We start from the raw sequence: 240,511 nt of genomic DNA, 5'->3' as shown, positions 1-240,511 counted from the left end.
TAGTCTGGATTTTGAAGAAGAATAGCCTGGAAGCTAAGTCATAACCAAGTCTCTAATAAAAACAGAAAAGGATGAAAAATGTGCAAATAGACCATATTAAAACTTGCTTATTACATTTTAGTATACTCAAAATGTTGTTTACTGTATATTTTATCTTTCCTGATGGTAGATCCACATTTCATTTTTCCTATCTGTCAAAACTGTTTCACTTACAATATTTGTAGCTTAACACTTTCCAGTGGCAGCAATTGTATTTCTCTGTTGTCTCATCACCTGCTTCCATTCAGGTAGAAGTTTTAGCTGTGGCAATATAAAGCTAAATGTGCTCGAATATTGTTTCACAAGATCTATGGAGCCTTTGGATTTCATTAAAAGTTTATTTATTCTACTGAATATATGTACTATTTCAGCAGTGTGAGAATAAAATTCAAATAACCAAAAATCAGTATAAGGTCTGCTAACAATATGTGGCTCATTAAGATTGGATTTGAAATGAGCTACTCAAAATGACTACCTTTAACAGTCACAGAATGCTTGCATTTTAATGTTTATGGCTTTTATTGAGTTAAGTAAAGATTAGAATGTCTATAAACAAAAAAGATACTTATTCTTGAGTTGAACAACAAATCAAAAGTTCTTGCTCAGGTTCTAGTAGTGCGGGAAATAGAAGATTTTTTATGCCATATACAACAGAAGAAGGTAATTTTTTCCTACTTGAGAAATTAATCTGCCCATTCCTCATTGAAACAGGCACATATACCCAAAATGTGCAACAGTGGCAAATGCCACGGGTTAATATTTAATAATCCTATGATCAAACTGGTTTTAGCCATCCTGTAAATTGAATCAATTTATCACTCATTACATTTTTATCTGATATCCAGTGTTGGGGGTTTATTTCAACAGTTGCTGATGATGAGATGATGTCTACCATTCTCCTGCAGACTGGTAGACAAAATTTGGGTCAACCTTTAGTGGTTGACAGAGACCAGCAGTCTGATACTCAAGAGATTTTGATACTGAACATAGAAATAAAGTTCCATCAAACTCTCCTCAAGTGAGAAGGAAACTTTACCACTCTTATCTGGTCATCAACTGTCAAACAAATCAACGTGTGATTGAATAAGATTTGGAACAGAAAAACCAAATATGAGAACATCTTTTTTTCCCCCTAGTTATTAGTGCTGGTTAGTCCTTTTCAAAATTATCTCCCACTAAGGCCTTGCATGTGGAAGTGTCTTCCCTGCAGTAAGTCTGCTGGAAGTGTTGCCTACTCCAGTGGACAACATGAGCAGGAAAAGCAGTAGAAATGGGGCATGTCCTGCCAGCCCACAGCAAGTTAAAGTGTTCCCTGAATGAAACATTCTTCTTGAAGACCTGAATTTTTTCTAAGTGTTGCTTTTTTTTTTGACAAGAAAATATAAAATCTTGCCTTCTGTTGAAGTCACTTGTGAAATTCTGCAGCTCTGACTTGCCCAATGCTGCCTCCTTCAACCTTGGAGGAATGTTGCCAGAAACAAAAGCTCTACAGAGGTCATAAAGGCTTTGGAATACAGCGCTATGCTCCTCCACAAGTATCATTAAAGCCAAAGGTGTGTGTATCTCATCTCAGTAAATCCTCAAGAGCAGACCTTGTGGCTGAATTATGGAAATGATCTAGAAATAAGCTTTTGGGTTGGTCTCTTCTCCACCACTACTTTTTGCCTGAGGGAGTCCTCTGTTGCACAGTTATCTTTGCTCTTTTTCATTGGCAGGCAAGTGTATGCAAAATCCAGTCCAAGCAACCTGTGATATTTGGGCTGACTGAATATTTGCAAATGGACCACAGAAGAAGCAGAAGAATTGCCCCACAATGCCCTTTCAGATGTGATTTTGCCCTGCAAGATGTGGCAAAAATTACATCTGAACCCACAATTACAGCACAGAAAACACTGAGTCCTTGATAAAGAGTACCTTGTGTTTCCAGGAAGCTGAGTACAAAACCTTAGGTCCTGGGATGATGCACACTATTGCTGAGCATACACACAGACAGGAGACATCAGGCAGAGAAGGGGATTACACGGTGCAACACAGAGCTGAACTGAACACAAGTATCTGAAACAAATTGCTCTGGAGGACCCATGTCCATCTCTCTACAGATAAAAATTGATGGAGAAATTGTATTTCCACCAAGGATGGCAGATGGGACAAAATATGGATCTACTTGTATAATTTTAAGAAGGATCTAACAATTATTAATAGTCTTTAGATAGTACTTTACATTTACAAACCTCAGTACAAGCTGTATTTAATTGATGATAAGTCCTTAAATACACTGGAGTTGAACTAATGCAGCTTAGAATGACTGATGCATGAAGACAGAAGGATCGTTAAATTAATGAATCATGTTTGGAACAGTGGATGTAATAAGTATTAGAAATAAACATGGACAGTGTGTGACAGGTTGGTAAGGTGAAAAATTAGTCACCTAACACAAGCTGCTTTGTAGTATTCCAGCCTCTGACTGTTTTCCTGGTAGATGGATAGCCATGGGCTGAATTGAGTTTGCAGTGTGCAGTGATAAGGAGATACACAGTGCTTGCTCATGATGCCACAGGCACTGGTTTCCTCTGCCTACTACCAGTACTGCCAGGGCACTTACTGATTCCTGAGGGTTTTAGCAGATGCAGAATCAAGTCTATGAGTAACCATTACATTACTGTTACTTTCAGGCTTTCAGAATGGGACATAATGGAGCACTACTAATTAATGCCTATAATTGTAGTATCAGTAATGTCAGCATAGCAGGATCTAAATGAAAGACCTGAATTAAGACCATCACTGTTTGAGCAGATAACCACGATGATTTTGTGGTACGAAATTACTTGAGATGAAACTGTTGCCTCCCCAGTCAGGCTGAGAGTGACTCTCCTCTGGGTAGAACAGCACTTCAAAAGCTTTGACCATCCATTAGTTACAGGCACTGTATCCTCATAAAAACCCTGCAATTCACTGGCTCTGTGCCCTGTATTGCTTTTCGGAAATACCAGACACTATCTCAATCTAATATATTTACAATTGCATTTTGAATATATCTAGAATGACTGGCAGACAGATCAATTTTTTTGATAAAGGTGACTTTCTATATTAAAAAAAAAATCTGTCTAAGCAGTCTGCATTTAAATTTTTCTGTAATATATTGCTGTTAAACTTTCTGTGTCTGCTTCAGTGTTTATAAGTAACACCATTATTCCATGACCAGATAAGCACTCTTCATTTTCCATTAAATTTTCTCATCCTTAGCCCCCTGAATAGAGGGAAATGGCAGGCACATCTGATCTAGAGGTTGCTAGCAGAGGCTGCAGCTGAGTATCAAGTCACATGAGCACTGATTTACCCACCCTTGCACCCACGGGTGCCTGAAGGGCTCCTCCCAGCCTTGCTACTTAAGCTTCCTTATCTCTACTGAGGCAAAAGCCAGGTTTGACTGACATCTGTTAGTGACTCCAGAATTCTTGCAACAGCATGAAAGTCCTCAAGTTGTAAAAAAAAACCAAAAAACAAACATTTGTCAACCACACAGTTGTTATTTAACTGGACAAAAAGCCATGGCCCACAACAGGACTGCAATGTCCAGCTATAATCACACTGCTGGCTGTGGTTAGACATTCCTATGTTTCAAACTTAAATGCCATTACTAATAATATCATAAAGCATCTTGATATTATTCTCATTTCTTTAAGTGATCTGCCACATTAAACAAATGTTTATTCTTTCAGGCATGTAAGATACAGAGGCTTTGCTCCTCTGTGCTCACACAGATTAACTCGCCCCTGCAGAAGCAAACAAGAAGAGGGCACAGCTCTTGGTAGAAGTATAGGTAGCCTGGTAGCTATGGTAGCAGGACTTTGCTAGAGTGAGCCCTGTTTTGGAAATAACAGTGCATAGGTTACATGAAGTAAAATAAACACAGATTTGTTTACAAGTAAGCTGCTGTGATAAATAGAAATGAAAAGGATTAGGCATTCCTTTGGGAAATGTGTCTCTTCTTCACATTAATTACACTGACAGTAGCTTATTAATGCTGTGTCAGCTTTTGTTTACAGTTTTCACAGAAAAAAAAGAGAATTGTTAAAACAGAATGTGAATATAGACTTTTTTTTTTTGCTTAGTACATGTTTCAGTGATTATTTAAATAAGAAAATGAAGATACCCTCACCATTACAAGATAAAGCAGAGGAACTGACTAAAATTCTAACAGAAAACTGTCAAAGCTTCACATTTGGTGCTTGGGGAATGCATAATACATGTAAAATTTTCTTCTTGGAATCAGAAAGTCATCCTACTAAATTCACCTTCAGTCTGATTTTCCCAGGTGAAGTTTCAGCTTAAGTTTTTTGAGGGAACATGAAGAGCTCTAGGTCCTTGAGAAGCCATGCTTCTTGTTCTTTTGCTCAGCTATGAAAATCATCATAATATGTTTATATTATAATGCTATAGAAAAGTCTGTATTGGTCCCCTATAAGACATTTGTGTTCCATAGCCCCAGAGAAACACACACAACTCCCTGCCCTAACACAGCAGGAAAGGCCTGTACTAAGGTTGTGCTGTACCATGTACAGTCCTGCCAAAGTGAGCAAGAAGCACAGAGGAAACTGCCTGGGTTTTACAAAGGAAACAACAGCAATCTGTTTTGTTTAAGAGACTGAAATACTGAGGGGAGGGCTAAAGAAATGGGTTGTGTTTTAAATAAAAAAGAAACTTAGTGCTTGATCAGATCACTGTTCTAGCATATGTACAAAACTCTGGTCCTGCCTAATTTTGTGTGTAGCTGTATCAGCAATTCCATTGAGACCCTAAAAGAACAGTGGAAAAAGCTGGTGTGCAAGTGTGTTATGCCATAAAAACCTCTTTTCCAGTTGTTTTTCTGTTTAGTTGATTAATTCTTATCAAAGTTCCTCACCCTTTTATGTTCTCTCTCAGGAGTTTGTTACTTAGCTCAGTTGGTTAGAGCATGATAGTAATAATGCTGGTGTTGTGGGTTTGATCCCCATATGGGCCATTCACTCCAGAACTGGATTTGATGATCCTTGTGGTTCTCTTCCAACTCAGAATAAATATTCTGTAATTCTATTATCCTGCCTCAGTCCAGGTGGGAATACCAGGGATCTCAGTGGCAGGTACTTCACTCACTAAATTGGGATCTTCAAACTGAAAATGCAGTCATTTTATAGCAGTCCGTCCTGCCTGGGATATCAATCATGCATTGTTTGTGGGGGTTAGGACTTGGTGCTTTGTCATGGAACAAACTCTAAAAATATAAGTACCAGTAATAAAACCACTCTGGCTGGCTGGGACGTGCTGCTGAGCTTTACTGTCGGAGGTACAGGGGGAAGCTGCTGGGTCCGAAATCCATCACCCTGAGTTGTCCCTGGCACGTTCCCCCAGTGCTCCCGGCACCGCAGTGAGTCAGCCGCCGCTCCTCGATTGCCAAACCTGCGTCACCCGCCTGGGGTTAGTCAGGGACGGACCAGGGCAGACGTCTGTCCCTCCCCACACCACTGTCATTAAAAGGGTTGTGGCCCTGAATACAGAGTGCTCTGCAGTGGAGAGGTGGCCAGGCCCTCAGGAGGCTCCAGAAGATCATGGTCCACGGCTGCACAGGGCCTGTTGTTCTTAATTGCCACCTTCCTGTCTCCTGCCTGTGTCACTGGGTGTCCTGGTGGCAGGACAGGGTCAGGGATTTGGGTGTGCCATCGGGGGCGAAGAAGGGGTCATTCTTTATCCAGGAATGGGCCGGTGTCCCAGGATCTGGGCTCCTGTGAAATCTCTGTGTTGTGCTGTCTGGAATGACAGGGTGCACTTCAGCAGGGCAGAGCACATTTTGCCCACCACCACCTCACTGGCTGGCACCTCTGCTACTCAGGAGGTTCAGGATGATGCTTCAGAGACTGGGGGGATGCCCACCCAAATCTCTGAAAATCCAGTGGGGCTAAGTTTCCTAAAGAAGTGGCCTTTCTCTAGAAACCCCCTTATTATACTGGTGATACTCAAATACCTTTTAGAAAGGCTGCGAAAACCAATAGAGGAGGGTGTGTGTTTGCACACATATACTTATAATGTAAAACAGATGTTCAAAACCCATTATTTGACCTCATGCAAACATTTATAATGTTCCCCTAGAAACAGGCAAACTTCTCTTCTTTGGCAATTAAATGCGTGTTTGGCTGCATTCCTATACATCGATAGGATCTATCTTTTGTCACATAAACAACTGACTTAAAGGAATAAATGAATTTAAATAGGAAATTATTTCTCACTTTTTCTCATATTACTTGTCTCCTTACATGCAGCAAGGAAATTTCCCAAAATCCTTTATATGTTTCTGGTGTTGTATAATGTTTAGAGTTTTGAGAGCCTTGTTATTTTAAGCATATACAGACATAAAATAGCAATATAGTGATATTGAATATTTACCATTACTGTAGATGGGGTTTTTTTGTAGAAATTCAACTGCCTAATTTCTGTTTTACTCATATTTGAGTGGATGTTATGCCATAGATTTAAAAAAATGACCTGATCATACATCAAATAGATGGTTTAGTTCTTCTAGGTCTGGACAGATATTTATTACTTATGGGAAATACAGCATGGATTGTCAACCAAAGTTTTCTTGCCTGAAGTTGCCACATCATATCCATAGCATATGGAAAAAGGGAAAGAAAGGGATAATTAAGGACCACATGCCAGAAAGTGAAAAAAATATTAATCTAGCTAAAACCTTAGTGAAATCCGATCATTTCAAAGTATAAATCTTGACAAATCAGTTTCCTTCAATGCTAACACAACATCATCAATGACAACTGTGTCCTGAGTGGAGTCATAAAGGGAAAAGCCCACAGAAGAATACTTGTATTTTTTTTTTAGACACAGAACAATATGGTCATCAGGCAATAATCAGCCTGACAGTAATCATTCTGGCTACATGAGAGGACTTTTCACAGTGCAATATGAAAAAGGCTGCCTTTTGATACTCAGTATTTAGCCTTGCCGTTGTCAGGGTGACTGGAAAAGAGCTGTGCATAGAGGGGATAAAAGAGAAGAAAAATGATGAAACTTTTTTTGAAGAAAAAATCAGTTCTATGGAAAGAAAATACTGTTTCAAACCATACCAATCATGAAAAAAAAAATGCTAGAACTAAAATTTAGGGCAAAAGCTGAAGTCTGACATGACAAAATGTTTACAGAATGATTTTCCTTATTCCAATCAACATTAAATGAGAGAGAAAAGAAAATGACTTGAATGAAGGAAATGAGGGAAAATAACACGTAATGACATTTTTGAGTGACTTATCAGTTGGGCCACTCTCAGATCTCATAGCTCCGAGTCTGCAGGGTTTAATTCACTTCAGTCACTACTAGCACAGGTGTCGAATTGCAAACCAGGTGCTGCTGTGCTGCTGCCTCACTGCTGGGTGTCCTACCCTATTGCTGACCTAATGCAAGATGACCCACTTGAAAAGCTGTCATGGCCCCACACCTTCCCAGAGAGGCATTTCCTTGGCTTCTGTTACTAACTCAGACCAAAGACATTGTGTTTAAGGCCCAGTGCTGTGGCACATGGATTGAATGAGTCATGTACATGAGTAGGACCTTGTTTTATCCCTCAGCAGCAGTCAGGGGGAAGAGAAACAGCCTCACTTTTTCCCATTCATACTTTAAAAACCTAAGACACAGTATAAGAGACCTTCTAGAGTTAGGTAATAAATAAAAGGCTGGAACTGATCTGTACATTAAAAAAAAAAATCTTCCAAAGTGAAATGCCAAAGCTTATCTGTGCTAACACTGAAATCACCAAAGAAATTTAAAAGTATTCCATTTCCCTACCTCACTTTCATGTACCAGATTGCTGATTTGTCTCTATCACTTCTTGCATGTTTTTCACAGAACTCTGCTCCAGGATGAGCCAGTCTGTGGAGCTGCTGCTTTTAAAATACAGCTTCTAATCTGTGATAAAAAAAGTTTGTAGCAAACCTGCAAAGCAAGCCATGCAGCAGGGAGAACAATCCCCTGTCCCAGTCCATCTCAAGGCCACAGTTCCTGAATGAAATCCTCAGGGGCTGGTTTCTCTTCCTATCTCTGCTGAAGAAGACAAACCAAGCTCTTTTTTAATGGCCATGAATTGTGGAGTCACTACAGCCAAAGTGCATCCCTCAGGATGGTCCCTCTCTGACCGAAGGAGCATGGCAAATAAAAGTGCTTGTCAAGTGCTGCATAAAGACCCATAAAACAAAGAATAACTCATTTCATGTACAGCCCTTGGTAAATAGCCCATTAAATGATAAAAGAACAACAAAAATTTATGTTTACCCATAAACTGGGTACTATCCGCTTTGTGTGTGCCACATTTTCCTGGGAATAAAACTGCAGTCATGCAACAAAAGGTTTTGTTCTGTGCACAGGGGGATGACAGCCCCTCTCCTCCTACCATTGTAGTTCCCTACCTGGCGAGCGTCCTGCCCCTTCAGCACTGCCTCCTGTGCACACTGACCTTATATATTGCTGTTTTCTGACTCAGCACAGGACATGCAGACAATGCAGCTCGCTGTAGGAATAAATAATGTAAGAGGGTTTTCTTCACCAAACTGAAAGAGAAACGGAAACAAGCACAGAGAAACAGAGCAAAATCGCAGGGAACCTACACGTGACCCTGGCCTTGCCAGGTGGCTGTCAATATTGTCCCCAGATAACCTGTGCTTAGTGGGGGCTGAAGCCATGTCCAGTTCCCTGGGAACTGAAATGATGTAAGGATGGCTAAGGAGAACAGGAAAAGAGTCGATTTTCATAAAAATAAACACAGGTTACTTAAAGCACGTGATTGGTTTTCATTTTTTGGCTGAAACAACTCACTGAAAATGTCTCATGTGATGACAGAAAGAGGGAAATTGCCATCTGCTGGTATCCAATACAGCCAACAATATTTTCCTATCCAAGCACCAAAACTGCTTCTGTGCCATATATGCTTGAGCAGCTGGCAATCGTAGCAGAGCAACAAGATGCTTCAGTGCTTTCACACGTGGTTAAATGAAAACAAAAGAAAAAAAATCAGTAAGAAGATATTGGAAAGTGGTTAGAAACTGGCAAGTTGTTAAGCACTAATCTGTGTCTAGACCCCAAATCCTTCTTAGCTCTGGGTCGAGAGGATCTGTGGTTTGGTTCAGTCGTTTCAGAAATGCAAAATTCATCTTCCCTCCCGTGCTGAAGGCATCCTGCTAATACACATTGGAATCACCTGCAACCCAACAGATTCAGCACATCTCTGTGTTTATGTGTGCTTATGCTCCCAAGTGACTGGTATGAGGAATTGCAGCAATTTGCTGCTTAGCCCTGAAGAACACCTCAGCTGCAGGGCAGAACTGCAGTGTGCTCCTCACAGGCAGCCGTGACATTTATTGGCACTGTGAGATGAGTTACTGTGAATGATCAGGAGGACACAGACACCTCTGCAGTGTCACCTCTGTGTCTCCATTGGTGTTGGTTGTGAATGACATGAAGGAGGAAGGCAGATGGAGACCCTGGAGAAGCAGCCTTTGCAAAGCTGATGGATAAGGAAAAGCCACATGATTCTTACTGGCACAGGCAATGGACCAGTAGATGACACCTAGCATGCCTTTCTTATTTCAGAAACACTTTTAATTTTAGGGCAATCTTTATAAGACCACCCTGCATGGCCTTGCACTTTTTGATAAATGTTATAAATAGCAGATCTGGTTTTGTTTTCTTTTTCTAACAATGCCTGTGGTTTTGCTAGCAAGCCTCTGAAGTTTTCTGTTTGCTTCCTCTGCTGAAATCTCATCTCCTCAGATCAGGAACCTGTATCTGTGTCTGTGTACTGGTATAATAACCAAAGCACATATAAGCTTCAGGTGTTCAGCTCTTCAGGAGAAGAGCTGCTTCTTTGTCCAATTTTAGCTGTCTCATAATTTTTGTTTTCCTTTTATCCTTCTCTCAATTCCCCATGTCACTTAATGTGAACTTCTTTTCTTCTTTGGAATCAAAGTATCCCAGAATTGGTAGGGTTTAGGGGACCTCTGGAGATCATCCAGTCCAATCCCCCTGCTAAGGCAGAGTCACCTAGAGCAGGTTACACAGGAATGTGTCCAGGTGACCTCTGAATGTCTTCAAAGAGGGAGACTAAATGACCTCCCTGGGCAGCCTGTTCCAGTGCTCTACCATCCTCAACATAAAGCAGTTTTTCCTCATGTTGAGGTTGTGTTTTAGTTTATGGTCATTGCTCCTCATCCTGTCACTGGACACCACCAAAAATGTCTGGTACCATCCTCTTGACACTCACCTTTGAGATATTTATATGTATTAATGAGATCCCTTCTCAGTCTCCTCTTGTCCAGACTAAATATCCCCAGCTCCATCAGTCTCTCCTCGTTAGAGAGATGCTCCAGACCCCAAATCATCTCTGTGACCTTCACTGGACCCTCTGCATACCTCCTTGTCTTTCTTGTGCTGAGGAGCCCAGAACTGGACACAGCACTCCAGATGTGGCCTCACCAGGGTGGAGCAGAGGGGCAGGATCCCCTCCCTTGACCTGCTGGCCACACTCTTCCCAAAGCACCCCAGATCCCACTGGCCCTCCTGGCCAGCAGGGCACTGCTGGCTCATTGTCATCCTGTCACCCACCAGGACTCCCAGGCCCTTCTCTGCAGAGCTGCTCTCCAGTCACCAGACCCCAGCCTGTGCTGGGACTTGGGGTTATTCCTCCCTGCACTTGCCCTTGCTGAACCTCATTAGGTTTCTCTTCACCCAACTCTCCAGCCTCTCAAGGTCCTGAATGTCAGCACAGCCTTCAGGTGTATCAGCCATTCCAGTCCCCCCAGTTTTGTGCCACCCGTGAACGTGCTCAGGGTACATTCTATCCATTTATCCAGGTCATTGATAAACAACTTGAATAAGACTGGAGCCAGTATTGATCCCTGGGAAACATCACTGACTACACACCTCAGCTGGATTCTGCTTTGCTGATCATGACCCTCTGAGGTCTGCATTCAGGCAGAGCTTGCCTATAAAATAACCTAAGCAAGTTTGGTCCCAGAAAAGACAAGCAACAAAAGGCATAAGATAGAAAAAGAAACTACCACTTATTTTTCTTGCATTTGAGAGAGGAAAACAGAGCCTATTTTCAATTTCTTCAAAGGATTATACTACTTGTTGCTTCCTTTATGCTTTTGCAGGTTTCAGAATGTCTGGGATTGGCTATCACTGATCAAGAAGAAGGACAGGGTGTTAAGAAGGGTGGCAGAGGTATGTGGTTTCCCATATTTTTTTGTTCACTGTATCACATTTTCAGCATCCTGCTGCAATATGGCAATCCTGGCTTTTCTGGCTGAGGCACAGGCACTGTTAAGTACAGTTCCACTTCACAGCCTAAATTCCTTACTAAACATGAATGCAAAGTACAGCTATATCTGGGATTTCAATTACTATTGTGGAGAAATCTCCTGTTGACACAGAAACTAAAGAGAAGCTCCCTGTGTCTTAAAAAAAACAAAACAAAACAAAACAAAACAAAACAAAAAAAGGTCTGCACTATACTCAGTTACTTGTTTCTTTCTTTCTAGAACTTCCAATGTAAGAAGTAGGCAATGCTTTCTGTGTTACCCAAAGTATGTTTGTTTCCAGTAATTTTCTTTCAGAAGCCTGTCTCTCGTTTTGGGGTTCCCACCTGGACTTACAGATGTTTGAAATATCAGCACTCAACCCTAAGTTACTTGCCCTGATCCCTTTAGTCTCTATATCCTATCTGCGTTCCACAAAGACAGGCACTGTCAGCTCCTTGAGACCAGAAGGAAGAATTGTTAACTGAAACTACCACCAGCTGTAGGAGAGGGAATTTGGTTAGACTAGACACTCATTTCAGGAAGTTCGAAATTGAATTAGAGGTATCTTCTAGTTTGAGTAATGCAAGGATTGCAAATAAGCCCTTCTGTGCTGCAGTTTTATCCTGAATCCTAATATTCCACAATTTGCAACAGAAGTCTCACTCTTCAAAGACAATCAAGCCCTCTCCTTATACTTTGGAAAGTCTGAAGTTTTTTGCCTTGCTTACTTCTTTATAACCACTGATAGCAAATTTAAATACAACAATATAAAACCTTCCAGCCCATTAGTTAAGGAAGATGCACTCACATCTATAGAAACACAAATAACACAGTGGTGTCTCTGCAAGTGTTGATTAGACCTTGAATGAGGAAAAGAAAATGGATCTTGGATTCCTGGAATGATATGAAGTGCTTAATTTAAAAAAACCATCATCCATAAACTGAAAGTTTACTTTTTATTTCTTGAGATTCAAATCACTTTTAGTGAGCAACAGTGATGGCTGTTCATTTAAAATGGTCATTCCAGCAAGGTTCTTATGATTTTAAGGTTTTCCAGACTACTAGAAGGAGACAAAGATATATGGAGGGTTAGGCAACTTTTAGGCTTCCATGTTTTTCTTTATTTCCCAGTAGAGAAGGTGGAATTGTGAGAAGATCCTGAACAACATGGACTACTTTGAGAAGAGACTCAGGGCTCAGGTTCACAGTTAAACTCTATTGAATTAATAAGTTTTGCATCTGTTTGTTCCAGTGCTGGGAGGCACATCCAGCTGGGCAAAGTGGCTCAGCTCACACACAGGTGCCATCTGAATGCATACTTAAAGTCTGAGCCTCCCTGTATTGTGAGAAGCTGTGGGAATCAGCTGGGTGCCTCATCAGCTCTGAAAGTGGTGCCTGGCATTCCAGTGTGGTGAGATGCCTTAGACTACCCTTGACTGTTTAGGCATTTTACTTGAAAAACAATTTTGGTTTCACACTTGTGAATAGATCTGGCCTACAAGGAACTCTTCTGCCATAAATTGTGATCCTGCCGCAGAACTTCAATGCCTGTAGGAGCCTCAGAATGCTTTTCAGCCCATCTTTAAGTTATGAGGGAAGATGATAGAGCACTGCTGATAGGTGTTGGTCTGCTAGGTATTTCTCAGAGAAAGTCAGTAAATAAAAATGTCCCAAGTAAACATTCCAAATAATCATTGCTAAAGTAAGAATAACAAGGAATTAAGATAGCATGATTATTCATAATGCACCATTTTTCAAAGAAAGGAGTAAAAGTCATTTGCCAAATATATCCCATTTCATGCAATGGATAAAATTCACCCCTATAGGGTATAGTATAAGAATTACCCACAGAAGTGACTTCAGCCCATCAGTGTGATCAAGGCTTTGGGTTGCTCCAACAAGTATATTGTAATTTATATGTTTCTCCAACCCTCTTCTGTTTTTTTTCTCATATTTGTCCGCTGGAAGTTTCAACTTGAGTGTTCCAGATGCTTACATTTGCAGTAGGTGGTAGTATGAAAGACAGCATGTCTAACAAATAGGCATTCACTTGTGAATTCACTGTGAAAAATCACCTGCACAAAAAACCACCACATAACTTATGCTACACTTCTGTAGACTCCACCTCTATAGTAGAAACCCTTAGCTATGGACAGGGAGATCTAATGTCAAACAGATTATTCCCAAAAAGAGAGGGAAAGGCCCCGTGGTGGATGAAACACCATTCACTTCGGTAGCTCCATAGATGTAGGTAGAGAAGTAAACATGCACAACTCAGTCAGAGGCAGAAGCACTTCACCATGCCATACTGTTTGTAAGAGAGGGTATTTTTATTGTACCTATCAAGCGAATTTGGCAGGATACAACACTGAACATGGCTCAGTCAGTTACCTGCCTAGCCTAACCATCTGGTCAGCTTTGTAATTTCTATGTCACTAACTTTTAATCATACAACATCTATGCTAGGATGCAAAGGAAGAGAATACCTTGGTACCCAGATACTAATGGATGTGCCTCACCCATTTTTGGAATATGTAGACAGAAACTCAATATGCTAACCCTTCTCTAACCCCTCTGTCTCACAATAAAATTAATAATTCCTTGGGGTAAGTATTTACCCAAGCTTCATCCTATTCATCTTCACTTCCTAGATGAGTACATTCTAATATCATGTCATTGATTTATCTGATATCATCATTTATTCCTGAGGTAAACCTTCTTAAAAACACACCATACTTAAATGCTGATGGTCAGGAGCTGATTCTGGCAAGCAACTTGCACTCAAAGAGTGATTATCTACACAACTACAGACTTTCACAATAAATTACCTGGACATAGAATCTGGTTCTCACTTTTCTCTGCAGCAGGAATTCTAGGATGTACGTCAAAGTAACAGAGAGGAGACACAAAGCAGCTAACAGCTTATATGTTAAAACATTTTTATAAATTTCCAGCAATAAACTCTTTCCAAAAAGGTCCTCTCAGGGAAATGGGTCTTCAGTTTACTTAATATATTGTTCTTAGAGTATGTCTTGATTTGCTATCTTGATAAATACTGTATTGGCAAAGGCACTCAAAGAACTAGCACACAGATACATGATACCTTACAGGAAGCTATTGCTAATAATGGAGACCTTTCAGGTAAAAAAAAAGCATAGGTATATCATGTGCAAATGCATTGTAATGTGGAATCAATGGAATAAATGTAGCCAGGAACACCAAACATAAAAACTGGATAAGTCCATATGAAAGTAATATGTTCTGTGTGATTTCTCAAAATAATTTTTGGTGATACCAATTATATTTGATGGCAATACCAAGCAGATAAGCAGCTGTGTCAAAATTATTCTCCTTCCTATGTATTTTTTAAACACACATAATCTTCCCTACTATAGTAAGTGTTTACACACAAGATATAGCACTGTCCCAATAAGACTTGATTGTACATCAGCTCTCCTACCGAGTAAGCAGGGATGTGGAACTGAAGCCACCTGATAGCAGGCACTTACCTTTGTGCCAGACACATAGAAAATATCTCCTCCAGCTGATGTGTATGCTGTATCATTTTTCTCCACCCCATTATGTTTCATGTGTAGTTTTCATCAGGTCTTTCCTGAATCCCACCCTTGCCACAGGCAGACCAGATTATTCCGCCTCCCCATACAGTTCTGAGAAATCCAATTCCTCCCAGCTCAAAGGCAGTGGTGCTGAAGAACTGGCAGTGAGACAAGGGTAGAACATGAAGTATGGACTAAGGAGGCAGTGTCAGGTATAAGACTGGAATGAGAAGAGACCCAGTAAATAAACCACTTGGATATTCACTTATGTTAACCTTGGCCAGCAGCCAGGCATCTACCCAATTACTCTCTCCTTCCTCATTCTCAACAGGGTAAGAGGAGAAAAATGATGAAAATCCTGGGAAGTTGAGGTAAAGACAAGGAGATTGCTTGCCAGCTGCCATCACAGGCAAAGAAACCTGGGGATAATTAAGCTAATTTATTGCAAATTAAAATAGATCTGGGTAGTGAGAAACAAAGAAAAAAAAAAATTAAAACACCACTTTCTCCCTATCCACACCATGCTTTTTTCCTAGACTCAGCTGCACTCCTTCAGACCTGACTCCTCATCATTCCACCCCAAGCAGTGCAAAGAGCTGAGCTGTTCATGATGTGCCCATCACTGGCTGCTGGGCTTAGCTGTGTGTGCATCCAATGCAGACACGGCTGTGTCCAGCACAGGGCAGTCACTGGCTGCTTCTTACTGTGTTTTTAAGAAAGTTTTGAACAGATAATAGGCCCATTTTGCCACCCACACCCAATACACACTGCCATTGGTTTTACTTAGTATCGTCAACAGCTGAAGTCCAGCTGAACAGAATGGTAAGTGGAAAGAGGTGGAGCATGGTATAGTATGCCTCAAACATAGTTTTCTCTCTTTATGGACAATATCGGCTTATTCTTCCTTGCTGACCTTCACTGTCATTAACACCCATAATGCAGGACAGCCACTCAGCAGCCTCATACTCACAACTCAGCTTAAAAAGAGTTTAGGAACTCGTAATCTGCTTTTTGATTAACCTTACTGTGCCTTTGCAATGAGACCTGTCATTACCATTACTGTTCCCTGGCACAGAACCCAAAGTGCCATTTGCAAAGATAGCTGTGTCTCAGTCAAGGCAGGGTGAAGCCAGAAAACAGCACAAAACAACACTTACAAAGTGCTGAATTTGAGTTTATTATGTGCAACATATGCAGAATCCCCCTGAGTCCTGGAAGATGGAGTCCTCCTAAATCCCTTCTGATTTGATGCCTCTGCTTTCAAGAGCAAATACAAATAACTATTACTTCTTAAATGAAGCAGATGAGAATTTTTTGGCTTTAGGGATCTTGAAAAACATACCCTAGCTTTCCCAGTGGAATATCTGCACTGGTTTATTTTTTATTAAATGAGTACTAAAGCAGTGATTTATATTTACAGCATCTATGTAATTTTTTTTAAATGAGCACGTATTAAGTAGGAAAGCAACACCTATAATTATGAATAGGTTTGCATTATTTTAAAGCTTTCCCTCTAAGGATTTCAAGCCTATTTAATTTGCAGTCCCTATAGCTTATCCCTGGGGACCTTCCCCCTATGTAAAACTGAAGGAGGTTGGAGGCTTGGCTGGATTACCATTGAGACACATGGGCAAATGTAGTTAGGACTATGCCTGGATGATTTTGATTTACAAAACTAGGTTGGAAATATTCATCTCTCTCTGGAGGAGTGAACAGCAGCTTGTCACTGCTTTTAACATCCCCCTGACTGCGTAGGGGGTAAATACATTACATTGGATGTTGCAAGGTGAGCATTTAGTGTGGGGAAATATATTTTGTTTCTTTATCATATGTACATATACTTACCCTTGGGTGAGCTCCTGGGAAAATGTTACTTAATTCTAGTGAAATATGTTTTCAGGTTTTTCCCCTTCCAGCTACATCCTTCTCCACAGCTCATGTTCACAAGTACTCCTGGTTGGTAGACTTCAGAAGTCTGTGTACCCTATGCACTGTGAGTCTCCTCTGTCCTTCTGGTGCTATGGCTCTGAGTTGTAATCAAACAGTGCAACATGGGAGAGAATATCTCATTTCCAGAGATGATGACCCCTGATTCAGGCTAAATCCACCCTGTGAAAGCAATGCAGAGAAGGCATCACCTCCAGGCCTGACTGCAGATGCCCTCTAGCTTTCAGGCAGTGGTCTTTGAAGGAGAAGACCATCTTCCACCTTCAGGATTTGTACACTTTCTACCATTCACACTGTGCTACCTCCCCTCTTCTTGCAATTCTCTCCAATGAAGATGGCTATAAAAAACCATAGCTGCCCTTCTAGTGAGAGTTTACTAATTTGATGTCCTTCCTTGCTTTATTGCTGGTGGTTATAAAGACTCATTTGTCATAGCATTGATATTAGAGATGTCTTTTCCTGACGAGAAGGAATTACTTATTTGAGTATTTTTAATTTTTCTGGCCTGCCTAAACTACCAAACTTGTTATAAAGCTTTTATGTAGATTATTACCAACAACATTAGCATATTAATTATTCCTCTGTGAATTCCTAAAATGTTAATTCAACACATACTGCTAATTAAAGGGGACACAGCTATGAAACTAGGCAGAGACTACAGTCCAGTATCCAACAGAGTTTTCTGTCACCTGACAAATAAATCAGCTTTCACTACTTTTTTGATACTGAACTGAAAAGACTGCCTTATTTGGCTCACCAACTCATAGTGGCTTGCCACAAATAGCTTGGCATCCTCAGGCTTGTTCCTAGTTTTTCCCAGTAATGTGGACTCGTGGGTATCATCACTATGTGCTCTTGTTTCATTCTTTCCAATACTGGCTTGGTTTGGAATCAGGGAAGCAGGTATTATTATACTGATTGGACTATGGATTGGACCATTAGCAATCATGGACAAGCAATTTGACTTGGATTTAACTTGTGTGTCATGTTGCATCCCAGTGCACTGGTCTTCAACTCAGAAGCCAGTTTCAGTTTAAGGTATGTTTGTGCTTAAGACTCCAATTTCATTTACAAAGGCTTTACCAGTGAACTGGGGAGAAGAACCCCTACTGCCATGCTGTGAGCTGGCAGCTCCAACCTCCCATTTACCTTCCTGTTGAGGATGTGTCTCAATGTCCAGCAGAACCAAGCATAATTGCTGCGGGTCTGCAGAGCTTCATACTTCAGAAGAGGGAAATTTCCAGAAACTGTAACTTGCATGTCCCTAAGTAATGTTTCAAGATCTGTTCTGGTCAGAAGGGTAAAAAACACACCTGAGAAGAGACCCAGGCTCAGTTCTGAGACTCAGAGGTGCACATGTAGCACAGTGTTCGGAGGTTTTTGGTTCATGAGTTTTTAACTAGTAAGTGCAGAACCTCCACACCTGCTTCTGATCTGATTCCCTTTTTTGACTAATTATGATGATAGATTCATGTGAATACATCTTCCTAAGATTTGCTGGTTTATGTAGCCAGTTAATTTACCAAACTAGTAAATTTTGTGAAGAGAACCCCAAGCTGCTGTGAGTCTTTTCTGCAAGAGATTGCAGGAGATGTAAACTTTGGTTACCAACTCCTTGTTGCAGAAGTTTGCACTGCATAACTTCTCACTCAAAATCTCAAAGCCTGATTAATCAGACTGCAGAGGCAGGGGCATGTTAGAAGCTTTCCAAAGCTTGCTTTATCCCAAAAGATGGACTGACTAGGTTGAAAAATACCGTTAATGGAAGATAAGAAGATAAGAATGGAAGAAAGAAAGAAGATAACACACTCACAAGAAGAGAACGTCTCTTTGTAGACTTTAAAGGCTGAAGTCTGCGGAACAGAACTGAACAAGCCTTCCTGATCTTGGACAGACACAATTTTTCATAGAATCATACGGTCACTAAGATTGGAAACAACATTTAAAATCAGTGAGTTCTACCACAAATCAAGCACATGACTCTAAGCCGTGTCTCTCAGTGCCATATTTAGGTATCTTTTACATACCTCCAGGGATGTTGACTCAATCTCTTCCCTGGACAGCAGATCAACTCTCCTATCCAAATTGGTGTTGTCTACAAACTGCCTGAGGGTGCACTTGATCCCCTCATCCAGATCGCAGATAAAGGTATTAAACAGGATCAGGCCCAATACTGAGTCCTAGGGAAGAGCACTGGTGACCCGCTGATGTCTCACCATTCACCGCTGCACTGTGGGCACAATCATCCAGCCGGTTTTCACCCAGTTAACAGTGCATCTGTCCAAGCCAGTTCCTCCAGGACAATGCAGTGGGAAAGGATGTCAAGGGCTTTAATAAAGTCCAGGTAAAAAAACATCCATAACCTTTCCTCATGCACTAGGTAGGTCACCTAATCATAGAAGGAGACCAGGCTGGTCAAGCAGGACTTGTCTTTCATAAACCCTTGTGTGCTGGACCTCATCCACTGGTTGTCTTGCATGTGTCACTTGATGGCACCCAGTACTACCTGCTCCATGACCTTCCCCCAGCTGGCTTGGAGTTCCCTGAATTCTGCTTTGAACCTTCTTGTGGAAGGCTGTCACATTTTCTCACATCCTGTCAGCTGGGATCTCACCAATTAGCCAGGACTGCTGGTAAATGATGGGAAGTGGCTCAGTGAGAACATCCACCAGCTCCCTCCATACTGTCAGGTGGATCCCATCTGTCCCCATAGACCTGTGTGTGTCCGAGTCTCACGACAGATCATTTCTCCTTGGGTTTTGCTTCATTCTGCTCTCCATTCATCTCCCAGCTCAGGGGGCTGCGTATCCAGAGAACAATGGCCTTACTATTGAAGATGGAGGGAAAAAAGGCATAATGTACCTCAGCCTTTCCCCCAGCTTTTGTCCCTTGTTTCCCCTCACATGCAAATTTTTCTTACTTTTCCCTTTTATTACTCGAGGTAATGTGAAGTTGTATTTAGACTTGCTGCTAAAGAACTCTGGGATTCTCCAGTGAGGAGTGCTGTAAAAAGTTCAAGGCACCGTCAGACTGGGAATTATCTAAATCACAGGGAATTAACTAAAGAAGATAAAGCTATTAAACATTCCATAACCCAGTTGTTTCAGGGGAAATGCAGAGAGATAACTATTAATGGGTTTTTTTAGAAGATAGAAGAATGAACAAATGAATTACTGATAATATGTCTTTTGTTCCTTAAATAAATAAGAAAAATAGCGTGTCCAGAAGAAACAGAATTCCTTTTTCTTAGACATAAAATTACAACAACTACAGAAAAAAATCCCACATGCATGTCGTTCTCTCATAATTCCTAATAGGACTTGAAAGCATGATTTGAAAGTCTGTATTTTTGGTAAAGATGCAATAATCTTTGCAAATTCATGGCAATGTTAAATATTTAATGGAAGGATCCCCAGATTCAATATCATGAGTATATTGCTTTGGCATATAGCTTTGCTTTGCATGAGGAATATTGCTTCCATTGGTCAAACACAGGTAGTTTGATGAGAGCAATGGAAAAACAAGACATGCACACACAGCTCACATGAAATTTCAGTTGATTGGCATACACAACTCTACTGGAAGAACAGAGGACACAGTGAGCAGAATGATATCTGAGCTAACCTGTCAAATAACAATAATTTTTATAAGTCACCAGAACAATACTGTAGGTCCTGACTCCCTTATATGTGCCTTCCCAGCAGAAAAACCATGTAGAACAAATCAAGCAAGCAGAACCTTCAGGGCTCCATTGCTGCTGCACCTGCTAAAGCAAATACAGTCCAATTTTAAAAAGCATGGCTACTACAGTACTGGCTCGCTTTAAATCATACCCAGATCTTCTTTGGTGCATACCCAGGCCTTTTAGCTGCAGTCAGTATTTTACTGGCACCATAGAGATAAACTTTTCCTGCATAACTCTTCCAGTTTGAAATGATGTAGAGAACCTTATTAACAACTTACAGGCAAGATAATGGCAGTTCTTTGTTTAAGCCATTTATCTGAGTACCACGTTCCACTTCTTATGAGGGGATTTAGCCCCAAAGCTGCCTGAGTGCCTCTGTTATCAACTTCAATATGTTAAAAAAAAAAAAAAAAAGACAGAGGAAAAAGTAGTGTATTGCTTCTCACGAATACAACTGGTTTTAAGATCATAGCCAAAGGATATATTTTGAGTCAAAACTGTGTGTGATCCTGCTGAAAGCCACAAACCTCCCTGGCTTTAATTGTTCTGCCAGAGTACCCTTATTTAGCAGCTATGAAAGCATAAGGCAAAGGCAGTTACTGGGAAGCAGAGTTTGTATCTGGCTCTGTTCAGCTGAAGTGAGCCCTTGGCTCAGCGTGGCTAAATTGGTCTCTCTGCATGTCGGCCCCTCTCTGCCTGCTGGCACTGACACTGCTGTGCTCCTTAGTGCTGCTGCAGGTTTACTGCTCATCCCTCCCTCCTCCTCCTCCTCTCACTACAGCACATAGAAGGCAGGAACATAGACAGAGGAAATGTTCAACTGCAAATGCTTCTAATCCAGGTTGTAAAAGGCACAGAGCAACCAAAATCCAATTTAAACACGACACAGAATACAGGTCCTGGAGCATTTTGGAGTCTGTTTCCTTCTCTGCATATGAAATCTCAACAGGCAACCAATTCACCGTGGCATCAGGGGAAGATTAGCTGGTAAACTGCCTGCTCAAGACAAAGGAGAAGCTGAGCGAATCGTGGTCACAGAGCTAACACTAATAACTAGCATTTTAATTGCTTGACAGTACATTTAGGGCCCCAGATTACCCTCTGGAGATACCTTTCAAGGCTGCCAACACCAAACTTACTGGCTGCACCTGGGCTTGCCCACAACCCCTGAGCAAGAAGACTGTGGATAAGGAACTGGCTGTACCTCTGGGATGCATGATGTGGTCCTGATTCTTGCTTGTTCATATATGATGTAATCTGCTTTTTTGCCCTGCTCTCTGTGTTCCAGATTGGGGAAAAAGCAGCAAGAAAAGTTTTTCTTCTTGCCTTCTAGTGTCTGAATGCAAGGTCTAAAGGCAAGCCATTCCCACAAGGCAGGTTGAAGTGCTTCTTCCTGCAACCCTCTGTCCCAGAATAGGAATCTATCACTTTAAAACTAGTCCAGCCCTTGGACCACATCTTTTCTGGAACTATAGACGGAGGAAGAATAGCCCCAGCACTTGCAGAATGAGATTTTTTTTTTTAATAATAAGGGAAAGTATGTTAAATTCTGGAATGGAGTTGGGAAATCTGATGACGAAGAGACAAAACTGACACAAAGAGGGAGAAGGATACAGTTAATGTATTCATAATGCAAGACTTAGCTGTCTCTCCTGGGACAAAATGAACATGAAACTACCCAAAGCAAAAGAAAGAAGCCAATTTGCATATTAAGAATGGGAAGAGCTAAGTGTACAGTAGTGTGTCATACACGATCAGGACTCTGGTTGCAGCGTGGTGTGCTGTTTCCATTGGAAGTTGCCAATTTCAAGTTCTTTATGGAAGGAAAGAGAAAAAGAGGTGGCAAAAAAGAGAGACAAATATATCCAGAGACAATTCTTTATTTTGATATTCCCATCTACAATCCTCAGCGTGCAGATTAACTTTCTTCAATGACATGTGCCCATTCCAAGCCTCACTTTTGCTCCAGGCTGGGAGTAACTTGGCCGCAGATCAAGCAATCAAGTGTACTTTCCTTAATTCAGGGCTGAGCTGCCTTGCCATCACATCTAACCTTGTCCTCTGACACAGAAAAATTTCAGCCTCCCCACATGCCCTGGGTAGCACAAAGACCTGCTGCTTGGCACCAGGAAGGATTCATAAAATTAGAGTCCATGTTCAATAAGCACAATGGAGTGGAAATGGCCTAGGTTTATTAATAGCACTGCCAATACAGAATTCGTGGAGAACAACAGCTTTATCAACTTTGAAGCAAAGAGAAAAAAGCTGTCATTAGTGGAAAGGTCATCATGCTGTCTGCAGAGTGAGCAATGTGACAAGTCAGACAGCTTAGCATTTTGAGAATGGTGCCCAGGAGAAGACGATGTGTCTGGCATCCACAGGGTCGTTGTCACTGCCTGTGGGCTTCCCACTGTGGTGCTGGCATCACTGCTCCCCATTTTCCCAAGAGGACACCACAAGAGAGGCTTGGAGAAGACGGTCAGTGATCAGAATAACACACCTGGGTGAGACACCTCCAGGATGAGCTTGGCAGCCAAGCACAGCACATTGCACAGCCAAGGGTATGTTGCTGTGGTACTCAGTAAGGCCATCAGCAACAGCTCACCTCAGTGCATTGCCTTTGTTTGTGGAAATAAGCCCTTATGCTCACAAGATACTATTTAGACCTACAGTAGATCACTTCATTGCAAACTTCAGTTCCAGCTGGGGCTGCAAGCGTGTAAATAGCTGCAAATGGGTAATGCAGAGAGATTCTCCATAAGGTCCATTCTCCATAAGGTCCATCCATACCATGTGTTGATGGCAGGCTGAATATGAGTCAGCAGTTTAGGTTTATTGATGAATTAGAAAATTGCAAGATATGTTATGGGGATCAATGAATTCATCTATTTCATATAGCCCATATCTTCTCTCCTAGTCCCACATAGACTGTTCTCTCTGGAAATTATAATACCAGTAAGGGCAACTATGCAATGTATCTGACATCCTGAGAGTGCACACTCTCATTAGACAAGTCCCAAGGATAACTCAGAAGCTAATGAGAATGGTTACAGATGCATTAACAAGGTCACTGATAAGAATATAGTCACAAATCACCTAATTAGGAGGGGGAAAAATCCAGGCAAGCTCTTTTATATTTCTGTTTTGCAAATTACTCTCTGCAGGCAGCTGCTAGCTATTGCTTCTCTTTCCCCTATCTGTACAGATGGCTGCCAAAATACCTCTCCCAAACCCTGAGGCCTGAGAAAAGAGGAAGGAGCAGAAACTCCTGAACTGTGCATTTTGATCCAGTATGGAAAAACTAATTTGTGATTCCAGGAGTATCTCTTCAGGCCTGCTTCTTCTGTACCCTGAAGAATTGCTCACACCTCCCTATTCCCGTCAGAGTCAGTCTCATTCTGCACTCATTTTGTGTCGAAGGACATTGATAGGGGTGTGGCACTTGCTACACTGAATGCAAACCCCACAGAAATTAAGAGGATTATTAATCAGTTTGTCATAAAATCGAACCTCAATATAAGAGAATTTAGGTCAATGAAAATCAGTTCTGGCACCATTAGGAAATTTTGATTTCTCTGAGTTCTGTTTGCTTGGCTAGAACCACGACAGAAAAACAGGCACACTGGTATCCCCACGGGACAGAATAAAATCACATTTAAATCTAATTAAATGAATAGGCTGGAACCTAACACTGACATAGTACTGTCATTATACAGGAAATATAAAGTTGACATAATCCATTCCAATTTAATCAAATGCTCTATATTTCTATGATGTCAAAATAAAACCCACATCAAATGCATGAAAACAAAATGTTTCAATTTAACCAAGAGTTTTTAATTTGGCTGAATCCGAACCTTTTAAAATAAAAAAAAAAGAGTGTTTTTATAAAAGTATTGAGGCTATAAAGAGATGCAAAACAACAAAATGTCGTGCATCTGCAGCTGTGCTCTGACTACTGCCTTACTGTTAATGGGCAGAAGATTTATTCTACTCCTAATAATGAGAATGTATGTGTTAAAATATGAACGACTACAACCTGATTCTATTATGGGTTTATGACATAAATAATTCGTAAAATTGTGATAATATATTTTATATATAGTTACAATAATATTTATGTACAAATATAGAGGACTATAAATACTGAACACACATATTTATAATAGTTGTACAAATCCTAAACCAAAATTCTTACATAAGTTATACTGGCTGTGTTTATATAAAAGCAGAATGTATATGTTGACTCCAGGAGAGGACAAAGCCTTGAAAGCAGAGATATACAATCACAACTTGGCCTTAAGATAGAAATTTATTCCCCTGTGTATTAATTCACTAAATCCTGCTCACTCCTGCTCAATACAGCAAATTTCCCTACTATTCCCCATCTAGTGAGGCAACTTCATTCTCTGCTGGCTCTTTCAAGGTTACTTTCTGCCTGAACAAATGATACCCGTGCTGTCTTTTCCTGACTTCGACAGAAATCATCTTGTCCTTCATGATCTGTGTGCAAATGTGTGAGCTCTAATAAATAACAGCTCTGCTCATTGAGACAGCGTCCTTCACAGGAGCACTTTCCAATCCAGCAAAATTAACAACTACATCAAACAAAACCCTTGCCAACTGGGATATAAAAGCTAAACCACAAACTGACTTCCTGAGTAAGAAAAGAAATCAAGGTAAGGAATAAATGCGGAAAATTTATTCATACATTTCTGAAAGAAAATTAAGTGGAGATCTCTTGTAGCCTGCTAGCAAACTGCATGGGGAGCCATGCTGGAAAACAATCTTTTTTGGGTGCCCTGGGTCAGTCTCCCTACCCACACAGGCACAGGGGGTAGGGACATGCAGACTTGTTGGTGGCAGGGAGTTTCCCTGAGGGAGCAGAGGTTATTTCATCCTCTGGGGAACCAGGGAAACACAGATACTGTCCTGAAATATTAAGGTAAGTCTTGCTCTCATGCAGCTTTTAGTCCCTGACTAGAAGGCAGGGAGGGGAAAGGAGCAGGGACAATGCCCAGAGCAGATGCATAAGGGGCCAGTTGCTGAGTCTGCTCAGGACCACAAGAGTGGACTGGCAAGACTTTCAGCTCCTGCTGTAAAGTGATTGGGTGGTGCTCAGCTTGGTATTGGTACCCCAGAGGCTTAGGCAGACAAGAGCTCTGAGTGTCTGTAAATGCACACAGCAGTTCCTCCATATTTTAGGTCTGACCCTGCTGCTGGCTGCAACAGAGCTTTAAAACAATTGGGAAAGGAATTTTAAAGCTAGCAAGAGTTTACCAATTCAATGTTAGCACTACTTCAGAGCCAAAGTTCCAATGAAATCAAAATAAATCAGTAGTCCAAGAAGAAATCTGGGTATTTCCCATTTTCAAAGATCTCTATGCCTCTTGGATGAACAGTACATTTAAATTACCAAGTACATTAGCTAGCTGGGAAAACTGTAGAACCAAAGATTACCTTTAGAAAAGTGCCAAGTGCCACAGGTAGTTCTGCTCAGAGCTGCAGTGGGTTGGTGGAGTCTCAGCAGCCAGAAGTTTACACTGCAGCAAACATTTTGATGATAAAAGAATTAACAAGCCAGCCAGCACAAGAGCCTGAGTGAAGTCCATCAAAAGGCAGTACTCAAAGGGAAACACAAATGAACAACAGCCTGAGAAAGCACAAAACATAAAATAAACCACAGACAATCCGGAGTGTATTTTGGTGCTAGTCTTGAATGCCCCTCTCTCCACTCCCACTGACATCAAAAAATGATACAAGATTTAAAAGCTATAAAAAACACATTCCAAACCTGTGGCCCAGCTTTTCCAGCCACTGCCCCAGTCTCAGCAGCAGCTGCTAGCTAAGGGCATGCACCCTTAGGGATAGGGAGGGGAGGACAGGGGGACGGAGGAGGCAGCTGGAGGGGCCCTGCCATTTTTAGGGAATTTGTCAGCAGCAGCTTGCTTGGCAGGCTCTAAGACACCAGGCATATGCATACACAATTCCGCATATGATTATTTCTAGTTCAAATTAAAAGATGAAATAAAGTAGGAAGTTCATCAGTGCAGAATAAGACAAAGAGTGAGCAATCATGCCTGACAGCCACAGGTTTGTGGAAACTTCATGAACTGTTGCTCTGAGCTACTTGCGGAGGTTTGCACCCACGTCCCTTCATTGCTACCATGCAGCTCCCATCTGATTTAATTTCTGTTCTGTAGTTTTAAAGAAAACTGAAACATATTTAGAGGATGGGGTTCCTACTGATTTTGCTAAAAGGTGAAACACTATTTTTTGGGGTTTGGAAAAAGCACTACTGTACGTTGGAAAATTCAGACTCTGATCTCTGTTCTTTCCTCTCATTATGAAAGCTGGTGTATGTGCCTTGGTGCGTTCTATAAGAGCTACACAATCAAAGCTTTTTGCCTGGTTTTACAACAGAGATGAAACAAAAAGTCTTCATGGTGCTTTTGTGTTGGTTTTTATTTATTTTCTTTTTTAACATAGATATTTTAAACAATATTATCTGTAAGACCCAGATAAGTAAGACCTCTCTCTTGCAGCTGGCATGCAATAGAAATTACAGATTCTGGTTTAACCTGTTTGTCCAACTTGCCTGATTCTAGCTAATCAAGTAGGAAAAAAAATACAATAATAGTAAAAAGTTTCAGCTGGAGCATCAGTCCTTCCAACTTAGTATCTTCTCACTTCCTAAAACATTCACTTATTTATTCTAACATATACCTCACAGTTTGAAGGAAAATATATTAATTTCTCCTGGATCTGAAGGAAAATATATTGTACGTAGACAAACTCTTTGTCAGCAGGGAGAAATTTGGACTGCACATTAACCCTAGGCCTGCAAACCACTGTTTAAAAAAGGGGATGTAATGTTCTTCATGTGTGAAAAACACCCTATTCTTCAAACTGAATCACATTTATTTTTACAGACAGGTCAATATTTTATCTTGATTTGCCATATTTAGTGTTCCCAGAATGAAAGTGGGTAAAATAGAAAATCTCCTAATTGTCACAGATTCTGTGTGAAGCCACAATGGCTGTATGTCACCTTGAAAAGCAGCTTATCCAGTACAAGAGACCTGCATTCACAAATTAATGTAAATTATGTGAAAGCACCAAAGAGTGGAACACAGGGCTATTATTCGCTGAAATGAGTGACTCACAGTATTGCTGCTGGAGTAGAGCTCAGAAAAAAATCCCTACTCTTCAAAATCCCAGCTTTGGTTTCATTTCGCAAAATACTGTAATTCCATTTTCTAATGAAAGCAGATTTAGCCTTCAATTCATTGGTCTCGCCATATTAAAAATTGATCAAATGCAATTTAAAATAATATTTTATTCCTTTTTTCCCCGTGACCTTTCCTTTCTGAAGGTAGCTGCCCTGGGTGTCGCTTGCAGCAGCGGTGTCCTGGGGCACTGACCCGTCCAGGCTGCAGGGGCTCCGAGGTGTGATGGCAGAGCTCCTGCTGGCTGTGAGGCCCGTGGGAAGGGCCCCACTCCCGTTTTGTAATTTTGTGGCAGAACATGTGTGGGTTTGTCCTGATGTCATCTTGCCTGGCGGGTACAGTTTGCTGTGGGCTCCCTGCCCTGAGGAATGCACAGTTCCCAGCCCACGAGGCATCTTTTGGGGTTTTGGGCTAGCCTCCTTCACCCCAGTGCATGACAAAATGAGTATCCAGGGGAGCTTAGTCTGGAGCTTGCCAGCACTGCACAGCACTGTGTCTGCTGAGCTCCAAGTTCAAAGTTCATCCAACACAAGCTGCCTATTGGAAAAGCTCTTCCCTGCACCGGGCCTCCAGCCAGCCAGGTGTGTCATCCAGGGAACCACACTGTCCTAGGGTGACTTTATGATGCTTGTGTCCCCAATTGTCTGTCCTGTCTGTGCTGTACATTGAGTTCTGTGCCTTTAGGGCTGGCTCTGAGGGCAAAGCAGAGAATGAAGAAGAGCCAAGTTTGTTTTGAAAACAGCTCTCCTGCACATTCCTCTCCGGATTGTGTTCATCTGAAGCACAGACCGGCGGCTGGGACAGAGATCTTTTTTGCTTTCTAGTTAGTTTTAGCTAGCCAGGGCAGAGAAGTTCCTTAGACTGTTTCTTTTTTTTCCTTTTCCTTGGGGCTCTTTAAATCTGCTCCAGACTGAAACCCCAGAGGAGCACCAAGGGCTGGCACCTGCGGCCCACCAGGCCTGGACCTCCAGAGGGACTGGGACTGATAAAGAACTGAGTGAGCTGAGCCACCCACAGCAAGGATTTTCTCAGGTTTGCCATCTCTCTTCGGAGCAGCAAGAGGTTTTATAGTTTCATATTATTCGTTCTTTATGCTTGTGGACATTTTGTTTGTTAAACAAATAGTTTTTTCCACTTTTCTCCAAGGAAGTTCTTTTCCTGGACCAGCTGTGGGGAGGGGCCGTTTGGGTTTGCTTTCCATAGGGACCCTATTTGGAGGTTTCCTCCCAAATTTGCCCTAAACCAGGACATACACGGACCAAGGCTTCTTGTATATACTCTACTATAACCCTATACTGTACTATAACCCTATACTAATTCCACATGGTACATATTTTTTCCCCCCACCAGATTAAATTTGTCTTTTTCCCTGAATTATAAACAGTGGGAAAATGCTCTGGTCACAGTAAAAATTATGCTCTTCAAATGTTCTGTTGTTCATGTTCCATTGTCTCTTATTAAAATCGAAATGTCTCGGAGCTGTACGAATGTATACAGCACTCAGGGGCTGCAGGCAGTTTTCTTCCCTCTTCTGTTTAGGAATTCACTAACAGCTGGTGAAGTCCCACCTTGAGTACCGTGTTCTTTGGGCCCCTCACTGCAAAGAGGACATTGATGTGTTGGTCTGTGTCCAGAGAAAGGGCAAGGAAGCTGGTGAAGGGTCAGGAGCACGAGTCCTGTGAGGAGCAGCTGAGGGAGCTGAGGTTGTTTATCCTGGAGAAAAGGAGGCTCAGAGGAAACAGCATTGCCCTCTATAATTTCCTGAAATGAGGCTGCAGTGAGGTGGGGCTCAGGTTCTTCTGTCATGTCTCAAGTGGAGAGAAATAGCCTTCAGTTGTGTTAGGGAAGGTTCAGATTAGATATTAAGAAAAAATATTCACTAGAAGAGCAGTCAGGCATTGGAATAACTTGCCTGGGGAGATGATGAAGTCACTGTCTGTGGAACAAAAGAGTCTGTGGCACTTGGAGATATGGTTTAGAGGTGATTGTGGTGCTGTTGGGTTGACAGTTGGACAAGATGATCTTGAAGGTTTCTTCCACCCTCGATGATTCTGTGAAACACTCTTTTCTTTCAAGTTGGAGACAGAATTTAACTGCAAATGAGACAGAGTTTATTAAGCATGATTTGTCGTGCTCCTGTAAAAAATCCCAACTTTTATATCAGCAGAAATTCAAAGCCTAGCCATACTTAGAGCTTCTGCCCTCAACAGGAAATGTCTACACGTTGCTTTCAGTCTTAAATACTTCTACCCTTATTTTAGGATTCATATCCTAAGGGTATCCACAGCTTCTTCATGGAGTAGCTATAGATCAACCTCTGACTTTGTCTCTTTTTTATATTTTTCCCTCCAGAGCAGGCCTTGCCTCTGCTCTTGCAGTTGGACATGTCAATTCTGGGTCAACAGGCTTTTTTTTTTTTTTTTTTAACTCTTACCAACTGCACAGTGTTTTTGTGCCTCCCCAGATCTTCCATCTGCCCCCCCTTTTTAATTTTTGTGTTATCATATTTAATTTTCACTTTATATGATTCAGCCATGAAAAAGAATTTTACAGTAAAATCTGTAAGATATTTCACAAAATAAAAAGCTGAAATGCATTTCTCAGGAAACAAAAAAATGTTCAAAGATGATATGGTGTCTATTTAAGTTATTTGCCATTTTTAAAATGCTTTTTCCTCTGCTGCAAAAACTTCACCCACTCTTGTATTCCAGCCCACGGCCACTGTGAATAGTTTGGAGCACCCACACACATGTTCAACTTCCACAGGTCTAATCACAGAGGCCTTTTAACAGTGATTTTCAGATCAACATAGATGGGAAAAAAATAATGAAAATTTAAAAATCAAGGTCGATTCAAAGTCCTGAAAATTTCCAGGTGGTTGTGCAGAAGTTGAGTCAGGCTCGACCATGAGATAAGCACTGTCACAGGGCTGTCGTGCTCTACCTGCCTCCCTGCCAACAGCTGATGGCACTTTCCCGTCTTTGATCTTTGTGCACAAATCCCTGGGATATTGCTGTGAACAGCTGACATCCATGAATTAGGCTTTTTGTTTCTTTTTTATGCCCTAAACTGTCTTACCTTTTTACCAATGAATGTAATTTCAGACAAATCCACTTAAAAAGTAATGGCAGTCACTCTCTTGCACAGTGGGAGGAGAAATGAAAGATAAGATTGTTTTTCTCCTATCTGTCTTTATAATGACCACGAAAAAAGCCTCTGAAATTAGTTGAATGAATCTCGGCACTTCTTTCTTGGCTGAGATCATAATTTCATGGTTAATTATTCTGTATCTAAATTCTCTCTGGTTGCAGCTTCCATGAACTTTTATTACTTTAGCAATATTCCTGGTTATCAAAAGTCTCAGTTTCTGTTTACCAAGGCAGCAGTACCCACCCTCAGCACAACGTCTTGGCTTGACTTAGGACTAAGTTCAGGGTTTCATTTAAGCATACATGACAGCAAGTGGGGTTACATATTTTTCTAGCTGCATTGTAGCTATTGAGCAGCATCAGTGCAGGAACCAATGAATGTTTGTTTCTCTTAAGGGTACAGTAACTTCAAATTAAAATCTGAGGAACAAGTTTGGGAAGTGTCTGTCTGCTCTTTGTCCATCACGCTGCCAGCTGGGCTTTGCCATTCCTAAAATACCTTTTTCTCCTCTATTGATGGGAGACGTAGATTCAAAATTTTGTGCAAAATAGAATTAAATTCTCAGTCTGGGAAAGTGAAAGTGTAGGTTTTTCCCTTTAATGTATTTCAGATATGTAACATTTGTGGTAATATTTTTTGTTAACTAAAAAGTGCCTAGTAGGCCTGTGATTTTAAGCTGTGTATCTCTAAAACCTTGCAAGGAGAAACTTACGTTTTCATGTGAGTACTAATGAATAGATATCAAAACCCACTTTGCACAACAGGTAACAATACAAACGCTTCCCACCCCAGATTGATTTTGCTTTTGAATTCCAGTTCAATGAACAAGAAATAAAATTTTAAAGTCCAGTAATTTTCCTCTTGCCTCATTCAGAAGTGGTTTTTCTCCTTGGCATTACTATTGACTGTGTTGTTTCAATGGGGAAAAAATAATTGTCAGTGTGCACACAAAAATACTGAGTAGCTGGGACAGGATCTTGCTCTTCAGTGTTGCTCAGGAGGGGCTCTTACATTTTCAGGTGGATTCAGCTCCTGGCTGAACGTGGATTTGGCTGAAGGCCTGGGCTCTTACATTTTCAGGTGGATTCAGCTCCTGGCTGAACGTGGATTTGGCTGAAGGCCTGTGTGGCCACAGGCACTCCTTGACCTTCAGGTGGCTTTCCCACAGCTGCTGTCCTACAGCTATTTTTGCATTTACAATGAGCGCAGGTAAGTGGTCACAGACTGGTGTCCCCCCAGCGGAGGCAGCTCCCATTTATCCTTGACTTGGGAGGAAGCTGAGGGCTCTCCATGCGCTGCAGGTTCAGAGAGTTAATCAGCTTTCTGCATGATTTACAGGAGAATCTGTTTACCAGCACTAGGCACTGCCCCGCGGCGCACACTCCTGCAAGCGTTTGTGTAAGAGCTCCTTGGTCGCTCCTTCGGAGCCAGCAGAGATTGTTTTGACAACACAGCTATTCACCATGATTCCCCCAAACGGAAACATTTCACAGCAAAGTTATTCACGCTCCTCGTGAGATTTCTGAGTACAACCAGGGCACCCAGTGGCTGCTACTTGAACCGCTGAGAAGAAATGAGCAATTTGGGTCTAAGTGTGGCACAGCAGCAGGGCGGAGTAGAGAACTGAAGCTGGCATTTTCCTCTTAGATGAGTTTTCTAACCATTGGGGAGCTGGCACAGAAGTATTTTCACTTTTTGGAGCTAAATTTGCAGGTTTCTAGACAGGTAGAACAGGAAATATCTTGAAACTAATATAACTTTTTCTCACGGGATGAGGTAGCCTTTTTTTTTTTTGTCCATTTTCTACAATCAGAAACTGCTTTTCAGGTGAAAAGGAAACATATTGCATTGCTAATACAACTGTGACAAACACAGCCCAAGACTGATATACTAGCCTAGGAGTACAAATATTGAAGTGTTCAGTAGACCAAACAAACTCATGCTGGGAAATACAGATGTGCTGCCTGAGGATGAACCTTCTCACCAAGAAACTCCTCACTAGTCTCTTAACAAGCTTCTTCTTTTTTCTCTGTATCTGAAAATAGTAGCTTTTTTAAGAGAATGTGGTAGACAATACGGCACTTTATAATCATAGGTGTCTTCAGAGTGCAAATAGGCATCAACAGCTCTGTGCTCCACACTGAAAAGTAAACAGATTCCAAGAGGAAAGAGCCAGTTAAAAATAGCTATAATAACAGTAAAGTAGCCATAAATGAATGTTATGGAAATTAAAGGTTTCTAACTATTAAAATGGCAAATTTGTGGAGCAGTTCTGCAGAGATACTCAGACTAGAGAAAAATTAAGTAAATGAACAAAAAAACCCCAAACTCATGTTAGGCTACCAAACGTCATAAAGTTAACAAACCACAGTCCTTAGTACCACAAAACTCATCCTTTTGTTGGGTATGTTAATCTGTTTTGACCAACCTGCTTAACTGTTCTTGGAAACAAGAAAAATCCTAGTTATTTCTCAGTATTATTTGCTTTTCACTAATTTTTTTCTTTTAACGTTTAGACAATAAAAATGGATAAATAAGTATTGCCAGCATCAGATACAGGGATGGTGTTAAAAGACAAGGTAATACAGAGAATGAGAAATTTTAAAAAGCTGTCAAGAAAAAAATCATTCTTAGGAAAGGGAGGATTGAGTACTCAAAAATAAAACTAAAACTTTTCTTTTTGACAGAGTTATATTGAAAAATGCTAATTTTTTTCTTACTTTCTTCTCCTTGAAGATCTGTATGTTGGGGGCCCTACTGAAAATTAACTACTGGAGAAGACTCATGTAGGCTGTTTTGATATGGAGTGAAATGTTCCCAGGGCAGGAGGGCACTTCCCCAAGGAATGGCTATGCAGGAGACCTTGCCAAGGCAGGTGCAAGTGACCGGTTTAGGGGTTTGCAATGTTTTCTTAATCAGAGAGTCACTTGAAGAATACCTACACAGGAAAGCAGACAGATGCAAAAAAAGCTTTGCCATTGGTACCATTAATGACCCTTGAGAGACAGAAAATATTACATAGCAGGGAATCCATAAATTTTTCTGTGTATAGAGTTCCTGTCTTCAGAGGTTGCTTTCAGTGCTGCAGAGTATCTGAGAGAATGCTGGCTTGCTGAGCTGCTCATCTACTTCTTACAAACAGGAATTATTTTCCCATGTGTGCAGATTTTGGACTCTTCTTTCCTCATGAGCACACAGACGTACATGTCATCAGTGAAAGACAACCAAGGAACATGAGGTGAGAAAAATACAGCTGATAACTTTTGGGTCTCTTCCCTTATTCTGTCAAAGGAAAACTCACTCAGCCAAGAAAGGGAACTGATAAACCTTTGAGACAGCCTAATTCATTCAGCCCACCAAAAACCGAAGAGATACACACACAGCCCCATTCATCCTGATGCCCTTGCTGTACATTAATAAGAAATGTATTCACCCTTTCAGGGGCTCTCAGTACATCCTTTCATTTTGGACAGTGCCTCATTCACCTTCTCCTGAAGTGCTTCTTTCCAGTAACATCAATCTAGGAGGCCACCAGCCCTGCATACTTGATAATTTCCAATTAAAACAGTAACATCTGCATTGTATAGGAGGAAAAAATGCTGGAAGACTAAGGAGGCCAATTTCTAAGTTTAGCTATCAGAGGTGAATGCAACCTAATTTAAATGTGATGAAATTAGACCATTTGCCCTAATTTTCATGCATTTAGCATGATCTCAAGAATACTGATGAGGATAGATTGAACACCTGAGAGCAGCTGGCAGGCAGCATGGTCACTGTGCTGCATCACATTCAAGGTTTGATTTCAGATGGAAAGATAGATATAAAAATGAGGGATAGAGGTAGGCTATCTGGCTCTCCAGCTTGTTTGGGAGCAGGAGAACGCCAGCGTCCTCCCTTCAAAATCACATTCATTTCTTCTTCTACTTCTGCTAGCCTGCTCTGCCTGTGTATTGAAATAAAGTCAATACTGTTCATTGTTTTAGGGGAGAGAGTTGCTCTTTGAGAGGTGTTGGTGGGAAAATTGGATGTGGGGGATTGTTTGCTTGCATTTTACTTTTTAACTAAATGGAGGTAGAAAGAGGAAAACGTTGCTCCTTGAGTCAGTCCATAAGTAGCAAAGACACTACTACTTCCATCTATTGGTAGAAAAGTAAAAATTATTTTACTTACTTTCCAAAGACAAGAATTACAAGAATTTCTAGTGCCATCTATGAGTGAACACAGAGAATTGCCAGTATTCCTATGCCTTATTTTACACACACAGACATGCTTAGATATATAAAATACAGAAATGCACACTGCTCATCTTGCCTTCTCTTAAGTCCACACAAGATCTTTGTGAATAAAATACTTTTGCAGCTATTTAATACACACACTTGAATAAATCCAGCTGGAGTTAGCAGAACTTTAAAACTCATCCCCATAGTCTAAGGTACCATCCAAACCAGCTGACATTCAATCTGTCATCACAATGCCAAGTTCTTAAAGGAAAGCCTAGAGAAGATACCTGAGCTCAAGTATCCTCCTAAATGGCAGCAATCCAGGGTCAAAGCCTGCATTTGACCTGTACCACACTGAAGAGAAATATTTTCCCACCACCCCTGCTGTTGTTCAGGTTTTTTTAAAATACATCCTAATTCAAAACCAACTGAAAACAGCAAGATTCAAAATCTAGTTGTTGTCCTTCACTCACCCCTGAAAAGACAAGCACGATCTACCTGGAATTCCCCCCTGGATCTTACTGGGAAGCAATTTAAAACCTCAGATTTATAATTATCTTTTTTCTGATACTCTATAGGTAGAATTTAAAATGCTTTTGAATATTCCTCATTAGAGACTGTCAGAAGCAGGGATGTGGGAAATCATGTACTGTAATATTTCCTTTTTGGATGTTCCCAGATGTATCAATTTCAAAAAGTGCTACTTATGCCTGAGAGAGACTTTCTGTTTTATTTCTGCTCACCCATATCTCAGTCTATTTCCTGGTTTTTTTCTCTCCAAAGAGGACAGTAGCAAAGAGAAGTAGCAATCCAGAAAACAAAGAATGGTTATATTGGATTCCACGAGAGAAAAATATTGAGAAAAGGACTACAATATATCTTGAAAAACACATTACTTTCCCCTGGGGGAAAATTTAGGAGTTCACATTAAGGCAATATTCATTTGCAGAACCTTCTTAACACAAATTTGCAACATAAAGTATTATAAAGGCTGTCATAAAAAGTGAAACACTAAGAAAATATTTCCTGGTACTTTTTCTACTGCTTTAACTAGAGCAGAGCCCCTCACAGAGCAGAGGGTGTGAGATTAGCTCAGTGCCAGTGTTGCCTCTCTGCAGGGACATTCCTTGTGCAGCAGCACAGGCAGTGTGGACCCTTCCATTGCAAGTTTCCACACCCACATTGCCCTAGGTCAAGTGAGTACAGCCACTTGGGCCAAGTGATGTCCTGGATTTTCATATGGAAATAGCCAACATCTCATTACGCTGTGGAGAGATGTACACAGAAGTAAAAATTGTGATGTCCACTCTGGTAATGGAGCTATTTTTAGTTTTAGGGGAATGTTCAAAGAGAAACCTTGTGGAGTATGGCACAACTTCTAGGCTAAACAGTAAAGAAAGTGTATTGCTTGTTTTGTGCTTCCTTCAGTTACTCTTGGAAGCAGGACACTCTCAAAGGAGACTTTCATTAGCTGGGGACTTGCATTTTCTTGGTATCAGGTTCATGGTAAAAATACAGCTAAATATGGATTACCAAAGGAGCACTTAAATCAATAAATGTCCTCTAGAAACAGAATCCCAGCAAGAAAGGTACATAACAATGCATTTCTCATCACTGGGAAGCATCAATGAAAAATGTGGTGGGAATAGAGGGGGACATTATGTCCACTGTATTTTCATCTAAGTATTTGTCCTCTGAATAAGAATATTTTATGTTAGTTTTAAAATGACATCTGATTTATAGTAGACATATAGTTCAGTAGACTGAACTAGGGACCATTTTCCAGAATAAAGCACAAAGGCGAGATTAAAATCAAACTCCAGAATTTTTAAGTTAATACATTTTCATTCAGAGAATGTGGATGTACAAAAACATAAAAAGATACGTTAAAAGCAGGTGTAACTTGGTGAGTAAGTTTGTAAGGATTCTACATGGGATTCTGGCATGTCATCAAGAAAAACACTGTGTCTTGCCTTGTACTTACAATCCTTCAAATTCTGTGATGTTTGTATGTTTCCAGAGTGTATATACCTAGATTTTGTCTTTATTCAATCACATTGAAGATCAGTTGGCAAAGTATGCAAGTACTCCTGTCATTGGGCTTTCCACCCATGCCCCAAGGCATTAAGTTCTTCTAATAAATCCACGTGTGTCAGTAATTAAAATATAACTGCAGATAAGTATTTCCCCTACACACAGACACAATGGCATGCCTCATCTTTCTCTAAGCCATTTATTACAAGACAGCAAAAATCTTGATTTCTTTACCTAGGATTTGCCCATTTTTGCACCTCAAGAGTAGATACACAATGAGAAGCAATGGCACAATTGCTTATAAATTTATTATGGGGCGTGTTACTGCAATTTCAGCACATTTCCAAGCAATAAAGATAAATAGGTTTTTAACAAAGGTCCTTTATCTGATCTGGTTGCCTGAGCAATTACCTTTCTTTCTGTAAGATATCACCATGAAAAAGATGAAGTCTCGTTCCTCAAGTGGAAGAAAACAAGAAGAGCTTCAATTTTCTTCTGCACATTACTAGGCTAACTTTTATTTTTCTAAATGTTGATGATACTTTGTTGGGGCTTGTTTTTCTGGGAATTTTTTGGTGGGTTTTGTTTGGAATTTTTTTTTTCCTTGGGGCTGGGATTTTTGGGGGGTGTTTAGGAGAAGAAGAAAGGATACACTTTGGTATATTAACAGAAATTTGACTATACAGTAATTCCATGTTATAATTTACATTAAGCTGTCTGTGTGCATGTTAAACTGCATAAATAAAACTAATGAGAAAATGAGTTGATTAAACAAAACAAAAAATAGCAAACACATTTGAAAAAAAGCCAGGAGAGGCCTTCAGAAAATACATTTATTTGCAGGCAGTGGGCTGTGACTACCATGCACATTTCTTCATGGGAACTGAGCCCAGAAGATGCCCTTTGGTTTTGCCCTTGAAAGTAGTTCATCAAGGGAAGAAAATTTCAATTAACTAGAAAGCAGAAAGACAAGTTTTTAGAAAATCCTTCTGAGAGTTATGAAAATAGATCTTTATTTTTCTCTTCTTTATTACTACACACTGCCTGGATTGATGTAGACATAACAAAATTGAGCAGAAGCACAAATCTCTACTAAAAGAAACCAGCAATACAGAGCAAATCAAATTAACACCTTTTGCCAGAAACAAAGAGATTAGGGGGGCAGTTTGTTTTGGCTTTCTCAATAAAAATATAATAGTCCTTTTATATTATCACCTAGGCATAAAATCTTTAAACATAGATTGTGAAAATGCATCCAAAAAGTAATGAAAAACCCCCAGACTTCACAGAGCAGGTTTCACACATAAGGCCTTCTTTGGAGTCAAACTGGTGAGCTTTTTTCCTCATTTCATTTTGATGTAAAAAAACCCCAACCAAATAAAAAGAAGGTACAAGAGAATTATTTCTCCCTCCAAATTTTTAGTTTAGATATCAATTTCATCCCCCTTTCCACTCAAGTTCCTTGCTCAGCTCTACTTCTGACCTTTTATTTTTAAAACAAAGGGGAAAATAAGAACTGAACTTGAAAATTCATGCAAAATAAGGCTACCTAATTTACTAATGCAAACATTCATATTTAGAATCCTGGAACTGACCAGCATATCAATTTGTTCCTGACATTGAAGTTAGAATGTGAAAGAAGGGTACCTCTCCCACTTGCTTGAGATTCAAATGTGTCATGCCTCTGCACTCGTCCTTCCCCTGCTTGGGCTGAAAAGGATGAGCAAGAGTAGTCCCAGAGTCACTGTCTTCCCTGGAGAGCCTTCAACCACAGCATTATGAAGGTAGTAGGTTTGTCAATTCAATCACATGAGTGTTTGCCTTCAGCCATTCATGATGGTAGAACGAGTCGTTCCTTTCACATTTTAGGAAATCCACCTTTCACATCCTCAATGGAGTCAGGTTTGGGGGAGAAGTTGGACCAATCTCTACCGGTTCCTCCCCAGTTTCATATCCTTGACTGCTCAGCTGCTTTGGCTCAGTGTCTTCCCACACCAGCCTCAGCTGGCTGCTGCTCTTGGCATGGGATAATAACCTGGTAAATCACTGGTGCCTGGGCAAAGAGCCTGCTGCTTCTGCCATGGTGTTTCCATGGCCCAAAGCAGTTTGTGTGACAAGGGCTGGAATACAGCACTGGGATACTCATGAGAGTACAGCTCACTGCTGTGTTTGTGCCATGAAAATCCCTAAAAGTTAAGTCCCTACATTCATCTATTAATGGACTCGTGACAGGAATGGACTAAATAAAAGCCTGCTGGAATAAATCAGAATGATCTTATTATTTTCACCAATGTAGAGTTAAGAATCATTTGCAAAACTGGCCTCTCGTGTAATGGATGACACAACACAGCTGCAGAGGAGGAAGAACAGATATTTCCTCCCACTTCTTTATGAAGAAGCTCCATTCTTTAAAATGCTCGACAGATAGAAGTGACTCCTAAGAAACCAATATGTACCATGTTCAAAGATCTCAGATATTCCACTGGTAGATGATCATTTTGTTTTATCTTCAGCTGTCAGTGTTAGTCAATTGTAATGTTAAGTAAGGTTGCATCCCTTGCTTTCCTCAGGCATAAGGAATGGGATGTTTTGCACAGCTCTGCGCAATTTTTTTGCTACAAGCTCTCCCGTAATTCTCAAGGTACACTTTGAATTTATAAAGCTTTTCTACATCTAAGGACTAGGAGTGTGTTCCTCTTTGAAACAGGTTTGATTTATTCCCATGGCTGATGCAGCTGAAAGAACAGAACCAGCAGCAAATAGCTGCATCCAGCTCCACTTGTGTATTGAAAGTTTGCTAGTTGCTTTCTCCCTGCAAACATATTCCAAACAATAAGCCAAAAGTTTTCAGGAAATAAGTCTCTTTACTGCTAGTGAAGCACTTAGAAGTTGGAGTTGAATCTGTCTGCCACAGATATCATCTCCAGGGGCTGTGAGAGCTGATTTTAAGGGATGTCTGGCACTCCTGCAACAGAAACTAATGCTGGGATGACTTCTTGGAGTCACCATCCTCAAATGTTTCTTTTCCACAACCCTTTACTGTGACAAAACAGATAGCAAAGCCTTTCATTGCAACAGCTTCTGGCTTCAGCACTGCTATCTCAGCAGGATGTGGAGACAAGATAAAAAAGCCAGCAGTGACTTTGTCTGTAGATGGGTCAGAGGAAATTTTCATGAAGACAACTTTCATTTCATCTGTAAGGTGAAGTTCAATAGCTGCAGCACAGTCAGGTCCCAAACTATTACACATGTAAGTAAACAGCTCAGATATTAATATACAGCAGAGATAATCTTGGGTTTTTTCCTTGTGTGGTGTTTTTTTTTTTTTTTTTTTTGGTTTTTTTTGGGGGAGTGGTTTTGTTTTGTTTGCGGGGGCGGGGGGCGGTGTTCTGTTTTGGAAGTTTTGTTGTTGTTTGGTGGGTTTTTTTTCTTTTACCTACTTTATACTTGGGATTTAGATGAAAAAGGATTTTTGAATGTGTCCTGGTAGACACATGACACTGGTTAGGCTCCTGCTTCAAGTACAGTACATTTTTCGTGTGATTTAATCCTCATGAGGGGCAGCAAAATAAAATTTAATATTTAAAGTTTATAAGACCTGCCACCACCCTTTCCTGACCCATCCAGAAAAATCAGGGTACAGCAACCAGCACTGCACTGAAGTAACATAGAACAACACAGCACTGGTCCAGCCTTTCCCAAAGCAGCACAAGGTAGATCAAAGAACTTAACGGAAAAACCACATTTCAACAGAGGTAAGTTTCAGAAAACAAGCCTCAGATTAGATAAGCAAATGCCCAGCTCTCGCTAGCTGAAGGTGAAAAAAATCAGAGGCTCAGTGGCTTAGCACTTGCTGAAAGCATGGTGCAGCTGTGCCCACACCGTAATGGAAACCAGCAGAGGAGACAGGCGTGGGTGAGCTGCCTGAGAGCAGCCCTGCTGAACAGCCTGAGGACAGAGGGGATTTTTATGGGTGGAATAATGGTGGTGCAGAGGGGTGAGCAATGCCTGCCTCCTGCCAACCTCTGGCAGGCAGCTCACAGTGATCCCCCGAACCCCAGGGCAGCTGCAACATCCAGTGGGCAGCTGTTGGGGCTCTTTCAGGGCATCTGCAGTATGAGTGCCCTGTGCCCAGGACCTCACTGCCCACTGTTTTCTGCCTGTTTTTGAGCCCTCTGAGGATAGCTAACTGCATCAGAAGGGGATACAGATCATTTCCACCAGGCCAAATGCGAGCAACTATGTGTGTTTGGAAAGGGATTTCAGATACAACACTACAGCAGGGATGACCTTGCCTGCTGTGCTGTACATGTGGGAGCAGTCTCTGAAGAGCCCATCTGTAAAAGGGGCAGCCTTTGTCAACCTCCTCACTCCTCCATGCCACAGCAAAACCATTGTGAGCGTGGCCATTAGTTCAGGCCTCCATTCATTGAGCAGGCACGTACATTTTGCTTCAGTCAGGAAGGGTATTTGCTTTATACCAAACTGCTTTATAACAATAATTGGTATAGGACCAACCTATCTCCCCTGAAAGGGATCTAGGAGTGTGGAGATAAAGCTGAGAGGTCTCTTCTCAAAGACACAATATCTGAAGAATAACAAAAGTATATTTCTGGATCAGTGGAGTGGAGGTCATAGACTGGAGTGTTTTCCATCTGCAAAGACTTCTTAGCCCACCAAAAAGGAGCCTTTTTATACCTGTATCTAAAGACAAGCAACAGAGTTGGGGAATTTTGACCTGGATGTTGCAAGTGTCTCCTCTACATTATTAAATGGCCAAGAAAATGGCTCCTTATTCATTTCTAGATGCAGATAGGAAGCATGTTTCTGTCAGTGAACTCATTACCAAAAGAATTATTCCTTGTATTACATGACTATCTTGCAGATATCTCTGCTACAATCTTTTGCCATGTTTGATTCAGCACTCAGAGCTAGTTTGAAAACGGTAGTAAGCTGCACAGTTACTAATTAATCAATATAAACATACTGCTGTGTCTTGAGTCCCATAAGAGGAAGGGAGGAAAAGCAACAGCAGCTAATTTTGCATCATAGTGACTCAGGGGTACTGCTCTACGTGCTGAGCAGTTTGTATTTTCCAGAGAACATCCACACCTTTTCATTTCCACAGTAAACTCCAGAGAAGTGCTCCTTCAGTTGAGCACACACTCCATGAATTTATCACACAAACCTGAGAGAGGATATTTAAGAGTCATACGCTTAAAATGTGCCTTGAATACTTGAAAAGGAGAGGTTTTGATGTGTGTCAAAATATGAATTATTCAGCCAGGAATTGTCAAAGTAAGAGCTTAAATCTTACAAGTTTAGCACTTCCACCTGGAAAAAGAAACACTAAAAGAAACTTGAAGACTACCAGTAATGTGGGGAAAAAACCCTCTGAGCCAGTGTAAACAAGCTGCAGTGGCTCAAGGAAAAGAGACATAACCTTATTTGAAGAAAATGTTTCATGTCTCAGGAAGAGAATAAATTTGGATAGTAGAGGGACAACAACAACTTACTGCTGTGATTTCCAAAATTTGGGGAAATTACACAGGGGAGGCAAGCAGCAGGGGGCAGGGCTGGAGACACTCACTTGTGTGGTGGATCTCTGCTGAGGAGCACCCTGGAGGGGCTGCAGCCCATGAAGAACCCACAGTGGGATGAGGAGCAGTAGGTGGCATGGATCAGCAGAAAAAAACCTGCCATGCACCAGCCCAACCTCAGGGGTGACCTGCCACCTCACTCAAAGGGACAGGGAGGGACTGAGTGCAACATGCAGGGAAGTGGGGACCATGAAAGGTGGAGGAGGGCTGTTGGACTGAAGATCACTATGGGGAAAGGGGAAGAAAGACATTTCCCTCAGGGCTTGTTTTATTGATCTGCCCCTTATTTTTCCCCTCAATAGCCAAAGCAGTTATTAGAAAGTTTCCGTTAATCAGAAATTAATTGAATTAAATTAAATTAAAATCCATGAGTCAAGACTGCTTGGCTTGTGATGAGAGATCTTAATTTACTTGGCATTTATTTTCACACGGGTCTGGGCTGCTTTTTTTTTTTTTTTTTTTTTTTTTTTTTCCTAATCACCACAATGTGCTGGTAAAGGGATGTTTCTTCTATAGGATAGGAATGCTCAACATGCAGCGCATGGTGCCTATGGAAGAGGCCTGCAGGGCAATGAAAATGCTTGCACTTCTTTGATATCACTTCTGAGGACACAACACCCTTTCCCTGCCACAGTCCAGCCTGGGAACAAGTGGCAAAAGCAGCTGTGCTCTAGCCTGTTTCTGAAAACAGAGTGTGAAAGGAGGCTACCACCCTTGTTACTTCATGCAGTCTTACACCTGGCTGGGAACAGAGACTTACCTGTGCATAAACACCAGTTTTTCTGGCTGCACCACCCACACCTAGGGCATGTGTATTTGGGAAACCCAGCCTCCTCAAGAGACAGTCGTGAACCCTGCAATCACAGCAGGAGCCTGGGTGCCTGCATAGCAGTGAGACCCACGCAGCCCATGAGGAGTAGCACTGTTGTGAAGCTGCAAGGGACAAACCCAGTCATCATCCACATGATAAGGCCCAAAGGAGCTTCGTCCTCCTGAAAGAAACCGTACAGCTTTTGGTTCACACAGAAAACACTATCCTCCCCTATCCATGGATCATCGTAGCTCAGGAGAAACTAATGCCTGCAGAACAAAAGGATTACAGAGTGTTCCTTAGGAGGTCAGGAGTGTCCAGAGCGTTTCAATCAGCTCTTTGATATTTGCAATCTAGGTCAAGTCCCAGGCCACTGGTTTAAGGATTAGAAAAAATAACAGAAATATTTCTTAAACTGATTTTGAAATCTGCAAATGTTTTATGCAACTGGAAGATCGTGTTCCAGGAACAAGGCAGTGCCAGCACCTGTTCAGAAGCACAGGAGATGGTGACCACCCAAGAAATATTTGCATCTTTTTGGTTCATTGGATACAGGAGATAACAGAGCTGTGTGAGGCCTTCACATTTTGGCATCAATACCTAAACACTGGCCTAAAAATGAAGCTGTATTGGTCTCCATTAAACATGACATGAGTGCTTGAGATAAAAGCAGACGGGAACACACCGAGCTCCATACACAGTCCTTCACTGCTGGAAATTGAGTTCCATTTCCAAGATTTGATGATGACACCGAGCTATTTTGGGTTCATTCCAGCGGAAACTGGAGAAAGGTGGAAAACCAGCCACGATGATTTTACCCACCTGTATTCCTGCAAAAGGTGAGCAGTGCCCAGTTAAACAGCCCAAATGGGAGTTCCACAAGAAACCAGTGAATCTGCTCAATGCTTTAACTCTGTTGTCTCAAGGCTTTCTCTTGCTTCCTCAGGCATGAATCTTATCACACTTACAGTTTCATGAGTCAGGAGGTGAAGGACAGCTGGCTGCTGGGGAGCTGATAGGAGAAATAAAGGGCTCTCCTTGACACATAGCTAGATGACAAGTTTTCATGCAAAGTTGCAGCCTGCAGTGTGCTAGCCACACTGCCCTTACAGGCACAGAGACATCAGGCAACAAAAGGCAATAAAGTGGTTATATGGTTTGCCAGATGGCCTTAAAAAAAAAGAGGGAAGAAAGTATAAAAGCATCTGGGTTTAGTCATACTTTTGCCTCAGAACATTGTGGTAACCTTCCTTTCCAGAGAAGGTATCATCTTGAGCTTTGGGAGGTGGGTTCTGGTGCAGGCTCTTTCACAACGCCCATTATTGGTTTCTTCCCCTAGAAACAGCATTAGTCCATCCAGACCAGGTGCTCTATTTGAGCCAAGACATTGTGCAGAGACCTCTGAGGCCAGTTTCTAATGGGGACTCCAGAGTGGGAGAGGCACCAGCTTGTCTTCCTTGGTTTCTCCTCATCTGCAGGGGGCAGCTTGGTGATCAGGCTGGGATCTGCCATGGTCCCTGCTGTGCCTTGTCACTGGGGATATCACTAGGTGGCCCTGTTAGATTGTCTATTTCTAATGAGCAAGTTTTTAATCTTCAAAAAAATATTGTACTGTGAGGAACTGGAGCTTTTTAATCTTTCTTTCTTTCTTTCTTTCTTTCTTTCTTTCTTTCTTTCTTTCTTTCTTTCTTTCTTTCTTTCTTTCTTTCTTTCTTTCTTTCTTTCTTTCTTTCTTTCTTTCTTTCTTTCTTTCTTTCTTTCTTTCTTTCTTTCTTTCTTTCTTTCTTTCTTAAATAAAGGATTCTTATTTTGAAAGAAATCACTACAGGATTGTGGGAGCATGCTGGGAGTTTTATTCCCTGTATTTTGACAGAAATCCTTCAAAACCTCAACTCTGAGCTCAAAGAAATGAACTTTCTTTCAGAAGAGGTTTCTTTGTACACGGTTTGAGATGACCTTTGCTCTAAAGTTAGTAAATGCATATAAATAAAAGAAGATGGGCTTTGAGCAGCTGATAATCTGATCTGTTTCAGCAGAAAGGTAAACCAGAGATTTGTTACCGTTTGGCTCAGTGTCAGGAGGAAAAGGACAAGTTGATTGTTGTTGGTTTTTTTTTCAAGTGGAAAGGCTGACACATTTGCAAGGACCCCTTACATTTACCTGGGACTGCACAAGGACAAGGTATCAGCTTTTCAATCTTGTCATGTGCTACTTGTCCTCCAAAAGGTTATTTGTGCTTCTGTGGAAGGCCATTGCAACATTCAGCTTTTCATTGCAATCCTTTCCAATTAAAAAAACCAAGAGTGTTTACACAGTGACGTTTGTAACCACTTGTACAGCTGCAGCATGAAGGCAGCTTGGGAGTGAAAGAGTTTGTAACTACAAACAATCCCACAAACACATTAAAGCACTAAGGATCTGGACCGAGGCTCTGTGTTTCATTCCTTGAGCAGCTGCTTGGCTATTCAACATTCTGAATTTTAGGGAGTGTATCCTTAAAATCAGAGTATCAGCACATTGTATTGAACTTCTTTTTGGTCTGCTAGCAGAAGGGAGACATAAAAGGTCAGAAAAGAAGAAATTATTAGTGCCTGGGAGAAGTGGGATCAGAGGACATGCTGCATGGAAAAGAGTGATGCAACCTCTCAAAAGTTGTTTTTGAGTTATTGCTGAGTTATTTCCTGCAAGCAGCCACCTCTGCTACCAAAGAGTGGTCGGTGCTCCACCAGTTAAGGAAAACCCAAGGACCAGTTTGTCTCTCATAACAGTGAGCAGACCTTGCAGCCTGAACTTGATAACTGCTGTAATTCAAGATTGTGCATGCTCCAAAAGACCAGCTGCCACAACAAATTCATGGAGATGAAAAACCAATGAGCAAAGAAGCCCAAACCTCTTCAATTTATTCACCAAACTAGACAGAGCAAATCTTCATCCCCAGCAAGGTGTCAGTGGAGAGGGGAGGGTGCAGCCTATTTGTTCAGCTGGCACATTATAGCCAGAAAGATGGTGCATTTAAAAATGCTCACTGTCTTTACACAGGACGAAAAAGCAAGGGGTGGGTTTTCTCCACTAGCATCAAGCCAGGAAACCCACCAGGGACATCTGCCAATGTCAGTGGAGGGAAATCTGTCCTGTAAGAAAACCAAGCCCAGATTCCCAATGCAGCAGATTCTGTTCTGAATATCCTGGCTAACAAAAACATGAAAGGTCTGGCTTAGGACTCAAAAAGATCCCTCGCTTTTTTGAAGTAATTTGATTTCCACAGTGCTGGGATTTCTCTGGGAATTTGCTGTGAGACTGTTAGAAAGACTCATGCCACATGTAAGATTAGGCAACCTCTGGGATCCCTTCCTTTCCAGCTTCCATCCAAGAAGAGCTTTGAGATGAGCCCATGACCACCTTGCTGGTTAGAGCTGGCCATTTGCGGAGTTTTCCAGGGGTTATTTGCTTGTTCTAGCCTTGCACTTGAATAAACTAAGCCATCACATTAAGTGGCAGAGACCACCAACATCTGTAAAACCTGCTGTCTGAACTGTCTGAGAATCCTCTTTGCTTACCCACTGTTGCAAGGAAGGTTTTGCAATTAGAAATGGCAAGGCAATTTGGCACAACAGAAGGCATTTCCCACTTGGAACTTCTCATGATTACACGGGATCAAGTGCTGTTCTAGCCATACACAGCCACGCATGGGATGGTGACAGAATTCTGTCTCTACTCCAGAAGCCAGCAGGGTTATAGCTGTAAGCTCTAGAGAGACATGTCACCTTTCAGCCACCGTTCTTAAACTTGAGCACGTGTGCCCTGTTACGTGCCAAAATGTTACATGCAACAGAAATGGAAATTAAAGGATACTTTATGCAGGAAAACCTCCCAGAGAAGAGGTCTCTGCTGCCTGCATCCCTTTTTTCAACAGTGGCACCTCTCATCCCAAGAATAAATTATCCACAAATTTCTAAGCACTGAGGCAAGCAACAAGGGCTTTTTACATCTCTCCCAGCCTTGCCTTCTCCATACAACAGTTGTTTTCAACTACAGCCAGCTTCCATCAGCATCTCTCACTCTCCTTGCTTGCAGGAGACAAGTTAGAGACTGACTTTGTATTTTCACCTTAGCTGTTCTCTGGGCTGTGGGGGAGGCAAGGGAAAGAAAGGGAAAGTGAATGTAAGTGAATATCAAGAACCTGCCTTAGATAAAATATTCACATCTTACAGTGAATAATATATAGGGATGGAAAACATTTTTCCAGCTACGCGCAAGCCTGGTGCGCTGTAGCAGAGACCGTACCAACTTGACTAGCAGTTGCACAGCTTCTGCACAGCTTCTGTTATAACTAAATTCCTCTTCAACACTGCAGCAGCAGACACAGACACAGGCCATGCATACGCACACACACACACACACACATACTTTACACCTCTGCTCCAGCAGCATGGGTGCTGTGCTCACATGCAGCAAAACAACAGAACTTCGTCAGAGGTTTCAGCTGGAGGCTGGACTGCTCCGTGCTGCTGATCAGCAGCAACCATCCCCAGGATGATGAATAGATTTCTGCTTTGCAGCTGCCATATCACCATCACTCTGCACTCCTGTGTGCCCCCCCTCCTTTACTGGTGGCCATAGCAACATCCCCAACACTGCCTGCAGTGCCAGCTCTTCCCTCCTTTCCAGCAGCCTCCGCTCCAGGAAAACGATCCTCGTGAGCAGCAAACCTGTGTTCTCCACACTCCCAGGTTTTTATATCTGTGGCCATCTCCCAGCAGGGCTCTGACATTCACCAGGTGCCAGTGGCCCCCTCAGGCACTGCCCTCCCCTGCCCACCCCCCCACTGACTGCTCCTGGAGCTTCCCAGGAGTGGGACACTGCACACAGCAGGCTTAAAGCAGGCTCAAAGCAGGCTGGCTTCACCTGCTGGCAGCATTTCAGAGACACTCTCTTGGAGCCACTTCTGCCCTTCACAGAGGGGATGAGCCCATCCTTGTCATCCCACTGCACTGGATGGGAAAATGCTCCTCTAAGGACATATTGTAACCTGGGCTGCCTGAGCATCCATTTTATGGGTGCCACACTGCTGTGGGAGCAGCTCATCTCCCTGCTCTGAGAAGATGCAGATGTTTCCTTCAGTGTTATTCTAGTTTCAGGCATAAAATGCACAGAGCCTGGAAAATAAGCAACCCTGAGGGATTTTGTGAACCCCCCTATTGCTGCCTCAGGATGCACGCACCTCTGCTGTGTCAAGGCACGTCTAGAAACCAGGGAAAGGAAAGGGGGGAGGAGAGGGAACACAGAGGCCCTCCATTCCCACTTACAGGCTCTGGGGAACAACCCAGCACTTGTATAAATGCAGGGACAAGGGCCTGCACTGCTCAGCAGTCAGTTCAGGTAATGGCCATGCCAGGCTGAAACTGCTGCTCTGGATCAGCTCTATTCACAGCATTCCTCTTTCCAATAGCAGCTTGCACAAGTGTTCCAACAGGCCTAGCTTTCAAAGCACTTATTGCTGTTTAAAAAACAAAAAAACAAAGACTGTCTCTAAGGCTTCCAGAAGCATACACACAGCTAGAAGGAAAGGTTTTGTTTACTTTTTAAGCCCTTCACTGCTTTAAGACATAATTCATTTATGCAAGGAGATAAAAATGTTACTTTTTGCAGGCCAGCGTATTTCCAGACAGAACTAATCATCATTAGCCTTTCTGATTACTAAGTAAACACCCTGCTTAAGTATTGATCATAAATCTGTGATATTGCTTGGATTCATTTTAACTTTGCACATTAACGTCAGCTGCTGCGAAATGCAAATACAATAGATTCACTTTCCAATTGCTTGTCAGAATATTGTACATGTGCTACTGCAGTATTCCAGGCTCAGATATTGCATTCCTCCCCTGAGGTCTAGCAAACAAGAATTTCAAGAGGGCAGCAAATGAATTTCTAGCCTGAAGGAAAATGTTTGATGAAAAAAGTCACATTGTTAATAGTTTTCATGGAAAATGAGATGAAAGTGGGGTTGAAAAAAAATAAAACTGGAGTGGTTTTAGCTATAAGTGCCACTGAGGGACTGATAAGAGCTGTACCTTGTAATTTTTTAGACTAGTCTCTTTTGCACACTAGGGCTCCCACTCAGGCTCACACAAAGCGTTCCTCACTGGAATGAGGTAGGAGGAAGACTGCTGCTCCCCATGGGCAATGTCAGGAAAGAGAGCCTGCCTGGTAAAAACGAAAATATAATTCAGGAAGCCTTATGATATCTGGATTGACTAAAAATCATTATTTTTATTGGAAGTATTCTTTCTCATGGTGAGAAGTTCCTTACTCCTGTGAATAGCTAGCACTTTCCACAATAAACTGTGAAAGCCCAATTTATCCAACAGAAATGTTGATGGAAATTGTTTGGGCCAGCTTTCAGAATACCACCTTGCACTTTAAAACAGCAAGCAAAGTAGTCTTCCTGTTCTATCCATCAGGCATCCATGGCAGACAGGCCAGGTGGGTTGGACAGCAAGTGGCTTTTAGTGCACAGAGCTGCTGTTCAGCTCATGGCTTCATCACCAGTTGAGAGAAAAGATGTCTTGGGGCATTAAATAATCACTGCATTCATTGCCACATTGCCCCCTTGAAAGGGAGGCATGGTGACTACAGAAATCCATCTGCATTGTTCTTGGATTCATTGCGAGTAGGAAACTGATGTGCAAAAAACCCCCAGCTACAAACCACATATAAAATCCAAGCAGCCCTAAAGTGCCAAGAGATTTCCTAGGAGCCCCTGGTGAGGCAGGATGCAGCTGAGGTAACCTGCTTCTCCAGCCTCCGAATTGCCTCGATCCGTTTTCAAGGAAGAGGATAAAATGTCACGATGACATATTTTACTTGAGCTAATCAATGCTGTGGGCTGCAAAGCAAAAGAAAACAGCCCCATTAATTCACAATAACCTTCTTCTGAAACCCTTTGGGATCTTATGCTTAGCTGCTGCTAAACAGAGGAGGTTAAATAACAAAAATGCAGTAAAACAATAACTTGCTTTGCTTCTCAGCTCTGATGGGCAGCTTTCAGAGCAGGTGCAGCTATAAGCTAAATGCTCTGGTGTGATACAGACCAGACACAGCAGCTCCCTGAGGCTTCTCTGCCTGCTGCATTGCCAGTGCTTGCATCAGTCACTGCTGGGCTTCCTCCTCTATCCTCAGGAAGCAGCAGCAGTGGTCCAAGGAGCAAGGGAGCCTCCTGAGGCGTCTGCACTGAGCTAAAGCTGGAGCTGGAGCTCAGGAGAGCTGGAAGGCTCAGGTGGAGTAAAAGGCTCAGGACATGCCAAGCTTTTTACTGTGTGCTTCTTCAAAGGCCTGCGTGAATGAAGCCAGTCAGAGCTCCTGCTGTGGGCTGTTTTTGTTAGCTAGTTTGTTTGGGGATTGGACTTCTTTTGTTAAATGTGAGCAGAGGTTAGGGTTATTCAGGGAGGATGTGCTGTCCCTACTTTCCCAAAACTGTCCTCTTGCCCTGATACAGCAATGCTTTCCCTGCCACACTCAGAGGTTTCTCCTTCCCTTTGTATCAGGCTCCCTCTGTTCTCCATATCATGGAGAGTGCAAAGAAACCCAACAGCTTTCTTAGGGTTAATTTTTAGCAAAAATTACCACCTTTTTAGGAAAACTTACTTACTTACTTCTACTACTTAGTAGTTTAGTTTATTTTAAAAATAAGAACACTCCTAGGAAAGCTTCCCTTTAAAAAGCAAATAGTGAAGGAGTTAAACAATTGATTTCAAAGCAATTGGAGTACCAAAAGCTTGATAGGTGACACCTGTGGCTGGGCTATTATGGAATAACTTTATGGCTATTAGGAAGGGCAAGCAAGAGTAAAATAATTAGTTTAGTATGACAATGAATAATTTTTTAATATATATATATATTGTTTTTAGTCTGACAGGATAGAGGATAAACTTTGAAGTCTTCACTTAGTAGGGAAAATGAAAGAGCAGCCTGGGACACATGGGAGATCTGCTACAGCTGCTCTAACAAGCAGCATTAGGTATAGAGTTTTAATTTATTTCCTTTAAAAAAATAAATTAAGTCGTTAGCTGAAGACTTTGGTAACCTTTTCCCTTCCCAGCACAAAGCTATGAAACAGGCAAGAGATTCAAGAGCTTCTTGGGATAGGATGGGAATGATTTTCTGCAGAGTTAATGGGAAGAGGCAGGCTGGGAGGATGGGTAGCTCTCTGAAGAAACAGTATTAGAAGCACACACACGCTCTGCCAGTGCGGAGGAAGCAGGAGAGCAACTTGGCTCTGCTAGGAGCTATGAAACAGCCTGAAACTTGAGAAGAATAGAAAAATAGGACATAGGGGAAGCTATTCAGGAAAAGAGTGACAGAAGAGCATGAAGGGTTTATAAGGGTAGAATTGAAGGCCAAAGACACAGAACAGGCCTAGAGAACAGCAATATTACCAGAAAAATAAGCAAATTAATACATTTGCAAGAAAATAAAGATCACTACTCAGTGGGAAGGGAGTATTAGCCCTGAGGAATGGAGCAAGTGCATTCTACTTTGCACTGGAAAAGACACAGTTAGGAGTGGATGGGCAGAAGAATAACACCCAGGGAAAGGGTAAAAAGAGCCAAGATGATACCAGAAGAGAACAAGCCATAGAGTACTCTGGTAAGGTAGAAAATGCCTGGAAGCTTGTTTAACAGGTTAGACCTGAGGAAATGTACCCAGAGTGCTCATCAGCCTATGGGAGAACATGTCAGAATGACCAGAAATTTTTGTTAAGCACTTGGAGAAAAAATGGCACTGGATAATGGGAAACAGAAGAGGAAAATGGTCCTTAAAAAAATTACTTTAATGTCCAGTGATAACAGAGCAGGTGGCTTCTATTGCAATTCCTAGAAAGGCACTGGAACAAATCTAATTATATGTGAACATGCAGTAAGCAAACATGTTACAAGCAACCAATACCACTAACTCATTATTAAACCCCACATCAAATCAATCTGGTTTTTAACACATTGCCATACCAGAATATAAAATCTGAGCGAGGCTTTTGGGCTTGGTTTTGGGAATTTTTTTGATCCCCTCATGTCATTTTGGGTTTGAGCTGGGTTTTGTGGGTTTTTTCCACATCCAGATAGGTTTGGAAAGGAGAAATAATTGGTCACTGAGTGAAACAGAGGAACCTCAGGGGACTTTGGTAATACAGGAATTTAATAATGTGCCACGAAATGAGATCTCTTTAAATGTTTCTCTTTGTTTGTATATTTTACAGTCACTGCTTTGTATGCCTGGCTATCCAGATCACTCCTGCTGGCTCCCCCACCATGACACAGGTGCTACAAAGCATTTCTTTAAACAGCACAGTAGGAATAAGGTTTACAAGGAAATCTGGGGTTCACAAACACCAGATGAATGTAAATACACATTTCTGTGTGCACATGAAAGCATACTGCAGTGGCATCCAGAGCTGTTTTAAAAATAATTATGTGCATTAGTCACGGGGTTGAGCAAGGAAAGGTTTCATAAAGGCAGAGTTGTCAGCCTCCAATCCACACAGCCGAGTGTGGGGAGGTGCAGGCAGAGATCTAATACATGAAACTGGCTGGTAATTGCCTTACACCACTCAGCAAGAAAAATTAACCTGTGAAAACCGTACAACATATGTGAATTATCACCCCACATGGTGGGGGTGGGTCTCTGAGGCCAGGGGCACAGCATGTCAGCCTCTGAGGCAGGGGGTGCTAAATTGATTCTCAGTGCTGCAGCTGCCTGAGGATGGACATGTAGGCCTAGGGAAGTTCTGGTGAGAAGCATGAGACTGAGAGATTTCAGGGATCCACAGGAGAAACCTGGTGGGTGGCTGCAGGCTTTTCCTTTCAGGGAACATGGGCAGCTTCCAGGCCGTGGTACCAGGCTGGGCAGGCATGGTATGAGGGGCAGCTGACCTGAGTAGGGGGTCTTGCCTGCAATAAGTGACAGGGATATAACAGAAGATGGGAACACCTGGAAGCTATGGATTGTGGTTCAGATATCTGGGTACTTGAAAGCTATTGGGACACAAAAAATCATTGATTAGATTTCTCTCCTTGGGTTACCTTGGCTCAATACATGTCATCTAAATAAACCAAACAACTGACAACCACTGGCCTCTGAAACAACCCAACAAACTAACCTCAACCTTCCAATTGTTCCAATCCAAATTATTAAGAGAAAAGTATACAACCTTTTCAACAAAACCTCCAAATTTTCCCATTTTCCTTTAGCAGCCTCCTACAACCCATGAACATAACTAGTGGCTGCATTGCAGACACCATCTGTTCCAGCACAACAGCAACTCACCCACTTCTACCCACTCAGCATGACCAGAATTTAGCAGTGCATGCTGCATGTGCAGGGGAGGCACATGTGTTGTGAGCAGTGGAGGAGAGCAAACTAGGATAAGGGAGGGACAGTCACTGCTAGAGGGGGAGCAGAGTGCAGCTCTGCGATGAATCCCTCTTTTTGAGAGGATAGCGAGTTGGGCACACTCAAGAAGGGTGAGAAAAATTAATCCTGGGATAAGGAAATGTTTCACCTGCTTGTAAACTGCCTCGTACTGATGCAGCCATCCAAACCTATTGCCTCCTTGCTGCCAGCCACAGCCAGCAATCCAGTTATTTTTAGTGTGAAAATCCTCGAGTACCGTGCTCCACAGAATATTTTCCACAGGTAGGGCATCCCATGGAATATGGGTAAATCTTTCTGGTAGTCAGCCTGGGAATTCTGGCATCAGCCCTGGCATGGGCAGAGGACCACAGCTTGGCCCTCAAATTCCCCTCCCTCATCCAATAGTTTTGCTCTGTGGCCATGAGATTCTGCTCCTAACCTTGGAGAAAAGATACAAATAACTGCATCTCACAGGACTGTAAAACAAACTTTGCTTGGCAACAAGACCTGACAGTACCTTGTCTGTGGGGAGCTATACAAAAAAGTATCCTCTTCTGCTGAACTTCAGCTCTTGCTACTTCCCCCCACCGCCCCCAACAGGGAATGTATGAAATCTACCAAGACCTTTTTCTGTAAGAACTTTAAATAATTAACACAGTTTCATCAAGGAGCAATTTCTATGAAGCAACAGCAACACAGTGAGAACAAGGTTGTGCCCAGGGTTTCAATTCTCTTTGCAGAAAGGGCTCGGCACTGTGGGCTTCCTCTCAAGGCACGTTGCCAGTGCTATACTTCCAGTTTCCATGATTTTATGCTCTCTTGCTTGCTATACTTGGATAATCCAGGTTCCAGGCAGTATCATTCCCTTTGCACTTAGATGCTTTGGTAATTCCATCAGTTCACACAGCTAAACTTCTGCTCTTCAAACATCTGCTGAAATGGTATCTGCCTCATTTCTGTAATTGAGCAGTTATTAAAGAAGTAATTTTTTCCCATATTTAACCCTTTTGTCACACCCCTGTTTCCTTACATACCATCACTTGGTTTACTGTGCATGTATAAACTGTTTTGTCTCTCCTTGGAACTAACCTGAAAGCTCATTGGAAGTGGGATTGCATTTGATTTTATTTGCTCAGCATCAAGCACCCTAACTGCATCAGATTACAAACTTGAATAATAATTGACTTGATTAGGGCAAAAGGCATGATATGTAAACCTTGAATGTACACATGTACACAATCAATGTAATCATTGCTACATAAAGCATTTTATTTTCTCTATTCTCTGCCATCTAAACTCCCTGAAATACCAGGAAATCACTTTCCTAAGTCTTAAGATAATCCTCAATCTACATAACCTTATAATGACAGAAGAGTAAACAGTCTATGCAGATAAATAAAGCAAGATTGGCAATAAAGCAAGCAAGATTCAGTATTACTTGAAGCAGTAAATTATGAATGCTTTAGAAGAATCTACAAAAGCAATATCCTATGCATATAAATAATAAAACCAGCTTATATACAGATTTTTTTCAATAGTTTGAATCAAGTTTTTGCTTCAGAACAAAAACTACTGTAGCATGCTAGAAAAAACCCACTCCTTATTTATACATATTATTTATATTACCTGTATGGCCAGCTTCATTTTAGACTGATCCTTTTTAATACTTAAATATTAACACTTTAATACTATTTATGGCTGAGACATCAAACTGAATGTATGCGTTCTCTGCCCATTTTTGGAGCTGCTTTTGTTATTCACTTAAATGTTCTGTTTTCTCTTTCTATATATGTGCTCACATACACATCTATCTCTCTCTATACACCCCCTTCCTATCCTGTCTTGATAAAGACATAACATTTGAAAGTAATGCCATTTAAACAAATCCTTAGGACTGCTGTAAGAGCACTTATGAAGATGGAGTTTCTTAGTTACACAGCTGAGCAGTTTTAAGCTGGGCCAGTTCTGAGCAGCTGCTGCCATAGAGGGTGAGGTTGAATAAGAGAAGCCAGACAGGAAAAAACCAGCATGACCTGCATCAGGCCATGAGGGAACAGATGACTGTAGGAGTGAAGAAACCTTCCCACTCCAAAAAGAGCTCAGACTGGCTGTGGCACTCCCTGCCACAGGGACTGATGGAGAGCCTGTTTCTCTTAGTAAAAATCCAAGGGGACTGGGGAGGAGGAAGAAGCGTAGGAAGCTCCTTGTAAATGGTTATCCTCCAGTCTTCAGCAGGTTTAATAGCACTTGGGTTCTGTAGGTTTCCTGCAGAGACTCTAGGCTAACTGTAGTTCAGTCCTAACTTTCCTTCAGCTGGAAGTTCTGCTTCCCCTCAGTTGCTGCTTTACTTACCAAAGTAGGGGAATTATCCACTGTATAAGGAAGAATTCCTACAGAGGTGGCATTTTCCCAGCTGGATGCCTGAGACAGGTTGAGACATTTGCTCATGTGCTGACATCTCATTTGATAGAGCAGGCAGAGTTACTGAGGTAGCAGAGGTGCAGTAGCACAGTACTGAGAGCTGTTCTCATGGAGGACAAAACAACATGCTCTGCTCAAAATGCAAGTGTTGTCAGACATACAATGCAGGAGATTTTCTTGTAGTAGTGTTCCTAAAAATAAAAAAAAAAGCCCAAAACAAAACACAAAAAAACCCTCACAAAAAATCAACCCAACAGCACAGATGAAAATAACACAGGCCTGACTCTTCTTAAAAAAAAAAAAAAAAAAAAAAAAAAAAAAAAAAAAAAAAAAAAAAAAAAAAAAAAAAAGAATAATAATTAACTAACCAGTCAGGAGGCAGCAACAAGTAACTTCATAGGCATAATGTATTTCAGTTTTTGGCACATTACCTGAATGCTGGAGTCACTGCATCCTTTTAGGCTAAGTATTATATATAAGCAAATTGGCCCCATTTGAAGGCAGCAAGCTTATGCTCAGTTGGAATCTGTATAAGTGAATGCAGAGCTAAAGAGCTACACTACATTTCCATGACATTTGTATGAACATGCATGAGCAGATTTACCCAGATCAGGGCTGAGGACTCTCATGCCCAAAAAGGACAAACCACTTAGTAAGGAGTAACTTCAGTATTTAAATGAGAATTTATCAGGTCTAAATGAACAGGGCATTTGTACTGACACAGAAAAGCTCTGAAGGCCAAAATTACACTTAAGCAGGAATGAACGCATTAGCAATCAGCATTCCTATTCCCACAGCACTCTGGGCTACATCAAACTATTCAGTGAGGGTTTTCACACACCTGTCCATCCTGTCATTACCATCTGACACCCCATGTCACACCTTCATTTGTGCCAGTGCAACCTGATTGTACCTGAGCAATTAACCCTTGGGCTTGAGAGACAGCTAGTGCTGAGAAACCTTCTCCCATCAGTGCCAATTAACTAATTTTTAAACTGTAGCTGATGCACAGATGAACTAAACTGCTCCTGTTATTAATGATGTTGCATCTTTTGTGGGTGGGTGCTAAACTCAATGAAACAGAAGTAAATCAGAACACCTTTGTTTAAAAATAGTGTTGCAGGTATCTGAGCTCCCCAGCAGCAGTGTCAGGCCACACAAGGGTACACAAGTGTACAGAGGAGTCTGGCCTTCTATCACGCTCCAGCAGAATATTGGTGCCCCTTATTCCTGAAGATGGACCGAGGAATCTGAACTGGCTCTGAACCCAGAGAACCAACAGCAGTGACCCCAGTCTCCCCAAATGACTTTCAGTCTTTCTCACAGGGTTCATTTTAACAAATTGGGAACTTTGAATTTTGCCACTCAAAATGAAGAAACAAGTTTTCCTAGCAGGTTGGCTTTTGCACATGCCATCATTGCATATTTCTTTTTTAGTATATGAAACCCAGTTTAATTTCATTATACTAAGACTGACCAAAAAAACCCACAAACAAACCCTTAATCCCAAATCAACATGAAATCAGATATTGATAGTTTTTATTATATTAGTTAAAATAATTTACTTCAAGTACTACAATGAAGATAAACTAAATTGAATCACCATTTAAAAATGTTTGTATCACTGAACTAAGGCATGAAAAAGATACACATGAAAATAATCCATATACTGGGGATTACTATTTGACATTTATATTCCCAGTTGTTACAAATTCAAGCAAGACTTTGTTAAAAGGGAGGTTTTCTTGCCCATGACTGCTCTTTAGGAGTCTTTTGAATTATGTAAAGGCACTCCTTCCTTACTCCTGCTTCCTTGGTGGAGCACCTCACTCTTCTGTGGGGTAGCCAGTACCATAAGGATTTTAAAGGATTGCCTTGTACAGAGGAATGGAAACCTTCATGTCCAAAAATCATGTGTAACACTCAGCAAGTTAAAGCCCTCTGCTCCCCTTTAGCAATCAGCTATGACACAGCTACAAGCTTGGAGTTTACTTCTGCCTTATCTCTCCAAAAGGTCTTTCTTGCACCCTATCTTGCAATCAAGCTGTGAATATACCAGTACATCTCTCCATAAACTGCTTCATTTGGATTTCCAGCAAAACCTTCATCTCGATAGCTCTCTATGTACCTACAAGAGATTCCAACGTGCACACATATCCCGTGTCCAAGCTGTCCAGACTGTAGATTTTGGCCTTGTGCTTCCTTTCACTGAGATTTTATTGAATTAATAACTTCATCATGAAGGGTTATTGGCCTCAAGCTTAAAAAGACTAATCAGTAGGCAGAGCCACACCTTGTAAATGGCAAAAAGTGCTGGCTAACAACCATCTCAGTTCTTAACAAAATCCCCATCATGTTTTGAGGTCAATGCTCTACCCATCTGTTCATGTTTCGTTCAATGTGTTCTCTGTTTTGAAACTTATGAACTTCCATTTTAACATGCATGTAAACACAAATAATTCAAGAACAGCATCCCTGGGATCTGATTTGTTGTGAAAACGCGATAACCACCATGGGGCAACAGACGGTGTAGAATATTGCTCAGACATGCCTGGTGAGTACCCTGAGAACACATGAAATCCCAAAAGGAAGGACAGGCTGTAGATTTCATACATAGGAGCAAAGAAGAAAATCTGCACTCAGACAGTTATGTGGCCTTGCATGACATGACTGCAAGGGTTTATTGACCTAATTAATCAAGACAATCCTCTTTCATAAAACTTGTTGCAAGTGAAATATTCCTAAGAATTTGTGACTTGCTTGGTTTCCTTTTTTTTACTGTGGTATATAGACCAGACACTTCCCATATAAGTTTAATTGCTTAGATAAAATTCAAGCTGTATCCATCTGTGATTTCGTAGATGATTCCTTTCCTGTCAAAAAGGTCAGTAACTTTTTGATGTAATTCTTTTTTTTTTTTAAATTAAGTCACAGTAAAACCATATAGCCAAAAAATGCTTTATTTGACCATTAGCCGTATAACCAATATGCATAAAATGGTGGCTATATTTTCATTCAAAACAGTTCCAAATCCCAAGAAAGCTCTACTGAAAACATTAACCAACCCTTTAATCTTATAAAAATAAAAAAGAAAAATTATACATTCAAGAAGTGTCTACACTTTTAAACAATAAATTAAGCTTTGTAATATGAACATCAATTTACATTTCAAATGATAGAAAAGTACAGCGTAGGGTATAAAATAATCTCTTTCCTTACCTTCCAAATACATCAAATACATTCTTTTATTCCTTTAATGCAGTGGCACCTAGGATCTTAGAAGAAACTATAGAGAAAAGGAAAACTACAGAGAAAACTACAGGAAAAGAAAAAAAACCCCAAAATCTCCCAGCCAGAGTTCCTAAATGGATATTACCTTCCAAGATTTTTCTGACAAAACTGACAAAAATGCTAACTGAACTTATATGAAAATACAAACTTAGTGACTAGAATAGTGAAATCTTCTTCAAAACTTGGAAAAAAAACCCCAAACAACTTCAGCTTTCCCAACTGTTATGCAATTTATTCCTGTGCTATAAACACGTTTCCATATCATTTATAATCAAGGTCAGTTTTAACCAGTACATCATTTGTGAGAATGAATGGCAGGCAGATTTAAAGCTTTTATAGGACTGTTCCCATTATATAACTTGTATCTCTCTATTCAGGTTACACAATGAAGTGTGAAAAATTATGTTTAGTGCTCGCTGCACAGGTCACTGGAATGTAAGCAACGATACTTGTCATTTATTTTGCAAAACCTGGAATAGAAACAGAATTACATTTGAACGAATATACTAATTCCCTACCTAATTTCTACAGACTAATTTAATTCCTGCTCAACCCCAAGTTTCAGTCAAAGCTCTGAATTAGAAGGGCATTGATTAGGACTAACCCAAGTGCTGCCACACTCACCTGCTGCTTATCTGAAGTAAATGAAGCCCACTGCAATTTACACTGCTGGGCTGAGCTGTTTTTTGGAATGGAGTGCTTCGATATTCTTGCAAACTCATACAGACACACCTGATCTCACTTTGAACTAAACTGCTCAGGTTAGATAATACAAGTACAATTTCACTAAGATCAATATAGGCTGTGGATTTACTGTGCAGGATTTCAGTCTCTTTCCCTAAGGGAGGCAGCCCTTACTCCTGAATCAGCATTGCAACCAACCATGTGCAAAATGTTCACACATAACCAAGCATTTGGGCTGATGATGCATTTTCTGTGCTTCAGTGGCCATACTGCACACTAATTGAGAGCCAATTTGCATTATGACTAGGTAAGCTGCATCCACAGCTAAGAAGGTACTTCTAGCATCTAACCTTGGTATTTTTGCAGAAAAAAATATTTTTTTTTCCTTTTAAAAGGCATGTTTTGTACCGAGTATTGTAAATAGTCATTCCTTACTTGAAGACTTCAGATTTTAATTTTTTTTTTTTAAGCATAAATTCTGGCTTGGTGCAAGATGACTTCCTGCTGCTTGGGACAGCAATCTCCAAGGACTATTTACAAAATGTTTATTCTGCAAAAGGCTGATAGAAATGTGATGCCACTTTGGGTTAAGCTGGTAACTGATATTAGGTAAGGGGTTTAATAGCCCTAACAAAGCATCTGCTTCCTCTTAAGCTTGCAGTGCAATATTACCAGTTACCCAGCTACATGCATGTTTCATTTGTGTCTCAGAAAAAGACACCAAATGAAAACAGCCAATATAGTTTTTAAGAGGGATATATTTAAGAGGGTTTTTTTTTAATGTTACTTAAGAGCAAAAACCAGTAGGTAAGGAAAATGTTCCACTTAAAATTATTTTCTAGGTGAGTTTGAAAAAAGTAAATCCCATGGCCAACAGTATGGCTCTTTACTAAAGAAACTGTTTCAAGAGAAACGATGTGTGTAAAACACAGAAGTGTTTCAAAGGAAAAAGGAAAAAAGTAATATATTTCCCACTCATACTTTATCTGTTAAAAGCATTTTCATGTTCACAATGTTTGATTTTTTTCTCTTAATATTTAATTTAAACGCATGTCTTATCTGCCCCAAAGAAAACATTTCTTACATGCTTTTCCATATATCCTCATGATTTCTACCACTGCTAGCAGCACTGCTTGAATTCCTCAGAAAGGAGATCAGTTGAGACTGGTCTGAACACCACACTGGTGCTTCAGCAGGTGAAAAAACCCCATCCTTTCTTAAGCAACAGTAAAACATTCTGCCTGTCTGAGACAAAGCCAGTTTCACACTTGCATGAAACATCAAAGTGATTTTATAAGGCAAAACAATGACGTTTCAGGAAACAAAATCATTAAAGCCAAGTAAACACAAGTTAAACCATTAACAACAAATGGAAGTGTTTCACTAATGTCTATTAAAATAAATGCTTTAATATTTTAAATACAACTTTAATTAAAAAGGTTAACCTGCAGCTAAGCCCAAAATAAAGCACAAACTAAGACTACTCTTACCCAAGTAGTCTGCAAGCACATGTCCCCTCTTGAGATGAATTTGTCTTAAAAAAAAAAAAAAAGACAACAATATTTCCTGGTCTCTTATAGTGCATAAAATTTGGTTTTTTCCATAGTATTATTGATCCTCAACATTTGCTCTTTATATAAGTGGTAAGAATGCTACTGTCATAGAGTTAGTCTGAGTTGAAAAATGGTGAAATCTATTGATATTATGTGGAACTTCCTTTTGATTCAGAGAAACTTACTTTTTTCTTTAGAATGACAGGCTCCAGTGATTGTAGATGCTACTGTTTAAAGCTTATACAGTGTTAAAGTACACTAAAACTAAATTGCATTAGACTGGTATATTTAAACTGTTAATGTTAACTAAAGTTATAACAGACAGCCATTTGAGATGGCTGAGCACTATCAGTGTCAAAACTTAAATGCAAGAAACCCATATAATCAAAACATTGTTTTATATGGTAAATGAATCATTCACTTGGCCTTTGAACAAAATATTTAATGAAAACTTTACCTACTATATAGCTACAATTAATAATTGCTTTTAACCAAGTGGATTGGTTGCAGGTTACTAATCAAAACACAAACATTTCCCAGCACATGTTCCCTGGAAAGGCTGAAAGAGTAAAATAAACTTGCACTTAAATGGTACAATTCATAGATTGTACAAGGATAGAAAAATAAAGCAATTATCAGTGAAATAACTATGTTTAAATTATAATTGACTGAATATGAACCATGTGTATCTATTTTCAACATTCATGCATTTAGTCTGACACAAGAATACTGTCTACAGGGAAGAACTTTTTTTTAAAAAGTATCATACTATACTTGTAATAAAGGCAACGCAAAATTCATTATATAGTTCAGAACTGGAGTTCTTCTAAAATACTTATATATTTAATCAAGTACTGTATAGTAGGAAATATGAGGGGAAAAAGGAAAATCAACTGGAAAATCAAGTTTAAAAACTGAGTGTACATGAAGAACTATTGCTGAATTAATGGGTACATTTTGACTGCTTATAATTTATTATCAACACCTAAAAGACAGAATAATTAGGAACAAACCCCTGTTTTAATTTTTTTTCAAAACACCACCACTGTTCAAGGTTTGGGGTTTTTTTAAATTATTTGTATTTCATACATGTGATTACACAAAAGGCATTCATGGTTTAGGGCACCGTTTCTCTTATTTTTAATAAATAGCAAGACCTGTCCCTTTCATCTCTGTCTCAGAAGTGTTCCCCTGTGAGATTTCTGAAGACATGTTGAATAGGCAGTTTAGTTACTTCCATATCAAATACAAAGCCACTAAATTAAAATTTCTTTAATTCTGTAGAAATAAATGTTAGTGTATTTCACAGTGATGAAAACCTCAAGGGTTTATTACTCCCTCTTCATCCACCACCACACCAGACATTTTGAATACCTATTTTCATGATCATGCCAGCACAGGAGAAACAGAGGGTAAAATGTTTATGAAGGTTATACAGAATCTTGTCTTCACAACATTTTCTACCACTTCCAATTTCTTGACAATTAAAAACTTTGTGGTCACAAGTTTTAACCCCCACCAAACCCCCCCCAAACCAATCAATTAAATCTATGTCTTCGTGATTTTTAAATTTTTGTGGAAACAAAAACTGGCATTAAGATGTTTTCATAATTATGCTTTCACTGCAAGATCAGATCTAAGGCATACTTCATTCAGTGCAAAGTCATCACACACTGCAGAGAGATGACAAACCCCCTTCAGTTCTCCCCTATGGACCCTACAGGTACATGTGCAAAACCCAGCAAGACTGAAATAAAGATGGACACAATATACAAGATACTTGTGTAGGTAATGTTTCCTCTAAGGTATTTAAAAAAAGAAAAAAACAACAACCAACCAAACAAAAAACTTATAGAGATTAGTATTTATATAGCTTTGAGTATTCTCTCTGTGGCCAGCAATTTCAAACAAGTTACTAAAATCCAAGAGCTCCCCAATGGTATTACCAAATCCATCAAAGTTTACCAGAACAAGAGCAGCATTTGTTGTCACAAGATAACAGTCATCATTTAAATGCACACATGCTAACCCAAGTCAAGCCTATACCATGTATCTTGAGACTGGAGTTATACAAGAAATACATTTATAGTGCTTTGGTAAGTACATATTAAACATGAAGAAACATAAATAGCAATTGGAATATAGGAATAACCTTGAACACAAAGAAACCATGAGTACTTCCATGAAGGACACAGATGTCACAAAGATGCTCTAAATATTTTTGTACAATTTATTTTCTTTCCTTTTTTCAATTCTTGATAAACTATTAAATGCAAGTCATGCCAACTGCAAGGGATGACTCTGAGACCTGGGCACAGGAAAACTTAAAAAAAAAAAAAAAAAAAAATTAACGTAGAGGCACACACAAAACAAAGCTTCCCAAGTAATATGTGCATGTCCACTATCATTTTACATTTGGATTCACAGACTGAGCTACCTGCAATTTATCAAGATAAAAATGAACCAGTCTTTTGGCTTCTAACCTATGCCCAACCAAGCCAGATGACAGTGATCCAAAATGTTTCAGGAAACTCCAGTCAAAGTGAAATTTGGAATGTAGTATGTAAGGATGAACACAAACCTATTCACCATTCAACCTAACAAAGCCAAGAAAGTTCCCATGTTGCTAACTACTCTGCATATCTCAATTAAAACTCTTTTGATCAATAAATAGTAACCAGGTATCTTCTTCAGCTATAGCTAAAAATGTGTTCTTGGTCTGGAGAACAGACCAAGCCTACAAAAGACAAGTCAGCAATTTAGCTCATCCTACATGCACTTTCTAGTTATCTCCTGGAGGGAAAAAAATTATCTTCCAGTAACATGAGAGATGCATATTGTACAGCTGTGATAGTTTCTATAATGAAACTTCAGCTATAAATGATAATATCCATAATACAAACCATAATTCTAAAATACATCTGAATATGTGTGTGCATATATATCTCTCTGAAAAAAAATTATCTAGTTTTCTCTTTTATACATATAAACATCTGGCTAATACGGCCCATAGGAATTTTTCCCTATTTAGGACTAATTTTTTAAATAACAGTTTTAAACAGTTCCTTAGAATATTTTTTAAACACTATCAAAAAATTAATAACTATCTCAGGTTAATCAAAAAGCACACACAAAATAATTTAACATTATACAAATGTGGTTATACTGTTCAGAAAGTCCAATTCTTTCATCTGAAATGAAATAGAGACCATTGTACCTTAGGGTGAATTATTCATCAATGTACAAATTCATTCTCTCTTTCCACATAAATCTTCAGGTGAATTTAACTGCATTTCTGTATAAGCAAGAAACACAGTAAATCTGGAGAACTCTTGCAAAAGGGAGTCGTGTTTCACCGGAGAAGAGCGCTTTGCTGGAGGGCAGCAAGTCAACATTTTATCACCATCTGAACACTAGCAACACCTGTGCCCTTGTAAGCTTCACACCTTGAAATAGCAGCAACATATTTGATGGGTTCAGTAGTAATTTTTCTTCCAGTATTGGATTAGACTACTTTGCATATACAGTAAGTCAAAAGTCTAGTACTTGTGTGCAACATTAATCCATGTTTACATCTGAGAACTCATAAATACACATGGAAACAAACATGAGAGAGAAGTAAACCTCGTTTTAAGTTAAAATGTTTTCAGTCCACATATAGAAACAGTATAAAGGAGATGGACAGCAGAAACAGAAGAAAAGGGGTGCAATAACTAAAACTGTAAGAAGTAGGTCCCTGTCAAAAGAGCAAAAGTTGCAACTAAAATTAATCAACAGAAGATGTAGACTGTACCATCTGCATAAATGCTTAATTGCAGCATTATTTTCACATCACATACAGTAGATGTGATTTCTAAGCAGCATATTATAACAGCTGGCATACTCACTAATAGATTTATGGTAACTGAATACTAAATTTCTCCAGCTCAGTGTACAGTAGTTATACATTAGCCTTTAAAGCTCTTCGTCAGCCTTTTAGTAAAGGTTACAGTTCCATGGATATTTAGTATCCCAATAAGAAAGTTACAAATATTCACCTTCGATGAACTTTCATATGATAGAAATACATTAAATACATCCTCAAGATGAATCATTTCAATAATAGGAGTTTTCTTTTTGCTATTTCAAAGGAAACACAAGAAACTTTGTAACTTCCAAAGTAAAGGGTGTTTTAAGGCAGTAAAAGATATGTGTTAAGGTTTCCATGATTGTTTATGGTTGTCTATGGAAATAAAGCATATTACACACAATTACTGTCATATATTTATCTATGTGACTTTGTTATACTGTACATGATTTAGCAATCTTCTTGAGAAATTTAAAGTGCCACAGTTCAAATGTGCTCATCTGTCTTTTCACGGGCTTCTAGTCCATTCTAGTTGCTTTCAGAAACAAGCCCCCTTGCTTTACTTAAAGAGCAGAGGGTTTTTAGCCCAAAAAAGAACTCATCCTTCACTGCTGTGCTAACTGGAATCCAGTGGTCGAACCAATCCTTCTTTGTAAACACGAAGAATAGCTTCACAAACAAATTTGTATTGACTCTGTGTAGGAAAGAAAACATAAAAACATTTATGGATGTTCAGTTAAACTGCTGATTAGACAGTATTATTGAATAGGACTAACAGCTCTACGGCTTCCTTTTTTCCTGAGCAATGACAGCAAGGAGCGACAAGGATGGGAGGAGAAAATCCTACTCTCCTGTCTGTGTTCCCAGTAAACAAAGCTGACATTTACTCTTCCTCGAAGGACAAGCATTAAAAATCACACTCCAAGGAAAACATAGTTCCCCAAACTAAAAGAACACATGCTTAATTTTCAGGGAATAGGAATTATTTGTAAAAACTGTGCATGACTTTAGACTAAATTTAACTAGATATTTACCTTCTTTTATATATCTCATCTATTTTGGGGGCAGGGGGTTGATTTGGTTGTCTGATTATTACGAGTATTCTGAGCTTGCCAATTCTGCAGCTACGTATTATGGGCACATATAAGGTGCATGACCAAGGTCCCATTTTAAGTTGCCATATAGGATCTATAGGTGCAATTACCTAACTGAAACCCTTTTTCCCCCCCCAACCCATCTACAGTACTGCAGAAAGAGTCACTTTATTCTCAATTTTTGTTCAGACCACATATCTCCGTTTGTAAGAGAAGGGGACCAAAACCTTTCAAATTAATATTTTTGAAGACCAGCAGCCACATTAATTCTTCTCTCACCCAACATTTTGATCTCAACTAGATCTCAAAGTCTTTACAAATTAGAGATTCTTTTCTGCATTATACAATTACAAAGACTAGCTCTTCCATGACCTTGTAATGTAACTATTTGTTAAAAACAATTAGCCTTTTCCCAAAAAGTGATACAAAAAGGTACAATAGGACTAGTGCAGAACTAAAAATCCAGGTAGCCTGAATAAATTTTTATGACTAACACAATCCTGAGAACACAAGATGATTGAAATTTAAAAGAACTTGCAAAGATTAAAGCATCCTCACTTCTTCTGAAGTGAGCAAAAGCTTTATATTTTTTACATCCCTTTTCCCATCTTTCAAATGTTCTCCCAGTTGCCCTTGTATTGTCAGCTCCCATCAACTCTTCTGAAGCATGTGGAAAAATTCTTCCACCATCTCCCAAAGGGCAGGACTAAAAGATAACATTTGGACTGTTAAGGACCTTTGGTTGGACATTTGGACCTTAAAGGTTGACTTTATATACCAGAATGTTATTCTTGTTCATAACACAACACAACACATTTTCTTGCAAGTACAGAAAAACTCAAGGAAAACAGGAAGGTGGAAATGAGTTTTCTGCATCTCGATTTTCCTGGCTTTTCTTTCAACCTTTCAGTCAATTACTCCCACCTTCAATATCACTTTGTTCTTATTACTTAATTACTTTGACTTGTCTCTTCATTGTTATTGTCATTTCCATATTTCTACTGCCTGAACAAGCCAGGTGTGGTATTTAGCTCTCTGTTCAATACTTCTGTTAACTTGTGTGATCAAGTTACTGAACAAATAAAAGGATGAGCACTTCAGCATTGCTTCCTCTGACTCAATCTCTGACTACTTGTTTTCTTTGCTCTTATCTGTTTCATGTACTCTTACTGTTCCTTATATTATGTAGAATATGTAAGTAGCTACTTCTATTATGTACATCCTAAGCACTGTATTCTGCATTGTTTAGATACCCATTTTCTCTTTGTTGGAAGACAATGGTTAATCTTTCTTTTTTTTAATAAAAGGCCATGAAGTTACACCAACTTTGTTATAGCTTCATCATTTTGGTTGAAGCTTTTCTTGCTGCTCAGGGTAACAAAATTACTGGTCTTTGAGAAATTACAGCTTTCACATGATTAACAACAGACACTAAACTGACCAGGTAATAGCTCTGACTGGTCCGTTCTTTTTGAGTATGCCCTGTCACAACATGCATCTGGCAAATCGTATCACCTTGGAATCAGAGCACACACAAAATCCCCACAGGGCAGCTGAACATGCTTTAAGCAAGGCTATTAAAACTGAACAATCCCTTTATTACAACTGAATAATCTGTAATGGCTTCTCCTGGGAAGCCTAAGTGGGATATCAAATATGAGCAGTGAGGCTAGCTGGAATGCAGGCATGGGAATGTGACAGAGCATCCAGGATAGATTGTAACGTTAACATGCAGCTCTCTGGTATTCTGTTTTCTCACAGCTGAGTTCTTGCTTCTGTGTCTCATTTAGAGCACAGTATGCCAGTTTTGCTCACTGGCTTTTCACAACAGTATCAGCTTTCTTCAGAAATAACAAGTGAATTTAGTTTCACAGTATTGCTGCTACAGATCATCCCTCTCCTGATTGTGCTGACAGCCAACTGTGTGACACAGCAAGCAAGGTAAAGAATCCTATTTTAGATATTAATTTTCCATACCGGGAGTCTGACTGTAGCTGTATTTATTACTATTCCCTGTATTTTTCAGTTATGTCAAAGCGTGGAGTGAAAGGACAATTCTGGCTGATTTCTGTTGTAACAAAAGGGATTGGATCTTCTGGCAAGCTGAAGTTTACTTCAGGTTTTACACCTGATTCTCAGGAAGGGGATCACTTATAGAATGCTGAAGCTTCTTCTATAATTTCTATTCTAAAGTGGCCTTTCGAAAAGCCACTTCCTTCTTTTCAAGCCAGGCCACAAACACTTTGATTTTACCCTCAACTTAATAACTTCCTATAGTGCTTGTACTAGAATAAAACCCAAAAAATTTATTCTATCTTCTTGCAGAGAATTTAGACAAAGGACCCTGAAGAGATGATCATTACAAGTCTGAATTTGGGTATTCTAACCACTTAGAATGTATTGAAATCAATTATCTTTTCATGGCAAGATAAGAAATATTTTCAAAATAGATAAATATATATCTCATTAGCAAAGCAGCCTTTGCCACCATGCTACATTACACTACATTTACGAAGTCTGAAATATAATGGCAACTGAAGATTCATACTACTAGATCCTTTAAAAAAAATTGGACCTGTTTTATAATTTGACAAGTGCAGTATATATACAGAACATGACGCTTCCTCTCCATCCCTTACCGATGTTTGCACCATCATAGCTCTCTGGTCTCGCATCTTCCGTACAATATCCAGTGGATAAACAGGTTGGTTCCTTTCAATTAAGCACATGGCTGTTTCCATAGTGACCAGCACACCAGTGCGGCCGATTCCTGCACTGTGAAATGCAACAGGAGAATAATCTATAAAATGGGCTTTTTGCAATGCATCAAACTCATATAACATCTTAATAGTAGGACAGCCTTGGATATTACAGAAAGACCCTAGTAAAATTTAAAGAGAGTGCAAAGTTTATTTTTACAGCAAGTTCAGTAATATTTTCTGGTAATTACTGAAAAGAAAATATTTTTTAATATAACTGAAACTAGAAGCTCACCTAAAGTAAATGCATTTTTAAACACTTAAACTGCTCAGACTGTACTGCTTTGGTATTTTTGCCTTTAAGAAGGTAAGATCTAATTGACTGTTTTTATGACACACACACTTGAACAGCAGGAAAATAATTTTTGCAGTACCATTCAAAATGAGATTACAACAGTGGTAGAGAGTAAAAACCAGAGAACAAATTAAATTGCAGATTATCAGATCTGTGATAATTATGTGACTAAGCCATTTCACCAAAACGTTGCAGGAGAAAGGGAGACAAAGTAAACTTGTCCTTTCGATGTAACATCAGTGGTTCTGTCATCAGCAGTAAATGCTTGTATTGCAGTTCAACATATTTGTCTAATTCAAGAAATCTCCTGTCTTGTGGACCAACTTTTCCCATCAAATGCTTATTCTAAGGCAGAAGCAGATTATAATCAGAGTTTTAAAACACAAGTACCTGCAGTGAACAAGAACTGGCTCATTCTTTACTCTCTTTGGCCTCATACAGGTCACAAACTCCAAGAAGTCCATGGAGTCATCAGGAACGCCATGATCAGGCCAAGCCACGTACTGGAGATGGGTGACGGTGTGTTGTTGTTCTGTCTAAAACACAGTAAAGTTTTCAAAAAACGGCCAGTGTTATGACTCCTGTGTTAATGTTTACTAGATATAAGTCATGCTTTTCACAGCAAGTGTTTTCTGCACATGCAATAAGAGCTAAATGGTGCAGAAAACGTTTGTGATTTTAAAATTCAGTGTGAAGTATGGACATGTAATTCTTGAAAAGAATTCATAAGGTATAATATTTTCTAAATTAATGAGGTATCAAGTTTAATTTCTGTGATCTAAACATTTTAATTTTTTTGATTTATTGACTATTGCACTTTGACATCATGGATTCACCTGAGGTAAAATGCTACAAGACATAAGCATAATAGTACTATACAATAGTTTAGAACTGGCTGGAAGAAACAACTGAGAACAGCAGAACTACTGAGAACCATACCAATACACCAGGGGTTTAGGGCTATAGAATCTATTGTAAATATGTCTGTGCACACTTCTAGATTCAGGTATAATAAAGTTGCCCGCAACACTTGCTAAATATGGTTTCTGTTAGGAAACAGTATATATACATATATACCACTCATACATGCATGCTCATTGTATATATATGAATGACATCTGTATGATCCACAGGAGGATAATTTTCTGTATGGAAGCAATATAATTAGTTCAAAGATTCTGTTGTACAAAGAGTTCATTTTTTGAATCAATTATATGTAAAACCCCCACAGTTTTACTGAAGTTCTTTCAGTTTAGCATTTTGTTAACTTTGATTATGAAATCACTCAATCATCTCTGCATTCAGATTGGGCTGAACTGATACGTTGCAGATGTAAGTAATGGTTAGGGTGGGAAGGAAAAGAACTAAGATGCTCGTGAGCTCTGCCGCATCGTGCAGCTAGGATCTCAGTCTTTACAAACTGAGACAAGTCTTCATTTCTTTATGTCTTCCACATGTTTTGCAATAGTTAGGCTGTTACCTGCATTTCATTTTTGTCCATTACCAGACATAACATTTGGCACCCTGCTGAAATAAAACTCTCCTTTATGATTGGATTAGTCTATAAAAGCTGGCCTTTCACTAGTGGTCCACACAGGAATGTTTTTGTGATGCCAGTGACTTTAAAAGGTTTTTCCCCTTTTCTCTTACGCTCACAACTGCTGAAATATAGGACCCGTTTTAAATGTCTCATTTTTGTTGTTTTCCTCTCCCACTTAAGGATGTTTTGCTCCCAGGAAACAGGCTAGTAGGACACAAAAGATGGAATAAGTACTAACTATGTATGTACTAAGCAGAGTCTTAGGGAATAAATTTATTCCAGTCAAAGCAATTCCAGAAATTTACAATTGTCCACAGGGACAAAAAGAAAAATGGCACAGCTCATACTTTGCTTCTTAAGAGCAGAGCCTGAGCAATCAACAATTAAAAGGTCCTGCATAAAGCCCACATGAGCAATCCAATCTAACATTAATAACCAAGCTCATTGTAATACAAATTACATTGGTATCTACCATCCATGTCATCAAAAGATGCACAATGACCAGGATCTCTGCACGAAAAAGCATTCATGGCCTTTTGCTACCCGGCTCTACTGAGTTGAAAAAGTTGTCCTTGACCAAATGATTACCGCTCACATTTTTCTGAAATGCCACAGATTAAAAAAAATACAAAAACATGTCTAGAAAATGTCATTAAAAAGTCCTCCTTTGAAAATCTGCACATGCTTAATCAGAACCTCTTCAAAAGGGAAATGAGATAAAGCAGCAATTACACATAACAGTTTGAGCTGATTCTCTTAAATCAGAGATGTTTGAGTTACAGCATCCTGGTGAAACAAAGACTTGATTAATTTGAAAATTATCCAAGACTGAGAACCCAGTTGCCTTCCATGTGCTGCAAGAACTTAAAGCTACACAACATGGATAAGTGCCAGTGGCACACCTGAGAAATGCTGACAGTGATCTGTAGAAGCAAAAAGTCATTTTACAAGCTCAGAATAAAGAAAAGAGCTGACTTAATTTTTACTTATCAGTATTTATTTGAGTACTTCAGGCTCAAATAGAGTGAGCTGCATTTAGTTAAATAGTTTACAGATATTAGGTACAAAAAGCACGTTACGTAAGACTTATTCAGAGTGAGAATACACTGAGAACATGCACTTAAGTCCTCAAAGCTTCTGCTTTTGGTGTAAACATCTTCAGTTTCTGTTATGTGCCCTAATCATCCTTAGAGACCAATAGAGGTATTTGTTAATTATTCCAGGTGTGTCTCAAGCCTCAGTGTAGCCTTCCAATTATTTGTGTTTTAACATGATCAGTTTTAATTCTTTTGTGGAGCTCTTCTGAGATGATTCAAAATGCTGAAACTTGACTGTTCTGCCACTTCCTTTCCAAAATGCACAAGTATTTTAAAACACTTTATGTTTTATTACCTATTTAAACCTAATGTAAACAGTAAGTATATTTGTTTATGTTAGAATTAGTTTTTCTCTATCTAAGTTTTTATGCCTCATGCAGAAAATGTCAAAGCAGTACTCTCATGAAGTCCAGATTTTTAAAGCTATTTTTACTGGGGTTTTTGGCTTTCTTTAAAACATAGTATCTTCAAGTCTAGTGCAAGTCATTTTTTCAAATACAGAAAATGTCAGCCAAACAAAACGCCACATGGAAATAACTTACATTAAAAGATGCTACTAAAATCTAGCACTTATACATGAAAAAAATGCTAGAATTATAGTTACTGGTTCCATAGTTAGCCCTACAGTACATGTTCTGTTAGCAATACTTATTTTTAAACACTGTTCCTCTCAGATCTTGCTCCTTTATACGAACCTGATAATGGCAAATAAGACGTAACTTCTCGTATTCAAGTTATTCATCAATTCTCGGCAACCCTGTTTAAGTTTATTTCCACAATTTTTTCTTTTAGCACTGAGATTTTCAATGACAGTCATCCTAACGACTGATAAATTTTTCTTCATAAACATCTGGCTTTACTAGTTCTGTTTTATAAGTCTTAGAGAAAGTGAGACAGCAACAGCTGTTTATGGCTTGGTTGCTATTTTTGCTTAACTTGACTTTGTACTTGACCTTGCTATTCCAAAGTTATTTAAATTTTTTCTGCATTCATGTGGATTGATTTAAATGAAACTCATGTATTTGCTATTTCTCCAAATCAGTTTAAAAATTATAGATTCAAAAAAAATAGCCCAAGCAACAGACTTCAGTGTCATTTCAGGATTATGTAACTTGCCCAGTCTGGTGTCAGCCCTTTGGCCAGCATTTAGCTTCTTTGTGGCATTGATCCACATTTACTTAGTAAGGAGCTACAGAGGTCTAAGACATCATGTTTGTCCCCAGATGTTTGTTGTTGTGCTTCTGATAACAGTTCTTTTCGTTACAGCAAAGTTGTTCAGCAAAAAAAAATCTCTGATAAAATGAGGTCCCTACTCCTCCTGGGCAAATTCAAGATCCCCAACTGCAGCAGCAGCTTCATTGTGCTTAAGCTAACATCCTACATTTTGCTCAGAAGCACATGATCTTTTCCAGTGAATCTGTCATTGGGGCTGAAACTCCTGACAAAGAATAGGGCTGTCACAGGTAACGCTTCAAATGACTGCTGTAACACTTGCAATACAGCCGTACTGTCAAGACCTTCAGGCACAAAAATATCCATTCTTCATCCTTCTGCAGTTTGCAGCCTTGCTCATTATAATTACATCAAAAGGCAAACTTGCTTGTTTCATTCTCTCTAAATGATAGACTCTCCCTGATTAATAAAAGATTTGTGTGCTTTTCAGAAAATCAACACACAGAACTTAGAATCATCATCATCATATGGAAAGTAGGAAATTTAAACTTGAAGCGTCAACCTTAATTCTTACTGATGTTAAAAACCAAGCAGTTGATTTTGTATTTCAATGTTTCCTTTAGTGTCCTTTTTCACAGAGGTTATAATGTAATCTTCAATAATGAGACAAAAAAAAAAAAAAAAAAAAAAAAAAAAAAAAAAAAAAAAAAAAAAAAAAAATCACAGTGTAGAACCAAATTAACCCTGAAGAGATCATTTTATCTTCTAAGCAGGAAAAGGTGTGCTCTTTGTCAGTGAGCTTGAAAGCTGAGTCTGAATGATAGGAGTTAAAGCCCAGTTTCTAAAGTGTGCATACTCTGGCAAATGGCATTTCTTGGACAACTGTTCACACATTATTATGTTGCTGTACACACTTGCCATAACACTTCTTCCTTTTGTTATTTGGCTCTTTATGTTTCAAAACCAATGGCCAAGTACACATTGCAAGGCATTTATTTTAAAGGAAACAGAATGAAAATTTGTTTCTCAGCTTCTTATGCAATTTTGTCAAGGATCATAACGAAATAGTGCATTGTGTGATGAACTCTGCACTCTCACTACATGATTTCTTTCCTTTGGTCTGTTTGTACTGGTCCCCAAAGTGCTCCGAGGCTTTTTTTTTTTTACATAAAAAGTCTCAACCAACTCCCAAATCCAAACTTAGTGCTACAGTATAGCTTTCCATCTTGGTCTTGATAAGAAAAGGCAGGAAATCAAATCTTGCTCCATTTTATGAGAGGTAGAAAGGCTACAACTAAATAATTTGAGTGACAAGGTCTAAAACTTTGGGTACATATAGTTGCAGTACTACTTTTATGAGGTTAATTTCTTCTGTGCTGACATTCAAGTTGATCACTTACAGAGTAATTGGCCAAAATACAGAGACAAATATCATGCTGCTCCCTGACTGGGCACTTTCTCACATCTAGAAATAGAAGTACTATAAACTGTCTTAGCTGAAAAACCTTTAAGTACTGACACCTGACATCTCACGTGTTTATGACTGCAAAGGAAAATGTAATCACATTAAAACAAATTTGGATGCACTGTCAAGTGAGAGAATGTCAAGTTATATATGTATGAGACTAAAGGATTGGTCATCTTGCTGTAAGACCATTGATTAAATATTATATTTTTAACAGATACTGCCTTTTCCTTGCTTACTGCTTACCATTACTACTACCAATTCTGGTAACAGTAAAAGCTACTTAACTCTATAGAAGTTTAAAAGACTGACTGCAAATTAGTCAGTATGCAGTGATTTCTTACACATCTTATGATAGCATAAGCCCTTCATCTTTTTAGAAAATATCTGTGGCCATAGAATTTTGGAGAAGAGATGAAGAAGGGAAAGATACAAGAAATGCATATCAACTTAGAAACAAAAACCAAACTTCAACCCCTACAATTCAGGCTGTGGGAAGTCTAGTTGTAACCTGAATACAGATTTCACAACAGAAGATAATATGCTGTGTTTTGTCTTCTCTTTGCTTTCTACCTCCCTAGATATTAGCATGAAAGTATTAGGAGTTATGGAATAGAAGTATTTTTCATAAACTGAACACATTTCAATTGAGATACATATGAACTTTTTTCTTTTCTAAAATCTGATTAAAGACAATGAAAAGGAACTGGTGAGATTCTGCATCTTCTCTCAAAACAACTTTATTATGCTTCTCTTCTTTATTAGCTGTTCTAGCTGCATGTACTATTAACCAAGTGACCCATATTTCATCCTTGAAAGAGCAGAGTTACTTAGGATAAAAACTCTCATTATAAATCAAAGTACTTATGAAGAGTCAGTGATTGCAAAACTGTTTAAAGAAAAGCACTAAACTTCCTTATGATGCTTATTACAGTACCTGTACAGCATAATGTATTACAGAACTTCCAAAAGTGTGTCTTTGAAGAAGCTCTAAAGAAATAACCATACCATGTTGGTCCATATAATACACACATATTCTATTTAAAAAAAAAATTGTCTGTGTAGACACATCATATCCACATACAGAGATACACATTGCCAAACACAGTCTTCACCTAACCATCTCTGAATGAATTCATTCAGCTTGTTTGGGGATAGTTAAAGGCAAGGGGAATTTACCTCAGTGTTTGTAATGACCATTTCTCTGACAACATAAGCAATCGTGCAGTCTTCAGAGTGGCATCTGACACGGAAGCAGCCATATTCCATGACATCTGGTGGATCAGGCCAGTACTGATGACATTTGGTCTGTAAAGAAAATTAGGCACATGTCAAGACTCTTGCATACAAGGCCTTCTGTTTCCAGCCTTCCTTCCTATGTCATGATTCAAGGGAATTTAAGGAGCGGTACAAAATCTGTTTTAGTTTACTGGTGAGATTTTTTTCTACCCAAATTGAAAAGTAACAGGACAAAATAGGATAAGTTCTCCATAAACTTCTGTTTTAGTGATTTATAATAAATATTCAGGTCAACTGGATGCATGATTCTTTGTCTGCTGTTTATGTGTAATTGATAGAATGACTTCTCAAGGCATTATGTGGGAGATTAAAGAAATAAATACACCAATACAATCAAAAGATGAAGGAAGCATTTTTATGTCAGGTGATTTCAATAATGTCTGCTTCCATGAGCAGCTACATAACGTGATCGTGGTTAGAACCTAATTGTTGCTTAACTGTACTTCCTTACATCTCAATCTTTTTGTTGTTTAAGACCTAGAATTCTCACTCTCTTGCTTTCTAAAGACACTGGGTTTTGACTGGGGTGCCAGATAAATTTGATAATGTAGGACAAATCACACACAAAATACAGATAAAGGCTACAGTGAAGGCATACAGGAGTCACCACTTTTTCCACCTCTTAAAAAAATCCAGCTGTTGAGTTTTCAGCTTCTAAAACTTCAAAACCTTCTCATTTAATCTAAAAACTTAATCTTTCAAAATATACAGGACAAACTAAATCATTATACATCAAATTTTCATTGGGCTATTCTGAAATTCAAGAAGAGACAGAATTTGACTAAACATAATTAAAAGAATTATCAGGAAGGATTATAAATAAAAGAACTCTAGGAAGGAACCTGAGATATAAACATAAATAAGCAAGCTGAATTCTGACCACTAGTAAGTACCAAAATGGCAGACTCCTTTTTACAGCTAAGACTACAAGGTTTGCTCAGCTCACTCAATGCTTCCAGACATTTGCTGAATCTTTTGGACAGAAACTGCCACATCCTCAGGGAGAAAAACAACAGCACATAGTACCAGTCTGATCAGCACAAGCAAATTAATGCAGTGATCTCTGTTTATCAGACACCTGGTTTGTTTGCAAAGCAGCAAAAAAGCAAGTTGAGGACTTTCTGCTCTAAGTAATTCAGAAATCCTGGCCTTCAGAGGAATGATTCAAAGAGTAAGTTGGCCTCTTGTAGGGTTATTTAACCATAACAATGAAAACAAGTTCAAAGGCACAGTACATTTCTTCAGTATACAAAGGACCTGGGCACTTACCCGTCCTCGTTCGGTGAGAGTTGTTAACATGATGATCAGGGATAATTTGTGATCCCAGACTACTTGCCAGAAGTGTGCACATGTGTGTGGAAGAGGCCCCTGAGTAGCAATGTACCGATTCACAATGCCAGCAGAAGGAATTTCCATCTACAGAGGTAAAGAAAAATCCTATGTTAAGTTTGCTCTCACTAGTCCAGTACTTTTTAAACTCAGCATTTCAATCAAACAGGAAGTTTTAAGGGAAGATTAAGCCAAAAAGTTAAGTAATAAGACAAGATAGATTACAAGACAATTGCAAGACAATAACACAATCAAGGTTACAGTTTGTTATGTGAAAAACTTTTAAATCATTAATTTAAAACAGATGTAAAGCATAGATTCTATAGTCCTTCATGCTGAACTATGAGCAGAGGATTAATAGTGAAAATGCGTTTGAAAACTTGAAACTGCAAAGGTTTCTAAATTTTCATTAATATTTAGTAAGGAATGATGGCAGGGTATATACACCAAAGGTACATCAAAAGCAGTTCATTGCCTGATACTGAACACAGAAAATTAATAATTGACTCTGATTTAGGTGCTTTGCTTATGTATCTGACAGAAATATATACACATTTTTCCCTGACTCCCAGACTACACTTGATTGATTAGGGAAATCAAGGCTCTAGTTTATCTTCTGGATCCTTCATAACATGGCTGGTAGCTCATAAGTGGTTCTAGTGGGAAAAAAGGCTTGGTTTTATTGAGACAACCTCAGCATTTAAAGTATATGGAAAAAAAACCCAGTTTTTACTGGTTGAAGACTCTGCACCTATCACAGTGTATCACTACATGGTAGCATCCACTGTGTATTAGAATGGCCACCTGTTTCACAATAGACACTATTTTTTAGGTTATGAAATTTTACACCTTTCACATTTACAAATCCTCCAAATTAAACCAAAATATCCTTATTTGAAAAAGAAAAAGCCAAATTTTGTCTGCTTTAGTAATACAAAAAGTAAATGCAGGTCTCTGTATGACTTACATTCACATAATTTGCATTGATGTAATCTTCATCTCCTTGCAATATTATCCTTGTGGCATCATCTGCACACATACAAGAAAGAGGGAATAAAATTAGCAATTAAGAGACATACTTCCTCTCTATTAAGTTAAAAAAAGCTAAGGATTTGCAGAAACACAAACAGCAGAATACAAACAGAAGAAATTACCTTCCAGAAAATAAAATGACCAATTACATGACTTCAATTATATAATGAAATCTTTAATCAGCAAGTTCAATACAGCAGTTTTAAAAAGCAAATTAGTCAGAAACTGTACTTGAGACTCACAAGGTAGAACATCTTTGTATCTATTCTTGTCCATATTCTGAGGTACCTTTGCACATGTAACAGCCAATCCTGGTTTCTTTCTATAAAGTTGCTGCAAAGTAGAATGAAAAGTTATAGAATTTTGAGGGATGTGATTCTGCTGTACAAACACTAATTACATTCACACAAAAATACATAGACTGAAAAAAAAGTCCGTATTTTCTTTAATGTTTTTTCCTATCCTTCTGCAAAATTCACTTGAGAGGTTTTTGTATTTAACATGACAAGAATTTCTATTATTGCTAGCCCATCAGGATAGCTAGAAGAGTTTCTAGGAAAAAAAACAAATAACAAAAACAGCATGCGACCATCACTGATATAAACTCTTTCTCTGCAAGTTTGCCTTTTGCTTTTAAAACTGCAGACCAGAAGGACAACAGTAGTTGAGGGTGGAACAAGGGAGTACTGAATGGCATCAGAACAAAAAAATCAGCTGTAGACTTATTCCTGGAATCAACTGTAATATAAAAATCTCAGAAAAAATTTTATTCTCTGGACTAAGCCTATCCATTTCAATCCCGCAAGTGCCTAAAAAACCAAAACTTCAATGTATCACAATCTCTTAACATGTGCCTTCTTTGCTTTTGAGCCAACCCCTATGTTGCAGACTTTTCTGGAGTAAACATGGACATATGAAATGGGGTATATGTAATGTGTGTACAACCAAAACTTTGAAGTTGGTGTTAGGTTAATGGCTGGACTTGGACATCTTTTCAAACTCTAATGATTTTTAATGATTTAATAATTGCTTCAAAGTACAGCAAACAAGACAAAAGAAAAACTTACTAAGGAGAAAAAAAGCAACAAAACAAAACAAACCCCAAACAACCCCACAAGAACTGTAATGATACAACTATAGATTTTGTGTATTAAATATACATGAAAGCAACTTACAACTGAGTTATTAATCTGGCTGTGCCAAAGTTTTACATCCTTCACTGAACACTCACCAAAAAGCACATTATATCTTACATGTTTAATGAAGATTTTGAATATTGTTCCATGTATAAAATGGAATGAAGCAAATAGGAGGCTCAAATCCCCTACATTCTGGTTGAGAGAAATAGAGCAACACACCAACATACTTATTCTACTGAGATTGCTGGACCTTTAGGCTCTGTATCACAGCTCACTGCACTTTTCAACTTACACAACATAAACAAGCCATGTGAGACAAGAACTTGATAACATATGTAATGGAAAAGATTCTGTCTGTTATAGGTCAAGTTCCACTTTACTAGAGCCAGGTTGCAATTTCTGCCTCCTTTAGGAAGACAAGGAAGAATAATTTTAAAGTCAAGCAACCATTCTCCAGCTTCATTATTGCCTGGCAAACAGTCATTTTACAGACAGATTTCTTAAATTCTGACTAAATGGAGGAAGATATTCTGGGAAAACATGATTATTCACAGTCTACTGGCTAATTATTTACTATTTTACTAAAGTGAAAGAAGAGTTTGAGTCACCAAAGCCGATAAGGAAACACTGTCATTGTCTCTGCTTCTGAAGATCACTAAACAGTGAAGTCAAAGCAAGAAGGCCACTAAGCTGTCCCCTATTTTATTAGATTTCAAAAAGCTTTTGTGCTTTTTCTTTAAAATCCTTTTATAAACAGTGACATAAAGGATAAAATATAGGATCGAATATCCTATGAATATCATAATATCATATATCAGTATATCATAAAGGATCAAATATCCTATGAAGTTCACTACAGGAAATTTGTGCACGAATTTACTCAACAAATTTAACAATTAAGAAAGTATTGAAAAGTCAGTTCACATTTTTGAGTTACTGCTTCAATAGCCAACAGCTTAATTGTAATTGCTGCACTGCTATGAACCATTGTCTACAATTCCTTAAAACCAGGAGAATTTTCATTCTCAGAGATCATAAAAAGAAAGGAAACCTCATAAAAAGAGTGGTTATACAATAAACAATACCTCAACTTTTCAGGCATTACCATTAAAATTTCCAGCTTTTAAAAAAAATAGTGAAGAAAAAAACCCACAAAAGGGTGAAAAATCTTATTGCTGTTCTACAAGTTTTCAGTGATAGAAGGAGTTACTCCAGATCTCACCGCCAATTTTATAAATCATAGTAAACTAAGGTTTATTCAGAGCTACTATAAATGTTTGAATCTACAACAGTAAAGCAACAACAAAGATATATACTGCACTCCTTTGCCATTAGAGAAGCAGCTGAATTATCCTTTCAAATTTCTTACACTAACACTGAAAGAACTAATTTAATAAAACATTTTATTAGTTAGTTTTCTATGACCTTCCTTGCTAAGACATTGAAGAGCACAGAAAAAGAAACAAAGTAAAAGACTGACCTCTTTCAAAATCCCACTACTCTACTCAATAAAATAATTTAGATAACTTTGGGTACCTGAGCCAGAAACATATTAATTCAAACACATTTTTCTCAGCAGATGGTATTTTGTGTAAGACTTAAAACTTGTTCTTCCCTATTCTAAGTAGTGAAGTGTGAAACTCATGGGCAAGTCAAATTATTGCTCTCTTGAGATAAGATTGAAAAGGAACAAAGAGACTTGCAGCTAATTACAACCCCTCCATTACTTGCTGGTTACAGCTATTGTTCTACACGAAGGTCATTACACAGCTGAGTATTACCTACCTCAAACTGAATAAGGACCGTCCCGCTTTCTAGCCCTCTTCTTAGCTGCTCCATGGACTCCTCCAGTGTATCACCACCATATTCAGAACAGACAGGAAGAATAGATTCTGGCAGAGTGTGGGAATCCGCTTCATCTTCTGATTTGGGCTCCACAAACTGTTTAACTACTGAAAGATGTGCATGAAGTTATAATCCATTACATAGAGCATAAATGGGTTTTTGACAGATATAAAAATTTACCACCTTGAAATAACAACAGAGTTTGCAAAACCTCAGAAAAGCAAATAGCAACAGATTTAATCACGTTTCTTTTTGTACTATATTACTCTAACAACTATAAAGAGTAACATGTCCCTATGACCTTTCTGAAAAAACCCCTCCAAATACATGTTTATGAAGGCAAAGAACTTGAATTCCTAGCACAAGGAGGTTTTTGCAACCTTGTCTTACAGAATGAACTGTTAAATAGACTAATGAAACACAGCATCCACCATGATAAAAAAAAAACAAGAGAGTTTAACTTAAAAAAACGTGGAACATAATTAGTGGAATATCTATCTCTACAAGAAGATAAGTTTGGACCTCCAACAGCAAAACAAATGCAAAAATCCTGTCATCATACTCCTTTGCCATTAGAGAAGACAGAACTATCTTTTACGATTTCTTATGCTAACATTGAAGGAACTAAATAAAGTTAAAAAGAATAATTAGTTCATTTTCGAGAACATTCCTTGCTACTGAAAAACATGACAAAAGTTAATGAAGTAATCTGCACAGCAATTCTGTCCCTATGAAATGTATTGCATCATCAGACATGTCCAGCTGTGGTTATTCTCTGCAGTGATGGGAACAGTTCATACCTGCCAAACTTCAGAAAATGGGGAGCTGGTTATGCTCCTGCCTATAAAAAATCACTGGTATGGGGCCACAGGTTATCGTTAGATAAAAGCAGATTTCTCTTATCTGCAAGTTGGAAGGGAACTAGAAAATTAAGGGAAAACTAAATGTTGCATAAAGCCAGTGGAAAACAAAATAAACAGCCCATCTGTCTTCTTAGAAACACAATAAGTTTTAAATAAATCCAATGTTACAGAAGTACATATCACTTCAGCTGTTCCATTCCCTCCTGTTTCCTAGTGATGCATAATCCCTTCAGATTTTTATGTCTTCATGCAATCAGAAACTGTGTAATTGTGTGTGCTAATGTCTTACCATACCTCTTAAGGAAAGCAAATAACAAATTAAGAGTTTGACATCATCTGAAAGCTCTTGGGAACTACAGGTGTTTAAATATGGAGAAAGCAAAGCCAAGCTGGATGAGTTCCCCATTTTTAACATACAGACTTAAGACCCTGCATATTTCAAAGATTGTTTCCTCTTTTCAGGCAGCAGTTCTGCAATCAACCAGCACACGTTTCTCTCAGTATTGTCACAAAATGTCTACTGTAACAATGAGGTGAGGAACAGCTTATTTGACTTGTTTCATTCACATAATTGTGCAGGGGAACAGCCCATTAGTTTTTTAAACGTAAAATTGGGTTCTTTTAAAATCATGCTTTATTTACAAAAACCCCCCAACACCCCACATCACAAAAAAACTCTATCAAGGGAAAATTTATTCTCATAGATTTTTAGACCGAAAAATAAGAAGAAATTCTAACTTGCTAGATTCTTTGTTGCAGTGGTAATAACCTATATAGTTTAAACTACTTATACTACTAATTCAAATTTAGTGAGGCCTACTTTTTTCACAGACCTATTCCAAGTGCACTGAGAACATGTTTATGCAAACAGAAGAGGGTATACCATGAAGCATAAGAGCAACAGTCTCAAAAACATTAGAAGTGAATAAAATTAGCCCAGTTACCTTTCCTCCTGACCAAAAGTGCAAGCTCTCTTGTGTGAGATTCTCTGCTGGCTTTTATGAACATGACCACCTGGTCATGCGTGTGCTCTGAGATATCTCGGCCATTAATTAATACTATCTGATCACCTTCATTCAGCTTTGGAATGCATTTATCAGCCTGTTTCAAGACCAAAGGAACAAGTTAATGTCATCACAACCAGTTGTGCAAGCAGAAACATATCAGGATATTAAGTACATCATGTAAGCAAAGCCTTCACACTTCTCCTGACCAAGTACCATATTCTGTATCAGAGGTTCTATCAAAGGTTTCAGCTCTAAAACTCTCATGCTTCAAAGCCTATCCACGATGATAAGGAACAGTTCAAAAAGTATATTGATAGCTTTAAAAGGAATTCACATTAACCAAACAGCCACCATCAGATTTCTCTCAAAGATCTGTATTTCAGACTCCAAACCTCAAGAACCTCTGAATTTCTGGAGAAAGTGTTCTGGGCACATAAGGTAATCCAGTTCACTTTTTATGCAGTGAATACTAAGAAATCCAAACAAGATTTTCATGATCACAATTTAAGTACCGTGACATTCCCCAGGCATCCACTTTTTAAATTTCAAAGAAATCCACAGACGTTTCATATCTTTGTTATTCCATAGAGTCTTGTTTGAATTTAGATTAACTGCTGGACTCCAGGGTTTGTTTGGCTTTTTTTTCTGCCACAGTTCTCAGTATGCTTAGTCCTATGTCCAAAGCAATTAAAGCTATGGCAAGAATATGATGATGATGATGGTACAAAGATGTCTAAGGGACTAGAGCAGCTCTTGCACGAAGAAAGGCTCACAGAGCTGGGAGTTTTTAGTCTAGAGAAGAAAAGGCTCAAGGGGATCTCGCAATGTACATAAATACTTAAGGGAAGTATTTATGAATGAAGAGAAGATGAAGCCAAACTCTCAGCGGTGGCCAGTGACAGAATCAGAAGAAAAGGGCGCAAACTGAAACACAGAAGGCTCCATTCAAACATCAGGAAACAGTCCTCCTGCTGTGATGACTGAGCACTCCAGGCTGCCCAGAGATATTGTGGAGTCTCCCACCTCGGAGCATTCAGAAGCCATCTGGATTTGGTCCTGGGCAACTGACTCTAGGTGACTCTTGAGCAGACCAGGTTGGTCTCTTCCAACCTTCTGTGCTTCTCTAATATGAATGTGTAGGATTCTACAATCTTTGAGTATCAAGTAATGTAACAATTTTATCTTCACTGCTATCCTAATCTTTATTTTGTCTAGGAAGTCTCCAGCTACATAAGAGTGATATACTTATATAAACACTTAATTTCATTTATTGCATGAATGAGACATAGACCTTTACTGGTTTTATTTTTTCATAGGTGTTCCCTGTATTTCCTTAATAGCCAGCACAGGTTCCCTGAGCTTTATTCATCCAATATCATTAAACCTACAAAACAACCTTTACCATGTGAACAAGACATTAAAATTAGACCAAATCCTGATATGCCCTGCACTGAAGGCTCTAATATACTGATATTACCAACTAATAAATAAGAGATGGAAAGAAGAAATAATAACAATTTAAAAAAAATCAAGATCAAAAATGCAGAATTAAAAAGAAAAAGAGGCAAGAATATGAAGAAAATAAATTTCGGGTCATTTGTACCAGCAAACAAAGAGAAAAGAAAACTTAACACCTGTCTTAGTGCCACAAAACAGAAAAAGAAGAGAAAAAAGCAAGAGAAAACATGGATGCAAGAGGAAAATAGCCCATGCAGAAAAGCTGACTAAAAATTTAAAGAAGGAATAGTTGCCTCCAACCTTTTCCATAGAAATAACAGAAAGAAAATAATGAATGCTAGGGAGGACTGACAGTGATTTGTAAGAAATGTAAACAGAAAAAGAATGGAAATTAGGAACAGCCATGATGTTCTTCAACACTGATTTAAGTAGGTATTCACAGATCCCCAAGAACATCCTGGCCAAATTTTCTACAATTTACAAAGGCAAGACCGAAGAATGTAACTATGAATGACTGAGTAATTTAATCACTCTTAAATGTTAAGTTATTCTCTCTGAAATATAAATAATTAAAAAGATAGGTGATATTAGGACCATATCAGGCCAGTCTAGGAGAGTCAAGATGCACAAGAACTTGAAAGGAATCGTTTCTGAGCTCTTATACTTGCCTATAACTTAGATTTCTTGGCTGGCAGCTATTAGTCTTTATAATAGATGGAGACTAACATCTTTGCTCAAACAAACTTGTTAATCCTGTGATATGTTAATACATCAGCTTTCTTATTTGAATCATCTGACTATAGAAAATATAACTTAAAGGAGAATAATTCCTCCTCTGCAAGCATAATTTACAGATTTTTCAGAGTCTGAGCTTTCTCAGGCATGTCAAATGTTCTGTCCTATTGATACACCCAATGTTTCATTTTATGCTAATCACTTTCTATTGCTCCAAGAAGCATGCATGCTTTTTTTCCATGAAAAGCGCTATTAAATAAAACCATAATGACCTCTTTAGCACCTGAGAGCATTAATACTGTTTGTGAAAAAAAATCTGTGTAGAACACTAATTAAAATGAACTCCAAAACCAAAATGATGCAGTAAATTGTTGTTCCTTCACTAAAATATGTTCTCACAAAAATTTTGGCTACTCTGTCCTACAATTTTCCCAGCATACTACATTGATGCTTTATTAAAGGATTTTTTAAAAGAACTTTAGGGAAAATGCTGCCTTATTTTGGGGAGTAGATTTGCTTCCCCTTCTCTACAAAAATGCAGATCTTTTTGTAGAAAGGTGGGACCTACAAACCTGAGAAATAATCTTAGCAAATAATAGTACCAAATAACAGCCCTGAAAACAATTTACAGGGTAATGAGTGAATCTAGAGCAAGTTAAAATAGCAGAAATGAAGGTAAGACATAACTGAGCTAAAATAATATCAAAATGCATTCCATAGACTTAAATTTGAGCTTTGAAATATCAGCTGCATTTCATTAAACAGTAAAGAACAGGTAAAATTTTGTTTATGGAAAATGATATAATCAACATTAATACTGCTATTCTCTAAAAATAAGTATCCTATTTTCCTCATGCCATAACCTGACATGACTTCCCTAACACTGCTGCTGAGCATATTATATTAGATAACTGTTTCCAATCTCTTCTGTGATCCTGGTAACTTCCTCACTTGGTGGTTTACTAGGCTAGAGAGATAATTGGTCAATCTTGTCCATGCCTAGAACACCAAAGGGAGACACTTCAATGAAGTGTTTGAAGTTACAAGTCCAGCCCTTTCTCAATCCAAGAAGAAAAAAAAATACAGGTCAATACTTCCCAGAAGACCATCTGAATCTGTCAAAGGAAATTACTGCCTTGGGAGAAAATTTTTCATTCTCTCATTGCAGAATGAACCTGTTTGTCCTATATAATTTCAGAATCTCAAAGATTTTAATCATCCTTAAAATATTTGCTAGGCTGACCATGAAATGTATTAGGAACTGTTTTATTTTCAATTCCTTATTTTCAATAAGTTATAATTATAATTTCCTACCAAGCATTTTTTCAAATAATTATTACAGTTCATAAAGAAGTGCTATGAACTGTGTAAGTCAGGCCAATAATCATAAATGTGACAAAAAAATAACTTCTCAAGCAATCTGTTTTAGCTTGATTTGCATAATGACATTTAGATAGCAGTCCTGTGATTGCTTATCAAATTTCAGAAAAGTCAGAAGATTCAGAGTGCATTGTATTTTTAGGAATAAGTCAGTAATATTTCCTAACAAGACTGCACTGAGATTATTCTGTGAGAGTTAGGAAATATAGTTTAGAAAAAGGCAAGTAAAAAAATTTGATATAACATTTGTCTTCACAAATTTACGTAATAATTATTCAGAAAAAAGTTTTAAAAGATTTTATCTTCCTGTTATTATTTCACAATTCAACAGAAGAACTCAATGATTCTACCTATTCTTATAAACATTTCACCTAGTCTATAAATATTTCCATAAGCAAAAAGTCTATGGCAAAATAGGAACTGAGCAAACATAAGCTCCCTCTCTATGCTCCTTCTCTCCTGCCAAGTACTCTCCCATTCTATAAGTAAGTTTAGCCCTAAGGATTTCCTCAGCCTATTGTGACTTGCTTAGTCAATAACCACAGGTTTTCTCCTCAAGTATTTGTCCTTTTCTGGCCACACAAAAAATTATTTTAACCACAGCATCCTTTGTCAAGGAGTTTCACAGGTCTGCTCTCTTCTGCACAAAAAACTGCTTCACTAAACATGAATAACCTGACCTTCACAAACTTAATTAAGTAGTCATATTTCTGCTGGAATTCCTTTTTTACAGTGCTCCTAATTTTGCAGATCCCTCAAACCAGCTATTTTTTCTAGGGTGCAGGGGCCCAAATTATTTACTTCTTCAGTAAACGATGCTTCTTATCCCTAGTCATTGTCCCTCATCAAGCATTTTCCAGTAGGATGCAGTTTTTGAGATGACAGGAGAACACAAACGTACTTTCTATTTATATCTTGTTTGACTAACTCTTCCAGATCTTTTAATCTCTGGTTTAAGAAACCACGGGTCAAACCAATTCCTAATGAGAACAATTCTGCTGCTATCTCATACTGGTTACAGGTGTCCAAATTTCTATGTGAATAGACTTTTGAGAGGTGGAAGGAGTAAAAATGGAAGGGATTAAAAGCCTCAAGAATTTACTTACAGGTGATCCTGGAGTTATTCTTGATACCACCAGTGGCATTTTCTGATCTACTCCACCCTAGAGGAATGAGAGGAATGTCAAGTTAATAGCAACCATAAATGTATCATTTAGCATAAGCAGCATTTATAAGATGTAATTGCTCATTTTCCTTTTTATATAAAATTTTTATGCTGTGTCATCATAGACAGGGTTGGTAAGACTGAATTTTCATCAGTAAATGGGGAATTAGGGAGTGGGTTGTGGTGTCTTTCAATCTACCAATTTCCAGTAAACCAGAATGAGTGTCTCTTTCAGGCATTTTAATAGGTATAAACAGATAAAATGAAACATTTATTGTAACCCTGTGCCTGAAGCAAGCCTAATTTAACACTTGAACTTGCAAGGCAGGCAGTTTTCTTAGATTTTGCGACAAATGTGCAAGGAATCTGGGAGGATCCAAGTTCCAGGCGACTGTAATCCCTTATTCTCTTTACATCACATTCAATTGCTGCCTCACCAATAAATAGACAAGGTGAAATGACCAAACTCTGCTTTAATTTTGATATTATGGCAAATTTATAACACTCTGCTTAAATGGAATTTCAGTGAGGGAAGGTAAAGCATCTACAATAGTCAATTATCAATAGTAATTTTCATTTTCTTCATAAATTAATTTTCAAATTTTCAATAGGATTTCTAATTGATATAATTAAATGGAACAGCACAAATTATTTAAATTGTTTATAATACAGAGGTCAAATTTTCCAAAAGTTGATGCCTTAAATAGGGCTTTTGAGTTCATATTTCAGGAGCCAAATAGGCAGTGTGCCTTGGATATGTGCCATGTCCATAATATATGCAACTCAAAACCAGAGAACTATTAGATGCTTATTTCTGTAAGTGTTGCTTTAGCACTTAAGGATTAGGCTGCCACTTCTAAAAACTCTAGTTCATAAGGCATCCCTGTAAAATATACTGCTTTCTCCAAATCATTATGTTAAAAAATTAAAAATAATCATGAAGTAGAAAACATTTTATCCATAAAGAATTTTAAAAAAATTAAAAGACAGCTGGTTTACCTTTAGATTAAATCCAAACTTCCCTTCTTCATCTGGTATGATACGCACCAAAAGTAAATCTCCCTCAATTAGGTCATTCTGCAATATATAGAAAAAGGAAGAAAATGTTATGATTTTTAGAAGAAAATATCATCCAATTAGAAAACAATGCATCCAAATTTAGATGTGCTGAACAAAAATACTCAATGTAAATCCACCTTTGAAACAGGAAGAGGATATGGTTGTAGAATATACCTATGGTAGTAATGTTTAAATAGTAAAAATAGCAACTTACATCTCGGCAAACATTTTCTGGTTGCTCTGTCCTACCATTACTACTCTCCTCTTAGCTTTCCTTCCCAAGTGATAAATCCTATTAAAGTTTCAGCCTGTTGTCATTACAAGCTTAGGTGCAACACATGAATAGAATTGACTCTACTCCAAGAACTGTGAAGTGACTATTTTTCCTTTGACTTTTCTCCTTTAAATAGGTGTATTTTTACAAAACAGATCCACAAGGCAGAAGAATTAAAAGGTGCCAGCAGCTAATGGACATGTTGGAAATGATAGAACTAGTCTAACTAATTTTAATTAGTTGCTTTAATCAATTTTAAGTGCCCACTTTTAGCCAGAGCCCCTCTGGAACCGGCTGGGGAAGAATGATCCACTACCATAATGTTAGCAGGGAGCAGCTGCTCTCCAGCGAGGTCAGAACTCAAAAGGATGATGTTTAGCCATCCTTAAGAGATGCCTGGGATAAAGCAGAGTTGTGTCTGTTTTCTAGACATATATCAGCTTAGGTTAGCTGACCTTTTCCCTTGGAAGAAACAAGATTTAATCATGTAACGATTTCTATTCCACTGGGAACTTTCTCTGAATGCTGGACACTTTGGAAACCAATGCACTTGGTTTGCTTGTCTATCACACAACCTCGGATAAATGAGAGTAGAAACATGAGATCTATCCTCCTTATTGGATAAAATCTGCCCATCCTGAAATACAGCCACCACTTCTGTGCATTCTCAAACCACAGCTCAAAGTCACTCTCACTACTGGCTCTGGCTTTAAAAGCACACAACTGCACGTACCTTATCACAGTAGTACTGGCTGGAATCTTCCGTGGAGCCACTTTTTGTAACGTTGTCATACGTTTCTACCAACTGCTTGTCCACCCCTTCCAATGGGTAAGAGCCAGAAATGTTGCCAACTCCATTGGGAGAGCGAGCCGAGGTCTTAGGTGAGAGACGGGTCAGAGAACTCCGCGTCGGACTGTTTCCTAATACGTTCCTTTAGTTTAAAAGGAGAAATATTACAAAGGTATTGTTATCCAGATTTTGAAATTAAAAGATTTAAAAAGAGCAAGTTTCAAGAGTTAAAAGACTTAACACCACTTACAAGTGGAAGTGCAGGGAAAGAGGATTGGAGTGTGATCTAAGCCTATCATTTGATCAGTGGACATCCAGAAAAATGGACAAAAATTCTGGAATAGCAAAACCATTTTAAGCAAAATATTTGGATGTTAGCAGTGAGAGTCACTGTTGTAGCAGTACAGGAATTCACAGTAACACACGGAGAGGGCTGAACTGCAGAGGAAAGCCACTTCAGTTGTTAATTCTATCCATGAAAAATCTTTTGCTGTGATTCCACTCTCATTCCTGCATAGCACTTTTTTTGGTTTGTGGTTTTTTTTTAAGATTCCTCCCTCTTACGAGTGCCATCTCAACCTCACCCCTGTGAGAGAAGGCAGTTTGCAGAAAAGCCAGGGTAAATTCTCAGAGAAATAGGAAATGATGTGACAATGAAAAGTTCAATTGCAGTTAAAGTATTGTGTTATTGAGGTAGTCATAGCCACACGGAAGGACCCAGAATTAACTTAGGGTACAGATCTGGCATTCAAGAACTTTAACATTCATTAATAATAAAAGTCAGTAACTAAAACCTTCAAATCTGGGAATTGGCTGAGTTGCTTGATGGTGCTCCAGGACTTCCCAAACATTAATTTAGCTACATTCCCTCTTATGAAATGGATGATATGCAGACCTCTCTCTCATACCATCAACCTCCTTCTTTAATTGGACCAAACTCATGGACACCATACAGACTAACTGCTCCATCCTTATAAGCACTAGCTAATGTGAAAATATCTGTCTTGGGAAAAGCTCAGGTATAACAACATCAAATTTTGACAGTGTTAAAGTAGTAGAAGTACATGTCTCGCCAAGTAAATGTTGGTATAAAAATTTTTAAATTCAAACATTTATTTCTGCTTGGGTATTTGTCTATATATGTGAGCTTTTTTGAACCATTTCCAGCAGCCATTTTGAGCTGTCAATGAAGAAGTAAATCTATACTTCAAGGAGTGTACCTTTTAACATACAGGACTTGTATTGTATTGAACTTCAGTGCTCGTTTCTCAGTCTGAAAATCTGAAAGCAACAAATGCAAATGTCCTGAAAGATGCCATCAAGCAAATGTATTCTTGCCATAAAACTTAGGATTTTCAGTTAGACTATGTGTACTTGGCAATGGCAAAGAGGTGTTTCATGCAACTTTTGCAGAATTTTCAGTTGCTACAGAAAGTGGCACTTTCTGAATGCATTCAAAGTTTCACAATGCTTTAAAGTAGTGAACTATAATTACACTGTCAAAATTCTGGTTTTATCTGATAGCTTCCGAGACTTTTCATGATTCCAATGAAGTCAATGTTAAGCAAGGAGGAACATTGTTTATGTAAATACATCCTAGTAAGTTTTTCAGAACATAGTCCAAAAAAAACATTTCACAAGATGAAATTACAGCCCATGTAATGATTTTTCAATGTAGAAAAGAAATCTAACGATACCAGAAAAATATGATTACATATTTCAGTCAATGTCATCTGGCACTATACAAAGAGTCACCACATAAAATTACCAGTGGATTTTTGCATCATTAAACTTTTGCAACAGTTTCTAAACAACTCTTTCTGTTAACAGTGATGAGAGATTTATTACAGCTTAAGATTTTCCAAATCCTGACCCCAAAACTTACTGTTTTTCACAAATCTTTACAATCTTCCTTGATTTATACATTTATTTGTGTCTTTTAATCATACAAAACCACTACTTTGAAAAATCAGTTGAAGTTATGTATTTCATTATTTATCTTAAAGAGATAGGAGAAAGTGTAAAGAAAACTCACTTTGGCGAGTCTTGTTCAGATGACCTGGTAAAAAAACCAGAAACACAAAAACAACATTAAATGAACACAAGTTAAAGCTTCAAGAAAACAAGAATTAAACTCCAACTAAAACAACAACAACAACAACAACAAAAACCCTGCATAAAAGCCAAAAGGTGTGCTCATAAAAAAAGTAAAGGATACTTAACCCTATGGTGAAAGTCTGAATCAGATAACTAGGGTGTTTATGAAACACTCAAAAAAAATCCCAGGGCAGCTCTGATCACTCACTGCTGCTTTTGATACAAGGCCAACACAGAGAGCACACATCTGCTACTGCAACTCAAACTATGCAGGAGTTTACACAGGCAATTCTTTAGCCAGACACACTATATCATTTTAGTAAGTTTTAGGTGTGGATTACAATTACAGATGTCACCAACTGTATTTTGTAAAAGTCAAAATGTGGCAAGATCTTTATGTTTAGGTAGCCAGAAATCAGCACAGGTGGCTTCAGAAGTTTGACATTTCCAATGCTTGTTCTCATGATGTGAGAGCAGAGAAGGTGTTGACAGAAAACCTTAAGACAAAGCATAATGAAAGTAGAAGTGCAATGAGGACAATCTAGAATGGAAAAGAAACCAAAATTTGCAATACACAGCATTTTCCAATGCTTTCACTTAACTTCATCAAAAATCATCTGAAACAGCAAGCTAAATGATATGAGATAAATTAAAACAATAGCAGTGCCACTAAGACAAATTTTAAAGTGAAAGTCACCAAAAAAGGTGCTTACAAAGCAAAGTTTAAGGCAGATGGAATAACCTTACAAATCATTTAAGCAGTGACCAAAAATCCTGGAGTGGTATATGTCCATGCTGGAAAAAATACATGAAGTAGTTCAGTTTGGAAGTATTGGCTGAATTGCCAAGTTATAGGAGGTAATTCATAGTATACAGTTAAATTTTCAACTCATGATCTCTAAATCATCCTTAATACTAAGAATTACATACTGCATTTCACCAAAAATAGCACCAGTATCAGTCTAGTTAAGATTCTTGATATGTAACTTGAAAATATGAAGAAATTCTTTCTTGAGAGGAAGACAGTAAAGCTTGATCCCTGAGGAATTTTGGAGGTTTGAGTTCGGTGTACTTTTAATACTTTTAAAACGTTAAGCTTCTTCCCCTTTTATTGCAGTCATACCTAACTTCTGACCCCACTGACATCCACCCCCACTCACATACTAATATCTCTGGTTCTGTTTGTCCACAATCTCCAGAAAATTTTTAGTCTCCAAGTGTAAGCAGATCCTATGGGAATGAAAACTCACCTGCTGCCAGACCAGTCCACATCTAAATGGGACAAATACTGAACTTGTACTTTAACTGCCCAGTGAGAGGAGTCATCTTAAAGTTTTGGGTTTTTTTCTTGCCTGACTTTTACAAAACTTGGGAAACTTTGCATATTCAAAAACTCATCTCCTACATTACATTTGATTGCATTGTCCAAATATTCTCAAGTGGAAACAGAGGTAGAGGGGCTGTACAATGACATAAACCTTATTTCCTTAGGAAGTCACACTAAAAATAAAGAAACATTGAATTTATTTTTGTTAAGCTAATGGATTTCCTTGTAAGGCAAAGAACAATGAAACTGTACATCTCTTTTTTACATTTTGCCACAGGAGACCTACAGCTCTATTGCCAAAATCTGTGCAGAATCAAAATTGCCCTGAGTTAATCCTTTCAAGAGTTTTCATCAAAAACTTACAGACATAGAATTGTGATGAAAATCAATACAACGCCCTGCTTTTAATCTATTATCTCCCCTCTATCTTCCTAAGAGAAAGAAGCAGTTTGAGAAAGAAAACAAACAAACAAACTTGAGCTTTCATTCAAAGACCTTCTATAAACTTACAGTAAATGTTTCATTATCTCTACCTTTGGAGACTTGAATGTGGGATATAAATTGTTAGTACTATTTGATGAAGATTTATTTGTTAAATTATTGCACTTTAATCCAAACACATTAGCTCTAAAAGATTTACTGAAAATTCTGTAACCTTTTAAATTCAGAAGAAATGTCACCAGTTATTTGACTGAGAATAGTGACCAAATTAAGTGTGTAAAAGAATTCATCAGAGACAGTGCAGCTCTGTCTTCCTAGAGTCCTTAGCATAACAGAGTTGCACAATTTTGCCCTGCAACACAGTTTAATAGTATTTCTAGCATTCAATTACTCAGCAATATGATAAAATACCTTAAACACAAATAACTAGGTGATTTTCTTTGGCTACACAGTGTTACACAGTTTACTAAGCCATCTTCCTCATTTCACTACATAAAAAAACTGTATTTTACATCAATGAAAGACAACACTCACCAGACCAGCCATTCAATTTTTTCATCAAGGAAGAGAGCCCTTCCTTGCAAGGAGATAAAACTTTCCATTGAGGCAGCAAACAAGCAAACACTTCAAACCTTCAGATAATTTCTCTTCCTCTCTTCACAATATAACTAAAATCATACCATTTCAATCTTGCACTCAGTATGGACTGATCTATTGATAATTATCTTTTAAATAAAGGTCTTTGCCTTGAAAAGTCTAACTTTCCTCTTCTGTCAGAAGGAGAGAATGAAAAGGTCTTAAGGAAAACCCCTCCTCCTAATTTTTTTTTTTGATGTGACCTACCAGGGAATTCTGCTATTCTGAGAATCAAGGATGATAAATTACAGTAGAATAAAACCCCAAGAGAAAAGGGTCAACTGAAACAATAGCACAGTAGCAAAACTCCCCCTTTACAAACAACTGAAGGAAACATCTGTAGGTTTTGCCCTTGTCCTGTTCTTGAAGTTCTTAAAGCTTCTTTCATTGTAACACCTGCAGGGCTGGGGAGACCGAGTATGCCAGCATTCCCATTATCATCTCTTTTCTGAGGACTCACCATTACAATTGTGTTTTTTATTCATAAGCAAAATAAGTGGAAGGTACTTGTAGCAACATCTTTCTGCTTCCTTTTAGAGGAATTTATACACAGAATATTCCACATTTCTGTGAAGAGAATGACTGTGTAAGGTGTCATAAGTTTTTGTACTGCATAATTAAGAGAACCAGTACAGAAAACTTGAGGACTTCATGGCATGAACAAGCTTTTCAGTGATTTTCTATAAATTCCAGTCATTCACGTTTGGCAGCTGCTACCATCACCTTTAAAGGGATACTTTTGTTACTCTGCATTGCCTCTATTGACTGTATTCTAATTTACTGGCTTGCCATGGAAGTTTCATGTGTTTTGATACACAGCAACTGCTTGGATTGCTGCAAGGTTTGCCTTATCACAGATTTGCAATTCAACTTTGAGACATTCCATTTAGATGTAAAATTATTGCTTTTTGAACTGGCAAGGAAACTGTAGTACATTTCAATAAGGATATATATTTAAAAAGAAAAGTTTACATCTAAACAAAATATATACATGTACTATTTTCATGTATATTTGGGTGGAAAAGCATGTAAAACTTAGTCTATTAGTAGTAGCCTTAAAATTCTAATTTGAAACTAATTGAAACATTACCAGTTTCACTGTCAAGTATTAGGATATCTCCCTTGAGAAAGCTGAAGTGCACAAAGACAATACAATTTTTAGAAATGTAACAGATTTTGTAAGAACAAATAAATTATCATGTCTGTGTATGATTAAGAACTAAGGATAAATAACAGTTTAAAATATGGGGAGGTTCACTTATTTGCAATATTTTACCAAAAAAGTAGCTACCAAGACTTGGTTGGATAAATCTGAAAACTACTTTTATCAACAGTAAAGCTTTAAAAATTTTCCTCACATGAAAAATCATAATTCAGTTAAACTAATGATGTATTCTCATAGCACATTCACCAAACCTTACTATGCAGCCACAGTTTATTGTTTATCAAATGCTAAGCTAAAAGAATTGAACAAATGCAGCATCCGTTCAGGAAATCTATTTTCAGTGCAATACCTTCACCAGAAGATGCATCACACTCACACCAGGAACATATGTGCACTTCCAGAAATTCATAGCACAGTGCAAGTGAATTTCCTTTTTGTATATTAGTTCATCATTTCATTTCCTTCCCCTCCAACTCTGGGGCTGCACACATTTTTCCATCTGTATCGCTACCAACAGACAGTTTCACAATGTAAACTGAAAGATGTTCATAGCTTTGCAAGCATTTCAGACAAAAGTTTATGAAGCATTTATAACAAGAAGAATTGTAGACTCAAAATAATTTATGTTGGAAGGGAATCTAAGAGATCACTTAAACTCTTATTCAAAGAATGGACATCAAAGCTAGATGAGGGTATTTGGGCCCTTGTCGTTGTGTTTTGAGGTTCTCCAAGGATGGGAATAACTCCATTTTTTTGCTGATGTGTAAAAATGCCTAAATAAACAAAATGTGGGGATTTCCCCCCCTCTCATTATCCTTTGAGCATTTTTCTAGCTATAACTTGCACCCAACACCTCACATTTCTGCTCTGCATCTCCAAGAAGAGTTGGCTCTGTATTCTTGATAATCCTCTTCTGGCAGAGCAAGGCAATAATGTGACCAACCCCTCTTTGACTCCCTCAGCCTTCTGGTTCTCATGCATCATGTGCTTGCACCTGTGAATAACTAACCAGATTTATCTCATCAATCAATGTATGACTCGAAATATACAATCTATATCATCCCACCTGTCAGGAAGATTTTCTTGCTGACTATTACTATACGTTATCACTTAGAAATGTGTTTTACAATAATCTTTCTGGTTAGACAGAAAATTTCACAGCTAATCTTTTCTGTTAGGCCAGCAAATCTACTCTAAAAACATACCAAAACACTTGCTCTTATGCAATCTGCTGTTCCAAACCAAACAGACATGTTTGGTCTATTTAATTACAAGGTGAACAGGAGAAACTTAATACAATTCAGATAACAAGACCCTCCACACAGCTTATCAGGTTACTTTTCCAAGCCAATAAGCCAGTTACTTTTCCTCTTTAGCACCATGTATACTATGCAAGTTTTGGCTGAGGTAATTTTCTTCACAATGTCCAGTATAGGGCCCTGTTTTGGATTTGTGCTGAACACAGGGTTGATAATACAGGAATGATTTTGTATTGCTGAGCAAGGCTCACACAGAGCCAAGGCCTTTCTGCTTTTCATACTGCCCCTCTGGTGAGGAAGTTTTGGGTACTTAGGAGGTTGGGAGGAGACACAGCCAGGACAGGTGACCCCAACTGACCAAAGGGATATTCCAGACCATGTGACATCAGGCTCAGTACATAAAGCAGAGGGAAGAAGTAAGAAGGGGGGGACATTTGGATTGATGAAGTTTGTCTTCCAAAGTCACTGTTACGTGTAACAGTGTAACATCTCCCTGCTTTCTTGGAGATGGCTGAACGCTTGCCTACCCATGGGAAGCAGAGAATTAATTCCTTGTTTTGTTTTGCTTCTGTGCATGGCTTTTGCTTTCCCTCTTTAACTCAGCCTATGGGTTTTCTAGCTTTTACAATTCTGAGTCTCTCTCCCTGATTCCATTGCGGGGGGAATGAGTGAGTGGCTGCGTGGTGCTTGGTTGCTGGCTGGGGTTAAACCAATGCAAATTTATATATTCTTCCTAACAAGTACCCTTCCCATTCAGAAAAGAGTGTTCAAAACCAGGAAAAAAGGCTTTATAAGGGCAAACAACAGCTATATTAACACTCCAAACTATTTCATCTATGATCTAAAAACAATGACAAATATTTTTAAAAGCACAAGCCATTAAACATGAATTTACAAGAACAAAAATAAGCTCCTTTCTCCTCATCCAAGGGAAAGGAGAAACAACTCTTGTACAGGTAACATGACTAAAATTATCCTGAACTGCCAAAATAAATTACTGTTTGTTTCAGTAATCCTTTGCATGTAACATCTTCTTTTCTTAAAGAAACCTGAGCTTACTAACATTCAGTTAAGGTGCAGGTGCTGGCCACATGGGTCTTCCCACAGTGCCAGATGAAAACCTTAAATCCATGAACAGAGAAGAATGGAATACACTACTTTTTCATATTGAATGGTAGAAAACCATGCAGCTTCCCACACCTGGGTTCTCGGAGGTTAAGAGCATTAACTAACAGAGTGGTTTTCAGTTTTCATTTCTCATCATTTGTTTGTTTTAATTTCTCATTGCCTAGTGAAAGGTAAACATCTGTATCACACCTCATGCACCCAAAGATGGAAAAAGGAATTTTTCCCAAAGTAAAATTAAAAGTCCAAAGATCTGTAAATAGTACTTGGTTACACTGGCTTTATGTTTGCATGACAGATCTTAGTATTTCAAGTTCACCAAGTATTTAAAAAGTGTATTATTTAAACATTTTAAATTACATTTTTAATTTACACTGAATACCTTAACATAAAGTCATCAGCAAAATTGTTATAGCAGTTTAAATTTTCACTTATTTACTTGAGGATAAAGGGCAGCCTAATTTATTTTAAGGAGGTTTTTTTTCACTTCTAAGAGTTCATCGTGTTCATGAAGAATCCTACACATTAAGTTGCTTTTAAAATTTTTTTTAAAGGTACTGATGTCAAGAACCAGACCTTGCTCTGGGCATGGCCAGTGCAGCCTCTCAGGAGAAAACCTAACACCTGACAGAAGACCAAGCATGTCAGAGTACATGATTCCAAAACATAACTAATCTACTGCCCCAGTTAAAACCAAGTTAGATTTGAAGGTTACTGCATAAATCAAGGCTATTTTGGAATTTCCCAACCTGATATTGAATCAATGTCACATACTTCAGTATGAATATTTTATTTTTCCTGTACCTTTTGCCCTTAAATGACACAGTAGCATACAGATCAGAGTGGTGTCAGGGAAAGGCAAATCAGCAAGGATGACTTGTTCCTCTACATCTGTGAGTCTCTCCTTATTCCAAATTTGGAAACTGTAGTGGTACCTTTATCAAGACACTCTGCAACAGTGGTAATCTTCAAGCACCATACCAGGCTAGACAAAGCAAAAATTGCAGTAAAAATGAATTACCGGGACAAGTCCATCATTCTGCCTTTAAAAATAACCAGCTGTGACTTAAACCTGTTACAATGAAAGAGAAATATTTTTCTCAAAGACAACTTCCATGACCTTTATTGAGGCTGCCTATCAGGACAGCAGAGGGTCAGGATGAGTTGATGCCAGGTAGCCTGTTGGTATGACATCACTTTGAAAAAACTTCCCAAATTAACTCAACATTTCCACAGAGCTAACTTAAGAAATAATAAAGTCTCATAATATAAGTTACTCTGTATCTTAAAGGAAAGCCAGTTTGTATTCATCACTATTCCCTAATGTATATCTCAGAATTTAAGCACGTCTGAAGACATGTAACCTCACAGAAAAGGATAAGGTTTCCACTTTGCTTAAGATAAGAAGTTTAAAAAGTCAGTAGCAGCAGTGCTCCAATGAAGAGAATGCAAGTCTCTCAAAGACAACATCTTCAGGGAAGGCAAGACTGTGGAAAGCAAATTCTCTCTGAAAAACAGTTATCAAACAAGTGCACTTCCTAATTAGTATGTTTTATCTCAATGCTTTTCTTGAAATAATTTTTAGAACAAAACAGTAACAGTACCGTGTGCCTATACATGCAGATATAGTATAAACGGAGTGACAGAGTGAGTATAACGTAGTCAGAAAACAGACTGGGTTACCTGTTCTGAACTGGTGAGGCACAGTCATAAAAAAATGTTCTACAAAAGGCAATGCAACATATGAGACTTCAGAAGGCCAAGGGTGGGCTCTGTGTTTGTGCTAGTGCTGATTTTTCACTGGCAGTAGCAATCAGTTGAACTGCTCAGCAACAGGGCTACAAAAAGAAAGAACTGACAGGGGAGACCTTCCTCACAAAGGCTGGAGAGACCTGGGCTAAACAAAAGTTCTCTTTTGCCTCTTCAGCATTGTCTTTTCTGACAGGTTTTGTAAGCAGCAATGATTTAAGATATTTGGCTTAAATAGGCAAACCTATTCATGCCCTGCAAATGAAGTTCTAGATAATGTATGTTAATTTGGGATTAGAGCAATTTTTTGTCTATAATACAGATGCAATAGACAACTCCAATCTTTTCTGCAGACACTAAACAGAGAGAAAAATTGCTTCTTTTCACTATGCCTGAGCCCCAAGTGGTTCTTGAATGTGAAAGTACCTTAGTACCTTAGATAATTTGGGTAGCAGGAGCAATGAAGCTACACCTAACATTGTGCTCACTAGCTTGCCTTGGCTTTTTGTAATTCACCTGTGTGCACGACTTGTGCTATTTTCCAATTTTCTTTTTTCTAGTCATGGCCTGTGTGAAACACCTCAAATTTCAGTTAGGAAGCACAGTGTTCACATAAAGCATATTCTCAAAACAATTATTGTGTCCTTAAGAGAAACAACACAAGAAATGACAAAATATGATTGACTCGCATTTCCAGCATGTTCATTTATAGGATTTTAACATCAAACAGAGTTCTAGATGATGACACGTTGATACAGTACTAAATCTTCAAAGAAATTGAAGAAGAAATATTAACAACTGCTATGTTCTATGCTCTCTATACTAAGAGCTGTTCCACATAATTTGTTTTCTAAATTGTGTACTGTTTCACAGAAAGAAAGAAGAACTTTATTGATTCCTATATGTGAGTAAACACACCAAGGAAGAAAATCAATTATTAAGAAAATAAATATACCTAGTATTCTCAGGAAGGAAAAAAAGCTGTATAGGGCAATAAATACAGATGTATGAACTTTTGCTAGCAGTGGCTGCTTCTACATTTCTGATACCCAAGGTTCCAAATGTGACTTAGCAGGATTAGGTAGGACACAAGCCTCGTACATGAGTTTTATTTATGATAAAACCACTCTATCACAACAGGTCAGTTTGAAGGTGGGTCTATCCTACCTTCAACAACAAATTATTTGTTTTAACAAAACAAGTGAAAAAGAGGGCAGACTGCCCCCAGCCCTGAAATGCTGATAGCAGCTGGAAAAATAAGAGCCACATTCCACGCTTACTGCAGCTTGCAGAGTCTTGCTTCAGAAATAGTAAATGAAATTGTTGTTTACTTCACAGAAATCAAGCTGTTGCAGAATTATTATTATTGAGGTCACAGACATAACCATTCAGTGATTAAATGCCAGTATTTACAGCTGTTTGCCAGCAGCTCTCTAAAACCATTTTGGATATTTTTCATGCCAAAGCTATTTAGTAGTTATAATTAGCATTAACTAACACCTTTATTATCAGTCCCAGTGGCCTAGGCTGTAAATAAAGGGCCCCCTAAGACCATGTGTATTAGCAGGACTATGGGAAGCCCCTCTTGGCTCTCCTCCAATGAAACAGGAATTGCAAATCTGGTTTTTCTCCCGTAGCGTGTTTCTATTACGTCAGTTCAAATCTTCTGAAGACAAGCATGGCAAAAATGGGTAGTTGGCTTTACAAAATTTATCAGTACACTGGAAGGTGTTCTATAGTTAGTGTCTAAATATTCCCAATGTGTGGCAAAAGACCAGGGGAAGCGTCCATATTTAATACTGAGGATATGCAAGGTAAACGCTTTTCTTGCAAAACAGATTTAGCTGATAGGGTAAGATTGCATCCATCAATACAGCATTCATGGAAAGAAAGATTTTACTACACATACATACTGAATCTTGCATCTTTGAATAAGGGAAGTGAAGCAAGTAATAACTACTGTAAGATTGCAAAAGGAAAAAAAACTGGAATGCGGACTAACAAACTTCAGTATAGAGAAGAATTTTTTTTTATAATAGCTGATTTGTATTTTACCTCAATAGTTAAAAAGGAAATTATTAATGACTGTTTTACTTCACAGAAGTCTAGCAATCAATACAACAAAGGATCATTTACTCCATTCTTCTCCCAAATCACACAACTTGAATTTACTTATCAGATTTATGCAGGTATTTTTTCACTTACCTGCAGAGTATGAGATATAATAAACATAGCCCAAAAAATATAATGCATTTGGAAAAAGATATAGGAAGAAAAGCAATGGTTTATATGAGGCAGTAACAGTAAAAATCTCCACAGTGAGTGATATGACTCAGATTCAGCACAGTCATTGGGGCTCAGAAAATAAATGAATGTGCTATTTTCAAATTTAGAACATCCTTTTTTTCATTGTGTGAGAAAAGGCATAAAGGCAGGCTTTTCCACTCCATTCTCAGTAGGTACAGAATAACTGAAACGGGAAGGAAAGAAAAATATCTACAGGGGAAGAAAAGAAAAAGGAAAATAAAAGAAGTTCCACAACATACTTGCTGGCAGGACACAATTTGCCGGACATAAAACACAGCATGATAACATAATTTTCTGTCTACAGCTTCTACCCTCATCATCTCTTCCTATGCCTGCCTCTCAGTATTTTTACTCAGAAAACACTTCTAAAAGTGTATAATTGCAAACTTCAAAGCACAGTAAAGACAGGGTTTCCTATCTATGACTATTCACAACATCCAAAGGCCTAACTTTTATGTATTATCATGGCTACTACTGTCATTAGTACTAATAAATAGTATTAAGGTTCAGCTGTCTTCCAGTCAGAAACATAGAAAAATTAAGTGGCAAACTCAAAATACTTAATATACTCAAAAGAGTGACAAAATCCAAATAGGCATACAACATGTCAATTTTCCTTTCTTTTACTGAAAATTCTCTGCTCTAATGTTGTAATAATATTATCATAGAATTCAAAGAAAATAGTTTCAATCAGAATTTAAAGCTATATTTAGTACCTGCACACAGTCACAGAGGCAGGTAAGTCCTATCAGCTTCCATTAAGACTTTGCTTCTCAAAATACACCTTGCCTTAAAGTCACTAGGTATCACTAAAACCCTTTTTTTTTTTTGCAATGCTACAAAGGAACATGCATTTTAACACATAGCATTCTCCCCAGCTCCAAGTTTTAAAGTACCTGTTTTCTTTTTCAGAGTGAACAATTAATGATTTTGTACATTATTTCTGAAGCTGATATTGTTATGTTACAATGAGTTCAAACAGTTTTGCTTGTATAAGCTTTATTTTGACCAATTGCTATACTGCAAATGCCATGATACAAAATGACAAGAGCAAACCAAGCCTTCATCCCTAAACAACACACAATAGTTGAGCTGGTAGTAAAATCAGAAAAACTACTAAGACATATCTGTTCAAATCTGTAATATACTGTTTCCTAGTAGTTTTTGCAATCCTTTCCTACCTGTCAAAAACTCTTTTGTGTGGAGAAAGACTTAGTGAACTCTTTTAAGAGTTCACTCACATTCCACATCATCAGCTTGGCCTTGTCAGTTGAAAGAGGTATTGCATTTGAATATACACAAGAACATCATAGTGTGGATGGTCGTCCATCTTTTTCTTCTTCAGAGGAACTGTCGATGGTTTGTCTAAAGGCAGTGTCTGCTTTTTGGCTGTATTCCTTGAGGACCAACTTTGTCTTCCTCTGCAGTGATTTAACAACTGCTAGGTTTGCTGTCAGGAGTTGAAGCACCTGTCTTTGTGCACTCTGATTATTTGTTTGCTCATATATTGCATTATATGTGTGGCTACACTCATTTCTTAGTGAATAACTTCAGATTATCACAATATCAGCTCTTTGGGTTTTTTGTTTGGTGCTTTTAAAAAAATCAAAATAGGCAATGGATTGTTTGCAGAAGTCCTTACCTCCTCTGTGGACTACAGTTCTGAGAGAACTCTGAATCACTGTCCTTTGATGTTGGAGAGCCCTTATACGTGTAAAAAACATCCTCTGTCTCAGTAATATAACTAATCTCGTTCGCAAGGTTATCTACAGATGAGTGTCGTGGTTTGCGGATTTCGTGGCGTAGTCTAGGACTCCGCCTTGAAAATACAGAACACAAACACAAGCAGGAAGATTAGAATATTTCATGAAACTTTATAAAAGAAAAATTTCTATCCTATTGCAGTTATGATCTGAATCTTCATAACAGGTCTATAAGTCTCACCTCAAACAATCACTTTTTAAGCATTCTGTATGGTATACTAGGCAATCATACACTGTTAGGTTCAGTACATTGGACTGATTTGGTGTTTCCCCCCCCCATGCAAAATGCAGCTTACATTATTAAAGATTTAATCATAGGATAATTCCAGTTGGAAGGGACTCATGGTGGTCATCTAGTCCAATTTTCTGCTGAAAGCAGGGTCAACTAAGGCCAGAGTAGGCTGCTTAAGGCTTTATCTGCTCATATCTCAAAAACTCTGAAGGATGGAGACCACACAACTTCCCCAGACAATGACTGTCCATGTGGTGAAGCAGTTTTTCCATTATATCCTGACAAAACCTCTTTTGTTTCAACACATACTTGTTGCCTCATCCTCCCACTACACAATAGTGAAAAACCCGGCCTCATCCTGTAGCTGGCCTCCTCCTAAGTAATTCTGGGCTCTTATTAGGCATCTGGGAAACCCCTGCTTCTCCAGGCTGAATATGTGCCACCATGTCAGCCTCTTCTAACAGGGTGGGTGCTCCAGCCTTCTGACTTCCTTGGAGCTGGTGGTCTTGGCTGAGCTTGCTCTAGTTTGTAAGTGTCTGTCTTGTATTTGCAGACAAAAGGGCTGCAAGCATTCTAATAAAATCTACAGAATGCTGAGCCAAAGGGGGCTGCCACTTCCACTGACCTACTATCACTACCACTATCACTCTGTTAATTCTGCCAGGTTGGACTTCTTTGCTGTCAGGGCATATCAGATGGCTCATGTACCACTTCTGCCTATAAAGACTACCAGGCTGTTTTCCAGAAAGCTGGACTGCAGACAATACTGTTACACTGGATTTGTACTTCACAGGACACTACATTTGTCTCTGTTGAATTTCACACATTTCCTATTGGCCCATTTCTCCAGATTATCGAGATCACTTTGGAGAGAGAGCAGCCCTGCCCTCGGGCTTACTGACTCACCCCCAGTTTGGTGCCATCTGCAAACTTGATAATCAAGCATACCATTGCCTCCTCCAGGTCATAAAGATGTTAAGCAGAACAGGTCCCAAGAGAGACCCTTGAAGTCATCTACTTTTTATTGTTTAGGTAGAGTGTGACCCTTTTAACAACTCCCCTCTTAGTCCAGTCATCCAACCATTTTAACATATTTTTTAAACCACCCTGTTGTCCACCTATCTAAAAACATAATGACTTAACTTGGGTATATGATTCTGGCAGAGAGCATGAAAGCCTTGCTAAAGTTGAGGTAAGTGACACCCACCCTTCTGTTGTCATATATATTCTCAGAATAAAGCTGTTTAAATATATATGTACACACTACATAATTATTCTGCTAGAGTACATACAATTAGAAACGGTAGGAGGCTAGAAGGTGTGGAAAAGGCTGAAAATGGATTTACCAATTGGGGGTAACAGGAGGTGATCGAGAAGGAAGGCTTTTGGTCTCTAGGTGCTCAACCGATAAGGATCGTCTCATAGATGGGTTCCAAACCATCCCACCTATCACTTTTCTGCAGTACTGGTTATTTACAGACCTGAAAAGATATAAAACAACTATACGTGAGTTATTTTGCATAGAAAATTTAAATGAAAGAAAATACGCTTATGAAAGTCAACTTCATAATTTAAACCGTCTCCTGTGCTTACCTCTCCTTACTTATGCATTTACATTCTCACAGAGACATTTGCTGTCCCTCATTTGCAACAATAAAAAATCCCTGCTACACTGTTAACCACAAGCCTGGGTAAAAATAACTTTTTCTGAGAACTATTTTTAAGCCAATTGTGTTTAAGGAGAGAGAGAAGGAAACAGGAAATTCAGTATGTCCTACTGGCACTGAACTGAGTGCCTAAAAAAACACACTTCAAATACAGGTAATATGTTTTGAACCTTCTCTGTTAATATTCACAAAGGGGTAACAATTCAACAAGAGCTTCACTGAGCACAGGACAACTTTACCCATGTACCTGCTACCTCATCACTTAAGAGCTACACCAGACAACACTCTATTGTGGAAGGAGGCCACTTTTGAGTGATGTATTCCTTATAGAGATAAATAATTTTAAAAAGATGTGACATGAAAATAGGATCTCTAGGTCTGGACTGCTTCTTGTGACAAGAGTCTGACAAGAAAAGGGCTGCACCAGGATAAAAACCAGAGCCAGGAAAGCAATAAATGTATCTCAATAGTGAAAATACACAGCATAAAAAAAATCTTTAAGTAGACTGAAATTGAGATAAACTAACTCTTATGCATCATTTTATACAGCATTCCACAAGTCAAGCTGAGAGATAAGCTGCTCATCCTTGAGTTCATAAGCCTAGGATTTCTTACGGAAGAAACAATTTATTAGTTACAGAGAAAACACCTTTGGCTCATTAAGCCCTGAGTTGTACATAACGGGCAGCTGGGATATCATGCTATGTAAGGATGAGTACTTACAGAGCTTACTACAGAGCTGAAAACTCTCAATTTTACATAGCATTAAAAAAAAAATGTTACTAAAGCTGTAGGTATTATGCTAAAATCAAACCTTAAGCATGCTTTGCATTGTACTAATTTTTGCTTATATAAGTAAAAGAAAAAGCAACCCATAAATTTTTTTCATATATACTAAAGTATTTCATATATCTTGTTCATGATTTTAAAGGAAATCAATTCCTTCAACTTCTAAATGTACTTTAAAAGCTTCTCCCAGTATAAAAACGGAGGAAAAACTTAGTATTAAGCATCTACATCCAAAAATCAGCTACCCATATCTGTTTTCATGCTTAGTACACAAAGTCCATCAACTCAGGAGAAGCTTTTGGCTATACTACCCATTTTTTTGTTCTAAGACTTTTGAATACAATGAAAAGGTATCAGCTAGTCATCTTCTTCAGAAAGAGAGTTCTTTCAAAGAAGCATTACATAGTTGGAGCAGAGGAAAAGACTGGAAAAAGGGGATGCAGTATGAAAAAAATGCATTGTGGAGAACTCCACATTAATCAGCTTTTCTTTTATACAAGTGGCTGTTGATGCATTTTCCAACACAGACAACTTGAAGTGCAACATAACTCATGTGATAGAAGCCAGAACCCAAAACCTTAACTCTAATCAAAACCCTAATCCTGACCACAAAATCACTTACAGGATATGTCTCTAGGTATTTCAGTTAAGGCTCAGAAGATAAATAATCTCCTGAACTTGAAGTAGCTGCCCTTCAGATGCCAAATATCAGCACATTTCTCAGCAGACATTCTGGGAGACTGACAAAGCTTTCTGGAATAGGCTGTACTATCTTGAAATGCTTCCTTTCTCCCATCTATTATGTAGGCTATCCTTGGTGAAAAATACAGATGCATTTTTAGCTTTTCAACAAGGAATGAGAATATCTCCAGGAGAGGTTATTTAGCATTCAGTCCAGAATACACGTCTCAGAATCTGGAAGATGTGATTCAGTTTGCTCCTTGAACAAGGCTTACAGGTGATTTATTCAACTCAACAGCCTAATTTAAATGGAATGCCTCTAGTACCTTAAGCTAAGCGAATCAAGAAGGGCACAGGTATGTGCAAATAAGAAATTGCACTCAAGTACTGCAGCTATTTAAACTGATGTAATAAATGCTAGATTATCTGCCTCACATAAGTATAGAAGAACATAGAACAAGAAAGCCAAAAATTCCATAGGAAAACCTTTGATACTTAAGGTAGTAAAACCTGAATGTGGCACCCTTCAAAGCTGATGGAAGCATGAAAAGATTTATTAAATGCAAGTCAATCATAAAACCTCCAGGACTGCACAATGTGGTCGGTGGAGTTTTTGTGAACACATTTGGTTTTGTGGTTTGGTTTGTCTGTTCGTGTTTGTTTGATTTATACAATGCAAAAATTTGTTCCCTTTTATAAGGGAGAATGCAGAATCTCTTCTTTGGTTTTGTAGCTTCCACATGAGTTCAGAGCCATCCTTGAAAAGGACTATGGAAAATCTTACAACATTCCACAATCATTAACAAGTTGGAAAGTAAAAATTTTCAATATGTGAAATATGATCTCAGAACTTACTTTTTCCACAATTATTCTTAAATCTTTTAAAAAATAATTTGCTGAGTTCATAAGAACTACTCAAAGCTTTTCAAAGTTACTGTTGTATCTTTTGTATTAAGCAGTCTTTCATAGCAATGGTTGCTGAGTTACTTCTTCCTTATGTAGATCCTAAAATTCACACTACTGCTGGTATAAATAAGGCCAAAGAGGTTATCATTAAGCTCATGGAAGCTATCTCTATAACTGATTCTCTACCTAGAGATTCCTTAAAAGTCTAAGTAAGCAATTCAGCAGATAAAATGCCTCAGAGCATTGAAATTACTTGAAAAGAATTTTTTCTTAGTAATTCAGATCAACAATGAGAACTGTTCTGAATGCTACAGACTATTAAGAAACTGTAACTGCAGATTTGTAAAAAATAGAATGTTTGGTAAAAAAATGGAGTGCTACTAAACTTATGAGTTTTATGAGCATTCATAAGTTTATGAATGCTCATAAACTTATGAATCCCTTTGGAACTCATACTGTTTTCTTTCTTAACATTACAAAGGCTGTGCAATGCCTGTGTCTATAAATCTGTCTGTACGAGGATCAAGGTTTTGAATATCTTTGCAAATTTGAAAGAAATAAAGGACTCCAACAATCCAACAAACTCTGAGAGTCACCTCCTCAACATCTCCACTACAGGAAAAACAAGGTTCTAACACTATATAAAGGAGTTAATTCTAAAAATAGGGATTTGTAAAATGTTAGAAAATTAGAATACTGTTTGTACAACTATTTTTTTTCCATGATCTTGAAATGAGATCATCCAGCTATGATCTAGTACCAAGTGAAAACATGGAATTACAATCCAGTAGAAAACAACATTTTAGCAGAATTCCTACTGTTGGACAGCCCTCATGGATTAATTGCTTCATTTAAAGCAATACTAGTGCACTTGGCATTAATTTCTACAGTATCAAAAGAGACATCAGAGTGTGAAAAGCCAGAGAGCCACCAAAGTCTGAGAAGCTATTTGAAACATGTTGGTATCATTCAGAAGTCAACATTTATCCAAATAGAAGACAGAAAATCAGTCTGACAAATTCAGTGTAAAGTTAAACTCTTAAGGGAACACACTACAAAAAACTCACAAAAACACACTACCTACGAACAAAAAGAAAACAATAAAATACTTCTCCAAAAATCATGAGAACAAGCAGGTTTCTGGAGAGTCTACAGATTATCAAAGGATCAAAGAACCCCATAGAATCTGACATCCAGAGATGATAATGACCCAATACTTTCTTTTTCATTCACTATTAACATGAAATATTTTTATATGCTTCATTACAGAATGTTTTTGGGGGGTGGTGTAGGTGGATAGGGATCGGATGGGAGAGAAATGAAGACCCAGGACATGACACCTTTGTGAATTGCTGATAAATGTAACAACAGAACAAAGCAACGTGATGGAAGAAACCACTGTGACTGATACTTATCAAAAAAGTCTAAAAGCCCCTAAGATGGAAGAGTAGAACTACTTGAGTAAAACCTCCCGCTTCAAAAATCACACAGGACGGCCATCATAAAGGCCAACTGCAAAGAAATGGAGAAGGACCTTACAATGGCAACTGACTGTACAACAAACTGGCAGATTAACTTTAATGCAGATAGGGCCCAGTTACTGCATATGGGGAGGAATAATCCCAGCTTCATATAGGAAATTTACAGGCTCTAAAGAATTACTTCTGGATAACTAGATCTTAGATAACATGAGGAAACTACCAGCTCCGTAATTAGAAGAATCCAATGAGGCAAATAAAGGACTAGAAGTGTCACAACAGGAGTACCTTGAATACCTGAATGGGAAAAAGTTTTTCATCTTTGTGTCAGTAATAAGTGGTTGGCATGATGCACTCCAGAAATTGCCCTAACATATTAAACAGAATGTGTACATGACACTAATGGCTAAACACTTCAAAACAAATCTGTTCTGAAAATTTTCTTACCGGATCATTAGCTACACGACATTTTTCCTTTCCAGTGTTTTTATACTTCAGACTGAAGCAGCAAGTTGAAAGAAATAGCAGTAAAACATATATCCAAACACCACTTGAGGCAATTACAAGAAAAGTTCTACTGTCAGATCACATTGCTGAATGTGAAACCACAACCATATAACTTGTCAAATGGTCCATATATAGACTAGAACAAAGCTATGGACAGGACTGAACTCTGCCACTCTGACATGAGCTACCACTGACACAAATCCTCCCATTCCCATAGAGCAAAACATGCTTTCACACAATACTTACTTTGTTGGATTTCTAGAACCCAGAGTCCAATAATGTGATAATATCTTTTTTTCATGAGGTAGTGACTTCTTTGCCTGAAAAAATGTGTGATGCTCTACACAAGATTTCCAAAGATTTTTGCATGCTCTGTAATTTAACATGTTGAAGGCAACAATATGCTCTCTGGATTCATTCTGTAACAGCAGGGAATACCATGTTTCAACATATACAAGTAGATGAAACAGTAAACAAGATCATAAAAAAACAATAAAATTATTTTAAGCTTAAACATGAAAAAATACATTGAGGCAAACAAACAAACAAAATAAATCAGCATACAGTAGATGGAGATGGTCAAAATACCTCTATGACTACATGAAATTCTAAACTGCAAAATGTGCACTTTACAAGTTAATGATATGTTAATGAAGTATTTAAGTCCAGAGCAGTAAAGATTTTGTATGTACAAGTATCATATTATGCCAATAAATATATTTTCAAGTTTCCAGTCAGATTTTGACCTCCTAAAACAAACAAAATTCTTTAAAACTTTCCATTAAGGCTGCAATGTCAAAAGAAAAAAAAACCCTCATTCTTTGAATTCAATGTCTTCATGTAAGGCTTCAATTCACTAATATTCACTAATAATTCAAGTGCCATAGTACTCAAAAAGCATATTCTTGATAGTCTTTCAGAAGAAACTGAAGATGTTAAGAGTGATCTTTCTTGGGGGAAAGAAAGTAGTTACGATGGGACTGGAGCTGCTGTTACTGCTGTTGAAATCCACTCCTGCTTGGATGATAACAAGGCCAAAATGAGGAGGATCAGAAGGCAGCAGAGTATAAAACTTCGGTGTCTTGGCACAAACCCTTACAAGTAACTTCAGTGCCAAAGTGCCAGTGAAACACAAGTGCAACACAACTGTGCCACCAATGTTTATCCCAAGAGTTTGATACAAGAGAAAGCTTTAGTTAGTTAATCTAGTTATCAATACAAAGAGAGTGGAATGAGAGCAAAGCAAAGAGTAGAAATAAAGGTAACGTGAGACCTGAGTCAATTGCCAGCACAGCCCAATACTTGAGTGAAAAAACGCAAGATTTCATCACTCAACTTTTTCAGCTCCTCTAAATTATGACTGATTTTGACATCTGAACATATAATTAGACAGGCAACCTTTTGCTTGTTCACAGCAACAATCTTGTTAGGAAGTAACTACAAACCATTTTGGCTGGAATAGTCAGTCTGTTTTTCTTCTGTTCTTACTTCTAGGCAGCCTTTTACAAATGCCACATATCTGAGACCAATCCTGCATTTTGCAAACCACTTCATGTCTAGTCCAGAGAATCTATGACTTCAGACACACTTTTAAGAAAAACAGTGAGACTTTTAAGAGAAAAAAAATTGCCTCTTGATTTTACATAAGCACTGAAAAACATTTAACTGATTACAATCTTTCAGGAATGTTTTCCCTATTTAAAGCACTTAAAAAGTATTTTCTTTTCAAGATGTGGGTTTTTTATTTGAGTCTCTTGCGTACTGGAACAAATTCATCTTTGTCCATTCACCACAGTTGCTTCTAAGTAGTTATGTAAAATAGAGTAGTGAAATTTAAACTCAGAATTTCTTGAAATATATAAAGCATACATCACAACGATTTAATGGCAAATGCCACTTCTGACACAGCTGAACACCACTTGAAGCATTTTACTTCTCTAGCAGACAAATAAAAAGAAATAAAGAGATATTTTTGTTGGCCTAAAGTGCTGGCCTTTCAATTGCCACAAAAATTATTTTACCCAAGCATCTCAATTACATTGAAAAGCTATAATACAAAGAGAAAGAATTAAGTACATCTAATATTCTGGTTTTTAAACTTAGGTTTGAAAAGAGTAATGAATTTTGCTCGTTACAAGTGTGCTTTCCTGTTGTCACAGAACTTTCTTAGCAGTCTTTAAGAAGGCTGAAGTTTTAACAAGGATATAAGCTAGGAAAAATATTTTGAAAAGTTTCATAAAAAATTATTCAATTTTTAGACTAACATAACCTTTTGTTAATAACAATCTGCCTCACTAACAGGCCAGACTTGCAAGTCATGCTGTTAAATCCGTGTAGTTTTTAAAGGTGAGCAGAGTCCTAGTGGGATCCAGGGATCTAATGTCCATCATACTTCTCAAGTTCTAAAAGAATAGCATTTTAATGATTATCAAGAGATTTTAATTGAAGAATAGAATTTTCATGATTATCAAGAAATAAGGATTAGAGAAATTTGAGGCCATTAAGGTAAAGGGAACGATTCCATAGCTGAAGTCTCTGGCTAGTTCAACTTATGGAAGAACTTCTGCATCAGTTGTATGCCTACTCCGTAACAGAAAATATGAAAATATCTACAGCATAGAAAATAAAGATATATTTTAGTAGGCAGCAAATGAAGTTGATTTTAAGCATTAGATAGGCACATTGAAAATAAAATTTCATTTCTGTTCCTAACAGCAGAGTTTCTGTTCCTACCTTAAATCCTGCACCCTTTATTAAGCCTACATGTCATGAGCTTCTATAGCACCAGACATTCACTGGTTCATCAGTCTGGCTCCCCAGTCCTTTTTTGGCTCTTCAGTAGAAACAGAAATACTGCATACTCTTAATCAAGTAGCTGATCAACAGACCAAAGCAGTGGGTGGGTAAAAGAGAAGGTGAGTAGCAGGAAAAGAGGGAGGTAAGGTAAGTTGATTTTTCAGAAGAGGCAGGTAAGGAAAGAAAAATGGAGTAAATGAAATAAGAATAAATCAACGAAACACGGCACATCCCAGGGGACTACAAATTCATTGCCTTTGAAAACTTCCTGTAGATATTTGTAAAGAATCTACATATGACATACAAAATATAAAAGAAGTCATAACTCATCATCTTTAGTCAAATTTTAGGCCTTGAAATATCTGGAGCAGAGAAAGTTTCTGAGCTGCAAAAAATATAGTACAAGCAACTATTGTATGCTGTAAGATGCATGGGCAGTGTTTAGTGATTAGCTTAAGTAGACACTTCTATGCTTTTATCATTACCTTATTGGCTAAAAAACTTTTAAAAGCCTTGTAACAAAGAGAACTTTGGCTTCTGTTGTTACAGTGTGAGTTTTATATGTCTATCTTCATTGAGACTGATAATGAAATAAAAAATCCGTGGAACGCCTCTTGGTTGCTCCGTGCCGTTATCAGCGATTTGATTCAACACAGTATCTGCTCTGTTTCCCCCACATTCTTTCATCTTCTTCACTTTCAGATTCATTTACCTATTTGCTTCTGTCTTTCCAAGCAAAAAACTGATTAAGTCAAAGACTGACATCAATGCAGTCATCTGTCCTCACACACCCCTCAAGCATCCCACTGTTCTGGTGAAACCCCTAGGACTCCACTCCCCTCTCTCCCACTGCACAGCGCCAGCAAGTTTTCCAAGCAATATCCCTGGAGTACTGCACACTTGATGCCCTAAATTTCAAGCCAAGGGGGCTGACAAGGATAGATATATCCACAGAGTTAGTGGCACACCTGGTCTGCTTTTTCATATGTGCTGAGAAGGAGTAAAAAGGTCATGCAGCTGGCCTTACTTTCCCAACAGTTCTGTAACTCTTTAAGCGTGACACTGTGTGCATCACTGTCATCCCCTAGGTTATGAAACAAAGAACTATGATCACTTAAGAGAAGGTAAGCTAAAAGAATCAAGAGTCTTGAACTGTCATCATCTTTCAAATGTTTAATTGAACAAATTAAGATTGCTGCTCTCTTCAAAAGTGACACAGGTCTCCAGAGACAAAAATTCTACTTTTGACAGCAGTCAAGTCTTTATGTAATGAACACACATATTTTACAGTAAGTCCACAGATTGTTCTATATTAACACTTTATTCTTCCATATTCCAAAACCACTGTACAGAGAATCATAGAATGGTTTGGGTTGGAAAGGACTTAAAATCATCGAGTTCCAAGCCCTGTTTTACTAATCATTCTCACAGGGTTCTGTTACTACATTTGTTCTCACAGACGCATTTGGAAACTGCTGTGAGCCTGTACTTTTACTTTTACTACTGTAAATTTTGAAAATATTTAGATTTCAAAATGACTACTTATTAGTGAATTTTCAATCCTCAAACCCAGGAGAGAAGTTACTACTTGCAAGTGTTTACACTCACAAGTGTGTAGAATGGTTTATCAGTCACTCATTTCTTGATGCAGTGAAATATACATGAACAGCCTGCGACATATCTGCATATAAACAATATATTTAGAAATTTCCAGCTAGTAAATACACCTTAAGATCACCCTACAGTGTGTAAGGACATACCCTGTGCCTGCTATGTGTCTGTGCAAGCATTAGTGCAGTAACACTATCTCTGGATACTAACTTTGTTTAAACATGAATTCTGAAAAGTAACATGTGCATACTTGCACAATCTCAAATTTCAAAGAACCCACCAAACTGTGAAAAAACCAAATACATACAGAAAAGAAAAAAGGAAAAAACATTTTCCTTTTGGGTAAAGAAAAAGCCTCCCCAGAAATCTTTGTTCAGCAGACCTTCTAATCTATGTGGGTCAAGAGGTGGTCTTGTAACACAGTTCCTATAAATTTAAAAGCTTGTGTACCACCAAAAAGAGCCTTCATGAAGTTTAGGTACAAGTTAAAACTTACCTTTTACAATGTTGTCAAGTTTTGTCCTCAACTGAATTAAAATATTTATACATCTGCTGATCACTAGTTTGAGTAGGTTTTTTTTCTGTCATACTAGATAATCTGTGCTCTTTGTAGAAAGATATCTTATTTTTTTCATATTGTGGCAGCTCATTAATAATCAGTAATCAAGATTTCCTCCCCCATTAAATAGACTAATATTTCAACTGTTCTACAAAGAGCTCAAAGCAACCAACAGAAGCATTACATTAGTTTTATCAACTATCTTCACATAATTTGTCAACTCCTAGAGCTGTCCATGTTACACACAGCAGGAGGTGTGCTATTCCCCTTTTCAGCCTCATGTTTTTCAGCTACAAAGCTCTCCTTTCCTCCAGGAACCTCGCTTCCTTCCTGAGCTCTGAACCCCATAGGCTGAAGGGACCCCACAAAGTCCCCCTAGATGGGATAAGCAGTTGTTTAGTAGAGTCACAGCATTAAGGAACTCTGCAGGGCAGGGAGTGCAACAAAGGAAAGAGCAGCAGATGCTGATGAGAAAAGGGAAATATGCTACGTTAATAAATATTGGAGAAAGGATGGAGATCTGCATTTACCCGAAGTCTCCAAGGAAGAAGAAACCTCTTTGGGAAAGATACAGTCCAACAGACTGAAAGTGGAGGGATTCAGTGTTGGAAAAAAGTGAAAAGGAGAGGGAATAAGCAGACCAGAATAGCAAGAACAAGTAAACAAAACAGAGTTTCAAAGGCAAATTACCCCAACAGAGTCTTTTGATGAGCAGCTGGTAGGTTACATTCAATATAAAATATTGAATATGGGCACTTGAGCAAAACAAAATTAGAGGACTACTTACTTGTTTTTGCCGTTGCTGTATAAAAAACTTTTTCCTTTTAAAGGAAATTTTTAATATATTCACCCTAAAAGAAAGAAACAGGCCATGAAATACTAATGTTTAGATACAATACAATATAATGTTTAGAGTGATTAAACAATGAAAAATAATACTGCATACAGTGAGCCTGAAAGATTATAGCTGTAAAATATTCAATGAATAATATGCAGCCATCTCCTGTGTTGAGTGGCAAATAGATGTCCTCATTTAATCTTTAAATAGTTCACAGCAGTTCTCTCCCACCAAATCTATTCTTGCAGTAAAAACTTGATGACATCTTCTACACTAAGCTGCACTAATGTTAAATGTGTCAACTTTTGTATAACTTTGGAGTCATATGACAACTCTGACTAAAGGAACAAAATGTAAGACCCTAATGACATGACAAAGTTGGTCTTACAACAACTGAAACTTCACTGAGGGTTTGCAAAACTGGTTTCATAATGTGAAAAATATCATGTACTTGTGCTAATCACTAAACAAAACCTCCAGATAAAAAAAGAATAATTTTAGAAGGATGAAAAAACCTGTAAGAATGAGTGTTAATATATTTTTCACTTCATTAACATTGGTATGTAATGTATGTAGTAATTTTAGAACTGAACACCTCTTTTTAAATATACATGGTGTGAATACATATTTCCTAAGGTAAAGATTACAACTGGAATCAGTGCTCAAGCAATTTTCATTTTAATTATATGCTTATCAGTTTTGCTAAATTAAACAAATGTCTACCTACCTGCACACCTTCCCACAGAAAAACAAGATTTGTCTAAAATATCTAAATTTTCTCTGCAATTGTTCTACTTCAGTAACTGAAAATTTGCACTTTTTGGACAAAGAAATTTCTGATCTGTGGTCAGCTGGAATCTTACAGAGGTCTTAAGGGAAAAAGTTATGAAATAGTTTTGTAAATTTACTGCTAAAAGTTTTACAATATTTTCATGAACTGATGCTTTAAAGGATGTCAGATATCAGGTATGAACTATGTTGAAAGTCCTCTCATTTTGGCACAGCTTTTGCATCACTCTCATTGAGCAGGATGGCATAAAACTCATTCCCCACTGCTCATGGGAGAGGCACTTGAGTTATAAAGCAACATCCTTCATGGATACAGGAGAGTATATCTGCCAGTTACTAACAAGAATATTTATGGAATTACTTATCTCTCTTCCTGCACAAGAGATGGAAAACAGTGTGTGCCATTTTCAGAAAATACTTTTGTCCATCAATTACAGAACCACAAAGAAACAGGTATTTCAACACCTTTCTTTGACAAGATAAAATGGTGTGAAAATTAATGGAAGTTTAAATCATATTCACCTCTCCTGTTAGGCCAGCTCTTGCAATACTTGTGTCATTTGACTTGCTACCTCAAACATCAGTGATCTGTGTTGCTCATCTAAAAGTTCTTGATTCTGAACTACTTGACAAGTCATATAAAGTTCCAGTTGTATTTGAGCTGCAATTCATTGTATATTAATTCTTTATTGATTCTAGTGCTGCTCTGCTTGAACTAGTACCACTCAAGTTTTGTGCTTCTGGTTCCTTCTTACCACGTTTCTTGACATAGATTGAACTTCAACAAACAAGTTTTTGGACTTATTCTCAGCTTACACAGTTGCTGTCATGGTCTGCTCTTAACCCAACATGAAGGCAGCAGAAACACAGGACCCAGAAAACTAACCTTGCAGATGAAACAAAAAACCTCCCACCTATCAACAAAATGGGAAACAGCACCCCAAAGTACCAAAACTCTCTCAATCTCTCTCCTCTACATTATGCTTTTTTAATTAAAAAAAAAAACAAAAACAAAACAAAACAAGAAAACAAACAAAAAAACCCACAAAACCAAAACAACAAAAAAACCCCCACCAAAACTAAAACTATGATTCAGTGCATGACCATATATCACTTAATTCAAGCCAAAGCAGAGCTTTAAGCCTCTTTATTTTGACACTCTCCTAAATAGAGTACTCCTCTCGCTTCCATTCATTCTTCTTAAAGGTACAACTAAACCTATTTAGTTCAGGCATGAAGACCACTTGCTACTCTGACATTGTTATTTAACAATAACTAAATATCTTTTGCAATGTTTGCCCACAATTTGTCTGAATTTTCACACCTAGAAAAATCTACAAAAAGATCCAAGAGATTAAGGTGTCAAAGGATTTAGACTTAATGAGTTCTTGAGGATGTCATACCCTAAAAATATATTAATGCATATAATGCATTACTATTATTATAACTGATGGCTCAGTGGCCCTTCGTTCTCACCAATGATCTGTCCAGTGACCATGCAACATTCACAAATCATTAAATGCCGTGGTTTACTTATAAAGCACTCATTAGTTGTAGCATTTGAAGAATGATGGATCTTTTGGGTCCCATCTTCCTATCATTCCCAGGCATCAAAATACAGTTGTCACTCTGTGAGCCAAAGAATCACTAATTTTTGATTAAACTGGCAGTCCTGTCCTAGCACTTAGTACTAACGGATGGTACCTGTGACTTGAAGCAAAAAAAAGTTTCTTTACCTGGAAATTCTATACTTTGCCACTGAAGAAGGGTTCTGTCCAATTTGCTATATAAGATAGTTGTTTTCCAGGTTTTAACTAGCAATGAATTATGCATTCCTCAAGCAGTTCCTCTGAAGTTTTCAAAGCAGTGAAACTGCATACACAAAATATCATTTAATACCTAACTCTAGTTGCTGCTGATATAGAGAGTATTTCTGGTTTTGCCATTAATATTTTACTTGCAAAATCAATTTGGAAATTACCACAGAACAGTTAAGCACCCTTGAGAATAACTCTGCAGAGTGTATAAAATACTGCATTTAATCCAAAGCTATTTTTTAAACCTATCTTAACTTGCATTGCCGCTGACTGATCAGTCAGCTCTTTACGTAGGTTGCTTTGATTGAAAAGCCTCTTTTTGCCAAGGCAGAACTCTCTCACAGCCTCTGTTCCTGAAAACTTTTGGTCCCCTTTGACTACTACCATATGGCATAGTTGTATTGTTGTCATCCACTGCAGAGTATTTTATTTAAAATCTTGGGAAGAGTGCTTCAATGGTGTTTGCTGCCACCTTGAGTTCTAACTCGTTAATGGTGAAGTTGGCACAGTCCGTAAGAAAAATGATACAAATAGTGTTACGTAAAGAGCCTAACTAAATACCACTTCAGGCATTACAGAAATACATCCTGCTTTGAGATCTAAAATAAAAGTGAGATTCCATATTACAAATACATCCCAAGCAACTCCACTCTGGTGGCTTTCTTGTTTGCTTGTTTGGCAGGATCAGGGAATGGACACCATTCCTGCACAAAAAATTATGATTAACTCATGCAAGCTGCCAGAAATAAAATATCAAAAAGTTAGCCCCTGTGTAGGGAGCTTTTGCTTTCAAGATGAAAATAAATTTTGAGAGAGAGAGAGAGCAAGCAATCGAGTAGATAATCTTGGAACAATTGCATTAGCAGTCAGCCAAGAATATTACTGCCTAAACCTCATATTTTAGAGCGGGAATTATTTGAACTGAAAAACCTCTGGGTTTATTTCCCCTAATTTTTTTCTATACATGAGAATAGGTTTTGTGAAAAATGTCTTAGCATCTGTGTTTTATTCCTCTGTGCCCTCCAGTAGTAGAAGTAGCATAGCAAGTTGTGGATTCCTCCTGTCTTGTGTGCTAGAAACTACCTTTCCCTTCCCTAAAAATTCACATAGTCACAGATTTTAAAATGACATTACTATGGTTTTCAGGAACAACTATTATCCATTCATATCTTACTTAGGTCAACTAAGCTGGCAGAACAAGACTGGCAGAAGACAGAAAATGTGCCTCCAGCTGGCAGTTTTTAAAACCTGTAGAGGTTCAAAGAAGCTGAGAGGCTGATGTATGAAAGAGCAGCACTCAAGGTACAAAGATGAAAGATAAGTCTTTTATGCTTCAATGTGCATTCAAAATGGAAAAATACAAGTTTTCACTGTGCTGCTACATGAGAGCATTATTATTGACATGCATCTATCCAGGATGATTGCAGTATATCCCAGGGAGTTGAAATGCAACTCACAGCAAAGGGGAAAAAAAAAAAGAAAAATCCAGAGACTATGCAGTATATTGTCCCCTAGAATTTTAATTGAAACTGATTTTATTGCTTTTCTCTAGCAAATACCTGTTTGGTTGGATTCATAAATGAAAGGATGCAATGGCACTAGTATTTAAAGAATACAGCTAGGGAGCCTTTATTTTTTCTTTTTTTGTATAATTAAGGGCCAAAAAGCAAGTACAACCTATTGGAATGCATTTTTCTGTCATGATCAAGAACACTGTACTATCTTACTGAAAAAGTTATCCAGAAAAATTACTGCAAATTCAAGAAAGAACTCACGTGTAGCATGACAAAGCTACAGTTTTATCAAGCATAAAAAAACAACTTCATACTTCTATTAAAAAAGAAAGTCTAGAAAAAAGTTTAGAAAAAAGTTTTTTGTGATTCAATTGAAAAACCTTAAGAAAATGCCCGACCTCCATATAATTTCTAATTCAGGTTATAATTTTTAGTATGGTATAACTAATAAACCCCAAAAGCACTTAAAAAATATAGCTTATGTAACTTCTCATGTCATTCACATTAGAGTTCTTATGCACATTATTTCTTTGCAGAGGTTATTTTCTACAGCACAATCACGCATTCTAATGTTTTATGTATCAGTGAATAATGTGAAGGTCTCTTGCCTGCTTGTTAATGTTCTATACCCATACTTGATGTGATTTAAAAACATCTAAATTATATTATCCTACTTCCCGTAAATCTGAAACCTCAAATAAGTCTTTTTACAGTTATACTCCAAGAAGTATCTTCTTTCTGAATGCCATGTTAAAAGATTCACACTGAACTTAATTCAGACTGAATTAGGGGCTGAGCTTTAATAGCAATAGTGATTGGTTTCGCTTGTTTTTAAAGAGACATTATTGGGCATAACAGTAGCAAATCTCTAGGACCACAGGGTCCTCCTAATCACGTACTCATACCTGTATGTAAATTAACTTGATCAAGACTTCACACAGTGCAAGGATTTCAAAAGTCTTAAAGATTTAAAAGCCTAGGGAAGTTTACCTTTTTATCTAAGCACAAGGAAATACCACAATACTCCATAAAGAACAAATACATATATGGTAGACTTCTTTGGAATAAATGTGAAAGCAAATAGAAGTAAGATTGAAAAAACTGGACTTTTTTTTTTTTACAATAAAAGAATTTACCAGGGATAGAAGCTTGTACAGATGAGTTTTCTATATACAGCAATTCCACTGGATGCAATCCCAATCATAAGATCTAGATTATGGAGATCCTACAAAAGAAAAATACTGTAAGAACACAGATGCAGTTTGTGTCATTCACATTTATCTACTGACAAATTTATTTTCAAGCTTTCTATACCTAAATTGCTTCACTTGACAAAAAAAATCAATGACACTTTTGACTTTTGGGAACTGAACAAAAATTGCCTGATTATATGCTGTTTTAAAAAAGAGAGGAAATAATTCCTTACTTTTTCCTAAAAGGTCTTACCAAGAAAGACTGCACAGCAGGTGACCACAATTTTGCATATGGGAATATGTTGGAGAAATACACATATACATGAATATTTTATACACTTAATGAAATCCATTATTAACTAAATCAAAAGCTGTGCATTATCTTAACACATGCAACTGAAAAAAAATCCTAAATTTGCAATCTTTTCTAGATATTGAGATACTCAAGAGAAAACACATTCTTCCATATAAGCAAACATTTGAGTTTAAAAAAAAATCAAAAAGGCAGAGAGGAGGATGCTGGATGGTCACTTTGAGCCTAAACCCAGACTGATGTTAAAGAAATAGCTTCCCATTTCTCATGATCAATACACACTAATGTATTATTACACAGATTTCTAAACAGAGCTAAATGCATACATAAGTCTACATGTAAGCAAAATCCAGTGTTTAAAATATCAAGTTTGACTCAAAAGCAGTTTCAGACTGTTTTTAAAGGACAGTCAATGGTAACAGATTCTCTTAAAGCCTTCAGTAGCTTAGCTGCTCCTCTAGAGGGTACTCTGGGCTCAATTAATACATGGCTTTCCTCCGTGTCCAATCCCAGCTTCTTTATATTAGTAAGGTACATGAAAATAGAATAGGTAGCATGTGCTCTGATGATACTGTGGAAAGTCTACAATAAATCCCTTAAGAAACATTGCATAGAAGTTTGATACAGGCATATGAATGAGTGAAGTCCAACCTAATTTGCAAAGCATAATAGAGGAATCTACAACAGACATCCTTGTATTTTAGTACTTGGGAAGAACACTGAGATATTCAGAAGATTAACTGCTTATAGTTTAGCTGGTTTTGCCATGATATGGCCAACTTAAAGCAGGGTAGAAAATTGTATTATTAGCACTTGGAGCTTATTCTAGGTTCCCGCTTTTAAAAATCAATACTCTGAAGAAAAAGCAGCTTTAAAAGTAAAAGCTGAAAATCGACATGATTAAGCAGAAATAAAGGATTATCTAAAACACTTGATAGGGATTAATTAGGCTAAACTACTCTATTTTCTCCAGAAGCTTTGTCAGAACAAAGTTCATTCCTCACCCTCCTCTGCACCAGCCCAAACCACTAATCTCCCATGTTATTTGTTATTATGAATTCTCTTTTGTTTAAGTAACACAAAATCAAGATGCTGGAATAGCATAAAGAGAGCATAAAAGTAGTAAAAATAAAAGAAATATCATTCCAGGCATTTAGCTAGTTAAGTACTGATTCACATTAATTTGATTTAATTTACAATTACCATCTTGATTTTTGTAGATATGGAAATAATATTGATTCAATGAATTTCCTATCTTCCACTCTCTGAGTAAAAATGAAAGATGAGTTAACAGCAGATTAATTATTGAGCAGATGGGATATTGGTCCAGAGTGAAAAGGCGATTAGGAATTCAAGAAATATCAATACAGTTTTAAGATATTGAATTCACTCTCCTGAGTCTCTTAACACTATTGCATTTTTTAATATTTTAGCAGTTCAGATTTTTCATCAAAAAAAAAGCAGCAGCGTTTGCAGATGAAAATGAGCTCAGATTAAAGTTGTATGTTTACTAAGTTGCTAAAAAGAAACCTCACACTTACATTAAATATTTAATTTTGTATCATAAAACAAAAAAAATAAGGAAGCTATATATTCATCTGCTCTTCAAGAAACATTATCCAAAAGTATCCCACTCTCAACTACCAGAACAGGAGCACCAGCTTCTTTGGGCCATTAGTATAAAAGCCAGGTATTGTCTGGTTCTTCTGCCACACACAATCTAAAAGCAACAAGATCATCAGAATCCAGAGAGATAGATAAAGCCTTTCAGAGAGAGACAGTTTAATTAGCCCCTGCTAAATCTGGTCAAGGCACTGGGATGTGACAAAACTGGAAGGAGGAGTTAAAAGCAGTATTGAGTGGGGGGAGGATATCAGGAGGCACTGTCAACATCCCTGCCAAAGCAGGGGGAGGACATAGTATCCCCTGTGAAGATGCAGCTTATAAACTTCACTGCAAACTTCTTACAGGCCTACGGGAGCAAGACCAGCCTCATGTTGGCTGAGAGGTTTGCCTCATGGCATTCAATCCATGTGAATGGATGACTTGCAACTGCTGTTTTGGAAGTAGAAAACTTCAGAGACAATGAACTACACCCCTACTAACAACTCCCCTTCTCAGCTTCAGGTAATTTAGAGCTAGAGGATTACCTGGTTTAGAATCTTCTTTTATGTTTATTGGACTCTGATGACTGCCTAACTGTTCCTGATAGCTATTTCACCAAGGGCATCCATTAAATCAGAAGTAACACTTACAGTTCAACTGCAGCCTTACAGAAAAGGTTCCTTTACTTAAACCTGAAGATCCTTAAACCTTTTATTAGCAAAGAAAAAAAAAAGTTGGCTATTCATGTTCTCCATGCTGTACACCTGCTACAGAAGGCTTTTCCTTAAAACATTCTTGATTGTTATCCTTCTCTGTACTTTTCTTTTTCCATTACCTACTCTGAGATAAGGAAGGGAGAGATAGAATGAAGCTCAATATTCAAATTATATCAAAACTCAATATGAAAGGCATGATATTTTCTGGTTTGCTTTCTATTTCCTTCCTAGCAGCTTCTAAATGCCTAGATGTCAAGTTCAGCTGCTAGAAAAAACAGATCACTTCAAATATTTCATCCTCAAAAAAACTGAATTGCAATAAAATTATGACTTTGAATTGAAATAGTAGCAAGATGGTCTGCAGTGAAATTGCATGTCTGAATCCAGTCTATCTTCACTACTTGGCACTGCTATGACCACTACTGACATCCTGCATGCAGTTCAGTGGCCTGCAGCTCATTAAGGATAACAGAAACTGGAAGAGCTTTCAGAAACAACATCCCATTTATATTAAGAGACTGATCACACAGTGGAAGTCTCAGCACTCAAGTTGGCTTATCAAAATACTAGGCTACAACAGAAGTTAAAAGGCAAATATCCACTCAAGTGAAGTGCATATAGTGATCTCAAGTGTAACACTAACAGATTCTTCAATAAAGTAGAAAGGTGACAGATGACCCAATGGACAGACTATACAAAGTCAGATCTAATAAGAACATTTCCTTTCCTTTCTATTCTTCTCCATTCTTAAAAAAAGCATCTACCTTTTGAACACTGTATTTCATGAATACTAATGTAATCACAGTGGCTTCATACAGAAGTACTTTAGGAATTCCTAGAAATCCAATGCAACACTCACTTATTTGTGGCAGCATAAAGAAAAACAAGAAGTAAATATGCTGAGGGAAGCAAATTACTCATTCTATTCCCTCATCATCACGATTATTAACAAAACTCAAAAAAATATTAAGAAAACTAGAAGTAATCTTCATCTAAGAAATCAACTATCTGTAGTACACTTCCTTTAGTTTTTAGTACACTGCAAGCCTTATACCAAAACAATTTACTATTGCATAGAAGGTAACTTGCACACTTGGAAATAAATAAGCATTTTGGGGATTCACTTCAGATGAATAGTGTAGTCAAAAAATTAAATAGCAGTAGACAGTGAAATACTAGGACATGTTTCTCATCAATGCACATCCAGTATCTAAAAGATTTCAAATACATTTTTAGTGGTCATCTCTCAAGCTTATAAATAATTCTTAGGTTTAGCATGGTATAAGGGAATGCAAGAATTTAAACAAAAAGAAAAATCTGTATATTCTCAACATTTAAGAAATCAGTGCTAGAAATTCAGAGAAATTAAACTCTTAAAACACCTGCCAACTAATAGCACTAAACAGAGCATTCATTTTCTTTCATGCTAAGACAGAAACCTTTGTAAAATTATTAAGTAAAATATATTGCAGTAATTAAATAGTTTATCTTAAAAATACTTTGTTACACTTTTGAGGAGCTCTAACTTATTTGGTTGAAATTCCAGCACCTATGTCACACATAAGTTATTGAAAAATTACCCAGCTATAATTAAAAAAAACCACATCATAAAGTCAATACTCCAATATTACTCTTTCTTACTGCTATTAAATTATGTAAAAGAAAAAGCATATAAATTTACTTTGCAAGGGAAAAATTACAATGTAAACATACTCTACCACTGTGCAATTCCACTCCATAGAATTCAAGTGTTCTTGCTGTATTTATATAGCAGGACTCGGCTTCAGATTGCTTGAGGCCACTAAAAGAAGAGAAAAAATAATAAATATGAACCACAAACAAGTCAAAAATAAAAGATATTATATCATATTTATTCCAAATGCATAAAACCCAATGCCAAAATCCAGTGTCTGAGAAATAACCCTACATTAAGCAGTGCTATGATTTCTTTACTGCTAAAGAACTCTCAAAAACCTAAGTGAATTATACACAATCTTATTACCTTAGCCATCTCTTTTTAGAAAAATCTGTTATGTTCAAGGGGATGATGAAACAATTCCCCTATAAAATCTCAACTTTTTAGTAAGAGGATGTATCTGTAAATATTGTATATTTCGTAGTCTCTCAGAAAGAAGTCATTTAGAAGAAGGATTAGAAGCACAAACGCAGTAATAAAGGGGAGAAAGCAGATTAAAAGTTAAAATTATGAAACTCACCAAGGAAAAGCCATCCGAGTTTACCTTAAATCTGTAAGTCCTAAAATATTTATTTCTCCTGCACTAAGACATACAAGCATTTGACCTTCTCATCTTCAATGTGAGACGGGTAAAGTACAGGTAAAGTACAGGTTTACTTTACCTGTAAGTACGGGTTAAAAAACCTCATTGCTAGGTGAGCTTCCAAAACAACACACATAAAATTACATTAATCAAATGCAATTTAGGTACAACCTGCAAAAAGCTGACATAACACAGATTTATGTTAAGAACTCTAGCATCTATTACTTCCAATTAATATCCCTCCTTTTAAATGCAAAGCCATGAAAATACAATGCCCTGAAACAGTCACTCTAGGAAATATTACATCATGTTGTAGAAAACTGAAAGCTACCTTGAACTGGAAAGCCACGGCATGTGGCTTGAGGATGTCATTAGATCAGGAAAAAAAAGAGAGCAAGGATGAAAAAAAAAGTGCTGTTTGTTACAATCCTGAGCTAAAATGGTTTCCCAGATCTACATGTCCACTGACTATTGTCCCCTTGGTTCTGAAAGCTTATCTCTTTCACTGCGTCAGAAAATTACAGAAGCAAACCATTGTGAAATGGCCATTTTGTTATATAAAAGGATGCTGAATATGTTTGTAAGAGTACATTACTGTCATTTAAAATAATTTGATCAAGTACTTTGTTCAGAGGGTCTGCAGCACACTAACAAGATATGCCTGTAAATTTTAATTCTCAATTTGTATACTCCATCTTCACCAGACCAGTCATGCCTTGTGTTTTGAAGGGCCAACAAGTCTCTCAGCACAGACTTAGGTTTTTTACTTGTAGTTGTTACATCCTCCTACTTAATCAGAGGTGAAACGAAACCTTCAGGCCCCTAAGCAGATGGCAATTATTCACTGAGATAAACAGGCAAGAGGAAATTGGTCTTGCTGTTCCAGTCTTTATAGTTGTTGATACTCAAGGACTAACGAACCTCATCTGGAATATAAGCATCCTATTTGGTTTCAAACACATCCTTCTCTTGAAACTGATGGTTGGATCTAGCGAGCACTATAAAAACCTTACCAATTTGGACAATATCTGCATCCTAACACCTCAGGCTGCTTCTGTAACTAAGCAAAACACAGCAGAAAAACCACATTAGAACCAACTACATACAGAAAAATCCCCCTACGGATTTAAGGATGAACACAGAAGGAAAGTTTCTGAAGCTATACCAGTTCAATATGACAATAGCTGCTTTTTTAACAGATGCATACTGTCCACTGAACAGTGTGATGTGGACCTTTTCAGGGAATACTTCCTCAGATTTTGCAAAGCAACGTAGAACCCGGGTAATAAAACCCTTGCACTGAGTTACAACATGTAACACAAGACATAACTTCTCAAGTCTGTATTTCAGCAACTCAAGCCTTTTTATTTTCCTTTGTGAAAGATTCCCAAAGGATAGACACTAAGGACTGAAAAAACAATAGATGTTTATAGGGTTGGCTTTGAAACCCTGTAACCTAAGAATACCAATTTCAATGCTATAATAATTTACAGATAACCTATATGGTTTACAGCAATATTTTTTTTATTGCAGAGTAGCAGAAATCTCATTCCAAAGCAACAGTGTTCTCTCAAAGTGTAAAAAAATAAATTCTTCCTTTCCATCTTTCCTTCCCAACAGCTCTGGTGAGCACCAGAACCATTCTTGTCAAGTATGTTCTTGGCCCTGATCTAGTCAAATTCATGTCCGAGACATAAGTATTCTCTACAAATGCCAAAGGAGTATGCAAGAAGTACTGCCAGGATACACAATAATTTGTCTGCCTCTCCTTGCACTCTGAAACAAATTGGCCTTAAGAGCTAAGTTTCAAAAGAGGTGTTAAAACAATAAAGAAACATTTTTTCCAGTCCAATCCTCTCAGAATTTTTATTCAGACCTTCAATTACCAACATCTATGTTAATTCCAATACAGAAGTTAAACTTCTCAGCCATGAAGGCTTCACCCCACCAAAGACACTCAATGACAGCATTGATATCACTAAAAGGACCAGAGAAGAAAGGAGTCTTTCCAACAGACCCCACCACACCTTAGTCTGGACCAATTCTAATTTCTGAACTTTCCTCTGCAGAACATAAGTTTTGTATCTCTAGCTACCATAGCCCTAAATCCATGAGCTCAGTCCAGCCACCCCACAAGACCCTTCAGAAACTTCCCTTAGTGGTCTCCAAGACAACTGCTTCCTAAAGACAAACAGATTTATTCATTCCTGTCTAAAAACCCACCTCAAAAAGCTACTGAGCCTACTGAAAACTGCAAATTAATTTGGAATGAGTAGAGGCATCAGATATTGCATGCCTGAACATGAACTGTTTGGAAAGTTCAGACAGTATTCCCAGCAGAAAGGACAGCTGGAGTTAAGAGTTCAGTTCTTCTTTTGCCCCATAAATGACAATGCCTGTTCTGGATGGCTAGGGAGGACATGTGAAGTTCAGAACTACTCACTACACCCACAGCAGTAAAGAAACTAGAGGGAAAAGTAGGAGTATTGAAAGATGAGGAGAAAACAGCTGAGGGACATTAGGAAGAGATGAAAATGGAAATATTTCAGGGTATAAATCAAAGAAACTACGAGAGCGGGGAATTAGCTCTGCTGCACTTAAGATACAGACAGAGAAAACAAGTCTACAGAGATTTGGATTTCATTTGCTCAGACAATTTTAGATTGGTATATTTGCATTCAGCTTGCAAGTATCTGATCAACACCACTAATTCCAAAGCTGCAGTCTTACAAGAGACAAATCAGCAGGGTCAGAAAAAATAATTAGCAGCACACTGACTGGAATAATCTGTTGCAGACTTTGTATTACACTCAGGAGAGGGGAATGAAAGCACAAAGTTAACTGAAGTGTTTTACGGTTATGGCATTTCTTTCAGTTTTTTCCCTTATATAGAGAAAAAAATCTATAGAATCTGAAAAATTATCAAATGTCATTCATGCAGCAAACCCCTCAAACATCTAGTACAGTGTTCTAGATTGTTGCCTTTAATAATGTTTAAGGCTAACTAATCTACTGGAGGTTATAACTAGAAATTTATTTAAATGTTTCAACACATTAGCATATACTCTGAATATAATTAATCTAGTACCTCTATGATAAACCCAAGTACTTCATTTAACAGAACCTATATGAAATACAGCCAATTGTTGTAATGAAACTACTAAGAAATTGAGCCTTCCTTTTGACACATTTTTTTCTTTAAAAGCTCAAGAGGTGAGACAAATGAAATTTCACATTACCTGTGTTGCTCATGTAGCGTTTCTACTTTGGTAAGAAAATCTTTGTTCTGGTCTGGTATAAAGTTGTAATTTGATAGATATCCTGAACAATGCACTGAAGCATCATAGTCTCCAAGTTGTGCTGTTAAAAAACATGAAACACATATAAAAGTTTTCATAGTTAATTGGATTTTTGTTTAGAAGAAATTCCTTCTCATTAAAACATACACACATATGGGAAAATGCAGAAATTACCAATTATTTCCCAATAGACAAGAAGTGTTGAACATAGGGAACTGTATGACCACAACGAGGTAAGATTTTTTTCAAAATGCACTTGCCCTAACTATAATCTCAGGCACTGAATGACTCAGTACTTTATTTAGTTCCTTATGTAGCCTGACTTTTGCATCACAAGCTCTAACAGCACCTGACAGACGTCATGTGTCATGCCGACACAGAGGTGCAGTACTGTAGCATGAGGGAACACCAAATTGCTTCAGTAAGAGATGGCAAATGAAATCAATTTGACACATTTACTTGACTAGCACATATTAGAAGTCTTCAAGACCTGTCACTTAGAAAGCATCCACTCTTCACAAATAAAGGTGGAAATCGCTCTACTATCAACTATGGCACTGTCCTAGAAATTCAGCTGTGAATTACTTAACAGAACATGTGAAATAACTGCTGATTGACACATAACAATACCAAACGGCTACAAAAAGTAAATAACTATAACCTGTACTAACCTTCTTTTTCATAAGGAGTATGGAATAGTGATTCTAAAGCCTTAAAGTTCCTCTGAAGTTATTGGTATGATTTGCAAATTAGCACAAAAGAAGGTCATTGATAGGCTGCGAACAATTCAGCATTGAAAGCTCCTCAACTAAATCAAAGTTCAAGAGCACACTTTTAGGATATACTATCAATAATATAAACACTATTTTCCAGAAAATTAAAGAAAAAAAAAAAAAAGAAAAAAAAAAGAAAAAAAAAAAAGTAAATTTAAGTGATTTGAGTTGAGGGGCATCAGAAATAACTTACACACAGTAATTGCATAGGATCAGTAATGCAAGGGATAACCAATATTTGCCACTTATATATATACAAATTGCATGATTTATATGGTCCAGAAAATGGAACTATAATGATACAAGACAATTCCCAAGAAAACGCAGTCACAAGCTAATACAGTTGCACACCAATTGTCTGCATCAAGATAAATATTTAAATATAAAAGGGAATGATAAAGAATAACTAATTTACTTTGAATGCAGATGGTCTTGCATACTTAGTTCTTTCTTTTTAAATGTAGCCTAAACTTTAAATTAATTAGTAAATGGCAGATAAAGGGCTAAATATTTAGCATGAGAGCCAAACCACATATTTGAACATTACTGTAAAATTTATCTGAAGAAGAACAAAAAAACAAGAATAAGAAAAAACAAACCAAAATAAACCCCAAAACAACCAAGACAGAAGATGCAGAAGTATCATAAGAAACTGAAATTATTTTTAGGAATATCCATATATTGACAAAAGTCCAAACCTGCCAATGCTAAGTTTAAGACAACAGGAGCAAAAATTTGGAACTATTAGAACTAAGTGGTATGCTTTAACAGTGTAAAATTAAACCCACAATTTCACAATTACAGTAGTTGATTGAGGATCCTTTCCTTTACTAGTCATTAAAATAACCCATCTTTTCTGTGAAACAATCTACATCTGTTGTTTGTTGCAGCCAGTTTGAATTCCAGTCTTGCCAATGGGAAAAGACCAGATTGCTAGGAATAAGATAATGTAGTTTTCTTCTCCAATTTTCTTTGCAATAGGAAAAGGCATTTTTACTGTAATTTTACCTTCTCTAAAGGGGGCAACTGTTATTCCTTCATAGATTATGAAGTGGAGTCTTCTTTCTAATCTTCTAAATAGGCTACTCTGTTTTTTTCCCCTCTTGCTACTAGCTACCTGAGGCCATGCCAACAAGGGGAGCAATTTAGCTTCTCTAACTCCCTAGCCAGCTGTTACAGTAGAGGAGAAACATCTTGCAAGACTAATGATCTTGTGTAAGATTTAATTATCCAAGCAGGAAAAAAAGTTAGGACATATCAAGAAGTTGGCAAGAATAATAATCCGTGATGCTTCTATGTCTTCACTGGATTTCTCCAGAAGAAAGCAGAAGGGCAGGAAATACTAAAGACCTATTTCTTATCTGAGTTTCTCCTGACATAGTTGCTTCTCTGATCATGAGCCAGCAGATACCAACTCAATGAAGATAGAGCATAAAAATAATAATATTTTAACCTTTCTCCATTCTAGACCACTGTTTCTCTTTAATTTATAATAACTGGCAAAAAATATAGAGCAAAGTGAGAGAAAGTGGACCCAAGGATCAGTCAAAAATCAAACTGATATTTGACTATCAGAATATTGTATTTTAGAGTTATATATCTAATATGAAAAGTTTTAAAGAAAATAATGTGATGGACCATTCATGTAGAAGGCCATATTCAGTAAAAAGAGGACATTCATTTTTTAATTTCTAGCAAAAGAAAGAGTACAATAGCCAAGTAGCAATGCTGACATGCCAAAAACACTAGTTCTACAACTTTCAAGAAAAGAAGAGTTTATAATTGCTTGAAACACAAGCCTGGAGATGTATGTTTACAGAACATAGGATCTGTCCATGCTGTATTGAAGCCTAAACAAGCCATATATTCTTCATACTTTCTTCAAAAGTAATTTGTTCATTGTTTTCCAGTTCTACAGACTTAAGTTATAAATAATAATAAAAAATTGCATACAAAGTAATAGCACCAGAACCTATTCCTGAGCATGGGCATTTAAAGTAACTTCAGGTACAAGAAGGAAAATGTATGAATGGCTCACTGGCTAACTATGATGAGAAATCACTTATAGATTATATGGACATATTGACCCAAAGGAATGCCTACAAAAGCTAGTCTTTAGAAACTCATTTAATATCAACTTTCTATAGACCTGACAAGTGCACCAGAAAATAATCAAGCAGTTTCATATTGAATTGGTAACTATTTCTCCATTTTAGTATTTTAGGTCACATGAATAAAGCACAAAAGTTAATTCAGTTGCTTGTTTTAAAAAAAGGATAATTACATATAAAGATCAGCTTCGCAGGGGAACAGAATAAGCAAACCACAGGAAGAGTCTTGCATGTAAATTGTTAAAATCCTCAGGTATAAAACTGCAGTCCAAAATTAAAACATGGTTAGGATCACATGACTGGCCTCCAACACTGGAGGGCAGCAATAATGAGTCACATTGTTGAGATGAGGGTGAAATGTAGTATTAAAGGCTAATGATTAATTTATCTTCGTATGAACACTGAGGTACAAAAAGAAAAGATACTTAATCTATACAGTTTCATCAGTTTAGAAATTTTAAGTGATTGCTTCTTGGCACAAAATGAGAACAGAAAAAAGATGAACTTCCTAGTATAAACTGTTTCTCAACAGTAACTACAAATTATTAGAGTATTAAAACGTTTCTGGAATCAGAAAACAATCTGCTACAGCAGAATTCAGTTTCAAAGAACCAACATAAAAATGTAGACATTTATTAAAGACAGACTAAAAAGGTGCATTGGACTGAGGAAAATGACACTATGTTGAAAATGGTTTCCAGAGAGAAATTCCTAAAAGGATCAAAACCCTCAGAAGTGAATGTTGAGAGAAGGAAAGTCATTTCAACAAGTGGAACCTGTATCCAAATAAGGATGTGAATGTGAGCACTAACCCACTCAGCCCCTAAGTAATTGTGATGTCCCTACAGGACAAGTAGAACTAGCTATCACGTGAGTGAAAACTAACTTGTTTTGTAAAAGGAAATAATGCTTCACACTCAAGAGCCCTTACAAAATGTTCAGCCTAGGCATGACTGTAAATAGCTGCTTATGACCACTTACAACAGCTGGCCATTTTGTGGTAAGACAGAATGAGAAATTAGGCATTAGTAAAAACAAAGGAACACTTGTAGAGGAAAAAAAAAAAAACAAACAACTGTGCATGCACAATGGTAGTCTCCAAGTTATTTACCACTCCAGAATGAAAAATGAGCCAGTCATTGTAATGCCTTTTATTTAAAAAAACTAAAAAATAAAAAAATCAGCAGCTCAAAACCCAGACACAGTTAAATAACAACATAACAAAATAGTCACAAGAAAAAGGAAGAAACAAATTAAAAACCATAAATTATACTGAGTTGCTGTTTCTGCATCTCAAATACAACTAGTACTTCAGAAACCATACAAACACAATCAAAAAAAACTATTGATAAAAGCAAAATATAATCTAGAGTACAAAGAGTATTCATTTTGAGAAAGTATTTGGATTAAAGACTTAATAGTTACCAGTACTCCCAAAATATTGTGAGGTTTTGCCAAACTAATGCATCTGATCCTCTGCCATATATGTTGTTTCTCAGCATTCACCACTATTCATTTGAGAATCACAAAGTCATTTAAGTTAGACAAGACCTCTAAGACCATTGAGCCCAACCCTTAACCCAGCACTGCCAAGCCCACCACTAAACCATATCCCTTCCCATGCCACATATATAAAAATTCAAATACCTCCTGGGATGATGACTCTACCACTTCCCTGGACAGCCTCTTCCAAAGCCTGACAACCCTTTTGGTGAAGGAATTTTTCCTAATACAGAACCTAAATCTTTCCTGGTGCAACTTGAGGCCGTTACAATTAATGTAATACTGTATTACATGGACCTTGACCTTGGGAAACTCTTCTTTCCTCCTTTTTAGCTATGTTACACAAAAATATTTAATAGGTTCATCCAAATAAAAACACAGAAGTATAGTATCAAGTCTCTAAGGCACTCCAGAAAGGCAGCTCCTTCAGCTAAAGCACTGGTCAGTATACCAATCTGGTGTTCTCCACTCTGGAGATTGTACCTTGTTTTGAAGTGTTATAGTTCAAAAATTATTTGTAGCTTAATGGAAGACCATCACATAAGCAATATTTGAAGGAATGATCCTGAAGTGGCCTCTCTATTGCCTAACACAACTGTAAAATATAATTAAGGGAAACCAGCCCAAAAGAGCTGGAAAGTTGCTGTATATAAACAATCAGGACACTCTTAGAAGATCTGCTGTACAGAGAAGCTAGTAAACTCAGGAGCAGAAATCTAGAATTCATTGAACCATATGGAAGGAAATGGGATTGTATTTCAATTAATCTCTCCAAGTTGATTCTTGTATTGGGAGTTTCATTAGCATCACATATTTAACACTGGCACTGCTGATGACAGGCACCGTAAGATACTGAACAGGACTGATGCAGGCTTCAGAAGAACAGATGTGACATGCACACAATCCTCAGACTACCCAACCATATCTAGTAAGTAATTTCAAATACTGGAAATTCATCTCAAAGTTCTCTCTATTAATCCAGTCTGATTTTGATTCTAAGGCACAAGGGTTAAAGATGCCCTGAAAAGAAGCAGAAACATGGCTGATCTGTAAGTAAATCTCTCAGCTTACATGAGATGTCCTTCTGAGAACTATTTCACTTCAAAAAAGCATGGGTGGGGAGCACACACAGAAAAATCCCCAAATGCTAACCACGAAAAGAGAGAGGTCTCCATAAACTAGGAAGACTGAGGGGTCAACCTAATTCTATAAAATGAGGCAAAATGAAGACAAGTTATAAGAAAGAGTCAGGCCTCACTGTGGAGCTGCTGTTGATGTTTCTCTAAGTCTTTCAGCCCACCTCTACCTCTGGGATATCAATCTTCTGGCCTTCCCAAAATTCTAACTCTCTTATTCCCAGTTCCTGAGAGACTTTCACACTAAGTTCAGCTTTCCTTGACTCTTCGTCATCACCAGCCTTCCTTTCCTTAGAGGAGGCTAAAGTCCATTTGAATCCCTAGCAACCAGTCAACCCCTTTCTGAACAAAGTCCCAAAGACAGACAGCAGTGTACTAGAGATGATTCCTGGTTCTCAAAGCAGGGCTGAGAGGAACAGTACCACAGGAGAAAAGAGCAACTGATGCTCAGGAAAAAGCAAGCTTAGAAGCATTCATAATATCTTCGCTGGCTTTATTGCTGTGCTTCAGATTCAAGTCCCAAGTCAGCAATGGATTTATTAACATACGAGCATATTCTCACAAAACCCATGGGATTTGTTACATACCAGTAGCTGGGCATTTAAACAATGGCCTGGAAATGGCAATTTGCAACATGAAGTGATGGAAAACAAGTGGTGCTGAATCAGCTTTGTGACATTTGAAATTAAAAAAAGGAACAGGATTTGCATAGGTTTCCTTATTTGGTTTTATAGATGGTAAAACATTCTCATTTCACACTAGTAAAAATGCACAATTTATTATTAAGATTTTCCAGTATGACTTTATCCTTCCAACTTCACAATGATTAAATTATTTGAAATGCACCTTAACAAGTTCTTCTTAAAAAAACAAAAATAAGTTTCAAAATCCACCGACTGTTTTGTCACAAAGCACATTCCTGATAATACAGTAACAACTTATTCTTGAAGTGTCTGAACTATGTTCGTAATCAGGTTCAGTCACATGCTGTTCAGACACAGTACTCACACCCACTTGCATTCCCCTGTAACGCAGCCCCGCCAGGCAAGGCAGGGTGTGCTCCAGCAGGGCAGAGGGACACACCAGAGCTTTATTTCAGAACCAAATGCCTGCTCAAAGGGCACTACAGAGAAGCAGCATCCCAGCAGCACAGCAGATGCCACCAAAAACTGTCCTCTTGCAAAACTCACACAAAGCCTCTGAAGGCCAACCATAAAACCAGCACATGGGAAAACTTTAGTTAAGAAGCAAGAGCAGAAATATCAAACACCAGACTTCATACACTGTGAAAGAGATCTGCTTCAGCCCTCCCGTCAGCAACAACTGCTACACCTTTTAAATAAACAATACTCAAGGCTGTCAGATAACAAGGATTTCCCCTTCTGCATACAAGGGAAGCTACAGAAGGAGAGAGCAGTCTGAAAGCTGCCAAGAAGTGGCAGTAAATAGCTCAGGTAGAACTGATTCATGGCAACCTCAGACAATGGATTTCTCATACCAAGAACTCCAGCTCTCCTTATTAAGTATGATTAGAAATTAAAACACTAATAGAAAACTACCTACAACAATTTCAAGTGACAGGATTCACAGCAAAAATGACACAGTAAAGAGACTGGAACCCTTGATTTCAAAAATGTCTTTCCTATGCCATCACCTTCAGGTGAAAGCAAAAATAAAATCCCTTAAGGGAATATGTCTTTCTATTAAACAATTCATTCCTTACCAATGCAGAGAATAAATATCAGTATCATACAAACAGCAACAGAAAGGAAATGAAGACAGCAAAATAAGGTTACTTTTGGGTTTGGGTTTTTTTGTGTTTTGGTTTTTTAATTAAAAAAGAAAAAGAAACAAAACAAAAATCTGTACCATCTGGTAAAAGCAGCACTATCAGGAGTTAGAAAAAACAGGCAAATAGCTCAATGGGAAATCCAGAATCCACCATGAAAAACAATTATCAAAACACACTAGTACCCTTTGACAATCTTCACTGTCCTTCTATCGTTCTCCTTTAGTACAGATCACTGCATTAGTAGGTATCTTAGGCTTAACATTAAAAAGGGAACAGTCATAAAACTGAAGGGGAAACAGGAACAACTTTTGGAATTGGGATACACTAGATATGGCATGAATTATTTCACCCTGTGATAAAACCTTTGCATTCTTAATTTTGAGCTTTAGCACAGTTGGACCACCAATAGTTCATCTAGCAATTCTAATGGTGCAGTGTTTCAGCCTTCAAGTGCCCTTACTGGGCCCCAGAAACACCAGAGCAGGATGCATTTCATTTGGCTCCAAAATTGGGACTGCCACATACTATGGAAAATGTTAATTGTTCTTACTGAAGCTTGAATCTGATTACAGTTTCATTCTATAAAAGGGTGCAACATACGACAAGCTTAAAAAAAAAAAGCAAACATTTCATAGACTCTTAGGGTTTCAATAGATACTAAGAGTTTATCACATTCTTCTTTGAAAGCCACACTTTAATTATTTTAGCTCGGTTCTTATTTCAAACAAAAATTACCTCAATTGTTTCTGTGGGCCTTGTTAGCCTTTCCATAAAAGAAATGAGATGCAGCCAAATAATTACACAACTATTCTTGCATACTTTCCCCTGACTATTTTAACAAATATGCAAACTCCACTAAACCCTCAACCTGTTTTTTTTTCTTTATTTGTTTAATGAGAAAGGTCTTCCTCCAGCTGTTTTTCACTATCTGCTGAAGATGCTTGTGAGGAATTGTGAGACTCCGATTTAGTTTTCCTACAGAAGATGTTTTTCTAGTATCATAATTTGAATTTTTTTTTGCCAGTTGAAGGCAGATGAGAAGGATGTAAGTTCTTATATGTAGTCACCTTACATGTATTGCAAAGCTCTAGTTTTACATAACTAACAAACCAAATTCCATGAAACAAGCATTGTGTAAGAACAGTGTAGTTTCTTAATCATGAGTTTACCTTGCTCTTATCTGTTCTCTAGATGACCACTTATTCCCTTGGAATGCTTTTCCTTAGCTATTGTAACACAAACCTGACTTTTTTGTCAGCAGTCAGAAGCAGACATAAATGGCAACATTATTCTTGTATCAACTCTTTTTTTTTTTTTTTTTGACAGGCCTAAAATGTATTCTTTTTCTATTTAAATTGTCTCTGGAGGCTGCTTTAATAAACCTGCACCTGCATACTGAATATTCTGCACAAATAGATAAGGAAAGAAATCGCTCCTGAGTTTTCAGTGCCAAACAGCCAAGAAAGTAGTTGGTCAAATAAATTTATTAACAAAATAATGGTTGGTTATTACTTACATTGTACTGCATATGATGCCAGGACAACAGCAGAATTAATGGGGCATGACAACCTGGAAAGGAGAGGAAATAATTTTATTTAAACCTAGGCTGTATGTATATCTTATTGAAACTTTCTCACAAGTAGTTTGGTATGCAACAACTAATTTATCTTCAAAGAGTATCTGATTTTTTCTTACCAAGTTTGATTGTTAAAGCACAGTACAACTGGATATTAAACCCTTAAGTGAATGGAAGTAACTAATTGGAAAAGGACATGCTTAAACTCTTGCTAGACGTTTATCCAGGAAAGAAAAATGAGAAGAGATTTTTATGGGGCTCTGGACATTAGTTTAACAGCTGCATTCTGGTGTATTTAAAACTAGACACAAACAATAAAATTACCCAAATGCCAAGCACAAAGACAGTTCTGATTTTATAACCAAAACTGACACTATGAAGAAAAAAGACAACACCTGTAGGCAACAGACATTTGGCAGCAAATACTTGTTTTCCATTTATTTTACCATGTTTCCATTTACCATGTTTTCCTTTTTCTTTTTCTTTAATGTACAAACACACAGAAATCATGGACAAATAAACCACTGGGTATATGCCTACCATATAGGTAATATAACCCTGAAATCATGAGAAACAATAGCATGAACTGCCCATTGCTACTCCTGATTGCTGCACTACGCAGTGGGTGCCCAGGTTCAGAATTCCATGCCTGGCACACCAAGCCCTTCCTAAATATCTCTGTGGCTGATGTGGTGCCTGTTTATACACAGCATCTTCAACAGCTCATTCACAACAGACTTCTAAACTGTTCTTAATAAGTGAGCTATGAGAAAATTTGTAACATTTCCTAGCAATGTGATTTTCCTTTAAAGCAATGTTTCACAAGGCATATTTATGGGATAATTGGGATAATTTTACAGCAACAATACCCCCAGGTAAAAGGCTTTTTAATTTTATTTTCAAAACAATTACAGAGAAATTTAAGATTCTTCTTATTACCTTCCTTCTGCAATATCAGTCTTCAGCTGCAGAAAGAATAAGTGCCTAGAAAAGATTTTTTTGGAAAAGAAACAAATGTGCTTTTATATTAAAATTGTATTATTTAAATAGCTACATATATTAGTTCTATTTCATTAGATTTCCCAGCAAACTATGCAAACAGATGAACAAATATTAGTGGCATTTACAAATATGCAATCATACACCCACTTAGTCTCACAACAGTTTTAAGGATCTTTGGCAGTCTCTACCGCAACTCCAGGGCCACAGCATTAATGTTTCAATTAACACAACAAAAAACCAAACCACTACTGAACTGGGCTCTTTTTCTCCCTGGAATACTCATTTTGAATGCAACTTAAAAAAAAAAAATGAAATTAGGAAGGCAAATCACCCAAATCTCAATCAATGTTGACTGTGAGAGTCTATCTCACAGCTACTCAATGGAGGATGAGACAATTCCCTAGCAGCCCATGCTGACAAAAAACTCTTAAACAATGCTCCAAGAGCAGTTCAGTCTTCCTGTTATTAGTGAGTTTGACAATGTTAGTTCATAGTGATACTGAAGAGCGGGCATGTGAAGAACCTTTAAGAGCAGATCTTAGAATAATTTCAGTTTTAAACTGCAGAACAGCTTAAAACTGCATGATTAACAAATACCGAAACAGGTCAAAAGCTAATTTTTCTACAAGAAATACAATTTCACATGTTGTAGTATTTATATTCCCAAGTCACTGAAATAAATAAGAAATGAAAGTGCTACAGAAATGCCAGATTAATGGCCAGATTAATATGTGCCTTCAAATTTGAAACTCCAAGTTACAGGCACTGAACAAAACAAATATTCAATTAAAATCTTGTGACGGATTAATTGAAAATTGCTTATAATTCTTGCACCCTACCACCCCAAAAACTTAGAGACAGGTTAAAAAAGAAAACTTTAGAAGTCTACTGTAAACGGAAGCGATGTACATCTTTGCATGTTACAAGTAATGGGCAAGCTAGAAAACAAGAACTGTTATCTGTTCTTCCCCAAAAAAAATAAACCCCACCCTCCCACACCCTCAGTATTAAATCTACTACATATGTTCAAAACTGACTCAGTGTTGATACAAAACTTCTAAGATAGACAGATAGGGCATGTAGACTCAAAAAAAACCATTCAGGAAGCAAATAAACATACTTTTAACACCTATACCTTTGTACTAATTTTTACGCCAGCTGTATTTCGGAGTTGTAAGCTGTGTATATCAGAAACTACTCATCATGAGCATGGCATCAAGCTCTCCATTCCAAATGCATTCAATACCAAGAGTTACACAAAGTTATCTATGTAATAAAGCATAACTTGCCAAGCTGTGGACAGGGGCAAGACACATTCTTACTTCATGGAAGCAAACATCGAACAGAGGTTACCTGGTTTGTTCTTGCTGAAGTGTGTTCGGATCAGGTATAAAAAACCTTACACGAAAATGAAGCGTGCAGGGAAAACCTCCTGCAATATTTTAGAAGAGCAAATCAATCTTTAATTAAAACTGGAAAGAGCCTAATGTTTTCATTTCTATATTGACAGAAAAATTACATGAACAACCACATAGAAATCTCATGTATTTTTTTCATGAAACTAAAAGAAACTATGAGAAGTCTCTCCCAATGCCCCAACACCAACTTTGAAAAGAAAATACTCTCAAATGTAGCAACGCTTTCATTTAAAGTACTTTGCAAACACTACTTTGCATAAAAGGTGTTATTGAGCTTCCTTTGCCCACTAAGTATTAGAAGAGAGAAAATATCTAAATATATTTAAGATGTCTCAGCTGGAATAATGCTCAGTTCTACCTTACATATAAATATATTAAATTACAGAAGTCCAACATGCTACTTTTGTGTATTCATTGAAATAAAAATGTATGATCTGTAGCACAAGGTAAAAATGAGAGTGCTGAAAAACAAAGCTCAAATGTCACAGCACTGGGACAGTGCAACTCAGTGCAACTCAGGCCTCCTAAGCTGCTCTCTGGCCAGGGTTATACTGGCCTGTCCTTCTTGGCAAGCATTCTGTGCTACCCAAAGCTGTATAAAACAAGACATGCTAGAACAATAAATGCACCTGTAAGTGTGTGGTGTTATTTGGTTAGTTGTTTTTTTAATAAAAATGCATAAATTTGGGGTTTCTTATAGTATGTGAGACAAGAAATTGCCAGAACCTATACACAAAACTGGCTATACCTACCTCCATCAAAACCCCTCTTCCTTTGCTTCCCTCTCAGGAGGAATTCACTGGCACCACAATATTACTACTGCTTTCACGGCCATCTAAGTATGTCTAACACTGCTCAGAAACCAGGTTTAGCTGCTATTATAGCATCAGAGTTAATGATCTACCAGATTTTATTTCCACTCTGGTAGGAGTAAGAAGAATTACAAGGATCTGCTGAAAACACTGGCAGACACAAAACTTGCTCTTGAAGAAAAATCTACCATCTGGAAAAAATGCATTTGTTCTAGTCATAAGAACATAGAAAAAGAGAACTACAAAGTGACAAATAAGATAGTAAAAACAAGCCTTACCTTTTAACTGTTTTCTAATAGGTTTGCTTGGTTCAAGCCATCGCTGTGAAATGAAAAACTATTAGATGGATTAAAAATGTTTACAAATAAATACTGTTTCTTTATGTGCACGTGTGTGCATGAATATGTGTGTGCATACATACATGTGTACATATTTATACACACATACACATGCACACACATTTATTATTTACTATACTTACAGGTGAATCTACTGAAGTCTCGTTTTGCTGTAAACCAAAATATTCCTTCTCTGTCACACCCAGCTGGTTATAGGTCATATCCAACAAAATCTGTCCAGTGTCTTGTTTCTGAAAACAAGAAAATTTTAGAAGTGAAACCCTGCAACACTTATACATTTTAAGATACAATTAATTGAAATCAAGTTGTTTTGTTTTTCTAATTTAACTCATGAATAAAAAAGTTGTTAATTCATCAGTTCAAAGCTTTTCAGCAATAGGAACTTTCTTCTGATAAGGGCTTGGGTTTCTTTCCAAAATACTTCAGGCATATGAAATTTCCCAGTATGAACAGACATGGATTCCAGCCCTTGATGTGGGTGTAGCAAATTGATTGTAAGCAGGTCACTCCGCCCCTGCCCACAATGGGAGCAATGACCTTCTCCAAAGTGACAGCCTGCAGGGATGGCTTGCAGACACGTGGGGCTGCTATGGCCCCTGCTGCCACCACAAAGCAGCACGCTGTGCTTCCACATCAGCTAATAAAAGGCAAAGTAAGGATATACTAGGATGGGGAAAAAAAGGAGGGGGATCCTGTGATCCAGCCATAAGATCCCATACCTCAGCCTGCACTCTCACCTGCCCCTCAGTGTCCACATGATCAGCTGCCATTCAGCCACCTCATTTTCTGCCTAGATGTCCCCCATGACAGGAATCACAGAAGAACTGATGCAACATGGTATCAAACAGGCAGCAGAGATGTAAGGCTGGTAAAATTTTCCCCAAACAAAAAAAGAATCTCCATGTCATGGCATTGTGGAGAACAGAATAACCAACTTCTGCCAAAGAACACTGGGAACCAATTATATTTAAAAAACCCCCACCAAACACGGAAAGAAAAAAACAAAACCCTCTCAAGAGGATTGCAATCCTAAACAAGCTAATAAGTAATAGATAGCTTGCTGTATTGGGTTTCTGTGGCTAGATTTTGGTACCAGGGAGGCACCAGAGAAGAGATTCCCTTGCACACCATGGTGAAACAACTCTGTCCCTGCAGCCCATGGAGTCTCACAAGACAGCCAGAGATCCACCTGCAGCCCATGGAGGATCCCATGCCAGAGCAACTGGATGCTTGAAAGGAGGTTGTGAATCAATGAGAAGCCAGTGCTGGAACAGGCTCCTGGCATGGAGACCTGCAGACCCATGAAGAGAAGGATCCACACTGCAGCAGGTTTGGGGGTAGAACCGGAGACCCTGTAGGACTGCACCTCAGGGAAGAGTGATTCACACTGCAGCCATTTGTGAAGAACTATGGCCCATAGAAAGCCCATTGATAAAGTCTGTGGAGAACTGTCTCCTGTGGGAGGGACCCCACGCTGGAGCAGGGGAAGGATTCCCTCCCCTGAGCAACAGGAGAAACACCCTGTGGCAAACTGGCCAAAATCCCCTTTCCCTGTTTCCCTGTGCCATGGCAGGGGAGAAGGTACAGCCTGAGAAGGAGAGATGAGTAGTGAGAGATGTTCTTAAGATTTATTTTACTTCTTATTCCACTCTGATTTTGTTTGTAGTAAATTCAGTGATTATCCCCAAGTTCAGTCTGTTTTGCCTGCGATGGTATTTGGCAAATGCAGAGCTGTATGGCATCTTAGCTCTAGATTTTTATATACAGAATTGCTGGACAGAGCAAAAATCAGGCCAGTTTGCTTTTTTTAATTGAAAAAATATAATCAAAGAAAACAAAGTTTCCTAATTAGTTTAAGATTTTTCCAAATGTCTTTCTTAAAAGCAGAACTAATCTGCACACATAAAAACTCCAACCCAAAAAAAAAAGCCCAAACCAAACAAACAAAAACTCAGAGGAAAATTATTTGAACTGCAAAAGACAAGCAGTTTATTCTTGAACAAATTTCTTAAAAATTCAGCTCTGGTTTTATTAAGTTCTGATTTCTTAAGAAAATTCCTTGACTTTTTAAAAATAATCTCTTGAAAGAAAGGACATAAATACAAGCCACATTACTTTGGCTAGTCCCAGTCTTGCTCAATATGTAAGAGGGTTCACCCATAAGCCAATTCAAATCTTTGCTTAAACTTTTTTAATAATAGAACAGCCCAGTAAGTTCTGTTCAGAAGACATATTTTTATTATGTTTAATAGGCTGCAACACTGTTGTGATTGGGTGCTTTAAACAGCAACATATTCCACAGTCTTCCCTTATCTCATAGGAGCATCCTTCCTATTTAAAAAGATGGGAAAAGAAAACCAAAATTTCAAGCAAAGGGCACCCACTTGGCCCATCTTATTTTGGAGGATGGTATATTATCCAACATTTTCTACTGCTAGAGCAGAACTCCTGGCAGCTCATTTGTGACTTGAATGCTCAGTGTTACCATATCAGGCTGTTGGCCTCCTGTGAAAACTGTGCCCATCTTTCTGGAGTAAAATTACACGTGGAAAAAACCAATGTACGCAACACCCAACTGTTAAGAATACATTTTCCTCTCCAGCAGTCTCCCATCTTACTTAACTTTCAGAGAAAACAGTTGACATCTCACAATAAATGTGAGTCCACACAGGCCTGTAAAGACTGTGTGGCCACTAAGAGCAGCAGTTTTGTGCCCTCCTTCTACCCCAGCTGCACTTTCCCATTCCACACCTTTCAAACAGGCTGCTGGCAAAGTCAAACCACAGCATTGCTCAAATCCTACTTTTTTCTGAAATAGCACAGGCCTAAAATCCAGCTTAGAAACTGAACTGTCAGTGACAGGTAAGGGCCATGCAACCGTGCATTCCTTGTCACACAAAGCCATGGCACCATGCACCTGTCAGGCAGCTCTGTCCAGCACCATCAGTGACATTGCCTGCACCATGTAGACGGAGATTTGTCCATCAGAAATTATCTATATGTGTACACAAAAGGGCCCTCTGGAAACAGCAGATACCCTCGAGCTACCCTCCGAGCTACCCTCGGAAATAATGGGCATTTCCAGACATCAGGAAGCTCATCTTTAGCACTGACCATGTTCATTTCCCCAGGGTTGGGTTTTAAAAGACAGAAAATTAAGACACTTTCAAGTGTGATCATGACACCTGCACAATTCAGAAGCCTAATTGCACACCTATGGCATGCACTTCTGACAGCACCTAAAGTTTTATTATGACCAAAAGCAGCAATTACAGGGGATGGAATAGATACTTTGATGAAAGAAGGTGTTCAAGAATATGAGGTTTCACTACAAATGGGGCAGGACAAGACCACAGAGGGTGGATTCTTCTGCTAATTTTTAGTTTGAATTTCAACACTTCTTATTCCTTTTGGTCTCCTTTCTTCACAACAGCATTATCTCCTTTCTTGATTTCCATGCTTCCAGTTTTTCATTCCAATTCAGATGCCTTCACCTTCTCTTTCCCCATCCCCTCACAACTGCATTTCTGCCTCTCCCCTAGCACATATGAATTGCTAAGCCTTCTCGTTTCCCTGTAAAGACAAGCAAGCTCCTCACTACGACACTGTTGTTCAGCAGTCACAGTTCTCTCTTTGCAATGTGCCCATGGATCTCCCAACCCTAAACCCAGCTGTTCAGCCAGCACTAGACTCATCCACCAACACATCTATTTACTTCTCTTCTGCCTCTCCACATTTCCTAGAAAAAAATAATTTCCAGCATTACTTTTATGTGGTTCCAGTTCTTGCCCTCTGGTACTAAAAGCACAGGTTTTTTTCCCAGTACCTAGATCAAGCACCCAGTCAAGAAATCTAAGCTAAGTAAAAAATGTTATTTTAAATTGTTCAAGTCTTGTTGTTAAAATTCCAAGTTACAAGGGTTTTTTTTTTTGTTTTCCAAGGAAATGTTTATTTCCATTTTGTCACTGCTTTAAGAAACAATTACTTTTCAGTCTACATACCTAAAAATGACCACACAGCTCATGCTGCACAATCTTCAATTTACTAGTAAATTAACAGTTTTGAGACCTAGGTGTAAAGTGAGGCAGGCTAAGCATGTCACATCACCACTTTTGAATGTTGCCATCCATTCCAATACAATTCATAGGCACAGGATATTCAAATATTACAATGTGTCAAGTGTTTTACAGCACATCCAATTTTAGCTCCCCTGTGCTATAGGAGGAGGGCAAAACAACATGAACACTGCTCAGCTGTACTGGGCATCAGAATCAAGTTCTCCTTAACCCTATCAACCATTAGAGCAAATATTTAAGACACTCCTAAGTAAGCTCTTGGTTTTCTACAGTGACATTTTTAAAATTATGGATTTTCCTTACTAGCCTGCACTGCTATAGTGAAACAAGCTCATAAGATAACCTTAAGAATTTCAAAGGTTTTACTGAAAAGAAACATTTTCAAGAAGTTTACATGTTTCCACCTCTAAAGGACTTTCCATTTATTTCACCTTCATGACATCTACCAATCCTTATTCTGAACGGTTTGCATCAACCACCTCATAACCGCACATTATTCAGCTCCAGTTAAATCTGTCTTCAAATCAATTACAACTTATGTTGGACAGGCCAAAAATTAATACTTAAAGCAGTCATGATTAACACCTATTACATTTTATCCATGCCACGACAAGTTCCTACAACATTTAGGGAATTTGAATTAGTCAAATTCAATTTCTAGTAAATTAAACAATTGTCAAGAGAAAAAAGTCCTTTGTTATTTTTTAATGTCAAATACTGCCTAGAACCTGGAGTGATCAAGACTCACTGAGCTAAGAACTGCATAAACTTCAGGTGAGATTGTTAGAACCTTGGACTAAAGAGGTAAATATGCTTGTAAAGTTCTTCAGGTTGTTAACTTCTACAAGGTAAGTGGTACAAAGTGACAATGTCAGAGGGCAGGGCAATGTAAAGCCTATCTCCCTGTCCTCTGCAGAAGTTTTGCCCCCACTTTCTGGTAATAATAACCTCCCAGTTAAGCACCACCTAAGCTTATGTCTCACTTCAGACAAAATATCCACTGCCCATCATGTGCTGTTTGAGATCATCCTTTTCTAATTTAGTCTGCAACACTCATTCACAACCAGCCAGCCTGTGTCCTTTGGTCTTAAAAGATGCATGAGCCTGAAGACAGAGCTACCACTTTCTTTTCATTTCCGCAGTAATTTTACACACAGCTAATTTGCTCTTCTGCTATCTCTGTCCTTTTCTCTTCCTGGAATTTATTTACCCACCTGATGCCTTATTCAGTCATGGAAGATTCTGTTAATCTAGAATAAACAGAACAGACTCTTTCCTAAGGTCCAGTCTTCTGCAGAGATCCTAGTTTTACTTTCTATGCCTGCCAGTGGAACTTCCTTCTTTTGTCTCCAACTGGCCAGGATCCACATGTGACATTCCCTGGAGGGTTGCCTCAATGCCAAGACTAACACTGTTAATACTTCCTTGACACTGGCTGAAGATTTTTGCCTGGTGCATGAAAGCACTCACCTTTTTCAGAACAGTAATACACGAGCAGCTCAGTCTGCAAACTGCCACTGTTCCCTATTGTTAGCAACTGAAAATTGAGCTTAAAAAAACATTACCTCATCTCATAAAAGGTATTAGTTTACACTACTGATTTCCCTCATTGCAATTACTCCTTGTTCAAGATAACCTGCTACCTCATATTCCTGTATCTTTTTGTTGTTAATAAGGCCTTAAACTTAACATTTCTGATTTTTGAAAAAGCTTCAAGAGCAACACATCAATGAAATCTGACAGTCATGAACTCTCTTTAATGTCCCTGCACTAATATTTTCACCTTTTCACAAAGATCTACAGCCACCTCCTCAGCCAACTCCTGGCCCATCCCACAACATTTCTAGATTCCATACACTTTAGCACAGTATTTTCCTATATAAAGGTCATACAAAATATTTATCCAAGGACAGAATTTTAACCCACTGCATTTCCTCTGCCTCACAAAATGATTTAAAACAAACATATATACGAGGTTAGTAATTTCAGAAAAATCTCCCCTCCACTGATTCTTTCCTTCAGCATTTATTAAGAAGTCATGCCCCACAAAGGCTAGGACTAACAAGCCTGCTGTAGGGCAGATCACTTTCTCACTGTCCTCAAAGGCATCATCAAATTTCATACTGTCTTACTGCTTTCCAGTCGAGTACACTGACCTGTCTCAATACAAAACTAAATATTTGTTGCCAGTCTGAAACTTCATACAGCAGTTCTTCCAACATGCAGGGACACAGAGGAGCATTAAACTGTCTTGTATTATCAAACAATACAGAGCAGGAAAACTTGGTGATAGATATACAAAAATTCTGCATCATGGCATTTTTCCACAAGTGGTTTAAAATTCTAAAACTCACACCCACAATCAAAAAAGAACCTCTAAGACTTGTATCTCTGTCCATTACTTTAAATATATCAATAGTAATTGTAGGTGATCATTTTAACAATCATATTTTTTCTCAAATACTGGAAGAAGAAACTTAACTGAGGTGGAAGGAAAGGAAAAACATTCCTTACAATTTCAGCTTCAATTTATGCAACTTTTTGAATTATTACAGCTTCATCATTTTATTTCTAGACGGAAACACTATTACTAAAAGCCAATTAGTCTAAAAGCAAAAATCACAGGCAATAAGACAAAAACATTAGCTCAGACAGACAATACATTTCAGAAGTGATCTGATGCTGTCAGTTTTATCCCTTCTCAAAAGTCAGTTTACTGGATAGGTGCTTCCTAAGTGGTCATTCTTGATAAATGAGTCAAAGTAGAACAAAACCAGAAAATTCCTGCATGTTTATATCAAAAGTTACAGACAAATTTGCATTATTGCACAATGTAAAACACATAATGTAATAAATACCTATTAAACGCACTCAAACATGGAATATGAGCAGATTCTGTATGTATCAGAACGACAGCTAACATTTTCTCCAGGTAAAAAGCCTATGCATTATAGTCTTAGACCATAACAGAACTTAGACATAACATTAGGGACAGGAGTGAGTTAACCTTATAAAACTGAAACACCTGAAATTTACTGGGGGGCTTCAAGATATGTCCAGAAAGTCTGGATATAATTAAAGTCAAGTGCAACATTTATCATTAAATGCAGTCAAGCCTTTGTCTCAAATGTGGTTTTGAAAGAACATTTCCAGAACTCTCAGCTTCCATGCACTTTCTGTTCTTTGCCTGGACTTTGGACATGTTCCATCTAAGTACTGAAACACATAACAGTGGAACAAAAAAGGCCATTTCAGCCTTGCATAGTTAACATACTCCTTGGACTGTAAGCAATGTAGTGGAATGTGTCTGTACTCCCATGTGAACCTTCTTGATAATGATACCTAAAACCAGCACAAACCACAGGTTATACTGATGAACTCTTTGTGATACCATGAATCCAAATTTTCAATTCACTGAAACTATAGTGTAACACTTTTAAACAAAAACATCGAACAAAATAGCCAATCACTTAGCGACTCTGCCAAAGCAACAAGTCCAGGAGAAAAATGGCACTGCTCTCTTGCAATTAAGTCTTGATTTACAGCTGGTCAGGATACTAATATTCTTTGGGATAAGTGATTAATACGAACAATTTTTCAGAAAGGAAATTATGCCGCTATATTCAGGTTTCTCAATAGACAGAAACTTCCTCTGTTTATAACCATATGCAAAATTTGCCTTCCCTTTTCCTTTGTCCAGTTTTACAATACTTGGGTTTTCTTCACACTCCTACAGACAGAACAACTGGGAAAACAAAGTAACATCTGAAGTATCATCCATCAGAATGATAAAGAAGAAAGAAACCTATAGGTATAACTACAAAAATGTCATGCCATTTGGTAACAAAATCTGATGAAAATCAGCTCTGTGAGGTCTATAAAGAACTTGTTCCAAGAGAATGTAAAGAAAGTTTTATCTCTATTCTTCCTGCTTTCTGAAAGATTCAGTATTTTGAGATACCATGAATGTTCTACCATCATTTTAAAGATGTTAGTACTAGTTCAAAATTCCAAAATATCTAAGTTTTTCTCAGTGTTGCAAGCTGAGACTATTGATTCAATTCTCTTTCTATTAAATTTAAATCCACCCCATATTTTGTATTCTTGAGCATATGTACATTGTCAACAAGATAACAAAATAGGAGCACAGGAATATCCATTTGTTTAAACTCATAGTTAAATTTGTCTTAATTTATTTCTTCTTACCCATGAGGTTTCTTTTCTTTCATGTTATTTTTCTATATAATCTCCTAACTTTGAAAAAAAGAAATCCTTTTTCAGCAAGAATTCTGCGTTCAGAGAGCTGCTACATGACAAAGCAATGCTCAGTTGTTTTCATTCCACTATCTTTAGAATGGGAGAACTCTCCAATCCTATTTATGCTACTAAACAGACAAAGACCAAGCTTCAAGTACTCTGCTTTTCCACTTTTACTTTTTACTATTTGTTGATGAAAAATATAATCATGACAATGAACATAAGGCATATTTATGTATATGTGAATATTAGACTAATCTTAGTTCTAAGTGTAACATCTATCCAAACTTTGAGCCTTCACAGATCAGAACCAGGTACCACACTAGACCAAAAACAACTCTGAAGAATTCCCAACCTTAATTTTCCACTGATAATATTGAAGTTCTTTATAAGAGAAAACATTGAACTCTATACTTTAGAAGAGGTGATCCTGTTCAGGTCTAGTTCCCCAAACTCTGACAGAGGAGAAAAATTCAGCATATTTCAACAATAATTGTAAGAACAGAGGAAGCAAAAAACCTAGAAAACTTATTTACAATATCCACAAGACATAGTAAGTCTTTTATCCATGTATCTTGTATGTATCTAGTCACTTCAGAAAGTACCTTCATTTTAATAATGTACTACTACATCATTTAATACATTTCTGCTGATTTGTCTTCTGGATGATTATGCCATGGGATAAGCATATTTAATTTCTTTAAAATATAGAATTGCCAGTTAACATGTCATCCAGAAATGAATGTGGAGGAAAACATCTTGATACAAGAAACAGTTTCTTTAAAGAAACACAGAAAGACTTCACTAGCAGGGAAAATCTGTTCAGAGCAAAATTTATTGTCCTTCAGTACATGCCCAGCTGATTTCCAGACTGACCACAGACCCAAGTTATTCTTTGATCACAGACATAAAACTAAATTGTGTTGGCAATTAAAATAAACACACAAACACAGAGTCAGGTAAAAACTTCACAAAGCTGAATTTTTCTGCTAATTTAAGCAGAACTTGGATACAAATTTTCTGCAGCTGACTTCAAACCCTTTTGAAGTTGACACTACTGTGGCAAAGTCTATTCTTAAGATGACGTCAAGGTTAGATAATCAGGAAGGGCCATCCTCACAGAAAAGTGCAGCCTCCCTCATTACCAGTATGACAGCTCAGTACCCAAAGAACATAAATCTTCTGCAAAACCTCTTCCTTTTCTTAGTCCATAACACAGCAAGGAAGCCAGACTCCCAGCCCGTCTTAAGTAGAGCAATAAAGAGTCCTACATCAGCCCTACGCTGTTCAGCATCACAGCTGCAGTAAAGGAGGCCCTTACAATTCCTGGATGAAGGAGGTAACCAGCAGTGGTACCCCAGGGATATGCTGAAGGCAGGGAGAGAAATCAGTTGGGATCAGAATTTCAAAAAATCACAGAATGCTTTTGGTTGGAAAGAGCCTTAAAGATCGTCTGGTTCCAAGTCCCCTACCATGGCCAGGGACACCTTCTTCTACTCCAAGTTGCGCAAAGCCCCATCCAGCCTGGCCTTGAACACTTTCAAGGATAGGACAGCTGCAACTTCTCTGGGAAACCCATTCCAGTGCTTCACCACCCTCGCAGCAAAGATTTTCATCCTAATATCTCATCAAAATCTCCTCTCTCAGTAGGAAGTTGTATCACTACATGCCCTTATACAAAGTCCCTCTCTATCTTTCTTTAGGAGCCAGAAGGCTGCTTTAAGGTCTACACAGTTTCTTTTCAATGGTTCCCATTTCACTCTCACTAAGGGAGGAAATGGGAAGCAAATTTCACTTGTACAGTGCTGAACTTCAGGCCAAGTACTACATGTAAAGCTGTGTAAACATCTGTTTACAAAGAATAAATATACTACTATGCATGGATTTAAAACCATTTTGAATTCCTTATTTTACACAAATCCTTGTGCAGGGCAGGTGGCAATTATGCCAGCTCACTGACAGACAAAGCAATTCCTAGGACATGCTGGAGACAAACAATGGAAATTGTATACTAACATGTTGCTCCTTCTCTTACTTACTCTCCTTCTACTCCACTCCCAATATTACACACATATATGAACACATAGCATGCCAAATATGTATCAAAAATGAGACTAATTCTGTATACACTATGGTGAAAATAAACCTTTTAACGTATCAGATAATTTATATTTCAATTAATATCCAACAAAGTTCAAAAACAAAATCAGTCTGCAGAGAACTGTAATAAGACTTGGGAAAATACAAGGTTTGAGTGCAGTTTTGCATGTCCTATTAGAAAGCATCATGTAATCTAAGATATCCAAACAATAGAGCTTCCTCAGCAAAATGCTTCTTCTCAAACAAGGTGAATTGGATAAAACAAGTATCATATAAAGAAATACACACAAATCTTACACATTATTCTATTATTCTATTTAAATTTTTTCTGCACAGTCAGATAATTCTATTGAAAATTGACTGAGAAGTGAAGCTATTTCCCTTGTTTTCATTTAAAAAAGAACAGATATTTTAAATCAGTACTAAAGGTTATAAACCTTGCAGAATAAAATACACTAAAAATACACAGTATAAACCTCCATCAATCCCTTTTCCCTCCCCATACCCAAATAAAGAAACTGTACTGAAGTACAAAAGACCAAACAGAATGGTCCTACTGACTTCCACAACTTCTTCACTGTTTCCATCATCTTTGGATTTCTGAAAATACATCCTGACATCACTACAGGAATTTATAAGGCCTCCTTCTTTCAGGAGTCCTTTTTACCAGTCCTTTGAAGGAGGAGCACATCTCAAATTGGGAGTTCCCTTTAAATATTAATTACTTATTCATAGTTGATAATTATCACCAGATTTGTTTCTTTGTGGTTCCCATATAATATAGAAGACCTTTTCCCAGATACAATCTGCATGCCATGATTTTATGACATTGAAGATGTTTGGCTTGAAATTAGTAAATTAAGTAAGCTAGTGAATTAAGCTAGTAAATTGAGACAGCCCTTTTTAAACCCACTTCATGAACAGTAATTCTGCAATTTGTTATGGCAAAGCTACATCTTCAGCATCTTTTAGAGATACTACGCCTCAGGGTCCCATATTTCATCTGCAGCTTTCAAAAAAATTTCAATGTATTTAAAAAGAAAGTAGTTTTCCAAACTTACGTTGACTTTGAAGCTTTGTACTGAGCCATCCAAAAAGTGGACGTTACAGATTATTTCTGATCGGGTTTTCTCTTTTGGTAGCTCTGATGCTCGTATGTTATTTATCCTCCCACCTAAGGCTCGTAAACGGGAGTTCATAACTATTGCAGAATAACCTATAAAACAAAAATTATGTTTAATGACAGTTCTTATAATTCTGTTTGTTTTTCAGATTAACTCACAACATCATGAAGACCCCATTACATTCCAAGTTAATAAATGCTTCTTATAGAAAAGAATAAGTTGCAAAATCAGCTTGATGTAAACCAGAACATAAATGCAGAAATATAAAGGGGCTCCTCGTTGTAAATGTGAACATTATCAAGAGAATCACAGGTAATCCCTGCAATGTATACCTAGGTTAGGCATGAGCCACTGCCTTCGTTTAAATCAGTAAAAAACCCCACACACCTACTGTAAAGTAGGAAGGCAATGTCAAGACAAGTTTTTATCATCTGTAACTAGGAAACCCCTTATCCCCTTTTACATTTCCTACATATGTCTGCATTTACAATACAAGTTTCACTACAATAGTTCTGTTTACTCTCAACTGACAAAACAGTCTTGAGTTAATGCAGATACAGTTCTATCAAGTAACACTCTGTTTCAGGAATATATATGCAAACACCATATGTAAGGCAAGCAAAACTAACCTTAAAACATGTCAATATTTTACAGTCTAGCATACATAAATTCATCAAGCCAGAAATTCATATCAAAGAAGAACATGACACAAGAAAAAAGTTATTTTGTTGCTTAGGCTTTTTTCTCTTTTAAAAAGTCTTCGTGAAAACCAAAACTCTGAAAACCAGTATTTACAAATTAAAACAAACAAAAGAACATCTCATCAAACAGAAAAAGCCATTCATTGAAATAAGAGGTGAATTAAATTCAGACAAGCCTGTAAACATTTCAAGCCTCTCTTCACTGGATCAGTTTACCAATTAACATCACAGCATTTAAAGCCAGTTGGCAAGCGAAGCAGAGGATCGTTTTCCAGGTTAATTACCATACCAATTACCAAACCATACCTCACTTATAAGGGGACAGCTACAAAGGGGCTTGCATAATATGAGTGTTACATAGAATGCTGGCCAAGCTAGACAGGACCTACATGAGTACTACTTTGCCATCTCTCCTTTTTTGTGTATCTGCTTTAAAACACAGGCTGGCTTTTCTTTTACACAGCTACAGAAATGGAACAATTTTGGGAAAAAAAACCCAACCTTAAAATACCGAGGCATTGCATCTACTACACATCTCTTTGAAAGGGAAACGTGAAATGCACAAAGAGCCACGAAATGTAAAATTGTATAAAGTGGGCTTTTTGGGGTTGCAAAGACAACAAAGAAATGCAATGATCCATCTTCACTCAACTATGTGCAAACTATATTCAAACAGCTAAAACAATTGCCTTCTCACAGACAGCTCAGAAATCATACACACATTAGCATTCAACACTTCCAACAATACTCCTATGGGGTTTTTTGTCAGCCAATTGATAGTTCACCATTGTATATTTTCTAAAATCAAAACTAAGCTATCAAGACTCATTTTTTAGCCAGCATGTAATTTTTTTTCCTCAGAAAAGGTATGGCTTGGGGTTTTCACTGTTTGTTTTCTCTGGGTCCTTTCTTTTCTTTTGTTTTTAAAGGAGGGGATAAAAAGGAAGAGGTGATCTTAAGGAGAATTATGAACATTTCCATATGAACCACCAAGCACTCCTATTTCTTTGCAATTTTTCTTGCTATACAGTCTGCAGTTAATCATAGTATGTGTTTTTTGTTTTGTTTTGTTTTGTTTTAATATCTGGAAAATGGGCTAATTCGAGAATAGTTGCTGTTAAATAAAATATATAGCTATCCAGTTATCAGGTGTATACAAAAAGTTGATGACAACCTATGATTGTAGAGGAAGCCTTTAATCTCACATTCTCTAATTTTCTAGCAGTCTAAGTCTCCAGCACTCTGCTCCTGATCTACCCAGAGAGAGGGAGCAAACAGTGCTCAGCCCCTGAAGCCCCAGTGCAGAACATGCAGCAGGTTCAGCTACACTTGGAGACCTTTCAGCCTTTATACCTAACCCTAACCCCTTCTCCAGCAGAGCATGGTTTTTTCAAGTGTTACAACATAGCAGGATCTTGCTACTCACTTCTTTGTGCTTCAAATGCAGAAGCCAATAAAACAGCATCAATAACATTTATAGACATATGTGCATGCTACACAGAAAAAACAACAAGAAAAAACACCAGCAAAAAAAAGAAAACTCTTATACCTGCAAAAAAGTTAACCTGAATAAACCAAACTGATGATTTTTATTTAAGTGACTGTGCATAGTAGCACAAGTAATTACAGGTCCATTTCATACCATGGTCCCACTGTAGGAAGCCCAGACTATCTCCTAAATAACCTAAGCTATCCAAGATCTAACAGTAACACACTTACATACTGCAGTCCATTATAAAATGAGAGGTGCTTAGTTTGAAATTTATAGTCTTGTGCTAGTTTTTCAGTTACCTTTGGTTTAACACCTTCAGGTGTCCTGTTGGATGCTGGGTTATATGCCCAATGCCCCAAGTGAAGCTGTAAGTTGGAATTCATCACAAGAAATTCAAACCTACTATTGTGACAAGTTTGCATTGGGTTCACAAATGAAAACCTGTAATTCCTTTATTTTTACCATTTTATGTAAAACCACACCAGGAACACAGAGTTCACGGTTAGTGTTTACGGCACGCAAAGAGCCCCAGCTGAGGCCGTCCTTGACAAAGGCAGCTGAGCACAGGAACAGTGCCAAGCCAGGGACAAATGGCTGAGTGTTTGGACGCCACAGCTATCAGTCAACCAGAGCTCTAGGGGACTAATCAAGCCCTAGGAAACTGCCAGCAGCTGGAGTCCCCAGCAGAGAAAGCCACGCCTTCTACTTCCCATGTCCATGGCCTTGAGCATCACAGTGCAACGCCAGCTCCTCAGGGAGCTGTGTTACGGGTGTCACAGTGCAGGAACCTGCCCACACCTCTTTGCATGTCCCACCTCAGCAAGTCTGCAAGGAAACGACTTAGTGAATCCCTAGCCTAAAGGGCAAGGGAAGGAGAACAGGAGGCAGGTGAGCAGCTGAGTTGTTGGCATCTGCTCCATGACTTTTTATCCATAAGCGAGCTGTGTTTAAAGCTGTATTTTAAATAGGGCTAGATTACCAGAATGGCTTATGGACCCCAGTGCAACATGTAGAAGCACATGAGGGAAGGAACCTGCAATGGCAACTGCTTTTGGGGAAGGCAGAGGGGCCACTGAGATCCCCAGCATGACCAGAAGCCTTATGCTTCTAAGACCAGGGCTCTTAAGCCCTAGCAATCACCCTCCAGCCCTGAGCAACCAGAACCAGCCATTACATGCAAATCTCACTTCCTGATTGTAGCCTCAGGAAGGAGGCTGATTCAGAAACAAAACCAAATTTAATCAATCAAACAAACAAACACTACAACCAAACACACACACACACACACACAAAAAAAAAAAAAAAAAAAAAAAAAAAAAGCCAAAAAGAACTGTAAGACAATTTAACATTATCAACAAGTCAATACTTCAACATTTTTTCCCTTTCCCTAAAATAAGCATGTTTTCCCTAAAAAAAAAAATCCATTAAGTTGGGAGGTATATTTTAATTAAACAAACAAACCCACCCCAAATCACAGTTATTTTCACAGTTATGAAGTATAGAACAAACATGTGGAATTCTATCCCATAATGAAATCATGCAGTAGGCTTACAGGAGAAACAAATACAGGTACAGCTATGAAAAGAAGTTAATGTTTTCCAAGTACATTAAACACATTTCTGGACAAGTTTGGTTATGCATGCCTTCTCCTACAGTAACGCTGCAGTCAAGCAGAACTTGAGATGTTTTCCTCATCTTTTGTATTGAAGACTGACTTTTAAAAACACTTTTTTCCATACCAGCATTTGATTTCTTTTCAACTGCTCGGAAATTGTTGTTAAAAAACTTAAGGCTCCATTATCAGTATAACTACCATTAACTTCTTTTTTTACCAAGTAACTGAATCAAGGGCAGATTTGCTGAGCATACACTCAAGGACCTTCTACATATAATCACACTGTGCATAACTGTTAATAGGGTTGCTGGGTTTGAGGGGTTTTTTTAAACAAAGCATTTATTACCTCCATTTCTTTGGGTAAATAGGGATAATATATTCCTGTAAATGGGTGCACTCATGTTTTCTTTCTAGGAAGAGACTACTGCACTAAACTTTCTCAGTTTATTACAGTCTTGACTGAAAATGATGGCCTCTCAAAAATAATATACATTACAGAATCCATGGGAATATGATTTACAAAAAGATCGTGCTTCCAACCCACTTTCATTGTCTGAGTGACCACCCCTGACAAGGAAGGGGAAAACAGTAGTACTAAAGACATGGCCAAGTCTTGTGTGTCTTTTCAATAGCAGTTATGTTTCATGGTTACCTGCTCCTGTACTTAAAGCATACAAAATAAATGACATGGGAATGGAAACAGATATAACAAAGTAAAGGTGTCTTTGTAACAATGTATATCCCTAAGACAACTGATACAAATGCTCTTCAGCATGCATCCACTCATGTAGTTAAGAATTACACACCTCCAAGCTCTATCATCAGAGCATCTTAACAACGACTAAATTATTTAGCCAGATTTTCCAAATAGAAGAATTAGGCTTAACTCACTCCATATGAAACCAGGTTCTGCTTTCACCTTCTGCAGAGAAAATGCCTCATTTTTTCTACATTCCCAATGAGAAACTAGATTCCTCCCTATTAATAAAAAAATCAGCTCTTCTGTTTCGCTGGAAAATCCCAAGAAGTATTGACCACAATACAAATCACCAGGCATTACTAAAGCAACAACCAAAGTAAAAGATAAACTTCATTCTGAGCAGTGTGTGCAGGTCACCACGTTCTCCTTATTTGTAGTTATTTCCTCACAAAATTTTCCTGATGTTTTCATGTAAATTATATAGAAAGTAAGAGTGAAAGCCAGAAGCAGCATGATGAAACTTCACATCACTTCAAAAAATAAAAGCTAAACAAAATCCGATCCAAAGCAATCAAACCATAAATATAGAACAAGCATGAAAGCCTTAGATGATTAAGCCTTACAGCTTAAGGTATAAACATACCTACAAATTGAGATACAAAGAATAAAAGACTTGTTGCAGCATAGCATTCCTTAGAACAGGAATAAAGGTTAATATCCATGTTGAAAGTTGGTGCATGCGCGTAGATACACACACAGCTTCCGAAGCAGTAGCTGCGAGTTTTCAAACCACTGCTCTTTAAGAAAGGCAGCAATATCATTATAATAGAGAACTCTTCATGCCACGATTAAAATTAACATGAATAAAATTAAAGATTTGGCTTTCTTAGATTTGTTTCCAGTGGCTGATACGTATAATATTTTAAAGCACAGCAAAAATTATTTATCTGCCCTGTAAGTAACCAATAGGTCTAGCAAAGCATTCTAAGAATGTTATCAAAAATTGCACTAATAAGGCTTTAATCATTCTAGTTATTGTCTTAGGTTTTGCAGAAAAAAACCCGAACAAACCTATAGGCAGAGATTCTTCACAGAAAATTAGTCCATATAAGTAAAAAACACAGGCATTTTGAAGTTATACCTCAAACAGGCATAACACATATTGCCAGCCCAGTTTACCAGAATTTACAATTTACCAGAACCAGTACAGAACAGAGGAAAGAGAAAACATCCTTCCATAGTAAAATATAATGATACCTCTTCTTCATTTAATAGTCCTTAATGCTGGAGTTCACCCACAAATAAGCCTTCAGGGTAGACCACATACTGTATGACACCTCTATTTGTTTATTTAGAATGTACTTCAAAACTTTAAGTTTCAATGAAGGTAGGTACAAGAAAGAAAGGCTTGTTCTAAAAAAAAAACCAGGCCACAAGTAATTGTGAATAATCTTTCCTCTTCTAACCAGCACAAAATTGGAATCTAGCTTTTATTTCACTTTTAAAAGCCAGTAAGTAAATAAATTAGATTTCTTCCTTGTAGATAGGTAGGTACATGTCTAGAAATCATGTACCTACCTACCTACAGTAGTCATTTCTTTTTAGAAGACAATCCAACATATGCAGATGAATAAATTTCAAAAAATCTCTACACCACTGCAAGAGGTTAGATGCTTAATTAGTGCATAAAATTGAGTAATTAAGTGATTTGCAAGCCTTCCCTGCACTTCATTTAGCTTTTCATTATAACACAACCCTGGTAAATCCATATTGCAAAGTGTTTTCCTGGGAAATCCAGCTATTTTAAACTCCAGATTCAGCAAGACTGCACATGAATGTCAAAGAGCGGAAGAGATGGATGGGAGAGGAAATACGCCTTTTAGTTCTGGCGTTATACTGTACCCTGAGTGACATGCCACTGAGATCCCACTAAACCAGTGTCCTATGAAGGTACTGCAAGCAGCGTGAGCAGCTGCAGCATCTGGTGCAGAAAAGCCATGCACCACAAATAAGCCTCCCATCCTTACTTCAGTTCTGCTGCCTGCGACCTACGTACATGCATGCAGCTGCACTGGGGACAGCATTTCTCTTGGGGACCATCTTACAGTGGCAGAGTAAAACATTTGTTCTGTGTATATATATATATATACATATATATATATATATATTCATTCCAAGACAAGTTTTAGAAACAAGGATTCCATTTCAACTTTTCTGAGACCCTTCTTCCTCTCCCCCCTCCCTTTTTGAAAAGGTGTGCTTTACCTGCAAAGATTTACCAAAAAGATTTTTTTACCAAAACAGTCTTAAAACATGCACAGCTTCAGGCACCCCAACAGTTCTTGCTGTTAAGACTACAGAAGCAGAACAAGCTGCCATCACAGGGTAATAGAGATTATTTGACCAAAATAACCTTACTCTTTACACAGTAATAGCCTTTACATGGGGGACTGGGGGTTAGAAGGATTATCCCAGCCTTTCAGCTACATGTTGAGCAGCAAAGACTGCTTATCTGAAAACTTAATCTTGAAATCAGATAACCTAAAGGTAACCAAATTCTGGAAGAGCTTATTGAAGGAAAAACAATACTGACCATAATTTTCAGTGTTGTTCAGATCTTGTGTTTTTAACATCTGTTATTCCAGATTCTGAGTTAAATATTTTGGTCACATTTGCAATGGATCAAATAAGATTGTAAGAATAACTCCTCAAACTTCAAGAGTATGTATCTGGTCATGCCAACTTCACAAATTTTTTAATGTACATACATACAATAAAACCATGCAGGAAAGCCATTGTAAAATCCAATGTGTCATTTCAAAGAGAATGGAGCATTATTGCTAGACCTAAGATGCAGGATTAGCACAAGTACAGAAACAGTATCTACTGCATGAAGAATAGGAGAGCAGAAAAACTAGTGGGAAGAAAAAGCAAAAGATCTGCTCCCTACACTGCTAAAATACTGTGAAATACAGATGAGAACAAGACACCTATAAGGCTTTGACATTTTTTGCAGCTTTTAGCTCTCATGTCAGAGATATTCATGATGTTTATTTTTAAAAAGCATGTATAAAATAACACATTCAGGTAGTGTGTTGAGGGCAGTACACAGCATGCTGCCTCACTTCCTGCACCCTGCCAATCAAAGCGTTCAGGAACTCTATGGCTTCCTCTATTGCCTGCTCAACTTCAAGCAGACCATAGAACAAAAGAAAATCATCTCACCAAAAAATGCAAGGGCTATCTCTATTTTCCAAATAATGCCTTTGAGAGGTAACTAACAATGTTGCATGAATTCAAAATAAAAACTGCACAATGAAAGCCAAAGTCACCCTTCCCAGCTTGGTAGTGTCTTACACTAACAACACTGAAGAGTGGAACACTTGAGTCAAAGTGAAAGCTGAGCACTGCAGTGTCCAGCTATCAACATTTCCCATAAATATATGAGTTTATACAGAATAAATAATTTATGCCTTCAAATTTTCAAAACCAAGTAAGTAAGCATTCACCACTGAAATTTATAAAGACAAGCAACTAAAATATTCTGAAATCTTAGTTATCAAATTAATCACAATATCAAAACAAATACAAAAAAGATCTCATATTCTACTAGCAATAAACTGTATCAAGAAACTTTTGTATGACACATAACATGAAACAGGAACCATCACGTAAATTCTACCAAAAAAAAAAAAAAAAAAAAAAAGGAAAAAAAGGAAAAAAAGAAAAAAGAAAATCACAAATTGCAGATAATGCCTCCTATGAGTACAGGGGTGTTGAGAAAACCCCAAACACCAGCTTTTTTAAACAATCCTCTTCTCACATGTCAAATACATGTCTAAAGTAATTTTTCCTGTACATATTAACCAAACAAATAAGAGACCTTTTATAATTTTTGTCTCCAATTAACACAGTACATTTTGCATGTCAAAGCTACAGTTATCAAAGACTTCAGTCTTTTCAAGAGGACTGATGACATTGTACCTCACATTTCATCCTCTTTCTTCAAAGCAAAAGAAATTGAAGCTGTTTTTTAAGGAGTAGGAAAGCAGCAGATTTTTAGAGAGTATAGACTCAAAACAAGGTTGTGAATCTAAATGTTCATGTTCTATTTCTGATGTTACAGAACATCATTGACATTTCGTGAACCTCTCGTTTTCCTCCTCCCCAATTTTCAGATCATGACAATTACCAAAGCATACTGTTCAAAGGTTTGAAAAAGCAGGAGTAGCTAACCAGGCTGTGGATACACTTTAGAACTTGTTCTTCTACAGAAGGATTGAATGGCCCTTAAATCTGTCAGCTCAGAGAGATGCTGCTGGCACTGCTGACTGCCATTTGTTGCCAAGGGGGAAAGAAGGAAAAAAAACACCTTAATCATGGCTATGAGAGTACTAATGAGTACTAATGCCATGGAAAGCTAACTCAGCTTTTAAAGAAAACAGAAATTCCACTCAAAATTCAGTGCTGGATTGTTGAGAAGTAGCCTGAAATTGAGAAATAGACTGAAATTACAGATGACTGAAGTTTCCTTCTTGCATGGGCACAGTTGAGTAGTGGATCAAGACCTGCCACTGTTACCCGGTGTTCTGCACCATGGCAATACTCAATCTTCTTCTCAACACAACTGAGGACTGTGAACCATTCAAGCTTGGGAAGAAAAAGTCTCATCATTGGCAATAAAAACCCCCAGTCCACACTTTTTGCAAGAAAATATCTCAGAAGAAAACCTATCTTGTAAATTGTGTTAATGAACAAAAACTCTTCAGAATTACTATGAATTATCTTTCTGAACCCAGATATTTCTTTTAGCTTAACTTAAAGCTTAAAACTTCACAGAACTGTTTTCTATACATTCCTGTTTCATATATTTTATAAACCCCATCTGCCACAAGCTTTTGAAATATATTCTATTAAGCATGACAGAAAACTTCTGTTATAAAACCCATGGCTTCAAAAGGTCCCCAAAGGGATTTGGAACAGAGCACTGGAAATCCGCAGTCAACCACAGAATACTATTGAAAAAGATAAAATAGTAAAATAATCAAACCACAGCAATTCTTCCTTTAAAAGAAAAATGAAGGACACAATAGCAATATGGAAGTTAAAGGTTATGTTATGAAGGGAACTTCAGACTGCACAGACAGAAAAAAGTATTTCTTTTAGAGACTATAATCCTATAATGCAATTTATACTCCAGGACTGTTCAAAATGACAAGTTCAGGAGATCCTCAAGTCTCACAAAACTGGTTAAAGGAATTACACAAAGTTCTACCTCATGTTCTTCAGGAAAGAATTTGAAAATGTGCTGCAGAAGTCTTGCATCTCCAGAAATCAAAATCTGAACAACGTGATAAAATTAAAACACCACCTGATACTTTGATCATAACTTCTTGTTTCTACATATTCAGATTAACAAATCTGAAGATGTTCATGAAAGAACTTTATTTACCCTGTGAGGGGACTAAGGGAGAAGAACATCTCCAGAAAAATTGCAACTTTTTATATGGGCATGTAGTGATAGGAAAAGGGGTAATGACTTAAGCTAAAAGAGGAGAAATTTAGTTTAGATATTAGGGATAAAATTTTCACTATGAGGACAGTGAGGCACTAGAATGGGTTGCCCACAGAAGCTGTGGATCCTCACTCCTGGGGAGCATAGCCACCAAGGAGCACAGAGCTTTGAGCAACCTGGTCTAAGGAGGGTATTGTATTCCTGCCCATGGTAAGGGGTCTGGAACTAGGTGATCTTTAAGGCCCCTCCCAGCCCAACCCATTATACAATGATTTGTAAGTCAAGAAGAAAAAAATAAACCACACACTGTGGAAAGCCAGTCTAGGAACATCTGCATTTAGTAAATTGCCAGAGATAAACAGCTTACTGCCATTCTTTCCTCTCTTCATCTCATCTTCCTCCTCCATTTATGACTAACAGAAATATTTGTATTTTAAGCTTACCAAAACACACCTTTTTCTTCCCTTCTCAGTTTGTTCCACAGACTTAAAAACATCTAGTGTCACAAGACTTTGTTATCAATACGATCAAACTGCTCTCCAGGACCTGCAGTAGCACTGACTGCCACTCTGTATCTTTTGTACAAGTTCTCCTCCTCCTCCTGCACAAAGAGAATAGGCGAACAAAAAAAGCAACACTGCCACCCAAACTGGATAGACATTTTTCCAATTCCTGCACATGCCTGGACGACCTCGCTTTGAAAGAAGAAAGTAATTCCTCCACACAGTGAAGAAAAAAATAGAGTAAACATACTACAGTCCTAGCTTGCAAACAGTTTGTGTTTTCTGGTTTTCCATCAGTATTTAAACAGTGTACGTTTCAAAGCAGCAAAATATAAACATTTACTTCTTTACATCCCTGTTGGGCAATTTTTTCACCACCCTACAAGATTACCACACACCCTGTGACCATGGTGCACCATACCAGAAGGAGACCACTCCAAAAAAGCTTTTACCTAAAAGAGATGCTCCTGCAGCTTCCCACCACTGCAAACCCAGTGGCAGCCATCTCTTGGTCATTTTCTCCCTTTCAACACATTAATTAACTTAAGCCCCCAAAGAGCCAAAAAGCAACCTCTCAGTCAGGATTCAATGCAGCTTTGGTACCAAGCTGAGGCTGGACAGCCATGTCCCAGATATCTCAGCACAGAAATCTCCCTAGACCAGGGAAGGCAGAGCGTTCCTCCATCATCACAGGCTGGCGTGAGTACATTGGGCCAACTTCTAAACAAATACCTGCTAAACCTTCTGCCATGAGGCCACCAAAGTAGAGCGAGCACGAGCCATGCAAACCAAACTGGAGTTTGGGGGACTAAAATGGAATGGATTAGAGTGAGATTTTGTAAAGGAGTCTGGTAAAGAACTGCTTGCTCTTTACCAATGAAGTACTACTTCAGGTTTGTTGGGAAACAGGGCAAGGGGTTGTTTTAGGTTTTCTGGTGTTTTCTTGTTCCTTCTACAACTCTCCTACAGATATATAGCACTTACACAAATAATTCAACCCCATTTAGGTCATTTTTGTATATTTTAAACACAGCAATCCAGCAAATGGGCATTTATAAAAAAGCCTCCTGTTGCCATCTGAAATAAAGAAGTCTCTTCAACTTTATATTTACAAGATTGTTAAAACTCCCATGCACAGCCAAGATCACATAATTTACAGAATTAAACCTTCTCATTTTTGAGAATGCTATGTATCAATTGCTGCTATTTTTCAGAGTTTATAATTCAGAGGCTACTTTGGTTTTGAAGTTTCAAACCATTCAATGCACAAGACAATGCCAAACATTTTCAAACAAACGCACCGAATTTAGCCAAGTAGATCTGACATTCCCCAAGCCTTTCTACTTCAGTTTTTGTATTCCTGACTGGCAGGTAGAATATTTATCTACTTCCCACAAAGCAATCTTAGTATGCTGTGGCAACCGATTACAGAGGAATGCAGGCTCTAGGCCAGCACAGCTGGTTTATACTGAAACAGGAGCAAAAAAGGGAGAGCTCTGCTTACAGTGCCGAGATCTGGTTTCTCTCCCAGTTTCCTCACTGCTCAGCGCTTTTGCAAGGCAGAGGTAATGGGCAATGCTTCCCCACAGGCAAATTCCTCAAAACTTCATGTAGAAGGGCTGGGAGAGGTAGAGGGGCTTGACGGCAGAGTCAGGTTAGAGCTATGATCACAGAACAGCTGGAATGAAAAACGGGACAGAAGTCCCCAACTACTAATGTTGTTTTGCCTTTGTGTTCCTTCCACGACCCAGCAACGCATCAGAAGTGCATTTTAAAGGAAAGGCATCAAAACAAGGACTCCTTGAAAACACAGTACATTGTATTTCTAGTTTTGTTTAAGACTAGTCAATTGAACAAAAGTGACCAGTACAGCAAATCAATGACAAACAAGCCATTTTCCTGGAAACAACTGATCATCATGAGAGCTTAAAAGGAGAAATTAATTTAAAATGGGTCCTTTGATGTCATCAAGCTTATTTTACCGTAGCAACTGAATAAAATAGATTAACAGCTTGATTTTGAAAGCTATTAGCTAAACCTTTACATAGATCTCTAATATTTAAGCTTAGGCTGTAATCAGTAACAAAGGTAATGACCCCTATTCCAGATTGCCTACCCTAAATTACACCTAAATAAAAATACTCAGCTTAGTTTACTTAAACTTAATTGCTCTCCTAGTGCAAAATGTACCTTGTCATGACCAAGCAAGTGGTCTGCTTGCCCATGAGAGCTTTCTGAATGTGACATCAATATTTACACATGCTGAATGCTCTCAGCTGCTACCTGATCTTTGGAATCAAAGTACAAATTCTGACCTACACCACATACATTTTCCTACTATTAATAAAACCTAGTATTTCACACAAGCAAGTTTGTCCCTTGCAAAAATGGGGTGGGGATTCAGCTTCAGCATGCAGCTTCAACAAATTAACTGCTAAATCTAGCCAAAACTTGCAAGGTATGTAACCTTCAGCCAGGCTAAATTCATGCAGCAGCATAGAGTCCCCCTCTTGATGCAATACAACAAGAACAGAAATTCTTTCAAAGTAAAGGCAATTTGCAAGACTAGAAAGAATAATTGGTAGGACAGTTTTGCTGGAGACTGAATGCAATGACAAGCTGGCTGAGCCAGCAAACACAAAGCAGCCAATGTGAATCGCAGCAGCACATTTGGAAGGGAGGTCTAAGAGAACTTCACAGCAGAGCTCTGGCTGGGAAGCACTTCAAAACCTTGAGGAAAATCAAAAAGGGAATGCTTCCTGGTTTATTTCTTTATATTCATGGAGAAAGTGCTGCCCTTTCCATAAATTTCAAAAGCATTATATCAGATGATGTTCAAACGTAAAAATAAATCAGAACTGATAAGACTAATTGAATCAGGAACTAGTGCAGGCTCTGAAGAACATAGGGGGTTTCAAGTAGAATAAGCAGAAGACCAGACATAAAAACAAGTACTGGATAAATAAAGCACAATGGGGTGGAACAAAGCAAAAGGTAACATGGGTATGACAATCATGCAGAGACTGGAAGAAGAAATTAGATAAGATAGTGAAGGAAAATTACCTGGCACCTTTAAAAAAATTAATTAAGTTTCCTCCTCAAGAACTAGATCAGTGCCAGGAAAAAAAAGCAAAAAATGTATTCAGGATTTGTATGAATTCCTACTACCACCATTAAAGAAGAAAAAAAAAAAATAAAGAGAGGGGTTAAATCATCAATTTTTGTGAAATATGGTGTTTGGAGCCTTTTTGTTTGTTTGTTTGGGGGTTTTTTTGGAGGTCATGATTGCTTGTTGTTTTTTTTTTTTTAATGTCCATTGAAGTTTCAGTATCTTTTGTGGGTTTCCTTTCATAAATGTTAGATAGTATGATTTCATGCTGAGTCTGAAGTGCTTCCTTGACAGCACCTCTTTTTAGTCCCAGCCACTCTCAAGAAATGTTATCTGCACAGCTGGGTGAGGAGTCAGATGTATCTCATTCAACTATCTGGCATTCTCTTACTACTGAATTTGTCACCCTTTTCTCCAACATGACTCAAATTATTCGTGTACAGACAGCTAACACTGACCACATACACATGTTAATTTGTGTGCCAGACACACACTTCTACAGACATGCACTTTAATACAGGTCTTATCATCTTGTTTTACAGACAAAGGTTTGACCTGCCACATATACATATAAAATACTAATTTTATAATATAAATATTACATAAATAGTCTTTTACATTATGAAATTATATATATTTTAATATAAAAATTATAATATAAAATATCTTGCCTTTATTCACTTTTAATGCTTTGAGACCCACTCCTCAGCTCCACCTTACTGATATCTCCAGACAGAGAGGGAAATGAAAACCTCAGAAGAACAAGGATGACAACTATTTCTTCTGGTGGTATTATTACAACCATCATCACAGACCGTACTAATTACTTTCTTCTACCCCAAGCCTCAGTATGCAACAGTTTAGCAAACTATCACCTTCTTATCTCCAACAACTTTTTGCTCGATGACCAATATTGAACCATGAAGGAAAAAACTGGCAACATCATCAAAGATGTACAAAATCAATCAAGTACTGTAACTGTACTAAGCTTGTAAGAAAGAAATGTGCATTCTTAGTCGTGTAGGTGGAATCAGAGGAATCATACTGTAATTTGCTTCAGAAAAAAACAAAACTGTTTTGATCAATTAATCTAACACTTGGAAAGCAAAAAGAGAAGAATATCAACGCAGTTGAAGTAAAATTAAATCCTTATGAGGCTGTAGCACTTTTTCCTAAATTTAGAAGTCCAGCTACTACCAATTGCCATCAAACCTAAGAAATTCAGCATCAAAATACAACTTTCATTACAAATGCAGTAAAGAAAGGACTAAAAATTTCCAAAATGCAGATGTCTCAGATGGCTACTTTCCTCTGGTTTTCAGCCACGCAAACCTCCAAAAGAGGCTTGAAAACTGGGCTTGGAAGAGAAGCCTGGCTGTGCTGGGCCCACTGCCACCGCCAAGAGCGTGGCTGCAGGGCTCGCAGCCCAGCACAGCCTGCCCGCCGTGCGGCGGTGACCCCGCCGAGCCGCCCCGCGCTGGGAACACGGAGCTCCGGGCTACTCATTAACCAGGGCCGGGCCGGAGGCTCCCAAAGGCCGCCCGGAGGTGTTGGTGTTTCCAGAGCACCTGCGGGCCGAGCTAACAGCGCGGGCCCTCCGGCCCGGAACGATCCCGGGGAAGGCTGCTCTAGGAGAGAGTGGGCTCGGTGCTGACAGCAGCGTTCAACACCACCAGCTCCTCACTCTAGGACTAACCCGCTTGAAGTCCTTCTCCCCCATTCCCTGCCCTGCCAAGGAGAGCTGTCATCTAAATTTTAATATTTGTAATTGTGCAAAGAGTAGTTAGTTATAAATCTAGCTATCCAGAGAAAGGTGACAGCACACCAGTGCCTGGAGCAGCGCTGTTTGAACACGGACTGTGATGGCTGCAATTATGCTAAGGAGTCATGGAAGAATAAGAAACTTCTACATCAAACATCCCTTCTCGAAGGCAAGCATAATGGAAGTACCTTGCTGCCCATTTCAAGAGCAGGTCTAAAGTGGTTAGGTACCAGGAAAACAAAAAATAGGCCTGATCTAAATGCAAAGAAAATGAAGATATTAAATAATTTAAACAAGCAACAAAGAAAAGAATAAATCATTAGCAACACCAGGTAAAAAAAAGACAAAGTTTTCATTTAGAGGAATGCTGACCTTGTAACTATTTTTCTCCCTGCTTGAAATACTTTTACTAGCTTAATGAAAAGAAAAAAAAAATTAAAAGAACCTGAGGAGTCACTATAAAACAGGCTTGTAAAGTATATCCATATATATGTACTCCTCTTCTATTGCAAAGTTAAGCACAGTATCTAAAACTTGCTAAATATACTCAGGCCAGATCATAACTAAACCAAGTAGTCCCTGAACCTAATTTTACATGCAAATCAGTCACAGGTTAATGTAAAAGGTTTTGAATATTTAAGTATACTTTCCCATGAAGTAGCTTATAGGATTTTGTTATCTGCAGCAAGAGATCCTTAAGTTCCACTCTGAAAGTCAGGTCTAAATTTTTAGGTCTTCTGCAGTGCTGTACAGATTTTACACAGTATATGCACAGACACCACCACAGATCTCAGCAATATTTCTAGACAGCAGAATTACCTTGGCAAAATTTGAAAGACTAATTTGAAATGTCATACAGGGAATGCCCTGTAATGTAACAATTTCTACAGTGAACTGCTGGGACAAAAACCAAAAAGACACCAGGAAGGCCAACCACAACAGCTGGCCAGTTTGGAAAACAGATAGGCAAATTAAAAAAAAAAAAATCCACCAACAAAAACACCCAGAAACCAACTACAAACAGGATATGTCTACTTCAAAGTGTTTTGAAACAAATATAGTTCCACCATTTACAAGCTTGTTCAATTTGTTCTGCAACAAACACATAAATACATATGTTATTTTCATATATATACACATATACATACACAACATTCATCAGCCATAAAATCTTCATTCAGGTATTCATCATTTACATATAACCAATATAAAGGGGAGGAAAGTATTTGCTACTATTACTCAAATGCTTTCTGATTAGGTTTGAAACTAGGTTTTTAAACACTACTCAAGCAGCATGATATGCATCAAGCAAACTCCTCACAGGATGCAACCTCACTAAGAGCTCTTTCTGCTCTCATATAAGTAAGAACAACTGACTATCAGCTTTATAGCTATTTCTCTAATACAGAACAACAATGTAAATTCTTTCTGTAAGTTTATCATTGTGTACTGGCATCAGTATTGCATTGGTGGACTGATTTCCCACATTTATTTTCAAGAGAAATAATATCCTTTATTTTATCAAGATTAATGTACTTGCCATTATGCTACCACAAATATTTTAGAAAAACATGGCTATATATGACCTAGATCACAGAATCATAGAAAAATCTAGGTTGAAAGGGACCTCTGGAGATCATCTGGTCTAACTGTTCTTGAAAGTAGGGCTTTAAAATAGATTTTCCAAGGTCCCATCAGGTCAAAACTTGAATACTTCCAGCAAGGAAGACTTCAATACTTCTCTACATAATCTGTTCCCAGAGTTAAATAGTTCTCAAAGCAAATATTATTTTTCCCCTTATATACAGACACCTAATTAAAACAACAACAACAACAAAATGATAAAAACAGTAAACATAAGCACCCTAAAATAAAAGCAGAATAATAGAATTTAAGGTTTGCAGAATATTTATTTCAAGTAACTACAGGTTTATAACAGATCTAACTGGTCAATTCCTATATTTATTAATAAATAACTGGGTTATATATCAGTGACCCCTTCCGGTGAGCACCTCTGGCACCATCCACTGTTCTAAGAGAGTCACAAAGGCATTCCCAGCTGTCTCTGAGCATGCGCCTACTACTGCTCTCCTCTGTCAGGATCCTGAGCTGCCAACTGTCCAAGCCTGAGCCCTTCCGTTCTTCTCCCAGGTGCCAGGCCTTTGTGAGTCCCACACATTCCTCCGTGCTGCCAGTCTTGCCCAGCCTTCAGACAGAGGATGCAGACAGCACCAGCGCAGGTAGTGACTGAACGTAAGTCAAGCACCTGCTCACGCTCTGCCCTGCGGGCAGAGCAATACAGACATCTGCAGAGCCTCACACAGAAGTCCCAGCCCCAGGGCAGGCAGCAACCTCTTCATATGGTTCACAGCGTGATGTCTTTAAGACATTATACATTTAAAATGTGTTGAAACCAGGAGGACCGAACATTACTGGCGCAGGGATGGACAACCAGCACTCTTCTTAAGCAGCAAAACTCAGGAGCGGAGTGTTTATTTGACCCAATGTTGCTTGAGGTCAGCTGACAGCCCATCAGAGTTAAGCGTATGAAGAAACACAAACTCACACCTCGTTCACTTGTCACACATCAACTGCCAAAAGGGATCTCGATGGATGGAAAAGAAGGACATTAATAAAGCCAGGCTCCTCATTCTGCTAACCTTATCTGCTGGCGAGAGGCACATTTGCTGATTGCCTTGAAGTTGCCTCTAATCAATCCAGTAGAACAGGCTTTTTTATTACCCATGTTAAAAGTTCAACTTTGCCTTATAACATGGAGGTGGTTGTAAAGCCAGTTTTTCTTCACACTGCCAGAAAAGCAAAGCACACCTGCTTCAAGGAGTGCTGTGAGCTGTCCCTAAGCAAGAGAGACCATTTCACAGCTCTGGACGCTGGCACGTGGCAGCTGAGGACCACTGATACACACGGGACTCCTGCAGTGCTGTGACCATCCACACAACTGAGGTGGCACTTTCTTCAGAGCTTCTACAACATTAGGCCTACAGTCAACTTCTGTAAAAAATAGTTATAAGGATAAGCATAGTATCTTGAGCTTAGAAGTAATTTTATTTCATTAAATAAACTAAGCCTTCTGGTCCCAAAAGGGGGACTACAGAAGGAGAGGGAATCTTTTACATGAGCATAGTTGACAGGACAAGGGAGAATGCCCTTAAACCAGGAGAGGCTAGATTCATATTAGATATTAGGACAAAATTCTTTCCTGTGGGGGTGGTGAGGCAGTGGATGCCTCATCCACGAAAGAGCTCAAGGCCAGGTTGGATGGGGATTTGAGCAACCTGTTCTAGAGGAAGGTGTCCTTGCACACAACATAGAGAGGTTGGATGATGATCTTTAAGGTCACTTCCAACCGAAACCATTCAATGATTCTGTGATGGTAAGCAGTGTAGGAGACAGACTATGTTTGGTGTTCACATTAATGTGTTTATAAATGTCCGGGTGACAGAAAGCAGAGGGACAAATATGGGCCAAAAAAAAAAAAAATCTACTTTTGCCTTTGGTAAATGAGGTGATAATAAAGCTGCAGTGCTGGACACTTGGGAGACTAAGCAAAATGCAAACTTATTTCTTTAATCCCTTGATAACAGAGCTTGTAATTGTTTTTGGCTGCTTACTTTGAACTCAAAAGAGAAATTTTAAGCCAGTTGTTTTATATTGGGAAAGATTTACTTCCTGGGTAATCAGTAAAAAAAAAAAAAGCAAAACTAAACAAGGATGACCGTAGTACACAACATGACACTACTCCAAGTCAGTCCGTACGTCAGTAACTTAGCAGGCACTGGTTAACAAGTAACAGAGGTTGTAATTGATAATAGTAACAAAATCTCTTGCTCCTCAGAGTAATTGAGTAACTTGACAGAGCTAACTTTAGACCCCAACACAACAGATTCTAGAGGCTTGTTTTTAAGACCACACTAATTAATATCTGAAAATTCCATTTTCAGAGCATTTCATCCTTCAAAACTTCTTTTAATAAAGGGTCAGAGTACTTACTCATAAGCTAAAGAAAACGGGGAACACATCATGAGAAATGTTGGTTTCCTGTATAAAACAATCACAAGTCCTCTGCAATCCTTTTGCTCCAAGAAGATGGAGGGTTGTTTTGAAGAAACATTATTTATATTGTGTTTTCAGAATCAAGAAGTCAACAGAAATAAGCAATTATTCCAGTGATCAATTAGCTTTATCAGAATCATAGAATCATTGAGGCTGGAAAAGATCTCTAGGATCATCAAGTCCAGCCGTTAGCCTAGCACTGACACCACTAATCCATTTCCCTAAGTGCCACATCTACACGCCTTTTAAATATCCCCAGGGATGGTGACTCCACCACTTCCCTGGACAGACTGTTCCAAAGCTTGCTAATTCACTTGGTGAAGAAAATTTTCCTAATTCTGAATATGCCAAGCTTCTTATTCCACTGCATCATTGTTTGATTACCCCGAGACCTTTGATGGCTCACAAGTCAGATAAATCTGTTTAGAAACCAAGTATAGTTAAATGAATGACACAGTCAAAACAAATGTACTCCTAGCCCAGTATCTAAAACCAATATATATTCACAAGTAATAAACAGAGTTTACCAGTTTACCACTGATTTTAAACAACTGTGTGATTGTGTTTTTCTGTTCACAGTGACAAGGAGAAATAACTGTGATGCTGCAACCCTACGCAATCTGCCCCAAAGAAAGTATGATGTTCCTGGTTCATTCCAGGGGGTGCTACCTGATACACACGGTGTACTGGCGAGAAGCAGAACGCTGTTGGCCAGCTCGGGCTCGGTAACTGGACAGTGACAGGACACTCGCATGACACATCAGTTATTTGGTACCCTTGGGCAAAGGCACCACCTATCACATGAATGAACTGAAAGATTAAATATTTATCTGAAAAATAATAAAGCGCTATCTGTTCAAAAAAGGCATAAGGCAAAAAACCCCAAAACCACAAAATACACAACCCACAACTTTTCCCACTATTAAACACTGAATCACTTCCTAGTTACCAAGAGCCAGTGTGCTTCTCTTAATCCTGGAGCCTTTATCAGCTGCCAAGTGCCAAATCACCAGCTTCCTTAAGATAGGTACCTTTTCTCCAGATGCACATTTTCAATACAAATGGGAAGCACACTAACCAGAACTGGAGAATAAACTTAAAAACCATTGAATTTAGCGAACAGAAAGCTGCAATTAGGAGAGCTGCTTTACTACAAGAGCATTCTGAGGAGTTCTAAAATATGTCAGGGATGTTTTGTTTCTTGTCATATCAGTAGCACTCCCTGAATGGTGTGGTCCCACAGAAATTTCCTCCACTTATGAAACTTTCTGGCAACTACTTCAAAGAAAAACTGTGTTGCTAAAGTCTGAACAAATATGAAAGCAAGAAGAAGGAACAACCTCCATAGTAGCTGCAAATATAAAACCCTACACCTATGTGCAGTCTTACTAAAAACTGTTAATATACACAAAGTACCATAAATATTTTCACAAATTAGGAGTTGCCTGATATTTGCACATCAGAATTTTCTCAGTGATACCTCAAATTGCCTATAGTTTTGGAATAAACCAGAAAGCATTGATTCCACCCCAAACTGTTCTTCACAATTTTAAGTTATAAACAAATATTGGATTTTTCACTGGCTTGTAACATTCTATGAAACAGCCATCAAATGCTGCATAACTCTCCAAGTAGTCTATGCTGTCTTTACTATTGTATTTTTTAAATTGTTTTATTAAACACATGGAAAACTTAAATTTCTTAAACCAGCAGTCATGCATGGCTAAATTCTTAGAAACCTTTTCAGGTACCATACAAAATAAACTCCACTTACAAAATCATGCTGTGAAGATAGAAAGGTTTATGATCATTAAAACAATAAGGTCTTTCTGTAAAAATATTCCCAAAAGACATGATCTCTTTTCAAACTAATTATTAATAGAATAACGAACATGTTTTTTACAGTGGCTTTTGCTCTACCCTAAGTCAAGCTTACCAATGAGTTTCCATCAAGTGAAAACTGTGACATCTTTTTTAGGTGTCTGAGAGTGTTGTGGATGAAAACGGCAATGGTTAGAATCAGATGGTTAGTATCAGATACTAAAATTGTAACCAGGTTTATGCCACTATTAAGAGAAGGATTGTTCTCATAAACAACTTCACCGATTCTTGACTTCATTCTTCACAAATGGAGAGAAACAAGACTTAAAATGGAGTTAGGCATAGGAAAGGGTGGAAACCTTAATCAAACAGCAATAGTCTAGGCAATTCTATGTGAAAGAGAAAACTATCAGAGTTTAATAATTTTATCCCCTTAAAGTCTTTCAATAATTAACATAATCCACTGACATACTGAATCCAAAAATAAGAAGACAGGGACATCATAAAAGTTTGAAGTATACCCTAACTGTGAACTGAATGCACTCAGCAGGCCAGGATGATGGACAAATGCTTTTAAACAAGTTCTGAAAGTGCCTTAATAAATCTTTACTGATATACAGATATATATTCATAAATATGGCTTGAAGCATGTGCAAAGACTAGAAATTATCTCATCCTAAAACAACCTCTGAAACCCAACAAGGACAGCTTGTGCTCACTAGGTTGTTCAAAGATGCTTTTCTTTCCTACAGTAAACATAGATTCACATACTCTGAAAGAACAATGTGAAGATAAGGCAAGCTGTACTTTAACATGTGCTAGCTGATCTTCAACTTGACCAAAGTACAGTCTGCTTTACCTACAGGCTCTTAAAGTGTTAGTTGGAACATCAGCAACACAGGCAAGAAGATACCTTCTTCAAACAAACTGCTGAAACCATGGGAATAAAAATACTTGCATGTCCTTAACTTCAGGTATATGTTCACATTTGCCTCAGTCAAAAGCTGTGCCTCTATCTACACCATTAGAGTTCCAGAAGCACAGTACTTCCCCATCTATGTAAGAATATATATTAAAAAAAAAAAAGAGCCCCAAAAAACCAGAAGACAACACCCAAATCACAAAAGTTATGAAAAGCATTTAGACTGAAGAAAATGTAGAAACAGAATATAACTGCACATACATCCAATACCTGGGATAAAAACTTAAGTTAAAACAAAACAAAAAACCACCAAAACTGAGTGAAACTGCAGAGGTCAGACCTCTGCATACTTGGGCCAATCCATGGGGAACAGCCCATGTTGAACAAGAGGATCCATAGTCACAGAACTGTAGGCAAACAACACAAGAACAACACCACAGTACGAAATCCCATAAGTATACAAGTCACAGCTCAGGCTCCCAGCTTTGATTCATAAAATGCGTCATGCCAGAGAGCGTAACTGTATCACATAACTTGCTAGGGAAATAGCCATGGTTACTCATCACAGCTTGGTGTTATGAACTGCTGGCTTTCCATAACACTGCACACACCAGATTAAAATCTCTCCGGGGGTGGAGGGAGAGGATAGCAGGAAATCAATGAACAAGATGTCAAATCATAACTACTTTCATACTTCAAAGTGCAAATAAAACAGCGCTTGACTTAGTAGTGGAATACTTCACTGTTGATTTCAGCTGCGTAATTACAGCTGCTCCTTCTCTAGAACTATTTTTTAAAGTCTTGCTCAGGTTAAGAAAGGAAAAAAGTCCCATTCAGAATAAATAAATTACTTGAAAAGGGTTTTTTTGCTTCTTGCTATACAGAAACTTAAATGGCAGCTTAACTTCATGCACATGCGTGTTTAATTTGACCTTTAAACCATATTGTTGAGGCACAAGTCTTGGTTAGTACTACTGGCATCTCTCAGAATGACCAAAATTAGAGCTACCACTAAAACACTGCAACTGTATTTGCCAGCTACGATGTCTGAAGCATTTTATGATTTCATACAAACTTTACCATTCCTTCTTCTTCAGAAAATATGAAAGTGAAGCATATTTTTATTGTCCACATTAACATCAGAAATCAAATATTTTAGCTTGTTTCAAAGGTTATGTGCACTGAAAGGAAGAGTACACAATAAATTTTATATTACATTGCAACAGAAGAACAAAGAGTTGGAATCACTTTCTGCACTTTCCGTACAGAAGAAAAAACATACTGATTTTATTTTCACCTTGAATAATTAAAAACCTCTTGAACTCCTTGTAAAACTTCACCTCTCACTAAGATAACACATATGTACAGATTTCAGTTGAGGACTGGCTTTAGCTTCACTTTTTATGAATTTCTATGAGCAACATGACTTAATATTAGTGGGAGAGTTCCAAAATCAAAGCTAGTGACTGAACCAAGAACTCTGTGACTGGTAAATTGCTACCTTAGTATTGCACAGTATTGCTTGAGAATAATTATCTAACCAATTTCGGAGTGCACCAGCCACCAGCTTGAATTAGTAAAATAAAAGCTGGTTGTTGACAAAGAGGGTAGAGTAGGTGGCTGTGACAAGGGTTACTACCTTGCCTCTTGAAACATACTCACTGAATTGGTCAATACAAGCAAGCATGCAACTTAGCTTGGCTGTATTTTGACTTTGCCATGCAGGGAAAGGAACCCACTTCACTTTCAGTAAAAAACACCTTTCAGAAAGCCTAATACTCCTTCCGCTAAAAAAAGGGATTGAGAACATTTAACTTGAAGAGTTCTTCTCAGCTCCAAATTCTGAAAAACACAGTTTCCTCAGCAGCGTTTTTAGTCATAATTCAAAGCTTGGGACTCTCTTCCTCTCCCCCCTAACATATGTTGTTGTGCTTTTACCAAACCTAAACTTGCCAAGAAAGGGAACTGATGAAATTACAGCCAATATGACAGATTAACATATGCTCATAGCATGAACAAGCTTCACTGCTCCTGGGATTTCTGTTTTATTTGTAAAACTGCATTACTTGTCTAATGTTCTGTAATCTTCATATTGAAGAGACATTTGCAGAAGTTTGACTGAGGGAACTTAGTCAGAGAGATACATCAGACACAACCACTCCTAATGATTTTCATTTCAAACAGAGGCCATTAGGATAATGTGCTGATTCAGACTTAGGGACCTAGATCCACCACGTCCCTTATGCAGTGATATGCTCTCCTGTTGAATCAAAGGTGACAGTTCCTGGACAGAGGAACTGTATTTCTTAAAAGAGGAAGTATTGTTATTGGATGGAGACATGCTGAGAAGGGATGGTAATACTGCGTGAGACAAGAAGGTTCTCGAACCACAGAGGTGTGACAGACAAAGCCAGGGAACTCTAAGCCTGGTGAAGAGGCTGATACAGTTCTGCTTGTATCTTTTTCAACTTTTTTTCTGGAAACTGATTAAAAAATGCCTCGCATCTTCCTGAGCAGTACCAGCTGAATAATCTGTATTCCAAATGTATGCCCAGAGCCCATATTTTGCTTGGACATCTCTAACTTGTAAACCAAGAGCACGTGAGACTCATGAGGTGAACAACAGTACAGCAGCGCACCAAGAACCTACAAGGTTTTCAAGTCCCTCTTGATTGCTCCTGATCCAGAGGACAGCAACACTGTTACCATTACTCGTGTAATGTCTGGAAATCAAAACCAAAATCTATCAGACAGGCATGACCAGCATTACAGTGAGTTCAGCACAACTCAAGCAACAAAATTATGTAGGAAGTATCAGAATTTTCTGCAGGGAGAAGCTTCTTCAAGATTGTGAATGCAGTTTAACAACAGGAAGAAAAATTAAGACCAAAAAAAAGCTTTATAAAGCAAGCTATTAGACAATGATTTCTATAGTATCTGATTTCATAGCATTTCATGAATGCAGGGATATGAAAAGAAGAAAGAGAAAGAACACAAAGTCCCATAGGGGACATGTGACTACGTTTCATATTACAATGCTAATAATAGAAATTAGAACTACTCAGTGAGGTTCAGTACATGCTGACTGAAGGCAATGGTCTCTCAGGGTATGGGGAGATGAGAATAAATTATCTCAAGGTATGTCAGGATGAAACTTGCAGCACATCTGTTACTCCACTCCACTGCTTGTGTGCCTGCTCTTTCTCCTTAGTAAAGACCTCAACGGAAGAATAACTTACCTCCCATAGATTCCCACTTGTCATGAGGAAAGCCCTCATACACCTTCTGACTTCAAGGCTTCGAGAACAAGAAAACACTACAGCTCACGAAAAGCATCCAACTCCAAGACAAAACTGCAGGTAGACACTTCCCTTGCCAGAATTAAGTTGCTGAAACTCTGTCTCTCTCTTAAGAGACAAACCCAATTCAGAGTTACTCAATTAACTCCTATTCAAGTGAGCCATCCCATGCTCCAGCCCAAGGTATGGGATGCTTCCATCAGGGGCTGAAATGGCAGAGTTATGGGTTCTCACCAGTGTTGTGCCAAATCCCCCTTGCTGACTAACATCATGCGCTCAACACCATGGAACAAAATGTACACTGCACTGCTACACATAGGCAGCCAGAAGAGAAAACAATGCTACAAACACCAACAAATAGTAGGAGGAAGCAAACCAAATATTTTTTGTGTAATATACTCAAAGCTGTTGGTTTGGTACAACTGAGCAATGTTGCTGTTTCATTTTCCTGTGCAAACTTTTCAGTAGATGAACAGATAGTGTTGCCTCTGAGAGAAATCAGTTCTCAAGTTCACAGTTATGAAGCTTAGGGAATGGGTTTCTCAGTCAAAAAACCAATAAACAAACAAACAAACAATACAACACAACAACTAAAACCAAACTCACACCACAAGATTTCTCTAAAATTTACAATGAACATTTACCACATCTAAAACAGTGAGATTGGTAACTGTGGTCCTCATCACCACTAAACCACATTTTACTTTTAACTGGTTAAGTTTTAATGAACAAATGTCCCTATGCATAGATGCCAGCATGGCAAATATTATTTATGAATGAAGTGACAAAACAGAAGAACTGCTCACTGTACTGTCATGTAGTCCACCTTGGAGAATTTAACATTCATGACTTCTGTGCACAAGACTTTTGGTGTTGTACCTGTGTAAGGTTACTCTTACAGTGTCTGTGTAAAGCTATCGTATACCCATCAGGATGAAAAGTAGGTCACAGTTTAGAAAAGTATGCACAACTGTCTCTGCTGTAATACTGACTACTAAAAAAACAGTCCACCCAAGATCTTTAGAAATCAGCTGATATTTTAGACTCCTGGATTGGATGAAAACATGATTTATCACATGGTAAGTCATGAACATACTCAAGAAGAGATGATACTACCACTAACTTTTTTGTTACTACTTTTTTGTTGCTTCTGTTTGCTGCTTTAAGCGTATTACACCAATAATACAAAATTATTAGTTGACAGGCAGCTATGGAGCTTTACAATTTAATAGGGTATCACTTAACTATAGTTTTATCAGTGTCTTACTTCATACTGAAAGTATTTTGGAATCATAAGGGTAAAGAGTTAAATATTGTAAGGTACAACATGTCACTGTGATATTACCCAATTTTATGTCCTAGAATAATGAACTCAATGACCCACCCGGTCTTAGAATGTACAAAAAGTTGATAACAGAAACATTAGAAATGCCTATTAAGTCAGAGAGACAGAGGGAGAGATGACAAGTGTTAGGAGTTCTTCCAGGAATCCACTGCCAGCCATATTAGAGTGTTTAATGAAACAAAATTAATCTTATCATCACAAGTTGGTCCTTCAAATGAGCTGTTCTGTTAAGAGTACTTCGAACTATGCAGAGTATTACATTTTTTCTTCTGAACTAGAAAACAAGAATGTGTCAGGTATTTGTCACCAACCTATCAAGACATTTTTGCCACAGGACAATGCCAGAGAATGTCAACATCATAAAAATTTAGCATTTGTATTGCATTAGCAAGGAAGTCTTTCTAGATATGGTAACTGAGCAGACCCTTCTCCCCCACAGTTCTGTTTGTTGGCTGTTTCCCTTACGATCAAACTCCCTCAGGTAATAATTTGCTTCTTGTACAACTAGTTTCAGAAAAATTTTGTTTTTAAAAAAGTACAAGTGCAACTGCTCTCCAAAACTAAGTAGGTACTCTACACATCTACCTTCATTTTTTATAAATAATCTTTCAGTGCACCACTGTGAAAAATTAATACTTCGGCAATCTATGTATTTCTACTATAAATACAGTTTGTGAATAACAGAGTAGCAGTACCAATATTTAATAGCATTAAAGAACTAACTTGTTCTGCTTTCAGTTACACAGGCATTAGAGCACTAGCAATTTGTGTGACAGGCTCAAGAGTGCCACAAGGGAAGCAAATATCCTAGCAGGGAAGACAAAAAAAAATCCCAACTGCATCTTTGAGAGAGAGGAAAGGAGCAACAGAAGGAGAGACTGACTAATTACTTCGGATAAGTTCAGTCAAGAGAGGAAATGAGAAGTGCTGCAAGATGAGTGAGAAATTTATATTAAAAGAAGTACCCTATTTTACTGCTGTTGCATCTGTTCCATAACAGCAATGAGGCAAACAGTTGTCACACTTGACATGTATGGGTAAAATATATATGTATCTTAGGTATATTACAGATATACTGGATATTTTTGTATCTCCACAGGGCAAGTCAGCACCCAAAATGCTGAAAAGGACCCGCAGTGGAGCCCCGGCAGCCTTTGAGGTGGGGCACTGCTGGTGACTAGTCTGTGCTCCTGGATCTGCGGGCTTGGGGGTTCTGATGCCCCGGCAGACCCAGACGGGCAGAGGCACGGGCAGGGCCGCCCTGCGCCCGCAGCGCTCCCCTCTCTCCTAAACACGCCCGAGGCACTCAGGGCTCTGAAGTCGGGTGCTCTGCCAACGATTTAGGGGAAAAAAAACAGAAACGGAGAAGAAGCCAAACTCGCACTATATTACAGACAGCAAAGGCGAGCGCAGGGGAGCCCGGGGACGGGACGGGACCTTCCCCATGCCCTCTCCCGGAGCCCGGCACTAGACGCACAAGGCGCGGAGCCCGAAAGAAAGCGGAGGAACAACGCGGAGCGGAGCAGAGCCGTTCCCCGAGGGCACGGCTCGGCTCGGCGGGTGCCGGGCTGACACGCAGCCGGCACGGCCGCTCACCTTCCCGCTCGCTTTCCCCCGTGCCAGCCACCGGGAACAGCGCTCGCCCCCGCTCTCCCGCGGGGCCGGCGGACAGCCAGGCACCGGCGCGGGGCCAGCCGCCCGCCCGGGCACTCCGCCGCCCCGCCGAGGTGCAGGAGAAGGAGGAGGAGGGAGGCGCGGGGGCGGCCCCGGCAGCACCGCCGCCCCCGCCTCCCGGAGTCGCCCCGGCGGCGCCAACTTTCCCCGTGCCCCGCGCCGCTCCCGCCGCCTCGCCCGGTACCTGCCGCGCCGCCCCGCGCCGCCGCCGCCGCCCCGCTCCCCCAGGGGGCGCAGAAGGCCGTCACGGCCGTCGCGGCCGCCGCCACCGTGCAGACCGAGGAGAGCAGGTGCGGACCGCGGGACCACAAAGCCGATCCCGATCCCGCCGCCGGCTCCGGCCCCTGCGCCTGGGTTGGGCGGGCGGGGCGCGGCGGGGCGGGGCGCTGAGGGGAGCCCGCTGCCCGCGCCCGCCCCCTAGCGGAGGGAGCCGGCCGACGGGCCCGGCCCAGGTCGGCCGCCCGCCCCGCCGCTGCGCTCCGCCTCGGCCCCGCTCGGCGCTTGCCGCCGTTCCCTGAGGGGGAACGGGAGCGGGGTAATCCCGGATGGCGGGGCTGGGGCTGTTCCCTCGCCTCCCTCCCCGCCCCGCGGCAGCCCGGGCGGGGACTGCCCCGCCGCCACCTGCTCCCTCACGGCCGTGGTGGCCGCGGTCCCGCCCGGTCCCCCCCTGCCCACAGCTGCTCCCGCTGGCAGCGCGGCACGAGGAGCTGTGGTGGCTGGCCCCAGAGGCGGGCACGAGCTTGGCACGCCGCCGGCTGGACCTGCCAGGGGACGAGGGACCGCGTGTCCCTCGTGCCTGTGCGCCTGGGGCCGGCACCGGAGGTGCGAAGCGTCGCCGCAGGCCGCAGCTGGCGGCACAGCCCGCCCCATGGCCTCCCCTCGCGGGAGGGGCAGCCTGGCCGCCGGCGAGGCGTGGAGAGCCGCCCGAGGGGATGCGGGTCTGCCTCCTGCTGCCCTGGCGGCCCTGCTCCCCGCCGCGCCCAGGGATCAGCGCGGGTCCTGCGAGCGGAGTAACTGTGTCACAGCAACTCTACACCCTGCTAATTAGCTGAGCCTTTCTGCAGCGCTAATTAAGTGAAGCAGAATACCTCAATGGCCAAGCAATCCCCCGGCATGTTTTCTCCAGTTTTAAAGAAATTTCTAGATGCTTGGTCCTTGTGCCCTTATGGCACTGTTGTGCTAATGAGATCAATGAAACAGTCCGGGTTAAAGCATTCAGAAAAACCCTCCGAAACTGTGTGAAACTCGGTTGGTGTTCTCCTGATCTGTTTTGGCCCCTGCCTTCAGCCATCTCTTAATCCAAATGCAGGGGTGGGAGCAAGGAGAGAGTAAACCTATGTCCCAGAAGCTCCCTGCAAGAGACCCAGATCCAGAAAAAAAAATCCCAGAAACGAGCCCGAGAAAAGCATATCAGATGGTTCCTTGACATGGCTGTATTGTTTCAAATTCCAAATTTCCAAGCTTAGTTCAGGGACCTCTGTGCTGCAGTACACAGTGTAAATATGTCTTGTGGAGATGGGGCATTCCAAAAGGTGACTTAGCTCTTGCCGTCTGCTTATCTGTGCTGCTCTTTTAGTAAGCCATTTTTTGGGATGCCACGTTCTTGGCTAGTTTGGAAAAGTAACTTGCAGGCAGCAGCTCTGGTGAAGGTAGAAGAATGGGAGCCAGTTTGAGTGTGTCTACGCAGCACTGCCCATCTGGATTTGAGTACTGGGAGGAGTGTAGCTATGTCACAGGTTTTCCCACCAGGTACAATTCTCACTGCTGCTCAGTGGATTCATAGGATGAATTCCTATTCAGCAAATTCATAGGATTTTGCAGATTTCCTACTGGCCTCTCTGAATGGTTCTGTCTTATGCTCGCATTCACTAATATCTAACCTGAAAAGTGATCTATCCCAAATGTTTGAGGAAGCCAACTAATAATCTGATCTCCTGCCTTTTATTAAAGGTACATAAACTTAATCTTCCATGCATTTAAATCCTAATGCAATATTGACAGGCTTCGTTCTATTTAACTCTTTCTGAGACTCAAAGTGAGAATTAGCTCACTTGTTAATTCTATAACATTACGGCAGAATGTGAGCTTATTTAACTCTGGAACAATTAGAGTGTTAAAAAGCATTGGCATTGCCATCCCAAATCAGCCCGTTAGGTCAGTGTGTTTCCACCAGAACCTCTCCTACATAATAAGTAAGGATTAAACCCATCTAACAGTTTGTGTCCCATGGAAAGACGTTAGATTTTCTTTGAACTGATACTTGGCATTTTCCAAAGTACTTTGCAAGCAATAGTCATCATCTTTTCCTTTAGAGAGAATGCAGGAAAATGCTGCTACATAACAAATGCACAAAGTGAACACATCCCCAAGGGGCAAGCTGCTGCTCCCCATAGTGAAGGTTACTGCATCTTACCCTTCACATAGTCCCATGTAATACTGTAAGAGCATTAATTCAGAGGCATGAGAGCTTATCCATTCCAATTAATCACAGTCAGGCCCTCATGACTTTGGAGATGAAATATGAGAGTATCAGGCCTTTGATTTAGTGGTACAATTCCTGGACTCAGGTCCAAATCTGTGCAGCAGACAACTCTCATTACAAATGTCAGAAATTCTACTGCTGGGCCTTGAAGGAAATATGTACTCCCAGTCTTCCCCTGAGTTAAAACTATTACGTATTTTATCAAGTGCTATCAGTCATCCCAGTGAAGAATATCCCCCACTTTTGATTTGGAGTTGCAGATTTAATAGGAACAGACTGCAGCTTTCTATTATACACAATTACTTTCAGCTCCAGATGTCTGTTCTTGGAAAGCATTTTCCCAAATTCCTTGACTTTTTGGAAAGGCAGAGAATCCTTTAGTGGTTAAGAGCAGGGAAGAGAAAAAAAAATTATTATCTAGGATTGCCACACACCATAGAAGCACTCTCTCTCATCAAGAGATGATTTGTCCCTCCAAATGTGGTATCAGCTTATAGAAAACACTTCTTTATAGTATGTGAATCCTCTACTCATCACCTACTTGTTAAAGTTCTGCTAAATTAGATAAACATTAATTAATTTAGTGTAATTTATTTTCCTAACGCACAATCAAAAATGTTGACAAGATACCAATACCATGAGAATAACAACCTCAAGTTAAAAAGAAAAATCACTACTCCTCTCTGAAAAAAACCCCAACCAAACAAATAAACCCCACAAAACCAACAGGATAAAGGTTGTGTCTGTTATTTTCCCCTTATGTGGCTGAGGCATTATTATTTTCTGTAATTACACAAACACACTCTCTTTTTGCAGGATCATCTCCCATTCACTGTGAGTTTCAATGGCTGCTTCAGCCTTCACTGCACATTACCCCCTACAGACTGGATATCCGCTCTCATCCTCTTGAGTATCCAGCTGAAGACATTTAGGACACAGTTTTTCAACTAAATTCTTGAGTGTTTTTATTCACATCTCTGAGCACTTCTTTAAATAAAAAGAAATCACAACCTGAACCTCTGCTCAGCTTGTTTAGAAAAAAAACAAAAAAAAAGCTCTGTTACTGCTCAGAGGGAAGAAGTCCAGCTGGAGTAACTTCCTGGGCATCACCCAGAAGTGCTGCCACAGGAACCAATGTCTCTGAGAGCAGTTTGGGCATCTGCCTAGCCAGGGGTCAGGTACTGGTTAAAACCAGATGAAGAAAAAACCTGTGAGTAGTGTTACTTTTAATACAAATAAATTCTGCAGTTAGGTTAGTCAGTAGTGATTTGAGGAAAAGTGTGCAACTGTAAAAAGCTGTTGATGTTCTTGTCAATCCCAAGAAATGTTAAAGAGCAGGGTGGATGGATCTCTGAGCCACCTGGTCCAGTGGAAGGTGTCCCTACCACATCAGGGTGGTTGGAACCACATCTTTATGGTCCTTTCCAACCCAGACCCTTCTGTGATTCCATAAAATATGTGTGCATTCATGCACATACAGATTTTCAGAACTTAATCAGCCAAATTTGGGAGGAATTTCTTCATGTCAGCAAAAGACTCCTTGCTGTCAGACTCATGGGCCTGCTAAAGCATCTCAAAAGATAGTTACAAATGGGGAATTTGTGTGACTGTTTTTAATTAACAATTACTTACTATAATTCTTCTTGAAAAAGCAAAATTATGATAATTTCAACCATAGGCAGAAACTCTTGATGGGAAACTTCATCCCAAATTATTAATTCTGGCACAGTTGTAACAGAAGCAGGATCTCTATAAGAAAAATATTTGGCACTCTGAGCAGTGGTCACTCTGCCTTATAGATAGATCTGCATATACAAGCACAGAATAAACTTCTCTCCACTTCTAGAGACACCAAAGTTCTAACCACCATCCTTATCTCAAGTTCACAAGACATTTAAAAACATAAACCAACTACCAAAAAAAAAAAAAAAAAAAAAAAAAAAAAAAAAAAAAAAAAAAAAAAACCAAAAAAACCACCACCAAAACAAACAAACAAACAAACAAACTCAACAAAAAACAAAAACCTAACTAGTTTAAAGTATGTTGACATTATCACAAAACACCAATTTAAGTGAATTTAATAAATGAAGACTGGGAGTATGAATACACACAGACAGTGAATGTTCCCAGCAGTTAGACAGTAAATTGTCTGGCCAAAGTAATTTATGTGCTTGCACAGTCTTCATGGATATTGTCTTCCTCCCACACTTTGGCTGATGTTTCTGAAAGTGCTTACATTTACTTACAGGCATGGAAGAAGCAAGGCATGTGCTGGTTCATGAAATGTGTATCTTGAAATATTGGTTAAACAGAGTGGAAGGACGCCCAAAAAAATGACGCTGGGGATGTGCCTACAATGGTGCACTTACACCTAAACAGTGAAAATTGTATCAGATTGTAAAAAAGTGTTTCTAAGGGAAAGCGTGAAAGTGCAATCAACTCAGCCATTTAAACGTCGATACATTAAAACATATAGATAGGATATTACTTTGCATGTACATGTATTAAAAAATTAAGTAATTATTTTTATATCTACTTTGATTATCTGATCAGTAGTATACTAAATATGTATTTACATGAATATTGGCCCTTCAGTTAACAAGTGTTCATCTCAAATTATCATTTTGGCATAGTTTTCCTTTACTGATCCTTATGGCCACTCAAAGGTTTCCTCTTATCAGTAATATATAATGATTGTAAATTATGAAAGAGGGAGACATATTGCTGGAATTCACAATTTATTTTTTTTAGTCACCTATAACAGTTATTTCCCCACTCCAGGACATATTTTTTTTTAATCTCAAACAGTATGATTCATAGGAAAGACGTATCAAATAATTTTTGTTTTGTCTAAAATTTGCAAACGTTTTACATTTAGCAATTAACCATGAAAAGCATATTTAAATGAATCTTATTTAAATCAACCCAGTATATATATTTAATATAGCTGCACAAGAGAAGCAACACTGTACTATGCTAATATCCTGTAAAACATATTTTGTTCCTTTCAGAATTACCAATCCCTGAAGTAAAACAGGAGCCCATTTTAAGTTCTGCATCATTTGACTTTGAAATGGAGCATTGAAGAAAGCTGCTTTAATTGAAGCTTAAAAGATATGGAATTGAGCCTTTAGGGAGTGTTGGGCACTTTTCTTGTCGTTCTGGTTGATTGATTTGCATGATGTGGGTGGGGAATGTTGTTGATCGGGCTGTCCATTTTAATTTTGTACTGGTTGTGTCAGCTTTAAAGTGAGGGGCGAGCATACAAGCTTTAGTACAGACGCTGTGCTGCAGGCCAAAATAAGTAAAATAGCACTATATACACTCTTGAAAAGTGTGATATTCAAGTCAACTTAGAATATCATATGCTGCATTATATTATTTTTAGTCTCATATTGGGTAAGTGCCTTCTCTTTTTTTTTCTTTTCCTGAATCACATGTATATAAACAAGGTGGAATAAAAGTCTTTAAACCTAACATGTCACTGTCCTGGTTCCTGGAGAAGTACTGTTCTGAATTTAGCACAACCAACAAGCCTTAATGGTGAGACTTGAGATGTCCCCTAAAGAAAAAAAAATCCTAAAGCTTATCTTGCTCTTCTGATTTACATTGCAGGGTATGCCAAATTTGACAGTCATCCTGTGTCTTACCACTGTCCAATATTCTATAAAATCACTCTACTTAAGAGAGGCTGGATCAGTCTCCTAACTTGTTGTTATATACACACCAATTGCAATCAGATTTCTTTTTTTTAAAAAGGCAGAACTCTGCACTTACAAATTATTTATAAACCATTTCTACCCAGGATGTTTAACTGGATAACTGTTCCTGCTGCATTGCTTGTGACACTGCTGCGACCATTGTGAAAATCAGAAGCACCTTCCAACAGATGGCACACAGGCCAATTAGTGACCGTAGTGCTTCTGTGCTACTTGGTGTGCTTATAAGAACGGAACAAAGAGCCTTCCCTTTTGCCTGTGTTATCATACAAAGATGATCATTAACACTCAAAAATGGAGAAAAAAACCCCTGCCACTGAAAAAACAGGTCTCTCTTCCCACCCACTCCCTACGCCATGACAAGGAAACTATGTTTCAGGAGATGAGTAATAGAGGAGCTTTTTTTCTAATGGTTACAATCAATGCAAAAAATAAAACCTTAACTATACTTCTATTAAGAGGTTCTTAATGAAAAGTGCAAATGCCTCAACATTTTTGTATTCAGCGCAATTCAGTCCAGTAGCACATGGGGTTATAATGTACCTAAGGGGAAAGACATAAAGAATTAGGTCTGGAGTCTGGGGAAGTTAAAGCTTGACTAGACTAATTGATTTTGCAGGCTCATGTTTTAAAAACCTATACAGTGAAAATACTAATGAGTTCCTTTTTTGGAGGAATGAGAAGAAGATCTAAATTTAACTATGAACTTTTGGTAACTTTCAGTAACTATGAGATATTTGGCTCCAGGTATTTAGGATATAAAGCAGCTGGAGAGGCTATCCCCTGTGAGCCCTCCAAACATGTCTCAGATATGTCTGATGCTATTTGTTGTGACAGGCACAAAAAAGCAGAGTGTAGGAAAGAACTTAGAAGCTGAATGCGGTAGCACTGAACTACAGATGCCCGTCTCTGGACTAAAATCATAGATTCAGCTCTTGGGCTGCTTCAACAGAGTACATAGGGAAAGTTTTCCAGTTCATGTTGTGTTGCAGAATTGCCAACACACTGAATTAGGAGTGCTTGGTCACTGTCTTCAGCAGAGAGATGCTGTGTCAGGGGTTGGAAGTGCTCCTACACAGGTACCTGTTACATCTCCCATCTCTGCCTCAGGTGCTCCAGAGAGGCACTTTGGTTCACTTGGGATCTGTTTCCACAAGTGTGCTCTTGAGTGTAGGTAAGATTTATGTCCCTGATTTCTGGACTCTAATCAGGACCAGGTATTCTCCAAGCTGTGGTTTCACAGCCCTGTTACTGCAAGTGTGAGTGTGGGCAGGAGTGGAACTCTAGGGACATAGACTGTGCATCACCCACCCCAAGTGCAACCCCAAGGTCTATAGTTTGTTGTCTGGTAAACATTAAGGCTTGTAGTGCAGGAGTTTCAGATTTAGTCCAAATCCCACTATAAACTTTCTAAATACCTCTGTTGTACCTGACTTTTTGTTCTGTTCAAACTTATAAATGAACTCTCATGAGAAATAAGCTCTGAAAAGACTGTCATCCTGCTGTGGGTTACACACATAGAGAAGAACTGAAAGAGATCAACTGAAAGGTGTTAAAATAATTCAGATTTCTAATTCTGACCTCCTGGCAAAGTCCTCAATTACAACATCCCATGTAATATTGCAATATTATGTATTCCTTGTCACAAAGCTATCTTTTTGGAGCTTAGTGAACTGTATTAAAATATTTGCCACCTTTGAGAAGAAACATAACCTCCTGATTTTGTTTTTCTTTGTTACAAAACCATTGGTTAAGTTCAACATGATTTCTCTAAAGTTAGACTTTGAGGCAGCACAAAGCTATTCAGACAATGATATTTAGTTTTTCTTCCCCCTAAATCACCTTGTGAAGGAATTTGCTGTGAAGCTGATGTCCTTGCAAGGCAAAAATAGGAAAATAGTCTCTTAGGTGCTACTTTAGATACTTAGATTGACTCATTCCTGTCCAGAGTAAATAGGAACAAAATTTATTATCCAGGTCTCAGCACTGCAGTCAAGTGCTCTTATTTCTAATTATTCCAAGCAGAGTGAAACACATTTTGCCCAGAGTGACCAGGTGCCTAAGCAACGTTTAGAACTGCTATAGTTAGAGAAAGAATTCTAGTCATTATCTCCTACTTTCCTAGCAAAAAATGAATGCCAGCATTTCTAGATTAGACTTGTGGTAATAGTGGCATCTAATGGCTCTGAAATCCTCAGGATGGTGGAGGAGGACATGCTGATTTTTAAAGGGTCACATATAGTTGTTTTGCCATTTTATTGGGAAAGGTAGGAACATCCCTAGTTCCACTGGGATCTGCAGTTTTTGATGCCCACATGCATGTAGATCCTGTGTGGAGCTAGTCTGCTAATGTGAAGAGTTTGTGTACCCTTGGTTGACTACCATCCCTATAAATAAACAATTATTTAGCATCGTCACACGTTCTTCCTTTCCTGCCTTTCCCTCTATGTGGAATTTTTATAATTCTTGAATTACAATATGACATAATTACCAACATTTCCTCTGGCAGCACTATATCTCTGTAAAGCCTGACAGCTAACAGAAACTGTTTTCAAAGCAGAGCTGATCTCATTGCCGATGCTTGTCCATAAAGATGCTTTGGCATGATAGGATTCTGTATAAACTGATGTGTTTGTTATTGAAACAAACCTTAAATCTTCATATCTATTCAAAAAGGAAAAGAAAAAAGATAGTAACTTCTTTACTGGATGGAAATGGCAAAAGAATTTTGGAAATTTTCTAGTTGCTGAAAGACTATTGTAAGTATGGAAAGAAACAAATTAAGCAGATAAGAATAGGATATTTGGCGTTTATCAAATGATTCCTGACACTTCTCCTCCAAACCTTTCTTTATGAGCCAATAGCCCGAAGCAGCACACACTGAATACTGCTGTAACCTGGTATGCTACTATCTGGAAAATTCAGATTAGACTCTGTTAAAAAATTGTCAAAGAACAGACCACAAAATAAAGGGGTGGATGTGGGAAGGGGAAGGAGAGGTGGCAGTGGTTGTTTACAGTCGGTTAGAGGCTGCTGTTCTGGTCAGAGAATTATTTGGAGCAAAATAGCTGCAATTATAGGTAGAGAATGTAAATGGAAATTTGAATGAAATATATACAGTTATATGACCCAATAACAACTCCAAAAAAGGGCATAAGATGAATGAGTCACTGAGTTTCAAATATAGTTCCCTAATGTAATAGTTTTATAATCAAACAAGGCTCCACTTGAATTAAAGGGAAGTGAGGGCTATATGCTGGGGTCCTACAGCTATGCCTCAGTGACAACAAAGGCAAAGGCTACACAAGTTGTTTCCATTATAAGCAATATAAAAGAGAAGCATTTGCAAAGGGGTGACTCAGACCAGAGGGCTTTCAGTTTGACTCTGATACAGTAGTTCAGATAAATGCGCTCATTATTTGCTATAGCCTGTGACCTTCCCTGATTCATAAATAGTAACATTTCTTTTTCTGCACAATATTTATTTTAACACTGTTACTATTGATTTCACTGTATTTCATCATTTGTTCCAATTGTAAAGTTAGGCTCACTTACTAATATAAGATCATCAGCTTTCTAAAGGCAAAGAAAATAGCAAAGTTGTGCTAGGATTTTAACAGCTGGGAACAGAAATAGCCTTTGACACAATGCTTTTAAACTATTTTTTTTACTACGTGACACAATTTGTTTTTAAAGAACTGTGATGTATCTTACAGACACATGTCTGGCAAAGCATAGTCATTAGAGAGGTAAAACAAACATAATGATCTCTGCTTTGCTGGCCACCAAAACAGCACAGGCAGGGAAGTGAAGAATTTTACAAGGTCCTTTGGAAATATAAACCCAGAGACTATATTGCAAATGTTCTTCCTACCATTTGCAGTGCTGTCTCTGAAGGACATTTCTAATTTCAGTCACAATTTGCATGAAGTGAAAAAGTAATTCAGATAGACTGCTGAAAGGTTTGTGGGTTTAAGGGACCATATATTGCTATAAGAAGCTTCTGAGTGCAAATATGGAAAAATAAGTCACACAATCTCAAGAGATTTTCTTTGCATATTTGAAAAAGGGAAAGGAAACTTCAAAATAATGATAAAAAGGTAACCTATTTTTTCCCCATTTCCCCTCTCCTGCATCACATATACATATTTCTAGAGAGATGAGAAGAATGAACTTCATTGCTGCTCTGCTGCAGATGTCTGTAGAGACAAACTTAAACAATGACTTATTTCTCAGAATAAATAAAACAAATAGTGGCTTTCTTTCCCTGGAAATTTTGGCATCATTTGCTGATATGAAACCACAAAAGAACTCTGGTATTTAAAAGCTGTTAGGACTCCAGTCCAGCCAGCCTTTCTCCTCTCTACAGCTTGAATGAACTGACTTACTCTCAGGAGTGAGCACAGGACGAGAGCACAGGTTTGCCCCTTGGCGTGGGGGACTGCTGTGCAGCATTGCCCAAGCTCATCCTGTCAGAGCAATAGAGCTCAGAGTTTAAGCTGCCCTTCAATCCCTGGTTTAGCATGAGCTTTTTATAAGCTCTCTGGTAGCTTGTTAATGGAACAGTTTGCATTGATTATAATGACACCAAAGGAGTAATTAAGGTGGAATATTTTAACCGTACCTGAATTTAATTTGTCCTATGTTGCTATTCATCTGGTGTGCATATAACCTCACCTTGAAAACATTTATGTAAAGGTAGAAGGTTAAAAAAAAGGAAAGGAATGAAAAAAGTAGATAAAGTAGTACAGTTATATGACAATATTTTATGAGAGAGGGTGCATTTCTGACTGATGTCTCCCTGTCAATACCAAGGCAACTGTTACATGCAAGAGTTTCTTTGAGTTAGCATGTTAAATAAATTCAACCTTAGCAGCTGTGCTGACAACCAGCCTCAGTGTTATAGACCATAAATCCATAAAAATCTTTTCTCCCATCTATTGTGAAATTCAGGAAGTGCAGCTCAAAGAAATGGAAGAGATATAGCAGGCCTGAAGCAAATGCTGAAGAGCTTGTGATCTCCCCGTGCTTATTTATGTGATGCGTCCTACAACAACATTGGCATTTCCTGCAAGTCACATTTGTCTGGGAGTCTTTGGAGATTTGTGGCAGAGAGGGCAATGCATCCTTTCATCTGTAACCTGTGCATGCCTCTTAGGAGTTTCACAGGTCCATCCAGGTGTCCCTTGCAGTTAAATATCTTAGTGTGTCTTCCACACACTGAGATAATTGCCAGCATGGAAGATGTGTGTGTTACATGTTTAGATATATACTCATGACAATCTAGGGTTTTTAAAGGCATGCAGTTTCAAATAACTCACTGCCATAATGTTCATAACTTAGTGTAGAATTAAATAAGGTTTGTACTCCATGTTAGAATAGGAGTATTTAGTACATAACTATTTTGTAGGAGACCAACCTTAGAATGTTATTGCCATTAACTTTGAAATATCAAACTTCATGCAAAAGTTTGGATGATACCCTCAGTACTAAGTGCCTAAATATTAATGGAACTAGCACAGATTTTCACATCAAAAGCATGCAAATGTTCAGAGACAGTTATTTACTTTTTATAGTTAAGACCTAGAAAAAGAGTCTTAAGTAAAATATTAGAGCTCTAATTTTTTGATGGACTTATTATAAGGACTTTGGTAAGTTTTGTTAAAGAATTATTTGAAGAAATTGACAGTGGTAGTTTATATAACACTGGAGCAAATCTTGTGCCATTTTCATATGAAGGTAGACAGTTCCAAAATATCTTTTGTGTACTTTGTGGAACAAATAGAACTTGTTTCAATACAATATTTCATGCTGAAAATAATATTTAGCTAAGGGTATAAAATATGAAGATTGATGTCCACTAAAATTTTCATATATACCAGGCAGGCCTTGGTATATATTAAAAATCAATAACCATTTTAGTATCTTTTAAATCTTATTTATTTCTATGCTAATAGCGGATGAGAATATGAAGCCCCTTTGGTGACAAAACTAATATCTTTGTACTGAAATGGGTATTAAAAAAAGGTCACATTATGTACTTAAGGACTCTAAACTGGACACATCGAGATGCTTTATTCTGTGCCCATAAAGAGTCCCTTGGAAACAGAAGAGGACTGTCCATATGCATGAAGTTAAAGCACATTCTAAGCCCTTGTAATCTTGAGGGCTAGTTTAAAAAATTAATTAGGAACCATCATTTTATTACCTTTATATTTCCAGTGAAAAGAGCATTTGGTATATTAATTTTTTGTTTGTTTTTGTGTGGTGGTTTTTTTGGGGTTTTTTGTATCAGATAAAACTGTTCTATAATTCTGCACACTCCAGGAGAGAAATGAAATGCAGGAAATAAAAATCACTGTCAGCCCAATTGTGTAAGAAATTTTCTATGGACATGTTTTTGCAATATCTTAAAGCCACTCCTCCAGATTGTATTTCAGGCACAATATAAGAGTTTAGTCTTAGAAAGTGACACCAGGGATCTAAGCACTGGAATGCATTACCTGTCAGTCACTTCTGAGGACAGCTTGAAAAGGATTAATGCAACAAAATAAATCGAGCATGAACTCAAAAACTCGGTAATGTTGAGTCATAGCAAAAATTTCTATGATGCTGACTGCCTGAGAAACCAAGCCTTTCTGTTTCATAATGGCACAAACTACTTTTTAAAGCAGTCAACAGTGCTGTTTTCTGGTAATGCAAAAATCTTCCTTTACACAGAAGATAGATTTGTGATTTAGTCCACCTTAAAACACAGGTGGAGGACCATACCTGCCCACACATTGTATTTTTTATTTATTTTATCATTTGCAAAAATGCAACATGAGAAAATGGCTGGAAAAATAAATAGCTTGAAAGGAAAATGACAATTCAGCCCATAGATAAGTGGGGTTCCATATGTAATTCTAGGCAGTTTTTTTCTGAAAGGAAATGACCTTATAATTAATATAAGATGGTATGATCAACCAAATAAAACTTGCCATTCTGAAATTGTAACATGGGGGGTTTTGAGCATATGGACAGGAGGAAAACACTTTTAGTACAGTCATATATTTAGCTGAGAATGAGCAAATAGATTATATTTAAAGAATGCTTTTTCTGGTTACTGGGAGTGTGGTTCAGAAACGAATACCTTAAACCACTATTATTAGCCATCTCAGAGGAGAGAGATATTTTATGTGACTCTGCCCCAGTTTGAAGACCTCTCAGTAATATGAAGAAATTGATGTAAAACTATATGAAACTTGTTTGTCCTAATTTCTAGGGCCTTCTAAAGAGATTAATATTGCAAGTCTAATCTAAGGAATGATGCTTTAGAGGCCTAGTCCCCTGCTCCCAAACAAAAAGCTTTCTTCCCACCAGCTCTTCTCCTTTGCCCTAGAGAGGCTGTGATTTTATTTTATATCTCCAATATAAAGGAAAGTTTATCATCCTAATAGAAATTGGGAACATTTAAAATTCAAGATACAGTTTCTACATAACAGCAGAATTGTATTGAGGCACAGCCTACAAGCACTACTTTCTTTCTTGTTGCATTAATTTATTTGGCAACAGACTAGGTGTGGTCTCCTAGTTCAATTTACATTCAGTTAAATGGCTAAAGAAAAATATGTCTTTTTTTTTTTTTTTTTTTTTTGGAGGTGATAACCATCCAGAAAATACTCTTCTTCAGAAAACTGCTGCCTATGTTTTCAATACCCTGGAAAACTGATGGAAATTACCAGAAATGTGTGTCATTTAGAAAAAAAATTAAGAAACCTGTGTGCAATTGTGGTATAGCATCTGCTATGATGGCAACACAAACTCATGAAGATTTGAGAAACAAACTAAAATTAATCAAATCCCATGGTGTTCTGGGTGGTTTTGAAAGAGTGTGAGCCAGGAAAACCACTAGTCTTTAATAGCCAAAAATACAGTGGTTTTCTGCCAACCTTGTCTTTCTAGGTTTGTATCAGTTCATATTTTCCCTTTCTGTTGGCTACTTGCCTTCTTAGCACCTTAACTAAAGGATGAGGAATAAAGCTATACTTGGCTAGAAGGCCATACTGATGAGTCAGTATAAATTGCCTTCTTGGAGGCCAAAAATACCTTTCTTATGATGGAATCATGGAATTTTCTTTAAATTGACAACTAGTACTTGTAGCAAGTGCCCATGCTAAAAAATAATGGTCTGGATACTTGAGGCACGGAGGAGACAGCAGAGCTCAGGCATTGCTTCCAGTGACATCCAGTCAAATGGATACTCTGTCCAAGGTAGCCACAAAGTTTACAGGTTTCTATCAGGTTCTGAAGCATAAAACTCAAGGAGGCAGACTTTGTAGAGAGAAGGAAAATTTCATAGATGAACTGATAGACCAAGTATGCTGTGCTTGGTCATAGAATCTCTGCCAGTGTACACCAGCAACATCTGTTGCATCTTTCCAAACAGAAAATACATCACTTCCATTTCTGCCTGCATTGTGGGGATTTTAATGGGTCATTTACAGTGCTTGATGATTGAAAAGAACAGCATAAAGCTCCTGCTCAGCCCTGCTCACTTTCTAGAACTACAATCTCACTTTGGATGCAAAAGGAAATATCTGTTGAATAAAGTCAACACTTAAACTGAAGAGAGGGTGTGAACAACAGTAGACAGGTATCTGTGAGTAATTTTGTGCATGAATATGCTGGTTGTGGGAGAGGAGCGCTGCTTTGCAGGTGGGTAACTCACGGATGAGTCAGGGGCAACTGTGGTGACAAACCTGCAGGAAGTGTAATTCACACTTAAACTGCCTTCGGAAGAACGTATGTCTGCAACACCAAATACGCTGACTATCCACAGCCAGTAAAAGCCTTCACAAATCAGAGAGCTGAGATCAGTCAGACCACGAGAGCAAAGCCAGTGAAAGTGATCTCAAGTTACTAAAAGAAAGTCACAGACAAAATGATCATTCTCAGAAAATGATGGGGAAAAAAAAAAAAGCCCAAAAGAAAACAAACAAAAAAAACCCTCTCAAAGTCCTAGCACTTCTGAGAGTTCATAAGGTTATGGAAATGCTGTTGCAGGTTTTGTTTTCTTTTTTTTTTTTTTTTCCCCCTAAAAAGGGAAGAGAGAATGGCATAAACATAAAAATAGCTTTCAACCCGATGAGAACTGATTCACCAGCACAACTGTAAGCCTGTTTTCCCCTTTCTGCGGGAGGAGGATGCTAATGTGCTTCTGCACAAGTCCTGTGCCGCCCTCTGGTGCCCGCCGCCCGTCTCCGCTTCCCAGCCGGGAGTGGGGCAGGGCGCGGCGCAGGGAAAGAGGGAAAATCCTGCCAATGCTGCAGGAAGTGCCGATCCTGCCCGTGCTGCTCTGTTCACCTTGGGTGGTACTCACACAGGCTTGCACCTCCGGGGAGACGCATTGCTTCGTTTGCTGAAGGTGTGCCCTTTACGTGAACCCGGACCTGGGTGTCCCCAGTGATCCCGCAGCTTCCTCTTTCCTGGGCAAAGCACTTTTTATAAAGCTCCAGATTTGCAGCACTCAAGTTCTCTGTAGAAATGCCCCAGACTTGAAGCTTTCGATAGAGCAAGAAACTGTAAACTGAAAATCTGTAACTCTAAGCAAGCAGAGCTTTTTCTGCATCCAAGAACGCCTTTGGAAGAGATCCACGCTGCTGTTTGCACTGCAGGGCAGGCGACCAGCCTTAGTCATGGGCCAGAAACCTGTTTACACCAGGTTGCAGCACAGCAATAACAATTTACGACTTCTGGAAATGAAGGGGGTTTGATTTGGGTGGTTTTTTGTTTTTGTTTTAAACTATGTGACATCAGCTGTAAAGAAAACAGTGGAATTCCCAGCTGTATTAGCCCTGGTAAACTGAGTTGAGAGTTTGTTGTTGCTGGTGCTCCTGTGGTTTCTGGTGCGTTGACACTGAAATTATGTGCAGTAATAGCCAAAATAGTTAAACACAAAATGCAAAGCCCCTATCTAAGGATCTCATTCCCTAACTCCATTTATCCTGTCTCAAATCCTTTCCAGCCTGTATTGCAACCCTCCCACTGCACAGTTCTTTTCAAAGTCATTTTCAAGTTTTGCCTTTTTCTTTTCAGAAAGCATCTTGCCATTTCCCAAGGATGCTCCCAAAAACTCTGCTTCTCTTTTGCTACTTATCTTTGTTATGATGATACACTTTTATAAGTGTTTGAGCCTTACAATTTAGATGAAATTAGATTCTCTGCAGAGAGGAAGCAATGTAAATTAAGATGAGGGCTTGAGAGACCTGCTGGCTGCTGGAGGTCCTTGGCTGTTCAGCAGCCAGTAGAGCTCAAAACTGAGACTGAACAGAGATGAGTTAATATCAGAGACAAGAGCCAATAGCTCTGAAAGAAGGAGGAGGAATAAGAGTGTGACCACTCCATCATGTGGCATGTTCCTGTCTGTGTCTGTCACAATGGGAGGAGATGTATTGTTGAGCAAGCCACGCTGTTTCTCATTGCCTATAATTACAGATACACCCATAACTGCACACACAAGCTTATCACAAAGAGGATTTCACCTCCCTTTGGACATGAGCAATGCTACTATAGTTTCTGTCACAGGCAGTATCTTTGTGCAGGTGAAATTTTGTAGAATGCTCCAGAAAGCCGGAAAGTCTTAGTTTTCTAGCTACAGAGGTAATCTTGTCTAAATTATTCAGTTCTGTAGATCAGATAGCAGTTCTGGGTCATCTCATGTAATAGTGACCCTGTCCACTCTCAGGAATCCCACAATGACAACAAGAGTTGTGGAAACATATGGTCCTATGTCCTTATAGCTACACAATAGGCTATACACAAAATAATCCTCTCTCTGTCTCATTACTCTTTGTACACATGCAGAGTCTAGAGGAAAGAGAGCAGCTCATAGCCACATTAAAACATCTGTGTTTGGACAGTGCCACATGCACTGAGACTGCAAGGCCAGCTGTCATTCCATCTACTTTGCTGGTAGGTCTGAGGGTTTACCTCCCCTGCAACCCTGAGAGAGTTCAAATCCTAGATCCAAATGAGGCATATTTAACAAACAAATAAACAAACAAACATAAATTCCTGTATAAGATTAGAGCAGAAACTTTAAGACCTGCAAGTTACAACTGCTCCTAACTTACTTCTGGTGAAGTTTGGACCTGTCCTACATGTCCACAGCCAGTGTCCATGGCTGTCATTTTTCTAGTCAAGAGCTACAATCCTAGCTTTCCCCAACTGCCGACTCAGTCCTTGGACCTCTCCTTGGCATTTCCTGCTGTGATAACCATTTGGCTCCCTGATGAATCTGTCAGTGAGCATAAGGACTTGCTGGAATGGGGGCTTACAGTCCAATCCATTTCTTCATTGAAGGTAAGAGGAAACTTCTTCCTGACATTGCTAGAAGTATAAAGGTACTACACAAATCTAACTACAGCAAAATGAGGGAGACTACACCCCATGTTTTCTTTCATAGCTTTCATAGCTCCCTGGCAATGGATAAAGTAGTTGTTATTCACCTCTGAGCAATAAAATCATCACAGCCAAGTAAAACTAACATTTTTTGTGACATTTGATGAAACATAGCTGGATCAGCAAAGCATATCAACAGGCTTGATCAAATACTTATAACACTTACTGATATTTTCTAGTTTTATTTTCACACTTCCCTAAGATAATGAATGGGAACATGGTAAGTATATACACAAATTTTCAACTGAGGTGTGTTGCATTAGTTTAATATGGGTTTTAAACATGCTTTAGTGAACAGTTCGAAGGTTGTTACCCCACTGACTTCTAAATTTTATGCTCAAGATCAATTTTATGCTCTTCCAGTTTATTCTGAGGTAACAGTAATTACTCCTATTTTTAGAAACTAACAGTTTTAAAATTAACATTTATTTGATGCTGAATCTTCCATTTGTTTCCAATATAGGAAGATTTCCCCACATGCAGCTGCCTGCATTAAACCTTAATTAGAAAAATGGAAGAACAGATCTTTGAGAATTCAGTTAACATTTGCTAGCATTTCATTAACTAATGCCAAATGCAGGAAGGAAGCAAACATTCCATTCTTTAAGAAAATTAATGAATGTTAGAGCATTATTATATGGAAAAAATAACATAGGAAACATTATCACAGGCAGAAAGTGTATTATTCCACTCTGATACCAGAGAACGAGAGGGAAAGCAAACTCTAACTTCAGTTTTGACCAGCTCATACAGTGACCACTGTTGTTTTACAGTAAATTTTGCATTGTATTTGTTTCCAACAGTAACAACAACAAAAAAAATGAGGGTCTGGGTTCACCCTTTGCTTTCCCTGGCTGTAGCAAGCATTGCCCATGGAAGGGGTGATTTCTCACTGTGTCTGCAGACACAGTGGGGTGCTGGGGTGTGCTTGCAGGCCTGGCTGCACTGTGCTTGGTGCTGCCACTCAGAAGTTGAGCTCTGAGTGACCTGCATGGATGCAGCCAGCCCTGGCTGCCCAGAGCTGTTTTTATACACAGTGTCATCTAGGGAGTTATGCTGCAGATAACCTAGGACTGGGAAGTCAGTGCCAGCCTCTGAATAGCTATGATCTCCAGAGATAAAACCCAGCAACCTTCCTCTGCTCCCAGTGTCTTGGGTTGAAAAATGTAACCAAAAATGTGTATTCTATTTTCATCTGTTGAAACCGATTGGGAGATATTGTTCTTTATCTCTTGTAACTCTGGGGAGGGGGAGAGGGTGGATGCCTTCTGTTAATGGGACAACTGATAACACCAGATAAGTCAGTGTTTCTTATCTCTTTCATGGACTTTGTCTCCCCCTCTGGGAGATATCTTCTGCAAATGGGCCATTAAGGCTCACCAATGACACAACACCATCCCATTGTGAGATGCACCACCCAGTGGGGAGGAGCCAACCATTCCCCACCCTGATAAAATGGAGGCACAGGGACCCCAGATCAGGAGGTTTTCCACTGAATTCTTGGAGGAAGACTGGACCCATCTCACCAGCACTGGACTTTTTTTTCTTTTTTTTTTCCCCTACAGGATCATCTCTACTTCACAGAACAATCTCTGTCACTCCAGGAGGACTTATTTGGACTTCTTCCAACATCCTGACAACACAGTGTCAGGTCGTATCTCTGACTGTGTCAGGGTTTTCTAGGACCCATGTTTGTATGCTTGTTTTGTGGGTTTTTTTTGTACTACTGCATTTGTATATATATATTTTTAATATTCCTAGTAAAGAACTGTTATTCCTATTCCCATATTTTTGCCTGAAAGCTCCTAATTGAAAATTGTAATAATTTGGAGGGAGGGGGTTTTTACATTTTCCATTCCAAGGGAAACTCCTGTTTTCCCTGGCAGATACCTGTCTTTCCAAACCAAGACTCCCAGTTATCACTATCCACCAGCAACTGACTGGGACCCTTGTGGGTCACAGCTGCATTGAAATCCAATGTCAATCACTGCCGTGATGGCTGTGACTCCGTGATGATCCCTGCCTTCCCACTGGCCTTGGGACTGATGACTGGGCTGTGAACAGCCCTGTACACATATAGAACAATATATACTCATACATATCTCATCATCTGCACACAATTGTTTGTAAAGCTGAATACTAATAGTCACACTATCTAAAACTATCTACAGTAAGTATTGAATGTGTAATGCTTCTTGGGATAAATAAATCTTCTGAGCCACAGGGAATTCCAATAGGAGAGGCTATTAAGGCCATGGCATTTTAGGGACTGCATGCTTCAAGGAAGATGCCATCACAATATTCTGTCCTTTATCTCTTTTCTCTTAGAGCTTTTGAACCTTAGTGCTTTTGTGCTTAGCTGAAATCCACAAGAAGATCATAACCTGGGTTCCCCAAACTCATAAGGCTGTAATGCTTTCTGACTATATTTCAGGATCAAAAGACAAGACCTTTTATCTCCTCACCCAATATATGGTCTGATGAGAGTAGGCGCAGCTTCATTTCAAGGGCTTTAACTTTCCCTAGTTTTTTATGGTGCTAAATATCTTTCAATCACAGCAATAAACAAAATGTATAGCATCTTGTGATAACAAATCCCAAAACTACTGCTGTGGAAATTGTACCTTCAAAATTAATCGGGGTAGGAGTTCATTTATAATTGTATTTTTCATGCACAACTTTCAGTAATCTGCTGATATTTGTATTAGTAAAGAAATGTTCACAGTGTGCAGTTGCTCAGCTGGATTCCAACATGATCTTAAGAAGAACAAAAGCTAGAGGCAATTAGTATCTATAAGCATCTGAAGCAGATGGATCCAGGCTCTTCTCAGCAGTGCTGAGCAATAGGACAAGAGGCAATGAGCAGAAAATCACACTCAGGAAGTTCCACCTGAATACGAGAAAGATCTTCTTTATAATGCACTGATAAAGAAGTGACTGAGCACTGGAACAGGGTGCCCAGAGAGGGTGTGGAGTCTCCCTCACTGGGGATATTCACAAACCATGTGGATGCAATTCTGTGCAATGTTCTTGAGCACAGAGATTGGACCAAATGACCCATTGTGCTCCCTCCCAACCTGACCCATTCTGAGGTTCTGTGAAATATCACCCTGAGAAAGGCTGGCCACTGGAGAAATGCCTCTCTGCCTGGCTAATCTGTAACTTGTCCACTAGAAATATTCACACTAGGGAAGGTAGAGCATCACTGAATGTTGGGCTGCTACTTCACACACAGGCCTGTGGGCACTCCTGAGGGTGATTGGAAGCCATGGCTTGGTGTGGACTTGCCCAGTCCTGTGTGTATTAGGGACACATTCTCTTCAGGCTTGGGTGGGACTCCTGAAGATTTACACTTGTTGCTAAGCAGTAATCTATGTGAATCTGAACAGTCTCTGTGGAGGAGAAAGATGATTTATGTGCCATACAGAGATAGTGTAACCCTGTGGCTTTATCATCTCTAAGACAACTGGAACATACAAACTGATGGGACAAGCAGCAGGAAACTGGCATTTAGCCCTGTACCAGTCCCTGTCCTGGAAGAAAAAGGGTGTTTCTAAAGGTATAAACCTTTACAGGGCTAACTATCAAGGAAGCCTGTAGTTTTTTCCTCCTGCTCTGCATCCACCTGGGCCCTGGTGCTGGAGGTAACAAGTGGGAAAGAGTGTATGAAGTGCACTCCAGGGCATGATAGCTCTGAAACCTCCAGCATTTCTCCAGAAAAAGAGGGAAGGGAGGAGGCAGAACACACCTTCAGCTTTTTCCTTTTCAATGTGCCTTGATCCACAGGACGAACCGATGTGAAATAGTAGGGGAGCCTTTAAAGAACAGCTACTTTTTCTTTTAAAAATAGATGTATTTACTTACACAGTGAATCCAATACTGATTCAGTGACAACCACAATAGTACCAATGGTACTAAGGCCACAGCTTAGATTGGATGAACATCTAACATAAAGCAGGAAAATTTTATTGGAGCCAGTGTTAATTTAAGTAGCTTCATCTTATATGATACGTGGAAAGAAAACCTAGTGGCAAAGCCACTGGGAAAGAAAGGACAAAGTTAGTAATCTTCACTTTGAGGTTGTGTTTTGATTTTTGGTTTGTTTTTTTTTCCAGGTTTCTGCCTCAAAATAAAATTGGTTAATGAAGTTCTTCACTGTGGACAGTAGGTCGATTACTGTAAGGATTACATTTGTCTTTAATGAAGTGAATCTTACTGCAATTGCTCCTGCTCAAGGATATTCTAATAAATTAAGTCTTGCATCCTAATGAGTTTCAAGCATATTAGAAAGTTGTGGATAAATAAAAAATCCAAAAATAATTTTTAACTATGCAGGGATTTTCCCCAAAGTGAATCCATCTCAGACAGGAAGGTGGCTTTAAATACCTCATGGTTTAAGAAGAATCATTTCCAAAGGGAGTATTAGAAAATTAATCTTTTACAGATGCAACACACATGGCACCAATTAATTAATGAAGCTGGAAATCAGCACAACTTTAGTACAGAAATAGATAAAAAGCAATTAAAACACAAGCATCCTAAATAGAAAAATCTGATAGTTTTTCTTCTTGGTTATACAAGAATAAAGTCAAAATTAGACTTTGGGTAATAAAAACTTCCTGAAAAATAATCTTTTCTATCTGCACAATTAAGACTGTGAGATGAAACATACCTTAGGCAAGAACCCCTTAGTTATTGTGATGTATCAAATCACCATTGAAATAACTGGAGCTGTACTGATAAATCCCAGCAGAGCGCCTGAGCCATCTAAGTTTCTGCACAGAGGAGAACTGCAGTTTGACACCTGCCTATTCTATGGATATTTCAAAACCCATGTGGCTTCACCTGATAATAAAATGAGCCAAATCCAAACTCTTCAGACATTCTCCTTGCTAATCTGTCAATCTGAGTTATCCCATTCTCTGCTTCTGACTTCTGAATTTAATAACAAGTCTGATCATCTCAGCTGGGTTAAATAACTGGGTTTTTTCGTGCAGTAGCTAATCCATCTTTGTGTAACCATGCAAAGATATCACCGACAACTACCACAGAATTCACACCTCAGCAGCAAGCCAAATAAAGCTGTGAGAGTGGGTAAAGTGCCTCTGAACTCATGTCCATAGGGCATAAATCCAAGCTGGAAAATCCAACCAGACTTCCATCTGAGTGGGAGGAAGCATGGTTAATTTGATTAGAAAGTGGCTAAGGTGCCCATTCCTGCTACCACTGCTAAAATAATACTAGGTGAGGGCGAAAAATAGAGATGACACATGTACAAACAATCTAAAAAGAAGCAGTCCTCAAATTTACCTGTTCCACAACCTTCCAATGCCTTTACAACAAGGGATGTGGGTTTTCTTATGACTGTTTTTCCAACAATAGAAAATGACTTATGTCAACTTCTGTTTTTGAATGGCACGGACCGAGTTGGGTGGAGGAGGAAGGAGCCAGCCAAGAGGAAATTTGAGGCTTTTTTGTTTCTCACTGTAAGCAGGTATGCATTGACTGTACTGCTTCCAAAGGCGTATGCTGCAATTCAGCATTAATAATAACTCACAAAAATGTGGCTAAACCTGTATAATACACAAGATGTAGTCATAGCACCCATTACAGTGCAACCTCAAGATGTCTAAGTAGTAAATCCTCTGCCCTCAGCAAGTCCAGCACATTTACAATCTATTCCTTCCCAAAATCCTCTGTCTCAGAATGAACTAATCTAATAAAGGCAGCATAAATCAGGGTCATGGGATTTTCCAATAAAATATTTTTACTGGAAAATTCCATTTCTGAGAACTAAAATGGTTCTCAAAAATGTAACTGTTAAAGAACAAGGAAATAAGACATCCTGAGAAGATACTCAGTGGTCTCTGGTGCTCCCACATCTTGTAATGCTTGTAATTGCTTGTGGGTTTTTCAGTCAGATTCCTAAAAAGCCTTGCCACATGGAGTGAAAAATAATCCCCAAGGTTTTTGCTGCAGAAACAAGGGGCTGGTAACCCTGAGGTTTTATCTTCCCTGAACTTTAGCTTTAGACTTCGCAATATCAGCCGGAAAGCCTCAAATCCCCTGTTGATTCAGAGGTTTCCACACTTATCTCACAGCTGGTCCCTCCTCTTATTGGATCTTAAAAGCCAGGTGGCAGCAGTGGAAAGTGAACTTTCAAACTCAATTTTATTTCTAAACAAAAGATTTTAACTCTTTCCAAAACTTTTTTTTTTGTTCTGTTTGTTTTGTTTGTTTGGCGTTTTTAGTTTTATTTTTTGTTTTTATTTGTTTGTTTGGGGTTTTGGGGGGCATTTTTTGGATTCTTGGGGCTTTTTTGTGGGTTTTGGTTTTTATTTTTTGGGTTTTTCTGTTCTGCCGCTGTGGAACATTTAGAACATTTTTATCTCTATTTGTCCTTACTTGGAATCTTTGGATTCCCAATAAAAAGGAAAAGTATCATTTTCACCATATTTAATAAAAGTTCAAAAATAGAAAGAAAGAAGGAAAAAACCTCCCAAACCTGTAGTACAATCCTCTACTTGGGAAAGCTGTGGAGCTTTCCATCCTAACAGCAAAATTGCATCACTGGTGAGAAAGAGCAACACTCAAAATGGTTTTGCATTGAAAATACAGATGAACGGAAGAGCTATGGCCATTGTCATCATAATCAGAAAACAAAGAGTTGATCCCATTTCTTACATAAGATAAAGGTTTGTATTTCCCTACTTTTCATTTAAGTGCTTTTTTTGAATCTTTGCCAATGAACAAAGAAATTAGTTGAGAGGTTTCAGATGATGTGGAAAGAACGAAAAAACGCAATTTTAAAAAATTCATTGAAATGTTTTCAGTAAAACTCAAATTGTGACCTTTTATTCTGATTTACTAAACTTTTGTTTTGGAAAATTGTGGAGGATGAAAGAGTTGTCTGTGATACACTTTGGTCTGGTGTCCTAAGAAAAGAAGGATTACATTATCATTCTCTCAGTGTGTCTCTGCTTGCCTGTCCTCCTTCTCTCTTCCCACATCCCCAAAAGATTTTGAACCTATTTTGAATGAAATGTGTCAGAATGTTCTACAATTCTTACAGTCTCAGAAAAGTAGGCTTGTGAGTGAAGCTGGAAAAGAAACACTATTAATAGATCATTAGGAGTATAAAAACAAATATAAATCTTACTAAACATGGGAAAATTTACACCTGAATTTCTCATTATGGTCCCACCACTTACAAATCAGCTCATTAGCAGTGTTGGGGAATTCAGGTTGTCTGTGTGATGGTCTTCTGGCTGAATGTGCAAGGCGAATCCAAAAGTTTTAAAGAAACAAGAAGGAGCAAAATAGAGACAAGGATAAGGCCCTGAAGAAACAGTAGGGAAGACAAAAATTCAGGAATTGCCTTCAGCTAGGAATGGTCTAAAAGGATGTTTTCTTCCCACATTTGATCACAGTGGAAAAACAAAAGAAAAGAGAAAAAGAGTCCAAACTATTGTTATTGAATCTAGAAATCTGCTGAGGCTGAATGATCTGTGAGAATTATGGAGAAGTTTGAACTGCAAAAAGGCCCTTAAAGAGAAGAAAAAGCCTCCCCATCACACAGAACATTGCTCCCAGGCAGTGATGGAGATCTAGGTTGAAAGGAACAAGCATGTTCTTCCAAGGAAGTATTCAGAGATAGAACACTGGACCCATTTAATCCTTTTTTCATAAGGTATTATGACTGTGAATAGAAGAATCAGTCATGTTTTGAAAAACTCTTCACAGGTTATTAGTTCATCACTTGTATATCTTCCCTAGGAGCAGCCTTAAACTTGCAAGTGCAGCTGGGCTTTGCCATGAGCTAAGCAGAGAGGGTATGGCAATACTGGGATCCCACTTGGAGTGATTGCACTGGGGGTCATACAGCCCAAGGCAGAGGAGGAATGAAGGTCACACTTGAGAAGGGTTGAAAGAAGGGTTATAAAAAAATGAGGTTACACTGCAAGCCTGAGGGAAACATGGTGCAAAGCCAAAAACCATTTAAAAAGAAAAAAAAAAAAACCTAACTGGAAAAATAGTCTTTGAATGATTGACAGAGGAAACAAGACATTTTCTGGAGCAGCTCCTGGTGAGTTCTCAACTCACTGTTTTCTCTTCAAAACAAAACTCTCCACTATAAGTAGTTCTCACCCACGTTTGCTACCTAGGTGCACAAATCAGAGGGGTTGGGGGGTTGGTACAGAGCCAGGTGACAGTGTGACTGCCTGTGCAAGGCAACAAAAACAGCCAGCGTGTATTGAGCGCTCTGTAGCCACTGCCCCATGACAGTATTCCCTCATAGTAAGCAACAGCAGGATAAACTGGTCTGCAATTACCAAGAGGGTTAATTCACTCCTTTAAACATAAACATAGATCAAAAATGAGATTATATTACATCAGAAACAAGGCAAAGTTTGAGGATATTTCTTGAAAATTGGCCTAATGATTCTTTTGTCTTTGTAATTCACACCTTTCACCTTGCTAATATCCAGCAATTGCAAATTGGCATACTACCAGAAAATGAAAGTAGTATCTTTCACCCGTCCTGTTTGCTTTATCTGCTCTCTTTCTTTCTTAGCTATTTTCAGACAAAATGGACTCTCTTTTAAAAGCTGCTAGTCATTTCCAATTTGTAACCACTGTACAGTCAGCTACCTGGATTTGTTGGGGTTTTTTGGGTTTTGTTTTTTTGTTTTGTTTTGTTTGTTTTATTTGTTTGTTTTGTTTGTTTGTTTTGGGTTTTTTTGGTGGTTTCTTTTTGTTGTTGTTGTTTTTGGTGTTTTTTTGTTTTTTTTTTTTTTTTTTTTTTTTTTTTCTTTTTTTTTTTTTCTTTTTTAAACAGGAGTATTTTTTTTGGCTATGCTAATGACATCAAAGTACCTATGCAACTCTGGGCACTTTACCGTCCCTGGCTAACAGCAGATTACACCAAAAGAAATCATGACTCCTTAACATGTGCTACACCCACCCAGGACACATGGCCTACAGGCATTTTGTTGAAGACAACAAAGAAACTCAAGAGGACAATTTCTGGAGGTACTAGACATTATCAAAGCTTTTCTAAAACTGGCACAGAGCCAGTGTCCTGACCCTGTCTTTGTAGAGACTCAGAAGCGAGCCCAGGCCATGAGCTGGTCCACCCACGCATGGATCACCATACGAGGGGTCTCCAGCCATGAGCACCTCCACTGTGGGATGGGGAGAGCACTGGTGGGCAGTAGGTGTGGTGGTGTGGGGATGAAAGCCTGGAGAGGAGAGGAGAGGAAGGAAGGCAGCCCAGCTGTTTTGGAGGTGGTATTGCTGAGCTGGGCTGGTCCCCAGCTGCCGGCCTCGCCTGGTCCCCTCCCACAGCAGACAACCCAGAGCCCTGCAGAAGCTGTTATCATCTGCCACCACGAATTACTCACAGAATTTCTCTTCCCTTTAGTCCTGCAGCAGATGTCTTGTGGCTCAGATTCCGGAAAATCACTACACCCATCTTGGACACGGTAGACAGATCTTCCAGTGGCACTAGAAGCAAGGAAGGAATTTGCCATGCCCTTATAAAGACAAACTTTCCATGTATCCAGAGTCACATGGACTGCAGGGTTAGGAATTGCCCTGTTTCAATTAACACAGGCAGGCTGTGCTGCCACTGTACCCTGGGGGTGATGGTAACATCTTGCACACTGATATATCTTTATATTCTATGGTTTGTTATTTATTAAGTGTTCCTTTCCAGAAGGATCATCAGAGAGGAGAGGAGTCCTCTTTGCCAGGAAGGTTCTTCTTTCAAGATTCCAGTTCCATGAATCAGATTTCTGTTTAACTCATTTTTTCTGGCACAAAATACAGCAGATTCATTCCATGCAGACAAGTAACAGCAGAAAAGGATGCAAGCATCTTTCAGGGGGGAGTAAGCTAGCATATGAAGGGAAGAAGCTAGTATATCAAGTCAAATTTGATAGCTGGCTTTTCTTCAAGCACACAGAACTTGCCAAATTGATGCACTCTGCTGTTAGTTTTTAGCTTTCTTTCTCTTCCTTATCACTCTGATAGGAATTAACACTCATGTTTTGTAAACATCTGCCCCCAGTTTAGGAAAGAACTATGGCTATGGGGGCAGCAGGAAGAATTTGCAAGAGTTTTGTTACAGTGCTGACATGCTCTTAGCAGATATAGGGGCACACTCAATTCAAACAACATCTCACAGATCTGTTTTCCTCCCTTGGCTAAGCAAGATTTAATCTGTTAGAAGGTTTGGTGGAAATCTTTAAAAAATATGTGGTATGAAAATACCAAATTGTGAGTCTGAGATTAAAATACAGATTTGCCTTTCCACTGACAGCCTGGGGTGCGTGTTGTTTGCTTAATCACAGTAACCAGTCTGGTGCATCTTTCCAGGTTTTCAATATTAGATTATCCGAGGATATAAAATCAAGCTGGCAGAATGAGTCAGCTGATAGACTATTGCCTACTAAAGAAAAAGCACAGGAATGTCATTATGCTTGCCCACAAAGAACCACATGTACCTATGAGGTTGTAAAGATAATAAGCATGAACTCGATTACTGCTAATATGCTCTGCTTCATGTCTCAGATATTTTGTTTCTTTTATGTAGTTTTTTGTTAATATCCTGGAGCTGACAAAATACTTCAGAGAAATTAAACTGATGAATACTGTTTCTTTTGCCAATTAAAATTACAAGCAATAATACCACAATAGCAATAAAAGTTATTGTTAAAAAATAAAAAACCAGTTTCAGCTCAATGGTATCAAATACAATTAAGGAAATGACATATTAACTCCAGTGTTAATGGGAGTACAGTTCAGATTACTAAATTTTTTTTTTTTCTGTTTTGGACACCACACCTAATTCTCTCTTTTTGTAGAGCTGAAATAAAAATTCACTTTACACATATTTGTTGTATATTACCAGCTAGAGCTGGGATAGATGATTGCTGTCTGGCAGTTGCTGCTGCTGCTGCTACGACTTTACACAGCAGAAAAAAACCCCAACAGCAGCAAAGCAGATGACAGTGGTATTCAATTAATAGTCCCTCTGGAAGCTGGAAACAGTTCCCCACTCTGCCACTGGGAGCCTGAACATTCTCCCACTCCTTTTCCTGACATGCCTGTGGTATAGCAACTTGACAGCTCTCCACAAGTTTTCCCTCAAGTCTGGTCTGACCAAGGGAACAGATAATAGTTATAAATACCATGAATTTATTTAGCTATAAATACCATAATACCAGTGGGGCCCTTCAGGGAGAGTTGGAGGGAATCACAGCAGGAAGGTGGTCTGAGTCAAACTGTGGGGCTGATGGAAAGTGTTACCCGAGGTTCAGCAGGTAACCAAGACCGTGTTTCCACATAGATATGGATTGAGCCCTCGCAGCCTTCAGCTGAGTCCAGTGGGAAGGCCTGGCACCCTTCACCACCAGGAGCATTTTGGACGTAAAAAGCATCTGTGGAAGACTGACTCTGACTAGAAACCAAGTGCTCATTAAAGCCAACGAGTCCCTCCCACAGGACACAGTCCTTCAGGAGCAGGCTGTTCCACTGTGGGCCCCCATGGGTCACAGCTCCTGACAGCAACCCTGCTCCCATGTAGACTCCTCTCTCCACAGATCCTGCCAAGAGCCTGCTCCAACGCAGGCTTCCCCTGGGGCCCTTCACCTGCTCTGCTGTGGCTCCTCCATGTGCTTTAGGTGGATCTCTGCTCCGCTGTGCTCCTCCACAGGCTGCAGGGGCACAGCTGCCTCACCACGGCCTGTGCCACAGGCTGCAGGGGAACCACTGCTCCAGTGCCTGCAGCACCTCCTGCCCCTCCATCTCCACTGACCTTGGCTCTGCAGGGCTGCTCCTCACACAGATTCTCTCCTCTCTCTGGTTGCAGTTGCTTTTGTACGGTAAGATTTCCCCCTTCTTAAATGTGTTATCCTGGAAGTCCTGCCACTGCTGCTGATGGGCTCAGCCATGGCCAGCAGCGGTTCCCTTTTGGAGCCAGCTGGCTCCATCAAACACAGGGGAATTGTCCAGCAGCTTCTCACAGAATCCATGCCTCTAGCCCCTTCTTCAGCTACCAAAACCGCATCACGTAAATCCAATACAGCATTCTGCACTTCTGGCTTCCCTGGGGGAAGGGCAGATATCTACACAGCTGGCCACCAGTCCTCATCCAAAATCTACTCTTCCCATGGCCAGGAGCAGAGTCCTCTCTGATCATCGTGAGGGGAAGCTGATATTGCTAAGGAAGAAAAAACTAATGTGGAAGCAGCAAGAAAAAGCCGCAAACTATGATACTGAGATGTGGAAGAAAGACAACTTGCCTGAGCCCTCTCACAATATACCAAAAATCCAAAGTGGCAGAGCAGAGTAACAGTTTCCATAGGCTTTTCTGTCACAGAAGCCATGACTATTAGCTATTAAAGAAGACTTAATGGTCAATAGCTTCCTGTCATCTCAGATAGTTACTACAAAAGAGGGCTACAGATGCTGCCAGCCCGTCCTGTGTCATGGCCATGGTGACTGTCACACTGCACACGTGGGGAACGCCACAGCTCTGGTGAAGCGATGGTCCCTCACCACTCCTGAGGGTGATCTCCATGGATAGAACAGCACCTTCCTACAGCAACATGCTTTTTTCTTCCCCCTGGATAATTTCTCTCTAGTGAAGCCTAACAACATTGCCCGGTATTGCTTTCTCTGATCATGAACTGCTTGTAGGATGGTTAACTAGCTCCTTCCTGCAGCACTGTGATGGGAGGAAAAGGCATGCTCTCTTTAATTTAATAAAGAAAATAAAATTGAATGAAAAATATTCCTAATGAAAGGTGGTTGTTTTCTTTTTTGCAATAAAGAAGAAAAATCTGAGTCAGAGTAGTGTCTCAAATAGTTCTGATAAACTTCAAAACTTCCACTTGAAGAAAAAGAGTTACTGGAAAACATTTCAGAGGCCAGGGAGAATTCTGTATTTATTAACAGGCAAAGTTCAAAAGATTAATCACACAGAGTCTTTGATATTTTATCATGCAAAAGAATAATCCTGATAAGAAAAATGTTTTGGCAAGAGCACTCTCACTGTTGAACACATGATGGTTGCTCTGGAAGAGGGAACAAGATCTAACTTGTTGAAATGGCACTGCAAATGCAGAAGAAGAGCAGGTTATACTGAACACTGGTTCTAGGCACTTCTGTAGGTGTTTGTCCAATTACTTGGACTGCTTCTCACATAGCACCAGTGGGAGGAATGAAAATAGAAAAGCCATCTCATTCCATTTATTTTTCCTCTTTCTCATTTCTGCTGATTTTAATGTTGGGAAAGGATTCTCTAGGGGAATTATAAGGTCATTTATCTCTGAATCATAGAGAACAACAAGTAGCTTGGTGAAAAACCACTCTGGGGGAAAAGAAATACAAACCACAAGCCATCAAGGTGAGTTAGTATTTCCACCCATGGTTTTGCAAGGGATTAACTATTAATAAAAATTTAACTAATCTCTGCTTTGCCTGTACAGCTAAAATATTTATAATGGCCATACCTCTTGTAGATCTGTTGTATTTCCTCCATGGCAAGTCTGCAACAGTGAATATAGCTCCTGGCTGTTTCTATAATACTGAAATTCACAGCATTGTGCTATTCTGACCCTTTTTCTACATTATCATTAAAAAGAAAAAGGAAAAAGTATTTTTTCCACTCAGACTCTGTTGTCACTCTCCATGCCCACCATGTATTATTTTCCTCCTCATTATCTCAGCCACAACAGTAAAAGTACAGAATGAAGCACAGGCTGGAAGCCTGGAGCTCTCTTAGCATGCCTGATGCCACAAGAATTACCTAACTAGCCAGCTTCCCTTAGCAACCAGATTTGATATGATACCATGGCTGGAAACCTGTAAGGTGTTTTTAGTTCTGACTTTACTTCTACCTCTCTCTTGTTTACATTTTTTGTCATCTCGAGAAACTTGAGTTTTACTTTCTTTACTTTGATTTCGCAAATATTCATGGCTTAGGTTGCATGAATGTCTGAGGTTTCTAGAACAGACTAAACCTTGGTTTTCAGGACAACCCACAGCTTCTAGTGCTATACTAAAAGCCTTTTAGCAGCAACCCAAACATGCACCACTATGCAAAATTTTTAGTGATTGCCTTTTTTTTCTCCTGTTTAAGAGTACCTCAAACTTCAGTACAACTTATTTTCTAGTCTAATAATTGCTCCTAGTGCTATTAGCTGTACCCCAGCTTCATCCCCGAGTCTCCTCAGGGTGGAAGGAAGGTCAGGGAAGGTGGGCATCCACTGCCTTCCTAACTACACCAAAGGAGCTGCAGGGACTTCAGCCACAGATGTCTTGGGAACAGCTCCACCACCATATGTCGAAACCAAGTGAAATGCAGATGGCAGTCATGGCATTTTGAGCTGTTGTGATCTCATAATATGACACCAAATTTAAAAAAAAAAAAAAAAAAAAAAGAAAACAAACAAAAAAAGAAAACTAACTGCATCAGATTTGACCTTTTCCAATTCCAGACAAAACATTACCAAGGACACTTTTGGCTTTTATCTCTCTTCAATGAATATGTACCTCCTTAGCAAATATTTTATGAATCCCATTGGTTTCTGTGCAGCAAAAACAAATGTTAAAAGAAACCAATCTAAAGGAAATAGTTTGGCTTTTGGAGTGTTGGGCTTTTTCAGGTTTTTTTCCTTTTTTTCCCTTTTTTTTTTTTGATTGCTACTTTATTCTTTTATCCAGAAAATACAAAATTGGTTCCCAACTTGGAACACAATTGTTTATGACAATAAATCAGTTGACTTCACTGTTTCAGTGCCATCCAAAATGACTTTGTAATCTGGAAAAAAAAATAATTGTTCTGAGGAGAAAGGGAGCAGTGGACATTTCCCAGGCTTTTTTGACCTTCTGAGCAAGAATTGGAACTTGCTTGGTGGTTTAGATGCTAATCTATCTACCCAGTGTGTGGGTGTGCTCTGAGTCACAGCCAACATGTGCACTCACTTCTAAAACAGGGCTTCCTAAATATTTTTGTAAGGGTAGCTTTTGTTTAACTTTCCTTTGGCAGAGTCCCACATTGGGAACAGTCAAAATCTCAGGAAGGACCATATGTTGCGTGTAGAACTGCTAAGGACAACTTTGAAAGTTTTCAAATCTTTTACTCTAAAACTGAAGAAGAAAACACTCACCCTTCTCCCTAACATGATTCAAGATATTGCTTTTTTCTCACCCACTTGCCAGAAAACCACTTCTGTCAGACTTCAAGTATGCAACAACTGTCTGTCCACAGTGAAGATAAATGCCTTTTTGTCTGGGTTTGTGGGGGTTTTTTTTGTTTGTTTTTTGTTTTTTTAATTTTATTTTTTGGGGTTTTTTTGTTTGTTTTGATGTTTGGGGTTTTTTAGTATTTTGTTTCATTTCATTGGGTTTTTTTTGTTTTGTGTGTTTGTTGTATTTATTTTCTTAATCCATTCCCAGCTACCGAAACTCAAGGGGCATTCTGCTGAGGATGTTCCAGACAATTGTAACCATGTAAGTCTGAGCAAATAGGATATGGTGGCCGCATAGAGGCAGTGGGTAATGCAGAGATTTCTGCAAGGAGAAGTATTTTTTTTTTAATGTTGCTCTCCCTATTACATAACTGGGAATGGGGATAATGAACATGTTTCAGTCAAAGCATCAGAGGTGTTACGAATTGCTTTCTCTCTAGAAGGCCCTGTCATTAACCCAGTTACTCCTGGTAATAATACCTGCTGCTCTGCAAACAAGCCTGAAAAAATGCACTGGGGCCAGATTCAATAAAGGGCTTTGGTGACTCAGCGCTAAGTTGGTGTAATACCTCGTATTTAAGATCTCAGGCCTTTGAGCAGAGAATGAATCCTGAGCAATAGATCTATAAAATGCACTAAGAGTGTTAGGAGCTTGCAATAACAACCCCAAGCAGCTTAGCATGTACCTGCATAGACCTAGCCAATCAAGCTGGCTGGGTGGGGAGAGAAACCTTAAAACCCACCTGTCAGACCTGCAAGGAGATACTTGCATTTGGTTGGGATCTGCAAACTGGATCCCTTCCAAAATATAACTTTCTGGGTTTTTTCCCCCCTTTATTTATTTTTCCTTTTTTTTTTTTTTTTTCCCCTTCTTTTCAGAGAATTGTGCAGGCCTTAATGCCTTTTAATGTTCTGTCTTTGCCACAGTTGCCACACAATCATAGGAGACGCTGCTGCTAAAAGCAGTGACCTGAGAATTGGATGTCCTAAGTTTAGCTCCTTGTTTTGGCTGCACAGTGCACTGTGTCCGTGGGAAGGGGGCTGCTGTTCCTGCCCACCCTCCTCCCCCCCAGCTTATGCCATTAGCAGCTCTAAAGTAGGTCAGTCTGAGTGGGCTGGAGGGATGTGCTCCTCATCCTCCATCTGCAACTGTGCAGGAAACATTTCAAGAAGCATTAGCCCATAAAGAGAAAGAACGTTTTAGGCAACTGAGTCAGGTTTCCTCACGCTCAGGACACTCACCTGGCACGAGGGCATCCAGGTTTCTGGCCCTTGCCTGTGCTTGGCTTTCTGTGTTTTAACCACTGGTAGTTGAATGTGAATGGTGAGAAAAAGAAGTCCCAGCAGGGAAACTAAAACTCAGGCCTGTCCAGCTCTGCCTGGAATGAGTAACCAGCACCAGGCTGGTGGCGAGGTTGAAGTGGGACTGCCTGTTGCCAGAGTAGCCTCTCTGCTGCTGGCATGGCTTTGTCTCAAGAGACTGAAAAGGTCTGAACCTTCTCTGTTCAAATAGCAAATGAAAATCTCCAAGTCTTCTGAAGTAAATACTCAATCTACTATGAAGTGCTTGGACAGAGAAGAGGAATTTTGCATTTTGGCAGCAAAAAGTAGGAGTCACTGCACATAATAAGGTGAGAAATATGTCCCTGAAAGCGGAGTATGTTTAGAGTACACTTGTGGGACTAATTGTCCTTAAAATAGGCTTAGTTAGGGTTATGTACAAAGTGGCACTTGAATTACTCACTCAACTCCACTAAGATTGGGATATCTCAGGATACACATAGACATACATCTTCAAGATCTTGGTAAATTGAAGAGCAAATAAGTTTTTGAACTTAATCACCATCAATTTTCTTGGGATTTTAGTCTTAAATATCTCAGCAGAGTCAGGTCCAAGGTCAAAAAATCTGGTATAGATTTGACACCTCGCTCCTTTTAAATGAGCAGCAAGGGATAGAGTCTCTTGCAGACTGCAGTGCTCCAAACTCCATCCCTCTGGAGGGAAACACCATGCAAAATTTTGTTCTCAGTTATGTCATTACAACTTTGACAGCATATTCTGAGTCCATTTTAAACTTCCTTCTGCTGTTTTCTCCCTGAACATTGTTTTCCTTTCTTGCAAAGTCAGCCTAGGCCAGCCACCCGCTGTCCCTCGGAGCCCATCTTCCTGCACGGGGAGCTGCACGCCTCCAGCTGCTGGTAGGATTCCCACCCTCGTTACCACAGCAGCACAAACAGCAAAACATTAAACACAAGGATGCTGTGTGGGCAAAGTCTCTGCATCCTCCGGGTTCCTGAGCAGCCTTTATGCAGCTGCCAGGCCCTTGGGGAAGCCTGCAGAGTTTGAATGTTTGCTCCATCTCCTTTTCTAGCTAAGCCTGGCTTTTTTTTTTTTCTGGGACAACTAAGATAATCTGTGCAAAGTGAGTAGTCAGCAGCAGTTATACCAACTTCAGGCAGAGAAGATTTTTAGTGGCTATTCCACTCAGAAAGAACATAACTTAAACCCTTTCCCCTAATATACTTCTCTGTAACCTTTTACAGGTACGTTTGTCCCTCTTCTAGATCTGCCTGGGCTCCACCCTTGCATTGCATAAGCCCTTCTTCCAATGATAATTCAACACGCAGGAATTCACATGGAAGTATGTTTCAGTGTGGCTCTGAGTGGAGAAGAATGTGAATAGCATGTGTATTACTTTTGGCTTGTTTTCAGTTTATATTTTCTTCCTTTGGACATACCTGATCTTCAGAAATTAAGGAGTGATACAGATTTCATTTCCTATTAGCTGATTACAGCTATAGATTGGATTAACATACACTGATATGTTAATATGGAAAGATATCAAAAACCAGCCAAAAAAGCTGACAGGTAGCACAGTTCCCTGGAAAACAGATTTCCTTAAATAATTTTTTTTGTTTTGACAGTATGACAGCTTTGCTCAAGAACTGTATCTGTATTGGAAGTGTATATTTTGATTTCTCCAAGACGTGCAATTTAACTGTGCATGACTTTTTATTCAAAATGTGCTTTTACTGGAACTTACAGAGAGTGTATTTGATTAGAAATTGATTCCCTGTTAGGTTTTAAAAAGGTAGATGTTCAGGAGATAACTAGGGCTGTTTTTCTTGTGATCCACCTGAGACCAGTTCTTAGTCTGACATGATTTAATATGTTACTCCGCAATCCAAACAAAACAAAACAGAACAGAAGTCTTTACTGGCAAATTGAAGAAGTGGTTTAAAAGAGGAGTGATATTGTTAACTGGGAATCACTCTGCTTTGAGGATGATCATTAATTTAAAAGTCTAAGTCTAAAAGAATACATTCTGACACGATCAAAGAAAAAATTCAGATGTGAAAAAAAAAGTGGGACTGAGAATGAGCAAGTGTCTGGGAAAACTATTTCAGATAAAGGCTTTTAAAATACTCCTGGGCAATGACCACATTTTTGTCTTTTCAAGACAGAGAGAGAACAGATATTTCCCACATCTTCTCATCAGCACACACATAACACCACAGGGCTGCTCTTAGACAGAAAGAACGAAATATATTAATTTTACAATTTTTTTTCAAATCTGAAGTCTAAGTAAGCAACCCTGAAAGTCTATTTGACATTTCACAGCTGAGAAACATCCATTCAAAAATGAGCAAAAAAACTCCAACCCTCACTTCAAACACAGTTTTCAGTTGAAATATCTTTGTTTGGTTCTAGTCTAAAGGTGATTTGCTTTTAGAATAATTGAAAAAAAACAGTAGTTTTTAACTGTGTGACAGAAGATTAAAGTACAAGTGCCAAAGTGTTGGGGTTTTTTTAGGTTTGTTTGTTGGTCAGTTTTTGTTTTGGTTTTTTGATTGATTGGTTGTTTCTTTGGGGTTTTTAATAAGGGCTTAAACCAGTGTATTTTTGTCATATGCTCTTCTAGACTTAAAAAAGAAAAAAAAAATCTATATTTCAGCTTTGAGAATGTAGAAATATTACCTAAAGAAGCAGCCTAACGTAAGATATTCAAAATACATGAAAAAATATGAAACCATTATTAAAATAATAATAATACAAAAGAAGTGCAAAAGGATTGTTTCTGTTATTTTCCTTGGAAATTTGCATTTGCAAGCAGCTATTTAGGAATACCTAGGACTATGTCACAAAGTTTAGAAGTCTGTTTATGCCATTCTAGCAGCAAATACATGTTTGATACACTTTTTTCTTTCTAAGAGGAGTAAAATTCATTGTAATGGCTAATTTACTATTTTTTCCTTTGCAAGCTGCCTCTGCCAAGAGAATTTCTAATGGCTTCAACAAAGTTTTCTCCAAATACCTGGTGAAATAAGGCTGCAGACCACAGAAATCCCCAGCTCATATTCCCTTCAAGGGAAGGGAAAGTGTTCACCCATAGACTGAATAACATGGCACTACAGCACCAGACCATCACAGGTCTATGAAAAACATGCCACATGACTAACTACAGGCTAATTTTTCAATGCTGTGACCATCCTGGTGTGTCTTGGAGGTCAAAAAACCCCGAACAACCCAAACCACAAACACCTTAATTTTTTCTTGCAAGACTTTTAGGGAAAGAAATGGCATTAAGCAGAGGGCACCTGGAAACGCATTGTCACAGATAGCTACACCTTTGGATCAAGCAAAAAGTTTTGCATTTCTTGTTGACTTCACATAGCAATATGCAGAAAACAAACAGTTCTCAACAAGCAGGCCCAGACTTCCAAAGACATACCATGCTCATTTTGCTTAGAAGAAAGAATTTCTTAAAAGATTTAGGTTTTTATTTATAAGCCTAAATCTACAGCAGGCTGGTCTTTTGGATCAATCCACGACACCACTTAGTTTTGAGCTGAAAAGCATCACCCACTGAGGCATAATTTGACCCTTTACATCTGGAATGGACCCATTCAGTGCTCTGTTTGTCTTTTTTACATGTCAGATACACGCCCTACCTGTTCTGGGCAAGAGCTTAATACAGTGAATGCAGCGAGGCTGGTCCTCCACACGGTCCTTTCTTAAGCCCACAGGGTAACTCAGCTGACTTCAGGGGGGCCACTGCTGATTCACATCACCAAAAGGTGTAATTAGTGGACCCAGCTCATCCATCCTGAGGTATTACTTGGCTTCCTTCCTCCTATGGATTTAGTTCCTTTGGGCTTGATTTGATTTCTCTATGCAACTTTTTCAGCCCCTACAGTGCCACATGTCCCATTTCTGTGAATTTGACAGCCAAGCCTAGACTGAGAAGTCTCTCTCTCACACACATGCAAATACAATAACACACAGTAAGAAGGTAAATTTCTTACAAAAAACCTGAGCAATTCAAGAGGTCCAGTGACCTTTTACCTTGAAAGGCAATTGGATGATTTTAACCCACTATGACTCCCATTTTCTATTTAACACTAAATTGAACAACAGAAAGGGGACAAAAAATTGAAATGAATATGAAATAAAAACAATCATTTATATTGCTGGGGTTACAGCAAAGCTAAAAATAAAGTATTGCCATCCTGCTTTTTAAAAATCTTTAATAGGACAATAGGCATCAGAAAGGAAAGTATGGTTTGGTTGGGGTTCTTTTTAATATCACAGGTATTTTAACTCCAGGTTTCACTTAAGCTTTATGAACTTCTAAGCCAGCTCAACAGGACACTGTGGTAAGGATGATTTTTATCTCTCTCTTGCCTTTTGCATACCCGAAGTAGGGAACAGAAAATAAGACAAAACTGAAAGAGTCTCTCCACAGGTAAACTGTATCTTTGCTGACATCCTTGCTCTATTCTGCCCCCAATAATGAACACAAAGCCCTGTACGAAGTGATATTTTTACAAACAGAACAGACAATCCTTCAATCCGGAGTAAGTCTTAAATAACCTCCTCATGAAGTTGCCAAAGCAAGCTAGGCCATTTAAAAAGCAATATTTCTTGAGTTGAAAGGGAGAAGGGGTTTTTTTTTGTACTGAATTTTGTTTTGGCTATCCACTGAAGTGGCTTCAGGATATACCAGTTCCATTTCTACATTTGCTTAATATTTTGTTCAGACATGTCCAGTCCAGACTTAGTTACCCGACTTTATTGTAGTCAGCTACATTTCTACCTTTCTGTCATACTCATTTTTGGCATGCTGGAAATCTGACTTGGTTATTTCATTATTCTTTTAAAACATTCCCAGACATTTTAAAAGCCAGTATGTACAGATTTTATTTGTTTTGTTGCCTGTATTATAATTTCTGGTAATACAAACAAAATTTCTGGTTCACAAAGAAGTTCTGTGACAGCATGCTTTTAGGAAGGAGGAATGGATTTGGATATATTCCCACTGTACCCTAATCTAATTTGGATAAAATATCAGAAAATGTGCCAATGTCTTAGGAAAAAGAGGCATTGCATTGTTAAAAAAGCCTAAGCCATTGGTTTGAATCACACCACGTCTTTCTTGAAAATGCTTTCTTTGCACTCCAGTCTGCTCCTTAAGTCACTAAATCAAAGCTCGTTGTTCATGTTCTCTACCACACAAGAAGCTCCATGCCGCAGCACTTTGCAAATACAAGTAGAAAGTCAAAGATTAAAGCAAATTTCTTCAAGAAGTTTTTACATCAGCTGTGTATACAAGCATCCTTTCTTTTGCTTGCAAGGACACTAATCGTATTTCAATTGCAAGCCTACAATATAAAGTTAATAGCTTCCTTATTTCCTTCTTTCAGCATTTCCCCTCTATTCCCTCAGTCTTTTCAATTATACAGCCTAGATAATTTCTTTCATTTCCTTCCTCTAGAGCCCTGTTTTCATTTCTTATACAAAATCATATTTGGTCACTTACACTTTTCTTGAGGATAGGCACACGATAGCAGCATCTCTTGCTCCACCATGGTGCTGTCTGTTGCAGAGGTCAGTGGTCCCTTGAATAGCGCTTTAAGGAAATATTTTGGAAAGCTAAGCTCACTCATGCAGGCTTCTGATCTTCTCCAGTACTCTTGGCTTCTCTGTGTGCTGTCACATGCTATCCTCCCTCCTGAGAAACCTGTGAAACGGGTCTGGCAACACACAACTTGTGTCAGAAGAGTTTTAATTGATTCGTTGCAACAGGTACCCACCCTCATTAAAAAAAAAAAGCTGCTGAAAGGAGTATTCTCTTAGCGCCTCATTTGAAATTACAGAACCTGCCCAATGTCACAGCTGGTGCACTTTAAAGGGAAACTACTTGCTGGGTTTGCGAATACACAGGAAATAATTTCAAATCAATCTTAACGTGCCAAATAAACCACAAGTAGCGGGAGAGTTCGGCTGCTTCTGCACTGTGGGAATGCAGGAATCCTTTGGCTGTGCAACGTGGTGGTGAGGGCTGCCAGTGCATCTCTCCAAGGCACAAGGTCCTGTGGGACAAAGCAGCTCCACGTTGCTCTACAGAGTCTTATGTCTCCACGGTCAACCACTCTGATCTCCACTGAAGGGGAAAATTGTGTGGGTTTGATTTCTGAGGAATGCATCTCCAGGACCATGAGTTTATTAGTGCCTCAGTGCTTGCAGGGAGGATTCCTCCATGCAGCAGCCATGGAGATTGCTCTGCCTTTCAGCAGCCCCTGTCTACTCACCCAAGACTCAGTGAGGAGCTCCCAGCCCTGTCCTGCAAGCCCCTCTCAGATCAGTTATCATTTACCTGTTATCCCTGTGACCAAGAACTGCAGGTGGACCCTGATTCTGATCCTGTATCAGCTTCACATGAGGCAGTACGCAACACCTTGTAGTACTCCCGCAGCAGTTCCCTACTGCTTTTACAAGCTGGTGATGCCATCTCCAAGTGAGGCTGTGTAGCAAAGAAGCAAAAAGCAGGAGACATGGGATTTATGCCTGACTTTGCCTCTAATTTGTCCTGTCACCTTGGGCAAATTGCTTTACCTCTTGATGTTTCTGTTTCCCCATCTCTACCACGTGCATAATTATAGTTCACTTTCTTTGGAAAATGCTTTGAAATCTCTTTACAAAATGCACAATGAAAAAGCAAGCTATCATTATAGGACACTTGTAAAATATTGGGATGTGGCAGACAATAAACACCAAGCATATGAGATTTTAAACATATAAAGTGTTTTGTTTTAAGAAGAACTTGGCCTTGTTCTAATAATGATCTTAAAAGAGAGATACTCCTATGGAATTTGGCAAAAACCCTGATTCTATTTTCATAGTGGAATGTGTGAGAAAAATTAAATCAATTCTCACTTGTAGGAACACTATGCCCTCCTGGAAAAAGCAATTCCACCAGAGGTTCTTCAGTGGAAAATGATATAATATGGCAATTTCCTGCTTTTCTCTCACCTAGGCTAATAAAATCCCTCATTTTACAGCCTGTGACTACTTACATTATACTCAACAGGTCTAAATCCTTGCCCTCATTTTCTTTTTTACTCTTTGAAAACTGAAACTCAACAAAGTTTACAAAGATTGGTTTTGTTTTAGTTTATTCATGTGTAAGATTGAACAGATTGATGCAAAATTGTGTTTTCCAGAGGTTAAATTAATTCATATGGGACTTTTGTACTTCTTTTAATACTTCAGTGAAAAAAATGAAAGAGGTTCCCAGAGAAGTTGTGGATGCTCCATCATTGGAAGTGTCCAAGGTCAGACTGGTCTTGTCTCAGTACTTTAAGACTCAGTACTTTAAGGAATCTGGACTAGTGAAAAATTTGCCTGCCCACAGCAGAGGGCTTGGATTAGATGTTCTTTAAAGGTCTCTTCCAACCCAAAGCATTTTGTTGTTCTGTGCATGTATTCATCCACTTCTGCCGTGCTGCTTGTCAAGGAGCCTTTCTCAATAAGGAGGATTGTAAAGGGCACAACAGTGAACTATTTTCCCCCTAGACTTTGGAGTAAATAATTTTTCACCTGCTCTACTTGGGAAGGTGGCAGTAGCCAGGCTGGGAGAAGAGCAAGAGTATCTGCCTTGGCTTTCTTACCTGTGCTTCTGCTGCCATGATCCATGTACTTGCACTGTGAGACTGAGGGCACCTCAAACGATGGCAACATTCTTGAGATGATACACTGAGGACTCAAATAAGCTTGAAAAGTAAAACAAATTTACAAAAGCTTTCAGGAATTATAGTGTTTGTGTGGTCTGTGAAGAAGCCAAGTTACTGCTTTTTCCCTCTGCATCCTCTTTCTGTTGGACAGTTCTCAATAGATAGTTATTTATCCACTGTCCTGCTTATACTAAAATCCTTAACATGGGTGATAGCCCAGAGATTAAGCTGGGCAATGCTGAACTGAAGATAAGTAGATGTGGAAAAATAGCTTTTTGTGAAATACCTCCCAATTGCACATTAGTACTGACACATTCAGAAAGCTTACCTGAGTCTTGAAACATAATTCTGTACATGACTTAACACGGCCAGCCAGCATTATTATAGACCAGGATAATAATGCACATAATAAATGCATAACCTACTTGATTCTTACTCCATAATCCACTAACTTCAGACTCAAGTTCAGGATGTCCTAAGGTTACTGCACTGACAATTTATTGTATGAGGTGAATCACTTATAGCTGGGAGCTCAGAAACTCTTGGAAGGGCATTTGCAGAAGAGTGTGTATTAATTTGTACTGTCTGAATACATACAGTTGCAGTAGGTGAGTTCTCAATGATCACCTTCTCAAATGAAGCACATTTATCAAACACGTACTGGATATCAGATAAGCATAGTCTGATTTGAATGTCAGTGGAAGGACCAGTTATTAAAAAAAGTAAAGCTTTCTGTAGAGAGATAGTATAAAAATTGTACAGGCAATACTTGAATTTTTTTTCTCTGTGTGTAATTCTTCCTGCAAATGGAACACGTAAAGAATTTAAACAGATCCTCAGTCAATGGAAATAAAAGGCACAGTGTGAATTGTTACCAATTTTTTTATGGCACAAAAGTGAAAATTATCAATTGAAGCTGTGCTATTTGTTTGAGGTAACACTTGGATGTGAATGCATTTGATTAAACCTCAAATCCTAAAAATCTGAAAACCTTCTAATACATTAAGTGAACCAGTGTTGTCAACTTTAGCCAAAACGCCAGGAAGAGTCAAGTTTACATACAGTAGTATTCTGTTGCAATCATGAAATTAAGAGTATGAAGTGGTATCAGCAATCTATGTCTTTGGACAGACTCCAGATATTCAAACTGATGCATACATTTCTATGTCAGCTACTGCAAAGAGTGTTTAAATGACATACATCTCATAATTGCAGTCCTTGATCTCCCAAGAAGCTCATGTCTATAGTTATAACCATTGACTGAAAAAAGCCCAAAACAAACAGTGCAGGTTTACAGTGACTGAGCAATAGATGCTTTTCTCCACTTCTGTCAGTGAAGTGACAAAATAACCAAGTTGTGCTCTCTTCTGCTTCCTTATAATGCTACGTTTGCCCTCACCTTAATATCTTGCTGTAACCTACAATTATGTGTCATCAACTTTCTGTGGAACTGATCAAACGTTGTTCAGTTCAAGGCTGATTTGGGAATGTGCCAAAAGTCTGAGGGTGGACCCTAACTGGCATTCACTGGAACAGGTTTAAGTAACTGTTCCTTTAAACAGCGCAGATTTTCCACTACAGGTAACAACTCTGTCATCCAGTGCTGGGTGAACACCAAGTCTTGAATACTTTGGTGCACATAGGCATGTTGTGGTGTCACTCAGACCATTTGCCTTTCTGGTCTAACTGAAGAACCTTAAAATGCTTAATTCAGCAGAACAGTGTTTGTTTGGAAAAAGATTTCAGGTATTGCTGCACAGGTTACAGGACTGGGGCAAGCAGAGGAAAGGGAGCCAGAGCTGTCTTTGGAAGAGATGAAGCTCACTTGGTGAGAAACTGTGCTGGAGCTGCTGCCTTGCCCTGGAAGCAGAGAGCCGAGAGGTTTTGAAACACAGAGATGCCAAGTGTGGCACTAGGGAAGCCCACATCCACAGCAACTGCGAGCAGAGAGAGGCACAGCACACACTGGGCCCAGAGCTGCTGCGTGTAAAAGGCTTTAGGAAGTGCGATCTTGTTCCATCTGTATGCTTAGAGGAGAGGCTGCATCCCTAATTCTAGACACTTGTGGTGTGAGGTGGTCATCCCAGGCTTTCTCCTCAGTCATGGAGAGAACCAGGCATGCTGAAGGCATAAGTCATGGGAGCTTTTCCAGACATGTTCTTTAGGAGGAGGAGAGCCCTGCCCTAGTTCCCTTTGTACACTGATTCTCTCCCTGTTGTCTGTAAAGGGGACTCCCCGTGACCAGCTCTGAGGTGAACTTCTGCGTTTACCAAGATGAATTCTGCTTTTCAGACACTGCACAAAACCAAATAGGTTGCATTTCTTTTTCTAGTCTACATTTCTATCTATTTTCTCAGACAAAGGGATGAATAGTTTCCACTAAGCTGTACCCTGCAGACTCCAGGATGACCCTGGGACTGTAAAAGCAAGAGAAACCACAAAGCAACACAGCAATAGCAGTGTTGAACATGTCCTTGCCTAGGAGCAAAATTAGGGGACCTGTGTAGATCACCTGAAATTTATCCTAAAACAAGATTTTCTGAACATGATATTAAACTGTTGATTTTTTTGTTAAATTATTTTGTTTGTTTGTTTGTTTTTAAATTAAACAGCAACTCAATATTTTTATTTCTCCGGATCACAAATCAAATGCCATCACATACTTTTAGGCAAAATCTAATTCAAGCATCCACTGCTTGAATTTCTGTGTACTGTGTATCTGCTGTCAGATACAATACAGATTTCTGAAGAGCAAAGAATGGTAAGATAACTTGGTACACTGGCTTCGTAGTATAGAGTCATTTCAAGGGATGCAACTTTAAATACCAGCCCATTCAACACTAGTATCAAAGTTTTTCCTTCTAAACTTCCGGTTTCTCTAGGTAAATGAGCAAATCCCACCAGGCTGAAAGACCATGGGAATGAAGTCAGCCTGCTAAGTTGCTGCAGAAACCTGAAGGACTCCAGGGACAAAAGGTTGGGAGGAAGTGATGTTCTTTCCCACTCTCTGTGAGGGTGATGTAATGTGTTGTTATCCAGAGCTACTTTTCCTTTTCCTAGCTTCAGCTCAAGGGATCAACAAACACACCTGAAGGCAGCAGGGATGTGTTTAAACAAAGGATGTGTGAACAGATTCAAACCTCAGATTTAAAACAGGCAAACAAAAAGACTGCATAAGGGAAAAAGGAGGTAGTTGTAGTAATTGCAAGGGCAAAATAATGAATCCAGCAATAAACTGCTGCCAGCACGCACAGATTTCCAGTTAAGTCTGTGGGCTGTTCCACAGCCAAGTCCTGCCTGTTAAGGAGGGCACAGTCAGGTAGAACATTTTTTTTAAGGATTAAGTTCTCTTTCCAGCTTGTCTTCTCTCCATATTTGGTTATGTTGTGGTGTGAGTGTTTGGCTGACTGGCTGACTGATGCCTGCGTTTGCTCCTGCTGTATGCTCCCACTTGCAGCGGTTCCCCTCACAGCTCCCCTGACTGGCTTCATTACTTGCAGCTTTGAATTGCTCAGGTCTGTAGCTTTTTGTTTTGCCGGTAGTGAGTCATACTACTCCCCTACAGATGAAATAAAGTCAGATGGAAACTGTGAAAGCCACATGTCAAAGTCAAAGCTTCATACTCTGGAGGTAAAGATTGTTCTCGCTGAAAAAAGTAGGGAGATGAAGATATTCATGTATCAGCCCTGGAATTCTTTATAACGACAAATAAGGTCAATACATAATAAATTCTCTTTTAATGCTCCTACATTAAACAGAAATGGAAGGATTTTATTTGTTCTTTCCATTCAAAATGTATTATAAGAGAGCAATGTGTCCACCACTGGTTGCTTGGGTCCTTTTCCAAGTGAAGCTCTGTGGATCACCCTAAAACAAAGGAGTCAAGAAGCGCAATTAGTGTAACTCGAAAAGGGAGGATAGCTGGAGAAAAGAAGGCACAGATAGATCCCTTGGTTGTGGAAACATTAGCTAGGTGCCTCCCTCAGAGCCCATTTGCAGCTGCTCCCTTCTCTTAGAGCATCTGAGTGTACATCAGGGACCAGAAGCCTTCTTGAGCAGTACCAGGTTAGGTGAAAGCAAAGCTGGCTAAACCCCCTGTTGGACACATTCCTCTTGTTGCCTATAATTTTAAGTGATTGTCTGCAATTTAATCTGTTTTTCAACTATGATTAGCATAAACTGGCACTTCCTCGCCACTAGTGCCGAAACTTATTTTTGTCATGAATGAAAAAACCAGAGAGGTATAATAACAAGAGGAAGAGGATAGTCTTCTCTATTAGTCAGTGCATGTAGCCAGATTCTTTTAGAAAACAGTAATTAAGCATAAATAGACTAGATCATAGAATCATTGAATATCCTGTGTTGGCAGGCACCAACAGGGATCACTGAAATCTGATTCCTGGCGCTGTGCAGGACACCTCCAAGAATCACACCATGTGCCTAAGAGCAGTGTCTGAATGCTTCTTGAACTCTGTCAGCCTTGGTGCTGTGTGCACTCTCCTGGGGAGCCTGTTCCAGTGCCCAACCACCCTCTGGATGAAGAACCTTTTCCCAATATCCAACCTAAACCTCCCCTGACACAGCTTCAGGCCATTCCCTTGATCTTGTCACGGGTCACCACAAAGAAGAGATCAGTACCTGCTTTTCCTCTTCACCTCATGAGGATGTTGAAGACTGTAATGAGGTCTTCCCTCAGTCTCTTCTCCAGGCTGAACAGACCAAGTGACCTCAGCTGCTCCTCATGTGGCTTCCCCTCAAGGCCCTTCACCATCTTTGTTACCCTTCTTTGGATGCTCTGTAATTTTTTAGTGTCTTTCTTGTATTGTGACACCCAAAACTTCACACAATATTCAAGGTGAAGCTGCCCCACCTCAGAGCAGAGCAGGACAATCCCCTCCCTGTCCCCACTGGCCATGCTGTCCCTGATGCCCCCAGGACAGGCTTGGCCCTCCTGGCTGCCAGGGCACTGCTGCCTCATGGTCAACCTGACATCGACCAGGACCCCCAGGTCCTTTTCTGTGGCACTTCTTTCCAGTATCTAATTTCTGAGTTTGTATGTTTTTTTGTCCCATTCTTGGTGCAGAATCCAGCACTTGTTTTTGTTAAACTACACATTGTAGGTAGATAATTCCAATCTTTGCTGGAAATAATAGGCAGAAACTAGAGGACACACTCAGAGTATTAAATGTACAGGAGATTCCTAGTATGATTTTGTATGTCAACGGAAAGAAGGGGATTATTCCAAGTGGAGAGGAAAAATGCAACCACAAACATTCATTAAAAAAAATCTTAAAACTGATCATTTAGAGTGTAGGAGGTTGCTCAGAGTTAGCTGGAGGGTTTAATTACCCTGCATTTCTTGGATGAGTAAGCTTCTTGACTTCTTTTCAATGTGCTGACCAGAGGACATATGTAAGCTTCACTGTATTTAGTAAATACCTTAGGGCAGACGAATTCCAAGTGACATCCACATGGTTTCATGCAGCAAAATGGTGACATGTCACCACCACTATGTTATCATCACACAAATTGTCAACATGGCCACGTTATTCACTAGTGAGTGTGACACCTTAATGACATGGAGTGACATTTTGCTTCTTTTCTGCCCCTATAAGTCACAGAAGTGTGGCTTCTTCCTAACCTAGTTTAAAGTCCCATCATTTCTTTTGTGTTGACACACAAGCGTGGCTCTTGCACACACGCTACAAAGCAGGAGGTCCCTAGTAACTATATCTCTAAATTTTAAGAAGGCCTAACACAGAAGGAGCTGGCCACCAAAGAATCCTGAACAGCAAGAAGGCCCTGCAGAGGCAATCCAAATTTGGGCAATCTCTAAATAAGGCTTTAATCCCTGCCATGTTCAACAGCTGAGGTGAATTTGAAGCTCCAGATGCATTAAGTTTTAAGCTTAAGGAAGGAGCTAGAAATACTCCTGTACAATTCTGTCTGGGATAGGGAGTCAGATGTGTCCATGCAGACCAGCAAAGAAAATGTCTTGCAGTCAAGACACTGGGACATTCTCTATTTAACCATCTCACTAAGAACTGTGCAAAGTGGGGGTCCGGATCAAAAGTCAGGAAAGTGCTGTTAGATACTTGTCATCCTTAGATGAAAGGAAGTGACATGTTTGGTACACATTAGCTTAGGGAATAATGGCAAGAAACTGTTTTTAACACTGCATAGGACCAGTATTTCAAGAATATGAGATTTAGGGGTATGCTAAATGAATTTAATCAGTCTTCACTTATGTTCATTACATATAGATGATGCTTCATCTTCACATAGGGGTCCAGATTTCCTCATATCTATGTGTGATATGCTCCATACCTTAGCACTTTGAAGTACTGCATCCATTGATGTCTTTCAGCTAGGCATGGACATACAATTTAAAGAATTCTTTTGTATTTTCAAATGTTCTCTGCACTAGGGGATCACATCTTACACAATTTCCACTCAGCTACTGATTTCTTTGGTGTCTGTGCTTTGCTGGGGATCAGGACATTCAATGAAAGATACAAATAAAAAAAAAACCCAAAACCACAGTCTAGGCCTAACTTTATTTTCTTTATTCAGGTAGCTTAGATGTAAAAGTTAAATGTGTTGTACAGCAAATGAGCTTGTTAGGCAAAGTAAATATCAGTGTTTAAAACAGAATATTTTAATGCTTGATCTGACATTAACTTCCAAAATGTGAAATACTTGTTTATGTAGCTATTCAATTTAACTTCATTAACAAAATAATTTCTGTTCAGTTTCTTGAAATTATCATGCTGGTTTTATGGTAACACCTGAAGGAAATAAGAAAAGTTAAAGCTCTATATTTTACACTACATATTTGAGGTATATACACACTTCTAATATTATGCTTCAGCTTACCAAAAATATATCATCCCTTTGTAGCTTTTAAAAGGAGGTATGTGATAAAAAGACAGCATATACCTCTCAGTATTTCTGTTAATTGCCCCGATCTTATGAATCTACACGGATGCCATGATTAAAAATCTTGCTGTTCTTTATGTAGACCCACATCCAGCACGGAGAGTGAAGGCATTATCTAGTGGGTCTTACAACCATTTCCTAAAAAACTGTGTAAACACTAAATATTAGGAGCTCACAGAATGCTCTTATGGCAGAAGATGTTAACATTACCTGGAAAACAGATCAAACTTGTTTATTATCCACACAAGGGTGCCTCTCTGCCTATAAAGAAAGTGCCTCAAAAGAAACACAAATGTAACACTGAAGAGTTTGAAATGCACTGTCTTAAGGTGCTTTCTCACAATGTGTTACTCTATTTGAACTGTACAACTTTTAAGCCATAAATTCAAACCAAAATAGCTGATAACACAAGCTTGTCAGTGAGCTGATGGAAGTGTTTCATTTCTCTTTCTTTAATAACTCTCAGTGCCTTGTTCTTACACTGACAGTGTCGATTTTCTGTTACTTGTGGCTTTTTTATTAGTTGAGGGTTTATTGTCTTGTAATTATTTTATTTCTTAAATAATTTTTGGTTTGCAATCTGATCTTTTTTGATCTGCCCCTTAGGACCAGGTACAGCTTGTAATTCAGTGAGTGTGAAAAACAGAAGTAAAATTATGGTCCACTGGTAATTGAGCAAATAAAGGAGATAAGCTAATTAAGAGGAAACTGATCCTATTCTTATTTAGCATGTATTTTATGCCTTGAGAAAAAGGAATCTTTTTCTGTGTTTGCTGTTAGATATCAATATCAGTGATCACTGGAGTCCAAATGCTGTGCAGCAAAGGCTTGGAAAGAAGAGTGAGCTACCGCCGTGTGTTGTGCATTTCTGCTTTTAAGGCCAGATATTCTGTTTCGTGATTTATATCAAAGTAATATTTGTTCCATTACCTATATTTAGAGTGATACAAAGCCAGATATGAAAATAATAGATAATACAGCTGATACCCTGAGCAAAGATCCACTAACCAAAAATCCCAATCCTTCTGCAGGATTTTTTTGGATACCTTATTTCATCAAGCAGTGGTACCCCAGCATATAATGTCTTTCAACAGCTAATGATGTGAGCAGATGGGACTTCTTGATGTGAATCAGCTCCATATTCATGATACATCTTCATTAGCATTTTAGGTGAGGAGGGCGTGCTGAGGTGACTCTCTCAGTTCCTGTACTTAGCTTTGGCCTAGGAGAGCACCAGTTGGATCAAACTCCAACCACAAAAAAAGCGTTCACTCCTTGGAGTAGAACAATCCCTGTGACAGGGATTTTGGGCATGTTCTGTACAGCCCATCCTCTTGCTCTGTGCTGATTGCTAATGTAGACACGGCCTCAGAGTGCTCAGAGTTGCTACTGCAGTAAAATATCGGTGAGTTCTTTGGTGATCAAATCACGTAACCTCTGACAGTGTATGTCTTTAAGACCAAAGGTCTTGGGGGGAACAGACCATATTAATGGAGGGAAGGGTTGGCAGGATAATTAAAATAATTCAGTTCTGTGGAACTGACTGGGGTATGGAGGTTGGGTGCTTTTTGATTGACTCGGTTCCAATTGCTAATAGGATTTTAGATTTTCTATTCATTAAGCTAAGAACTAGAGTATTTCAACTTTATCAAAAATATATTTTAAAATTATTATTCTTTTTCCAAATGAGAATATATTACCTCAAAACAAAACAAAGCAACAAAACAACCAACCAATTAATGAGCAAAACCAATTTATCATCTAAATCCATGAAAAAAAAACTTTCATGAATTTAAAATACTAGAGTTTCTTATAGGACTAGATTTCATTTTTAAGGCAGCTCTTTGCTTAAACTGTTTCTGAATGGGCACAACTATATCAGATATGGCCAAGCACATGTCTCAGAACAAAACCATATACTCCAATTCCTTTCAGAAGCTGCTGTCACATTGCAACCCCTCCCTCCTTGGAGCTATTATTTCCCAGGAAAAGGAGGCATAAAATTAAATTGTTCATCCAGATTTGTGATAAATGCCCAAGGAAGCTCATCTTTGCTCCTGCTAATTTGTTCTCCTGCAAAATTTCTACAGTGCTCTGCATTCATGAAGTTTTGTGCATTTGTAAAGTGTCAAAAGAAAACAGATTTCTTTCTAGTGGTGCAAGGTCTGCCCCTTCCAGGGAAGAACACTTCTGAGCAGGTAGAATAGCAAATATTCCCTTCTTTTCCTCACCTAATGCTCTGCCATTGCCCATAACATCTGGACTCCTCCCAAGGTAAAAAATTACAGTTGTTTCTATTTTCAACCTGAAAGATACAGCATTAAAACATTAAAGTGAAGGTGTGTGAATTGTGGTGAGCATGGAGCTCACCTGCTCTGCCAAGGCAGTGGAAAGATTTATAGTTTCTAATTTATTTTGGTTGCACCACTCTTATTGTGGTGAAAATTATATTGCTTTTTTAAATCCTGTTACTGGAATAAGTGGATGCTACAATGTGTTTTTTAGAATAGTCACATAACAGTGTGCACAGTCAACTTTGGGCTTACATAACAGATTTTGGACATTCTGGGAGAGCATCTAAGGTCAGGAATGGGCTTTGCATGTGATCCCAGTTACAGCCATTTGCAGGCATTTTGGTTTTATGGGGCATTGTCTGATCTCACTTTCTCTGCAGCTTCTCCCTCGTGCCACCCAGCAGGAAGGTTAACATCTGCAGTAGAACAAAACCCTCCTGTGATTTCAGCTGGGAAGATTTCAGCTTCAAGGAAGCAAGCACTATGGGGGGAGAGATGCTCAGGATTAGGGCAATGGTGCTCAGCTGGAATGGCTCTGGCAAAGGCAACCCAAGAGAAACCAGAGAATGTTTTTTGTCATCATACCATGAGCAGCAGCTGAGGCTTGATACCATGAGCAACCACACATGAGAGGCAGTGGGATGATGTGAGGCCACAGAGGGCCTGACTCAGCCTCCTGGGCAGCAGGGGTGGAAGTTCTGGGGCTGACCTGCTGTGGCCATTTGGAAAACCCAAAGGCAATAACCTCATTTGAGTAATTCCAAGGTTTTCAACAGTTTCTTAATCTGTGGGTAGCCACCCTTCTGTGTCATGCTTTTTAGGGAGAGAGAGGCATCTTCTCCAGGAATGGCCAGTTTCCTTTTCTCCCTGTTCAGTTCCAGCAGCTCCTTTTCCTGCCTTTGCTGGGGCATGGAGATAAAAAAGAATTATACATGTGCATATATATATGTTTAAAGTTGCTGTTTATACTGGAGAAAAAGGAAAAGGTTGATATATTAGCAAAAAATTAAAGAACTTCCCAAAGGTCATATTAAGACATGCTTCCTGACACTAACTTCAATTAGTGAATGAACTCTCAGATTGCTTTGGAATTCTGCCCGTGTCTAAGAGCTTTCTCTTAACCCTTGGATTGACTTGTTTGCAAAAATCAAATTGCAAACAAATAAAATCAGTTTGCCAACACCGTGAGCAAAGCACATGTTACTTTAACTCTTGCTAAAGAGCAGCAAATCACAATGCCCTATGACTCAGTTATTCATGAACTGGTCTAATTTTCCTGTGAAAACTATAAAGAAACTTTCAAATTGCTTGTACACAAATGCTTTCTGATCAGCTCAGCTCTGTTTCTGGAATGAGCTTTCATGAACACATTAGCAGTCAGTCCTTCTCATATTTATATTTTTCATTCTGTCTGAATTTAGGGGAAATATGTGTCATTTATAAATTGGCTTATTATAGCTTTGTGTTGAGCTCATATGGGGAACACACTGATCTAAATTAGATTCCTTCATTATTTTAAATTGTAGCCCTAACAGAGGAACTACATACACAATTATATACTCATAATAACATGACTCTGGCCAAAGGGCAGCGGGGAGGTGTAAGATGCTGAGTGAGCCAACTGGTCAAGCAACAACAGAAGTCCTTTGTACAGCCAGCCATTTTCCCCAGGGCTTCCTTGAAACCCAAAAAGCACTGTTTACATTAGAAAATCTTCTGACAGAGGAAGTGCAGGCTGGGTTATGAACACTGGCTAGACTTACATGGGGCTTTCTCCCTCCCTTCACAGCTCTGGTGATACCTGGCAGCCCCAGCTTGCCTCTGAATGTTGGACTGGCCTTTAGGTGCCAGCTCCTGTCCATAATGCCCACCTATCCCTGTGAACAGGAATATACCTGACTGTGCATTACTGATGGATTTCCATCACTGTATTCTGCTGGGTCTCTGGGCCTTTGCTTAAAATTTATGATGTTTCTAATGAGATCTGAGATGCTTCTGTTCTGGAGAGCTAGAAGCTGAGAAGAAGCAGACAAAAGCACTTGATACTTACTAGGCACCCTGAAGGATAGGTCCTGCTTGGAACAGTCTCATGAACCGAGAGTTAATCACTCAAAGAAAAAGAGGAAAGATAGCAACAAGATGTAGGTCGTGCTCTGGAAGAGCAGATTAGGGATGGATCATTTGCAAATGCCATCCGGCTGGCAGCCAGTCTCGCCCTCCTGGTAATGAAGTACACTCAGCATTTGCTATCAGTATGAACACAGTTTAAGATTATGTATAGGCTGGACTTGCAAAGCATGACTTTTCCAAAGGCACAAAATTTTTTAGCTTGTCTTCATCACATATTTAGAAGTATGATCCACAGGTATCCATATATACTGCAGGATAGGGTTAGATGTCCATCACATTTGTTATTGAGATAGGTAAAGAAACTCTCTATTCCAAAATTCCATTTCATCAGTATTATGAGACATTTCTGATTTGTGAGGAGTCTCATAAGATAGCTATACACATGCAGTTATAGAATGTTATTAAAATATATATCATCAAAAAAGTTGGTGATGAGCCCAACTCAAAGTACTCAAAGTACTGCAAATCTTCACCCTACTGCACATTTAATAGCAGAACATGAGATTTAACTCATGCTGTGCCTAAACTGTTTCTTAGTTACAGCAATGCAAAGGAGATGAAAACAAGAGTCCAAACTGTAACAGACTCATTGCTCACTGTAGGTGGAAGAAGGAGATTGCAACTTGCCCTTCTAATTTGTTCCTCCCTCTTCCTATCAGGCTGAACAACTTACCTATGTGAGTGCTTCTGCACTCACAAAAGGATAATACAGCCTCCATGCACTGAGACCAGTGTGAGAGAGCCTGTTCTCTGGGTCTGCTCCAGCCCCAGGGCACAGCCTGAAGTGAAGGATTTAGAGGTGTGTTTAATTTGTATGACCTACTCCTCTGCAACTAGATAACCAGGCCAAAAATAATTTCCTCGAGGTATTTCAATTGATTCTTAATTGAAGGTGCTGTAAAAATACAATACAAGACATAAATATTCAAGCACCACCCACAGACCCATTTCCGAATAGCGTGGAGAGGAAATAAAAGTGCCTAGAAAGTCAGGGCATGGATGATTACACATGTATTCGAAGCATCAGTATTAAAAATCAGGAAGGAAGAGGAGACCTTAAGCTTGAGTAAAGCTCTGCTGCAATACACAGTAACCACATCATATTTCACACACAAATACATAAGGACATATAACCTCTCCTCACATTCCCTAGATGACACATTGACAGAAGACACTGTTTCCTTCACAGCTTCTTCTACATAAGCGTCTGTAACATCACCATTTTTCTCAGCAGTTACACACACTTATCTGATAAAGATTTTCCAGTGTTTATCTGGATGCTTTGGGACACTGTGACCTGGAACGAGAAGGTCTACATGCACCTACCTGTCAGCCAGGGGCGTCTTTTGAGTGGGGTGAAAGGAATGCCTGCAGTGGGAAGCCAGCAGCTGAGGTGCTGGTTACTCCTCCCTGCCATGAGGTAAGACCAGGGCCATGTTGTGCAAGAGCACATTGCAGCACCTGGGGGAACTTCATCCCAGAGCACTTCTCCTCTCACTCGGGAGAAGGGGTTAGCGCCTCGTTTGTCAGTCAGCTGAGCTGCTGAGAGCCAGAGGGCAGGGATTCCCACCACCCCAGTCAGTTCAAAGGGATATGCTAAATATATGCAAAGGCCATGGAATCAGATGCATTAGGGAAAGGGAAGGCTGATTATCTGTGGACCTTCTGGAAGGCTGCGCTGCGCTGTTGCCTCAGGGAGGAAGAAAAAGGTTCCTTAGGGCCTCATGTGCACTGGGTCGTGCTTGCTGGGTCCTTGCTTCTAAGCAGAGCCAGTTAGCCTTTTTTTCCTCTCCTTTGATGCCCTGGGAAGGCTGACCTGAAACAGAGACTGGACAGAGCTAGAGAATAAAGTAGATGTTTATTGAAAGGCCTTTAGGATACACCTTGGGCAGCACGAGAGCCTGACCAGGGCTACACCCAAGGTAGACTTTAAATGGTCACAAAATGGACAACCGGTCATGAGGTCTCACACTTTTATAAGTTTTGGTCCGTTTGCATATTGGGGTTTAATTGTGCAGTTACAGCTTCAGGTTGTGAGGTCTCATCCTTCTTGTTCCTCCCCTCAGTCCACAGTTGTTTATGCTTTTGGGCTTGAAAGTTGTCCTTGATCTTTAGCAGGAAAAGGATTTGTTTTGTCTACCTCCTCTGTGAAGAAAGTTTACTGACACTTAATATGAGGCTGAGACCTACACCCCTAGGCAGCACAGAATCTGAAAACAGGAAAGCTAAAACTTAAGGCATCACCTTCAGCAGTAAATTAGGGGTAAAATCAAGAGAAAAGAAAGGGTGTTGGCTCAGATCAGGACAGATTAAGTTGTCAGAGCTTTCTTGTCAATACAGGCGGAAATAATTGTGGACAATACAAGAATTCAATCATGTTTATGGGTAGTAGTGGACAAGATTATATTGCCATGCATTTTATGCACTGGCATGTAAGGACATGGCACATTCTCCTGTTCATTATCAGTCAAAACTCTGATTCAAAAAAAGATGAAAGAATTACATTAATCCACTTCCCCTGCTATTTTGGAGGACAGTTGATGTGTGATCACAAAGTACTCCGAGGTGTGTGGTCACCCTAAGCAGAGGAAATGGAGAAAACAGGTCTCCTGGTGCCCTGAACAGTTACGTAAGAGCCAGGCACAAACCATTATCTAGGGCAGGCATTGTCCCCAGGGAAGGGAAAGGCAGGGAGCTGGAGGCAAGGAGACGTGTTGGCAGGGACAGGAGCGTGCCATGCAATGTGGCAGCAGAGGGCAGCAACTAAAGAGGCTTCTCTCCTCAGGGAGGGGAGATGAGTAACTCTCTCCAGGTGACTCAGCTGAGATGTGAGCAGCAAAACTGCACAGAGGTCTAGGTACCCCTCTTCTAGAAAGCAAAGCTTTCTTTCTGATTTCTGTCAACCCCTGACAAGAGGGAGGTCAAGTGGTGCCAGCAATATTTTCTGGGCTGGGAAGACTGGCTTGGCCAAGCTTGGAAAACTGACATGAAGAAAATTACGAGAGCTTGGGTAAGCTACAGGCAATTTCTGTGACAAGATTATTTGAAGGGTGGAGGTGAAAAAGGGAGACAAATCATCTAAGGCTGAGCAAGCACTATGGCCAGATCATTATATACTTGTATAGCACTTAAAGAGTGAACAAAAGTTTTATAAAACAAATAAAAATCCATAGTCTGAGACCCTTATACTCTAGTCAGAGGCATAACAGGATGTATGACTGAAGAAATGAAAGGCAAGAAAATGGAGACTGAGAGATATAATAATAAGTAATGTGCTGAAACAAAGACAGGACAAACTTAAATTGAAATTAAAATTCAGATAGATCATTAGGGCCATTGCAAAATCGTCCAAGAAAACTGATTAAATATTCCACTTATCACACCTGAGCAAAATGTCATGTATAGTATCACTTGCAAAATACATGAAAGGATTCCTCCCTAGAGGAGGAATTGGCCTCTATGGACATTGCCTCATTTGTCCACAGAAAATGCAGAACAACAAATGTCATATAAAGATCCAATGATATACCACTCAACTGGGGTTTTCATAAATACCAAGAATGTTTTTGGAAGCTCTTTCTGTGGTGTCAAGTGCAAGGGCTGGGCCTGTATGCTGATTTCCAGAGAGATGTGGGCTTGATTCTTTGTCATCTTGCTTCCCAGTAAATCCTCTAATACCATGAAAGCTGTAATATAATTCTATGTCCCAACACCATCACGCCACTTAATTTATAGCTGATCAAAAGACAACTTAGAATGCAAAATAGCTGTTCTTTAGTAAATTTTTTCTCTAGTTTTGAAATATTGGATGCACACAAGACCATCTTACAGGAATTTTATGACAGGAAGTCCGCTAGTATAATTCCTAATTACACAGGCCCTAGATTGGGATCAGCTCTCAGGGTAATTTTATTGATTTTCTCATTCTATTTCTGGTTTCTTACACTCATTCCTCAGTGACTTAGCAGCAGTGAAAGTAATGATCTGTGTTAATGCCTAGAAAAGTTGGGGCAGAGAGAGAGACCTCCCTCACATTCAGCACAGCAAAATGCCTCTGGGAGTAAACTGATCCACATCTTCACCACTAAGCAAATTAACAATGTTTGCAAAATAAGCCATCTTTCAAAAATATTTAATCGTTCTCCTATACAAATCGTATTCCACAAGTAAACATTTCTCAAGAACTTGGTGTATCATTCTCAATTTTGTTTTCCTACAGAAACTTGTTTAGGACCCTAGGAGCTGATATTCCAGAACTGACAGAATGGTCCAAGTAGCGTAAAAAGTTTTTTGCAGTGTGGCTGAGTCTGAATATACTCACTTTTGAACAGATAAGATAAATAGAACAGATAAAGCTTGCCATCTAGAGGAACTGTACAGAAATCCACTTATCCTACTGAATCTGTTCTTGCAGTTATTTATTTGAGTGTGAGCATGAGCAGACCAACAAGAGCAAGTGACACATTTTAGTATTGATCATAACTCACCAGGTACCGAAGAGACTGGAAAAAGGTGATAGAGAGACCTGCCTTCAACTTGTCCTTTTTGCCATCCAACTTCTCCCTCCTTTTGCACCCAGTAAAAAGATCCCTGTT

The 240,511-nt window shown here is 38.7% G+C and overlaps 1 protein-coding gene across 5 annotated transcripts; it reads right to left on the bottom strand.

Moving 5' to 3' along the window:
- Positions 1–59,377: 59,377 nt before the first annotated feature.
- Positions 59,378–222,537, bottom strand: PTPN3 (protein tyrosine phosphatase non-receptor type 3). Of its 5 annotated transcripts, none has more exons than XM_063398876.1 (27): positions 222,360–222,537; positions 154,041–154,195; positions 142,669–142,776; positions 142,466–142,523; positions 141,311–141,389; positions 139,895–139,939; positions 138,896–138,948; positions 130,005–130,125; positions 126,200–126,287; positions 121,796–121,884; positions 116,489–116,552; positions 110,982–111,154; positions 106,054–106,188; positions 104,355–104,531; positions 92,642–92,665; positions 90,550–90,748; positions 89,483–89,560; positions 88,425–88,481; positions 83,683–83,839; positions 81,816–81,979; positions 79,134–79,224; positions 78,827–78,888; positions 77,800–77,946; positions 76,411–76,539; positions 70,347–70,492; positions 69,542–69,677; positions 59,378–66,502 (listed from the first exon to the last, which is right to left on the bottom strand). In XM_063398876.1, exons 1-27 carry the CDS (start codon positions 222,484–222,486, stop codon positions 66,425–66,427), a joined length of 2,940 nt encoding a protein of 979 aa, XP_063254946.1. In that variant the 5' UTR covers positions 222,487–222,537; the 3' UTR covers positions 59,378–66,424. The 5 variants fall into 5 exon arrangements, with proteins under 5 accessions (XP_063254946.1, XP_063254936.1, XP_063254956.1 ...); XM_063398866.1 differs by having other exon boundaries at positions 81,816–81,982; positions 222,360–222,534; XM_063398886.1 differs by having other exon boundaries at positions 81,816–81,982; positions 142,466–142,508; positions 222,360–222,532.
- Positions 222,538–240,511: the final 17,974 nt, after the last annotated feature.

The sequence above is a fragment of the Prinia subflava genome, chromosome 1 (genome assembly GCF_021018805.1).
Source record: "Prinia subflava isolate CZ2003 ecotype Zambia chromosome 1, Cam_Psub_1.2, whole genome shotgun sequence".
NCBI classification, from domain to species: domain Eukaryota; kingdom Metazoa; phylum Chordata; class Aves; order Passeriformes; family Cisticolidae; genus Prinia; species Prinia subflava.
The sequence above is the reverse complement of the archived record's forward strand: the minus strand, read 5'-3'. Positions and strand labels throughout refer to the sequence as shown.

What these genes read in the sequence shown, in the direction of transcription:
- PTPN3 (XM_063398866.1), bottom strand. Translation starts at nt 222,486, where the DNA reads ATGAGTGAGCTTAGCTTTCCAAAATATTTCCTTAAAGCGCTATTCAAG. An exon ending in ACTGATATTGCAGAAGGAAG is followed by an intron (nt 138,949 to 139,894) that starts GTAATAAGAAGA and finishes TCTCCTTTCCAG; the next exon opens with GTTGTCATGCCCCATTAATT. An exon ending in ATACAAAGATGTTCTACCTT is followed by an intron (nt 78,889 to 79,133) that starts GTGAGTCTCAAG and finishes GTATGTGTGCAG; the next exon opens with ATGATGCCACAAGGATAATA.